We start from the raw sequence: 287,219 nt of genomic DNA, 5'->3' as shown, positions 1-287,219 counted from the left end.
TTGGCTACGGGAAGAGGCTGGGATTTGGGTAGAATTAGGCGGGAGACTTATTCTTGTAATCCATCTCTTTTGTAACGTTACTCATCATATAGTGAAACGGAGGGCTGCTCTCTCCCCCAGACTAGGTCAATTTGGACCGAACTGGGTCAACAAATTCTTTTGTGTTCTCTTCTTCTTTTCTCTCGCTGTTGTTTTCTACTTTTGGCTTGTGATTATAACTGTTCCATACACTTTGATTTTGGTTTCTTAATTATCCCTTGCTCTACACATCAAGTTGTTATTGATGTGGTTTTCTCATTGGAATCCGCAACATTTCTGAAAAATAACCATCACACCAAAATCAAATACAAACGAATCAAAACCATCACTATTAATACAAAGATTATCTTACAACAACGTATACTCAACTAGAAGTTGGGAATAACCCAAAATCACCAACATGGGAGTGGTATGAAACCCACCTACAGCCTGTAACAACGATCTAAGAACATTAAATTAAAAATCTATGGTGGAACAATCGATACACTACAAGAAACATTACCTTTTGCCAGGGATTTTGACATGGGTTTGAAACCCCTCGCAAATTTGCCAGGGAGAACTGCTGGCATACAACCCAGGGGTTTGCCCATCGGATATTGTAAAAAATCCGTCGTATATGTTTGGCTCCAGAATGAATTTTGAAAAGGTAAAGGAATCAATGTTGTGTCAGGAAATAAGCGACGAAAAATGCCAAGGAATGGCCGTCGGATGTACAAAAAGTCAAGGAATCTCTGCTGATTTGCAGATGACTTGACAAGGGCCTGCAAAAAGCTGTCGGTGCAGGCATGCCATGGACAAAACCCCTGGGATATTGCTGGATTCCGTGGCTTATTGCTGCCTATTCTGAACCTAGTTGTGTGCCTACCATGCCAAGGCTTGCCCCTCGTTTTTTCCCTGGGTTTTTTCGCAGTCTATATAAACCTGCACCGTGTTGTATTTCCCACTTTGGCACTTAGAAATTTTTTAACATTTCAATTATCATACACTTTACGCTTCAACATCACTAAACTTCTCTAACTTTTGTAAAACTCTCTTAGCTTATTATTTATTTGTGTTTTGATTTTTTTACTACTTACTAACATAAATATTTCTTGCATCAGTGTTCAAGTATTGCCTCATCCTGTTGATTGTTTGTCTTGCTAAGCTTGCTCTCTGCTGGATTTGTTCTTCTCTCATTTCAAGCTTCAACAACTTAATAAATTTGTTTTTTTTTTTGACAAAAGTTAATAAATTTGTTATTCTCTGTATTTGCAAGATCTGAAATTTTTACAAAATAAAATCTGTTTGTTAAAATTTTAAAACCTTTAAAATAAAACAGTTTTTTAAAATCTGTTTTAATTTGTGTAATAAAACCTGCTTGTTAAAAATCTGCTTTTTTAAATTTTCTAATTTTAAAAACTATTTTTAAAATAAAAAATACTTCATAAAAAATAATATACTAAAAGGTTTATTGTTGGAAAACTTTTTTTTTTTAAAATAGTGTATTAAAAATCTGTTTTTTTTTTAAAATTAGAAGTATGTTAAAATCTTTTTTTTAATAAATTAAAATATGTTATTTTTTTTGAGCAAATAAAATCTTTTATTATATTTTATCAATTTAAAAAATAAAAATATTTAATTAATTTAAATACGTTTTATGAATTAAAATTAATTATAATATATTTAATTAATTAATAAAAATTCGGTTTTATAAGTAAAACATTTTTTTAATAAAAAAGTTAATGTACCATTTGCCAGGGGTTAAACCCCACGCAAGTCCCTGGTTTTTCGCTGATCCGATTTGACCTTCCATCAGTCAGTTAGTGCGTCAGTCAGAGAAGACTGCACAACAGAAATGTTTGCGATGGGCGCTTTTGCGAGTGTTTCCGCCCCTGGCAAATTCCCTCATGTTCATTGTAGACATAGAGAAGAAGAAGAAGAAGAACATGAATGTAAATAAGAAAATAAAAAGAACTTCTTTTATTAATGGAAACAATTGTCACATATAATTCCCAAGAACAAAAGATGATGACTTTGATTAATAGAAATAGTTGTCACATAAAATTCCTAAGAACCAAGGTGATTATACAAGCCTGATGGCTCCTCTATTTATAACTAAGGGATCAAAACATATAATTGTACTAAATCTGCAGATAAATATGCACCAAATCAGCACATAAATATGGCAGAATTTCCCTCTTTTTAGCTTTCTTTTCAAATAATCTTTAATCATGCATCTTAATCCATTATTTTGCTCAATTATGCTCTAAAACCCTTTCTTTTGCTTCAAGACTCAATCTTTCACCATATTTGTTCCTGAAATTAAATAACAACAAATTGAAGTAAAATAGTTCTAAAAAGTAAATAAAAACACATAAAATCTAAATAAAATAGACTCAAATGACCACTTAAAAACACTAATTATTGACTCATCATCTAGGACCCAAAACAAGATCCAAACTAAGTTATTCACACATCCAACCAACACTGAGGTGTACCTGCAACACTCACACCATCAACAAATCAGAAATGTCTAGGGGGCCACGTTAAGAGTAGGAATAAAAAAAATTTAAAAAAGTATTTTTTTAATAATTAAAAAAATAAAAAATTTACACATGTGGCGCCACGTTAGCATTGACTTGGTCATAATTGGTCTAGGGGGCCAAAAGTGCAAAGGGGGCAAAACATAGGGGACTAAAATCGAATTATTTTAGTTAGGAGGCCAAAATCGCAACTTCTTGAAACATAGGAGGCCAAAACTGCTACTAAGCCTAAAATAAATTGGGTTAGGTTCGTGTACATGTAAGTAAACATGACAAGACATCCACATGGTGCAAGAGATGTTTGTTTTGCAAAGAAAAAAAACGTGGATATTATTTTGCGATCTAGCAACTATGTAGGGATAGGAGAGGCTAAGAAGAGAGAGAACAGCTTGATCACTAAAATAGATTACTACCTGCCAAAACAAAATTGAGGTCGGTAGCACTTTGTTTTTTTCTTCTTTTCTTTAGACATTTTGTTACGACCAAAGCATTAAAATAACATAATAATTATTATATGTACTAAGATTCCATTAGTAGGGTCCAATTTTCTGTTGTATTATGTTAGCTGTTTTCACACGTTTGTGCTCTCTATTTTAACCCCCAAAGAAGCTCCTTAAACTTCATAATCAAATCCGTTTGGCAAGTCATTTTGGAGGCATGGATAATAATGTTCTTGGTCTTCTAAAACTTCGTATTAAAAGAGGTATTAATCTTGCAATTCGTGATTCTAATTCCAGCGACCCCTATGTTGTTGTCAATATTGGTCATGAACAGGTTCGATCCTTGCTTTCTCTATTTTTCCCTAAGAGTTTGTGTTCTTCATCTTCAAGAATTTAGAAAGATAAATTTTATAGTCAACGTTTAGATTGACTTGCAGAATCATCGTGTGCCCCGTGATTTTGTCAAAAGAATTATATTCTAGAACTTTAACAAAATCACGATGTCATCATGTTTCAGTCAAAATCACGGGGTTTTTGAACATGCACATAATACTTATTTTCTTGAGAATGTTCTGCAAAATTATGTTATTGGTGATATTTTTAAGAGTAGGAATGTCCAAAACCTTATGGTCTGGTTCAGCTTTTCCTTTTATTTGTAAACTGTAACATATAGCCAAGAGTAAATTCAATACACATGTTTTAATATATGTTGTCATCACATATTCCTTTTGGTCTTTGGTATTCTGTTATAGTGTCTATAAAATTTGTTCATGTTCAAATCAGTCTTTAATATTCATTTTAGCCACTATTTTGAGGGATTAAAATCAAATACTATGAATTGATTTTACAGGAACGAAAACAAAAGAACAAGGACCAAAAACGAAAGGTTGTATATTTTCTGAGTCTAAAAACAAAAAATTATTTTTACGAGGATTAAAACCAAAACTCTTGATATTTGCAAAGAACATTTGCATATTCAACCCTTTTTTATACATATGAATTGTGTGTTTTATAATTGAAGTTTGGTGGCAAAACACATAATGGTTCGTATGTGTGTTTGGTTATGCAATAACAAAAATGGATTGTTTCAATACATTGATATAAAAGTAAACTGAACAATAAATTTGAGGATAAAAATCAACTATATAGATGTAAGAACTTGAACAAATTCTAGTTTTAAGTTAAAAACAATTACGGAAGCAAAATCAGTTCAACTTGAGCACATGCAAATATGTCATAATCAATTTTACAACTCTGAAATCAATTTTGTCTCGTGCAAAAGTGAAGATTATTGTTTTCTTTTCATTAATGCAGAAGTTGAAGACTCGTGTAGTGAAAAACAATTGCAACCCTGAGTGGAATGAAGAATTAACCCTTTCAATAAGGGATGTAAGAGTTCCAATACGTCTGGTAAGTAAAACTAGCTCCATCTAACTTAGCATGCATTACAGTGAATTTATTTCTGAATGAGAGATTCACTTTGAAGAGAAAAATAAAGAGTTATATAGTCACAATAACTAAATGCTTATTTGCTTTTTAAAAGAATTGAGAAATGAGAAATTATTATTAACGGTGATATTATAATGATCATTTTACAACCATTTTGTGGAGATTTCAGATTTGAATTCTTCTTGAAAATTACAAAGTTAAGTTCTTACAGACAACTCGATGAACTTATTTGTTAACGACGTTGCATTTTTGTTTCTTTCCGCAGACGGTTTTTGACAAAGACACTTTCTCCGTCGACGACAAAATGGGTGATGCAGAAATAGACTTGAAACCATATGCTCAATGTGTACAAATGAAGTTGGATACTCTTCCAAATGGTTGTGCAATCAAGAGGGTTCAAGCAAATAGGACTAACTGCCTTGCTGAAGAGAGCAGTTGTATTTGGAAAAATGGAAAAGTCCTCCAAGAAATGATTCTAAGATTGAGAAATGTTGAGAGTGGAGAATTGGTTGTGGAAATTGAGTGGGTGGATGTTCCAGGTTGCAAAGGTCTATTAGGGGCACAAATATAAGTTGTCTCTCTTTCAATAACAATCAACGAAGTCTTATTGTAATATCCGAGGTCCAATGCATGAATCAAACGACTATGTAATTATATCCTAAATTATTATATATAGTTGTAGACTTTATATATGTTAGTTTGAGCTTTGTGCAATAACAAAATGTGATGTAATATATAGTGGTTATTGTGTAATTTATATAATGACTACTCTGTAATTGATCGTATTCAATAAGATAGAAGTTAGTAACTCGTGCTAGCAGAAATATTTATTCTTTAGTATTCTAGGTTTAGTATTGTTGTTTTGTTTAGGTTAGCTTCAATGATTCATTTTAGATGAGATATTAAATCTTTAAAAACTATAATCTACTTTGACTCCTTATAATATACACCCTCCGGTCACTAATATAAGCAAAAATCCACTTTCTAGGTTCATTCAATAAATGTTGTATGTAGCCTATAATAAAGACTACATACATCATTGATTGAATGAACCTAGAAATTTGATTTTTGCTTATATTAGTGACCGGAGGGTGTACTCTAGAATGATTTTGGAGGTGTATGAATCTTGATAAATTCCTTATGAGGCCATAATGTTAAGTTTTATTGCTTCTATTATTGCAACAATATTATTGAGTCATCAAACCTTAGAATTCTAAGATCAATATGGTATATGCCATATTGATCCCTTAAACATAAGAATTGATCTCATCAGCATTGATACATAAGTCAATGGACACAAGTGGATGCCTCAACACCATAATAATACAAAACAAATATGAGACTAGTAAACCCAAGTGGATCAAAATAAACAGACACACATGTATAAATAATACATACACACAATATAATTCAAGTTCTTATTTTACACACTTCTCTTACACCTTCATTATTGAGTGATTTTCATGATTTTAATGCGAGTTTCCACAAAATAATCATTGTCCACTTTCTACTAGTTGGACCCACTTAAAAAACCTTGTGAAACACACACACACACTTTTTTTATAGGGAAAACTTACACACACATACACATGATAGATAGATAGATAGATAGATAGATAGATATAGTTCATTTTTATTTTGAGTAAATGATAAATATAGGTTAACCTTTAACTAAGTTCCCATCAAGGTCTCTAACAATATTAACGATAAACTGCTGGTATTTCTTTGGAGGTGGGGTGTCATCATTAAGCTTCTCGTATTCTATTCTCAACTTTAAATTTCCATTCTCAACGTTCACTATGGCCTTGTAATTTTTATACAACTCCAACACATTCCCTCCCACTGCAACATACGTTATAGTTTTGTTCAATTCATCCACTTCAATCCTTTCGTTGAAGGTCTCCTCCTTTCCTTCTGCATCAATACATTGAACATAAGTATATATTACCGAATAAATGAAGTTAATTTAGACGTCATTTTTTGTGTGTCTAAATGCTTCAATTCCTAAGAGAAATAATAGACTATAATAATTCGGAGTTCAGGTAGTATGGAAAATCAATTCAAAGACTGCAAATTATTTCATTTCAAAAATAAAATTGCAAATTAAAGGGACCTTTCTTTATACACGAAAATATATGGAAGTTATAAAATGCACAATCATATTAAACAATATAATTTTTAGAGTAAAAATTGAACTCTGAATTTACAACACTCACACATATACATACACTAACAATTTTTTTATGATATAAAATAATAATGACTCGACTTTAATTTATGTACTTTTGCAAGTGTAAAAATATTTTACACCATTATCCAATAATGTGTTGTTTTCTCGTTTAATAGTTTAAAAACACATGACTAGTTGTCCTACGTATTAAATGATATCGAAATTGGGATCTAATTCCATCCTTACAAAACCTGCTTGTAGAGGATGAGAAGTGCATCCTCTTTATAAACTCTTGGCAAGAGTTCTATCTATCCGACGTGGGACTTGAGATTTTTCCAATACACCCCCTCACGCCCAGCACTTTTGGGCTTGATGTGTGTATGCAAATGATGGGTGGCTCGATCGATAATCTCTGATACCATATTAAAATTGTGGTTAGGTCTAACACAACATCACAAAACCGGCTTGTAAGGTGATGATTGTCTTCTCTTTATAAACTCTATCAAGAGTCTATCTATCTGACGTGGTACTTGAGTTTTCCCAATAAAATTAAGTAATAATCTATACTATATATAAAGAAAATAACTCTTTTCAGCTCTTTTGGGCTGATTTTTTCTCTTTCTAAAAATGCCCTCAATTTTCAATACAAATAACACATGTAACAAATAAATAAGAATAAATTTAAATATTAAAAAAATGTAACAAACACGATATATATATATATATATATATATATATATATATATATATATATATATATATATTTGGTTTTTTTTCATTATCCCAGTTATACCCTTAAACAATTTTTTCTATAATGAAGATTGTTGTTGGTGTCATTAAGAAAAATAATTTAGATTTTTTTTTGTTATATCGTTGGTGTCATTGAAATAGATAATCATGATTAGATTGGTTTGTTATAGCTTGAAAGCAACAAACATTTATATTTTTAGTTTTAATCAAAATCAAAATTTCATAAAAAAACATTATTCATAATTTTTAAACGTTAGTACAATAAAAAGAGCAGAAAGACAGGCACGTGGATGCCCGTTTTTTCGCTAGTAATAATAATAATAATTCATTGTACTAAAAATATATATATTTTGACAAACCTATGCTATATTTCCAAATCTTGACAGAGCCAGGAGTTTTCCAATCGCCTTTGTGAAGCTCAACACCATGCACGTTTTCACTCTGTGCTTTATTTGGAATATGTTGACTTTGGCTCTTGAGGAAGTTGAAGAACTTCTGAGGACACGATTTGAGTTGCACACTTTCCTCAAGGACACAAATTTGAGCCATGACTTCAGTTCAGATAGATATTAAATTACCACTGAAAAGTACGAGCTTTCAAGTTGTGGAATACTTTCCTAATCTGCTTGCTACATATTTATAGTTGTAGAAAATGTTACTGTCATTGCCATTTTTGATTATTTGTTATATATTAATTGAAGATCAGATTCTATGATAATCATGATCTTAGAAAGGCAATGCAATGCTGCATTAATTTTGATTTAGTTGTCAAAAGAATATGTACTTGGGGATATACTAGTTCCACTTCCACCACTTGCGGAGGAATTTTCCTTTTATCGCAAAAAATGGTAATCATGATCTTAAATTCTCAAAGAAAAGAAAACAAATGGCAGACAAGCATGGGTGAAGCACACAGTGGAGGTATCCACTGCAGTTTTAAAATGAACGGAGCATCAGATTATGCAATGTGTGTAAATCTTCAATGTTAACTTTACAATACTTTCTTTTAATTGTCTTGAAACCATATAAATATAATAAATAATTTGAGTTTTGTGCCTGTCTATTGACGTTTTTTGTTGCACTAATGTGTGTAAATTATGATAAATTTTGATTTTGTTTAAAATTATTTTGATCATGATTTTGATTGAAATTATAGGTGTAGAAGTTTGTAACTTTCAGATTGTAATAAATTATATTTATTTTTTTCAATGATTTTTCTTTTTAAATAATCTTTTTCAATGACATTAACAATATAACAAATATAATTTTAATTATTATTTTTAAATGACAAATTTGTTAAGGGGGTAAAGTTGGATAAATAGTATCTAAATTTGTCTATATCTATCACGTTTGTCACCAAACTAGGAGATATACTACCGATTTATAAATCAAAATAAAGGTTTTTAATTAGACAAAAAAAGAAATTCAGTAATAATATAGTCAAGCGTCAGTCTATAAATCTTACCTCAATTGACAAAAATATCAAAATTGTTAGGTCGGATGTTATGATTGAGGTTCGAACCCCGACTCGTCCACTTATGTGTGAGATTATAATGACTTTGTCATTTCATCTGTCTAGGAAATTCTAAGGGGTGTACATATATGAAAAAGAATATAAAATGAGTCGAGATTGATCATTGTGCCTAAATGTAAATACCCTAAAAATTCTAAAAAAGGGACAAGGTTGAAAATATAGAAAAGTTCTTCCACCTCTTATGTGAAAACTAAAAAAACATTTATGTCTGATGTTTGGTAGCAAGGTTAGAGTTGATGTGCATGATGATATATAGAAGCAAAAGAACAAGAAGTATGCACAACAACAACGACACACAAACACCATGCACCAAAGGGGGAATAATCTAGGTTGTATTTACAAGGGTGATTTAGGTGTTTTATGTAGAATCCATATCTCAAGGACCCCGATCAAGTTTTATTAAATGCATGATTTCATGGTTCTTGGCTAGGAATTTTGAAATTTTGTTGAATACTTATTATTAAATCACTTGATAACGAAACGAGCAATGTTCAAGTTTAGGCGTGTGATAATATAAAATTTTGTTGGTTATTACCTTTAATTTTACCTATAATCTAAGTATTCTTTAAGTTGATTCATTCCATATTCCTCCTTAACTTAATGAGTCTTTTATTGTTTCATTCCAGCTTTTTATGTTTATTCAAGTTTTAGGAGTCTTTTATACTAGTTAGTGCTTGACAATTGACAAATTGCATCATTAGTTGAAAATTTGGGTGAATGATATAGCATTGCAGTTTGATGTTGTAGCCTTGGAATGCATTTGGATGCTACAAGGGAATATGCGGATGAGTGGGGCCACTAAAGGATTACTTACTTGTAGCTTAAGTTATGGGACTCCTCTATTGATCAAATAGTACATTTAGAAGATAAGGAATATTCTTATCGCTCAACCCTAATTCCATTACCTCAACAGCAACCACCAATTGTCTAAAACAACATTTCTACATCATATATAATCCTTCATTCCAACTTGAAGTCACTGGAAATAGATCTTAGAGTTTGGAAGCGTTAGGAGTAGTTACTAAGTGAGTAGATGCAAAAAACTCATTAATCACCATGGTCTAAATCATTTTTTAGTTATTGGATAATGAGGTTATAAATATGTTTGCATGTTAATTTTGCTATATATATATATATATATATATATATATATATATAAGCCTCCTTTGAACAAGTTGTTTAAATTCAAATCTTTAAAATGAAACTTGGCCACTTTTGTTTTATTGCAAAGCTCCTTGAGATCAGAAGAGGAAAGGAATGGATATTCTTGTTCATTATGAATTAAGGTTTTATGCTCCAAAAAGATAAAAATGTTGAATGTCTAAGAGTAACCTTCAATTTCATAGGAAATTTTTGACATTTTAATGTTGTATGATTAAGTTATTAAGTATGAACCTCGAAAGAGTATTAATCCTAATGTTAATCATGATATTAGTGTTGAAAAACCGCTTAGGCCGAATGGTCCTAGAATGTTGTATAATGCTTTAGCATCAAGTTTCTTGCAGACAAGTATTTTAACCAAGTTATGCCCTAACAAAATGCTAGGCAATTGAATTTTGTTGGAACAAAATGAGTGTAAACAATACTTTTAAGTTTTGATGATAATAAGGTATTAAAAGTTTAATTGGATATGCTAATATCTGTTCAAGTGTGCAGTACCATAAACTAAAATTTATGTCTTAAAACAAAGTATTGGTTCTGGAAAAACAATTTTGAGCAAAGGAATTTTCAAGAGAAGCCAAGTTGCAAGTCAGAATCTGAAGAAGTCAGAGTTTGAAGTTTATCCAGAAGCTGATAGTGTCAGAGTCTGAAGATCACCCAAAGCTGAACCTCAGACCCTGAAGTTAGTTTTTATGGTTATTTGAAGACACAAAGATGCAGAAGGATTTAAAAGACTGAAGCAACGATAGTTCTGAAGAATTAGAAGATTTTGGATGCTTTTCTTAGAAAAAGGATAGTGAAGGACAAATAGTACAATTGTACATCCACTACCTCCACTACCTGAGCATTTCCATGTGCATAGTACAAGCTACAGTTGTGTCTCTACTGGAATGAAACGGTTAATTCATTATCAAGGATTGGTTTTCAAATTATTCCTTCCTAGGACATCAACCAAATCAAGTAACAAATCAGTGATGATTGATCAAGCTTCTCTAACGACTCTTTGATGCGCTGGCACCTCTCCAACGTCTCTTTTCTACCTCTGTATAAAGGAATGAAGACTTGAAGATATTACCAGACTCTACAATATTTTACAAGTGCCAAAATTATGTCAAATACATTACATATCAAACACTTAGAATTTCTTATAAACTTTCATATCTTAGAAATTCTTAAGTATAGAGTCTGAACTGTTTTGCATTGTGAACACCACTGATTGTATATCAAGTGCTTGTGTGCTTGAGCATATGATGTCTCTTGCTTGTGTGCTTGAACAATTGTAATCTTGTGTGATTATAGTGAAAAATCTCATGTAAGTGACAAGGGGATTGAACTACTTCCAGATTGGGGAAAGAACCATGATGATTGCTTGTGTCTCTTTCTTCTCACTATCTCTTTATTATCCGCTGCACTTAACTCTGAACATTGCTTTAGACTCTGAACTCTATCAGAGGCTGAACCTTGGACTTAGTTAAAAAGAAGAAAAAACTTACACAATTCAACATCCTTGTGTTTTTCTCACCTTCAATTAAGGGAAAATTATATTGACTTCCCTTAAAATTTGTTAAAATGTAACAAACACCCCCTCTATTTATTAAAAAGGCACTAACATCCCCTCACACCAATTCTGTTATGACACCAAGTAATTTAAAATCATAAATTATTTCCTTTATGTTTACACGAACAATTATCTTTTTATACTACTTGTTAAGAACAAGTAGTATAAACATTGAAGTTAAGACCACCTCAATCCCAACACCTTCCTCATATCCAACACCTTGTCTGAGTTTTGTATAATTTTCTTTTTTTTTACAACATAGAAATTGAAATACATAAGTGATGTAAGATTTTTCCTACATGTCATATAACTATGTACACGTGAGTATATATATGATCGTTTCCACAGGGAGTTACGTTAATCATAAGCATTTACACAATCGTTCACATTAAGGGTTTGGATATAATTTGTTTGTTTGTAACACTATATCCATAGATGACACTAAAGTAAAAACGAGAGGGGATCGAACTATTTCTCTTGCGGTATAAGATAACGAGCAAGCATAACAGCAACAATCTCTCGATCGATTAACAGACTCTAGCTTTATAACCAATATTATTACAATCATTTCTACAATATCCTTCGTGTCCAAAGCGACATCGTTATTTCCAAGTTAGCGTTTAAACATTCGTGTCCAAATTCCTTAAACGATAACAAAGTCGATCGGATAACTTAATCGACCGTGTCCAGCCTGATTAAGTATCCGAAAGCATTAAAATCTTGATTAAAAGTAATTATCAAAGGTTTACAAGCTTGTCAAGAGTGATATAACATAAGATAGATTGTTATTCTAGTTCTAGATTCAAGAGTTTGTGTCCAAATCATCTTGAATCTCTTTGAAAGCATTAAAAGCAAGAATAACAACAATATTGAATCATTAAGCTAGAACCTTATATATTAAAAGATCAAAAGATTACATAATAGCTTGATTGTTACCTCAATACTACATAGAAGGTGATAGTTACATATAGACATGTAAACTAATGCAAGGAATGAAGGAAAGATGAAGATTCCATGCCAAGATCCTTGATGTCTCAATGAATCTAGGGTTGAATCTACTCCTTAATCACTTGCTTTGTGTTTCTCTCTTTGAAATAGCTCTAACCTCTCTCTAGAAATGTGTAAAATGTTTTCAATGGAATAGTGAATACCTAAGAGAGAGGTAAACATGCTATTTAAATGGCCTGTGTTTTTGCACCTGCGCTAATAGCGCAACTCACGCTAATAGCGTGGTAAGGCGGCCTATAATCTGGCCAATAGGAGTGCGCCACGTTGGCCTTCCCCTGCTGCTACGCTCCAGCTACGCTAATAGCGTAGCTCTCTGGAGTATTTACGCTAATAGCGTAGATTACACCAATAGCGTAGTTCTTCATGGTCTGCTACGCTCCAGGTGCGCCAATGGCGTAGCTCTCGGGAGCTTGTACGCTAATAGCTCAGAATACGCTATTAGCGTACTCTTCAAGAGTGCTCCAAAACCTACGCCCCAGGTACGCTAATGGCGTATCTCTCTGACCTTGGCCATTTCTTCATCACGCTAATAGCGTAGGACACGCTAATAGCGTAGGACATTGAACTTTGACGTTCCTTGCTCCTTGCTTGTATTTTCCTGCACAAAAAGGGTAGACTAAGGCTCAAAAGCATAAATGACATATTTACACAATAATTGGAGTTTTCCATAGAGAATCTTGCAAAACAAGTCACTAAAATGCCTAAACTCCTATATGAAATATATCACTTTTAAACACTTATCAAACTCTCCCCAACTTGGCTTTTTGTTTGTCCTCAAACAAATCAAAAGAAAAGGAAACTAACAAGGCTTTGGACAAGGTTTTCAACATGGTGTCAAACAATTCAAAACAAAAATAAACAAATGGTGATTCAAATATGATCGCGTGGACAAGCATGAAGTCCTCCGCTACTCTAGGTTCAAACTAAGAATGCGAAAAATGTCCTAAGCACAAACTATACATCATAAACTTCAAGACATAAACATATCTATCTATGAACCGCACCTAACACACTTCTTTGAAAGTAAATCCAATATAATGATAACAATGAATGAGGTAATGAACACACATCCAACAATCATGCTAACATCCTATTTAAGTTAGGTGTCCATCCAAATATCGTCTCAAAAAGCATAAAAGCATGGATCAAAAGGTCTTGCAAGGGTTATAACTTGGCCGGGCTACAAAAGAAATGTCATATGTGGGGCAATTGATCAGAAAGCCTATCAAAGAGGAACATTTTTTTGTATCACAACTTGAAATCCATATACTTCCCTACCAAGAATTAAAACCTTTGGTGATTAACAATCAAACTTATAACCTTGACAACTTATTCTATTTTTGATTTTTCTCTTTCTTTTTCTTTTCTTTTCTTTTCTTTTTCAAATGTACAATTTTTTCTTTGATTCAATGTTGTCAGGTTATTTTACAACTTCACCATAACTTAACATATAATGCCTCCTTTTCCTCCCCAACTTGAATACAACAAAACTCTAATTGAATGTTCCCCTATCCTAAGGCAAGGGACAAAGTACAAAAAGGTTAAGGGTTCAACAAAGTAAAATTATCAAAGTCCTATAAGATTCAACCATGAACTGGATTTTTTGAAAAATTTCAGGCAAATTCAACAAGCATTGTGCTTATGAATATTGACAGTTCATGTTTGAGGACTTGATTCATTTGGCTCAGATTGGGGTATCAGATACTCGCTCTTCTCACAGGTAGGCTTTATGTGGTCAAGTAGGTTACTCTCAATTGAAAAAGTGCCTTGATCCTTTCCATGCTTTCAAACAGTTCAAAATAATTATCAGATTTAACATAACTAAAACAAGTTAGACGATGATTATCGGTCTCCAGCATATATACAACAGATTGAAGCTACCTCACATTTAGGTTAAGTACTAAGTGGTTCAAAGATATTTATGTTTATGAAAAGACTTACATGATATATATTTTGTGCAAAGTACAAGTTTCAAATTCTTATTAAAAACCTAGAATAACAGGAAACCAATACCTTGGCCTTACGCTTTCTCACAAGTAATATCATTATCACTCACCTGCTTTTGCTCAAACATGGCTCTATGGAGCACTTTAAAATTTATTGTTCATGAGCAATATTCTTTTGAGAGACACAAGCAAGATGTAAACAAAAATTTCATCCAAAGCATAATTTAAAAACCAAAAAGCTAAGTTATTAAACCAAATATAAAGTAACAAAGTAACAAATCAAGCACTAAAAACCACAGTGCTTGAAGAGTACAAAATACAACCAAATAAACAGATGAAATAAACAGATGTTCCAACATGAAATAAAAACATAAAGCTTGAAAGCAAAAAGAAAAACATCACTAAAAACTCAAGAAATCACTGATCATCCTCTCCAGCATCATCCATGTCAAGATCCTGGTACACATCATCACCATCAACTCCATCATCATCAGGAGTAGCCTCATCATCCACAGCATCTGCCACCCCCACATAAGGACTTGGCCTGCCCTCAGGCCAATGAACATAGCTCTGGTACTGGTCAGGTGTCATCACCGGGTAATCAGCATTTCCCGGATACATGTGAGCATTGTAGAGGTCCTGGTGTATGCCCATGTTGCTCCTCCAAATTGCCTCATTCTGATCCATTAAGAAGCTATTCTGGTCCCTCACGTACTGGTTATGCATCTGCTGCTCCAGCATAAAGGTCTGCAAACCTGAAAAGTCAAAAGAACCAGCACCCTCAGATGGGCCAGCCTCATCATCAGAGAAATGGTATTGAGCTGCCCTATTCTCTGCTTTCACCCAGGTACGAATGTGAGTGTCAGTAACGGTCCCCTCAATGTCTTCATCATAAGGTCCAGAAATGGGCACTCCATAGGCCTTCAACAATCCCATGATAAGTCCCGGGTAAAACAAAGCAACCTTCTTAGCACCTGTGGCAACCTTCAAAGCCACAGCTTTCATCTCATTGGCTATGATGCGAGCAATATCAACAGGCACTTCTTTCATAATGCACCAGATGAGTGGCAGAACGGCTTTTGGGGCATCGGATGTATGGGCTCTAGGAAGGGCATTGTGGACAAGAAACTGGAATACTAAGCGGGCCTTAGCAGTCATCTCCTTTGTGAGAGCATGTCTAACATCTCCCTTATCATTCTTAACAAAGCACCTACCCTTGTTCATGATATCCCGCTCAATTTGGTCAAATTTCCAATTCCCCTGAGCATTTCTCTTAGCATAAGTACATAAAGTGGGCATAGTGGGATCAGGTGAAGGCTCAAGGTTTAATGCATTGTCAAGGAAATCATTAATGGAATCCCTATCAAATGGGATTTGTTTCCCTCGGACGTAAGAAGTCCAAGAGAAAACATCAGCAAGGGTGGTTGGGGAGGCATCAGGAGCAGCATTACAGTAGAACTCCTTGATTAGGTCGGTGTTAATCTCAGTTGCAGGCACAAGGAGTTTGGTCCATTTGCGACCAGTGAAAATGTGGAGCAAATCAGAGAATTCACCACCTGGTTGAAGGTCAAATGTTTTCTCATGCCAGGTTTTGTACTGTGCCATCTTCTTAAACCTGGCAGAGTGGGCAGAGGTGGGGAAACGGTTTGGGATTGCAGGTGCAGCAGAGGTAGAGGCACCTTTGCCTCTAGGACGTTTAGTCCCGGTAGTTTTTTCAACATTTTTCGGTGCCATCTGCAACAAAACCAGGAAACACCAACATATTGCATAGAAAATATTAGCACAAAGTAGAATTGGTTATTTAAAAACATCAAAAATTTTGAAAATCTGGGCAAGTATGAAGATCTACGCTATTAGCGCCGGCCACGCTAATAGCGAAATTTTTCTGGGAAACTTTCGCTATTAGCGTAGGTTACGCTAATAGCGAAATTTTTCTGGAAAAGTTGCGCTATTAGCGTATATTTCGCTATTAGCGTAGTTCTTCGTACCTGCAATTTTCAAATTTTCAAAATCTTTGTTCCTGCAATTTCACAAAACCAACCAGCAAATTTCAACCCTAGGTTTCATCCTATGTCTCAAGAACACATTAGAATCATGAAAAGGAATCAAAATCACAACATTGGCACACAAATCATTCAAAACCCTTATTTTTCAAATTTACAAAATGGGTCAAAATCAAAAGATGAATGTTTGTTGCATGTGGGTTATGATTATTGTTCCTTTTCCAACTATTATCAATGAAGAACAATCTCTATTCACAAATCAAAACTCTAACCCTAACCTAACCATCTCTAATCATGTCAAAAACATGGATTTTTTTCAAATTTAAGAACAAAGATAGGAAGAGAAATCAAACTTGTTAGTGCAGTGATTGGATGCAAGCAATAGAATGAATGATGCAAAGATGAATGCTTGGAACCAATTGACCCAAAAGAGAAGGGTTTTGATTTTTAGGGTTAGTGTGTGAGTGAGAGAAGTTTTTGTGTGTGAGAGTGAAAAAGGGAAGAATGAAACCGTAAAAGGAATAAGAGGAGTGGGTTGTGGGAAGTTAAGGGGAGTTACTCCCCTTGGGCCCACAAAAAATTTTCCCTCACGCCAAAACCACGCTATTAGCGTAGCTCTCTGGAGCTCTCACGCTAATAGCGAAAAATACGCTAATAGCGTGAGGCTTCAGGATCAGTTTTTTCAAAGTTTTTCATTTCTGCTTGTAAATGCTTATGTACTATATGCAATAAACATAAAAATACTTACAAAACTGGGTGTGCCTCCCAGCAAGAGCTTGTTTTACGTCCTGAGCTTGACGCATTTTGAAGAAATCATGGCTCGATTAGTGAAATCGTCGTCAAACACCGATCAATTTCACCACCGAAGTAGGGCTTAAGCCTTTGCCCATTAACAGTCCAGTTGGCTTTGGTGACTGGGTCCTCAAGTTCAACAGCTCCGTACGGTTTGACCTCTTTAACCATGAAAGGTCCGGACCACTTAGACTTCAATTTACCCGGAAACAATCTCAGTCTTGAATTGAAAAGTAATACCATTTGTCCCGGCATGAATTGTCTCAGAATGATCTTCTTGTCATGATACTTCTTGGTCCTTTCTTTGTAGAGCTTGGAAGATTCATAAGCTTGATTTCGCAATTCTTCAAGCTCATGCATTTGAACTTTTCTTCTTTCACCGGCCTTCTCTTGATCAAAGTTTAGGAACTTCAATGCCCAAAAGGCTTTATGTTCGAGCTCGACCGGTAAGTGACAAGATTTGCCATAAACCATTTGGAAAGGAGTTAGGCCTATAGGAGACTTGTATGCAGTCCTATATGCCCACAAAGCTTCATCAAGTTTAGCCGACCAATCCTTCCGAGATGTAGAGACCGTCTTCTCAAGTATGTGTTTGACCTCCCGGTTAGAAACTTCGGCTTGTCCATTCGTTTGCGGATGATACGGTGATGCTACTTTGTGCTTGACTCCATAATGATCTAGGGCTTTGGCAAGTTGTGCGTTGCAAAAGTGTGATCCTCCATCACTAATAAGCACTCTTGGTGTACCAAACCGGGTGAAAATATTCTTCTTTAGGAACTTCACCACCATCTTGCTATCGGCTTTAGGCGATGCTACGGCTTCCACCCACTTTGAAACATAATCAACAGCTACCAAGATGTACTCATTTGAATATGAAGAAGGGAAGGGGCCAACAAAATCTATACCCCAACAATCGAACACTTCCACTTCAAGGATGAGTTGTAGAGGCATCTCATTTCTCTTTGACATTGATCCGGTTCTTTGGCATTCATCACAATGCTTGCAATGTAAATTGGCATCTTTGAATAGAGTTGGCCAATAGAACCCGGATTGAAGTACCTTTGTGGCGGTTCTCTCCCCGTTGAAGTGACCTCCATAAGGGGAATTGTGACATTGCCATAGGATCTTCCTTGCCTCTTCATCATCCACACACCTACGCAAGAGATTGTCCGCTCCAATTTTGAACAAGTAAGGCTCATCCCACACATAGTGGTTAGCATCATGGAGGAACTTCTTGCGTTGTTGCCATTCAAAATCTTCCGGAATGAACCCGGTTGCTTTGTAATTTACCAAGTCGGCAAACCAAGGTCTCACATTGATAGCTAGCAACCGTTCATCTGGAAATTCTTCACGAACCTCCGGTTCATTCTTGGTTACCTCATTGTTTGTCAACCTTGAAAGGTGATCAGCTACAAGATTCTCCGTGCCTTTCTTATCCTTGATCTCTAAGTCAAACTCTTGAAGCAACAACATCCACCGGATGAGTCTCGGCTTTGAGTCGGACTTAGTGAGGAGATACTTGATAGCTGCATGGTCAGTAAAGACAACAATTTTGGAACCAACAAGGTAAGAACGAAATTTCTCCATTGCATAAACTATTGCAAGTAACTCTTTTTCAGTTGTGGCATAATTGATTTGTGCCTCATTTAAAACCTTACTTGCATAGTGAATAGCATGAAAAATTTTGTCCTTACGTTGACCCAAGACCGCACCAACAGCATAATCACTTGCATCACACATTAATTCAAAATTTAAATCTCAATTAGGAGCAATGATTATTGGTGCGGTGGTCAACTTTTCTTTTAAAGATTCAAATGCATCAAGACATTCATTATCAAAAACAAAAGACTTATCTTTGTTGAGCAAGTTGCTCATAGGCTTTGCAATCTTTGAGAAGTCTTTGATGAACCTCCGGTAGAACCCGGCATGACCAAGAAAACTCCGCACACCTTTGACATTTACCGGTGGAGGAAGCTTTCCTATGACATCGACCTTTGCTTGGTCTACGTCGATACCCTTTGAAGAAATCTTATGACCAAGGACAATACCCTCGGTAACCATGAAGTGACATTTCTCCCAATTGAGCACCAAACTAGTTTCAATACACCGCTTCAGCACGGTATCCAAGCTCTTCAAACACGTATCAAATGATGAACCAAAAACTGAGAAATCATCCATGAACACCTCCATGCATTTACCAATTAAGTTGGAGAAGATTGCTTGCACACACCGTTGGAAAGTTGCGGGTGCATTACACAAGCCGAATGGCATTCTTCGATAAGCAAAAATTCCAAAGGGACAAGTGAAGGCCGTCTTCTCATGATCATCTGGGTTCATGGCGATTTGATTGTAACCGGAGTAACCATCTAGGAAGTAATAAAAGGATTGACCGGAGAGTCTTTCAAGCATTTGGTCCATGAAGGGCAAGGGAAAGTGATCCTTCCTTGTTGCTTGATTGAGTCTTCTATAATTTAAACACATCCTCCATCCGGTGACGGTTCTAGTTGGGATCAACTCATCTTTATCATTAGTGATCACCGTCATTCCTCCTTTCTTGGGAACTACTTGAACCGGGCTTACCCAAGCACTATCCGAGATAGGATAGATCATGCCGGCTTCAAGCAACTTCACTACTTCCTTTCGCACCACCTCTTTCATGTTTGGATTCAAGCGGCGTTGCGGTTGTGCTACCGGTTTGAAGTTTTCTTCCATCATAATCTTGTGCATACAATAAGATGGACTTATCCCTTTCAAGTCGGATAACTTCCACCCTATTGCTTCCTTGTTGGCCTTGAGAACCTCTACCAACTTGGTTTCATCATTGATGGACAAGGAGCTACTAATGATCACCGGTTTTGTACCATCTTTCTCAAGAAAAACATACTTCAAATTAGATGGTAAAACATTTAATTCTACCTTGGTGTCATCAACTTTGGCTTCTTCCTTGGATTCTTCTTTCAAATATTCAAGTATGGCTTGATTAGGAAGAACCTCCTTCAAGGAATCTAGCTCCTTCAAACACTCTTCAATGGCACTTGCTTCGTCTTCATCAATAGCATTGAGTGCGTCCACCAAAGCACTCTCAAGGGGTGTTCTATTGTGCACTTGCTTCTGAGTAGTCAAGATGACTTCTTCGGTTGCATCCATTTTGAAACATGCACCCTTGTCTTTCGAGTACTTCAAAGCTTCTCGGATGTTGAAGGTAACCTCTTCATCATTTACCTTGACCTTCATGATATTATCATCAAGATCAATCATCATCCGAGCCGTTTGCATGAAATTCCTTCCCATTAAGATAGGCACATCCTCATCTTCTTCGACATCCATAACCACAAAATCAGCCGGAAAAATAAATTTGTCCACTTTTACAAGAACATCTTCGGCCATACCTAGTGGTTTTGCAAAGGATTTGTCGGCCAATTGCAACATCATCCTAGTCCGCTTTATACAAAGGTCACCAACTCTTTTGGCAACGGACAAAGGCATGAGATTGATGCTTGATCCAAGATCAAGTAGTGCTTTACCTACACGTGTTGTGCCAATAGCTACCGGTAGAGTGACTCTTCCCGGATCTTGCTCTTTCTTAGGCAACGTTCTTTGAATAATAGCACTACAATTGGCATCGATTTGGATCGTCTCTTCATCGTTGATTCTTCTTTTCTTGGAAAGGATATCTTTCATGAACTTCGCATAGACCGGCATTTGCTCCAAGGCTTCCGAGAATGGTATATCAATTTGCAACTTCTTGAATAGTTCAAGAAACCTTGCGTATTGCCGCTCTTTGTCTTTCTTCGATGGAGCATGTGGGTATGGTAAGCGTTGAGCCACCACTTGCTTCTCAACTACTTGTTTCTCCCCTTTATCTTTCCCCACATCTATCATCTTCCTCTCCATCTCCTCTTGTTCTACTAGATCTCTTTTTTGATTTTTTTCTTTTTCAACTAATACTTCTTTATTCTTTATATACACTTCCTCCTCTATCTCTACACTATCCTCCTCGAACTTCTCTTTGTCCTCCTCATTGACAACTTCATCATCCTTCTCTTCAACAACAATATCATCACCTACCCCTATACCTACTACTCTCCCACTCCTTGTAGCTATAGCTTTTGACTGCTATGCCTTGTGGTGCTCCTTAGGATTTGGTTGAGTGTTAGCGGTGAAAGCTCCCACATGCGGAGGACCTTGAGCCATTTGTTGTGCTAACTGACCAACTTGCGTTTCAAGGCCTTTGATGGACGCGTCGGTGTTTTTCTGGTTAGCCATGGACACTTGCATGAATTGTTTCAAGACCTCCTCGGTGCTTTGGGAATTATTCGGTTGTTGGGGGTTATTTGGTGGTGGATTTTGGTATTGATTATTGAATGGTTGTTGGTAAGGTTGTTGGTAGAAGTTTGATGGTGGATATTGATAGTTATTGTTGTACGGTGTTCTCCAAGGTCTTTGTTGGTTTTGGTTGGCCGGATACCTTCCTTGGAAGTTGGAAGTACCCGGATTTTGTTGTGAGGTTCCGGCTTGTTGTGGTTGGTTAGGCCTTTGTTGGTTTCCCACATAGTTGACCTCTTCCCCTTCAAAAGAACCGGGTTCGGGACAATAGCCGGTGGGATGATCCCCCGTACAAAGTCCACAAGTATTGACTTGAGCGGTTCCTCCTTCTTGCTTGAGAGATTCAAGAATTTGTTTTGGCATAGCTCTCATCTCTTTTTGCAAAGCTTCTACTTGTTGAGTGAGGAGCTTATTTTGAGCTAAGACCGCATCATTTGCTTCTAGTTCAAGGATACCGGCTTTCCTTTGATTAGGATTCCGATTGTGAGAAGATTTTCTTGTGTTGAGCGCCATTTGGTTAATGATTTTGACAGCATCAGCTGGATTTTTCATAGCAATAGAACCTCCAGCACTCGCATCTAGCATCGTCTTGGACATGTCTTGAAGCCCTTGACGAAAAAGATATAGTTGCATTTGGCTATCAAAACCATGCTTTGGACAATTCCTTAGCAATGATTTATAGCGCTCCCAAGCTTCACAAAGAGTCTCACTTTGGCCTTGAGCAAAAGTTGTAATTGAAGTTTTAGCCTCAAGATGCCTATCATCCGGAAAGAACCTTTCTTGAAATGCTTTCTCTAGCTCACCCCAATTTTCCATCAAAGAAGTTGGTTGATCAAGATACCACTCCTTAGCCTTCCCGATCAAAGAATGAGGAAACAATTGCACAAACACACCCTCTTCCTCATCTTCCTTCATACCAAGTGTACCGGCGGTAACATAGAAGTTGGTAAGATGTCTATATGGATCCTCATGATCCATACCGGTAAACTGGTTATGAGTTATCAAGTTTATCAACCCCGACTTCAGCTCAAAAGATTTGGCATTTCGATTGCCAAGATTAGCTAGCCTCCTCGGACTAACCCACATAGGTAGAGCATTCTCATCTTCATTAGCCATGACTACTTCTGGTTCACTCCTCGGAGATGAATGTGCAGAAGAATGTGATGAAGAATCACCTAGTGATATAGTATGCACCGAACCTGACGGAGAAGGAATAAAAAGTAAAGATTCCGGCTGAGCCAGCCTGGCTAATCTCCTAGCTTCCTTTGCTTGCTTTCTAAGTAACCTAGCAGTTTTCTCAATCCCAGGATCAAATTGTAGGTCTTCTTTATGAACGGTACCTCACATAAACAAAGTTCACCAAGACTATACCAAGTGGTTAGCATAAAAAATAATGAATGATATATGTGTATAAGTATATGCATGAAAGAATTTTGTGCAAAATTGACTTAACATGACAAAATTGTTTCAATACTTATGATAAAAATTTCCGTTACTCCCCGGCAACGGCGCCATTTTGATGTAAGATTTTTCCTACATGTCATATAACTATGTACACGTGAGTATATATAGGATCGTTTCAACAGGGAGTTACGTTAATCATAAGCATTTACACAATCGTTCACATTAAGGGTTTGGATATAATTTGTTTGTTTGTAACACTATATCCATAGATGACACTAAAGTAAAAACGAGAGGGGATCGAACTATTTCTCTTGCGGTATAAGATAACGAGCAAGCATAACAGCAGCAATCTCTCGATCGATTAACAGACTCTAGCTTTATAACCAATATTATTACAATCATTTCTACAATATCCTTCGTGTCCAAAGCGACATCGTTATTTCCAAGTTAGCGTTTAAACATTCGTGTCCAAATTCCTTAAACGATAACAAAGTCGATCGGATAACTTAATCGACCGTGTCCAGCCTGATTAAGTATCCGAAAGCATTAAAATCTTGATTAAAAGTAATTATCAAAGGTTTACAAGCTTGTCAAGAGTGATATAACATAAGATAGATTGTTATTCTAGTTCTAGATTCAAGAGTTTGTGTCCAAATCATCTTGAATCTCTTTGAAAGCATTAAAAGCAAGAATAACAACAATATTGAATCACTAAGCTAGAACCTTATATATTAAAAGATCAAAAGATTACATAATAGCTTGATTGTTACCTCAATACTACATAGAAGGTGATAGTTACATATAGACATGTAAACTAATGCAAGGAATGAAGGAAAGATGAAGATTCCATGCCAAGATCCTTGATGTCTCAATGAATCTAAGGTTGAATCTACTCCTTAATCACTTGCTTTGTGTTTCTCTCTTTGAAATAGCTCTAACCTCTCTCTAGAAATGTGTAAAATGTTTTCAATGGAATAGTGAATACCTAAGAGAGAGGTAAAAATGCTATTTAAATGGCCTGTGTTTTTGCACCTGCGCTAATAGCGCAACTCACGCTAATAGCGTGGTAAGGCGGCCTATAATCTGGCCAATAGGAGTGCGCCACGTTGGCCTTCCCCTGCTGCTACGCTCCAGCTACGCTAATAGCGTAGCTCTCTGGAGTATTTACGCTAATAGCGTAGATTACGCCAATAGCGTAGTTCTTCATGGTCTGCTACGCTCCAGGTGCGCCAATGGCGTAGCTCTCGGGAGCTTGTACGCTAATAGCTCAGAATACGCTATTAGCGTACTCTTCAAGAGTGCTCCAAAACCTACGCCCCAGGTACGCTAATGGCGTATCTCTCTGACCTTGGCCATTTCTTCATCACGCTAATAGCGTAGGACACGCTAATAGCGTAGGACATTGAACTTTGACGTTCCTTGCTCCTTGCTTGTATTTTCCTGCACAAAAAGGGTAGACTAAGGCTCAAAAGCATAAATGACATATTTACACAATAATTGGAGTTTTCCATAGAGAATCTTGCAAAACAAGTCACTAAAATGCCTAAACTCCTATATGAAATATATCACTTTTAAACACTTATCAATAAGAATAAATGTAATATACATATAGACATAATTTGTGTGTGTTATATTGTACACTCGGTATGGCTTCAATTGAAGAAGAGTTAGCAATGGATGATGAAGACATTCTTAAGCATGTGATTACAAGGACGAAGAAGATGAAAAACATAGAAGATAAAAAAGAAGCTGGATGTAACATCCCAGACTGCTTTCAGGATTGCCGACTAACCCCACAAACCAACACGAGTCTTTTCAGCATGCTTTGTCCTCACTCACATGCTTACCGGGAAACTTCTCGGTAGGTCACCCATCCTAGTACTACTCCAAGCCAAGCACGCTTAACTGTGGAGTTCTTATGGAATGGGCTACCGAAAAGAAGATGCATCTTGTTGATATGGGTAGTACCTAACAATTCTTATAAGCCTTCCTTCAACCATGTAGTCCCATACCTACACGGCCTTCGGATCCCTCTCATTCCGATGTGATTCGGTTCCTCTTATTAACGTGGGGTCATCCTTACGGATAGTGCCCGTTCCAACTGGCGGGAACCTTTCGTATCCAACTGGCGGGATATCGAAAGCCACATTGTGGGTGTTACACTGGATGTGAGGAAGGAGATGGAAGATTTTTATTTTTTTTTTATAATTTGAATCTTTCTTGATTACGGTTTTTTAATTTATTCTCTCTGTTAATTTTCTTTTTTGAATTTGGTCATTTAAACTTGGTGACGGGTAACATGAATATACACATCAACCAATATCACTACATCAACCACATATGCGTTTTTGTAACAGATGATGACGAGTCGACGACAAGAACTTACAAGATTTGTTTTGCAACAAAAAACAAAGATACAAGACCAAAGCCAAAAACACGCGAAAGTAAAAAACACGCGATGACATTAAAAAATATTGTTTCGTTTCGTTTATAATTGAAGTAAGTATTTTGACTTGTTGGAGCCGAAGAGAGAAGACATCAAATGATTGGTATTTAGTCGGTAGTCAGTCCCATAGAACAAATAATAGCTGGTTTGATTGGTGCGTGAAATAAGAGTGATCCAAAATAAGCCGAATATGCGTGGAGCTATATAGAAGATTCCCGACTTAAGTAAGCATCTTCCTCTCTCTTATTCCTTTTTTTTTTCCTTATCAAAATAAAAACGCGCTTTTCAGTAAAAAGCGCTTCTTCTTAATTATTTTTTTACCTTACCAACTGAAATCAACCACCACTACCTCATCTCACTTCTCCTATAAATAAACACATATTCTCATTTCGTTATTTTAGTATTTTACTACTTCTCAACATTAATTTATTTACTTTGCTTTAGGTTCAGGTTCTCTCTCTCTCTACACACTCCAATATATTATTATTAATTTATTTCCCCTGTTTCATTGCTGTTAGAGTTCAATTAAAGGGATATTTTGGGGTTAAAATTGTGAACTAAATATTTAATTAGTAGTTTTCTGGAACATAATTGTTTGATTAGTGCATGTTTCATCATTATTGTTGTTCTTAGAGTTTGATTTAATGAAAATTCTGGGTTGCAGCAATAATCTTTTTTTTCCCCATCATTTTGTGATTTATGCTAAAATTAAAATATTCTGCTTTCATATCTGTGCATTGAGTTTAAAATATGACATCATAGGTCTGCATTTCAGTTATCTGAAATGTTTGGATTCACAGTGAGTTTGACAGAATCACGTTGAACCACTGTGATTTTGCTAATGGTAAGGTTTGAAGCTTGGCGCCGTGATTTTGTCAAACACACCTTGATTCCAAACGTACAACGTTGGCTGCAAACATAATTTTGTTTATGGCAAATCATTTGACATGTACATAATCTGTTATTGTTTGGTTTTAGGGTAACATGCAATGAAAATCCATTACAGCTAAGCTAATACTGGAAGGTTTTATAGTTAGATTTTTAATGTAATATGTTGTACTTTTTTTGTTGATGATATAATTTGTTATATTAAAAGGTGTATCTAGCAGTTTTTTGTGTGGTTAGAACTACATACATGTTTTAGATTTTGTTACGAAATAATGACAATATTCTATTTTTATCACAGAATTATTGAGTAGCATACAGCACTCTTGAACCAACTGGTGCCAGCAAGAAATTGCTGGCCCAGAAGTTGAATTGCATCTGGTCTAGTCAGGCACATGAGTCAACAGAGGACACTGAATCATAGTAGAGCCCTTGAGGGTGTCCATGGGGTTCACGTGGTGCCTCATTCACCGTTTTCTTTGACAGAGAGTAATCAAAGTGGAGGTCTTCATCCATTAACGGGTGGAACTTCAACTACTGAAGCAAATCAGCTTCTGTTAATGCAGTGAGTGAAATATATAGCACACATTTTTTCATTGATTGTTATTTTTTGTGATAGTATAAGGAATTTCAAAATTTTCTAAACCCTGAATACTAACCGACTACATTACTTGTAGACGGGTATGGCAACAAAGACCTGCATGCTTGAGACCTATCCATTGTAGTGCTAGTTGTCATGGTAAGAAATTTTCTTTCCATTTGATGTTGTTCTTGTTTTCCTTAGAATAATCTAGTCTTATGCGTGGTAAATAATAGATATATTGCTATGTCCCCGTATCAGGTGATCAACATCTTGCTGAAACAATTGCTAATGTGCTTACTTCAATTCCTTTTATAGCTCTTGGAGTGAATGCCCCAAGGTAATATTTTCCTCCAATCATCCTAAATTCCTTTGGCTAGAAAGATATCTTAGTTGTCTGATGAATTTTTTTGCAATGTAGGAAGAATCTCAGTTGTAAGTTGTATGCCAATTCATTAATTGGAGTTGGAGTGGCGTCAAGTGTGTATCATTGTTCAAGAGGGAAGCTGAGGAAATATTTGAGATGGCTTGACTACACAATGATAGCTACAACAACTGTTGTAAGTAGCATATTCATAGATAGACATGAATAACTAAAGGCTATTCAATAATATGCAAAATCCCTTGGTAAAAAAAAAAGTGCGAAATCTAGACTATATATGTTATACTCTGGACTTGGAAATTGGAATATACTCCAAGTCTCTAAAATATGTCGCTGCAACCAATCTATCCGGCTCTGGATAGGAGAACCTAGGTAGTCAATCCCGGATAAAGGCTTGGAGCGACCGACCCCAAAAGTGGGATAGCAGGATCCCGGGAACAGAGGAGAGGAGAGATTGTATAAGAAACAGAGGAGAACAAAAAAATATATGATAAAACAATTACTAGTTAGAGATTCAATGTAAATTCAACTGGTAGCCAATACCAATGTAACAATAAAAAAATGCATATGATAGAAAAACACAGAACATGTAATGAATGGAAGAACATAGTAGAACAAAAAAAAATGGGTGTAGAATATACAATATATAGTCAACTTGTTGAAATAAAAACATGTATGAAAGAAATAGAACAGTGAAAAACAAAAAAAAAGGTTTAGGGTGAAAACGGCGAATACAGAGAGGGAATGGAAAGGGGAAGAGAGAAAGGGTTAGGGTTGTGCAAAAAACCCAAATTGCCCTTCAAACGGTTCAAATTTAAGGGCAAAATCGTGATTTTCCGAGAGCCGGACCCCACCGGGAACCCGATCTTCCACCTGGAGCGCTGCGAACCAGAAGTGGGACGGGATTCGCATTCCCGTGCGGTTTTTCACTGAGATGCACCGCTCCTCCGGGATCTCGCCGGTATTGGCTACCTAGAGAACTATGAGGGTTTAAGTTTTTTCTGTCTTGAATTGTTTAAGCATTATTACAATGAAATAATGAAGGTACATTACTTGTGTATTCAGAGTGTTCTCCACACGCGTTACACTTGGTGTTGTCAAATATCTGCCATGGCAGATATTTTGACAACCTCTGTGACCGGTTTTCTAAGGATGGCAGAGCCAGGCGTTATATGACCGATATGGCAGCTTGAAATGGCGGTTTTTTGGCTTTCCGCCATGGTCCTCCTTCTATAGATAGGATTCTTAGAAGAGTTTATATAGAGGAGACACTCCTCACCGTACAAGCCGGTTTTGTAAGGATGAGTTAGGCCTCGATATTCGTGACATGGTATCAGAGCCTATCGGGTTCATCGTTGGGCTTCCATCGTCCACGCTTCAGGCCCATTGGGCCGGGCTAAAGCGTGAGGGGGTGTGTTAGCGGCCAACACTCAGTGGGATTTAGTCCCACATCGGATAGATAGGATTCTTAGAAGAGTTTATATAGAGGAGGCACTCCTCACCGTACAAGCCGGTTTTGTAAGGATGAGTTTGGCCTCGATATTCGTGACACTTCGGTTTTGTAAGGATGAGTTAGGCCTCGATATTCGTGACACTTGCATGTTTATATTTTATATAGAGGAGGCACTCCTCACCGTACAAGCCGGTTTTGTAAGGATGAGTTAGGCCTCGATATTCGTGACACTTGCATATTGCAAAACATCAAGTGTTGGCTAATTGTTGGCTAATTGGTTCATCTACATATTTCATTTCTGTGGTTTGGACAATTACATGCAGAAGATGCCTTGTTAATTTTCACAAATTCAATGGTTCTGTCTTCGGCTTTGCATCTTTCAAAATTAAATTTTGAGTTCATATAACTGACTGCTTAGGAAGTTATTTATTTTTTATTTTTTTGGGTTAACTAAACATTCGGCTTTGCATCTTTCAAAATTAAATTTTGAGTTCATATAACTGACTGCTTAGGAAGTTATTTATTTTTTATTTTTTTGGGTTAACTAAACATACTAAATTTTAGCCTGCCTGCATTTTTCCCTATATTTCAAGTTTTATATTTTTCTTCATTGCCTAATTTGTTATTATTTTAGTTTGTGAGTAAATCGATTTCATATCCTATTTTCTATAAAACCGTACTGCAGTGTCTGTCAAGGGCTCTCAGAAATGAAAACCCGAAGTTGCTGATGGCGGCATCTGCAGCATTTCTTCCAGTTAATCCATTAATGGTTACACTTATTCACACTGGGATGATGGAGGTAAATTGCTTTCAAATATTTGCAAATGGAAATTTAGTGTTCATTGCTTTAATAGATAATCATGCTGCTCCAATAAAGCATTCAGACCAAGTTAACTAATTAACATTATATTTCGAGGTATACCAACCACACAACAAATAGGGAGAAGTTACAAACTGCAAAAGTTAATAACCGATAAATAAATATTGAAGTATATTAATAATATGTCTAGTCTATGTTGTAAACATGTGTAGGCATAAGAAGTGGCATATACCATAATGCTTTTTATTTTTGAGAGTATATTCTTTTGAATCTTCAAGATCTCATTTAAAGTGTTAGAGTCCAGGAGGATTTGTCCCCACCACCATTAATACTGACAATAATTTGATCATCTCACATCGTTTAAGTATAAGATGATGACGTGACAACAATAATGCTAATGATACTTATAAGGATAAGGTGTTTGTATGTTTTATGTTATACGATTGTTAAATTACTTTTGTAATTGACCACATACTGAGTAAAATATGTCTGAGATATTCAATATTACATTCCGGGTGGAATTAGACTTAGATCCCGTAAATAAAGTCTTAAATTTGAGTGTTGTGGACGGGAAAAACAAGGTTGGGAGGGGAGACACCATTAAAAGTGGCTTGTCAAATTCACCAACCAAGATTGGCCATCTCATCGGTGAAGCCGGTGAATACTTTTCCTCTATAATATGGTTACCAAAAAAAGTATTAGATGTAATTGTTAGAGAAACAAAAAAGCACAAATGATACATAAGCATACTTATATATCAAACATTTTTTAACTATGATTAACTTGTTCTACGAAATATTGCTTCTTCAGGTAGCATTTGCTAAAAGGGCATTGAAAGATCCAGACTTGAGAATGGCTCACACAGTGCACAAAATGTCATCATTAATGGGGGGCATGCTTTTTGTAGCCGATGATTTATTCCCTAAAACTCCATACCTTCATGCTGCATGGCATCTTGCTGCTGCTGTTGGCGTAGGCACCTGCAATAAGCTTCTCGAGTAGAGATGTGCATACACTACTAACATTGTGGAAAGCATCCATTATGTGCAGAGTATGAATAGCATCAACATAATTTGTCGAATTCACCTTGTAACCAGCAATAGTTAAGATTATAAAGTAGTTCATTATCATTGAGTTATGTTTATATTGTAGCTGGGTTTATTTCAGATTAGTTTCTCCAGTATTTTTTTTTACTTTCTTCTGTTGCAGTTGGATGTTCATTAGTTAATTTATTGGAGAAAGGGATTTGTATAGGAAAAACTGGCCGTTAATATTATTGCTTAATGAAATTCCAATTATTAAACATCTTCCATTATAATTTCTATCTTAATCTATATCGTTTCTATTAATATTAATACTTATCGTTGTTTCTTTTGAAGAGATTTGAATTTGGAATGTGTGTAATATATGTTATGATGCATTTTATTTTAGTGGTGTGTATATATATACTACGAATTTTCAATTAATTTTCTATTTTGTTTTGTTGTTGTATTTATACTTGACTAATTTTCAAGTAGACAAATATAGACAGAAACTTTATTGTATGTATACTTCACTTTTAAGGCTATTTTGTGGAGCATTTGACGTTCACGCAATTCTTGCTTATGGAAACAACAACCTCTCAATGTAAGGATTACATATTGCGATTCTGCACATGCACACGAAGACCTTGCACATGTGCTCTTTGAATGTCTTTTCTATATGTGATGCAGGAGGGTTTTATTAGTAATTTAGTAGTATTTATTATTTAGCCAAATCTTAGTAATTTTCAAGAACTTTCTATTATTATTTCGTTTTATTTTATTTCAACCCATGAGTTTGTTATTTCTTTCACTATATAAGTAGAACTTATGTAGCCTAAGAGGTACACTTTTTGATTCAATAAAATTATTCGAGAATTTCTCTCAATTCTGGTGGATTCCGGAAACCCTTATTTTGATAGGTTTGTCGCTTGCAACCCTATTTTCACAAGTTTGTCGCTTGCAAACTTGTTCTTTTGTTTAGCGCTTGCTAACCCTACGCTTCCGTACAGCGTCAGTTGGTATCAGAGCAGGTTTCTCCTGTTCTTTTCCTAACAGATCAGCCATGGGAGATCAACTGATGACGAGGGCAGAGTTTGCCGGCATCACCGCGACTCTTACCACGGACATCAAAGCTCTGTTAGATCAGATGTCGGCGTGGACATCTAAGGTTTACAACAACAACGCCAACAACAACAACAACAGAAACAATCCGAACAGAGGAGGAGAACCAATTCCGGTTATTAGGGTTCGTAATAACAACCATACTATTGTTACGTACCGAAAGTCAAAATATACCTGTGAATCTGATTTGGAATACTATGAGCGTAGATAATACAACAAATTGACGGATGATTACTACAAGTTTAAAATCTCCGATTCGATATATCGTTGTCCGTTTTGTTACAACAAAGATTACTCCTTGACTGACCTTTTGAGACACGCTTCTGGAATAGCAGATAACTCACGTAAGGTTAAAGGTATTGCTAAACACTCTGTTCTGATAACGTATATTCTAAGAATTCTTACGCAATTGAAAGAGGAGATCGACGTTGCTCGGACGACCGAAGCGTTTCCGACGTCTATGGAACCAGTTGAAGAACATTCAGTCACCGAACCTGTTGTTATTATTGAGGAGACTGATACTCAAACCGTGCTAAACAAAGAAATATCAGATAGTGGAGCTAACGGGAGGTGCCTAGATATTTCACTTCAAGCTCCACCTAGACCTTTAGGGTTTGGCAACACCGCTGGTGGAATGGTTCAGGACCACTCTCAAAGTTTCTCTAAAGGGGGATCATCACCAAAAGGCTTTTTGCAGGCTTTGAGTTTCAAAATAAAAGAGAATGTAGCAGATGGTGAAAGAACCAGCCTTCTTAAATCAGACCCTAAGACAATTGATTATGTTAAACAACAGAAAGAAAAATCAAAGGTCGAATGTTCCGAAAGTAATGATATCAGTGATGCAGTTGAACTTTCTATTGCAGCATCGGAGGCACTTGTCATACATGAGTTAGTAAAGATGGAGTCGGTATCAGAAACATTGATTGCAGAAGCTGTAATCAATGAACCAAAAACTAAAGATTCATCAGAAGATGTAATTAAAGTGTACTCAAGTGAAGGGGCACTTGCATAGCCTACTCTTTTGCGTCATGGCTCAGGTGTATTCTATAACGGTATCTCTCGTTTTGACGACACACCGTATTTAGCACTTCAGGTGGTCAATTTGACGAGCTGCAAAGGATCCTTGATTCATCTTTTTGGTATGTTAAACACATCATCTTTGAATTGTAATCCACTACTATCGAAACATTCACATCCACGTGTTTTCACTCCGACTCTGCCGCCACTACCCAAACCTCCGGATCGAAGCTATCAGAAGATTCTCGTGGATTTTCAAGTGACACAAAATTTCACCTTGCCTCCACCACTTCCTGCACCACCAGACACCGGAAATAGATTGGTGAAATTCATCACAACATCGGTTTCTTGCGCCCATTACATGTTTGTTGAAATACCCCTCAGTGCCGAGAAAGAAGCCATTGCGCATAATTGTGAAGTTCCATTTTGCAAAAGCAGTCCAGGTTCAGCAGGTTCTTGTAGTGGGGATCCTATAAACATTAGCTACCTTAATTTAAAGGAAATTAAGCTGAGTCTGAATGATTTTCATATGAAGGGTATTAATTCTTTTGATTTTGTCCATGTGCTTACCATGAAGCATAGTTCAGATTGCTACAAGGATCTCTATGACTTAACCATCGAAGTTGTTGAAACAGATCTACCGAATGGGATTGAAAGCAATGGAGTAGGTGATGACCGATATTTGAGTGAAGAACTCCATGTTCCGGAGGCTGCCACAGATGGAGAGGATAATAATACTAATGACGACCTCTTAAAATACAGTCAAGATGATGATTATGAAGTATTTGAGCTAAGAATTGTGCATGGAAAGAATATGACTGGATTTGAAGAAAACAAGGAAGTGCTGATTGTGCTGAACACGGTCATGGCTGAAAGGTACTATGTGACAGATTATCTCGGTTCAGCTACCTTCAGTAGGGATGCTCTCGATGGTTGTTTGAAGATTATTAAAAATGTCAAGGATTTCTTTCATCAAAGCCTAGATGAAATCAAGCTTCTTAAACTTGTCGATAAGCACGACCCGGGAGATAAACGCCACATACTGCGTCTTTATGACTATTTCTACCATCAGGAACATTTATTCATTGTGACCGAACTTCTGCGTGCAAACTTATATGAATTTCATAAATTCAACCAAGAATATGGTGGTGAAGCATATTTTACATTAAAGAGATTGCAGCTCATTACTCGACAGTGTTTAGAGGCATTGCAATATTTACATAACTTGGGAATTATTCAATGTGACCTGAAGCCTCATAATTCTGTCTTCTCTATTGAAGTATTTGTATGTTCTATTGATCTTTGGCATTCGAATAATTCTGGAATAGGATGTCTCTTATACTTGATTGATATTATTACTAGCCTAGTGAGTGGGAGACTTGTACGTGAAAGAGTTGGTGAAGCCATGTTGAATGCTGTTCAAAGTCAGATGGGTGCAGGTGAAATGAGATTTTATGAGTTTCAACATATCTTTGACATTGGATGTGACAGAGGCTTACTAGGAGCTTCAGTTGAAAAGATCCCAATAGTCTCAATCACAAGTGACAACAATTTTGATGCTTGTGGCGATATAATTTCCTGTTCAATTTGCCTTCAGGATTTCCAAATGGGAGAGACTGTTAGAAGCTTGCCCCATTATCATCATACGTTTAACCTACCTTGCATTGACAAGTGGCTCATCAAGCATGGCTTGTGCCCATTATGCAGAGACAGTGAGCAGCTAGTGCTTTCAAATAAGATTAATGTTTTTTGCAATGGCGTGAAAAGCATATATTTTCCAAGCCTACACTTAGTTGTGTGCAAGTGTGGTTTTTATGGGACAGAAAAGCAAGCACTTAATGGATGGCAACGGCACAAAGGTTCCAAATTAAGAGATTGGAAAACAAGTATTATTGTGAAAGACTCTAGGCTACCTCTAGAACAATGGATGCTGAAGGTTGCAGAATGTCATGGTACTATATTTCTTCAATGGGATCAAGTCAACAGCTATATTTTTCAAGTCAAATCATCCTCGCATTTCACTCAATGGGATCCAGGAGGGTGGTCTCTTGTTCATTGGAGGAGTAAACATGCATGGGAAGCTCTTTATCAAAATGAGAACTCGAGGTCGAGTTCTTCAGAGGTGGAAGAGACTGATGCAGGAGGGTTTTATTAGTAATTTAGTAGTATTTATTATTTAGCCAAATCTTAGTAATTTTCTAGAATTTTCTATTATTATTTCGTTTTATTTTATTTCAACCCATGTGTTTGTTATTTCTTTCACTATATAAGTAGAACATATGTAGCCTAAGAGGTACACTTTTTGATTCAATAAAATTATTCGAGAATTTCTCTCAATTCTGGTGGATTCCGGAAACCCTTATTTTGATAGGTTTGTCGCTTGCAACCCTATTTTCACAAGTTTTTCGCTTGCAAACTTGTTCTTTTCTATCTAGGTTTAGCGCTTGCTAACCCTACGCTTCCGTACTGCGTCAGTTGGTATCAGAGCAGGTTTCTCCTGTTCTTTTCCTAACAGATCAGCCATGGGAGATCAACTGATGACGAGGGCAGAGTTTGCCGGCATCACCGCGACTCTTACCACGGACATCAAAGCTCTATTAGATCAGATGTCGGCGTGGACAGCTAAGGTTTACAACAACAACGCCAACAACAACAACAACAGAAACAATCCGAACAGAGGAGGAGAACCAATTCCGGTTATTAGGGTTCGTAATAACAACCATACTATTGTTACGTACCGAAAGTCAAAATATACCTGTGAATCTGATTTGGAATACTATGAGCGTAGATAATACAACAAATTGACGGATGATTACTACAAGTTTAAAATCTCTGATTCGATATATCGTTGTCCGTTTTGTTACAACAAAGATTACTCCTTGACTGACCTTTTGAGACACGCTTCTGGAATAGCAGATAACTCACGTAAGGTTAAAGGTATTGCTAAACACTCTGTTCTGATAACGTATATTCTAAGAATTCTTACGCAATTGAAAGAGGAGATCGACGTTGCTCGGACGACCGAAGCGTTTCCGACGTCTATGGAACCAGTTGAAGAACATTCAGTCACCGAACCTGTTGTTATTATTGAGGAGACTGATACTCAAACCGTGCTAAACAAAGAAATATCAGATAGTGGAGCTAACGGGAGGTGCCTAGATATTTCACTTCAAGCTCCACCTAGACCTTTAGGGTTTGGCAACACCGCTGGTGGAATGGTTCTGGACCACTCTCAAAGTTTCTCTAAATGGGGATCATCACCAAAAGGCTTTTTGCAGGCTTTGAGTTTCAAAATAAAAGTGAATGTAGCAGATGGTGAAAGAACTTAAATCAGACCCTAAGACAATTGATTATGTTAAACAACAGAAAGAAAAATCAAAGGTCGAATGTTCCGAAAGTAATGATATCAGTGATGCAGTTGAACTTTCTATTGCAGCATCAGAGGCACTTGTCATACATGAGTTAGTAAAGATGGAGTCGGTATCAGAAACATTGATTGCAGAAGCTGTAATCAATGAACCAAAAACTAAAGATTCATCAGAAGATGTAATTAAAGTGTACTCAAGTGAATGGGCACTTGCATAGCCTACTCTTTTGCGTCATGGCTCAGGTGTATTCTATAACGGTATCTCTCGTTTTGACGACACACCGTATTTAGCACTTCAGGTGGTCAATTTGACGAGCTGCAAAGGATCCTTGATTCATCTTTTTGGTATGTTAAACACATCATCTTTGAATTGTAATCCACTACTATCGAAACATTCACATCCACGTGTTTTCACTCCGACTCTGCCGCCACTACCCAAACCTCCGGATCGAAGCTATCAGAAGATTCTCGTGGATTTTCAAGTGACACAAAATTTCACCTTGCCTCCACCACTTCCTGCACCACCAGACACCGGAAATAGATTGGTGAAATTCATCACAACATCGGTTTCTTGCGCCCATTACATGTTTGTTGAAATACCCCTCAGTGCCGAGAAAGAAGCCATTGCGCATAATTGTGAAGTTCCATTTTGCAAAAGCAGTCCAGGTTCAGCAGGTTCTTGTAGTGGGGATCCTATAAACATTAGCTACCTTAATTTAAAGGAAATTAAGCTGAGTCTGAATGATTTTCATATGAAGGGTATTAATTCTTTTGATTTTGTTCATGTGCTTACCATGAAGCATAGTTCAGATTGCTACAAGGATCTCTATGACTTAACCATCGAAGTTGTTGAAACAGATCTACCGAATGGGATTGAAAGCAATGGAGTAGGTGATGACCGATATTTGAGTGAAGAACTCCATGTTCCGGAGGCTGCCACAGATGGAGAGGATAATAATACTAATGACGACCTCTTAAAATACAGTCAAGATGATGATTATGAAGTATTTGAGCTAAGAATTGTGCATGGAAAGAATAGGACTGGATTTGAAGAAAACAAGGAAGTGCTGATTGTGCTGAACACGGTCATGGCTGAAAGGTACTATGTGACAGATTATCTCGGTTCAGCTACCTTCAGTAGGGATGCTCTCGATGGTTGTTTGAAGATTATTAAAAATGTCAAGGATTTCTTTCATCAAAGCCTAGATGAAATCAAGCTTCTTAAACTTGTCGATAAGCACGACCCGGGAGATAAACGCCACATACTGCGTCTTTATGACTATTTCTACCATCAGGAACATTTATTCATTGTGACCGAACTTCTGCGTGCAAACTTATATGAATTTCATAAATTCAACCAAGAATATGGTGGTGAAGCATATTTTACATTAAAGAGATTGCAGCTCATTACTCGACAGTGTTTAGAGGCATTGCAATATTTACATAACTTGGGAATTATTCAATGTGACCTGAAGCCTCATAATTCTGTCTTCTCTATTGAAGTATTTGTATGTTCTATTGATCTTTGGCATTCGAATAATTCTGGAATAGGATGTCTCTTATACTTGATTGATATTATTACTAGCCTAGTGAGTGGGAGACTTGAATGCTGTTCAAAGTCAGATGGGTGCAGGTGAAATGAGATTTTATGAGTTTCAACATATCTTTGACATTGGATGTGACAGAGGCTTACTAGGAGCTTCAGTTGAAAAGATCCCAATAGTCTCAATCACAAGTGACAACAATTTTGATGCTTGTGGCGATATAATTTCCTGTTCAATTTGCCTTCAGGATTTCCAAATGGGAGAGACTGTTAGAAGCTTGCCCCATTATCATCATACGTTTAACCTACCTTGCATTGACAAGTGGCTCATCAAGCATGGCTTGTGCCCATTATGCAGAGACAGTGAGCAGCTAGTGCTTTCAAATAAGATTAATGTTTTTTGCAATGGCGTGAAAAGCATATATTTTCCAAGCCTACACTTAGTTGTGTGCAAGTGTGGTTTTTGTGGGACAGAAAAGCAAGCACTTAATGGATGGCAACGACACAAAGGTTCCAAATTAAGAGATTGGAAAACAAGTATTATTGTGAAAGACTCTAGGCTACCTCTAGAACAATGGATGCTGAAGGTTGCAGAATGTCATGGTACTATATTTCTTCAATGGGATCAAGTCAACAGCTATATTTTTCAAGTCAAATCATCCTCGCATTTCACTCAATGGGATCCAGGAGGGTGGTCTCTTGTTCATTGGAGGAGTAAACATGCATGGGAAGCTCTTTATCAAAATGAGAACTCGAGGTCGAGTTCTTCAGAGGTGGAAGAGACTGATGCAGGAGGGTTTTATTAGTAATTTAGTAGTATTTATTATTTAGCCAAATCTTAGTAATTTTCTAGAATTTTCTATTATTATTTCGTTTTATTTTATTTCAACCCATGTGTTTGTTATTTCTTTCACTATATAAGTAGAACATATGTAGCCTAAGAGGTACACTTTTTGATTCAATAAAATTATTCGAGAATTTCTCTCAATTCTGGTGGATTCCGGAAACCCTTATTTTGATAGGTTTGTCGCTTGCAACCCTATTTTCACAAGTTTTTCGCTTGCAAACTTGTTCTTTTCTATCTAGGTTTAGCGCTTGCTAACCCTACGCTTCCGTACTGCGTCAGTTGGTATCAGAGCAGGTTTCTCCTGTTCTTTTCCTAACAGATCAGCCATGGGAGATCAACTGATGACGAGGGCAGAGTTTGCCGGCATCACCGCGACTCTTACCACGGACATCAAAGCTCTATTAGATCAGATGTCGGCGTGGACAGCTAAGGTTTACAACAACAACGCCAACAACAACAACAACAGAAACAATCCGAACAGAGGAGGAGAACCAATTCCGGTTATTAGGGTTCGTAATAACAACCATACTATTGTTACGTACCGAAAGTCAAAATATACCTGTGAATCTGATTTGGAATACTATGAGCGTAGATAATACAACAAATTGACGGATGATTACTACAAGTTTAAAATCTCTGATTCGATATATCGTTGTCCGTTTTGTTACAACAAAGATTACTCCTTGACTGACCTTTTGAGACACGCTTCTGGAATAGCAGATAACTCACGTAAGGTTAAAGGTATTGCTAAACACTCTGTTCTGATAACGTATATTCTAAGAATTCTTACGCAATTGAAAGAGGAGATCGACGTTGCTCGGACGACCGAAGCGTTTCCGACGTCTATGGAACCAGTTGAAGAACATTCAGTCACCGAACCTGTTGTTATTATTGAGGAGACTGATACTCAAACCGTGCTAAACAAAGAAATATCAGATAGTGGAGCTAACGGGAGGTGCCTAGATATTTCACTTCAAGCTCCACCTAGACCTTTAGGGTTTGGCAACACCGCTGGTGGAATGGTTCTGGACCACTCTCAAAGTTTCTCTAAATGGGGATCATCACCAAAAGGCTTTTTGCAGGCTTTGAGTTTCAAAATAAAAGTGAATGTAGCAGATGGTGAAAGAACTTAAATCAGACCCTAAGACAATTGATTATGTTAAACAACAGAAAGAAAAATCAAAGGTCGAATGTTCCGAAAGTAATGATATCAGTGATGCAGTTGAACTTTCTATTGCAGCATCAGAGGCACTTGTCATACATGAGTTAGTAAAGATGGAGTCGGTATCAGAAACATTGATTGCAGAAGCTGTAATCAATGAACCAAAAACTAAAGATTCATCAGAAGATGTAATTAAAGTGTACTCAAGTGAATGGGCACTTGCATAGCCTACTCTTTTGCGTCATGGCTCAGGTGTATTCTATAACGGTATCTCTCGTTTTGACGACACACCGTATTTAGCACTTCAGGTGGTCAATTTGACGAGCTGCAAAGGATCCTTGATTCATCTTTTTGGTATGTTAAACACATCATCTTTGAATTGTAATCCACTACTATCGAAACATTCACATCCACGTGTTTTCACTCCGACTCTGCCGCCACTACCCAAACCTCCGGATCGAAGCTATCAGAAGATTCTCGTGGATTTTCAAGTGACACAAAATTTCACCTTGCCTCCACCACTTCCTGCACCACCAGACACCGGAAATAGATTGGTGAAATTCATCACAACATCGGTTTCTTGCGCCCATTACATGTTTGTTGAAATACCCCTCAGTGCCGAGAAAGAAGCCATTGCGCATAATTGTGAAGTTCCATTTTGCAAAAGCAGTCCAGGTTCAGCAGGTTCTTGTAGTGGGGATCCTATAAACATTAGCTACCTTAATTTAAAGGAAATTAAGCTGAGTCTGAATGATTTTCATATGAAGGGTATTAATTCTTTTGATTTTGTTCATGTGCTTACCATGAAGCATAGTTCAGATTGCTACAAGGATCTCTATGACTTAACCATCGAAGTTGTTGAAACAGATCTACCGAATGGGATTGAAAGCAATGGAGTAGGTGATGACCGATATTTGAGTGAAGAACTCCATGTTCCGGAGGCTGCCACAGATGGAGAGGATAATAATACTAATGACGACCTCTTAAAATACAGTCAAGATGATGATTATGAAGTATTTGAGCTAAGAATTGTGCATGGAAAGAATAGGACTGGATTTGAAGAAAACAAGGAAGTGCTGATTGTGCTGAACACGGTCATGGCTGAAAGGTACTATGTGACAGATTATCTCGGTTCAGCTACCTTCAGTAGGGATGCTCTCGATGGTTGTTTGAAGATTATTAAAAATGTCAAGGATTTCTTTCATCAAAGCCTAGATGAAATCAAGCTTCTTAAACTTGTCGATAAGCACGACCCGGGAGATAAACGCCACATACTGCGTCTTTATGACTATTTCTACCATCAGGAACATTTATTCATTGTGACCGAACTTCTGCGTGCAAACTTATATGAATTTCATAAATTCAACCAAGAATATGGTGGTGAAGCATATTTTACATTAAAGAGATTGCAGCTCATTACTCGACAGTGTTTAGAGGCATTGCAATATTTACATAACTTGGGAATTATTCAATGTGACCTGAAGCCTCATAATTCTGTCTTCTCTATTGAAGTATTTGTATGTTCTATTGATCTTTGGCATTCGAATAATTCTGGAATAGGATGTCTCTTATACTTGATTGATATTATTACTAGCCTAGTGAGTGGGAGACTTGTACGTGAAAGAGTTGGTGAAGCCATGTTGAATGCTGTTCAAAGTCAGATGGGTGCAGGTGAAATGAGATTTTATGAGTTTCAACATATCTTTGACATTGGATGTGACAGAGGCTTACTAGGAGCTTCAGTTGAAAAGATCCCAATAGTCTCAATCACAAGTGACAACAATTTTGATGCTTGTGGCGATATAATTTCCTGTTCAATTTGCCTTCAGGATTTCCAAATGGGAGAGACTGTTAGAAGCTTGCCCCATTATCATCATACGTTTAACCTACCTTGCATTGACAAGTGGCTCATCAAGCATGGCTTGTGCCCATTATGCAGAGACAGTGAGCAGCTAGTGCTTTCAAATAAGATTAATGTTTTTTGCAATGGCGTGAAAAGCATATATTTTCCAAGCCTACACTTAGTTGTGTGCAAGTGTGGTTTTTGTGGGACAGAAAAGCAAGCACTTAATGGATGGCAACGGCACAAAGGTTCCAAATTAAGAGATTGGAAAACAAGTATTATTGTGAAAGACTCTAGGCTACCTCTAGAACAATGGATGCTGAAGGTTGCAGAATGTCATGGTACTATATTTCTTCAATGGGATCAAGTCAACAGCTATATTTTTCAAGTCAAATCATCCTCGCATTTCACTCAATGGGATCCAGGAGGGTGGTCTCTTGTTCATTGGAGGAGTAAACATGCATGGGAAGCTCTTTATCAAAATGAGAACTCGAGGTCGAGTTCTTCAGAGGTGGAAGAGACTGATGCATGAGGGTTTTATTAGTAATTTAGTAGTATTTATTATTTAGCCAAATCTTAGTAAATTTCTAGAATTTTCTATTATTATTTCGTTTTATTTTATTTCAACCCATGGGTTTGTTATTTCTTTCACTATATAAGTAGAACTTATGTAGCCTAAGAGGTACACTTTTTGATTCAATAAAATTATTCGAGAATTTCTCTCAATTCTAGTGGATTCCGGAAACCCTTATTTTGATAGGTTTGTCGCTTGCAACCCTATTTTCACAAGTTTGTCGCTTGCAAACTTGTTCTTTTCTATCTAGGTTTAGCGCTTGCTAACCCTACGCTTCCGTACTGCGTCAATATGGGATGCAATACATAAAGTATGGAAACTATTACAACAGTTGAAGCTATTTTCTTGTTGCTGCAGCAGCTCACGCCGGGGCATGACCAACAAATGGCTGTTATTTTTTTTGGAGTATGTGGAAATACCATAATCTCAAGGTGTGGCAAGATGTAACAGAGTTAAGTTTGCAAGTTGTCGAGCGGGCGCATCGTTTAATGGAGGACTGCTTGGCAGCGAATGCAACGACAACCACTTGTCGTCGGGGCCAATCTAATTCTCCTACTGGTCGGACTCAACAGCAAATAGCAGCTAATATAGACCAGCACTCCATTTCTGTAACAGCAGGGATGCGACATTGTGAGGCGGCTGTTTGTTATGCGTAGGTGAGATTGCAACGACCACAACGAGATAGACTTCAATACAACGTCGACGATTTGTTCTCCAACCAGGAAAATAAAACAGGTAATTGGATGTGTTTGCAAGGTGAGGAAGGAGTATTCATTCTCGCCAGAACTGATTTTCTCTGTTGTACCTTGTTGACAGGGACGAAGCACTGGGGTTGTATCATGCAATTCAGCGGGTCATCGATATGTATTTGACAACTTTTACTTCGAGCTTGACTCAAAACTTGCACTAAATGCCTTCAACAACAATCAAGAAGGTGCTACATAATTTAGATATGTTATATTAGTTTGTAATCGTAGCTTCCTTCTTGTTCACAAACTCTCGAGTTTAGTTGGAGATAGACAAATGAGGTCAGAAAAATCAAGGTAATTTTTTTGAATTGTTAAATTTTTTAGCATCCTAAAATGATGAAGTTGCAAAAGTTGTGTAAAAAATCCTCCAGAAAATTGCAAATATACTTTACATCAAATTCAAAAAGAGCTCTTGCAAATTCTTTCCAGTAGGGTGAGAAAACATATTCGTGAAGAAATCGGTGATTCTAAATTTTACATCATTGTTGATGAAGCTCATGTTGGGTCAAAAAAAGGAACAAATGGCTTTTGTGTTAAGATTTGTTGATAAAGTTGGTTTGATACAAGAGAGATTTTTTTGATGTGGTACATGTTAATGACACTGCTTCCTTAACTCTTAAGGAAGCAGTATGTGATATACTTTCTCGACATAACCTTGATGTCTCTAACATTAGTGGTCAAGGGTATGACGATGCTAGCAATGTGAGAGGAGAATGGAATGGTTTACAAGCACTTTTTATGAAAGATTGTCCTTACGCTTACTATGTCTACTGTTTTGCTCATCGGTTGCAACTTGCCTTAGTTAATGCATCAAGAGAAGTTACATCAATTTATCAATTCTATGAGAAGCTGACTTTTGTTGTCAATGTTGTTGGTTCTTCTACTAAGCGCCATGATGAGTTACAAGCCGCCCAATCAAAAGAAATTACAAATTTGTTAGAGACTGGGGAATTGTAACTGGTAAAGGTAAAAACCAAGTTGGTACCGTGAAAAGATCTGGAGATACTCGTTGGGGATCGCATTTCAACTATTTGTAGCTTGATAAGTATGTATGAGGCAACTTTGTACAGTTTTAAAAAACATTGCAAAAGATGCAAAAAAAAAAATTGCCCAACGTACTACGAATGCTGATAGTTCTTACAATTACTTGAAGTCTTTTGATTTTGTATTTATCTTGCATTTGATGAAAGAAATTATGGGGACAGCAGATTTGCTTTGTCAAAGCTTACAAAAACAATCTCAGGATGTTGTTAATGCTATGCTTTTGGTTCGTTCAACAAAAGCTCTTATTCAAGATTTGAGAGAAAATGGATGGGATAAGTTGTTTGTCAATGTTGTGTATTTTTGTGAAAAGCATGGTATTGGGATTTCTGACCTCAATGATTGTCATTCAACAATAAGATTTGGACATTCTCGCCTTGATGAGAATCAAGTAACAATAGAACATTATTTTACAGTTGATTTTTTTTTTACTACCATTAACAAACAATTACAATAGTTGAATGACAGAATTAGTGAGCAAGCAATGGATTTGTTGACTCTAAGTTGTGCTTGTCTCTTGATGATAGATATAAAGCTTTTGACATTGATACTACATGTACTCTTGTTGAAAAATGTTATCCCATAGATTTTAGTGATCAATAGAAGATTACTTTGCCATTTCATCTTCAACATTTCCTTCTTATTATGACTCTTAGTTTCTAAAGTCACAACTGAAATATCTTTTTCAGCAATGAATATTATCAAGTCTAAGTTGAGAAACAAGATGAGACCTGAGTTTCTATCAAATAACATGTCGATTTATATTGGAAAGAAAATTAGTGTATGTATTAGTTTCTAGACAATTATTGATGATTTCAAGTCACTCGAAAAGAGTAAAGTGTCACATTAATAATATTTAATGATCGACTCTGTATATTATGTAGTTTAAATTTTGAATGATCAATTTTTGGTTGATTATAACTATGTGTTCTATACAATATAATTTATATATTTTACTCCTTCCGGTCCTTATAAATATAGACCAAATACATCGGTTACATAATGAATCTATAAAGTAAATTGTTTCTTATAATAAGGATCGGAGGGAGTAGTTTATTTTGATGACAGCTACCTCAAACTTTTTGATCTGACTCCGCCACAGAGGTCATCCATGCCTTAATATGATTAGCCACATTTTAGTTACCTCCGTTCCTTATTTTGATGTACCAACATGTATCACTATGCCCCATCCTCGTGAGTTTAGTTCAGTTGGTAGGTATAGACATCCGGGGTTCACCGGCCACTAAAAAAATGTATCAGTATGCCCCACCACTTGCACTGAATACCAAGACATATTGGCGCCCCACTTCCCAGCACGTGCACTATCTCTGTCTTTCTTCTCCCCATTCCAGCACGCGCGTTATTTTTCTTCTCTCTCATACTTTTCAATATTCTTTCTTCACCATTTCCAATTCACTCACTACATTTTCTTCTACCCTCCATAGAAAAACCTCCTTCACCGCATGCACACCATAACTACCATGTAACCCCATCCACCCAAATGCACCCACACAAATACAACCGTCTCCCATCATCATCCAACACCCCCTCACCACCACCCTCCCCACTCCGCTCCCCTCGTCTCCGCCACACCCGCTCCAAAACCGCTCCTAAACCCTCTCCTCGAACCATCCCCCAACGACTCTCTTACTTCTTCCTCTCCGGTCTCCTCCGCCGTCAAGGCATCTTCCTCTTCGCTCCTCTCATCTACATCTCCTGTATTCTCCTCTACTTCGGTTCGTTCTCCTTCGACATCGTTCCGATCATTAGACACCGTTCTGCTCCCGGCTCTGTTTATCGTAGTCCTCAACTCTATGCTAAACTGAAATTCGAAATGGATGAAGATAACTCTTCAGTTGACGCGGTTCGTATTTCATTTCTCTTCAATCTTTATTTCATTTCGTTTTTCTTGATTTTTTTTGTTCATTATGTATGTAACTAGTGAAGAAAATGGTGGAAAATTGAAGTGTGAAATTTTGTAATGTATTGTTAGGAGAAGAGTTTTATTAAGGTAGATAGAATATTGATGGGTAGATTCTTGATTTCTGGTGAAATTTGAATATTGAGGATTTGTGAATGGGATCTCAATTTAGGCTAAGTGTATGTTTGGTTATGTGGTGATAATAATTGATTTTGAGTGAATGGGATCTCAATTGTGGATACATTCACGTAAAAGCTATGTAATACAGAGTCCACTTTTGATTTTACGTGGACACAATTGATTTTATTGTGGATATATTTATGCAAAAGTGACTTGAACTATAAATTTGTGTGTAAAAATCAATTTTAGAATCAAAAGCTACAAATCCTAGCTTCAAGTAGAATCAATTCTACTCGAAAGCAATGAAACATGTCGGAATCAATTCTACACCTCCACATGAGTGTTTGTAAATTGCGGATTGTGAAAAATAGCGACTTGTTCAAATTTTGCTCCACATCAGTGCTGTTGCGCTACTATAGCTGCTATTTGATAAGATTTTGTACTAGATAGTGTATCGTGGAGCAGTAGCTATTTGTTCAAATTCCACCATATGGCTGGCTTTACTAGCCTTTCTGTTTCACATGTCAACTAGTAGTTGTGTATGCTATGTTAATTTTTTTGAGGTCCTTATCTGGTTTTAGGTCGAGTTCTGACTTTGCTAATGGAACTGAAGCTTTTAAGCTATGTAATAAATTTCACTTGTCAACCTTTTTGACGGGAGTGAATCTATTAATGTGGTGTAAAGTAGAAGAAAAATGATTCCAGTTGCTCTCTTGTTTCATATATATATGTGTGTGTGTGTGTGTGTGTGTGTTACCATATCTAGTTGAAAAACATTTCTTGTAACTTTCCTTGTATTAAGCTTTAAGGTATTTGAACTTGGGGCTTGTTAGTTGTTATTTGAGAAAACTTGTTTGTGTGTTCATTGGCCTGTTATTTGGAGATGTAGCAGGAAGTAAAGTTGTAGGCCACATTGATGAATAGAAGTGTCTAGTGCCTTATTATTTTTATGATTATAAGGGAGGTCTTAAATCTTAAGGTTTGGAGTTTCTATAGAAAAGATATATAAGGAGTTTGAGACTTATTGGACACCAAACATATGAAGTGATTAGTAAGGAAGTTGGATGCTGTTAGAATACAAACCACTGGCAGAAGCATCAAGGTTCTTGACAGCTGTTTATTGCTGTATACTGTCAATCCTGTGAATTACGTATAGTTGCTGACTTCTGGCACCTTGTTGTTGTCAAATGTCAGTGCTGTTAGCAAGCTTCAGTTTATTACTGATAGATCGGGATTGGGGATTCTGTTAGAATCTGTCATGAGCAAGGAAGCCACAATCGAGATCTTAGGATGATAGTGATGATTGCACATCGCAACCTCGTAACACGGATCGTAAGATCGTATGGAATTTATAAAATCCATGTGTTTGTGCATATAAAATAGCATAAATAAGGAAAAGATGGGGAAAAGCATGGTAACTTCCATACTTCACTGGAAATAATACAGAAAAGCTTTCCATATTATAGATAATAAAATAAATCACTTCAGATCTTCGTGAGTTTGCACCTTTTTTCCTAGGGTCCCAATTCTCTTTCAAGTGAATATCTAGTCTTTCTCTCACCCTTTCCGACTATTAATACACTATATAGCCTACCTCTCTAAATATCTCAGTCCCAGCTAGTTGTGAGTTCTGACTAACTAACTCTAACTTTGTCAATCAATAGACCTAATACAAATATTAATATAATGTTCGCCTATGTATAATTCCAAAAAGTTCTGGACTTCTGAACCTAAAATTATGGGCTGTACTATTTTCAGCACATGTAAGGATCATCATTTGAATCTTTCATACCATGATTCTTGTTGTATATCATCAATTGCTATGTATGATTTTTTGCTATGGCCATGCATATTTTCCTACTTCAGTTTATTTGAATTATACTGCTTTTTAAATTTTTTATTCTTTTAATTTTTTCTGAAGTAATTCACTGATCTTCATACCATCTACTTCCAGTTTGTTTTTCTGGTAACTTGATCAAAAGCAATTAAATTCCTTTCAGATATCAACAATATGGAAGAGTCCATATAAAGGTGGTGAATGGAAACCATGCGTACACACATCTTCAGAAGGTATAATTTGATTATTGTTGATGCACAGTATGGTCAAAATTTCTTTTTTGCTCTTTTTTTCTTGTTAGGCTTATTTGAGCTGTTTGATATAATTGTAGCGTAAAAATAAAAAGTTGTTTGATATCACTGACTTAGTTTTATAGATCAATGCAAGAATATGAGAACTAATTTTGAGCCTGTGCCATAATAACACATAACAGATGAAATTGTCTTGCATAGCCTACAAACGCGTAGCATGGCACTGGCATTGGCATTAATTCTATTAAGCACAACCATCCAAATAAAAGAGCCAACCTTACAGGGGGCTTTGGTTTTCAAAGGGATATATGGTTTTCCCCAATCGCCCTGGTAGTATCACAGAGAGCAAATTCTTTAATATTGACTTGACTACTTGAGGGAAAATGAACAAAGTCGAGGACATCCAAAAGAACCTTAAATATAGAGTATTCTCTGTCATTTATGTTAGGAACCCAAGAATTCCTAAGGAAGAGCTCTTTTATTAAGAAAATAGGAAAGAATAGGAGAGAAATCTCTACTCCAAGGGTTTCCCCTTCACAATGTTCAATAATCATCAACTCTTCATTGTATTCTCCTATTTATACAAATAGCCCTATAAGGCTATAACAACCTGAACTAATTAACTAACTTCTACAACAACTGTTAACCACTTTAACTACACCAATTAACCATTATTCTATATCCTAACATTTATGTTATGAAAAAGGGGGAAATCCTGAGAAATAATTCAATTTTGAATACTATTATGAAAATTGTAGATGGGATAGTTTGCAATGAAGACAAACACTAGTGTATTGGAAGCCATACTCATATTGATGAAATGAAAGTACTGAATTACTGGTTAACTTATGACGTGGGTTTTTCTTATTGCAATACCTTGCATTTATCTTATTGCAGTATATTTCTTAGTTTTATATGTGGGAAATTGTGTTTGAACTTCTGACAGTTTCCATTATTCTATTAAATGTAAATTTTTTATGAATCCCACAGGCCTTCCTGAATCAAATGGATACATTTATGTAGAGGCCAATGGTGGCTTAAATCAGCAAAGGATATCGGTTAGAGTTTTCTATACATCTGTTCGTTTTGTTTGTTCCAAGTTTGCTTAATTTAGCACTATTTTCGACACACTTACTTAATGAATGTGGTGCTTTATAGATATGCAATGCCGTTGCTGTGGCTGGCTATCTTAATGCTACTCTCGTGATCCCTAATTTTCATTATCATAGCATATGGAAAGATCCTAGGTATGCTTGTTTTTCTATCTTTTAATTTGATTTTCAGAAAAAGAGAAGTGTAGTAATTTATGTTGGCATTGCATCCAGTATCTTCAGTTTCGCAGTCACTCCATGATCCACTATTGGATTGGGTGCTCTGCACTAATAAGTTTATGGTTCTTATAAAATTACTGTTATAATGATTGACGAGTTTATTGGTAGATATCCCAATGATGATCAAGGTGTTAAAGACTAAATTGTTTCATAATGTTTCAATATTCCAGCAAGTTCAGCGACATTTACGATGAAGAATATTTTGTCAATACCTTGAAAAATGATGTACGGATGGTTGAAAAGATACCTGAGCACCTGATGGAAAGATTTGGCAGCAACATGACAAATGTTTTCAATTTCAGGATCAAGGCAATGTCACCCATTCAGTATTACAGAGATATGGTACTCCCAAAGTTACTTGAAGAACAGTGAGTTATGATCTTTGTTGTATGAAACTATTGATTGATCTCTAATGGTTATACAGTTTAGAGTGATTGATATTAGTTTGTAGCCTTTCACTATATAACAGTGATTTAGCTTCAATGAAATAGCTTTAATTACATATTTGGTCCCTTAAAATAGATTTTGCTCCCGCAAGTGGACGGTGGGATTGGACCCCTCGGATTAGTCGTTTCTTGAGCCGATACCGAGTTTAAAAAAAATGGATTTTGCTAAATGTTAACCTTCATAGTGTTGTTGGTGCCTTTTACTGCTGCTGCACTAAGTGTGTATGTGAGTTGGTTTTTGGAGGACTAAGTCTATATTTTAATATATATTTGATATTTAAAAAAAATTAAAACAACAACACGATATTATACGTTCATGTATCATATTGTTTCAATTTTTTTAAAATATCAAATCAAATCAAATCAAATACATATTAAAATATAGGCTTAGCCCTCCAAAATCCAACTCGCAAACACACACCCTAAGAGTCTGGTGTTTATTTGCAAATTATTTGTCACATTGCATTCAAATTTTTTTAAGGTTCAAAATTATCGATGTTTTAAAATTCCAATGTCAAATTGATGCTTATTTTAACTATATCCTTATTTGGAGAGAATCTAGAAGATTGTAATGTAATTAACGATATATTAGAGAATAAAGTAGTGGAAAATTTTATTTTAAATACATACTACCAAGTAATGACTTTTTAAACTATGTGCCTCAATCTTAAGCATCAAGAGCTGTGGAATGGAGGGCTTAATGTTTAACTTATCAATTCAACAATTATTGTTGCATTTTTGTCCTGCAGGAGATATAATACAATTATTTTATTCTAGTATAACATTTCACGTAATTTGGTTGGCTTCATATATTTTATGGTACACAGCTTGTACACAAATACATTTTGACATACACAGGCACCTTTGCTAATAATGTAATATCAATTGATAGTCATTTTATCAGCTGGTTATTGTACTATATTCATGTCTTGCCAATGCATGTGAAACTCAGACTAGTAATTGGTTTTCAGATGAATTTTTATGCTATATTGTTTGGTGATCTCATATGGTTGTAATTTGGCTAGAGGAAAACTATGTGTTTATTGTTTACAAATTTCCCTATTCAATCATGCAGGGTTATAAGGATCTCACCTTTTGCAAATAGATTGTCATATGATGCTCCTCCTGCTGTCCAGCGTCTCAGATGCTTAGCAAATTACGAGGCTTTACGATTTTCAAGTCCCATATTGACCCTGGCTGAATCTTTGATTGCAAGAATGAGGAAGCAAAGCATAATGAATGGTGGTAAATATGTCTCCATTCATCTTCGTTTTGAAGAGGTTGGTTTGATCAGATATGAATGTGTTCTGAAGGTGAAGGCTGACATTAGATATTGATCTTTGCTGCATATCTTTCTACTTGCTTCCCATGCGCAGGATATGGTTGCTTTCTCTTGTTGTGTTTTTGATGGTGGGAAAGAGGAGAGAGATGACATGATTGCAGCAAGAGAAAGAGGTTGGAAAGGGAAATTTACAAAACGTGGACGAGTTATACGTCCAGGAGCAATCAGGATCGATGGGAAGTGTCCCCTTACTCCATTAGAGGTATTATCTTCTCAAATCTCCAGTTATCTTGGGTGTGGAAGGAGGAAATGGAATACCCAGACTATTAAAATTGTATATGATGCGAAAGATTGGTGGATATTATATACAACAACACAAAAGCACCAATCCTAAATTGTTTGTACCAATACTAGGCTCTTAATCTCAATAAAATAAGGAAATAAACCTTGATAGTAAAGAAATATGGAAACTAAATCCAAGAGATAATCTTGGCACTCTTAACATATTTTATGAAAGAATATTGATGTGGTGATATATTTTTCAGATATTCTAACAAAGAGGAAGACAATTTAAAGGAATAATTTTTATACGTTGTTAATATAGCTTGGAGCTTCAAAAATTTCCTGGAAAGTACTCTTTTGCTTTTGTTGAGAGTCCCACATTGGTGTGATATGATCTGGAAAAAATGTTTATGAATGGAAGGTATCTCTCACCTTACAAGTCGATTTTGTAGAGTTGTTAGGTCTATCATAGATCCGTTTAAAGTCAAACTTGGATGTGTCATGGCTTGAAAAAGTGTTTATAATTGGGGGATATCCCTCACCTTACAAGTTGGTTTTGTGGGTCAAACCCAAATTCTAAGAGCTTCAAGACTTTTTTGTCGGCTCCTCATTTTTTAAACGGCAAGTATTATAACTTTATACTAGTTTCTTTGTTTATATTATGGTAAATGCTTTTCTATATCTCTTTAGGTTGGCCTTATGCTTAGGGGAATGGGTTTTACAAAGAACACCTCCATCTATTTGGCATCTGGAAAAATATATAATGGCGAGAAAACAATGGCCCCTCTAAGGGAAATGTTTCCTAATTTACATACCAAGGAGACTTTAACATCTGAGGAGGAACTTGCCCCATTTAAGGTATGAAGTAGTATTCTATCCCACTCACGCTCTTGTAAGATTAAGTACTCTAATGTTGACTTGAGTTGCTTCTAGAATTATTCTTCCAGGATGGCTGCCATAGACTATACTGTTTGTCTTCATAGCGAGGTGTTTGTCACAACTCAGGGTGGTAACTTCCCTCATTTTCTACTGGGCCACCGGAGATACTTGTATGGTGGGCACTCTAAGACAATCAAACCTGATAAGCGGAAGTTGGCATTACTCTTCGATAGTACCAACATTGGGTATGTATTGTCTGTACTGTAGTGTATATTTCTTTCAGTTCAAGACAATTATGATGATTGAGACATGAATACAAATAAAAGGAAAAATACCCAGGCGATTAATTTTTTGGGGAGAAGATATGATTGGGATTATTATTATTGTTGTTGTTGTTGATTGTGCAAATTGAAATTCACTTGAAAACATGTTTTATAAAATTAATGCAATTTGTAGCATTCCTTTTTATAAAAAGATGATCCTTGTTGTTTTAGCACTATGCATTTAGGATTTTATCTTATTATTTGTACAAAGTATCTGACTCTAATTTGATTACTTTATAGATGGAAAAGTCTTGAGCGCCAATTGCTGAGCATGAGGTCACACAGTGATTCCAAGGGTGTTGAGCTCAAAAGGCCTAATGACTCCATATATAGCTTTCCATGTCCAGATTGCATGTGCCATGAAAATTGAACTAACGATTCGAGATCTTCATCAGATAGTTGATCTACTGACAGTTTTATGGGTGTTTCTGTTTTACTAACATGACTATTTCATTTTTTCCCTTTCGATCTGATAAAGGGCACATAACCCTAATTTCGGAGGTTAACAAGATTTTGTTCGAGGTTTCATTGTTCTGATTATTTCGTGACTGGATTTCAAGGAATTGGCGTCGTTTTTTTTCACATGATGCAAGTTGAGAACAGAGTAAAAATTGTGCAATTGCAGGATTCTCTCTCACAGAACGTTGGCTAAGCTTTGTTTAATATATTGAGTTAGCAGCTAATGTGTCAAACAAGCTATTAAAAGACGAACTAACATTCTATCATACCCTGCCTGTACATTACCTGATGGTTGTCATCCGAATCTCCTTGGGTCTAAGGCTGACAGATTGCTGTGTACATTAACAAATTCAACTTCTGCATTGAAGCTTTACATTTTCATTTTTGTTTTCCCTTGTATTGAGGGGCCCATTTTTTGTTGTATGTCTATATTTGAGTACATTTGTTATTCTTTTACGTTGGTACTCTATTGTTTTAATGAGGATACCAGTGAATGTAATTACTTCCATGAAAGACCAGCAATTGTAAAATATCTAAACAGATATTTTCTTAGTGTTTTCGAGTTGAGTTGTGACTGCAGATAATACATACACACTGTACGTTTACATATACATAGTTTTGCAAATCTTGTATACAAGGTTTACTTCCACACAATGTGTAGGAATTCCTGTGTGTGTGAGAGGAAGCAGGCTGATTATTGTTTAGCAATATTTGGTTTGAACAAGGGTCAATGTTCAAGAATTAGCCAAGACATAAAGATTTATATTAGTAATGCAAAACTTTTCTGGACTATGGTAAACTACATGATAAGCTCACCCACCTTAGCACTTGCCTATTGCTGCGTTGTTTCAGTCCTAATATCAATTTGAAGGAATAAAGAGAACGAAAGTAAGTAAAGATAAAGCAACACATATTTCACAATTTCAACTCAATCTAACTCGTGAATCACATCTAAATCTCGTGGTAGATGTCCTGTAGTTGCAATTGCACTATTTTTCCTAGGTTGTCTAGATTGAGAAGCAAAGGGATTTGGGGGTATTGGAGTTTTGTCGACATCTCCCTCCAACATTTGAACCACCATTTGCATTGTTGGTCGATCCATAGCATGCCACTGAATGCACCAAAGTCCCACAATGGCCATTTTCCTTGCAATTTTTTCACCCCCTTCATCATCAACATGAATTCTCATTTCGTCTTGATCATCTATAAGATTATAAATCCACTCCGGATAGTAAACATGACTACTGTTTTCCTCTAAATCCTCTGTGATCTTCTTCCCTCCTATTGTTTCAAGCAACATCATTCCATAACTATAAACATCCGATTTGAAAGACACGTTCCCAAAGTTCCTTGAAAAAACTTCTGGAGCAATGTAGCCCAAAGTTCCTCTAGCCGCGGTCATTGACACTATGCTCTGATCCCTTGAACATAATTTAGCTAGACCAAAATCACATATTTTTGGAATAAAGTTGTGGTCAAGTAACACATTTTGTGGCTTGATATCGAAATGGAGGATGCGTTGATCACAACCTTGATGAAGATACTCAATTCCTTTAGCTATTCCTAAAGCAATTTCGTGCAACTTTTTCCAGCCAAGGAAGTTTTTCTTGTTGTCCGGTGAATTTATGAACTTTTGCAGAGAACCATTTGGTAAATATTCATAAATAAGAGCTCTTTTAAATCCATCAGCACAGAAACCGACCAATCGGACGATATTAACGTGGTGGATTCTACCCATTGTACCAACTTCATTAAGGAAGTCTTGCCCATTTCCTTGAGAAACATTTAGTATCTTCACAGCAACACTAAATTCTTTTGAAATGCTTCCTTTATAAACAGTTCCATAGGCTCCTTGTCCTAACATATCCCCAAAATTATTTGTGATTCTCTTAATTTCTACATAAGAGTATCTGGTGGGCTTAAGAGCTCTATAGTCTTCTAAAAACTTTTCTATAATTGCTTGCTTTTCTTTCTTTAGTATGTAAGAGTCATAAATATGGTAGACTCCACCAATCAACAAGATAAAAAACAACGATCCTAATATTGATCCTGCATTTACGAAAGCTAATTTAAGAAAAATGATAATTTTCTTACAGGTTATAATTAAATGAAAGCAAATTTAAACTTAAAAGCTGACCTGTGTTTACTAGAGCCTTTGATGAACCTGCAAAATCATACTAGCAAGCCTTAGCTTATATCATTGATTGATTGTAAAAGATACTAACGATTAGATTAATCTAACGATTGAGATCTGGCCAAAGAGCTTGAAGAAGTTGTAGAACATCCAAGTGAAACTATTTTGTGCAGCTTCTATATTAAAAATCCGCAAGCTTGATTCAATTGAAAAGATCTACGAGTATAGTTTAATTAGCCTTTTCAAGTTTGAAGATTGCATGTATTATTGAATTGAACAAAGAATAGAGTTACCTTTCTTGTTTTTGGGGAAACAATCTACTTCCTTGTTGGTATTATTCTTCCATCCACATATTTTTCCTTTTGATTCACAGTGTTTACAATTAGGCTCAGACCACGTCAAACGAAGAGAATCTGAAGGTTCGAATGAAACATTAAACATTTTGGTGCAAAACGAGAGAGGAAGGTAATCAATGAATCTATTAGAAGGGATAGCATATATTTGAAAGGTGGAAGTTCTTAGACACGAAACCGAATAGGAATCTATCTGATCTCTATTCAAAACTGAACAATTAAAAAATTGATGATCAACAAAATTATCATAGTTACTTTTCAAGTAGTTGAAATGAGATTCTGAAAGATTGAGGTTGTGGATATGTTTGTAAAGACAACTTTGTGGGTCAGATAGTTCAATGGTTTGGTGTTTGTAGTCAATTTTCTTAACATTGAGTTTCACTTTGTGAGGAAGTTCAATCATAGTTTCATTATTTGATGAACAAAATAACTCAAAACCTGGATAGCCATACAAAGATGAATTTGGATTGTGGTTTTTGATATGAAAAGGGAATTTGATAACTTGATTTCCACATGTTAATAAATCTTGTGGATAGTTCAAATCTGTTGTTCCATGTGCAAACTCCACCAGCAACATATTAGAGTAAAACACGATTAACAATAGTCCCATAACATGATAATAAGTGTTCATGATATTGATTCTTGAGCAATAGTACTCTGTCTAAGATTGTGTTTATAGAAAATTTTCAAGCTCACTTTGACTATAACAGCTTCCATATAATTTCCTCTCATCATATGGAACTGTTTGTTGTGGGTCATGCTAACAATATTCAAACCACATAAACATAATTCGCAATTCACTTTGGTATACGTGGTATGAATACGAGTTTGAGGTACACGACATGTGGAGAATTCGGTATGCATGAAGGGATTGAGGTTCAATCTTCTTCGGTTAGTAGTGTCAGTACTACTTAATTAAATATAGTAAGCTATCAATAAATTTATTAGAAAAAATCCTTTTTATCGAATGTGAGTTTTTTCAACTCCACTCTAATACTTAAAGTATTTCAATATTTAATTAGTTAAATCAATTAATAGTGGGAAAAGTGGCGTGGATAGTTGGTTGTAACAAAACTAGTGCAAACTTGTTTTATCTGTGTTATTTCGCAAGGGACATTATTGGTGATATCCAAAATTTATTTGCACCACGAAAAGTTTTCCTTTATCTTTTATCTCCTACACAACTTCATCTTCGTCTTTCACCAATCTCCACTTATCTCGGTTCGTCAATTTCAAAGAATTATAAGGGGAATTTATGCAAATCAATTGGCAAAAGTACCATGAATCAATGCGCAAGTACTAATTTGCGGTTTGCTACATGTCAAGAGAATTATGTGACTATGATTCAAACATCAAAAAGTTATGTGCATCACTTTCCAACAACCTATTTTCATATTCATTTCCTTAACAAGTGTACCAACATCATCTCGTTAATGTTTTCCTTACTTGTTTTAGTCAGAATTTGAAAACTTGTATTTAATTAGTTAAATGTTAATCCAAGTTGTCGGCATGCTGCGAGTCCTCGCAATTTTGTCATTCGTAAGTTATGTGCATCACTTTCCAACAAGCTATTTTCATATTCATTTTCTTAACAAGTGTACCAACGTCATCTTGTTAATGTTTTCCTTACTTGTTTTAGTCAGAATTTCAAAACTTGTATTTAATTAGTTAAATGTTAATCCAAGTTGTCGGCATGCTGTGAGTCCTCGCAATTTTGTCATTCGTAAAAGTTGTTTGATTGGTTTAAAGAGTGGAAGTGTTATTTATAAACTATTCTTAATCTCAAAGTCATGGATCTTCATTGTTACATGTAAATAAAAATATATAAGACAATATATAGTGCGGACCCACTTCCCACCCTAATTTTTTTTATTACAATAGTAAAGCAAAGTGCAAAACTCGATTTGTAAAGCAAGTGTAAAAATTAACCAAAAACAAAATGTAAGTGTGAAACTTTTTTTAAAGGAAAAAAGCAAGTGTAAACCTGGCTCCCACTCCCACCAACTCATGCTTTTGAATTTTCCACCCAAACGTGTTTCTCAAATTTATTCACGTGCAAAACGAAAAGCTACATATATTCCAAACCGCGTAGCCATTTTTGTTGTTGCTAGCTTAGAAAAAAACACAAAACCTTCTTTAAGGAGACAAGGCTACTACTACTATAAAAAAATATCATTCTAAGCAATATTCCATAATTAACGAATAAAATGATAATCATCTTAATTTTATAGACATGATGTTAATTTTACAAATAAAAAATCAATTTGTTATGACATAAATATAGGAAAAACTCTTTATTAAGGAGCAACTTTTACTTTGGCAAATGAGTGTGTCACTCATTAACCCAATTTGTTGGGGGGTTTTGTAAAACCTCCCCAAAATAACCCCCACAATTGAAACAGTTTTTTTTTTCTTTTTTCTTTTTTCTTGTAGTGGACCAAGGCGTCACTCGATGGGATAACCTCGCTATTCACGATCTTCCACTCCGAAAGATGATGAAATAGGTCCTCAGGGCTCTTTCACAAGGAGAATTCAAGAAACTCATATTCAAACGTGATTGGAGAAACCTCCGCAGATGGATACATATGACGAAACTACAAATTCAGACGAGCATATTGAGAACATTAAGGAAATCCTCGACTACCGCAATGTCTGAAGAGCGGTCATATGTAGGTTGTTCGCCTCAACGCTACAAAAAAGAGAAATGCAGACAATTCACCGCCCATTTCACTCAATTATGAAGAGAACCCTTTTCCTATTCTCTTTGTCCACTTGTGATGAATATGGGATGTCAACAAGAACGACTACCAGTGTGACCTGGGTCACACTTGTTTATTTATAGAACCTAAATTATGCTTAGCTATTGATATTTCTTTTATAACTTATCATATAAATAGAATTGCAATTTAGTCTCTACGCATTAAAGAGTCACACCCTATTAAATTCTCATAAGTCCACTTTAGCTAAACTTAATTGAGCATAAGTTACAATCCACAATACATATTTATTCATATATTTATATATAAAGAGAATACATGGTTTTGACCTGATTTTTCATTTCCAATTATACCCTTAAACAAATTTGACTATAAGAATGTTATTTTGTTGGTGACGTTCGAAAAAAAATTATATTATATTTATTATATTGTTAGTATCATTGAAAAAGATAAGTATAATTTGTTAAAATATGAAAAATTAAAATCATTTTAATTAAAATCAAAATATTTTTTTTAATAAAAATGTCATAAAAACTAGGGGAATTTGCACTCACCTCCCTTAAGGTTTATCTAATTGACAATGAGACCCCCTCTAGTTTTAACATCAACACAAACCTCCCTTATTTCTTTCCACATGTGTCACACGCATCTCTTATAAGTTAACTCCGTTCATGCTCTGTTAAAGTAAATTAACAGTCCAAAGATTCAATCTATCTCAACCCCATCTTTTCTCCTTCAATGATCCACCATGCACCACCCATGGAAGCAAAGCCAAAAAGACATATTGTAATGAAAAAATTACATTTTCATGAGACCATAAAATAAATCCATGAATCTATTTTTTGTTCCTCAAATTCGAAAATGCTACCCACATCAATACGAAATAAAGAAAAACACAATTACTGTGAAATAAATCTGAAAATGCATAATGCAAGAAAAAAAAAATACATAATAATGCTTTTGAGTTTTGAATTAAATAAAGACAAGTTGGAGTAGCATCACCAATTCTGTTTCAGATTGAGAATTGCATTTGATAATAACTGAGACAAAAATTGAGTGATGGATGTGAGAAAAAGAGGTAGAGTTATAGTGAGGTGAGGGAACGATTGCAATCTCTCTCACTCTATCTATTTCGCTATTACACCGCTCTATTAAGAACGATGCAAACAACAAATATGCAAATTTTGGTTCTGAAAATTTGTGTAGATAAAGGCAATAGAAAATTGAGTTTTTCTTTCATTACTTTTTCTGAACAGTACTTTAACACCGTGAAAGGGGAAGGGAGGTTATTGTTAAATGTAAAACTAGAGGGGATGTGAATGACATTATAGCATACCTCAAGGGAGGTGAATGTAATTTACCCTAAAAACTTTTATTTGTAATTTATACACGTTATCACAGTAAAAATAAGTTCAAATAAGTTCGTAACTCCATAATTGAGGGTGTTTATCTCCTATCTAAATCTTCTAACATACAAAATTTCTCAATGATTCCCTCTTCCTATGACATAAGAGCTTACGTCAAAACCAAAGTGCACATATATTGGCTTGGTGATATCCCACTATATAGTATGTGGTGGTGCCTACTTCCTATAAAGTTACTAAAAAATTAAGGAATCTACTCCTATCTTTTTTTAATGATAATCTACTCCTATCAAATGCAAGCTTCCACGATATTGCGATCATTAAACTTGATGTAAAATGTGACATATATTTCTTATTTATATGATAAATGCTTTAATTCCCACGTATTTAAATTGCTAGTTTTTTCCACTTCGGAAAACCAAAAATGTCTTCCTTAACCATTGTTGTGGTGTTACTAATACTGATATTCTCGTACAATGTAGATGGTGATGATGAACAACATGAGTCATGTTCAAGAAGGTGCGGTGTTCATAACATCAGCCACCCTTTCCGATTGAAAGACAGTCCTAAAGAATGTGGCGACGAAAGGTACAACCTATCATGTGAGGACAATAACCAATTGATTTTGTACTATGAATTTGAAGAATACCATGGAAAATACTACGTACAATCAATTAATTACAACAACTTTACCATAAGACTTTTGGATTTCAATCTTGCTTCTTCTAATAATTCTATCCCTCCTTATTATTCTTTAGGACTCTATAATTTCAGTTCTAATTTCTTCACCTCACCCTACCTAGCCTTTCATCGATACAAAAACTACACTAATCATATGTTAACGAAATCTATGTTATATATGAGTTGTCCAAATCGGATGGAATACTCATACATTGGCAATTGTCTGAATAGAACTTCACACTCACGGGATGTGAATTCTTTCTATGTTGGTAGCTATGGTAAATCTCTGTCGGAATTCGGGCTGGGAGACGGGTGTCGTATACAGTTTATGTATCTCACTTCTTTGGATGTTGAAGATGATGGTGGTGATGACAACAACAACGACATTTCTTGCGCGGATATCCATCGTGAGATGTTTTATGGATTTGAACTTTCTTGGCTCAATAGTCTTTGTAAAGATGGTCAGTATGCAGAGCTCGATCAAAATAACCAGCCTCTCTGTAATTTTGTTGGTATGCAATTGGTTGCTTAATTTTTCTATTATTTATAATTACGTCCATCTTCCACACCCATTTGTTAGAGTGAGTGCTACTAATCAACACTCAATTTGTCACTATGCTTTGTGTATGTCCTTGCAGATTACTGGACTAATGTGGCTTGGATAGTTGAAAGTTTATCGATTTACATAGGTAAGCAAGCCATCACATTCTCTTAAATCAATGCAAGACACAAAGACTTGAAACAATGTTTAGAAAACAAATTTTTACTCCAATAAATTTCATTTTCTTATATCTCATTTCCATTTCTTTACAGGTTTATTGGTTGGTTTGTTTAGCAGTGTTAAATTTGTTCTTGGAGCGCCGTTTATCATTGTATTATTAATCTACAAATGGCGTCGGAAACATCTATCTATGTATGATGGCATCGAAGATTTTCTACGTAGTGACAATAGCATCATGCCTATTAGATACTCTTACAAAGACATAAAAAGGATAACTGAACAATTCAAGACAAAACTAGGCAATGGAGGTTATGGAACTGTTTTTAAAGGAAAACTTCGAAGTGGTCGTCTCGTAGCAGTCAAATTATTGGACAAAGCGAAGTCCAACGATCAAGATTTTGTCAATGAAGTTGCTACCATTGGTAGGATTCATCATGTTAATGTGGTACAACTCATTGGTTTCTGTGTGGAAGGTTCAAAACGTGTTCTGATATACGAATTTATGCCAAATGGATCACTCGAAAAATACATATTTTCTCAGAACGAAGAGAATCATTCCTTGAGTTGCGAACAACTGTATTCAATTTCTCTTGGAGTGGCTCGAGGCATTGAGTACTTGCATAATGGATGCAATATGAAAATTTTACACTTTGATATAAAGCCTCATAACATCCTTCTTGATGAAAATTTCAATCCAAAAGTTTCTGATTTTGGACTAGCCAGGCTTTCTCCTACAGATAAAAGCATTGTTACATTAACTGCAGCGAGAGGAACCATTGGATACATGGCCCCTGAACTATTCTACAGAAATGTTGGCACAATATCTTACAAAGCTGATGTTTATAGTTTTGGGATGTTGTTAATGGAGATGGCAAATAGAAGGAAGAACTTGAATGCGTTGGCTGAACAATCTAGCCAGATTTATTTCCCATTTTGGGTTTATGATCAGTTACAAGATGGAAGGGAAATGGCAACTCTGAATGATACGAATCATGAAACGAAATTGGCAAAGAAAATGATGATTGTGGCTTTGTGGTGTATACAGGCAAAACCTAGCGATCGTCCTTCAATGGATAACGTGTTGGAGATGCTTGAAGAAGAAGATGAAGATTTGCAATTGCCTAATAAGCCTGACTTTTATGCACATGATGTACCAGATGAGGATGCTAGAGACGATAGGACTAGTAGTTCATGGTATTCCTCTGGTACATCAGTAACTGATACCATGTAACCAATTTGATCTCATTTTGGTTAACATATGTGAGTCACACATCATTTGCATCTAACTTTTTTGTTCCAAGCAATGAATATGTATTTATAGATATATAAATATTGCTCGTACGTACCGAGACATATTCTTGAATAAAAGTGATTATTTTCTCAACTTGCTTTCTTGATATCTTGTTATGTTTTAAGGATGTGTTGAAAACTTATTTTTCTTTGGATTTGTGGAATTAGATGTGCTATAATTAGCTTTTCTTTCTTTTGGTTAGTTGTTTTATCTTGGTTTTCGGGTGTCAAACATTGATTACGTTTGAACCTTTTTAACCTTTGATATCTCATTTTTTCTTGGGAAGGGAAAAAATAAGCAAAACCCTTGAGAATCGAGGTCCGGGAGTTGTTTTCGCTACGGGAAGGTGTTAGGCACCCATAACGACTATAGTATCCTATAAGAACCGTCTTTACTTTCTACGCGCGCGCTTTATTTTTAAATGCTATTTGAAAGTGATATTTACACCTAAGAGTTTACTAAGTCAAGAATTGGAGGGAGGAGAAAGTGTTTGAATTTTTGTTTTATTTGAATTGAAGGAATTTTGATTCCTTCCCTACGTACCCTTTTAAGGGATCAAATCCACCGTAGTTCTCTTCCAAAAAATGTTTTTGTTTTTGTTGGTTGATTTTAAGTTTGTAAATTGGAATTTGAAGAATGAGAGAGAGAGAGAGGCCTCAAGGGCATAAGATTGTGAAATTGTGAGGTTGAATTAGTTATTTTGCAAAAGAAGGTCAAAGTATGATTAAAATTCATTAAGATTTTATTTAAGAAAAGAAAAGGAAAATCAATGGGAATTTGATCCCAAAATTTATTTAGAAAATGATTCGAGTGATGTTGTTCATATTTTTGGAAAAGAGAATTTTTCTAAGTATCGCGACTCCTAAGCATACATCTAAACATGCATTCCCTAAGCATACATCTAAAGTAACCATGTGATGTGTGTGCATGTGTCGGTGCTTGTGTCGATGTACATCATTAGAGTCCATTGTCCTTTACATCATTGGCCTAGATACATGCTATGGTCTTGCAAGAAATTAAAAGCGTAAAGAAAATTACAAAATCCCTAGGTTTTACATTCTAACTTTTACATGAATTTTAAAGTGTAAGAAAATAAAGACCAAGAATATAAGATGGGGAATGAGACGCTTATGGAATGCATGAAACATGAAATGAAAGGGTTAGTAGCATAAGACATATAGACTAGAAATTATAAGCAAAAGAAACACTAAAAAAAAGCTTGATAAAAAGTAATAAGACTTTTAATCTAAAAGTGGCAAAGTATACCTAAAATTTACCATAACATCAAGGCAAGTTTATGGCTTATAATTCCCCCATATCATGACAATTTTCAAAGGTGTTATTTCAGCCATAACATGAGAATCACAAAGAAGTATCAAACCAAGAGTTATGACATATTTATAGACATATTTTCACACTAGAATATTCACATAACTTGTAAAACAAGAAACTAACATTTAAACCCACAACACCATGGAAACAAGCACACATTCAGAGGCAAGAATATCAAGCAATCATATGTCAAGTATCCATGTCACATAGCAAAGTATCATGACCAAAATATAGCAAGATTTCTCCAAAGTTTTAACAATAACAAGAAATATCACACATATATTTTTTCAGGTTTTAAAATGTAACAACATCCCAAAAATATCAAGAAAAAAGGCAAGAACATATAGAAATATATTTTTAGAATTTTATTATGAATTTTGAATGTATCAGAGGTGTAATTAACAAGAAACGGTGTGGAAATAGTAAAAAAACACAAGAAACGAACACAGCAAGGAAACTAGGCCCAAGTCCAAAGTTGCAGATGGATCTTGGACTATCCAGATGCCTCAGAGGCGTTGGATTGATCCGAGTCCATCAAAACCCTAGATCTAAGGGCTTAGAAAGCATGGCGCATGGTAACCAGGTTCAGGCACACCTAGACAGACAAACTCAAGCATACGTACCATCACAGGATCAATCTGACGGTGGAAAAGGGATAAGGAAAGGGTTTGGAGGTGAACCAGACTGGTTCAGATGAACCGGTTCGGTTCACCCTCCTATAAAAGCATGGGGACCGGTCTAAAATTCATTTCCCTCACTCGTTTCTCTCTCTAGGGTTACCTTTAGAGAGAGAAGCTCTCCATCCTCCTTCCTTCTCCGTCGTCTTCTCCGGCGGGTTTCACCGCCGCCGGTGAAGATGTTGGCACTGGAATCCTCAAAACACTCTGATCTAAAGCTTATATCGCTCGTCTTTTAACCTTAAACACGAATTCACAAACAAAATCCCCAAGAACCTTACAAAACGGCGTAGATCTAGCTTCGATCTTCTCAGTTTTCACTCTTTCAAAACTTTTTCGAACAAAACTTGAACTGAAACTTTCTAGACAGCCTGGATCTACGTCGGTTTGCAGAGACAAACGCACATGCAGGAAAAATTGCGAAAAAGAGGAAGAGATTGAAGTATTACCTCTTCGTGAATTTGCAGATTTCGAACAGAGAAGCTTGGAATGGAGCTTCGTTCCTTGCTTCTTGGTGAATTCGTAGCTTCAAAGATCGAAAATAAATCGATCTTTTCACTCTTCTTCTTCTTCGCGACTTTCGTGAAATTCTGTGAATTTGTTGTTGTTTTCGTTGTCTTGCGATGAATTGAGATGGAGATAGTTGTGAATTGGTAGTTTTGGTGTTGAATTGGTGAAGATTCGATGTGAATTTGAGATTCTGAAACAGTTAGGGTTTGAAGGTTCTTCAAACCTTCATCATGTTCTTGGGATCTTTCTGGACTTTGATTCTTTGATCTGGGAGAGAGAAATGTGAATGTGTTTATGAGTTGGCACTGCGTGATTGATGATTGTTGGCACTTGTGCAGTGAATGCGCCTTTTATAGGCTGCCATGTGGCCTTTGACCCAATGAGATGCTGACATGTGGACTTGGCTGATGACTTGGACAAAAGGACTGAAATTGGACTTGGGGACTTCCCTGCAATTACCAAAAAATAATGGACTGGACCGTAAAATTAAAAAAAGGACTGAAACGTAATTTTAACAACTTGGGGGACTAAAATGAAAATACTAGAAAATAGGGACTTTAATGAAAAAAAAATAAAATAAAATTTTGACTAAAATTTGGTAATTTGGAATAAACGTAAAGTGAAACCAATAAAAAACACAAAACGGACTAAAATGAACCAACTACATAAATGAGGTACTTCAAAGTAACCTCTCTCTGCCAAAATTTTGTGTGAAATGACCAAAATGCCCCTAGGGACTAAAATGATTCAAAACGTCTCAGATGCAATTTTAAAATGATTTTTTAACAGGGAATTAAAGCAAGAGTTTATACAAACTAAATGAAAAGACTCAGAGACAAGTTTTAGGGATTAAACAGAGTTTTAACACATGAAATGACTAAAATGCCCCTAGGGGCTAAACTGACTCAAAATGACTTCAAATGTAATTTTTGGAATGAGTTTTGACATTGAATTAAAACAAGGACTTATACAAATCAAATGAAAAGACACAAACAATTTTCAAGGACTAAAATGAGTTTGGATGCAGGAAATGACTAAAATACCCTTTTTCATGAATTTTGCAAGTAATATTGAAATAAGATGCAGAGAAAGATGCAACTGATCAGAGACAAATTCAAATGACTGAAATGCAAGAAAAATATTTTTGGATGACTTAAAATGCAAGAAAACATAGACAAATACACAGTTGAAAAGATTTTTAAAGCTAAATCGAGAGATAAAGCAGGGCAAAATGTCAGTGTAAATAATAGTAAATTTGCAATTCTTCAAGAGTAATAGACACATATTAAAGATGAAAGAAAATTTTGAACAAGTATTTTTAGGTCCAAAATTAGGGTATAACATTAGTAAGGAAGTTAGCTTCTGAATATGATTAATGTTAATAGATTATGATTAGCTTCTTTAATTTTAATATATATACACTCACCAATAGACCAATACAGGGGGAGCCTTGATGCAACCGTAAAGTTGTTGTCATGTGACTGAAAAGTCTTCGTTTACAGATTCAATTCCTGGAAACAATATCTTGTGTAAAAAAAGGGTAAGGCTGCGTACAATACACCAAATGGTGAAACCTCTTCCCAGACTCTGCATATGCGAGAGCTTTAGTGCACCATACTGTCCTTTTTATACACTCACCAATATCCATAGTATTCATCCTTCAAAAATAATCCTTAATATTCATAAGCCTGTTTAATTAACAATGAATGTATGGCTTTTCATTTTTACATGGAATACCTACACAACCTTACTGTCAATGTATTCCTTAACCAATCAAAAATAAACAATGATCAATAGAAATGAAAGACATAAAATAAAACAAATGCAATTAGACCAATATTAAAATCGACTACTGGTTAGTTTCCAAGACCTGCAAATTCAAGTGCAGACTTGAAGATTAACATCCAATTTGGGTCCCCATCCCTAGACTTTAAACATATTTTCTATCACTCATTTCTTCTCTTGTTTTCTCCATGATGCAAGCAAACCTCTTTCATTGCTTCTTGGTATCTCTCCACAATGCAACACGAGCTACCTCAGAGGGAGCGATGCAGGGGACCTAACTTATATATGTGTTGTTTTTGGATTTCCAAACAAAAAAAGGTATTTAGAAAAAGCCATATTATTGGGTTTAGTCACGAACAAGGTCGCTCTCAGCCTAAACACTAGAAACTACAAGGAAAGACAACAGCTGCATAATCTAGAGAGAGATAAAACTTTTCCAAACAGTCTGCATCCTGATTAGGCTTCTGCAAAACAAGAGATCCCCGATAGACACCGCCTTTAGCTTGGAAATCAAGGACCCCAGCGACAAGGTATGCACAAGGGTCTGTAGTGGAACTCTCATTTGAAAAAAAATCTTATTGCCACCTGCGAATTATACTCAATTTGAATTTCTTTAAAGTCTCAACGCCAGTTTAGTGTCAAGAAAAATATCCCAGAGCATAGCATGTGTTATCAAACAACGACCCAACCCAATGCAAAAGAAAATAAATTGTACCATTGTGATCGCAAATAAAATTTCTTTAAGTTTTTTAATCTCCTTGAGTTTTTTAAGATTGAATCCTTATAGTGACTTTATGCTGCTTGAGACTTTTCCATGTATACAATCTCCTTTCTACTTATAAAGAGTAGCACTTCTTTATACTTAACAGGGGCAAGTTCCTCCTCAGATGCTAAATTCTCCTTGGTATGCAAGTTAGGAAACATTTCCCTTAGAGGGGCCATTATTTATTTCCCTTGGAGGTGTTTTTTTCTTTGTAAAATCTATTCCCCATGAAATTGAAGAATACATTAATTGAGCTTTGATATAAACAAAGAAAATAGTAAATAATACTATAATATTTGCATTATAAACAAAACTGCCAAAAACGAATTCAGAAACGTTTTCCTCCATGATATCATCATCTGTGTTAAAATATAAAAATTACTATATATATATATATATTTTTTTTTTTTTTGGTTACAAAGCTAATAAAAAGGAAAAGGAAAAAGCAAACAAAAAAAGAAAAGCCTAAGCTCTATGGAAGGCAACTCCCATGGCGTCGCTTTTGATCACAGGGAGGAGATCAGCTGGAGAAGAAACATGGATTGTAAAATCTTCATTCGAATTAGCACCGAGCTTTGCAAAAAAATCCGCACATTGATTTCCTTCTCTAAGACAATGTTGTATGGAGAAATTCCTTGTAGACAAAAGATCCTTGATATCTTGAATGAGAACAGCATAAGCATGATAGGTGGGAGCATGCTTGGTGAGGAGATGAATAGAGAGCATAGAGTCTGAATAGCAAATCATCTCTTCAATACCTGAGTCTATGGCCAGCAGAAAACCACGGTGTATTGCTGTGAGTTCGGCAAACAAAATGTCTGAACTAGAAGCAAGATGACCAGAGAAACCTTTAATGAAGAAACCAGCCGAGTTTCTGATGATACCACCAAAACCAGTCCGAATAGGAGTTCCTAAGCAGCTTCCATCAACGTTGAGGACCATACCATTAAAGTTGCTGCTGTTCCAGCGAACAAAGCGGTCAGGTTTGGCGACGGTTTCAGCACGCAAGGCGGAATGAATTGTCGCAACCGTATTTTGAATGTGGAACTTGATGCGGATGGGAGACCAGGTATCAGCACTAAGACATGTTTGGTTTCTATGCCTCCATGTCCACCAAAGCCCGGCCAGGAAGGTGGTTGAATGAGCACCAGTGGCATGGTTTTTAATCCAGATTGGTGCGGCATCTTCTGAAAAGAAATCCTGTTGCATGAAACCGAGTTGGAGCCAAATGTTTTTTGAGTGATTGCAGTCTCGAAGGCAGTGGAGCAACGTTTCTTCTTCATTCTCGCATCTGGAGCAAGTGGCAGATGTAGTAATATTTCGGTGGTGCAGCAGAGATAGGGTCGGGACAGCATTGTGGCAAGCGAGCCAGATAAGGAATTTGAACTTTTCAGGGACTTTTAATTTCCATATCCAAGTCCAAGAAGCCATATGGGGAGGATTGTTGTTGGGAACCGAGTTACTAAGTATCCAAGAGTAACCAGACTTAGCCGTATAAACTCCATTAATGTTATCTTTCCAAATGAAAGCATCTTGGACTCTATCATTAAAAGTGGGGTGATAATTGTTAATGAAATCAGCAATAGTTTCGGGGAGAGTGGTATAGAGAACCTGAGTGGGTTGAACATTTTGAGTGAAAATGTCTCGAACCGTAAGTTGAAGATCATGAACATCTATGATGGGGACAAGGGCGCCTATGAGCCCATGGGGGCTCCAATGGTTGAACCAAAAGGACGAAGATCCTGAACCCGCTCTCCAAACATAACCATGACGGAGGATATCTTTAGCCTTGATGATGGAGGACCAGGTGGGGGAGGAGTTGCTAGTAGCGGTGGCATGAAGGATGTTCGACCCTGATGTGTACTTATTGGAGAGAACGTTAACCCACAGTTTGTTTGTTGATTGCACCATATCCCACACCAGTTTGCCTAGTAAACTTGTGTTTGCATCTCTTGCAGTTCGAATGCCTAAGCCGCCAACACTCTTTGGACTACTAACTTTCTTCCAATTCACCAAATGGATTCCTTTATTATTCGTGCCTTTCCAAAGGAAATTCCTATTTGTCTGATCAATGCTATCACAAATACTTTGGGGGAGCCAATTAATTTGCATATAGTATGTAGGAATGGAAGAGAGAACAGAAGATACAAGAGTCAATCTACCTGTTCTGTTTAGAAGTCTGCTTTTCCAAGCTGCCAACCGAGATTGCATTTTATCGATGATGAAATTGAAATCACTTTTCTTAGGTCTGCCTTGAAGCATAGGGAAACCTAAGTACTTTCCAAGAGAATTTGTGCTTTGGATTCCAGAGATGGAGGTGAGACTATTGATTTTGCCCTGAGGGGTACCTGAAGAGTAGTAAGCTCTCGACTTAGTGATGTTGATTTTCAATCCAGATGCTCGGCTAAATCTTTCAAAGAGATCGTGGATGAAGTGAAACTGAGATCTCTTCGCTTTGGTGAAAAGGAGGACATCATCTGCAAAGAGGAGGTGAGATACCTGGGGCCCCCTATTTGTAATTTGAATCGGTTCCCATCTTCTTTGGTTGACAGCGGAATTGATGGCAACAGAGAGCTTTTCCATGCAAAGTATGAAAAGGTAAGGGGACAAAGGGTCACCTTGTCGGAGACCATGAGTAGGCTTGAAAGGAGGGAGCTTATTTCCATTCCATAAAATAGAGCAGCTTGATGAAGAAACACAGTGCATGATGAGCTTGATTGTGATGTCCGGGAATCCAAAATCATGGAGACAGATTTTTAGAAAATCCCAATTAACGTTGTCGAAAGCTTTTTCCAAGTCAAGCTTAAAGGCCACAAATCCCTTCTTCTTTTTGGATCGCTTCATGAAGTGAATTATTTCCTTCGTAATTATTTTGTAAGTGATGTTGCAAAGGCTAATAGGTCTGAAATCTTTATAAGTAGTGGGGGGGTCAATTTTTGGAATGAGTGCAATGAGAGTGTTAGAGATCTCTGGATCAAAGTGGCCATTTTGGAAAGCAGCTTGGACCATTTTGAAAATGTCATCACCTACTATATGCCAGTATTGTTTGAAGAAGATGCAATGGAAACCATCGGGGCCAGGGGCTTTGTAAGGCTTCATGGAGTTTAGGGCAGCGAAGACTTCGGGTTTGGTGATAGGGGAAGTTAGAGCAAGTTTCCCATCGGCATCAATAAGGGGGTGGGCGCCTTCATTGAACGTGCGGTCATGGTTTGGTTGATTACCACTGAAAAAGTTTTTAAAATAGTTTTGGGCCTCATCTTGAAGAGTCTCGCTATCGGAGGACCAAGTACCACATGGGAGCTTGAGACTATGTATGCGGTTTCTTTTTCTTCTAATGATAGTTTGAGTGTGGAAGAAAGCAGTGTTTTTGTCTCCAAATTTGATCCACTTTTCCCTTGATTTTTGGTACCAAAGCATCTCTTCTTGGAAAAGAATGTGGTTGTATTCTTGTTGAAGTTCTTTTTCAAGAAGGGAATGACGAACCGAATCAACTCTTTCAAGATAATTTTGGACACCTTTAAGGCGGCTTTCTATATGCTTCTTTCGTTGGAAAATGTTGCCAAAGACTTCACGGTTGAAAGTGATGGAATTTTCCTTGACTTTATTCAGAGACGCAGAGATGTTGGGGAAATGCCAAGAGTTTTTAACCAGGTCCACATACTCATGGTGATCGATCCATGCAGCTTCAAAACGGAAAGGCCTCGGACCTCTGGCTAACGGAAGTCCACCGAATCGGAGAAGGAGAGGATTATGATCAGAGTGAAGCCTACATAATACCTCTACAAAGGCTTCTGGAAAAGCCATGCGCCAGTCAACATTTGCAAGACTTCTATCCAGTTTTTTTGATATGATGCGGATACCATTGTTGTTTCTGTGCCAAGTAAAACGACCGCCAGTGGTTGTGAGGTCAAGAAGGTTGCAAGCGGTCATGAAGTTTGAGAACGTGGCAGCCCTGTTGTGGTGGAAGATGCCACCTCTTTGATCACTGGGAAGGAGAGTTTCATTGAAATCGCCAATGAGCATCCAAGGTCCATCAATGTTTTGGTTTATGTTCGTAAGGTGGGTCCAGAGGCTAGGTCGAAAGGTGTGGTTAGGGCTAGCATAGATACAAGAGCAAATGACATTTGCACTTCCACGGTTAACAGAGAAGGTTATTGAGTGGGGGGTAAAATCAATAACATTGGTTGTGATGTTCATGGCTGAGTGTTGAAGAAGCCAAATACCTCCGGAGTGGCCATTTGCTTCAATGATATGGATGGGGGTGTAACCGGTGTTGGTCCAAAAGGAGGAGACTCTACTAAAGGGAACATGAGTTTCGTAAATTGCCATGAGAGTTGGGTTATATTTTCTCATCAAATCTTTCAAATGTCTTTTTGCATTGCTATTTTGAGCCCCTCTGATATTCCAAGAGAGGATTGATACATCTAAGAGGGCTTCCATGACAAAAGACATTGATGATAAAGGAAGGATATAACAATTACGTGACCATGTCTTCGTCATGGACATTTTGTAAATCTTGGTCACTATCATCAAGGGCGAAAGTGTCATGATGGTCCTTTTCTTGAATGTCACGGCTTTGTGTTTCATTAGGGTTATTGGGATCAGGTTCGGTTTGAGTAGCTGGGCAAGTGTTCATGTCTCTTAATATATATATATTAAGAGAGTGTTTCTAACATTTTTCTTTCCGAAACGTAGTTTCATTTTTAAGGAGCAAAATAAATTTTATTTTTAAATATTAAAAAAAAATTCTTAAATTCAACAAAGAAATAAAGTGTGGAAGGTGGAAGGTACACCTTCATATTTGCATGAATGAATATATGTAAAATACTGTAACAACTTAGTAAAATGAAGTGCCGTAAAATGATGATTATAAACACCACTACCACATTGGATCAACAATGAAAACTCGAGTTATTTTTTTTGTATTGGCTCATTGGATCAAGCTAATTATGTATTATTTTTTTATATCAACCACTAACGTCTACATTGTGTATACACATGTTCGTGTGGAGGTATACAACCCGTTGGTGGCTATTGAGCAGCCACCATGTAAGCATCGAACAGTTTGTAGGTCTCCACGAATGTATGCATTAGTGGTTGTTCAATGGCCACCAACGGTTTGTAGGTCTCCACGAACATGTGTGAATACACAATGAGCCATTATAGAAAACTCGGGTTTTCTTTGTTGATCCAATGTGATTGTGGTGTTTATAATCATCATTTTACCACACTTCACTGCACTAAGTTGTTACGGTATTTTACATGTATTCATTCATGCAAATATGAAGGTTTACCTTCCACCTTCACACTTTCTTTCTTTGTTGAATTTAAGAGTTTTTTTTTAATATTTAAAAGTAAAATTTATTTTAGTCATGAAAAATGAACTATGTTTAGTGGGTGGAAAAATGCTAGAAACACTCCCTTAATATATTAAAATAAATTTAATATTTTAATTTAATATTTTAACACGGATCATGATATCATTTGTATGCATATTGTTCCATTCATTAATTAATCTTCCAAGAGACGCCAAACTAACTTGTGCATTCTCAGTATGCCTTTGTAACTTAGAAGTGAGAATAATTTTTTTTTAGGGTAAAAGTGAGAATAATTGTATTTTTTTAGGGTAAAAGTGAGAATAATTGTATCCTAACTAGAATGCTGACCCGTGCGCCGCACGGGTCTTATAACCCGGAATAAATTTGATACACAATAAAATGAAATATGTTGGAATGGAATTTAAAAAATCAAAATACATAAACAAAATTTATCGGAGTCACCAAAGCTACCGTATCGGAAGTATCGTATCACAAACTAAATATGTTACAACAAAGATATAAACGGTTTTAAAAGACAACATAGCATATATTAGGGAGTATTAAACATTTTGAAATACTTCTTCATACACGATCCGTCGACGCATTGGTCCTATTGACTATAATAGAGATCAATAAGTGACATTTGACTTCTACGATATACGTGTTTGATGTACTATATACTATTAGAGTAAATTACTATTCGAGAGTTTAATCCCTCTTAATCACATTTGACTTAGAGTAACGATATTTTGACATCCATTTGATGACAACTTTGTTGACAACCTTGTTTTTCTCACTTCTTATTGGTCAAAAACAATGGAGAGAGAAAAAGGAAGAGAGAGGATAACAATATCATGTGAGTATGAGAGAGAAAGTTGTCCAAAAGTTGTCAAAATATCATTTCTCTTTGACTTAATAGGATTAACATGAAGTATCACAACTCAAATATATTTTCTCTTCCCACCAACTATTATATATAACGGAGTAAAAGTGGATGTCATTATTAAAAGTTAAGAACCAAGATATTTAAATCAACATAATATAAGTCATATATATTTCTACTATGTAATATCTTTAAATTTGAATCATATAGGAGTATTACATGCCGATTAAGATCCTTTCCATTGACCCGTGCTCCGCAAAGTCTAAATAAGAATTATAGGTTTTTCAATAAATAAGTAGTGTGATACAATTGTATTAACATCAACATTTTTAATCATAAATTACAAAATACTTTTTTTATAGACCATATTTAAAGTTACAGTTGTATCTTCACCATTCATAAATTAGAAAACGCTTCTCTGTATAGTAAATAATCAAAATAGCATTCAACTTGCAAACCTAGAGATTACTCATATAAGCTTACTCCTTTGAATTTTGCATTGTACTTAACAATTGTCCATCCTTTTTTATTTTTTAAAGAGTTTCCCAGCCTTATAAGCAAGCAAACATCTTTTAATTTTTATAACACAACTTGTTACCACATCAATAGATTTTCAAACTGCTCTGCTCTAATCCCATTTTGAACTATGAAAATGCAGAGTCAAGACATATGTCGCTTTGAAAACATATGATCTGCAAAGTCAAATAAAAAAACATGTGTCTTTTACTATGCATCAAGCTTTCCCGTATCACTCCAAACTATGAAAAAATCCCTCAAACTCCCTCCAAATTATGCAGAAGAAATACAAAGAAAAACACCAGATTCAGTAAAGTGGAAACTCGTATAGGCAGCTCATTATAGACGATGAGTTTTGAGTGAATATATATATATATATATATATATATATATATATATATATATATATATATATATATATAATATATTCTTTTGCTACACATGTGTTACGTGTAACACACTTTGCATCCATTTTACTCTTAATTTCAATAAAACTTTCATCAGCTTTTTCAAAAAGAAAGTACATTCAATGCCATGTAAACTAATATGCATTGCAATGCCCTGTAAACTAACCATTCAACAGTAGACTTTATATCCCCTAAATAAAAAGTATTAAAAAGTAAATTTATAAGAATGGGGTAATGTCTCAGTAGAAAACAACAAAATTCAGAATTAATTTGTAATTTGCACAACAAAATAACAAAAGGATAGCTCTTTCGCCAAAAAAAATTATGCTTGGAAAAGTGCCTCATAGAATAATATGCCTATAAATCAACAAATGCCAATTAAAAAGTATTTATATGGATAAGTGTACTTTAAGTGAATGACAACATCAAATGAATCACAACACAAAAATGTCCTTAAAATTGCTTTTATGGAGATACAATAAAATTTAAAATTTAGAATGCATAAAACATATCGTTAAATCAACACAAACAAACATTAAAAAAAATCTTGTTAAAAAAATCCTTAATTAGAAGCATATGATATAATACAAAAAAAGAAGAAGCATAAGGTATGCTCTAAGGAGGATGAAAACCAAAGATACAAAGATTTTTAAGGCAATTTACACCAACTCTAAATAAGAATTTCATAGAGTACACCACTTTAAAGTCATATCAGTGAGCACTATCTCAAGTGCAAGTTTGATATATAGCTTTTATATAATCCCAATCCACTTCCATTCATAAATAAGATGTTTGTACACATTATAATATCTCTTTGGATGGAGCAAGTTGAAGTTAATTCCTTCAAAAGAGAGGTAAGTTATACCACATGTACATATTGCTTACACTTTATCTTCTGTCATAATATTGGGATGACTGATATTTATCAACGCAAATTAGGTGCATAATTGCAATCCTTCATTCATTCTAATCTAAAACCAGTAGAAAGATTTAGAGTTGAATTTTGTTTATTGAATTTTGTTTATCATTTTTCAAGGACACTATACCAAATATACATCGAAACAAAGTATGCTACATAAATTCACAAATAAATTGGTGCTGAATAGGACATTTGAGTAACTAAATCATCCACCAATTCATCTTAAGGAGACAAATAATCATTTCGAATAAGATGGTATTGAAAAGGAAAACCACCTTCATTCATGTAATGGAAGCATGTAATCAAATTTCTTTTTACAGAGAAACAAAAGCCAAAACTAACAGTAACCACCCTAAAAAACCGCAGCACCAAAGCCTCTTCAAAAGTGATGCTGGTCTATGCAAAAAAGAGCAGGCCACACCTATGTGCTTGAACAACACAAACCAGCTGCCTGCCTCGTAATCTCTAGAGGAACAAACCGAAAAACCAGTTAAAAAGAACACAGCAGCTGCTCCCCCAAAAAGCATACCAGCAGCCACGAATTCTGCAGCTCTAGAACCCCCAACAGTTGCGCACAAACAAACAACTCTGCAGCACCCAAAGTCAAGCAGTGGAATGCCAACATCATGTTAAGGCTCTGTCCAGACATTGCAAAATCGAAATAGGAAGGAGTTTTTTTGGAATATGATACGCATGGTCCTCCTTCCTAAATATATACAGTTCATAGGTGAAGGTATAATAAGGGTTGTGTTGGAAACAGAAACAATATGGAGAAGTGGGATGCTGATTCATTTTGCATGGGGTATGGGAAAGGCCAAATTAAATAGCACAAAAATGAGTAAATGCAACTCACGTTTTCTATTTGCAAGCAGAAAATCAGGGAAGCAGAAACGTCGTGGACAATTTGAAAAACAGGCATATTAGTGGAGGGAAAATTTGCAGGGTTAAGTGACTAATAACTAGGGGTGTTCAAATCCAAACCTATCCAAAATAAAACCGCAAACCGATCCAAAAAAAAACCGAAAACCGCAAAAAACCGAATGTTTTTGGATGTGTCTGGATGTTGTTTTGGAAAAACCGCTATGATCGGATCGAATTTCGGATTGCCTTTTCAAAACCGAACCAAACCAAACCGAACCGCAAAAGTAAATTTTTATACTTATTTATTATTTTATTAGTATTATATATTGCATTAATATATTTCTTATTGGTATTTAATCTTATATATTGCATTAATTTAATCTATATTATTACTACTTCATCTATTTCAAATATAATCAATCATTTTCATTGTGTAATGTTAACTTTTTTAATAAATTTGTGTCATATTTTGTATCAAACATATTATTTTACGGTGTATGAGTAATATTAATATTAATAAAAAAATTACATGTTGCACTTTGGATATCCAAAAACCGATCCAAATTAAACCACATATATTTGGATCGGATCGGTTCGGATTTTTTTAACATAATCATCCAAACCGAACCGAACCGCACATGATTTTTATTTTGGATCGGTTGATTTTTTACCTCAAAACCGATCCAAACCGAACCGCGAACACCCCTACTAATAACAATTAATGCTGGATAAATAGAGGAAAAAATTAGGTTTAGTGATAGCATCACCTAATAAGCATTTAGAGTAAGGGATTATAATTTGTTATAAAAATCATACATGAGATAAATATACACCACTAGAATTGATAAAAAGTAGCATGATTTTTTTAAAAAAATTATATTTTACCTAAAAAAGATCACATTTATAATACAACAATTGTAATTTTTTACACTTCATTAATTTCATGTTGTTTTTCTCGAAAATAAGTCACTAAAGAGTGTCGTTTGAGTGTGCAATTCATACATAAGATAAGTTTTTGCCATTAATCAATTAGTTAAATTTGATTTTTTTATTATCTAATTTAATTGATTTTATTATAAAATCTATGTATGAAACAAATATTTGTGACTAATTAATTAGTGTTTTCTTAAAAATTGTCTAAATATAAATGAGCATTATTGTAATATATATACTCTTTCAATTTTTTTTTTTTATTGTAATATACTGACTATAATATAATTTTTTGACAATTCAATTTTACTGAAGTTGTTTATGTAGAAACAAGTCACTTAGGAATTCGGTAAAACATACAATTCATACATGGAATAAATATTCTTTCACTAATCAATTAATTCAAATGTTTTTTTTTGTACTTACAAAAAATGAGCATAATTAAAATAGACTAATTTGAGGCTAGTAGAGATTTAATAAAATTAATTTCCGCTGAATTCAAGACTCACTAATTTTTACATTACTTTTAAATTGTGATATTTCTCTCGGTGCCGGGTCTCAAACCGAGTTCCTCGAGGTCGAAGAGAGTTTCTCTCAACCACGTGACTTCTCGGGAGACAGGCTTAAATTGTGATATTTCAATCATTTTTTATCAAATTCTTACACTATGCTTATATTTTAAACACAAACATTTGTCATTGATTAATATAAAAAATAAGGAGAAATATTTGTCGCTGATACATATTAAAAAACACCAGATAATATGTTATATACTTAGAAATAAAATATTCAAAACAAATATAATATTAACCTTATATAGTTTTTTTTTCTTTTCAAATTTCTCTTTTTGTTGGTAAAAAAAATTCTTGGGAAAAAAAAGCCTCTTACATAGTTTTCATTCATTCCAAAAAGTGTCAACTATTCGTCTTATTTTTTATTTTTAATTTTATTAGGTTGGACTTCCTTGCTTCACTTGGCCACCCACCATCCCCAAGATCATGTCCCTTACGCGTAGGGGTGGGAATGAGCCGGGTCGAGCCGAGCTTTGCTTAAATAGGCTAGGCCTAGTTGAAAAAACTAAGGCCTAAGCCTTGACCTTTTACCTGTCAAAGGCTTTATTTTAAGCCTGGCCTGGCCTTTTTAAAAGCCTGGCCTGGCCTATTAGCCTGTTTAAAAGCCTAGTTTGTGTTACAAATTTCAAACAGAGTCTGTTCATCAATTTTTTTTCCTTTCAATTTGTGCAACGTACTTAATATAGAGATAAACCATTAATTAGATATAGATTAAACCAATGAAACACAATTGTAAAATTTATAGATGGATAGAAACTCAAGAATAATCATGTCTGATAACAGCAAAGATTTTAATTTCAAACTTAATCTAATAACTATATTGACCTTAGGCATATTAGTAGTGATAAGTGCTAGGAAGTGATACTTTCATGTTATATTTTAAGCACTTTTGTTACTTGTTTTGCAAGTAATTTAGGGAAAAGCCGAGATAAAAGTGATAATTGCCTTATTACGCTTTAATTGCCTTACTTTACCCAATTGTGCAGGATTTGACCTCAAGACACTAAGCAAGTATGAAAAAGCCAAGAAAAGTGCAAAAGGGCCGCAGGTACCCCATTGCTCGCGAGGCGAGCACAGCAGCTCGCAGTGGCGAGCATCAAAACAAAGCCAAAAAGCCGTGAGCACCCTCTTGCTCGCGAGGCGAGCAGAGCTACTCGCCGTTGCGAGTAAGGACGGTTTGACCCTCCCAGGGTGACGTGGCAGAATCTTAATGGTGAAGGAAACAGAACTCGCCATGGCGAGTAAGGCTGCTCGCAAGGCGAGCTCAAGCATAGTGGGAATTCTATAAATAGCCCACTTGCTATTCTTTGTAAATATCTTAGGAAATATCTAGGGTTTTTAGTTTCTCTTAGGCCTTCGCTTGTAAGATATTTTATAGAGAGAAATAGGGTAGTTCTTCATAGAGTGAGAGTGATTTTGGAAGTTGGATCTTTCTCCTTTGTTGAGACATCACAAGGTGTAATGAATCTTTCCTTTTCAATCCATCCTTGCAAGGCTCCCATGATGATGTGTAGCTAAATACTCTTTGTTGGGATGAGAGGTACTTGATCATTGCTAAACATGTAATCTTTTGATCTTGCAATATATGGTTCTAGCAATTTATATTCAATATTGTTGTTATTCTTGTGTTAATGCTTTCAATGAGATTCAAGATGCTTTGGACACAAACTCTTGAATCTAGAGCTAGAGTAGCAATATATCTTAGGTTAACTTACTTGACATCTTTGTTAATCTTGTGATAATCACCATAATCAAGAGTTAAATGCTTTCGGATACTTAATCAGGCTGGACACGGTCGATTAGGTTATTTGATCGACTTTGTTATCGTTTAAGGGATTTGGACACGAATGTTTAAACGATACCTTAGAGTTAATTATATCACTTTGGACACGAAGGATAGTTTAGAATTGATTGTGATAATGTTGTTTATAAAGCTAGAATTCGTATGGATCATTAGGTTACTTGTGACGCTTGGTTAAGGAACTCTACTCCTAACAAGTTTCAATCCTTATTTATCTCAACTTTTACTTTTTGCAATTAGTTTAGCTAGTTACATTTCAATTCAAACAAACAAGTACTCTTAATACTTGGAATGATAATTGATGTTAAAATGTCCTTGATAACACATTATTCCCTGTGGAGACGATACACAAATACTTATCTTGTTTGATGCTAAAAACCACTATCATCAAAATGGCGCCGTTGCCGGGGAACGGTGTTTAGTTATCATAGATAGAACGATTGATTTATCATTTTAAGCATTCGTACATAATCCATAAATAGTTTTCATTTCTTGATAGTTGTTTGTACTAACCCCTTGTTGATAAACAAAGAAAAGTTTCTTGTTAGTTGTTTCCGTTTTAGGATCATCACCAAGCCACAATCATGGCTGATCATGGTTATAGCAACTTCTATACTCCACCCGAGTATGAATCCTATCAACAATATCCTCAACATTCTTTTGAAGATGAAAGATATTCGGTGATAGAAAATACTTTGAATATCTTCATGCAACAATCCATGATAAACATGCAAGATACCAACCAAAGATTGAAGACTTTATCACTTCAAATTGGGTTGATTCAAGCACAAATCATGGATAACCAAGCCAACAATCAATGCACTCTTAGAGAACAAGAAAATAATCCAAACATGTTTAAGAGAGTCGGAGAGATTGTTGAAGAAGTTGTTGTTCAAAATGAGGAAGTTACAACTGTTGATATTGAAGAAGTAATGGTGGTTGAGAAAAAGGAACGGTTACTAATCAAGGAAGATTTAATGGAAGCAAGAGGGAAGAAAGTGAACAAGGTAGAAATCGATCGGGTAATTGATGAAATTTGCACCTTGTTCAATAAACCAAAGCTAGGGAGGTCATGGACTCCAAATCATTTGTTCCTAAAGTTCATGGAATTTCTCCCAAAGCGAAGGAGTACAAAAGATGATGTGCTTTCCGTTTCATTTTGGCCGCCCTAACCAAAAAGGCGTTGAGCTAACGACATAAAACAAGCGCTTGTTGGGAGGCAACCCAACTTTGTAAGTCTATTTATTGTTTTAAGGCATATTAGGTATTAGAGACATGTGCATGCATCAAAACAACCAAAGCAGGAGCCAAAATGAAAGCACAAATTCAAAATTGTCATTACTCGCGAGGCGAGTAAAACTGCTCGCCACTGCGAGCAAGCTGGTAGTCAAGTTGGTCAAACGACCAAATCACTCGCCACTGCGAGTAATGTTGCTCGCGAGGCGAGTAAGCTCAGTTGGGCAGTTACACATTCCAAGACCACTAACTCACATTAACTCCCCCATTATTTTCCTTAACCACCCATTTTTACTTTTCCCTTATCATTTTCGTTTTTACACTCTCTCTCATCAATTTTTTTTTCACATTCTTCTCTCTAACATCATCACTAACCCTAAATCTTCAAAGTTTCAATCAAAGTCAAGACAAGTCCACTCAATCTTTTCTATTTATTTTGCACTTGCATCAGTTTAATCTTCCAACAGGTTTGAATTTTTTCTTCTTGCTTCAGATTTATTTTCAATTTTGAATGCATGTAAACCTTAGGATTAGAAGATTGAAATTTTGTTGAAACTTTTGTTCTGATTTTGCACCCATATGCCTAAGATGAAACAGAATCATGCACAATTTCGTATTGCGTTTCTTTCTAAGCCACATCTTTTGGTTAACCCTTTTTGTAAATTTTGAAAATAAAAATTAGGGTTTTGTGGCATAAATTTGAATTACAAAGCAAAGGCATGATTCAATTCATCTTTAGGTCATTATCAGGGTCGAAAATGCTTTATCTAGGGTTAGAATTCATGAGACTGAACCACTGTTGTAAAAAAATCGATTTTTGGCCAATTTCTGGGTCACTCGCCGTGGCGAGCTTCATCACTCGCGAGGCGAGTGTTCATCCTGAACCCAGATTTTTATCTGTTTCCTCGCCACTGCGAGTAGAGCTGCTCGCGAGGCGAGTAGCTTCAGAACCTGAAATTTTTTTGTTCTGGTTTGAAGTTTTAGTGATGCCAATTGTGCTGATTTGTTTCCATACAGATTTTTAACTGTTATATTGTATTGTGTATGGATTTCCTGGCTGTTTTGCAGGTATGGCTCCTAAGAATCCTCAAAAGAGAAAGAAGGGTGAAACCTCTGCACCCCAACCCTCTAGAAACCAAAGCTTTGACTCAACCAGATTTAAAACCCGTTACCATTAGGATAGGTACGTCGAGTTACTCGACCAAAACATGTGGGCTGAGAGAGTGTTTAACATAAGCCCTAACGGACCTTACGGGGAAATTGCTAAACTTTTAAAAGACCAAGGGTGGGATAGACTGTGCAACCCCATCACCAACTTAAATGCTGAACTTGTGCATGAGTTTTACGCTAATGCTCTTCCAGAAAACCCCCTCACTGATATCTTCCCATATGAGACTGTTGTCCGGGGTCGCACCATTAAATTTGATAGGGCAGCCATCAACAAATACCTTGGCAATCCCTTCCAACTACCCCGTGACCACGAGTATGATGAATTCCACACCAAGAGAAACTTGGGGCACTTTAAGGTTGATGAAACTCATGAAGAAATCAAACGATTTCTTTTGCTTGAGGGTTTCAACTATGGCAAGAGTGAAGCCGGGAGAGAGCATCGCTGCCAATACAAATTCATGACTAACCCAGCCAAAATCATCCAGAAATTTATCCTTTATAATGTCATGCCTAGTAGCCACATGTCTGATTGTGTTGTGGAAGTGTGCCCCCTCATTTACTATATCCTTAATGGCAAACCAGTGGACATAGCTCGAACCATTGCTTGGGAGTTGAGGAAAGTCACTTTACAAGGGAAGGGTGAGCCACCAGCCTGCCTATTCTTCCCCGGTCTCATCATGGGACTCATTAAGGATACCGGTATGAAGCTTCCTTCAGCCGTTCATGAGAAAATTCACAACCCCATCAATGATACTTTCATCACCCGTTTCATCATGGGTGAATCTAAGAAAGATAAAGGTAAGGGTAAGCAAGCTTCATCTTCTCAGGCACCTCCTCCACAGGAAGAACCCATGCTATTCCAACCCACTGATGCCTTTGATTTTGCTATCTACGTTCAGTGGCAGCATCAAAGCAATATGCACACTTGGAATATGCTGACAGCTCAAAACCGTGCAAACACCTACTTCCAACAATCTCAGTATGTCATGCAGCAGCAAGTAGGCTACCCACAAGAGGTGATGGATCAGTTCATGACACCACAGGCTTTTCAGACCTATGTTAATTGGCCTGAGGGCATGCCAGGCCCATATGGAGGGGTTGGAGACTTTGCAAGTCATGAGGATACAAACTTGGGAGAAGATGTAGGTGATGATGATGATGATCGAGATGATCCGGCAAATGTACCGAGTGCTACATCAACTCACGATGGCTCGGATGATGACATGTAATCTTGAGGAGGAGGAAAAGATTTGAAAGCTAGTTCTTCATAAAGTGATTTTATCAAGCTTTCAGTCATTTCTTGCTGTCTTCCTTATATTTCATTTGCTTTCTCTTATGATACTTTTTGAACAATGTTACTTCTTTTTGTGTTTTGACTTGGCACTATTGACTCAGTTTATTTTTGTATTGGTACAATCATATTGTGTTATGTTGTATTGTGTTTCGTTGGTACAATTAATTTAATTAGTATTGTGATGTTCGTATTTATATTAGTATTATTTATTTTCGTATTATGTTAGTTAAATTCATGTTTGGCACCTTTTGTATGATCAAGTACCCTTTGTGGTTTTAATAGCCAAAGTTTAAATTTTAAATTCTCAAATGATTGATTTTGATTCATAGTTGTGATTAAAGCGCAAAGCTAAGGTACAAGTTTCCAGTTTTTCTAGGTTTTTACTCGAATATGAAACGAGTACTTAGTACAAATTTCATTTCATTTAGTTCTTTACAATAATATATTTGTTTGTGAACCACTTAGTTCTAGCTAAAAGTGAGGAAACCTCAAATGTTTGTACATATGCAAGGAGACCGGAATTCATTGTTTAACTCGATTTTGTTATTTTAAATCCAATAATTGTTTTTAATTGTGTGAAGGCATGGAAGTGATCAAGGCACATTTTTGTTAATGAGTGAAACATACTTGACCACAAATAGCCTACCTTGTGAGTAGAGCGAGTACTTGCTAACCCACTTGAGCCAAATAAATTGGAGTCATCAATTATGAACTGTCAATTCATAAGCACAATGCTTGATGAAGTTGCCTTTAAATTTTTCAAAATTCAGTTCATTCTTGACGCACTTTAGGACTCTGATATGTTTTTAACTGTTGAACCCTAAAATTTCATTGTTTATTTGTCCCTTTTGCCTTAGAGTAGAGGAACATTCAAATAGGGTATTTTGATTCAAGTTGGGGAGAGAAGGTAGATGTAAATTTTATGTCAAGTACTATGGTGTAATTTTATCTTTGATCAAGACAACATGGTGTTGTAAATACAAAAAGAAAAAGAAAAGAAAAACAATGTGTACATGAAAAGAAAAAGAAAGAAAATTCCAAAAATAGAATAAGTTGTCAAGATCAAAGTGCTTCATGTGTAAACACCAAGGGTTTGTAATGATTGGTAGGGAAGATTGTGGAATTTAATCGTTGATACAAGGAATGTTCCTCTTTGCTAGGCTTTTTGATTTCAATTACCCCACATATGACATTTCTTTTGTAACCCGGCCAAGTTATAACCCTCAAAGACCTTTTGATCCATGTTTTTATGCCTTTTGAAATGATATTTGGATGGACACATAACTTGATTGGAATGTTAACCTGATTTCCGGATGTGTGTTCATAACCCTCGTTTATATGTTTTCAATTGTTTATCTACTTGCAAAGAAGTGTGTTAGGTGTGGTTCGTAAATAATTGTATTATTGTCTTGAAATATTTGACATGAACTTTTTACTTAGGACTCATCCCATGTTGGTAGTAGAATTTTCGATTAGTTGGAAACTTAGACTTGCCAGCGCATTCACTTTTAAAATCATTCATCTGAAGATGTTTTCAAAACCTTTTGTACTTGTGTCTTGTTCTATTAACTTGTTTGATTTTCAATCTTTTGTTTGAGGACAAACAAAGAGTTAAGTTGGGGAGAGTTTGATAAGTGCTAGGAAGTGATACTTTCATGTTATATTTTAAGCACTTTTGTTACTTGTTTTGCAAGTAATTTAGGGAAAAGCCGAGATAAAAGTGATAATTGCCTTATTACGCTTTAATTGCCTTACTTTACCCAATTGTGCAGGATTTGACCTCAAGACACTAAGCAAGTATGAAAAGCCAAGAAAAGTGCAAAAGGGCCGCAGGTACCCCATTGCTCGCGAGGCGAGCACAGCAGCTCGCAGTGGCGAGCATCAAAACAAAGCCAAAAAGCCGTGAGCACCCTCTTGCTCGCGAGGCGAGCAGAGCTACTCGCCGTTGCAAGTAAGGGCGGTTTGACCCTCCCAGGGTGACGTGGCAGAATCTTAATGGTGAAGGAAACAGAACTCGCCATGGCGAGTAAGGCTGCTCACGAGGCGAGCTCAAGCATAGTGGGAATTCTATAAATAGCCCACTTGCTATTCTTTGTAAATATCTTAGGAAATATCTAGGGTTTTTAGTTTCTCTTAGGCCTTCACTTATAAGATATTTTATAGAGAGAAATAGGGTAGTTCTTCATAGAGTGAGAGTGATTTTGGAAGTTGGATCTTTCTCCTTTGTTGAGACATCACAAGGTGTAATGAATCTTTCCTTTTCAATCCATCCTTGCAAGGCTCCCATGATGATGTGTAGTTAAATACTCTTTGTTGGGATGAGAGGTACTTGATCCTTGCTAAACATGTAATCTTTTGATCTTGCAATATATGGTTCTAGCAATTTATATTCAATATTGTTGTTATTCTTGTGTTAATGCTTTCAATGAGATTCAAGATGCTTTGGACACAAACTCTTGAATCTAGAGCTAGAGTAGCAATATATCTTAGGTTAACTTACTTGACATCTTTGTTAATCTTGTGATAATCACCATAATCAAGAGTTAAATGCTTTCGGATACTTAATCAGGCTGGACACGGTCGATTAGGTTATTTGATCGACTTTGTTATCGTTTAAGGGATTTGGACACGAATGTTTAAACGATACCTTAGAGTTAATTATATCACTTTGGACACGAAGGATAGTTTAGAATTGATTGTGATAATGTTGTTTATAAAGCTAGAATTCGTATGGATCATTAGGTTACGTGTGACGCTTGGTTAAGGAACTCTACTCCTAACAAGTTTCAATCCTTATTTATCTCAACTTTTACTTTTTACAATTAGTTTAGCTAGTTACATTTCAATTCAAACAAACAAGTACTCTTAATACTTGGAATGATAATTGATGTTAAACTGTCATTGATAACGCACTATTCCCTGTGGAGACGATACACAAATACTTATCTTGTTTGATGCTAAAAACCACTATCATCAAGTAGCAAGCTTTAATATTTCACACAAATATATATACATATATCAATAGCAATGTCATACAAAATAATAATTGTGGTATGAGAATTTGAAGAATCAGTAATTCTTTTTGATATATATATTATATGGAAAAATGTAATATACTCGTATACGGGCCGGCCTGGTAGGCTTGATAGGGTTTTTCATAAGCCTAAGCCTGGCCTTATTAAATTAAGAGGCTTTTTAAAAAGCTCAAGCTTGACCCATTTATTAAACGAGTTAGGCCGAGCCGAGCTTTTAGGAGGCCGAGCCATAGGCCCCTGACGAGCGGCCTGGCCTATTCCCACCCCTACTTACGCGGCCTAATTGTGGTCCCATATGTCCATCTGATGCATGTTTTTCTCCTCTTTAACAACAATCTCATCAAGAGCCTCCTGCTCAGGTTGTCTAGGAGGATCTTCGGAATGTTTGGGAAGCACATACAAATGTGAAATCCTGAAATATCATATCATTTATCCATATGTTATCTCGATACTGTGAAGGGCATTAGCTCCCAAGTCCTCAACAAACAACATGATTCATATGCTGCATCACCGGAACAAGGTGATTGAAGACCAGAACATTCGCCTTTGCCGAATGGAGGAACAACAAGAGAATGTAGAAAGACATGGTCGGTGTCGTGATCGTTCCCCAACACCTCAATCTCATCGAAGAAGGAGGAACATGACACCTAAGAGATCAAGGTCCATGCAACCCTTTCAAGTGGAAAAACCACGAAGGCCCTGTGATAAAGACATCATCCGATGGGAAAACCTCGCAATTCATGACCTTCCAGTCTGAAAGACGATGAAAGAGGTCTTTGGGGCCTTTTCACAAGGTGAATTCAAGAAACTCATATACCAACAGGGTTAGAGAAACCTTTGCAGGTGAATCCATATGACAAAACTACATATTTTGACGAGCAAGTCGAGAACATTAAGGCAATCATCGACTACCACAATGTTATAGGAGCCGTCAAATGTAAGATGTTTGCCACAACTCTACGAAAAAGAGCAATGTTGTACAAGAGCGTGAAAAGAGAGTCCATTGACTCATGGAAGGAACTATGTAGACACTTCACCGCCTATTTCACTCCATCATAAAGAGTACCATTTTGCTATTCTCTTTGTCCACTTGTGATGATGGGATGTCAACAAAAATTGTTACCTTTGCGACTTGGAACACACCTATTTAGTTATATAACTCAAATTAGGATTAACTATTGATATTTCTATTATAACTTATCATCATACTTACTCTAAAAGCTAATTAGGTCAAGCAATTGCTTAACCCTAATTGCTATGCTAATTTCCCTCCCAAAACACTAAACCTACGTGTGTCATGCAAGCCATCAACACATCATTAATTGCTATTTTCAAAGTTTAAAATTTGAATTCCCTCATTTCCCTCCTATATGCTGCTGACCATTGTTGCTAGGCGTGTCCCACAAGCTAATCACAATTCATTTAATGCATAGTCATTTCATCTGTTCCCAATAACACCCTTATTCAATTTCAATTCATATACACAAACTCGCTTCTATTCCCACTAACCTAATTTTACAGACTTTGTCTCCTGCCTTCAAAATTGTCTTCATTTTCCAAAGAAACAAATCAAGTCTCTACCTTCTCTTTCATTTCCTCACACATATTTTACTCTTCACCCTTTCATTTCCTTATTCAAATTCAATTGATCATCTCTATCTTTCTTCTCAATTCCATAGACAATATGTTGCCGATGTCTCCCACTCCCTCTCCCTCTCCCTTCACAACCTCTTCCTCCTTGGTTCTTCTGCTGCAGGTAACTTCTAATATTCTCTTTTTTGTGATTTAGGTTATCAAATTGCAAAAAGAATTATCTTATTTTTCTGTTTGTTTCTTTTGAATTTTCTTCAATTCTTTCCTTCATTTGTTCAATTTCATGTAAATTACCCTCGACTAAGTGTGTTTTTCGTCTGGGTGATGATATTTTGGTATTTTATGGTTTTTACAGCAACATGTAAGTTTTTGTATGCTTCTTATTAGGAATCTGCGTTTTTTTGTTGGTTTTTAGCAGCAGTTTGATTTATTCACACTTTTATGTCAATTCTTTGATAGGTTCTCTTATGTTTTAGCAAGCCATTCTGCTAGAGCAGTTTATACTTTGTGTTGATTGCATAAATTGATGACCAAGGTAACAAGGTTCTACCTGATTTCTAATTTTGTTCTGGTATATAGAGTAAAAAAAAAATCAATTTTATTCTGATTTAGTTTTAAAGTTGATGGGTTGGTTTCACTTTGGAAGAGGATCAATTTTAATTCTTTTACATCACTAAACAATGGTTTATATTGCTCTGCATATATCTCTTTTGCTTTCAAAACAACCGAGGGTAATTTGTTAGGTGTCAATCCATGGGATTAGGATGCCAGGAATGAGGGATCTTGAATGTGATTAGATAGATTTGTTTTGTTTTTTCATTTTTATTTTTCAATCCTATACTATGAATCATATATTAGCATATACGATAAGTCTGATATATACTTCTGTTTACAGATTTTTATTGCCTGTTTTTGCTGGCTGTTTTGTAATTGTCTCCTGCTGGTTTATCACTATAGGTGACTACAGTTTAGCACTTTAGTGTCGTTGGGTTTGGCTTATTTTCTTAAAGGCAGTTTCTTATGTTCTCTTAATCTCATTTCTTTTGTTTCTTATGCTATACGATGTCCATTTAACGCATGCGGCTGTTGTTGCGGGAGATTTTGGTTGTTTAGCCTTAGTTTCTGCAGGCATTTTGATTTGATTAATATTTCTGCAGGCTGGAATGTTGATTCAGCAGGAATGTCGGCGGCAATTTATCATATTTACTAATGGTTGCTCTAATGTTTGGGAATTTTGCAGTTGGTGTGTTATCAAGTAAACAAAGTTATGAGTAGTAGTAGTTTGATAGTCATAATGATAGGTGTGACTTTCGGTTTAACTTTAGTAAAATATTTTGTACCTCTGTGTTTGCTGGTAGTGTACACCATTGTAATACCCCTTCATTGGCTATGCCTAATTTGCCTTGCTCTTTATGTTTGTTTCTACACAGTTCTAAAGAAGTACATAGAGGGAAAAATCTTATATGTTTGCTTGAATGCATGGAAATTTTAAGAGTTATATGTAAGTGTAGAACTCATCAATGAATCTTTTGCGTAATTTTTCATTTAGTTGATTAGTGGAATTATTTTTTATGGAGCTCTCATGCAAGAATAGAGGCAGTAATGAGGGAGCTCTCATGGGAAGAAATCAAGTGTTGTTGAAATATTGCTTGAGATATGATGTGTTTGTTCAACATTGCAATTTTAATGGTCATGTTGCAAATTTATGAAGAAAAAAAACATATGTTGAGAATTATTTCATTATTATGCTAAAAGCATGCTCCTATCATGACTAAGGATCGATCAAACAAACAAAAAAAACTCATGATATCTAGATAACTTAAGGAAGCTACTTCATCAAGTAGTGTGATTCAATCTAATCGAGAAGACACATAATTAGTTTGTTGCAACATTAGAGATAACTTACTTTTTTTTTCAAAGTTTTTCTCAATGGTCATAAAGTCACAATTAAATCACATTTTGATTTTCGTCTTCACTTCTCCAATTGATTTGTTTTGGTAGCTTTTTGGTGGTTTAAAATTCAATCATCCACTACTTTCTAACAATGATGTAATTTAGGTAGCTTTTTTCCTCAATGTCTTATTTTCACTAAGAAATTATAGTTAAATTTCAGAAGTCGACGGTTCTGATATATGTGCTTCTGAGACAATTATTTTAAGTTTATTATTTTTTCAATTTTTAAATCATTTTTTTATATGTAGCCCAAAATGTAAGCACCATTTGCAACTCACATTATTGCAAGATTTCAATTTGAATTTGGGGCAATGTGTTTGGATATCATTTGAGTGATATTGTGATTGGTGACATTGGTTAACTATAATGTCACAAGTGGCTTTTTTCTCTCTCTTTCACAAGGTATTTTTGTTTTTTTTTTGTACACTTATGACATTGTGGTTGACCAATGTCACCAACCACAATGTCACCCAAGTGCTACCAAATATGTTCACTATTATAATCATAAGAGAAATGCTAGGGTCAAACCCTTTAACACACTCTTTTAAACACACCCACTCATTTGAAGCCACCTCATCGGATGAAAACGGTCAAGATATCAATATGACTTCAAATGTAGTATACCGAGAAGTATTTCATAATGTAAGTTAAGTTGTGTTAAAAATCAACGATTTTTGTACACAATTTTAATGTATTGCATTCCAATGGTAGCATCAAACTATATTACTAAAGTCACCATTATACGACTAATATTTATTGTAATTAAAATTTTATAAAATATTACTTACATTGATTCAGTTATAACCAACTGACTTATTAATATAGAAAGGGAATAACAATTGTAACTTAAGCGCACAGGTGTAAGCTGATAGGACCCGTGCGGAGCACGGGTCGATGGTCTAGTAAAAATAGAATTGCAATTTAGTCTCTACGCATTAAAAACTCACACCCTATTAGAGTTTAGGGTTGCCCACTTCAGCTAAACTTAATTGAACTTAAGTGACAATCAACAATACATAGTTATCCATATATAATGTCAACGTTGGATTAATGATCCAACAAAGAACCCGACACAATTTGAATTGATAAAGTAAGTAATTCCATAATTGAGGGTGTTTATCACCTATCTAAAGTTTTTAACAAAATAAAATTCCTCAATGATTCATTCTTCCTATGACATAAGAGCTTACGTCAAAACTAACGTGTGCCTAAATTTCTCATCGCGTCTTGCCATCTTCATAATTGAGCACTTCTTTTGTGGTGGAGCCTAACTTCTGTAAAGTTACTATCAAATGCTAGCTAGCTTCCACTATACTGCGATAATTAAGCGTCATGTAAAATGTGACATATACTTTTTCATTTATATGGATGGATGCTTAATTCCCACGTATTTAATGTGCTAGTTTTTGCCACTTGCTATAATCAAAAAACCAAAAATGCCATCCTTAACCCTCGGCGTGGTGTTACTAATACTGATATTCTCGTACAATGCAGATGTTGATGATGAAGATCAAGAGTCATGTTCTCGAAGGTGCGGTGTCCATAACATCAGCCACCCTTTCAGGCTAAAAGACAGTCCAGAAGAATGTGGTGACAAGAGGTACAACCTAATATGTGAAGACAACCAATTGATTTTGTACTATGAATTTGGAAAATACCATGGAAAATACTATGTACAATCAATTAATTACAACAACTTCACCATACGACTATTGGATTTCAATCTTGCTTCCTCTAATAATTCCATCCCTCGTTATTATTCTTTAGGGATCTATAATTTCAGTTCTTACTACGACTCACCCTACCTATCCTATTATCGATACAAAAACCGGATTGATCATAGATTGACGAAGTCTATATTATACGTGAGCTGTCCAAATCGTACAGATCAACATTCATATGTTGTAGATGAAGGTGGTAACTGTCTGAATAATAGTTCATATTCACAGTACGAGAATTCTTTCTATGTTGATGGCTATGGTAAAACTCTTTCCGAGTTGGGGTTGAGAGATGGGTGTCGTATAGAGTTTATGTTTCTCACATCTTGGTCTCTTGAAGATGAAACTAACAGTAAGATTTCTTGCATGGACATCAACCGTATGATGTCTTATGGATTTGAAGTCTCTTGGCTCAATAGTCTTTGTAAAGATGGTTGGCACGCAGAGATTGATCAAAATAACAACAGTCAATGTCGACCTCCAGGTAATTTGCTCCAAACTACTTCACTCAATATTTTTTTAATAAACAATAACGACTAAATAAAATTGGAATGCACAAGTAGTTAGGGTTCACCCAAGTGAACTAGGGAAGTATCTGTACAATCTTTTAGATTTAGACAGACTTTGAGGTGTTTGGATGAGGTAATTGAGAAATTTTAAAGAATTTAGAATTCTTGACAATTTGAATTATTCAATTAAATTACTTTCATTTTTTCAATACTTTTGTTTGGATGAAGTAAAAAAATTTCATTGTCATCATTTTTGGGCAACTTTTATAATTTTTAGGGGGTCAATTTGTAAATTTCAAAATTTTTGAGGGGTCAAATTATAATTTTTGAAAAATTTGAGGGGTCAATATTCAATTTTACGCCGGCAACACTTGGTGATTGCTATGCCGGCGGCGGTTGGTTCACAATTGGTGGAGTCATAAGTTTAGGGTGAGGTGCTTCGTCGGCCGGAGATGGAGGCTCGACGACGACGGTGCTCTAAGACAATGAAGTTGGTTTGATGAAATGACAAAGGGGACATACCATGGAGATGAAATGACAAAGGGGACATACCAAACACATGATATAATAAAATAATGTTATAATCTTTTTTATCTTGTGTGCACCAAACGCAAATATGTGTCTATCGTGTTTAAAAGACTTTTTTTACTTCTTATTTAATGTTTGTCTTTTTAAATAGATGTATTTAATATTTGACAACTTTTTAATATTAGTAGGAGTATAGTATATCAAACTTAACACAATTACATCTACCAAAAAAAAAAAACTTAACATAATTACACTTTTTTTTTTGAATAACATAATTACACATTTAATAGTTTTACTAATGAAATACTCCTATATTACATTTCATGCAAATCTAATACTATTTGACACGTTTAATTGGTGGTTTGTTTGTTAACCGTGTTTTGTGTCTGTTCGTGCAGATGGCTTTTATGGTGTGGAAGTTGTACCTTTCGAGATTAACCTAGGTAGGCCCTCACTCAAGTCCTCGAAAGTCAATGCAAGACATTAGACTTGCTAAACAAAGTATGTTCTTATTCAATGGCGTGTGTATATATATAGAGAGAGAGATGAATATGTGTAAATTAGTTCACTGTATCCAAACTAGAGAATTGGTAGTTTGTTTGCTAACCATGTTATGTTTTGTGTACGTTCTTGCAGGATCCGAAAAATTATGGCCTTTGATGGTCAAAATGATCTCGAGTTACATAGGTAAGCTCTCACCTTATCTTAAGTCATTATGTTGTTAATGAAGTAGTAAAAATGATTAATGACACAAATATGTATTTGAATTTGATGTCAAACTTTGTGTATGAAAAACATTATTCTTTTTCAATTTTCACTTCATTATGTTCTAAACTTTGAATAATGAAGTTTATTGTAACTTCCTTTCTTTATCTAATTTCCGTTTAGGTGAGTTGATTGCTTTTAAATTTGTTCTTGGAGCACCATGTATCATTGTATTATTAATCTACAAATGGCGACGGAAGCATCTATCTATGTATGACGGCGTCGAAGATTTTCTTAGTGATAATAGCATCATCCCTATAAGGTACTCTTACAAAGATATAAAAAAGATAACCAAACAATTCAAGACAAAACTAGGCAGTGGAGGTTATGGATCTGTTTTTAAAGGAAAACTTCGAAGTGGTCGTCTTGTAGCAGTCAAATTATTGGACAGAGCCAAGTCCATCGATCGAGATTTTGTCAATGAAGTTGCTACCATTGGAAGGATTCATCATGTTAATGTTGTGCAACTCATTGGTTATTGTGTGGAAGGTTCAAAACGTGTTCTGATATATGAATTTATGCCAAATGGATCACTTGAAAAATACATATTTTCTCACAGTGAAGAGAGTAATTCCTTGAGTTGTGAAAAATTGCATGCCATTTCTCTTGGAGTGGCTCGAGGCATTGAGTACTTGCACCATGGATGTGATATGAAAATTCTACACTTTGATATAAAGCCTCATAACATCCTTCTAGATGAAAATTTCAATCCAAAAGTTTCTGATTTTGGATTAGCTAGGCTTTGTCCTACAGATAAAAGCATTGTGTCATTAACTGCAGCAAGAGGAACCATTGGATACATGGCCCCTGAACTTTTCTACAGAAACGTTGGCACAATATCTCACAAAGCTGATGTTTATAGTTTTGGGATGTTGTTGATGGAGATGGCAAATAGAAGGAAGAACTTGGATGTATTGGCTGATCAATCTAGCCAGGTTTATTTCCCTTTTTGGGTTTATGATCAATTACAAGATGGAAGAGAAATAACAATTGATAATGCTTCAAATCATGAAACGAAATTGGCAAAAAAAATGATGATTGTGGCTTTGTGGTGTATACAGGCAAAACCTAGCGATCGTCCTTCAATGGATAAAGTGTTGGAGATGCTTGAAGAAGAAGATGAAGATTTGCAAATGCCTAATCAGCCTGACCTTGATGCACAAGATGTACAAGATGAAGATGCTAATAGAACTGGTAGTTCATTGTATTCCTCTGGTACATCAGTTACTGATGATCAGTAACTGATTCCAAGGAACCAATTTGATCTGGTTTTGGACTTTTGGTTAAGATGAGTCACATATCATTTGCATCTAACTTTTTTGTTCTAAATATATAAATATTACTAATACGTAGCAACACATATTCTTGGATAAAACCAACAAAGAGTTAGATATGGATTAAGGATTATTTTCTCTATTTTATTTTGTGATATCTTGTTATGTTTTAAGGATGTGTTGTAAACTTATTTTTCTTTAGACTTGTGGAATTAAATGTGCTACAATTAGCTTTTTTCTTTACAGATGTAGGGCCCCTAACTTATATATGTGTTGTTTTTGGATTTCCAAAAAAGAAAAAGTATTTACAAAAAGCCATATTATTGTGTTTAGTCGCGAACAAGGTCGCTCTTAGCCTAAACACTAGAACCTACAAGGAAATACAACAACCAAATAATCAGCAAAAACAACGTTCAAAATGAAAGTAGGCACAAAATCAAAAACTTTACTCTTGTCATCTAGAGAGAGATCAAACTTTGCCGATCCGTCAGCAACCTGATTAGTTTTCTGCAAAACGAGATCACCAACAGACACTGCCTTTAGCTTGGAAATCAATTATCCCAGCGACAAGTTGTGCACAAGTGTCTGTCGAGGAACACTCATCCGAAAGATATCTTATTGCCACCAGTGAATCATACTCAATTTGGATTTGTCTAAAGCCTCTTTACCAATTTAGTGTCAAGAAAAATATCCCAGAGCATAGCATGTGTTATCAAACAACGACCTAATCCAGATGCAAAAGCAAATAAAATTGTTCCATGATGATCGCAAAGGACACCTCCACAAGCAGCTTCACCACTTGTCTGAACAAGAACACCATGACAGATGATTAACTTGAACAAATCAACTCGAGGAGGAAGTGGCATCTTTCTCATATGATGCAATTGCAGGGGCAAGTTCCTCCTTAGTATGCAAGTTAGGAAACATTTCCCTTAAAGGGGCCATTATTTATTTCCCTTAGAGGTGTTCTTTGTAAAATCTATTCCCCATGAAATTGAGGAATACATTAGTTGAGCTTTGATATAAACAAAGTAGTAAATAATAATAATATTTGCATTGTAAACAAAACTGCCAAAAACGAATTCAGAAACGTTTTTCTCCATGATATCATGATCTGTGTTAAAGTATAAAATTAAAATATAAAATTTATTCTAATATATTAAGAGAGTGCTCCTAGTATTTCTCCTCCAGCTAAACATAGTTCCATTTTTCAGGAGCAATTTTTTTTTTTTTTTACTTTTTAATATTAAAAAAAAAATAATCTTAAATTCAAGAAAGAAACAAAGTGTGGAAGGTAAACCTTCATATTTGCATGAATGAATACATGTAAAATACTATAACAACTTAGCACAAATAATGTGTGGTAAAATGATGAATATAAAGACCACTAACACATTGGATCAACAAAGAAAAACCGAGTTTTCTGTAATGGCTCATTGGATCAAGCTAACTATTATGTGTGTTTTTTTTTATTTTTTTTTTCAACCACTAACGTCCCAATGTGTATTCTTCACACATGTTCGTGTAGGCCCATAACTAATAATGCATACAATATCGATGCTTACATGGTGGCTGCTTTATGACGTACAAACCGTGGTGGTGACAATGGATGTCTCAACATGACTGCTTATACATGGTCAGACCAATAGACATCTTGCAATACTATCATGGTGATACCAATACAGATTTAAAATTAATTGCAGAAGTTGGGAAATACTTCCGAACGAGTTGGTTGGCAGTTAATATGCTTCAATTTTTGTGCTACTTATCCAAGAACCAACACGAGATCAGGTTGGTTCCATGAAATCATTTATTGATGTATCAGAGGAAGACCATGAACTTCTAGTATTATTATCTCTAAAATCCTCAGCTGGTAGATCTTGTGGATAAAGGTAAGGCTTATTAGGCATTTGCAAATCCCCATCTTTTTCTTCAAGCATCTCAATCACTTTATCCATTGAAGGACGATCACTAGGTTTTGTTTGTATACACCATAAAGCCACAATCATCATTTTCTTTGCCAATTTCATTTCTTCATCTGTGTCATTCTCAATTGTTACTTCACTTCCATCATGTAACTGATCATAAATCCAAAAAGGGAAATAAATTTGGCAAGATTGCTCTGCCAATGCGTTCAAGTTCTTCCTTCTACTTGCCATCTCCATCAACAACATCCCAAAGCTATAGACATCAGCTTTGTGAGATATTGTGCCGACATTTCTGTAGAATAGTTCAGGGGCCATGTATCCAATGGTTCCTCTTGCTACTGTTAAGGACACAATGCTTTTGTCTGTAGGAGAAAGCCTAGCTAATCCAAAATCAGAAACTTTTGGATTGAAATTTTCATCAAGAAGGATGTTATGAGGCTTTATATCAAAGTGTAGAATTTTCATATTGCATCCACTATGCAAGTATGCAATACCTCGAGCTACACCAAGAGAAATGGCATACAATTTTTCACAACTCAAAGAGTTACTCTCTTCAATAAGAGAAAATATGTACTTTTCCAGTGATCCATTTGGCATGAATTCATATATAAGAGCACGTTTTGAACCCTCCACACAAAAACCAATCAGTTGTACCACATTGACATGGTGAATCCTACCAATGGTAGTAACTTCATTGACAAAATCTTGACCGTTGGTCTTGGCTGTGTCCAATAATTTGACTGCTACAAGACGATCACTTCGAAGTTTTCCTTTAAAAACAGTTCCATACCCTCCATTGCCTAGTTTTATCTTGAATTGTTATGTTTTTGATGTCTTTGTAAGAGTACCTTATAGGCATGATGCTATTATCACTGCGTAGAAAATCTTCGATGCCATCATACACAGATAAATGTTTTTGTCGCCATTTGTAGATTAATAATACAATGATAAGCGGTCCTCCAAGAACAAATTTAACTCCGGAAAGCAAACCAAGCAATATACCTGTAAACAAATTTTCGGAACTTTTTTATTCAAGTTAAAAGAACTGCACTGATCTTGTTTACTCAATTTTCAATATTAAATTGAGATATAGCTTCAATATTTTATTATTTTCGATTGTTTGCATGAGATCATAATGGATCTATTCTTGCTCAATCAAAACTATATTGAGTTTGAAGTTAGCATTGAGAATTCTAACCCCATTTGGTCAATGGCCTTATAATTAATACCGAGAGGAGTATCTCTCACTTAATTAAAGGGAATGCGAGAGCTTACTTATGTAGTACAAGATAGATACGGTTACCATAGCCTGTAAACTCCAAGTTTCTGCAATAACATAAACGTAATATGATTAACACAAAACTACCAGTTCGTCTAGTATGGATACTGTTTTTTGCACTGTTGAATTGTATGCAAACACCAATTATGACTTTGAAAATAAGTATAGAGTTGTTAAAAGAGATTTTTCCATCCTCCTAACTTCTCAAGGGCCCTAAAAAATTCTCAAATTGCCCTGGTTTAGATTATATAATATGAAGTCTAATTGTGCTATTTCGGATTATATAAAAACCATCTAACCTTCCAAAGACTTGTTGACCAAAATTACTTGATTTATAATGTTATTGATTAAATATTTAACTGTTAAATTATGATTGAATTGAGAAACAATAACAAGAAAAATTATGTAAGTAATCATGTTTGATGTCATACACACTTATTTAGACCTTTTACATCAATGTCAAATGGTCATGTAAGCTTTTTAAAACAAAGTTGGATGAAAAAATGAATCTATTTATTACAAAAAAGAAATTAAAGGACTAACATGTTTGTTTTTCCGGACACGAAGAACCAATTTAAAATTGAAAAAATTACTAATATGGTATAAACGTTAAACTTAAATACCCAGAATCTATATGTATATGTTATCAATCATCCCTCTCCTCTACTCCCTGCCTCATAGTCTAATCTACAAACACAGACAGAGAAGAAGAAAAAAACTCTTGAGGAAGTCGTTTGGAGAAAATTACCTGAAGGTGAACAACTACGAGGACGTTGGTGATTGTAATCGAGGAAGTCGGAATACCAACCATCTTTACAAAGGCTATTCAGCCATGAAAGTTCAAATCCATAAAGCATCATACGATGAATATCCGTACAAGAAATGTTGTCGTTGCCACCATGTTTAAAAGGCCAAGATGTAAGAAACATCAACTCTATACGACACCCATCTTCCAGACCCAATTCCAAAAGAGATTTGTCCCCAAACACAATATAGTTCCCTTGCTGCTGCTCATATGAATTACTGATGTTCATGCAAGCAGCATCAAAGTAAATACCTGAAGAATATTGGACATGATTGGGACATGTCACATATAACATAGTCTGGAACAAATCTATATAGTCCCCAAACACTCTATATGGCAAGGCTATTGGATCGATGTTCCCTGAACTGAAATTATAGAAGCCTAGTGGATGAGTTGGGAGGGAATAATTAGAGTAACCAAGATTATTGAAATCCAATAATTGTATTGTAAAGTTGTTGTAATTGATTGATTGTACATAGTATTTTCCAAATGAACCATAGTACAAAATCAATTGGTCGTTGTCCTCACATGATAAGATGTACCTATTGTCACCACAATGTTTGGGACTGCCTTTCAATCGGAAAGGGTGGCTGATGTTATGGACACCGCACCTTTTAGAGCATGACTCTTGTTGTTCATCTCCATGCACGTTGTTGCAAGGAAGCATAAGCAGCAGGACCACCACCAAGACAAGGTTCAATGTTGCAAAGAATGACATTTTTTGGTTTTTTGAGATGTTGCACAACTCATATTTTTACATCAAATTAGTTATTAAAGGGATTGTCGTGGAAGATAGCATTTAATAAGATGGAAGACTTTTTAAAGTCTTTAGTTGATTATTCTGGTAGATGTTTGTTTATAGGAGTAACATGATTGAATTTAAAAGTCCAAGATTCCAAAGTTTTGATGCAAGCTCCGAGACTTTTTCATCAAATTTAAAAGTGTTTGTTTATAGGTTAATCTAATAGATGCTACTGGGAGTGCTGTAAGTTATGGGTTGGGACTTACTGATAGGCACCACATAATTGAATATATTATCACATTCAAATATAGGTGTTTCCCGTAAAATTGGTTTGGACGTAAGCTCTTGTGTCATACAAATTTGCAATGTTTACTATCATGATTTTTTCGAAAACGTTTTATAAAATAGTGTAGAGAATAAAATAGATCACGAAGAATTGAGAAATATACAGAGAGAAAACAACGTTAAAGTTTAGGGTCTTGTTAACGGGTGTTCCAGAGATACTCTTTAAGGATCACAAATTTAGCAATTATTCCTTCAAAAAGTCAACTATTACAATTTCCATTGCATTAAATACATAACTTTTCATAAAAAAATTTACCATTTAAAGTGATTAAAGAGTTCCCCGGAGGCACTCATTAACATTTCCCTAAAGTTTCTCATCTTTAGTTTGGTTGCATAATATTATTACGTTACTATAGTACCCAACAATTTGAACATAAGTTGTGTGACTGAAGATCAAAACAATAAATTTAGTTGAACAATATATAAATCATAGGACTCATAAACTAAAGGTAGTTGCTATATATCACGAAAAAATATTGGGCAAATGGTTTGAATGGTCAACAAACTTTCATAATCTCACTTTTCTCTTTATAAAAGCATTTTCCAAAACTCAAGTCTAATATGATGTCCAACTCATTTGTTTGGTTGCTATTATTAACCAAATAAGTGTTATTAGATGGGTTCACTCATGACTCAACTCTGGCATCAGAGCCAATTGTTTGAAGCAAGACCAACCCAATGGTTTGAATGGTCGACAAACTTTCATAATCTCACTTTTCTCTTTATAAAAGCATTTTCCAAAACTCGAGTCTAATATGATGTCCAACTCATTTGTTTGATTGCTATTATTAACCAAATAAGTGTTATTAGATGGGTTCACTCATGACTCAACTTTGGTATCAGAGCCAATTGTTTGAAGCAGGACCAACCCAATGATAGGCCACTCAAGCCCTCACATTAGGCCCACCAAACAAAAAATTAGTTTTCACTAAATTTTCAAATAAATAGGCATCATATTTGAACAAAAAATACCTCGTATATTTAACACTACTTTAAACCTCGCTTACTTTTAAAAAATAGTGGGCCGACCCTGGTTCGAAGCAACATGTCATGTAGATAATGAGGTAAAAGTGGTACACATATTTCTGGATGAAATGACTACCGTTTGAGATGTCTTAAGGTTTTTAGTCCAAATGTGGTGTCAAACTCTCTTATGTGATTGTTCTTGACACAATTTAGATCATCTCTAAGACTACCCTCATGGGGCCAACATTAGTATCAAAGTTGATGGTTCAACAAGAGTCTGCCCGAATCCTTAAGTCGAAAGTCTTTCTAAAAATGGTGGTTAAGCGCGTGTACCTTAAACGTCACTTCTTAAAGTCAACTTAAGCCTTTTGTTAAGGGTTTGCTCGACTCCTTGAGTCTAAAGTCTTCATGAGAATACTAGTACCATGAACGTCACTTCTTAAAGTCGCGTAAGAATTTTGTCCAAAAAATAAATGTAAACATTTGAAATTTCGGACGATATTATTTTTTGTGTACTACTAATTCAAAGCAACATGTGCAAAGACATATGATATTCAAAGTCAACATATGATACTAATGAACCAAGATAATTTTTTTTTTTTTTTAAGAAGCATAAGAATCAAGATAATGAACACTTGTTATTAATTATGCTGTTGGATTGTTGTTATATTTTATATATTAAAAAACTTATCTAACTGATTCAAATTAGAAAAAGTACATAATGTGATGTTGTAAACAATAGTGTAAATAGTAATATAATATGTTCGGTTACTTTTATTTTTGTATGTGGCCAGTTAAGTAAGTCTGTTATAGGTTTATATTATTATATCTATGTAAATTCAGTAGCACTTGTACCATTTTCACAAGATTGATATCTATAACATTCAGTCAATTTACTTGTAAGGTGGAAATTATAGATAATCCATGCATTCACCATTTTGAGAGGGAGTGTTGTAAATAATAGCAATGTCTAGAAGACTAGAGTAATGTTTTTGATTTTGTTCCTATTTCATTTTGAACGTTGTTTTTGCTGAATCTTCAGCTGTTAGGGTCTAGTTGTTAGGGTCTTTAGACCTTTTTTTTTTCACCAAAAAAGAAAAGAGAACTTATATAAGTATGTAAAATACATTTAACAACAGTTTAACTTGCAATAGAGAAAACACATATATAAGTAGATATTTAAAGTATAAATAGTATCTAAGAAAAATATTAAAGAGTCCTGATAGGTAAACATCCCTATGTGGCAAACACCCTCCTACCTCCACATAAAAAAATGACATGTGGCAATGTGGGCCCCACACTCCACTGATTGTCTCTCTTTTTCTTTTTCCTCCCACTACAAAAAAACGCGCTTGTTTGTGGAGGTTTTTCCTTTTTCCTTTTTCCTTCCTCACACTCTCACCTTCGTCAACCTCAATCTCCCTCGCCGCCGCTTCGTTCCTTCCCAATAGGTGTAAGATCTGGCATGCTCCATCGTCTTTGATTCCTCACAAGCTTCGTTCCTTCTCTCAGAAGCTCACGCATGGATCCCAACCAGGTAAATTCAACGTTTTCTTCAACCATTCTTAGATCTGGTTTCAATTATTTCATTTTCTCTAGCAATTTCTTTGATTAGTATAATTAATTAAGATTTGTACGATTTTTCTTTTTGTGCAGTCTGTAGTTGAAAACTACTCCAATCCAAGGACTTGTTTCTTTCACGTTCTTTTCAAGGTTTAGTTTAATCAATTATGCTCATTCTTTTCATAATTTTTTGTTTTGTGATATAAGATACATGCATTATTTGCGATGTAAAATTTGTTGTGTTTTGTATTTGATAAGCTACGGCGTTGGCATTTTACATTCTATCGGCGCTCTTTGTTGATAACTTTGTTATCATTTTTGTGGTGACTGTTCTTCTTGCTGCTCTTGATTTTTGGGTGGTTAAGAATGTCAGTGGAAGAATTTTAGTTGGAAGTTGTAGATATGGGTTGTGAAATAATGTCTTTCTATTAAAATGTGTTTTAGGTGAATTAATGTCTCTTTTTATGGCCTCTGATTTTAGTTTTTATTGTAGTTTAGGTACAATATAGCCTATCGACTCATTTTGGTGTTCTGTAGAGCTGTTTGTTTGTGCGCAGGTTTGGGGGTTTTATTGCTGCAGAATCAGTGGCTTCTGGTGTGCTTTTAGGGAATCAGCTGCTATGTTCCTTTGGCTGTTTTTTGGTTTTGTTCCTTTGGCTGATTTTTGGTTTTATTGTTGATTGTTTTCAGCAGCATATTCAAGACGAAATTGATTGAGCCTAAGTTGAATTTGAAGGAAATCAAGATTGCCTTCATCTTTTAGAGAAGGTACATAACTTCTAAGTTCTAATTTATATTCTGACATATGGTTTAGACATCCTTTGGTACTCTACACATGCTATTTCAAGGGAAGACATCTTCTGGGTTCTAATATATATATTCCGACATATGCCTTAGACATCCTTTGGTACTCCACACTTGTATTTTAACTAATGAAGTGTTTTCTTTTTTAATTTCAGTCGAGCTTGATTCATCTTTGAACGCGAGAGGATCATGTGGTGGAGGCAACATCTGATGTTTTTAGAGTATATGTTAGAGTTTTATGGTTTATATCAAACACCAAACCACACTTGGTTAGATGTTCAAGTCGTTATTTGGGAAGTTGAACAAGAGTAATATTTGTTGTATGTTTAGTTCTGATGATATCCCTTTTAGAGGAAGACATATTTTATGCCATTATGAATTATGTGTTGTATTGTTACATTTGATATTTAATTTTATATGAATATTTTTAACTACATATGTTATAATGGTTATGTGAGGATCCTGTTAGGTTGATGTTTGAGGAAGACGTTTGGGGGAAAGATATAATGAATGTTATAGCTTGTGAAGGTTGTGACAGGGTTGAGAGGCCAGAGACATATATGTATATATTTTGCCTAAAACGATATTATTTACTCCTGGGAAAGATAACTAGCCAAATATATGGTCTGTATGACCACATTTTTACAAATACGTGACCACTATTATTTCATAAATTAGAATTTGTCCGTCCTTCGGCGTGATAAACTTGCCGATTGTAAAACATGTTATTTATGGTTGGAAATGCTTTTAGAGCAGTGATCAAATGAGATCATGCGTTCGATTCGCCTAAAACGATATTATTTACACCTGGTAAATATAAACTAGCCAAATATATGGTATGTGTGACCACATTTTTTAATATGCGTGACCACTATTTTTTCAGAAATTAGAACTTGTCCGTCTTTAGGCGTGATAAACTTGCAGATTGTAAAAGAAGTTATTTATCGTTTGAAAGGCTTTTAATGTAGTGATCAAATGAGATCATGCGTTCTATTCGCCTAAAACGAAATTATTTACATCTGGGAAATATAAACTAGCCAAATATATGATATGTATGACCACATTTTTACAAATACGTGACCACTATTTTTTTCATAAATTAGAACTTGTCCATCCTTAGGCGTGATAAACTTGCCGATTGTAAAACAGATTATTTATGGTTGGAAATGCTTTTAGTGCAGTGATCAAATGAGATTATGCGTTCGATTTGCCTAAAACGATATTATTTACACCTGGGAAAGAAAAACTAGCCAAATATATGGTCTGTATGACCACATTTTTACATATGCGTGACCACTATTTTTTCGTAAATTACAATGTCTCACTGACAATTGGCTTGAATTGTTTTTTTTTTTTTTGCACATGTAAGTTATAGATAACCAAATAAACGAACAATATAACCATAATTTGTCAAAGGCGTAACCATTTTTTCGTAAATTAGAATGTCTCACGACTAGTTTTAAACACATGAAAGAAAAAAAAAAACATGGTTACGCCTTTGTAAAATTGTGGTTACACACTTCAAATATTTGGTTATACATAATTTTCCTGTGAAAACAATATTATTTTAAGGCGAGTTATCACTGAAATATCAAAAGTGATAAAATGTAGTGAAAACAATATCATTTTAAGGCATTTTAAGGCGATATATGTATTCAAGTTTAAACTATTTACTCATTGTTTGATGATAATAAAGTGAGGTGAATGATCTTCATTGTTTGACAGACTTTAGGAAAACTATCCAAAAATGATCTGCGTTTAACCATTTTTTAACAAAGGTGTAACCACATTTTATTTTCATGACCAAATTGTCTTTATCACTATTTCACATGATATTAAGAGTTCAAGCAACATAGAATCTATATCTTTTGATATTTCAGTGATAAATTTCCCATTGATTTACAATAAATAAGGAATGTTTACAATACCTTAATATTACACATCCAAGTCAAAAGATTACAAAGAAATCTGTCAATTATCAAAGAATCACTCATTCTTTCTTGAGCCATTATATCATGTTATGGTCCTTCCCATACACTTTTCATCTTTTCTTCTAGTACAACCAATCCCTCCTCTTTGTTAAACTGGTAATACAAGACCTTGACTTTCATGATTCCAAGATCTTTCTTATCTTTCACCTTGGGTATATCAAGTCATGACAATTGACAACAACCTAAATTGAAGCTTCTTTTCAGTTTGTACTTCCAGATCAAGGGGTGATATTATAATTCCATTCCCAATCGTTTATATTGCTCAATGTCATCATTAAAAACCTGAAGTGTTAGTTATTGAGTCTTCTTGCAATCAACTAATTTTTTTGATCCCAAACAACAAACACATTACTAATCATTATCAAATGCAAAATAAAATATGCCACAAAACAACTCCAAAAATGAAAAATTACATATGGGTCCAATTTATACCATTCATTCGTATATAGGTCTTCATATCCACAAGATATCGGAACGGAGTTTTCATAATTCTACTCCATTGCGCATCAGACAATGTTCGGTTAATATCTACCAACTTATTGGTACGGGGCATTTGAGTCTTTATCTGTGGCTGCAAAATCAACATTATTCATTCATTAATGGCATAAAACACAAACAATTACATACACATTAAACATCTCATTAATTAAATTGTACTTACACCAACATCACAATCCCTTTTTCGTTTGTTTTCGCTCATGATGTTGACCTTAACTGTTGTATACAAAAACAATTTCTATCAACATCAATTAAAACACACACAAACACCTATTCTCAACACACGTCACAAGAACGTTTTGAAAAAATTTATCTTGTAACTAAAATACAAACACATTTTACAATCACACGTTTTCCACAAAAATTGAAGAACGTTATGGAAATAATACTGTGACGAGTTAATGTTTTCCTATCTTTGTTATCATAGACATACTTACAAAAATTTATATTCACTTAACCATATTTTAACAAAGACGTAACCACATTTTTTCCCTTCAAATTTCAAAAATTTTACCATTTTTTAACAAAAGTTCGACCACAATTCTTTGGACATATGTTGACACTAACTCTACCTGCAAACTACAAAAATTGGGGAAAACTTATGTCCATCAGATCATCCACTAACACTTGAACAAAATCTAACAACCTACCAAATTAATCAACATAATCCAAAATTTGATTAATAAAAATCAATGTTTGCCTTGTTATGCAGTACTAACACATATGTCCATCACTACTATTGCTTAACAACCAATAATCCTACCCAAAGTAATGCACCAAATTAACGTACATTAGTTACTTCAAGTGTTAGTGTAATAATCCTACCCAACCATGTTCAGGACAGAAAGAATATGTAATAAAAATGGAGATTATCCCCAAGGGATAAAAACTACAAAACATATATGTTCAAGCATGTAAAAATTACTAGATCCAGAGTCAAAAAAGTAGTTACTAGATCTGAGATTAGAGAATTAATATAGTAAAAAAACAGTAAAAAGAAAAAAGAAAAACCATGAATTGATATTGCAACCTGGGAGGAGATGGGAGGAGATGGCGGTCGGAGATTAGAGACTAGGAGGAGATGGCGGTCGAAGATCGGAGACTGGGAGGAGATGGCCACGACACAGAGAGATGGAGAGAGAGCAGAGATGGCGTTTCGGAGGAGATGGCGGTCGGAGATCGGACCCTAGGAGGAGATGGCGGTCATAGATCGGAGACTGGGAGGGGCGACGACATATAGAGGGATGGAGAGCGGAGAGCGCGGAGATAGGAGACAAAGTTTCAATTTTTTTGGTTTGTTAGATCTATTATTTTCTTTCTTTTATATCAATCTTTTTTTTTTTTATCAATCTTTTTTTTATTACTATTACATGCCATGTCATAGGTGGTAGAAATGGGTGTACCAAAAGAGTGGTACATGAATCTTTTTCCAATATTAAATGACTAGGGCCCCGGCATTGTAGAGAGAACCCAAGAAGAAATTAAAGAGGTTTGACTATATCGGTCTGATTGCATCTGTTTTATTTTGTCTTACATTGTTATCGATACTCATAGTTTATTTTGATTATATCGGTCTTGACGCACCAGAGGAATACCAAGAAACGCTAGTACTATCATCTCTAACATCATCTGCTGGTATATCTTGTGCATAAAGGTAAGGCTTATTAGGCATTTGCAAGTCCCCATCTTCTTCTTCAAGCATCTCTAACACTTTATCCATTGAAGGACGATCACTAGGTTTTGTTTGTATACACCACAAAGCCACGATCATCATTTTCTTTGCCAATTTCATTTCTTCAACTGTGTCATTCTCAATTGTTACTTCGCTACCATCATGTAATCGATCATAAATCCAGAAAGGGAAATAAATTTGACTAGATTGCTCAGCTAATGCATTCAAGTTCTTCCTTCTACTTGCCATCTCCATCAACAACATCCCAAAGCTATAGACATCAGCTTTGTAAGATATTGTGCCAACATTTCGGTAGAATAGTTCAGGGGCCATGTATCCAATGGTTCCTCTTGCAGCAGTTAATGACACAATACTTTTATCTGTAGGAGAAAGCCTAGCTAGTCCAAAATCAGAAACTTTTGGATTGAAATTTTCATCAAGAAGGATGTTATGAGGCTTTATATCAAAGTGTAGAATTTTCATATTGCATCCATTATGCAGGTACTCAATGCCGTGAGCCACTCCGAGTGAAATGGAATACAATTTTTGGCAACTCAAGGAATGATTCTCTTCAGTATGAGAAAATATGTATTTTTCCAGTGATCCATTTGGCATGAATTCATATATAAGAGCACGTTTCGACCCCTCCACACAAAATCCAATTAGTTGTACCACATTAACATGGTGAATTCTACCAATGGTTGTAACTTCATTGACAAAATCTTGACCGTTGGACTTGGCGTTGTCCAATAACTTGACTGCTACAAGACGACCACTTCGAAGTTGTCCTGTGAAAACAGATCCATAACCTCCGCTACCAAGTTTAGTCTTAAAATGTTCTGTTATCTTTTTTATGTCTTTGTAGGAGTATCTTATAGGCATGATACTATTGTCACTGCATAGAAAATCTTCAATGCCATCATACATCGATAAATGTTTTCGTCGCCATTTGTAGATTAATAGTACAATGATACACGGTGCTCCAATAACAAATTTAACAAGGCTGATCAAAAATGCCAACTCACCTATGAAGAGATGAAAAGAGATAAATAAAGTGAAATTATAATAAACTTCACCATTTAAAATTAAATGACAGTTGAAAAATATAATGATACATATCTTAATATTAGACTACTGTAAGTCTCATTTTGGGTAGATTTTGACAAGTGTCAAATTTCTAGGTCATCCACCTATACATCACAAAAACTAAAGGTTTACTTTTTTAGCCAAATCTAGCTTTCATGCAATAGGAGGGAAATACTTTCATTTGAAATTCAAATTCCACTAAAGACAATTGAAGATGCTGTCAGATCAAAAAATTTAGACAAACTTAAAATAAACTTCTCAAAACTCAACCTTTCACCTCACAACTTCAAACGAACATCCATCTCACTCTACATCCTTCTCATTCCTTCACTATTATTCTTCTTCTCCCATCCAATCCTTGGTGGAGATCCATGGATTTTTTTCACCAGAAGGTAACTCTCTCTCTCTCTCTCTCTCTCTCTCTCTCTCTCTCTCTCTCTCTCTCTCTCTCTCTCTCTCTCTCTCTCTCTCTCTCTCTCTTATTTCATGGTGTTTTCTGTTTATCATTCTTTGTGCAGAACAAATGGCAAACCTTGAAATCGAAGAAATGTCAAGTACAATGAGGAACAAAGCTAGCAGTAATCGCAGCCAAACCCAAAAAGAAGTGTTGTTGCTGATTTCGAAGCTCTCATGGTTCATTCTCTCTCTCAATTTTGTCGTGCATGATTGATGATTTTGTTTTGATCTTACTGTTGAAAACACAATAAATAAGTTTTGATTTTTAACTGAAACGTGAATTGGGTTGTTGTTGTTATAGATTGTTTTCATTTTTGATTGTTATGTTCTTGGTACTTACATTTATGTGATGAATCAAGTTCATAAATTAGTTATTTCAATTTTGTAAATACATTGCTGCTGATTTGTTCAACCCACAAGATGTTTGTATAATTGATTGAATTAAAGTGTAGGAGTGTTAATATTATATGTGGCTGTAAAATCCATGGCTTTCTCATCCCTCATCTTCCTGATTCTTTTTCCTCTTTTTTGCAGGTTGTGAAATTATTTGAGTGGGTTGTCTTTTGAAGGTTCTGTGTATATTTAGGTGAGGTTCCTTTGTCTTTTGGATCTTTTTTTTTCCAGTTTGTTTCACTGTAGAGAATCATAGTGTGCCTCTTTTTTTTTATGGTGTTTTTTTATTTTACAAGTAATGTTTTATGCTTGGATGATGTTTAGTTAGTTTTCTCTCACATGTGGAGTGATTCCCAAAAACTTTAAGTTGATGAAAAGCTAATATATTTAGTTAGTTAGTTTCCTATTGTTGTAGTGATCATTAAGCTTATTATTATTCTTTATTTGTTTGATTTTAATTATGCTATAATCCCATTGATGTTATGTATTTTTTCTGGTTGTTGACACCAATCCAACCTACATTATTTTTCGTTTTGTCTTTTGTAAATCTTAAAGCTATAGTCATGTTTTCATGGAAGCAATAGCTATAAACTATTAGGCTTTTTAATATTAGGCTTTTTAATCATTAGTATCATCTTTGAGACTAATCAGTGAATCTGCAAGATGCATTTTTCACGCCAATTTTGCCTTTCACAATAGTCACCTTTTTTTTACATCTTTACAGTTTTATGTATTTGAGTATATATATAATTTAGATATATATAATAAATATACTAGAATAGAATTTGCAGTTTTTAACTTTCTGCTTTGGTACATTATTTTGCAGGGAGAATTATAACTATTTTATTGTATTTTTGTCTACATGACTCACTTAGCTGCATTGCTTGCCAGCTACTAATCGCGTAGACATCACACTAGCAATTGAGATACACAGGTTCATTTTATTTGGTGTTTTTATGGTGGAATAAAAGTATAGTAATATTCGGGGGATTATTCCTATTAGAAATTATAATCACTATTTTATATGGGATCGATCCTATATGCATCTTATGGGATTGTCATGCAAAAGATGTTCTTCAACCAAAAGTTTGTACTGTTAGAAACTTTAAATTAAATATGTTGTTATACTAAATTTCAAATTTGAACCTACTCTCCAGTTGAGCACTTGGTTAATTAGTCAATCATTTTGATAATATTCTGATCCTTTTGGTGTTCAAAGTTGTTATTTTATAACCTTTAAAAATCATTTTAGATAATGCGTAATTATATGAATTTGAATGCTTGATGTTAATCAATGCAAGACTTTGTGTTGTTAGAAACATTATTATGGAACATTGTGTTTCCGGGTGGTTTAAAGGATTTTCACCCAATGAATTCCATACAAGACAATTTACAAATGGTAAAAGTCATTTTATTAATTTTATTGACTCTTAATGAGGGAATTGATCATATTTTCAAATTTCACATTTGAATCTACTTAAAGTAGTAAGCCTACACCTCTGGTCTCTGCTATATTTGTTGTTATTTTAGGTTGCATATTTTGTATAAATGTTTAAATAAAAGTATTCATGATGTCTCAACATTATGAATCATTTTTATATGTGGATATTAGTTGATGTAATTTCACTGAATCATTTCTCTTAGCGAAATGTACTATTTTCTCTCTTATTAGTTATGTTTCTTACACAGTCACATGGATATGTTACAGACAGATAGTTGTAATACTATCGTTCATCTCTTTCATCAAAAGGACCAAACATCAAGCATTGAAAGAAGTAAAGGACCAAACTTCAAGCAATGAAAGACGTTCATTTTGCCTTCAAGCAATCAATACATAAGACATTCACTATAGACATTTAGAATTCGGTCGTATAAGCATTTCATGTTTGTCATGTCTTAATTTGGAGTTCACATTCTTGAAGAACAAAAAGATAAAGAAGAATTATATGTTTAAATAGGAGGTTTCCAACTTTGATACTGTGAAATTATCATTGGAGCTAATGGAATTGTTCCCTCAAAGTATTTTGTAAATATTATTTCATTTACTTATTTTGTTTAAGATTTGACTTGATTGATATATAATGGGATTGGAATGTTATGCTATTAGATTACATAGTTGTGGATTTTATAAAGATATTATGCATGGTTAAACGGGGTGCAAGAAGAGATATTTTTAAGTTAAGGCTATCTTCTAAAAATATTGGAGGATTTGCAAATTCCAAATAAGTTGATAATACATGTGGTTAAATGGAGTCAAGAGCATATATCTTTAAGTGAACAATTATCAAATAAAAAATTAAGAGGACTTGAAAACACTAAATAATTTTTCAATCTACACTCAAAAAACAAGGGGAGCTGTAAGATATATCATATGGTATAACTATAATATGAATTAAATTTTTTTGTTGTCGTTTTCATTAATAAACAATTTGTCTTATTTAGTATTAATTGTATTTTGTATATAATAAACTATATGCATAAAATTATGTGTGTATCTATAATTAATTTTCTCCCCGTGTGTTGCATGGGTGTAAATACTAGTTTCAAACAATCTAATCCAGTTAATACCCACTTGGGTTGGCCTGGAGGTGTTGACTGAGATTTTGGAGTGTCTTCCTCCTCAATGTCTCATGTTCAATTCTCTCTGGTGCCAATTTAGATGGACTAGTTTACTTACTAATTAGCACCTTTTAATTTCACACTTTATTTAGCATGTCCTGCATTTACTTAATGGAATGCAAAGGCTTACCTATGTAAATCGTGATACCTCGGAAAGCCAACAAATACGTGTATTCTGCAATAATATACACAAAAACATGGTTAACAAACAAGTTAACAAACAAACTTAAAATTAGTCAATAATTATGGATTGTAAAATACTATAATAGAGAGCGGGATTAAATTACAGCGATGTATATCCCTCCCATATATGATATGAATTTATTTATTTTGGTACAAATATATGATATGAAATTCATATATGATATGAATTTTATTATGAGTAAAGTATAAAATAGATAAATAAACTAGTTAAATATAAGACGTTGAATTATATTTTGCAAGAGTGTGACTTCAAGTTCAACTTCCAGCATCATAAGGATCACCCAACTCATCCTAAACTTTTATTAAACCAAAAAAAAAAAAAAAAAACTGAGAAAGGTGGAGTTGTTTGGAGCAAGTTACCTAAAGGTCGACAACGAGGGGTGTTATTGTGATCAAGCCCTAGAACCCAATGATCTTTGCAAAGACTATTGAGCCAAGAAAGTTCAAATCCATCTCACGACGGATGTCCATGCAAGAAATGTTGTTGTCGTCGTCTTCAACATCCAAAGATGTCAGATACATAGATTCTATACGACACCCATCTCCCAACACCAATTCGGACAAAGATTTTTTGTAGGCAACAGCATAGAAAGAATTCTGGTACTGTGAATACAAACTAGTACTATTCGTACAGCTACGACCATCCGTCCCATTCGGACAGCTAACATATAACATAGATTTTGTCAATACATCTGAAAAGTTGTATTGATAAGCTAGGTAGGGTGAGGTGAAGAAAGAACTGAAATTATAGAGGCCTAAAGAATAATAAGGAGGAATGGAAATATTAGAAGCAAGATTGAAATCCAATAGACGTATAGTGAAGTTATTGTAATTAATTGATTGCACATGGTATTTTCCAAATGAACCATAGTACAAAATCAATTGGTTGTTGTCCTCACATGATAAGATGTACCTTTTGTCACCACAGTTTTCGGGACTGTCTTTCAATCGGAAAGGGTGGCTTATGTTATGGACACCACAAGTTCGAGAACATGACTCTTGTTGTTCATCACCATACACTTTGTTGAACAGAAGTATAAGCAGCATCACCAAGTACACCACCACAATATTCACAAAGAATGACATTTTTTTTTTTGTTTTCGGATAAGTAACAAAACCAAAACTCTTATTTTTACATCAAATTAGTTGAAGGCATTATCGTGGAAGATAGCAATTAATAAGCTCGTAGACTTTTTAAAGTCTTCCGTTGATTCTCAAAGATTGAATATATCATCAAGGGAAATGTTAAACATTGCCCTTCAGGTATTGGTTAAGAGAACAATAATAGAAATATTGTGTTGGGAAATGGTAGAAAATGATGGATTCAACTTTTTAAAAGTTTAAAAATTGTAGTTTCCAATATAAAACTACTATTTTTGGTTTCCTTAACCATTGCCCTTTTGGCAATGGTTAGCAAGACCTTATGATCAAAATCATTATAGGCCGTTTCAATCATTAGGCCATTAAAGTCATAGCCATATTGCCTCAAAAAATTTATTTTTTATTAGTAATGAGATAGTAATAATTTTTTAATGTTTGCTGTTTTCACGAAAGTATTAATTTTTTTTTTTTTAAGGAACGAAAGTATTAATTTTGTAATTCAACTTCTTATATAAAAGTAGAAAATAATACACCTAACAATTGACATATTTAATTATGTATAATTAATAAAACCTTCTTGTCAAAAAAAAAAATTAATAAAACCTTGTCTAATAATGTAAATATAATGACTCAACTTTTTTTTTTGTCAAGATATAATGTCTCAACTATGATTGAATGAGTTGGATTTTATTATCTATTGTGAAAGAAATGTTAAATTAAATTGATTATAATAATTTAGTAAATTATTTTGCATTTAAAATAGATGAAAAAAAATGCAATTTACATAAAATATTTAAGAAAAATATTAATATTAAAAAGGCCCAATGCCTATAGTTCGTTTATACCTAAATTTTGATTGAAACAGCTCCTTATTTGTCAACTTCGGTTTTGACGCAAGCTTCAAGACTTTTTTCATTAAATTTAATCTGATAGATGTTGCCGGAAGTACTAATTAATTAGAGTAGGACTTATTGATATTTGATAGGCACCACATAATTGAATATATTATCAAATTCAAATATATGTATCCTGTAAATCAAGTTTTGACGTAAGCTCTTGTGTCATACAAATTTCCAATGTTTACTGTGTAGAGAATAAAATAGAAGACGAAGGATTATGTCATAGAAATTTCTATGTATTTTATAAAAAATATATTAAAAATCATGATTTTTAACCCAAATTCCAAAATTTTACATGTTCCCGTAATTAATCAAAATCTTCGGACTGTTGCTTAGTTGTTAGTTGTTGGAGAAAAGCAACAAAATATTATTTGAACATAAAAGTTGCGTGAGTAAAGATCAAAACAACAAAAAGTGCTCACAACTCATATGGAAGACAATAGATTTTGGGTTATGATGAGGTGTGGACCTCACTCTTGAGGTTACTCTTGACCTAATATAGATTATCTTTGTTGATGGATCATTTTACGTTATTTTTAGTATGTATTTGAGTTAGTTTAGTAGACAATTTAGTCATTGTAGAGGAATTTTTGGGAAGGTTCCCATGGTTTTAGAGATATTTTGTATTGTATTCAAGTGAGTCATGTAATTTTGTTTCTTCCTTAAATCAGACTATTTCATAGGTGTTTTGAGTAGTTTATTAATAAATAATGTAATTTGGAAAGCAAGACATCTCATTAAAGTTTTGTAATACATGGAATGAAGAACATCAAAGTTCATTAAGGTTTTGAAGATATTACAAGTTGGGAAAATCTTGTCCCTAGTCTCAAAGAACAAGTCGGAGAAGGAAAACACTCAAAGAATGGCGAAAAAAGACAAAATATACACCTATACGATGAAGAATACGTTGGTGCTAACATTTGAGAAGTTTTGAAGAAGAGGAAAAAAGAGTTCCAAAATATGATGATGAATATGTTCTCGATGACATTCATGAAGTGTTTGAAAAAGACAAGAAGGATGAACCACTATATGACGAAGAATATGTTCCTTTTGACTCTAGTGAATTACTTATAATTAGAAGAAGCTTACACACAACAACAAATAAAGAATAATCATGTTGATTTTCTATTTGTTTGTCTCTCTCCTTGTTGATTATTCTGATTGATTGCTTCTCTTCCTTTTGATTCTTCTGATTGATTGTTTCTCCTCCTTTTGATTCTTTTGATTGATTGCTTCTCTCCATTTTGATTATTCTGTTTGATTGTTTCTTTCCCTTTTGATTCTTCTGTTTGGTTGCTCCTCTCTATTGGTTCTTATCTATGGTTGCTTCTCCCTACCGACTCTTTTGTTTGGATTGGTTTGACTTGATTCTTCTGTGTGGACGACTTCTCTCTTTGCTTGGTTGATGGTGATGGTTCTTGCCGCCCTCTCTATGATAATAAGTCTTTTTGGTTGCTACTCTCCGTTGATTCTATATCAGCTCATTTATTTTAATTTTTGGGTTAATCTGTGATAAACTTAACGCGCGGTAAGCTTTAGTTTGAGGGGTATTTTTTTATTTTTTTTGAAAGTTTGAGGGGTATTGTTAAAACTTTATATTATTTAATATGTTTTTCGTATTTTGTTAGAACTTCTTGTTGATGCATCATGAGTTTTACTGTAGATGTTAGATAATAAAGTATTGGACTTAAGCCATTGAACATTTATATAATTAAGTAAGTAGTTCATTAACTTCTATATATATTCCCGTGTAAACTTTTGTAATAAGTAAGTTATTGGATTTGTATCAAACGCTAGCAGTCTTTGTATTTCCATAGGTACTCTTATCACATATCACTTCACAACTATTTTCTCTCTACCTATTTCTTTGCCGAGATGTCAGTTAAGAACGAGTGAAAATTGTGCTATTGCAGATTTTTACCGGACTTCTTCAATATATTTAATACTGGATGAGCAGCTGATGTATCTAACATTCCATCATACCCTACATGTACATTTCCAGAAGATTGTTTTGTGTACATTGAGGCTTTGTACTTTTTTCCCCCTCATATTGAGGGGACCATGTTAATTGCATTGGTAGTCAACTGTTTTAGAGATGATACCACAGCAAATGCAATCACTTTACCATGAATGATTAAAAATGCAAAAGGATCTCGACAGATATTTTCTTAGGTTTTTCAAGTTGAATTGTGACCGCAGGAAATACATATAAACAATATGTTTACATATACATTGTTGTTCATATATTTTATATATAAGGTCCGGTTAAACACAATATGTATGGCTTTATGTGTGTGAGTGAAAGAAAGCAGGCTGATTCTGGTTCAAAAGCTATTTATAAATCAGACAAAACATGTTTGAGAAGTCAATCTAACTCTTGAATTACATCTAACTCTTGAGTTAGTTGTCTAGTAACCGTAGCTCCAGCATTTCTCCTAGGTTGTCTTGATTGAGAAGCAAAAGGATTGGGAGGTATTGGAGTTTTGTCTACATCTCCCTCCAACATTTGAACCACCATTTGCATTGATGGTCGATCCATAGCATGCCACTGAATGCACCAAAGTCCCACAATGGCCATTTTTCTTGCAACTTTTTCATCCCCTTCATCGTCAACATGAATTCTCATTTCCTCTTCGTCATCTATAAGTTTATAAATCCATTCCGGATAGTAAACATGACTACTGTTTTCCTCTAAATCCTCTGTGATTTTCTTCCCACCTATTGTTTCAAGCAACATCATTCCATAACTATAAACATCTGATTTGTAAGACACATTTCCAAAGTTCCTTGAAAAAACTTCTGGAGCAATGTAGCCCAAAGTTCCTCTAGCAGCGGTCATTGACACTACGCTTTGGTCCCTTGAACATAATTTAGCAAGACCAAAGTCAGATATTTTTGGAATAAAGTTATGGTCAAGTAACACATTTTGTGGTTTGATATCAAAATGAAGGATGCGTTGATCACAACCTTGATGAAGATACTCAATTCCTTTAGCTATACCTAAAGCAATTTCATGCAACTTTTTCCAACCAAGGAAGTTTTTCTTGTTTTCTGGTGAATTTATGAACTTTTGCAGTGAACCATTCGGTAAAAATTCATAAATAAGAGCTCTTTTAAATCCATCAGCACAGAAACCGACCAATCTAACAATATTAACATGATGGATTCTACCCATTGTACCAACTTCATTAAGGAAGTCTTTCCCATTTCCTTGAGAAACATTTAGTATCTTCACAGCAACAATGAATTCTTTTGAAATGCTTCCTTTATAAACAGTTCCATAGGCTCCTTCGCCTAACTTGTCTCCAAAATTATTTGTGATCCTCTTAATTTCAACATAAGAGTATCTTGTGGGTTTAAGAGCTTTATAGTCTTGTAAAAACTTTTCTATTATTGCTTGTTTTGCTTTCTTCAGAATGTAAGAGTCGTAAATATGATAGACTGCAGCGGTGAGCAAAATAAAAAACAATGATCCTAAAATTGACCCTGCATTTATGAAAAATAATTTAATAAAAAAGATTTTCTTACATGCTATAATTAAAATAAAGAAAATAAAAAATGTATAGCTGACCTGTGTTGACCAGCATCGTTGATGAACCTACAAAAATCAAACTTGCAAAACTCAGTTTATATTTGTTAATGTTCTGAAATAATTTTAAATGCAATCAAAGATTGATGAAATATTTACAAGAATTGAAAATTCTAAGTCATGACCAAGTTAACTATGGTTAGATAATCTATTGGTCAACAAATATTTTGTTTCTTTTAATCAGATGAACTATATTTAGACATTTCTTCATCCATCTTCCTAGTTATAGCTAAAAAAATTGAAAATGTAAAAAAGGGTGTTTTCAATAGTGTCCCAAAGATGAATCTTCATCAATTTTTGTAAAATAGTGAATTTTGTAAGAGAAAAAGAGGGTGGAAATTAAACATGTGATATTTTGCTAAAAAAATATAGGTCCATATTAGAAGCACTCTTAACAATAGTTTCTTAAATATGTTAACCACATAATAGAGGATGAACAATCAAATACAGTGTTATGTATTTGTGTCAAGACTCAAGAAATGGGATAACAATTCTGAATAGAAACAGCTAGCTAGGTAAAAATTACCTTTGTGGTTTTTGGCGAAGCAATCAACTTCCTTGTTGGTAGTATTCTTCCAGCCACATCTGTTTCCTTTTGATTCACAATGTTTGCAATTAGGCTCAGACCACATCAAACGAAGAATGTTTTGGTTTCGAACAGAACCAGATTTGCTGTTTAATGAAACATTAAACATTTTGGTGCAAAACGAAAGAGGGAGGTAGTCGATTGATTCATAAGAAGGGATAGCGTATATTTGAGAGGTTGATGTACTTAAACACGGAACCAAATATGAGTCCATCTTATCTCTAATCAAAAGTGAACAATTGAAAAAGTGATTGTCGACAAAATCATTATAGCCATGTTTCAAGTAGTTGAAACGAGATTCTGAAAGATTAAGGTTGTGGATATGTTTGTAAAGACAACTTTGTGGATCGGATAGTTCAATAGTTTGGTATTTGTAGTCAATGTTCTTAACATTGAGTTTCACCGAGTGAGGGAGTTCAATCATTGTTTCGTCATCCGATGAACAAAGTAACTCAAATCCTGCATAGCCACACATGGATGCTTGACGGTTTTTTATTTGGAAAGGGAATTTGATAACTTGATTTCCACACGTTAAATCTGGACAACTATTGACCATGGCTGTAGTTGTTCTAACAACAAAGTAAAGCATCAACAACAATAAACCATAATGAGTGTTCATGGTATTGATTCTTGAGCAATAGTACTATGTCTTGAGTCTTGACTCTGTTTATAGGAATTTTTCAAACTCACTTTCACTATAACAGCTTCCTAGAAATTTCCCTCATGAGATAGAATTGTTTGTTTTGGTCAAATGCAAAGACTTGTAATTAATTAGTTAACAGGTGATTCAAGTCAACCGCACAAGTCTTCTAGCCAGCTTCCCCAACAATATGAAGTCTTTGTACAAAGAATGTAAAGCCTTGTGAATTTCAAATATTTCCATATGTAGCCATGTCAATATTTTTTATTTTTTTTAATTCTAGGGTGAGTTGATGTGACTATAGCCACACCATGTCTTTAGGTAGGTCTGCAATCCATCCGACATAAGAGCTTAATTACGTCAAAACCAAAATAATATAGATGTCAAGTCAATATCACCATATTAGCGCAAGTGGGTTTAATGATATATACATGATTCAAAAAATATATATTCTATTACGCCAACCTTTTGTGAGAAGCACACCATTGGACGAGAAAGCACCACCATAAGAGATTGAGAAGAGGTAGACATGCTCTGGGTGGGAAAAGAGGGTTTTCTTGTTATTGAAATATAAGAAAGATATAAGAAAAAGGGAATTGATAATAAAAATGAAATCAAATGAAAATAAGCCTGTCAACGGAAAAAATCAAGTGGAAGAGGGAATTTTTTTAAAATTAAGTCTAATTTAGCAGGGGGTACTAAACCGCTGCACATCATAATAAGGAGCAACTTTTACTTTGGAAAATGAGTGTGTCACTCATTTACCCAATTTGTTTGGGTTTTGTAAAACCTCCCCAAAATAACCCCCACAATTAAACACGCTTTTTTGTAGTGGACCAACGCGTTACCCGATGGGATAACCTCGCCATTCATGATCTTCCACTCCGAAAGATGATGAAATAGGTTTCTAGAGCCCTTTCACAAGGAGAATTCAAGAAACTTGTATTCGAACGGGGTTGGAGAAACCTCCGGAGATGGATCCATATGACGAAACTACAAATCCAGACGAGCATATTGAGAACATTAAGGAAATCCTCGACTACCGCAATGTCTAAAGAGTGGTCAAATGTAGGTTGTTTGCCTGAATGCTACAAAATACAGAAATGCAGACAATTCACCGCTCATTTCACTCAGTCATGAAGAGAACCCTTGTGCTATTCTCTTTGTCCACTTGTGATGATGGGATGTCAACAAGAATGACTACCGGTGTGACCTGGGACACACTTGTTTTTTTATAGAACCTAAATTAGGCTTAAATATTGGTATTTTTTTTATAACATCTTAAAAATAGAATTGCAATTTAGTTTCTACGCATTAAAGACTCGCACCCTATTAAATTCTCATAAGTCTACTTTAGCTAAACTTAATTGAGCTTAAGTCAATCAACAATGAATAATTATTCATAGGGTTAAATATGTTTTTGGTCCCTATAAATATGTCAACTTTTCGTTTTAGTCCCTCTAAAATTTTCCTTCAACTTTTAGTCCCTATAAAATTTTCAATCTTTACTTTTGGTCCCTCTTTTAAAGTAAACTCATATGTAGAATTAATATTTTTTAATAAAATTTTCCAGAAAAATTCAAAATATTATAAGAATCACTCCAAAAAAAATTTAGAATTTTTTAACGAAACATGAATTTAATATGATTTTTTATATTTTTTAGGGTTAAAAATTCATATTTAATTTGTGTTTTCTTAAAAAATTCTATTTTTTTTAGGAAATTGTTTTAGAATATTTTGCACATTTTTGCACTATTTCATTAAAAATACAAAAATTAAATTAAAAATAGGGACCAAAAATAGTGATTGAAAATTTTATAGAGACTAAAAGTTGAAGGAAAATTTTAGAGGGACTAAAACGAAAAGTTGACATATTTATAGGGACCAAAAATATATTTAACCCTTATTCATATATTTATCTATACTATATATAAAGAGAATACACAGTTTTGACCTAACTTTTTCATTTTCAATTATACTCTTAAACAAATTTGACTATAAGAATGTTACTTTCTTGGCGTCGTTCGAAAAAATAAGAATTTATATTATATTTGTTATATTGTTTGTATCATTGAAAAAGATAAGTGTAATTTGTTAACATATGAAAGTTCAAAATCAAAACAATTTTAATAAAATGTCATAAAAACTATTATTTGTAATTTATATACATTATCACAATAAAAAAAATGAAAAGACGGACACATAGTATTTTTCTAAACACTATTAATGTCAATGTTGGATTAATGATCCAACAAAGAACCCTACATAATTTGAATTGATCAAAATTCGTAATTCCATAATTGAGGGTGTTTATCTCCCATCTAATCTAAATCTTCTTCCTATGACATAAGAAATTACGTCAAAACCAAAGTGCACATATACTGGTTTGGTGATATCCCACTATATAGTATGCGGTGGTGCCTACTTCCTATAAAGTTACTAAAAAATTAAGGAATCTACTCCTATTTGAATGATAGTCTACTCCTATCAAATGCAAGCTTCCACGATATTGCGATCATTAAACTTGATGTAAAATGTGACATATATTTCTTATTTATATGATAAATGCTTTAATTCCCACGTATTTAAATTGCTAGTTTTTTCCACTTTGGAAAACCAAAAATGTCTTCCTTAACCCTTGTCGTGCTGTTACTAATACTGATATTCTCGTACAACAAAGTGCATGGTGATGAACAACAAGAGTCATGTTCAAGAAGGTGCGGTGTTCATAACATTAGCCCTCCTTTTAGGCTAAAAGACAGTCCAGAAGAATGTGGTGACAAGAGGTACAACCTATTATGTGAAGACAACAACCAATTGATTTTGTACTATAAATATGAAGAACACCATGGAAAATACTGTGTACAATCAATTAATTACAACAACTTCACCATACGACTATTGGATTTCAATCTCGCTTCTAATAATTCCATCCCTCCTTATTATTCTTTAGGGCTCTATAATTTCAGTTCTAACTTCATCACCTCACCCTACCTAGCTTTTAATGGATACGAAAACTACACTCATCATATATTGACGAAATCTATGTTATATGTGAGCTGTAAAAATCGGTCGGAATATATTGATGAAGGTGGTAACTGTATGAATAGTAGCTCGTATTCACAGTACGAGAATTCTTTCTATGTTGGTGGTTACCAAAAATCTCTTTGGGATTTAGGACTTGGAGACGGGTGTCATATGGAATCTATGTATCTCACATCATGGCCTCTTGAAGATGGAAACAATATTTCTTCTACAGACATGCATCGAATGGTGTTTTATGGATTTGAACTTTCTTGGCTCAATAGTCTTTGTAATGAAGGTTTCTATGCGCAGAGTAATCAATATAACCAGCATTTATGTATAGATCCAGGTTTGCCCCCAAACACTCACTTTACTTTACGGTTTAAGTTTTTTTATATTTATATTATGGGTCATGCTGATGACATGTGCCCTACGGCACATGATAAAGATTCTACAAATTGTAAGTATTTATCGAGATAAAGCAATTTTTAAAATTTTAAAAAAAAAATTTGTACAATTTCTAACATTTTTTTTGACAAGACACATCTATGGTTACATTTCTATCTTTATTAGAATTTCTATCTTTAGTATCTTAAAATATATAAGAGAGATAAAAAATCCCATCACAAAAAAAAAAAAAATAGAGTGAGATAAAAGTACATGTAATACTACGATATAATAGTACAAGAAGTGGGAAATACTTCTATGGTTACACACCTAAATAAGACCATTTTGACAAACATACATAACAATGCATTTTATTTAATAATGCTAAAAATACGTATTATTAAATTGATTTTTATTGTACCTATTTTAAGTTGTGTGCGTGTTTCCAAATAAATTATATTTGGGGTAAAAAATAATAAAGATAGCCCAAAAAAAAAAAAAAACAAGTAACTCCTTAAAGTCAAGGATGCCCCAGTGCTCACTAGCTTCCTAAGCATACCTGAAATCATGTAAAAGAAAGCAAAAAAGACACGCCGTAACGAGGAGGACGGCCAACTCCAGCACCCAACCAACCAAAGAAAGGCCATCCCTGCACTACCCCCCATCACCCAACGATGTCGGCTCCAACACAAGACCAACACTAATAGTAGGTACATGGATTCTTACCAAGAAACTACTTCCAATACGAAAATTTCTCCCTGTCTACCAACTGATCAATAGAGGTTGTCTTTCCAGAGAAGATCCGCTCATTACGAGACTTTCAGACACACCATACAATAGGCTTCCAAACTAAAGTCAAACCAAACAAAAACTACTACCCAGTTGCCAACCCTTGACTGATTGTGCACAAACTCACCAAATCCCTAACCACCTAAAGATGAAATACCACATCGGAAGGACAAAAGTGAAGTAACAAACAAGTGGGTGGCTGACTCCTCCGTAAAACCAAAAAAAACACACATGATATGGAAGTCATGTATGAAAACAACTTCAATTTGAAGAGATTTAAGGGAGTGGAAATCTTATATCGGAGAAGCATCCAATAAAAGGTGATAACTTTGAAGGAGCCAAAGACCTTTCACACCTTCACTAGGATTTTGGTCTTTTCAGGAAGAAAATCCCCACGACCCGATAACCCACATGAAAGAAGCTAATATGCAGCTCTAAATGAGTAAACCTCACTAGAATCACACTTTCAAGACCAAAAATCGGGTGCTATGAAATTTTACAAAATCAAATAAAATATACAAAAACTTACTAAAAAGATTACAAAACAACTCCTAAAATACCTTAAAAACATGATATATGACGGACATCCATCAATCAACTACACTTGATTCAGACACAACCAACACTTAAGCCACACATCCCTCTAGGAAGCATGAACTGGTAGTGAGCAAAGCTACATCAAACTCATCCGATTTTCAAACAAATGTCTCCCTGCAAGATAAAACTCCAAATATTTCGGAAGCCACTTTACCCTCTTTGGTTGATCTGAATTTTTTTGCTTACTAAAGCCAACTAAAAACAGCATTACAAGACTCCTTCTCAACACCTTCTAAGAAGGGGATGAAGAGAACACAAACCCCAATTAAATCCCAAGTGATTTCACCTACATTGATACAATACAAATTTGTACGTGCTTAAATTAATGCTAGCAGACAAATGCAGCAGGTACACAACCTAGCTACCACTCCCAAATATAAAAATACATGCTCAATCAGTCGAACATGCATTTTATAAATGTTAAAATTACTTGTTACATTTATTTAGTTTTTGGACTAGATTGAAGAAATTGAGATATTTTAAGGATTAAATTGATGATTTATTCATTTTCTTTAATATCAAATACGCAACTAGATGAATGTTTCGCCAAAATTACTAAACTAGATACTAAAATGGATAAAGGGGTATCTTGTAGAGTAGTAAAAACAACATTTACCCTTTTATTTTTAAATTTAATGCTATTTTATTTTATTTTTCTGAAATGCAACTTTTATCTAGTGGGTAATGCAATTGAATTGTTCAATTTAAATATTATATTTTTTAATTTTAGACCCTTAATTTTTCTCTTATTTACCATTATACATTTCCCACTAGTCTTCCACATCCATATGTTAGAGGGAGTGTCAGCATGTGCAAGCTTCAATCTAATACTCTTTTTACAATATTCATTCTCATATTATGTGAAAATTCTATTACCATTTCGAAATTAGTGTTACATAAAGTAGTGAGATGTTCATAGATTTCACTCAACAAGTGAGTGAGTATTATATATCCAGTGTAAACAAATTGGTAGTTTTTGTTTGTTAACCATCTTTTTTCTATGTTCTTGCAGATGGCTACTGGGTTTTTCCCCTACCTTCCTCGGCTTTCATATGTAAGCCCTCACATTCCCTTAATTCAAGACATGCTAAAAAAATTTAGGAGAATAATTAGTACAAGAAATTAAAGTGAGTCTTTTTTACTAACATGAGATGATTTTGTGAGTCAATAATATTGATATGTCTATGATCGGTGATGACGGTCGGAGTAGGAGTAGTGCAACATAATGAACTTGTTCTCCACCGGATCGGGGTGATGTACTTGCAAAGAGACTCCAATGCTAAAGTCAATAAGAGCTTAAGGAGTTTTGTGGTTTTTTCAGGATGAGAGTGTGTACCTTTTTTTTTTATAGTAGATGGCTCTTTATATAGATGGTGTTAGTTAACTTGTGGGGTAAGACACGTGGTTGTGTCTTACTCAAAGTATTGTGTGGATTACCATTATCATATGATAATGTTGTACTCTAATCTTGTTTGAAAAAAGCATGTCCCTTAGTTGACCCTTTAAGATATGGGAATTACTTTTCCCACCCTATGGGTTTTCTCGCGCGCCCTATTTTTTCCAAAAATACCCTTGAGTTTCCGGATTTTATAATCCGGAATGGTGTTTTCTTTTGTTAAAGGGTGAAAAAATGAGTAACGGATTTTCCCGGATTTTGTAATCCGGAAACTTCAAAAAATAAGGCGCGTTACATGATGTTTCCGTATTACATAATCCGGAAACCCCCTAAACACCCTTTTTCAAGGTAAAACAGTTCGGATTATATAATCCGAACTGTATCAGCACAAGTTCTAAACATGTTTGTAACATGGATAGTCATTTTAGAGACAATATTAATCTTCCTAACTCTCATCCTTCTGTTTTTTAGGTCATTGTTACCTGTTCTTAGTCAAAAATCGGGTTTTCGGGCTACTTGATCGGATTGCTCCAAAACTTTCCCAGAAAATCAGAAAAAATTCAAGGACCATGACTCCCTTAGAAGGGACTTCTTACGGGACTCTGCCCCTCAAAATCCAAAATTCCATCGTTTAGACCCATTTTTCATTTTTTAAGATTTTTCATATCCTCAGAAAAATCCAAAAAAAAATTTGCATTAGTTTTATTTGATTTTTAGAATTTTTTGGTGCTATTTTTATATTTTTATGATTTTATTTGACAGGTTTTTAGCATTTTTACTTAGTTTTTTTGTTGTTTTTAAAAGCAAAACTCAAAACTGCTGAAATGTGAGAGAGTTTGATGACTGATTATACATAAGAACTGTCCCGATTATAAAATCCGAAATAGTAAACATGAATCCGGATTTGAAAATCCGGAATGCACAAGGGCATTTTTGAAAATTTTATAGGGTGCGGGAGAAGGCCAGAGGGTGGGAAAAGTAATTCCCTTAAGATATTGTTCATCATCATATGGTATGTTCTTCCACACATTTAAGCCCGAATCGTATATGGGGCAATAGAAATTTGGTGACATGAAACACTTGGATCAATGCCGGCCATGTCTATTGTGGTCCGATAATACTAATCAGTCTTCTCTCAAGGATGAAGCTAACTATCTCCTTATTGGCTCAAGGACTTTGGCTTCGACCTTTACTTCTTTAAGGTGGTCTTCACCTAAAGGAATGGCAACAAAGTCTCCATTCGGGATAAGACTATTCATGATTTCTTTAGGTTATGGGTCAATAAGTTTTATTCTTCTTCATCGTCATCTTCACCCAAGATTGTCTCCTCGAGCCTTGCATCAAACGCGGTGACATAGATATCCATCAATAATAGAGGAGTTTCCTTGATTTTTAAGCTTTCTGCCGCATGTAAATTGAAAGAGGTCAGTAAACATCATCTATATGTCTGCACATGTTCTCATAAAGTGAATACAATAGGGTTTAATACATGATATTTCATCTTTAAGTGGGTTATGTATGTGTGTGGAAGGGGAAGGGGGATAAGGCACATCTTCATGATTTAGAGGTTGTTATATTGGGAGTCGTGATTCTAGACGAGTTGCAATGATCACCGGAATATGGATTTGATACTTCCCCATGGCTAGATGTTGATCATGTATGTCGATCATCTTTAATTGTTGTTGAATTAACGATACATGTCTTCAAAATGGTTGCTAGATTTATCTCAGTGGATTTGTGACAAACTTCCTTCATTGAGGTGGTGACCATTTGGGGAACTATTTTCCCTTGTGTGTTGTGGAGGTGAAAGAGACTGCGCTGGTGTCTTTTCTGGTTGTGGAAGATACTTAGCCGCTTAATCACAAAACACACTAATGTTTAAGAGTTGTGATTCTACGTGAGTTTTAATGATCATCAGAATATGGATATGATGATATGTCTATATGGCTAGATGTTGATCATGTATGTTGATCATCTTTAATTGTTGTTGAATCAACATATACATATCTTTAAAGTGGTTGCTTGATTCATCTAAGTGGATTTGTGACAAAGTTCCTTCATTGAGGTGATGACCATTTGGGGAACTATTTGGCCTTAAGTGTTGTGGAGGTGGAAGAGACTGGAATGGTGTCTTTTATGGTTATGCAAAATACTTGGCCGCTCAATCGCAAAACTCACCAATGTTTGGCAGTCGTGATTCTAGGTGAGTTGCAATGATCATCGGAATATGGATGTGATAATATTTTCCTATGGGTAGATGTTGATCATGTATGTGGATCATCCTTAATTGTTGCTAAATTAACATATACATATCTTTAAAATGGTTGCCTGATTTATCTAAGTGGATTTCTGAAAAGTTCCTTCATTGTGGTGCTGATCATTTGGGGAACTATTTGGCCTTGAGTGTCGTAGAGGTGGAAGAGACTGTGCTGGTGTGTTTTCTAGTTGTGGAAGATACTTGGTCGCTCAATTGCCAAACTCACCACCGTTTGGGATTTTGTGGATATGATGGGTCTTGCACCTATTACGACCATCATGTAAGTGAAAAGATTTAAGAAGATAAGTCCAACAAAAGAACCTAATAATTTTTCTACAATTCTTGAAGATGTTAAACTAGGTGTTATGCAAGAAAATGAGTATGTTCTCCACTGGAGACTAGTGATGTACTTGCAAAGACACTCCAACAGAAAAGTCAGTAAGAGTTTTAGGAGCTTTGATGTTTTACAAGACGAGAATGTGTACCTTTTTTTTTTTTTTACTATGGAATACTCTTTATATAGACAGTTGGAGTTGCCATGTGAGAAAAGCATTGTTAGGCGGTTGTGTCTTACACGGCGTTTTGTTCGAATAACCGTGTGTTAGTGATCAAAGGGTCCAGATTAACTTTGGGTCCATTTTTCTATAATATGTGTCCACATTATTTCATTGGTTGTTCATACTTGGATCAAACGCCTTATTAGGTCCTCAAGTCTTGGCATTAGGATTCAACCCAGTCCAGAACAAATATCAATACTATGTAATTTTGTAAAATTAAGACCCATGTTTCGGTGTATGCCATGAGGTAAGTACCAGATTTTATTGGTTGTTACTAACCACGCTCCTTTTTTTTTAACCAAAACTCTACACTATATCACTTTTCGGGTTTTGTCTAATGTGAACAGGTAAATTAGTCTTTTACCATATAAAAGTTCATTTTCTACTCTTGCATCAACGAGTTACATCATATCACATTTGATTCAATGATAAGACTTGATAATCCAATTATTAATAAAAAAAACATGTGTGAGGTGCAAGAATTATCCCACTTGTGCACCCGAGAATTGACTCACTTTTCAACAATAGTGTTCTAGACTGCCCAAAAATGTTCTACCTCAGCTGAACTGACACGTGCATAAATCAAAATAAGTCTCAAAACACAGCGTTGAGACTTAATATTATATACACCCTTTTTGGAACTTAAAACTCCAACAAATAGGATCTTAGGTTGCATAGAATCCTTAACACCTCATACTCTCCATAAAGAACAATTACCAACTTTCTCCAATTACAAATCCCTATGTTTGCAACACCATACACAACTCTTTGTATGTTGCCCTCCTGATCTCCTAATATCAGCGGCATCGTTCGTGGGAAATTAGTTTTCCACATCTTTCTTGTCAGAATATCAAAACTACAAAACAAAACAAAAAATAATACCAATAATTTCTATTGTCGGGCCAAGCCCCCTAAAATTCTACATCAACCTCGTTAGCCGTTTCACCTTCTCCAACCGAGATTCCGCGACCAGAAAAACCACATTTACTACAAGTAGTATCAAAACCACCAGATGTTGTGAGGACAAATGATATACTGAACAACATTTTCCAAGCTCTTAACAATCAAAACTGCATCACTGAATACCAAAACCAATGTCTTCAATAGGTGGAGGGCCACTGATAAATAGTGAAACTGAACATGCCCACCCAGAGACAACGCTCAATCATATCTTAATCCTGCAGGAATGACTTTATTTATCCATATTCACAAAGAATGTAAAGAGATGAAATTCATGAGAGATCAAGGTCCTTGTGACCCTCTGAGGTGGTAAGACTTTGAATGTCCTCCCGACCATTTCATCAACCAGAAAGGCATTGTTACTCTATGTCAAACAGCTCTGAGAACGTAGGTAGAGGGCCCTAGGGACCATTCACCCAGAGGACCCAAATCAGCCACATCCCCACATGGTTGGATAAACCACATCCATTGAATTTGTATGATGGTAATGCGCACCAAGATGAGAACATCAATGATATCCTTGACTACAAGAATGTTCGATAAGAGATGACTATAGGTTGTTCGTCACCTCTCTAAGAAAAGGCGCAATGACTGGTAGAATATCCTACAAAGATAATTTGTTGACTCATGGAAGAAGCTATGTCGCGAGTTCATTGTTCACTTCACAACCTCTCAAATACAAAAAAAAAAAAAAAAAATTTGTAGTGACCTTAGAGGCCATTTTTAATGGAAGAATAAGCTACTTTGAGACTACATTGAAATTTTTAACAAGGAGATTGTCGATGTGTGAGAAGAAGATGGTAAAACGAAGTTGTAATTACTGGAGATAGCTTTTTTCTAGGGAACCGACTTCCATGAAACAACCAAAATTGTTGAACCTATGAACACCAAAGAATTCCTAACGACGGCGAAAACCTACATAAGGTATGAAGAAAAGTCAACCACGGATTGATGTTCATCCACTCTTGGATTCACCTCGTCAAACAATTTTAGTCACTAGCCTGCAAGCAAAATCTCCCTCTAAGCTCATGCACTAACTAGTTTATACAATGATCACCAACAATAACATAGTTAAAACCTTATTCCCATAGAAGATATGATTTACGCATCCTTGGTATAGAGAACTCACACAAAACAAGTTCCTCCACTGAGAATAAAAAAAAAATAGATAAAAGCCCTAGAACGGATGAAGGTTTACGCCTCAGAAAAGAGAACTTGCAACAATAAGTTTCACCGTACTAAATATAAAAAATCAAAACAACAGAGATAAACTCGCGCTAGGTTACTCTACTCAAAGAAATTCAACAATGTACTTCTCGAAAGATTGAAGATACTCCACATAGTAGGAAGCATCTAATTGCTTCACCATTGTTTGCATGTTAGGAAGAACTCCAACTCACGATGAGAACTTCATACCTTAGGGAAGAGAACCAATAAAGATTCATCTACTGTCAATTCGTTCAAAAAAACAACTCCCAACAAATTTTGGAAAATAGAACTCTAAACGTGATACTATCAATTGAAATAAACAATTCTAATGAATGTTTAATGCATGATTTAGTAAAAATTACCCGTTTATATCGACACGTCATCCCCTTGTTTACATCACACAAAGTGATCGCTCCAAACTACGGAATGATGACTTGGGGGGCAACACTGTGTTTGACTTGCCCAAGACTAATTTTTTTGCAATATATTTACTCACGCCTTGGGGTAGAGAACCCATACTGGCTCTTTCAACGTTGATATCTTTTGGAAAATCAGTGTCCAAAGAAAACAAAGCAGGTCCGACCTGGTCATCCTTTCATGCTCCTAAGCTCAATTGAAATAAGATCTCGATTCTCACCTTTAAGGAGTCTGGTCTACTTGAAATATATCACTACTACAATGACACAACTTTACAAAGTTATGTGTGTTCACAATTGTAGCAAGAACTACGCCAAATAAAGCATCAACTACACCCGTTACCTCACCTTGAAAATAAACACATCATCTTCTCGGCATGCATCAAATAACTCAAAAACAACTCTCATCGGAGAAGAATACAAATTCTGCTCAGTTTACTTTAAAGTCAAAGTATCCAAAGCATTTTTTTATTCACAACTGTCATTTGTAGATCTATTCCAATAAACTGTTCGGAGTAATAACAAAAATGCAATCTATAAATTTAATATCTGTCAAGCAGACGTAAAGAATTTGTATTGAGCGTCAGAGTGTTGGTGGTAACAAAAAGCCAAAATCTCCATTCTTTGCTCACTTAACCAATTGAGCGTCGGAGTACCTTATCATGTACCCCTTGCCGTTTCAACACTATATATAGCTCGTCAAATGTCGTTCTCCTGATCACGTCATTTCAAATAATTTTTACCCTTTTTATCCTTTTTCCCACAGCCCATGGTGCAGTATAAACTGGTAAATGTTTCTGACTACACAATTTTCACTAATGCGGTTCTACTGCGCATTAAATGTGTGAAGATGATTTACAAAAGTGCAGGGATTTGGTTAAAGGTGTGAGAGTATTGGTTCTATTGCACAATGGCCTACAGAAATAGAAGGGAATCGTATAAACTATATAATTTAATAAACATGAAGATTTAGTTTATGTCATACAATAATATAAATGAAAAGGAATAGTAGAATAATATAAATGAAAGGGAATAGAATAGAACAACAACAACAACAAAAAATATGATTTCATCAACAAAAAAAAAGGTGTTCAAATGAAGTGTTATATTACCAGATTGAAGTGGAGTATATTGATTAGAAATATATAGCATCATCTTTTTCAATTTTCACTTCCTTATGTTCTAGACAAATTAATAAATAATGAAGTTTATAATAATTCCATTTTCCTTTTTAAAAAAATCATTTTCTTTCTCTCATTTCCATTTCTCTATAGCTATGTTTGTTCATCATTGTTATATTTATTCTTTTTGACGCAGTTATACTTGTTCTTGGAGCATCATTTATTGGATTTTTAATTTACAAAACTCGACCGAAACATTTATCAATGTACGACGGCATTGAAAGTTTTCTATGCCGCGACAATAGCATCATGCCAGTAAGGTACTCTTACAAAGACATAAAAAAGATAACAAAACAATTCAAGACAAAACTAGGAAGTGGAGGTTATGGGTCAGTTTTCAAAGGACAACTTCGAAGTGGTCGTCTTGTAGCAGTAAAATTATTGGACAAAGCCAAGTCCGACGGTCAAGATTTTATCAATGAAATTGCTACCATTGGTAGGATTCACCATCTTAATGTGGTACAACTCATTGGTTTTTGTGTGGAGGGGTCAAAACGTGCTCTTATATATGAATTCATGCCAAATGGATCACTCGAAAAATACATATTTTCTCATATTGAAGAGAGTAATTCTTTGGGTTGCAAAAAATTGCATGCTATTTCTCTTGGAGTAGCTCGAGGCATTGAGTACTTGCATAATGGATGCAATATGAAAATTCTACACTTTGATATAAAGCCTCACAACATCCTTCTTGATGAGAATTTTAATCCAAAAGTTTCTGATTTCGGACTAGCTAGACTTTGTCCTACAGGTAATAGCATTGTGTCATTAACGGCTGCAAGAGGAACCATTGGATATATGGCCCCTGAACTATTCTATAGAAATGTTGGCACAATATCTTACAAAGCTGATGTCTATAGCTTTGGGATGTTGTTAATGGAGATGGCAAGTAGAAGGAAGAATTTGAATGCATTGGCCGATCAATCTAGCCAAATTTATTTCCCTTTCTGGATTTATGATCGATTACATGATGGAAGGGAAGTATCTATTGAAAATGACACAGATCAGGAAATGAAATTGGCAAAGAAAATGATGATCGTGGCTTTGTGGTGTATACAAACAAAACCCGAGGATCGTCCTTCAATGGATAAAGTTTTGGAGATGCTTGAAGAAGAAGAAGATGGGGTGTTGCAAATTCCTAATAAGCCTTACTTTTATCCACAAGATCCACCAGTAGCGGATGTTGGAGTTGATAATAGTAGCAACTCATGGACTTCTTATGGTACATCAGTTAGTGATCCCAAGGGACCAGCCTAATCTCTTTTTGGTTCTTGGTTGAATTACATCAGTTAGTGATCCCAAGGTACCAAGCATTAATACAATGTGTGTGTGTGTGTGTGTGTGTGTGTGTGTGTGTGTGTGTGTGTGTGAATGTTTGTAGATAGAATAAATGAGTATTTTCTTTGGTTGATTATCAAGGGATAGTAACAGATATTATGGTATCGGATCTATGGGTATCGTGGTTGTGACATATTATTATGTATCAAGAATGCTTATGAAATTTCGTGAAAACTCATGTGTTCAATAATATATGGTATAACGAGATATAGAAACTCATTTGTCTTGATCTACGAATTCTCCATCGATCTTGAAGCTAGATTGAAACTACACCCAATTACGCCAAAAATATGTATTAGACAACGCTTTTAATGTGATGTGTATTCCATCTATGTTAAAGCATAAGGCATCGCTTTTTACATTGGTTGATATAATTCAAAGTTAGTTTGGTTGTTAGCTAAATTACTAACCGTTTGTTAGGTAACTTGAGTTGCAAGTTACGATTTGGTTTTAACTGTTTGTTAATTCTCATGTTGTATAAATAGTCTATAATTCAAGGAATGTGCATCAATGCTTGCAATAGTTAAGGCACAAGTCAGTCACTATGCGTAAAGACTTACAGAAGAAAGATGGCAAAGCGTTGTTCTTGCATCAATGCATTAATGGTAACATCTTTGAGAAGATAATGTTGGAGATGACAAATTGAAGAAGGTGATATTACAAGAATTGAGGAGGCAGTATAAACTTCTTGCAATGACTGATAGAGAATCAATGAGTCAATACTTTGGTCGATTGATTAACTTGACAAACCAAATGAGAAGGAATGGTGAGACTGTAGCTAACTTGATTTAAATATAAGAAGTGTTCTTCACTCAATTAGTTGGTATAATTAAGTTCTATTTGAAGAACTATATTGTTCATCATAATTCACCATCTTTTATCAATCAAAATGACTCCTTTTGAGCTTTTACCTCATGATAATTCATATGCTCGCTTTCTCTCTCTTATGAGTATGATTTATAACCCTCTCATCCCATGATTCTTCACATGTTATCAGAGTGATACCCAAAGAATGAACACGACGCTTCTGATGAAAATTTCAGTTCCGATTCTGCCACGGATCATGATATCATGGAGAAAAGTGATTCTGAAGTTTTTGGCAGCTTTATTTATAATAAAAATATTGTTATTATTTTCTTTTTTTTTATATCAAAGTTCAATTAATGTATTCCTCAATTTCATTGGCGAATAGATTTTACAAAGAACACCTCCATCTATTTGGCATCTGGGAAAAATAAAATACTGAGAAAATAAACAACGGCGTTTCCGAACTTGCATACTAAGAAAAATATAGCATCTGAGGAGGAACTTTCCCCTTGTTAAGGGCGTTCTTTATAAAAGAAAGAAGATCTTATCTTATTATTTGTAGGAAGAATTTAACTCTAATTTAATACTTTATAGATGGAAAATTCTCAAGCACCATTTGCAGAGCTCAAAAGGCATAATGACTCCATATATACCTTCCCATGCCCAGATTGCATGTGCCATGCAAATTGATGATTATGGATCTACATTAGTAGCATGATCCACTCAGTATTTCTGTATCTGATTGATGAGTACATTTGTTATTCATTTGCATTGGTACTCAACTGTTTTAGTGATGACCAGCAACTGCAGGAAATCCATACAAACAACATATACATTGTTGCTCAAATATTTTATATATAATGTCCGGTTATACACAATATGCGTGGGAGTGAGAGAAAGCAGGCTGATTATGGTTCAAAAGCTATTTATAAATCAGACAAAATCTGATTCATGCACATATTTTACAATTGTAAGTCAATCTAACTCTTGAATTACATCTAACTCTTGAGTTAGTTGACTAGTAATTGTAGCTCCGCCATTTCTCCTAGCTTGTCTAGATTGAGACGCAAAAGGATTGGGAGGTATTGGAGTTTTGTCTACATCTCCCTCCAACATCTGAACCACCATTTGCATTGATGGTCGATCCATAGCATGCCACTGAATGCACCAGAGTCCCACAATTGCCATTTTTCTTGCAATTTTTTCATCCTCTTCATCATCAACATGAATTCTCATTTCCTCTTCATCATCTATAAGTTTATAAATCCATTCCGGATAGTAAACATGACTAGTGTTTTCCTCTAAATCCTCTGTGATTTTCTTCCCACCTATTGTTTCAAGCAACATCATTCCATAACTATAAACATCGGATTTGTAAGACACATTTCCGAAGTTCCTTGAGAAAACTTCTGGAGCAATGTAGCCTAAAGTTCCTCTAGCTGCGGTCATTGACACTACGCTTTGGTCCCTTGAACATAATTTAGCAAGACCGAAGTCAGATATTTTTGGAATAAAGTTATGGTCAAGTAACACGTTTTGTGGTTTGATATCAAAATGAAGGATGCGTTGATCACAACCTTGATGAAGATACTCAATTCCTTTAGCTATACCTAAAGCAATTTCATGCAACTTTTTCCAACCAAGGAAGTTTTTCTTGTTTTCTGGTGAATTTATGAACTTTTGCAGTGAACCATTCGGTAAAAATTCATAAATAAGAGCTCTTTTAAATCCATCAGCACAGAAACCGACCAATCTAACAATATTAACATGATGGATTCTACCCATTGTACCAACTTCATTAAGGAAGTCTTTCCCATTTCCTTGAGAAACATTTAGTATCTTCACAGCAACAATGAATTCTTTTGAAATGCTTCCTTTATAAACAGTTCCATAGGCTCCTTCGCCTAACTTGTCTCCAAAATTATTTGTGATCCTCTTAATTTCAACATAAGAGTATCTTGTGGGTTTAAGAGCTTTATAGTCTTGTAAAAACTTCTCTATAATTGCTTGTTTTGCTTTCTTCAGAATGTAAGAGTCGTAAATATGATAGACTGCAGCGGTGAGCAAGATAAAAAACAATGATCCTAAAATTGACCCTGCATTTATGAAAAATAATTTAATAAAAAAGATTTTCTTACATGCTATAATTAAAATAAAGAAAATAAAAAATGTATAGCTGACCTGTGTTGACCAGCATCGTTGATGAACCTACAAAAATCAAACTTGCAAAACTCAGTTTATATTTGTTAATGTTCTGAAATAATTTAAATGCAATCAAAGATTGATGAAATATTTACAAGAATTGAAAATTCTAAGTCATGACCAAGTTAACTATGGTTAGATAATCTATTGGTCAACAAATATTTTGTTTCTTTTAATCAGATGAACATATTTAGAATTTCTTCGTCCATCTTCCTAGTTAGCTAAAAAATCTGAAAATGTAAAAAATAATATTAGAATATGGGTGTTTTCAATAGAGTCCAAAAGAAGAATCCAAAGATGAATCTTCATCAATTTTAGTAAAATAGTGAATTTTGCAAGAGAAAAAGAGGGTGCAAATTAAACATGTAATATTCTGCTAAAAATTTATAGGTCCATATTAGAAGCACTCATAACAATAGTTTCTTGAATATGGTAACCATATAATAGAGGGTGAATAATAAAATACAGTGTTACGTATTTTTGTCAAGACTCAAGAAGCGGAATAACAATTACCTTTGTGGTTTTTGGCGAAGCAATCTACTTCCATGTTGGTAGTACTGGTAGTATTCTTCCAGCCACATCTTTTTCCTTTTGATTCACAATGTTTGCAATCAGGCTTAGACCACATCAAACGAATAAAGTTTTGGTTTGGAATAGAACGAGAATTGCTGTTTAATGTAACATTAAACATTTTGGTGCAAAACGAAAGAGGGAGGTAGTCGATTGGTTCATAAGAGGGGATAACGTATATTTGAGAGGTTGATGTATTTAAACACGGAACCAAATATGAGTCCATCTTATCTCTAATCGACAGTGAACAATTGAAAAAGTGATAGTCGTCAACATCACTATAGTCATGTTTCAAGTAGTTGAAATGAGTTTCTGAAAGATTGAGGTCTTGGATATGTTTGTAAAGGCAACTTTGTGGATCGGATAGTTCAATAGTTTGGTGTCTATAGTCAATGTTCTTAACATTGAGTTTCACCGAGCGAGGGAGTTCAATCATTGTTTCGTTATTCGATGAACAGAATAACTCAAAACCTGGATAGCCACACATGGGTGCTTGACGGTTTTTGATTCGGAAAGGAAATTTGATATTTTGATTTCCACATCTTAAATCTGGACAATCATTGGCCATGGCTGTAGTTGTTCTAACAACAAAGTAAACCATAAAAAACAATAAACCATAATAAGTGTTCATGGTATTGATTCTTGAGCAATAGTACTCTGTCTTGACTCTGTTTATAGGAAGTTTTCAAACTCACTTTCTCTATAACAGCTTCCTAGTAATTTCCCTCATGATGTAGAATTGTTTTTTTTAGTTAAATGCAGATACTTGTAATTCAACTCAACTACACAAGTCTTCTAGCCAGCTTCCCCAACAATATGAAGCCTTTGTACAAAGAATGTAAAGCCGTGTGAATTTCAAATATTTCCATATGCAGCCATGTGAATATATTTTTTTTTTAAATTCTAGGGTGAGTTGATGTGGCTATAGCTGCACCATGTCTTTAGGTAGGTCTGCAATCCATACGACATCAGAGCTTACGTCAAAACCAAAATAATCTGCTTTCTCAAGTCTCAAGTCAATATCATCAGACCAACCCAAGTAAGTTTAATGATATATATATACATGATTCAAAAAATATATATTCTAATATATATGTGGTCCTAGTAACTTCTCTAACTAATGATAATAATTAATCTATCTACTCATATCATCATCTATTGGAACCAAAAATGTTAAATTTTATAAAGATATACCCATTTTTCTGAGAATGGTAAAATATTAATTATTCATAGTGTTTTTATATTTTAAGCATATTTGTAATATTGTCCACTATTTTACCATTCTCAGAAGAAAAAAAATATATAAAAACACTATGAATAATTAATATATTCTTAAAAATATATCTAATTAATAAGAGTTCAAATTAACTTTGGTTTATCAGTCATTTATCTAATTAATAAGAGTTCAAATTAACTTTGGTTTATCAGTCATTCAATATATTAAACAGATATGTTTACCTCTGTTTTAATCTTTTTTTTGTGGTGGCCGGGGTTTGAACCTCGGACCTTGCATATTTTTTATGCATTGTCCATACCAACTGAGCTAAGCTCACGAGGACACCTCTGTTTTAATCTACCACTACAAATAAAATTATTACTTTTTTTAATTTAATCACAATACTATCTTGGATTTCAATTATAAAAAAATATCTAACTTCAAAAATTTACTTATATGCAATTAGTTATCTTGATTTGATAAAAAAATAATAAAAAAATTATGAAAAGTATCATCTATTGGAACTTGTTTCATGTGAATAAAAAGTATTAAAAATAAAACTTACATGAATTGAATTAAAATGTATATTAGGATAAATAACATTAAATAGAATCATATTAAGTTATATTTGTATAATTTAAGATAAAAAAAATGTAATTATTTATTTTTTATAATTAAGATCGGAGAGTCTCCAAAAAAATATTGGAGAGAGAATTTCTCTCGTAAATAAATTATCTCTAGTGAGATAAGACAGGGATTAGAAATTGGTTTGATGACAACTTGATGATGGAGAGCAATGAGAAAAACACACCTTTTTGCCATGATTATGGTTGTGAAGTGGTCTTTTGTGTAACATATTTAGAAGACTTTTTGAGTTATCATAGAACTTTTCTGGGAAAGAGATGCAGGGGATATATCGTTGTTCTTTGTTGGACAACATTTATTTTTAAGGCTAACGTCTTTATAAGTGGACATGGAAAGTTAATCACAGTGAAAGGTACCCTATCAAATGGGTATATCATCTGATGATGCAGGTGGATCATGATGAACATATGACTCTAAAAAACCTTATTAGAAACAAAGTAACTCCTCTTAATGTCTCTCTTTACATGGAGGCTCTTGAATAACAGAATTCTAACAAAGGATAACTTAGCTTGATGGAGTATTTTAAATATGGACTCATTTTTATGTTCTGGCACGTGTGAAAAAGAGGAAAATGTTAATCAGTTATTTTTTTAGTGTGAATTCTTTGTTAGCATATGACATAATATTCTAAAGTGGTTGGATAACTATTGTGTTATTCCCATTAATTTATGTGAGGGTACTCTTAATTTCAGTGGTTCTCAATTGTTCAATAAAAATCGTTTTAGTTTTCAATTGATTTTGTTGACTTGCATTTGGATTATTTGGAAAGACATAAATTCTTACATTTTTTGTCACAAGAACCCGTTTATGGTGTTGTTAGATAAATTTACAATTCTCGTTTAGTGGTGGCAAAATACTAAGAAATCAGGTTCGTATTTTGAGTTGAAATATTGGTGGAATAATCCTTCTACATGTCTTGGTTATTCTACCTCATGATTTGGTTCTTTTATATCTATGCATCTGAAACTTTGCATTTTCCTTTGTTGGGAACATCTTGCGCTTGAAGGGTTCTTAATATAATTGATTTGAGGTCTTCATACAAACAAAATCCATCCCAATCAAGCCACCGACTACAACAATATATAATATATTAAAGGCTTAATTAATTCTTTGGTCCCTTAACTTATTTTTGGATTTCAATTTGGTCCCCTAATTTTAAACTGTCTCAAATTGGTCCCTTAAATCTTACACCGTTTACTATTATGGTCCTCTCCGTTAGTTTTTTTGTAAAAACTGTTAACCTTTGCCACGTGTCAGTTTTGATTGGTGATCAAAGGTTGGATTTGAAAGGCATACATGGCATACCGTGGACTCACATCATATGATAACTCCCTCTTCATCTTCTTCTTCACACCAGAATTCATGTGGCAATAATCTCCACCTTCTTCCCTCTTCATCTTTCGATTTGGTTTCAACAACATCAAGGGAATCCAATTTCAACAACAACAACAATTTGGTTTCTACTTCCTTCAAAAAAACAATTTGGTTACCAAAACTCTCTTCCTTTGAATCATCACCAACAACAAATTCCTCTCAACAACAAGTTCGTAATTTTTTTTTTTGAAGAAATAAGATTCGTAATATTTGAATTCTGGGTTTGCTTGTTATTAGTTTTGAAATACTGAGTTTTGATTATATAAGATTCTGATCAAAGATTCTGGGATCGAAGAACAAGAATGAGAAGAAAATATTTGAGAAGAAGATGAAGATGGAGTTTTGTGGCCTGTGCGGTTTATGTCGTTTTTTTCTCAAGAACACGCCGCAATTCCAGGAATCAAACACAAAGTCAGAAGCTCATTTCCTTTCTCAAACACAAAACGCGTTTCAGGCTTTTAATTCCATTAAAATTGTTTCCTTTTTCTGAAAATGTCTGGCTATAAGAACGAAGAGAAAACAGAATCATAGGGACGAAAAAACAACCCAAGAAACCAATTCTTAGAGATCCAAACCTGCACAAACAGAGAAACACAACAATCTCACAAACTCAAGTTTTTTTCTCCAGTCATGACACCATCGTCTTTTTTTTCATAAAACCAGTACATCATCAACAACCATCACAAAATACCCAGCAATCACCATTCAAAAACCAAACATCACATAACAGAATAGCAACAACAACGATTTTCACCAGAAAATCTCAAACCCAAATTCAATATACACAGCAAAAATACGAAAATCTCTGAACAACGACAATGATTTTAATTGATGTACAGAAATTCGAGATTTCCGACTGGGATGGGTGTGAAATTGGATTTGGGAATGGGGAAGAAGAATTAGGGATTGAGCAATTGGGAATGGGGAAGAAGAAACACGGTTCTGAAGAAAGAAGAAGAGAGGGATGAAAGAAGAAATAAGTCAGGGGCAGTATGGTCTTTTCTTAAATATTTGATTTTTAATTTAAATAAGTTTTTTAAAATGTTAAAAATAGGAGTTATCATATGTTGGGAGTCCACAGTATGTCATGTGTGCTTTTCAAATCCAACCATTGATCACCAATCAAAACTGACATGTGGCAAAGGTTAACAGTTTTTTGACAAAAACTAACATAAGGGACCACTATAGTAAACGGAGGTATAATTAAGGGACCAATTTGATACAGTTTAAAGTTAGGGGACCAAATTTAAATCCAAAAATAAGTTAAGGGACCAAAGGCTTAATTAAGTCTATATTAAATATTAAGTAACTTAACACTAAAATTTTGATGTTGTTAGAAAAGGGGTGGGGATGGGGGTTCGAAATTAGTTTGATGATAAAAATATGGTTCAATTATATATATATATATATATATATATATATATATATATATATATATATATATATATATATATATATATATATATAAACAAAGAATCACATTGCTAGTTATCAATTATTACGTTGAAACAATTTTACTTTTGTGAACATAATGGCAACAAAAACAGTTTGAGATTCACCCGAAAGATAGAAAAGAGTTCAACTTTTCAACATACTCTCCAAAAAGAGTACATTTAAAGCAATACTTATTCAAAATTGTTAAAGAATATACAAATATTAATTAAATACCATAATACCTGTTTTAAAAAAAATACACGTACAAAAAAAAAAAATCAAACGTACCCATTTAAATATAGTTAAATGACATTCATCTTATTTTTTCTACTATCTCTTTCATATTCTCTTTCAACACCCACTCTAGTCATGACTTCAATTACATCTACATATATAACATATGTTAAAATATTGATTAAATTATCATTTAATATTATAAGAATATAATGTATACTTGAATAATTTTAAACAAAACATTTTATTAATTAGCATTAAAAAATAGATCTAAACGGCTATTTAATTATTAAACCTATTAATTCAACCTTTAAGATAATTATATAACGTTTAAAAATAAATTGCAACATTGAAATGTCATTAAAAAACAAAATATATGAATGAGAAAAATTAACAAAGAAACAATAATTGATATTGAAAAATAAATCTGTTTTCACAAAAAAAAAATAATTCATTTATTATTGTATTTTTGTAAATAAACAATAGTAAATAATCCAAATGATATGAAGAAAGTGATAGTCACTTACCAACCAAATAGTTGTTGTCGTGAGAATCATTGAAAACATCAGATGCAATGTAAATGAATACATGTTTGTAGGGACCAAATCAGTTTTAGATATTTTGACATTTTGTGTTGATTGTGAAATTCAGTTTGTATTCGTTGCGTGATGGTTTATTTGAACCACTATTGCAAGCAACATCAAATGAGGAAATTGTGAATACAATTCCCTCTTGAAGCTACTCATTAAACTTGTAGTTCAATGTTCTTCGTATAGACGCACCAATTCTTAGTTTTTATATTGTTCATCTTAGTTTATCTATCCTCTCTTTCATATTCTCTTTCAATACCGACTCCAGTCACGACTCCAATTACATCTGCATATATAAGACAAATTAAAATATTGATTAAATTACAATTTAATATCATAAGAATATAACATATACTTGAATCATATTAAACAAAATATTTTATTAGCATTAAAAAAATCTAAACGGTTATTTAATTATTAAACCTATTTATTATACAACATTAATTCAATAATATTTCTTCCAATTTACAGGAAGAAAATTATAGTCACTTAACCAAGTAGTTGTTGTCGAAAGATTCATTGAAAACATCAGGTGCAGGTGTAAAAGAATACACGTTTGTTGGGACCAAAACAGTTTTAGATAGTTTGACTTTTGTGTTAATTGTGAAATTCAGTTTGTTTTCACCGCGTGATGGTCGATACGAACCACTGTTGCAAGCAACATCAAATGAGGAAATCGTGAACACCATTCCCTCTTGAAGCTGCTCCTTGAACTTGTTGATCAATGTTCTTTGTATAGACACACCAATTTGATCACCCTAGATAAAAAAGATTAAAACACTATACTTTAAACAAAACAAAAAAAAATGATATGAAAAAGTACCTTTCAATCCACTATGGAAAATGGTAGTTTTTTATTTTTGTAGTCTTGAACAAACCAAGCAGGAACAACCCTCGCAACCAATGTCCACGATTGTTTTCTTGGCGAAACAGCAGAGATGAAGTCGTGTTTCGTAGACATTTTTCTTTGCAATAGGAAAAAATTAAAGAAATAACTTAAAATATAGATATCAGAGAACCAGAGAACAGAAAAGGAAGATCTATATTTTGTGATTGTTGTGTACTTGTACCCAAAAGCGCTACTATTTATATAGAAAAATAGTACCATAACGGTTAATATCTATTAATTATTAATTTGACCGTTTTAAAATTAATATTATCAACGTCTTTTATATTATAAAATGTGCATTAAACGATTATATTATATTTCATGTAACCTACAAAAAATTAACTTCATAACATTTGAAATTTAATAATATCTTATTAATATTAAGTAATATAATTTTGTAACGAATAAAAATTAATTATATAACCTTAAAAACTATTTACTACAATTTGAAATTTAATAATATCTTATTAATATTAAGTAATATAATTTTGTAACGAATAAAAATTAATTATATAACCTTAAAAACTATTTACTACAATTAAATTTTTAATTAGTAGGTTACTGTCATAGAGTAACAAACCAAAATTCAAAATATAATTTATTCAAGTTATTTCATATAATTTTCTAACCTACCAAATTTTTAATGAATCGTATAAATGTTAATCGAATACTAATTATATTAATAATTATTTGGTTGTAACCAACTATGTAGTTTATGTACAATTTAATGTTAAATAAAAAACAATTTTCAATAATAATTATAATTATTAAGCTTGTATTAAAAATTAGAAGAAATTTTTGGAACAAATGCCAAGTAGGATTATGATGATGTGGACATCTTTAGAGGAGAGGATTTGGAATAGGCTATTTCTAAAAACTCTAAATCGTTAGTATAAAGATTTTTATTTTTATTATACGGATCTCATGCATGAGTATTGATTTCTACTTGCTATCAGAAAACCAAAAATGTCATAGGCTAGATTTTTCTATTATTTTCTTTAGAAACCTTACAATATAACTTTCAAAATTAATTCCTTAAAAAAAAAAAAAAAAAGAAAAGAAAAAAAAAACTTTCAAATTTAATATAAGGAAAAACTTTTCTACGCCCAGGCAACACGCTAGTCTCGATCTAGTTTCCAATAATTCCCCACCTTTCTTACGAAATTAGAGCTTATGTCAAAACCAAAAGTATGCAGATATTATTTTGATGATATTCCAAATTTCCAATATATATATATATATATATATATATATATATATATATATATATATATATATATATATATATATATATATATATATATATATATGTGGTGCCAGTTATTTTTGTTTTTGATAAGCTATATGTGGTGCTAAGTACGTAACTCATACGAGACCAAATAATTAATCTATCAACATCTATGAAAATTCATCCGAAGACAAAGTCGTCGACCTTGCCAAATGCTAGCTTCCACGTTACTGCCGTGATGTAAAATGTGATGTATTTTTATTATACGGATCTTATGCATTTAAATTGTGAGTATGAATTTCTAATTTTTATGATAAAAAATTCAAAAATGCTTTCCTTAACGTCCTTTGTCATGGTGGTAGTAGTGTTACTAATGAGCAACAAAGTGTACGGGGATGAACAACAAGAGTCATGTTCAAGAAGGTGGTGCGGTGTTCATAACATTAGCCCTCCTTTTAGGCTAAAAGACAGTCCAGAAGGAGTTCAGATCCTCTCCATTTGGAGAGTAAATGGCAATCTCCCTTTCCTTGCATATCCAACTGACATGTGGTTTAAATGAAAATCAATGGCTCAGATTTAAATTGATTTTTTTCATATTAATAAATAATTAAAAAAGGAAATGAAGAGACGTGCGCAGGAAAGGAGTTAGAGTTTCCAGAAATCACTCTTCTTCATCAGTGCAGAGTTCCCAGAAAATCACTCTCCTTCAATTTGCAGTGTTTCCAAAAATTACTCTTCTTCATCAGTGCATAGTTGCTAACCTGGAGCACCATCTTTCTCTACAATTTGTCATTCTATCTCATTCCGGCGCTTTCCGCACGTCGCTTTGGCTCATGTATGCGTCACTTTCCGCATTGTTATTTTGTTATCAATTTGTCCCGCTTTTGATCTTATTATTCATGTTACTATGTTATTTAACATCTCATGTCTTTCATTTTTTACATGTCCCAGTTATATACTGGTTTTTATTGTTAGTTTGCTGTCAATTTGGCCCTCTTTTGATCTTATTATTCATGTTACTATGTTATTTAACATCTAATGTCTTTCATTTTTTACATGTCACTGTTACTATTGTTGTACGTCCCTGTTATATACTGATTTTTATTGTCATTTTGTTATCATTTTTTTTTTGAACAATTTTTATTGTTATTTTTGTTATCAATTTGTCCCTGTTTTGATCTTATTATTCATGTTACTATGTTAATTTGTCCCAAAAAACATGAACGAATCTTCAATTCCATTAGTCGAAGATGTAGAGAATTTAGTGAACAATATCCAAAAAGACATTGTGGAACATGGTACAGAGAGTGATGTTAATTATATACCACAGTTAGAAATGGAATTTGAATCTGAGATAGCAGCATATGATTTTTATAATGAGTACAGCAAGAAAACCGGGTTTGGTATTCGCCAGGAATATGGAAAAAAAAGCAAAAAAGATGGAATTGGGAGTACAAGTCAACATGGAACTGCAAATCATTTTGGCACTGCAAGCCTACAAGGAATTGGGAGTACAAGTCAACATGGAACTACAAATCATTTTCGCACTGCAAGTCTACATGGGACAGCAAATGAACATGGCAGTGCAAGTCTGCATCTGAATTTAAATGAATATGCAGGTGGAAGTCAACATGGAAATGCAAATCAACATGTCAATGCAAACCAAGTTAACACTTTAGGGATGTTCAACTTCTTTTGAATATTTCTGCAAGATATGAAGATGAAGATCTTAAGACACTTAGAATGTTTACTTTGAATTTCAATTTTGTGAGACTTTTGTCAGTCATTTTTTGGGGGACATGTAATGCATTTTTAGTACAAGCTTTAGACAAAATTTACTAGATTAAATGATGTACTGGTTTGAACCATTTGTTGATGTGAAACATCTGTTGTTTTAAAGCATTTCAGAGGTGTTATTTTAGTTTTACGTTGTTATTTCTGCTGTCAAATTTCTGCTGTGTATGTTTGTTATATAATTGCATTTTCTGCTGTCAAATTTCTGCTGTGTATGTATGTTATATAATTGCATTTTCTGCTGTCTATTTTCTGCTGTGTATTATGTATGTCATATAATTTTTTCCGCAGCTGGTCTGTTAATTTTTGGGACTGTTTTGGTGTCAATTTTGGTGCTGGTGGCTGCTGGTACAGCAGCTGGGATATGTCCCTGTAGGCTGCTCCCTCCTTGGTTTGTTAGTGTCGCGATGGGTTTGGTTTTAGGGGCTTGTTCAGCTTGGTTTGTTCATCCGGTTTTTTTCGGACATATCGCCTGTAAGCGGCGACCGCTTTGGGTGTATTCTTTTATTAATCACTAGCATTTGTGCGTCTTGAGCGGACAGAAGTTAGTACAATTCACACAACAGGGACTGAGAGCAGGACAAAGAATAGCCAACAGTACAATTCACACAACAGTATAATTGCAAAATTGCTCAACAAATAAATTTGAATTCCATTATGCTTGATTAAAATACAAAATACATTCACTGCAACACAACATCACAGTTCAATACTCTTATGCTTGGTTACAAATCAATAGTCATATGCTTATTACAATTCAATACACTTTCTTCAATCCTTTCTCCGAGTTTAGTAAATATAGTAGTCTTCTAATTTCTTCAATCCTTTCTTCAATACACTTGCCTTGCTTTCACTATAATTGTATTACATCAATACAACAACCTTGTTAAACACCTATTACAATGCGTGCTTAATCCATTGAGTCATATTGCATCAAGTTAGATAAAAAAGTGTTCTTCATAATCAGCTACCTCATTAAACAACTGTTACATCAATACAGCAAGTGGTTTCATGATACAACTAATGTGTCAACATGAATTCACCCAAATTTATCCCAATCCCCATTATCACAACAATAACCCACACAAGCAAAATAGAGAAAAATTGAGGGAGGGAGGGAATGAACGAGAGACAAAATAACAATGGAAAAATGAGACCCACACTAGTTGTAAACCCAGATCGACCTGTTCTTCTACTGCTGCGATTAACAATCACGAACACCGTGGTTGAGTTTTACAGCACCGACAAAGAGTGGACAAGACACTTGAGCGTCCTTCATCGACTGGTGGAGTTTTGCAGAAGAAAGGAGACATGATGAAGAAGAGGAGATTTGCGATTTCGGAGAACAGAAAAGTCGTATACGAAGATGGGAGAAGAAGGGATCTGAATAATTTCATTTTTTATTTTTAAAAGTAAATGATTTAAGTTGATTATTAGATCTGAGCCATTGATTTTCATTTATCCACATGTCAGTTGGATATGAAGGAAAGGGAGATTGCCATTTACTCTCCAAATGGAGAGGATCTGAACTCGTCCAGAAGAATGTGGTGACAAGAGGTACAACCTATCATGTGAGGACAATAACCAATTGATTTTGTACTATGAATTTGAAGAATACCATGGAAAATATTATGTACAATCAATTAATTACAACAACTTCACCATACGATTATTGGATTTCAATCTTGCTTCTTCTAATAATTCCATCCCTCCATATTATTCTTTAGGGCTTTATAATTTCAGTTCTAAACATTCCGTCACCTCACCCTACCTAGCCTATCAATACAAAAACAATACTCTTCATGTATTGACGAAATCTATGTTATATGTGAGCTGTCCAAATAGGGTGGAATATTCCTACATTAGTAACTGTATGAATAGTACTTCATATTCACAGGATGTGAATTCTTTCTATGTTGGTAAAACTCTGTCGCAATTGGGAATGGGAGATGGGTGTCATATAGAGTTTATGTATCTCACATCATGGCCTCTTGATTATGGAAACAACATTTCTTGTACAGACGTCCGTCGAATGGTATTTTATGGATTTGAACTTTCTTGGCTCAATAGTCTTTGTAAGGATGGTCAGTATGCAGTGTTCCATCAAAATAACCAGCCTTTCTGTGCACATCAAGGTTTGCTCCAAACACTCCATAAAATCATAAATTTCATATGGATTCTACCATTTGGAAATGGGTCTATATAGTTCACTATATCGATAATAGACGATTTGGAATTTTATTTGTTAACTATGTTTTGTGTATATGTTGCAGGATCTCTGAGCGTCAACTATTTGATTCGCTTAGGTAAGCCCCCACATTGTTTTAAGTCAATGCAAGATATGCTAAACAAGAGAAAGTCTTGTGTAGGCACAATCATTTAGGCAGACATATAAATCAAAAAAATTAAAAGGTTCTTTAAGTTTGGCAAAAATAACATATTAGTCATTTAAGTTTTTTAAGTTTTAAATAGGTCTTTATTACCTTTTTAAAGACTTATTTGAAACATAAAAACTTAAAAAGCTTTGAATAGATGTATTAAATTTACAACTTAAAAAACCTATTTGAAACATAAAAAAACTTCAAAGACCTATTTAAAATTTAAAGGACTAACCCGATATTTTTATCAGTAACAAAAAATGTATTTATAGGCAATTAAAACAGAGCCTTTTAACTAGTACTAGTATGAGCATACTTCGAAAATAACGAGTACTAGTATGAGCAAGGTCTTTTATCTATACTATATATAAGGAAAAGAACTTCTTTCAACTCTTTTGGGCTGACTTTTCTCTTTCCAAATATGCCCTCAAATAACACATGAAACAAATAGATAAGAATAAATTTAAATATTAAAAAAAATATAACAAACACGATATGAATATATATATATATATATATATATATATATATATATATATATATCTGTGTGTGTGTGTGCGCCTAACTATTCTAGGAACTTTATTATTTTGATACAAAGCAAAATCAACAAAGAAATGTCTTATTATTATATATTCACAATATATATTTATATCAATATCATGATACAAAGGCAAACTCAATCAATATAGATTGATTATTAGGACTTTACTCCAACAATCTCACACTAGCACTAAAAACCAATCAAATATTAACTCGATATATATTGGTCAAGTATTAGCATCAAGCACACTCTCGGCATAATGTTATTCTAGTAGATAAGGAACTCCTTCCTATGTTGGTAGGTTACACTTCTTTCAATTTCCACTTTCGATCTTCTATTGAAATGAAATTGAAGTGTCAAAGCATACGTTTAGTTCATTGGTGAGATCAAGTTTTCATTGCTCGCAAGATTAAACCAATTTCACCTCAGACGGGATCAATGGAATCCGCAATGTAAGAAACACATATTTTCTCTCAATTATGAGCTAAACAATCCAAATCATATATATTTGACATCTGTAATAGGAAAAAAAAACTATCTGAAGCTTGTACTTTTACAAATTTCATCGTTGATATCCAAGCATAACATTTATTCCTAATTGCGATCTGGATATACTGTACACGGATATGAAAGTCAACATCATTGTAACTTCTTTACAATGTTCCTTTCATCCGTTTTCAAGAAACAATCCTTAGTCTTTTAAGACATCCATGGATATTTTTGAAAGTATTCTAGTGTTGAACATTATAATCAATTTTGGTACATATTAGAAATAGTTTTCTAACCATGTCTCACATGTGTAAATAAATTATTTTGGTGACTAGTATGTCATCCACATATTCCAGCAAACTAATATCAATGCTCCCACTAATCTCAATGTGTGCACAAGATTTGTTTACTAATCAAAATTTTCATAAGACTTCATTAATAAAATAAATAATTTAACTTCATGAAGCTTGCTCCAATTCATACATGAATTTTGTAATATATACCTTTCTAGCATCCTTTGGATTAACGAAACCCTACATATATGTAAAATACATATACAAGGTCATTCTAATCAAAGAATGCAATGTCGTTATCCATCTCCTAGAATTCGTATTATACAATAATGACAAGTGGGATCGTTAGATTTAAGCATTACGATGATGTAATGGTTTCGTCATGATTTGCATCATGAGTTGCATGAAACCTTCTACAATCAATCACATCTTAAAGGTATTCATGAAACCTTCTAAGAAAACTCACATTCATCTTATATATGAGTCATACATACTCATTTGGATGATATAACCAATATCCATATATGGTTTGTGTACATGGATTCTTTATAAGATCCCATGGCATATAGTCATTCTCAAAGTTCATCTTCCATAAGCATCATATCACCTTGTCAAGTAAGGACAAAATCATGTTCCTCACCCTAGTGATATGACATATCAGACTCATCTAGATCTTGTGTTACTTAAATTGGTGATTTAACCACAACCCTTTGTTGAATTAATTCATGTTTTGTTATTAGGGAGACGTGTATTTTGTGGTACTTGACTTAGTTCAAGTTCTACATCACTCCCACTGGCTCTTGCAGAGACATACTCCTTGAAAAGGAATACTGTAACACCCCGTTTTCCCAACGTAAAAATTTCATAATTAAAAATCAGAGTAATTCAACTTTAAACGGAATGCTACACTTCTTAAAAATTCATAAACTGAATAAATAACAATTTATTCTTCAAAATCATTTAACATAAGTAATTCAAAACTTCGCAGCGGAATTAGTTCATTCAACATAAAAAGTCTTTGGCACGCAGGCCTCATCAGAAAATCTCATAAGTCTTAGTTCAATATTTATTCATAAAAGTTCATAAACAATACGTAAGGAATAGAAGTAAAGTCAAGTCACATCCCGTTACGTATCAGAGCACCTAGACACACATGTGAGGAGTCCACTCACGACGCCTCTATTCTTGATTACCTGCAAGTTACCCATACGAAGAGCAACATTTCCAAGCAGAGGGGTGAGATTTCTCAAACAATAATATTAAGCATATAAATCATATAAAGTACATTCAACAACTTAAACATCTTATAATTCATTAATCATATCTAACAACTTAAACTTCTTTAACTAGTGTCATTAATCTTCTTATATTGGTCGTAAAACTATCTTAATACTAATCATAAACATCTTCATATATTATCAATTACTAATCTTAACATCATCATATAACATCAAATAATAGTCTCCAACAATCATCACATAGCATCAATATTAATCACAAACGTCACCACATTTCATCAAACATTATTTATAAGCATCAACACCTAATATCAAATATAATCATAAGCATCATCGTGTAATTTCACATAAGTATTATTATCAAAACATAGCATTACCGAAAACAACTTCATAATCATTTTTTTTAAACCAAAGGAAACTTGCTAGAGAAGCAAGCCCCTAAAATATATATATATATATATATATATATATATATAAAAGGAAAATAGATACAAAAAGAGGGGGGACATAAACCAAAACCCTCATCACTTAAGAGCAAAATCTATAATAAGGGAGACCCAACCTGTTTCTAGTGAAATCATAACGAATCTTAGGAGGAAGGGAATCCCACCAAAAATGAGAATTGAGATCCAGGCCAATGCCAGCAAGCTTATCAGCACAGTGATTCCCCTTTCTATAGATGTGGGAAACAATGAAAGACATAGAGGAAACTAAGATTAAACAATTATCCCATCTGTTCCTTAGGTTCCAAGGAACAATGTTTTTAGACTTAAAAGCTAATGTAACTAGCATTGAATCTGTTTCCATCCATAAGTGATTCCAACCTTTTTGAGAAGCCATCTCAATTGCTATCATAGCTCCACTGAGCTCAGCAGTGAGGGAGTTACCTATGCCAAGATTGAAAGAGAATGCACCCAAGAAAGCTGCATTAGAGTCTCTAAAAACTCCACCACAAGATGAGAGACCAGGATTACCTTTTGAGGCGCCATCTATATTACATTTTACCCAGTTAAGGATAGGGGGCTGCCATAAAACCTCCTTGATCTTTGGAGCATTACCCAATCTTAACCTAACAGAGAAAGCCTTGAGCAGGACGAAATCATGAATGTTGGATCTAGCAGCAAGGTTGGCGCAGTTACCTGTCAAAGAAGTGGCAGAAATGATGAAATTGATAGCAGTTTTAATGTTAATCCTTCTATCTTCAAATCTTCTTTGATTCCTGCAGTACCAAATTGTATTGAAACAATTGATGATAACCGAAAGAACCACAGTCTTGCAGAGAGGTGACCAACCTCTATTACACAAATCAATAGCATCAGAAATGGAATTAAACATGCACCGCATTTTCAAGATGTTGCTTAGCCATTGCCAAATATTAGCCGCAAATGCACATTCAAAGAAGATATGATGAGTTGTTTCAAAATTTGAATGACATAAGCTGCACATTGAAGGTAATTGACAACCTCTAGCAGCTAAATTGTCATCTGTAGGTAACTTATTATGCAAGCTTCTCCAAACAATGGTGGATTTTGAAGGGGGGATGGAGTTGTGCCAGATAGATTTGGCCCAAGCAATATGCTGGCCAATAGGACATTGATGCAGATAAGCTTCCTTAAATGAATGGTCACCATTTTGAGAATGAATCCAGACTAGCTTGTCATCTTTTGCAAAAGTAGGAATGGTAACTTTATCAATAATACCTTGCAAATTGGGAAAAATTTGAATTAGAGATGCTGGAATGCTCCAACTGCCATTATGGATGAAAAGATTGACAGAAGCTTTCAGATTGTGATGAATAGAAGGGTGAATGTGTAAAGTTGAAATCAGGGGAGCACCGCACCAAGAGTCAGTCCAGAAGTTGATGTCTGCACCATCTCCAAGAAGCCAGGTAGAGTTTGAAGTCACCTCTAAGTAATGATGTTTGATACTGCTCCAAATTGAAGAAGATATGTGATAAGAAATAGGACATTTTTTGGTCAGAACTCTATTCCTAAGAAAAAGAGCCCATTGCAAATTTGATTGAACCAATTCCCAGCAAAGTTTAAGAGTTGCCCCTTCATTAATCTTAGATAAAGATCTTAAACCCAATCCACCTTCTTTCAACGGTGAACAAACTTTATGCCAAGCCACCGTAACTAATTTTCTTTTATTGATATCGCCACTCCAGATGAAGTTTCTAATCCATCTTTCCAACATTTTGATTAAATTCACAGGCCAAGAATAGATAGAAATGCAATGCAGGAGCATACTTTAGATAACACTTCTGACTAATTGAACTCTACCTCCAAGAGATAAAAGGGATGCTTTCCAAGCTGAAAGTTTGAGCTTAATCTTGTCTGCAATTGGTTGAAAGTGAATTGTTTTTGCCTTGCCTTTAAAAATTGGAACACCAAGATATGTGAAAGGGAGGGTACCAATATTGAACCCTATCTGGTGAGATAGATTGAGGAGTCTGTGAGGGGAAATTGAACCTGCAAAGATGAAGGATTTTTGGGGATTCACAAATTGTCCTGAAATCTGAGAATAAGTGAAGAACAGATCAGTGAGAACTTGAATATTAGATGCAGTGCCTTTGCAGAATATCATTATATCATCTGCATATAGGATATGGGATGGAGCTGGATTGTTTCTAGATCCTTGAATGAGACTTAAAGAACCTTCCCTGACCAACTTAGTGATGCTTTTGCTAATTACTTCTTCAGCAAGGCAGAATAAAAGAGGGGACAAAGGGTCACCCTGCCTGACTCCTCTTGTACAAGAGAAATATCCATGATGTTTACCATTGATAGAAATAGACATTTTTGCAGATGATAAAATGGAATGGATCCAGTTGCAGAATGTTTCATTGAAACCAAAAGCCTTAAGAACTTTGAGAAGGAATGACCAATCCAGAGTGTCAAAAACTTTGGATATATCCACTTTCAAAGCAATATTTCCTCCAAAAGTCTTTTTGTCCAACACATTGATGATTTCTGATGTTAAACAAATACAGTCCTTGATGCTCCTCCCCTTGATGAACCCTCTTTGTTGAACTGATGTTATAGCTGGCATAACTGAAGCAAGTCTATCTGCAATGATCTTAGATATGATTTTGAATTTGAAATTTGCAAGAGCAATTGGCCTATACTGATGAACTGAATTTGCATGGTTAGTTTTTGGAATAAGCACAAGTAAATTAGCATTAAAATTTGGTAATAGCCAACCAGAAGTAAAAAAAAAAACTGTAAAACAGCCCTAAACACATCATGTTTGACTATTGACCAGTAAGTTTGAAAAAAGAATGAACCAAAACCATCAGGTCCTGGAGCACTGTCTTTACTTAAAGAAAAAACTGCATTAGAAATTTCATCCATTGAAGGAAGAATAGTTAACATGTTGTTAACTCTGTCTGTGATCAAATTTGGAATGACATCATCAACTAAGCTATTTTGAGTAACATTTGTATCTACAGAGAACAAATTTTGGAAGTGATTTACAATATGTGCTGAAACAATATCAGGATCAGTTAGAAGATTATCACCATCCCTCATGGTTGTGATGAGGCTAGAGGAGTTTTTAATTTTTGCAATTCTGTGGAAATAAGCAGTATTTCTGTCTCCTTCACATTGCCATTTAATCTTGGATTTCTCTTGCCAAAAAATCTCTTCAATGTTCAAAGCATTTTCCACGTTGATCTGAGCACTTTTTTCTTGGTCCATCAAATAGTCTGAGTGACCTTGAGCATCAATTTTTTCTTGAATCTCATCTAAAGTTTTGTAAGCATTGGAGACTTGAGAATGAACATCACCAAAAACTTCTTTGTTCCAACTCTTGAGCTTCTCTTTCAACATTTTAAGCTTCTGGGAAAGGATGAACATGGGACAACCAACCACACTTGACTGCCAAACTTGCTTAATCGCATTTTCACAATCAGAATGCTCATTCCACATTTTCAAGAATTTAAAATATGAGGAGAAAGGAATGGTTTGGTTATTGAAATCTAGGATAAGAGGATAATGGTCAAATTTTAATTTGGTTAAAGTAGTAACACTAGTGGAAGTGCAGGCATTGATCCAATCTTGGTTAACAATGGCTCTATCTAGCCTTTTATGAGTATTAAATCTCCCTTTTCTACAATTGGTCCAAGTGAATTGAGCACCTCTAGTGTGCAGATGAATGTAGTTATTTGAGTCACTCCATTGCTGGAATTCTTGCATTGGGACCTTAGCAGGAGAAAAGTTACCTTTATATTCAAGAGTGCCCAATATAACATTGAAGTCTCCTATACAGCACCATGGAATAGGATGCTGAGAATGAATATGGGATATTGAGTTCTATAAACTCCTTCTTTCAATGTGACAATTAGAAGCATAAACAGCAGTTAAACCAAAAACTGTACCATTCATGTCAATAGAAACAGATATTTGTTGATCATCAACTGATATGAGGGTAGGAGAAAGGTGGGAGGAACAAAGACACCACAGGTTAGGAATCAAACTGCCTCTGTAATTGATAGAAAACACTTTGAAACCTAATCTGTGAAGCCATCTGGTAAAGAAATTGGATAAAGGAATCATAGGTTCAGCTACAAAACAAAAGTCAGGTTTGAATTTGGGGACTTGGCTATGCCCCTCAAATTCCAATAGATGCACTTCATCTAAATGGCTTTGAGGAGCCAGCCCTAGGTCTGATAGGGTAAGTGTGAGTTTTTTTCAGTTTCAGCTCGGCTTTCCTAGTTGATTTGGAGGAAACAGTTTGGAAGCCTTGATCATCTATAACAGGAATAACATCATCTGCCTTACTTGAAGACATAGTGTTTAAAGGAAGCTTACCAGACAAAACACGAGGGGAATGTTGAGTTGGATTCAAACCATTAGCATCATTATCATCATCATTGGTTTCCATGTCAGCAAGCTTAGCCCAAGAGTTCTTCGAAAATTGAATATCCTTTTGAATTACTTCATGCATCTGAGGTTCAATTGTTGCCTGGGAGTTACCTTCATTTTGATTGTTGCCTGCATCTTTCTCACAGTCATCTTCAATGGTGTTTAGCTGCGTGGCATCAACAAAATCTGCATCATTTGAACTTTGGTCTTCTTCCAAATAAACTTATCAAAAATCTTATCATAAATCATTCGTCTTCATTCATCATAGCACTTCATTAATAACTTATCAACTTGACATCTTAACAACTTGACAACTTGACATCTCAACATCTTAACAACTTCGACTCGACTATGCAACTTCTACTTCTCAAATCATCTTAAATCATCTTAGACATCTTCATTATGCATGTGGTACCACCAGGGCATTAAGCTCTCTTCTCTAAGGTCATAAAGGACCTGTCGGGCATTAAGCCCCCATCTCTAAGGTCATAAAGGACCTGTCGGGCATTGAGCCCCCATCTCTAAGGTCATAAAGGACCTGTCGGGCATTAAGCCCCCATCTCTGACTATGCAACGACACAACTCTAATGCAACGACATAACTTTCGTACAACTTAGACAACTTCATGAACATCTATGACATCCTAACATCTTGACAACATAACATCTTAACAACTTGATGACTTCATAACGACTCGACGACTTAACAACTCTTATCATCTTAACGTCTTAACATCTTAACATCTTAGCATCTTGACAACATATGGATCACATAAATAATTCATGTCATATCATAATATAACAATATCAAATGATAATAAACAACATCTTAAAACATCATATTCATCAATCATAAACAACTTCATATAACATCGTATTTAAACATCGACAATAATTCACTATGTATCTTTGTAAAAACATAATAAATTATCCACAACATATTTTCATGTCAAACCCAAGCTACTGGAAAGATATCACAAATATCAACAACTTTCATGTTTACAACAAGGATCAATTCAAAACAGAAACATATGAACAAAACGCAAAAACATGAAACAGAGAATGCTGTCACCGTACAATTTTGCTAAGACCTCCCTGTAGTATTTTCATCATAACTCAAAGATCAAACATCATTTTCACGTCAAACCAAACCCACTAGAAATCTAACAAAATTATCTAAAACATTCATGTTTACTCCTAAGACCAATTATGTACCGATCAATACCAGTTTTCATTTTAAATTTGGAAAAGTTGTGCTGAAAGTCCATAAAAATTCACTGTGACCTACGTGCAGTAATTTGACCATAACTCAAGTTCTATAAATCGTTTTGACGTGAGATCAACGACATTAGAAAGCTAACATCCATACCTACAACTTTTTTGTTTACACCTAAGACCAATTCTGCACCGATCAATACCAGTTTTAATATCAAAATTCAGGCAGAATGCAGATTTTCTTCAAGTTTCACCTAATCTCATGGTGCTAACCTCAAAACTGATTCTAATTATCATCCTAATGATTATCTAAGGTTTGTACACAATTTCTACATCAATTCAACAAGTTTTCATCATCTAATCATCAAATCTCTCTCAAAACCCTAATTCTCAAATTCTCACAAACTCTCCCCAACTTGTTAGATGTAATCTAATGATTTAACAACTTAATATTAATGCAAGATAGTCTCACCCTCACCTTAGATTAATTCATGAATCAGCAGCAGCGTTCTTCTTTCCTAAGGTCTTCTCCTCTTCTCTTGACTTTTCTTTTCTCTTCTCTTCTTTCTTGTTCTCCTCTTTTCCAAAAAGCGGTTTAGGGTAAACTCTTTCCAACCTAAGCTTCTCTATTTATAATACTAAAATATTCTTCCCAAATCTATTTAGGCCCAACAACTTATTCTTCTTTCTATTCTAACCCCCAAATCCACTCACACCAATAATCCTCATATTCTAATAAATAATATTTCTCTACTAAATATATAATAATACACCAAATAACAAATATATATTTATAACAATTAACAAATATATTATGCTAGTAAATATCAACATATAATATAACAAAATATCACTCAACAAAATATATTAACTAAATTATAAAAAGACATCTAATCTCAACAAATCATGTATCCCTCATATACATCATATAAATATATAAATATATTCTAAAACTAATTAAAATAATTAAATAAAAAGGAGGGCGTTACAAATACTCCAGTTCTAGCGACAAACAACTTTTGTCAAAGAAGATGTAGAAATAGTATCCTCTAGTTTCCTAAGGGCACCTTCACAAATATACATTCATTTAATTTGAAGTTTAGTTTATCTAATAAACCATATAACATCAAATTATCTTAAAGTCAAAACTAGGTATTTTTACCTCCATATCTAATATGGTGTCTTTATGATTACTCAATTGGAACTTGTTGTGGGTGAAGAATGACTGTAATTTAATTAATTTCAAAAGTCATTGAGTTATAATCAAACTATTTTAGATCGAGTTATGTCAAACATGAAGCGATATAAATAATCATTATACTCCTTAATCAAACATTTACCATCATGACTTATTTGTATGGCTTTTATACTTTCAAACTTATTCCTTTTACTTCATTGTTAAACTCTTTGAACAATTTCAAAGATTTCTTGAATCGTGTCAAATACACTTTGATCATCTGCTATTAATTAATAATGTTAGATGAAGTAAGAGAAACAAAATGTCTAGCAAATATGTTTAGTGCTCCATATACATCTCATATGTATATCAACTCAAATAAATTATGTGTCCTTTCACCTTTGTTGGTGACCGGTATACTAATCTATTTTGAAATGTGGGACTCGCGTCCTTCAAATGATATAAAATCAAATGAGTCCAATAGACCATCTTCATAGAGACTGGAAATGTGAGTTGCACTTATTTGTACTAAATAGTGATGTCAATGATATACAAAATGTTCAAATCTCATTTGATCCCTTTCACATATGTTATAGATCAGCTGATCAAGATCATGGAACTCAAGTCCATTACTTGATTAGCACACTTGTATAGAAAGCATTGTTTGGATAATAATACAACATTTGTTTATTATTCAACTACACGGTCATTCTCTTGTCAATTAATACAAGTTTTAGGATTGAATGCTTCTATTTTATATAAAATTTAATAACAATTATTTGGTTTCATTTTAAGTCCAAGCCTTAGCTCTTATTTCAATGAAACAATTTGTTCAATTCAAGACGTAAGTGGGCTTCACTTATAATTAATGTTTTGCTTCTTTAAAACTCTATTTCAATAAATATGAGATTAATCATCAAGTATCATATACTTATGATGTAGAGGTAGAAATTTAACTTTTTATAACTATAGGGCAAACAAGAAGTCTTTAAAAAACTTTAAAAAACTTGTTCTTTTGTTCGTATCATATGTCTTTTCTTCTAAAAAAACTTGTCAATAGTAATATTGGGCAATATTTTTGACATGAAATGTATAGCATCTCTCATATTTTTCAGTTTTCACTTCTTTACAGGTCTATTGGTTAGTTTTCTTAGCGGTGTTAAATTTGTTCTTGGAGCGCCAGTTATCATTGTATTATTATTCTACAAATGGCGACGGAAACATTTATCGATGTATGATGGCATCGAAGATTTTCTATGTAGTGACAATAGCATCATGCCGATAAGGTACTCTTACAAAGACATAAAAAAGATAACTGAACAATTCAAGACAAAATTAGGCAATGGAGGTTATGGAACTGTTTTTAAAGGACAACTACGAAGTGGTCGTCTTGTAGCAGTCAAATTATTGGACAAAGCCAAGTCCAACGGTCAAGATTTCATCAATGAAGTTGTCACCATTGGTAGGATTCACCATGTTAATGTGGTACACCTTATTGGTTTTTGCATGGAGGGTTCAAAACGTGCTCTTATATATGAGTTCATGCCAAATGGGTCACTGGAAAAATACATATTTTCTCATATTGAAGAGAGTAGTTTTTTGAGTTGTGAAAAATTGCATGCCATTTCTCTTGGAGTGGCTCGTGGCATTGAGTACTTGCACAATGGATGCAATATGAAAATTCTACACTTTGATATAAAGCCTCATAACATCCTTCTTGATGAAAATTTCAATCCAAAAGTTTCTGATTTTGGACTAGCCAGGCTTTGTCCCACAGATAAAAGCATTGTGTCATTAACTGCAGCAAGAGGAACCATTGGATACATGGCCCCTGAACTATTCTACAGAAATGTTGGAACGATATCTTACAAAGCTGATGTATATAGTTTTGGGATGTTGTTGATGGAGATGGCAAGTAGAAGGAAGAACTTGCATGCATTGGCAGATCAACCTAGCCAAATTTATTTCCCTTTTTGGATATATGATCGATTACATGATGGAAGGGAAGTAACTATTGAAAATGACACAGATCAGGAAATAAAATTGGCAAAAAAAATGATGATCGTGGCTTTGTGGTGTATACAGACAAAACCTGACGACCGTCCTTCAATGGATAAAGTGTTGGAGATGCTTGAAGAAGAAGAAGATGGGGACTTGCAAATTCCTAATAAGCCTTACTTTTGTCTACAAGATCCACCAGTAGAGGATGTTGGAGATGATGATAATAGTAGCAACTCATGGACTTCCTATGGTACATCAGTTAGTGATTCCAAGGGACCAACCTGATCTCTTTTTGGTTCTTGGCTGAATTGCATATCGTATTGTTCGTACCCAAGCATTAATATAAGTATGCAACTTATATATGTGTGTGTGTTCTCTCTGGTTGATTATTAAGGGATTGTAACAGATATTATGGTATCCATTACCAAATGCCCATTGTTGTGCATCTTATTATGTATCAAGAATGCTTATGAAATTTTGGTGAAAACCCATTTGTTAAACAATATATTGTGTAACTAGATATAGAAAATCAATAAATAGAATTTTGTCTTAATCTACCAATTCTCCATTGATCTTGAAGCTAGATTAGACCTTCACCTGATTATGCAAAAATAGATATTAGCCAGCGCTTCTAAAGGGATGTGTATTCTATCGTTGTTAAAGACATCGCTTTTTATATCAGTTGATATAATTCAAAGTTAGTTACGTTGTTAGTTAAATATAATTGCGTTAAAGATCAACATGACAAACCAAACTAGAAGGAATGATGAGACTATAATTGACTTGATGAAGATTGAAAAAGTGTTGAGAATTTTGATATCAAAGTTTCATCATATTGTAGTAGCCTTGGAGGAATCCAAGAATCTTGATGAAATGAGTTGAAGATCTGCAAGCAAGCCTTGAAGCTCATTAATTGAGATTATCAAAAGTGAAGATAAGGCAAATTCAAGGAAGAATCAAAGCACCAAGAATCATGGTTAAGTTTCAATCATGGGTTAAGAACATAGTTCAAAAGAAGAAAGTGCAGAAGGCAGGTCCAATAATTACAAAGGGAAGAAAAAGAAAGTTGAGAAGAAATACATTCAATGCTATAATGCGAGGTCATTTTGCAGCTGAATTCTAGTCTAAGAAGGTTGCAAGAGATAGAGCAGATGAAGAACAGTTTTCCTACAATGAAGATGAATCTGATGCTGATGGAGTTTTATTGATGGCTACTATCAAAGGTGAAGATGATGACCAATGGTATTTGGATACAGGTTTCTCAAATCACATGAGTGGCAAGGAAAATTGGTTTTATATTAATCGAAATGAGTCAGTTAAGAGAAAGATAAGATTTTCATGCAACATTATGGTTAACGCAAAAGGGATTAGAAAGGTTAAGATTCGAAGGAATGATGGTACAGAATCATTCATCTCGGATATGCTTTATGTCCCAACTATGAGAAGCAATCTCATAAGTCTTTGACAGTTGCTTGAAAAAGGTTATACCATGAAGATGGAAGCATGTGCAATGAAGGTGTATATAGCAAAGGGAAGATTGATTTTAAAGGCGCCATTGTCGGTGATAGCACTTTTATTTATTTTCAAGCACGGTCTAAGGTGAAAGCGCTGTCGCACACTTTTTTTTAGATTTAATTTTATTACTAAACATATGAGCATTGTTTCATTAACAGCACCAAGAGGAACCATTGGATACATGGCCCCTGAATTATTCTACAGAAATGTCGGCACAATATCTCACAAAGCTGATGTCTATAGCTTTGGGATGTTGTTGATGGAGATGGCAAGTAGAAGGAAGAACTTGCATGCATTGGCTGAGCAATCTTGCCAAATTTAATTCCCTTTTTGGATTTATGATCAGTTACATGATGGAAGTGAAGTAACAATTGAGAATGACACAAATCAAGAAATGAAATTCGCAAAGAAAATGATGATTGTGGCTTTATGGTGTATACAAACAAAACCCGAGGATTGTCCTTCAATGGATAAAGTGATTAAGATGCTTGAAGAAGATGGGGATTTGCAAATGCCTAATAAGCTTTACCTTTATCCACAAGATCTACCAGCTGAGGATTTTAGAGATGATAATACTAGAAGTTCGCGGTCTTCCTCTGATACATCAATAAATGATTTCATGGAAGCAATCTGATTTAGTTTTAATTTGGTTCTCGGATGTGTCACACAAAAATTGAAGCATGCTCACTGCCAACCAACTCGTTCGGAAGTAATTGCCAACCTATGCAATTAATTTTAAATCTGTATTGGCCTCACCATGATAGTCTTGCAATATGTATTGGTCCATATATAAAGTATTAAAGTAGTCATGTTGAGACCCTCCCTTGTCATCCCTAGTAGTGAATGCTCTACTATTTCAAATCTGTAAATTCAATGTGCCAAGTAAGTTGTGAGTTTTATGAGATACGGAAAACAACTTAAGACAACATTTTCTATAGGAATATAGAAGAAAAAAGAGAGAAGGCAGGAAAAAATTATTATTTGTAGTAATGATACACTTGTAGTTGTTGAAGTTGAAAACTAAATTTTTCATTTTCACCCTGTAATTTATAATTTTTAGCTTTTGATCTCTACATATGTTTCTTTTTATTTTGTCCCTACTACATAACAAACACCCATTGGATGCTGACATAGAAACACAGTCCCATGAGACATTAAAATTTCATGTGCCATACCATGCCAGTATGTCATGTGACTTCCTAGTTGCCACATTACATAACTTTGATCCAAAAAAAAAAATGACATCAGAGTAAAACCATGAGAATCTTGAGTCACAGGGACATAATCTAGAGAAGAAAAAAAACATAAAAATTATAAGACTAATAAAACCAAAATGTGTCCAGATTACAAGGATTAAAACCACAATCTATCCGCCAATAGTGAAAGAAGCCAGTCTCCCACAACATGACAAACAAGGTTTGAATAGCTGAGAGATAGCCATGTTTCGCGTATGACATGTATTGAATATGATTATCTCATAAAGAACCTATGAAAAAAATAAAAACACAATTTACCCTAAAAAAGTTAAGACATCAACCGTGGCTATCAGGATATGTCTTTTTAACTTACTTCTATCTTTCGTACTCTTGAACGTACTCTTGAACTAACACAGCACTTATTTAGTTCTGACCTTTGTTAAATTCCTTAAAAAGTGCCCGTCATTTAGCAGCAAACTAACAGCAGTAGACAGATTTACATATTTATCTCCTAACCTTATTATCAATGGTGGTCGGACAAAACCTGCCCTATAAGTATGGTGTTGCAGCCTATGACAACCAGAAAAAACTCCGCTAAACCATAACACACAAAATCCGCTATGTCATAACACCATGGCATTGTTCATGGCCGCTTTTTTTACAACACTGTTAAAAGTTAATTTCCCGTCTCTCAGCAAAAAAACTTCCCATAACTGTTTGGTCATGCAGAAGGGCTAGCCATACTCCAGTATCAGCTCCTTCCTCAACAGTATTGTTTCCTGCAAAACCTGTTAAAGCCGTCTTCACCCAACCCGGGCAATAGCAGTTAACAAAAATCTTCTGGCCTTCTGGTCGCTCAGAAAGCTTCCTCGCCATAAGCCTTGTATAAGCATTAACAGCAAGTTTGGATACCGAGTAATCAGTATATATTTGAGGCCACCCACCTGATGTCCAGCTTCCATCTTCTACTTGTTGTAAAAATGTAGATAGAGTCCTGTCAATCAGTTCCTCTGAAAGAAACTCGACATTACTCAGTTGCTCCCTCAAGGCTACATTGGTGATTCTCTGTCAATCAAGCAACCCATTAATATCATTTCTACATTTTGCAGAAGTTATATAGCACAAAACAAGGCGCAATCAAAGCCACTAATGAAAACATTTACCACAAAGTAGATGTTATAGTGAACTGTCTAAGAAATACATCTCTAGAGTATGCTAGAAGGAATTGCAGCATTTGAAAGGATTTTTCATTTTATCTATATTTATGTAAGTAAAAAAAAAAAAATTATTAACGTTGGAATTTCACCACAATATATGTAATTCAGACTATAGTTTATGTAACCATCTGCCTCACTGCATCAACTAACTTATGTCAGAAAGTAATTTTAAGTGATACAGTATTGGGATAAGGGCGGGGTCAGGAGTACATTTGCCCCTCTAGAAGAGGAAGTAGCTAAACTGATAAACACCAGCTACAGACCCCTATTTCATATGGGACAAAGTAATGGTAAAACACATTTAGGCGATATACCATTAGAGTGACCGCTACTTTAACTATCAGCCTACTAAAAAAAAATTGCAGAGTTTTATATTTCAGAAGAACATTTATGTGTGAAAAATTGTTCGGTTTAGACCCAAAAATATGACAGTGAGATGCATTTTTTTACTTTGAGGATGCTAGATGAAGTCTGAGCAAAAATATGAAGGAATGTTGAGATTACAACTTTTTCATAAATGATTTTAACTTACATTTCGTCTTCCATTTAGTCGACCTAGACGTGAGCTTACGTTTACAATTCGAGCACCAACAACAGATGGTTTCATCATTGGAATAAGAGCTTCAGTCAACTTTTTGATGCCATAATAATTTGTTTCGATAACCTTGCGAGCATTTTCAACAGAGTTATCCGACCCAAGATTGAAATTAACACCAGCATTGTTTACCTACCATTAAAGATAATAGTTAGAAGCATAAAACAAAGAAATGTGTTAAACCACAATCAACATACTTCATAGTAAAAATTCAATTATTTATCTCCTGTGTTTAATTCCATGTTCACAATGTTAAGATCAAACATACAATAACAACTAAGCATTTTCCCACTAAGTGGGGTCAGCTACATGGATCAAATTACGCCATAATATTCTATCATGCACCATGTTTCGGTCCAACTTGTTAATTTTCCAAATCTTTCCTAATAGTTTTTCTAGGTCTTCTTCTGCCTCTAGCGATCTGACTATCCTCCATCTGATCTACTCTCATTACTACAGAATCCATAGGTCTTCTCTCTACATGTCCAAATCACCTAAGTATGTTTTCCACCATCTTTTCTACTATAGGTGCTACCCCAACTCTCTAATATAGTCATTTCTAATCCTATCTCATCTAGTCTTACCACACATCCAACGCAACATCCTCATCTCTGCTATGCTTATTTTATTTTCATGTTGGTTTTTCACCGCCCGCTCTGTTCCATTTAAGATCAAATGTGAAAGAAATAAAAAAAAAAAAAATATATATATATATATATATATATATATATATATATATATATATATATATATATATATATCTAAGGCAACTTGATTTTGTGAATATTATAGATAATAGAAGTTAACAATCCACAAGTAATCAAAATGGATAAAACTCTTGGATAGATTACAACAGCACAGGCTACATGGAAGAAAGCAAATTTTAGAAACTGACCAGAATATCTAAACCACCATAATTTTCTTGCAACCACTCAACAAAGTGGTTGATGGATGAATCGTCGACAATGTCAAGTCGATGATAAACCACATCCAAACCACCTTCTTGTAAAACCCTAATTGATTCAGCACCAGCACTAGCATCTCTTGATGTTAGTATAACAGTCAATCCATGAGTAGCAAGTTGCCTACAAATCTCAAACCCAATTCCTCTATTTCCACCGGTAACGACAGCAATAGTTTCTTTGGACCACCACCTACATATACTCAAAATTGACGAAAAATTAGAAAAAGCACAGGACAAGAGTGGTTTGAAATTTCATAAACCATACAAGGAACTTACAGGCATTATAATCTTATGAACTTGCATAAGCACTTATGAAACTGTTTGTAAGAGCTTATATAAGCAATTTATGATATTATGCATTGATAAGTTGTTTTTAGCTTATTTCCATAAACACTTAAAAGTGAAATGCAAAATAGATTGATACCTTTGGTGATCGGAATAAGGAATAGACCTTAAAAGGTTAATCTCTTCAAGTCTCTTTTCTCTTCGTTCTTTTGCCTTCTCCTTCTTCTCCGCCTTACCCATTTATATGCAGTGAAGCAACCCAGAATCACTATTGCCGCTGTAAAGTGCAAAACTTTCTTCAAGAAATTTCCATGAATTTGATTTGTTTATTTTCTTTTAGATAAATATTTGATTTTATGAATAGTTATAATTAAAATAAAAAACTTATTTGTTTTCATTATTTTATCAAATTTTGTAACCAAAAAAAATTATTTTATCAAATTCAAGAAAATAATCAATTTTTAGAATTAAACTTTTTTATACTCAATTTATACAATAATTACAATTTTGGCCGAGACCCAACGTCAATATAAAAGCACTTTAGCGATGATTGTTTGTTTAGCATATTATCAAAACATTGAATTATTTCTTAGACATGTTGAAAGCCAAAGAAAACTTTTATTTGCTTGCTCCACCAATCCCAACTCTTGTTATCAAGAATGGGCAGGTTTCGTCTCAATGACATAGTGATAGATATAATGTTAATCTAACTTGACATAGCTCAGCTTCTAACCAATCATTCTTAACCTGTAATTTGAATTATATCTCAACATAGTTGACGAACCTAAATATAACAATAATTAATTATGAAATCAAAATTAAAACGCTAAATAAGTTAAGAAACCAAATATCTAATTTAGCCTTTATTTTATGGTTCTTACACATATAACTAGGTTGTTTTTTTGACAAAATATGACTAGGTTGTTAGATACAATTAAAGATTATTTAATATTCTGTGGATACAAATACTATCGCATAAATGGCAATGTCGATGGAGATGACTGTGATGCTTCTATTGAGGCTTTCAACAAGCCAGAAAGCAAGAAATTTGTCTTCTTATTGTCTACTCGAGTTGGAGGTCTCGTATCAGTCTTGCTACTATCGATGTTATTATTCTTTATGATAGTGGATGGTAAGTTTTTCAACGGACTGTATTAGCAGCTTTCAGATTTGCATTAGTACTTTGTAAGTTCACGATTGATTGATTGTTTGTTTAAAATTGATGTTGTGACAACAATCCAGAAGCTGACTTGCAAGTTCATGATCAAGTCATTGGATTGGTGAAAAGAAAGAAATTCAAGTTTTTAGATTATGCATTGAGGTTTGAAATATTGTACTTATTTTTTAAAAAAGATATTGTTGTACTTTGTTATGGTGTGTTGTTTCTATCTAATAATCACATATATAAACACTAGGCGCTGACCAATTGATATTTGATACAACAAATTCTAGAATAGTTCGATTTTATGAAAGTTTGTGCATTTATTGCATTGAAAATTGAAATCTTACTTTTTTTAAAGAATAATTTCTTCATTATAAATGTTTAAAGAGTGCTCGAAGACACTCGTTAACAAGACTATTGTTCCGTAAATAAATCAATTTTTTCAATAAATGTAGAAAGTTATAAAACATACTCCCTCCGTTCCACTTCTAAATTATATGTCTTTTTACTTTATCAATATAGCATTGAATTTATTTTCCCATACCTTTATATATTCAATTTTTTTAATTTCTCTTTCTCATACAAAATTAATTACATTTCTTAATTTATGTAAAATGTCAAAACCACTTCCAATTTGAGATAGAAGAGTGCTGAATTAGTTCAAATTTTAATGATTAATTCTTCTAATTTTTATCACATCTTTAACATTAAACATACATTGTTCCCTCAAAAAAAAAAAACATTAAACATACATTGTTATACATGTTAAGTTGTCATGTTAGTACAACTCAGTTGGGATTGAGGTTTGTACCCCGAATTTTTCACTTCTCCACACTTAAGATAGGTGAGTCCAACCACTAGACTACTTGGCAAGAAAAAATATACAAAAGATATCATATTTTCAAAAGAAAACAATGCCTTGCTTATTTTTTTTATGAACAAGTTATAAACTATAATATTTTTGCCTCTAATACAAAAAAAAAAAAAAAAAAGGATTCGCACTCTCTTAGTCACATTAGAATTGTTTCATCTGTGCATAACGATGGAGTTTGAACAAAAGTCTAAGTTGAAAGTTTACGACAACTAAAAAGCAAATTTATTATTGTATAATAGCACTAGCTAGTAGGGATACATGTACAAAACGATCAAAATAAAGAAATACACATCACTACTGATAAACAAACCTAAAAAGGTCACAACATACAACACAAATTAACTCTGCAAACTATTTTTTCTCAAAAATGACCAAGTGGTGGTAGTCTCAATAAACAACTAAATTTATTATTTTTGTTGAAATGTACGTAATGACTAATATAATAGTAGACAACTTACTAAATGATATTAAGAAACTAGTCAATAGCCCTTCAACTTGCCTGAACGATTACAAAAGAGAAGCATTTTAGAAACCTACCATACATTGGTGAATGTATACTTTTTTTTAGGGAGTTGGTGAATGTATACTTTATTACTCCCTCCGTCTCACAATAATAGTCGTTTAAGGTTTGTGCGCGGTAATTAAGGAAATGATTAATTGTGTTGATTTCAATGGTAAAATCAATATTATTTACTAATATACCCTTATTAATTGTAGTTAGTGGAGTAGTTAAGTTAGATGAAATTCAATAAATAAGGGTATGGTAGTGGAAAAAATTAATAAATGATGCATTGATATTCTAAAGTGACTATTATTTTGAGACAAGGAAAAAATGCTAAAGTGACAATTATTGTGAGACGGAGAGAGTACTTAAAGAAAATATAAAAACAGAATAATATGTCATTAATTTTTAATATTAGATAAATCACACACAACTGATATTCTCTAATACGCATTAATTAAACATGACTCTTGGGGGTAAAGATCCTCTCCATTTGTAATTTGTTCCATTTGTTGCAATTTGGAGAGAGATAGACACAAAAAAATTAATGATGGTGGGATCCAATGGTAGATTTCCATTTTGGTGGCTTTATCCATATATACATATTTAGTGGTGAACCTTGATCCAACTTATAGATGGTATTTTACCAACGTAAGGTACCACTTTCTTTTTTTTTTTTTTTTTTGAAAGGTAAGGTACCACTTTCTAAAACTGACTTAATTAAGAATAAATTATTGTAAAAATTATTTTCTTTCTATTCATTTTTTTTCTATTATTTTCTTTCTATTCATTTTTTGAAATGATTATAATCAACAAATTTAGCGATGAAGTATTCTAACCAATGACTCACTGTAATGGATCTATCTAATTCCTTCTAAAAAAACATAATTCCATCCTGAATCTCTAGAATATATAAATGATCTTTCCATCCTGAATTACGCCGATTGCAAATTTTTCTTATATATAACACGATTTTCAAATGAATCGACCCAATAATCATTATAATATTTAATGTTAAAAAATTAGAAAATATTATTAAAAAATTTAATTAATTTTTTCACCAATAATTGTAAAAAAATTGTAAAATATTACGTTAGTTATTTAATATTTGTAGTTTTATTTTGAAAATTAATTGTTTAGTTGTATTCAATTATTTTTAGTTGTATTTAGTTTAAAACATGTGAGGCCCAATCAAAAATTTCCTTTCATATTTATGTTGGAACCCGGTTTGACACAAATTAAGTTGCATAGTTCACTTTTTCAGATCTACTTGTAGCATGCATTAAAGGGAAACTAAAATCTAATTTCAGACACTAAAAATGTCATATTTCAAAAGAAAGTTTGGACACAGAAGTAAACTAATTGTCAAAGAGGGGTTAAAATATTTTCAGTTTTGGCAAGGTTACAATATTTCAGGAATTTTTCGGGATGAAAATATGTTTAATAATCAAATTAGTTTTGGCATGGTTACAATATTTTCATATTATTCCTTGAGGAATGAAGATATTTTCCAATTCTAATTAGTATTCTGAATGACATTTTGTATACGGTGAATGCATTCTTTAAGGCACGTCTGAATAGGCCAACTACAAAGGGAGCTCTCAAAGAGTTAATCCATTTTCAAACACGTACAATAATACTTGGAAGGTACACCCAAATTTGAAGCGAAGCAACAAATATGACCACAACCGTAGACAAGGGCCTGCACAAAATCCCGAGCAGAGGAAACCTTCTCAACTTGAAGAGATTTTGGGCCAATTTATGAAGTCTGCACGTAATAGTCTCCGAGAGCTGAAATTGAGTTAAGAAACAACTCAGAAAAACAACGAGGCTTCCATCAAGAATCTGGAGACATAAATTAGCCAATAGTCAAATCAAATAGCAGCAACCTCTCGTGAAGGATTCATGAGAAACACATGCGAAAACCCGAAAAATGATAAGTGTGACATGATAAGGGTGGAAGATGAAAATTCCAAGACAAAAGTTTATTGGAAAGAAGGAAAAAATCAAGGAGGAAAGTGATATGGGAAAATTCACAAAGATGATGATGAAGTTATCCATTAGTGATGACAAATTCAAATTTTCTAATTTGCTAGGACTATGGCCAGGATATGTTCGTTTTTATGAAAAAAAATTCCTTTGGAAGAAAGAGGATCCAAAGGAGAGCTTAAAAAAATGGTCGAAGAACCCAATGATAAGATGGAAGGTGACTCACCGATGAAGAAGCTAGATCCTGAATGTTTTTCTATACACTGTCTTATTTGTAAGATTTTATCCACAAATCTTTATGTGACTTGGGGTCGAGCATCAATTTGATTCCTTGTACCTAGCAAGGAAGTTAGAAGGGGTGACACTTAGGTCATCAACAACAACTATAACCTGATCATGTAAGCAGTCTAGTGGAAGGATAGATAACGAGTTGCTGAGAGTAGGCAAACAATGTTTTTTTTTTTTTTTTTGTGGATTTTGATGTTTTGAATATGGAAGAAGAAGATGAGTATCCTCTGATTTTGAGACGCCCTTTGTTAATTAGCTACTTCAAGAGCAAAGATCGATACTGAGTAGGAAAGCCTAAACAACGATTAGGTTCGCACATGCGATGAAGCCTAAACAATGTGTTTGCTCACATACGTGTGGAACACCAACCTTCGTTTTTCTCTCCTTTAAACCAATCCAAGCCATTATAAATTCTCTCACACTAATTCTCAATTATCACACACAAGTTCACATCATGGGATTATGATTCTAACCATACATGTTCATACATATGTTCCCATAATCAAACACATTTTCATAAAACGGAAAAGTAACTACAAGCATGCAAGAATTCAGGTATTACATTTCTCACCTTGTTAAGAAGTTTCGACCTAAAAATTGACCTGCAACAAACAACTTTAGGTAAGGCTCACTTTTCCATGTAGCATTTTTGTCGGATGTTCACCCCATATAATCTTCATAAACAAAACTGTCTTCCCATTGATCCTCAATCCATGCAAGCAAAGTTTCTTCCTTTATTTGGATACCATCTAACTTAATCACATGCGAGAAGGGTTATGAACGTACTTGCGACATTGCGATACATGAAAAACAATATAAAATTTGAGAAACGAAGACGATAACACTACTTAATAGGCTACATTATTGACACTTTTTACATAGATTCCATGTATCTTCAACTAATAGAGTCATGTATTTTCAAAATCAAATTTGACAAGCATACAATTCGCCTCTCAATTTTGATAAGTATGCTATGAAATGATGTGCAAAAGATACTCGTACTTATTACATAAAATAAATAAATAACATTAACACTATTTAAGGTAACAACTCTTAACTTTTTCTCCCTCTCAAAACAACAACTCTGAAATTCTACTCTACTAATTATTCACCAAACCAAATTGGTGAATAATATAATTTACGCTTGCTAATGATGGCATAACAAAGGTTCGATCTTTAGCTTTTGTGTATGAAGAAAATTTAATAAAAGAGTAAAGACACCGTTTTATGTCCCTTAAATTATTCAACAATGATTACTCACAATTAAACAACGATGAAACTTTATGTTAATGACACTTTTAGATAAAATAAAAAAATACTCTAAGAACATTATTTAAGAAATTATTCATTATAATAAATTTTATCTTAAAAAATATAAGACAAACACATGTAAAAGTAATAATTACAGAATTTTTATACAAAAGCTTTCACTTTTAATTGTTTAAACAATGTCATAAAAACATTTGTTAACATTTTTCGGATAACACATGAATGAAGTGTATCTTACGCGCTGGAGTTGAACTTTCATTGGTTGTCCTTATTATAATCTTACCTCAATTAACTAATCTGACTTTGTTTATTGTACTATTGTGCCTGTTTGGTACCCACTGTGACTTTCCACAAAAAAGTAAAGAAAAAATGAAAACCAAATGATTCTTCTTTTCCTTCTTGGATCTGACTCCATGATATAATAGTAAATAAATAATCATGATCATTCATATGGTACAGAAAGTCAACTCCTTAGGTGGTGGACCCCACTTCATATTAGTGGTTTTTTTGTGGCGTAAAGGTCGCATAACTCCACTCTCCCGTGTCTCTCTGACTCAACACAACTCAACTCAACTCATATAGTCACTATCATACTTACGTCATTCCTTTCTTTTTTAAATTATATCGTCTACAAGCAACTGCAAATATTAATTCATCGAGTCGAGTAGAACTATAATAGACGAGAAAAACAAAACTCTTGTTCAAAATATTTAACTTTGTTGCATGTCTAAGGTAATATTTAAACCTAACACATCTGATTAAACTGAAAGAGATCGTTTATCATCTCGGTTGCATCGCTGTTTTCTTATTATTATTATTCTCATACACCAAATCCTCAACGCACACATACACCACATTCACAATACAATACTATAGTACATCATAGCATCCACTTGTGTTGTGTTTGTGTTGTTGCCAGTACTCATCATTCACACCTCATCATCTCCAACACTCTTTATCTTTGTTTCTCTCTTAAACTTTTTCTTCTCTCTAAGGCTATAACCAACAATAACAAACAAGTAACAGCTAAGACATGGAGAATCTTCCACAAGGTTACCGTCCTAACGTTGGTGTCTGTCTCATCAATTCAGATGATCAGGTTTCTCTTCTTCTCCATCCTTTTTTTTTTTTTCTTTCTATCATTTTGATTTTTTTTTATTAATGAAAATTTAGGTAAGAATATGGTGTCTTAATCTAAGGTAGAAAAACCTTTTCTGAATCTATTTTGGTTTTGGTTCTGTTTTTATTTTATTTTTTAACTGTCAGATATTAATGTAGTGTGTCTGTACTTGTTGTTTGTAGATATTTTTTGGTAATTAATTGTTTATAGATTTTAGGCTCTACTAAAGTTGGAAAATTAAGCTATTTTTTGTTAATTTTTCCATAATTCATTTTTGGTTGGTTTTCTGTTTTTGGATGCTAATTTGTCTATGCTTAAGATTGATTGTTTCTTCTTTAGCTGTTAGTATAAGATTGCTTGTATATCTGAAATTACCAGCCTTAAAGTATAAATCAACTTCAATAAATATAAGTAAACTATTAAAATAAACTCTATCTATATTCTATAGTTATTATTTTATATTTTTGTTAACCCTCTGGTTCAGTGGAAGGACCTGATAATTCGTCGGTCGTGAATTAAGTATCGCATGACCAAGAATTGTTCCACATAAATCAAATCTAGATTGTCCCGAACGATTGTCCTTTGATGGAACACATTAATCACTTGAGCTCAATCACTTGGTTTACGGTTATTATTTTTAAAGCAAAGTGTTTTTCTTGGCTAGATTTGGAAAATTTAGGTTGTGATTTTGTGTATGTTGTAAATTTAACTTAAATGTTCTATGATTTGTTTGTTCAACACCTATATATGCTATAACAGTGTACTAGGAATTGGAGAGGAAGATTATTTGATAGTATTAAAATAATTTGTATGACTACGACGAGGAAGGGAAATCATGGATTTAATTTTGTTTTTTCAGATATTTGTGGCTTCCAGATTGAATGTTCCAGGAGCATGGCAAATGCCTCAGGTGACCTCACATTATGTACTAGTATACGTGACATGTATTCCAATTCAAATAACTTAAATAATCTTAATAAGACAGAGAGCATTGCCGAGCAATTTTTTGACTGTTCTTTTGGGGTTTTTAGGGAGGTATTGAAGATGGCGAAGAGCCCAAATCTGCTGCTATTAGAGAACTTCGAGAAGAAACTGGAATCGTGTCTGCTGAGATAATCGCTGAGGTTTGTGCGAAACCTTTTCTTTTCTGCATTTAGTTTCTTCTGCAAGAACATCAATTGTGATACTTACGTCTAGCCGATGCTCTATGGAGTATTGATCGACGATATTTACAGAACTTGATAATTTAGTTGAGTTCAATGTAATTTTTATCATTGTGTAACAGAATGAAAAGCAATATTTGAGAAGCAAGAAATAATTGATTTCTCTGCGATAACTCGGTGGATGTTAATCTTTTGATAAGTTTGACAGTGTTTGTGCATTACAGGTTGATAAATGGTTGACATATGACTTCCCTCCTGCTGTGAAGGCTAAAGTCAATCGTCTTTGGGGAGGAGAATGGCATGGACAGGCACAGAAATGGTGTGAATTTTATTTTACTTGCTTTACTTACATAACCACATTCTTAAATGTTTCTCTTTCACAAAAGCATATATTAACAATGGTAAAAAAATAATGTTCATTAACAATTGCATCAATGAAAGCGATATAGGAAGCCTGAGTGTGCATGGAGTAAATGGAGTTTGCCTTGTCTTGTGATATTTTTTCGAGTAAAATTTGGTTTGTGTTTTTGCACATCTTTTGTTATTAATAAGCTTGGTGGATGTACCGCTAACAAAGTCAGTATTTCTTATTGGTGATTTTCTGATATCAATTACGAACATTTAATAGGTTTCTCATGAAATTAAAAAAAGATGACGGTGAAATCAACTTAGCCACCGGTGAAGCAGACCCAGAATTTGCAGAGTGGAAATGGGCAAGCCCTGAAGAAGTTATTGAGCAGGTTAGTTACAAATTTATGACTGTAACAAGTATGTATTTTTCTCTGTTTGAAAAACTAATCACTGGGCTAATAATCGATTACAGGCGGTGGACTACAAGAGACCTACCTATGAAGAAGTTGTAACAACCTTCAAGCCTTACTTTCAAGGAAATGCAACATCTGCGAAATGTAAATCGACAAAGTGGTGAATTTTATGAGTGTGCATTGTAGTTTAATCCATTTTCTTATCTAATTTCACTTGGATTTTGATTTGCCGCAGCCACAAATTTCAAGCATTCGCGTACATCTGTGCCTTTGGGTCAAAATCAGACAATCCGGATTTCAAGCTCGATATTTTAGTGTTAAAAAAAAAAAAAAAATCAAAATCTGCTTGCTTTCTGCATTGTCTGATTTCGATCCAACACGTGTTGACAGTGCGAACGTATGGATTTGTGATTGTAGCAAATCCAAATCCATTTCACTTACTGAGGTTGGATATAACACTCAACTATTTGTAAATGGATGGTAGTTAGAACTTTCCATTAGGTACTTGCTTCTTGTAATAATAAGATGTGTGCAAATGCCAAATTTATTTTCTAAACCGGGCTGCGAGGATGATTGTGAATGTGTGTATAGATCTGTTGATGTCGCGGAATAGTGATAATGACTTGATACCTAAGTACAAGGAACAATTTTGTTTATAACTTAAGTACAAGGAACAATCTTTACAAGAAAGATTGTGTCCATCAACCATTCTAACATGTTCTTTGAAATGACGTCATGTTTGAGGAATTTCAACACTGTAATAAGCTGTTTTACCATGTTGAACTTATGAAACTTATTTTACTTTAGAATAAGATTCTTGATGACATTGCTGCAAAGTACTTAGATTTTAATTAAGGTGTATTTTCTTAAAAGGAAATTAAGGTGTATTGTGAAATATACAAATGAAAATACAAGGAAATACTGTGTTTTTTACTTCAAAAAGTTTTTCATATACAAAGGATATAAGAGGGAGAAACTTTGTCTTAAATGAATAGCGAAGAACTTGACAGACATTCTTTGAAGAAAAAAAGTTGTTTCAAAGAATCAAATCATACCTCAAGTGTAATTGTTGACTAATCGATTGAAATCAAAGTCCGTATAAATTGACTTGTTTGAGTAACACTCAACCTCACAACCACCTAATTAATTATTCTTTAAAAAAAAACACCTACTCCCTCCCGTCTCTGAATAATAGTCGTTTAAGGTTTATGCACGATTATTAAAGAAAGGGAAATGTTAACCAGTGCCCCTGGGGCAGGGCACTAGTTAAGGCCTTTAAAAGGAAACTTATCATGAAAATACGTGTAATCAGTGCATTAGAAATCGAAATGTTTGACCTTTTTATAAAATAATTTCTTATTTTGGAATCCTTAAAGAGTGCCCCGGGGGCACTCGTTAACAAGACCCTTAAAGAAATGATTAATTGTGTTGATTTTGATGATAAAATTAGTATTATTTACTAAAACACCCTTATTAATTGTAGTTAGTAGAGTAGTTAAGTTTGATGAAATTCAATAAATAAGGGTATAATAAAGGAAAAAAATAAATAAATGTTGCATTGATATTTTAAAGTGACAATTATTTTGAGAAAAAGAAAAAAGGGTAAAAATACAATTATTGTGAGACGGAGGGAGTAATTAATTATCTTAAATATGATATTCTTGTTGGGTTGGTTTGATGGTGTTGGCATAAGACTTTTTCTTGTTTGACTAAAAACAAATGATATTCATTTATTCAAATTGATAGAGTACATCGATGTAATGCAAATTCGCTAAAAACAAAAAGGATGAAGCTGCGAACAAACTCACATCATCCATGTTAATAACATAAAACGACAAAGTACAAAAGCCTATACATATGATTATATTCAAGTCTCCGGAATACACATGTCTCTAGATTTGCAATGTTGACGACGCCAAAGTCGTTGATTGGATCTACACTGGATTGAAATTGATCTGACAATCTGAACCGAACAAATACTTGAACGAAACAAAAAACACAAATAATGTCGCACAAAGACGACTAACAAAACAACGTCGAACTAAGATGACGAAATCACTAAAGAAAAACGAAATAGATGTGAAAATCACTTATTTCAATAAATGAGAAAGAGGAAAACGAGTTAGAGGTGTGATTTTGAGTAAAAAAATTGACCCTAAATGACCCCTCTTTGGTGGACGAAGGAGAAGAAACTAGGGTTTTGGTGACGGCCCACAAGAGAGATTGACTTAAGACTTTGAAGTGTGTTACTCCTTAACATCTCAATTCGATTCTTCCCGCTCCCAAATTGGGTGGTCTAAAAAAACCTCAAAATCCCCAAATTTTAGGTGCGATCGTTCACAAGTTCCCATCAAAAACCTCATAAAAAATCTTTATATTGCACCTCTCTCACTCTTCATCACCACCAAGATTATTTTGTCTAATTCACTACCTGCTAATAAAGAAAATTGCTTATTTAACATCAAAAGTTTCCTAATAACACTTGAAAATGACAAAATTACCCCCAACAGTAGTTAACTACCGCCGGACAACCGACAACAGTTAACTACCGCGGGCCAAAACAGTAGTTAACTACCGCTCATTTTGTAACACCCTGTTTTCCCAACATAAAAATTTCATAATAAATTATCAGAGTTTTTTTTACATAAACGGAATGCTACATCTCTTTATCATAAAATCTTAACAAAATAGATAATAATTTATCCTTCAAAAATTCATCAACATAATATTTTAAGACTTTGCAGCGGATTTAGTTTAACAATAAAAATAGTCTTGGCACGCAGGCCTCATCATAAAAGTCTCATAAATCTTAGTTCAATAATAATTCTTAAACTTCAAAAGCAATACGTAAGGGAACATAAAATAGTATCAAAATCCCCATCCCGTTACGTATCAGAGCACCTAAGGACACACTGTGAGGAGTCCACTCACGACCGCAACTAATCTTGGTTACCTGCAAGTTACCCATACGAAGAGCAACATTTTCAAGCAAAGGGGTGAGATGTCACAGTCAACAAATTAAACATATAATTCATCAAAATGCATTTAACAACATAAAACATCATTAGCATATCAAACATTTATCACTTAGCATCATATCAAATCATAGTCAAATATCATCCTTAATTCATAAGCAAATATCATCTTTAAAACAAAAGCAAATATCATCTTAAAATCATCAGACATCTTATTCAACTCAACACTTGACTCGACGATGCGACTCAACTTGACAAAGCGACTCTTAACATCTTAAACCTTCGTAAAAACTTCTTGATATGCAAATGCATGTGGTACCATTCAGGGCATCAAGCCCCCAACATATATGAGCGTAAATAGGTTCTTCAACAAAGTGAGCAAAAGCTGTCGGGCCTCAAGCCCCCAACGTAGTTTGAGCATTAAGCTGTCGGGCCTCAAACCCCCAACGTAGTTTGAGCATTAAGCTGTCGGGCCTCAAGCCCCCATCTTTAATGAATATGCAATGGACTCAATCTTCCTACAACTTAGACAACGTCATGAACATCTCTTATAATTCCATTAACATGGACCACTTCTTAGATATTTACATCTTGGACCGACTCATACGACTTTGTGACATTAAATGGTCAATAGCAGCAAACAACGACAAATGCAGCATATAACAGTGCTTGAATAACATATCATCATTAAAGGAATGAATCATATCAACTTAACATCATAAATCATCATAATATTATGTATCATACAATACTCACATAATGTATTCCAACATATCAGCAACAATAACCACATTTACATTAATCGATTACATTCATATCAAAGTCCAAAACATTCTTCAAAAGCAAATCAACTTTGATCAATGAGACATAAGCCAAATACTCATAAAACACCTCAACTAAATCCCTAATACTTAAATTGAAGTTGGGAAACCAACCATAAATTTTTGGACTAACTTGGGATTAGTTATGCTAAGTTTTCTTAAAGTGTTCTGAGGACCCACTTGGACTATTTTCATCATAACTCAAAATCTACACATAATTTTCTAGTCACTCCAAATCTATTAGAAAGATAACTCAATTATCTACAACTTTCATGATTACACCAAAAGCTAATTCAACACATAAACGGGTGAAAAAGACACAAGAACGCAAAAATCGAAGTTCTGACAGCACGCAACGAAAGCACAACAAGCAGTCACCCATGAGGGGCTGCCTTGCTGCGCTCAAGCGTGGAAAGCTGTGCCTAGGCGTGGGAAGGCAGTAGCTAGTGACCTGCGCAGCAGCTCTGTGCAGTCCCATTTTTTCGGTTTCACCGTTTCGTCCGTAAAAACCTAACCGTTACCCCGATTCCAATTCCGTTTTCGCCTACGCGTTCTATTCGACAAATCCTATCATATTTTACTAAAAAAAAATCATATTTTTAAATCTCCAAAACAGCTTATCCTAGAATCACTTATTTCTCAAAAACACTTAAAATCACTTTTTCTCAGAATCTCAATTTTCATCAAATCTCACGGTTCTATCATCCAAACAACATCTAATTATCACCCTATGGAATATCTAAGGTCTGTACACAAGTTCCACATCAATCTAACAAGTTTTTATGGTTCAATCATCAAAATCGGTCATAAACCCTAATCCTTAATTCTCACAAAACTCATCCTAATTCATGCTAAATCCATTTTTCAGAATCATACACTTAATAATGTTGAAAGTTAGCCTCACCCTTACCTTAGATTATTTTTCTGAATTCCAACGGCTGCGTTCTTCGTTCTTAGGGTTCTCGCAGACTTCTCCTCTTTTCTCCAAAAAGCGGTCTAACGTAAAAACTATTTCTAACCTAAGCTTCCTTATTTATAATACTAATCACTCTTCCTAAATCTATTTAGGCCCAATAATTTATTCTTATTTCTATTCTAACCTCCAATTCTACTTACACTAGTAATTCTCATATTCTAATAAATAATAGAATAATGTCACATAATAAAATACTAACACCTCATATATATAAATAAATCACATAAATAGATTCTAACTTAATAAAAATATATAAATAAAAGGAGGGCGTTACACATTTCATCAAAAGTTTACAAAGTTTGAGGCATACACAGTACACACCCATTACATGATTCACTGCTACCTTTCTGATATCTTCCATTTTCAAACTCAGCTAATCCACCAACCCGAGAATAGAGTTTATAAAGAACACAACACCTTAGGCGCGTGTAATTCAGATTCAGACTTGTGCTCAAGTTCATGAAATCCATTCTCGAGTTGGTGGATTAGCTGAGTTTGAAAATGGAAGACAAAACACCTTAGGCGCGTGTAATTTGGATTCAGACATGTGCTCAAGTTCAGGAAATCTTCCATGAGTACATAAGCTTGAGGCTTATACTTTCTTCCCTAATCTGGATCAATCTTAACAAGAACAACAATACCATAGACTTTGTAAACTTTTGATGAAATGAGCGGTAGTTAACTACCGTTTGGGGTAATTTCATCATTTCCATGTGTTATTAGGAAACTTTTTCTTCATTTCCATGTGTTATTATTAGGAAACTTTTGATGTCAAAAAAGCAATTTTCCCTAATAAATACCATATATCATTCTACACATTTCATCACTCATAATCTTCACTCCACAATCACCTACATAGTTTCTTCTCTCTCATTATTTTTCACAAATGAAGTTCCTTGTAGTAATATTTTTTGAAACCGAGCTTTCCTAAAAAAAAAAAAGTAATATTTTTTGAAAGTATTATTTTTTTCAAAGGTTGTGTTTGGTAACAACAAGAAGCTAGCTTATAACTTGTTGAATTAACTTATAAGCTTGTTGAATCAAAATTTGACGTGTTTGGTAACAAGCTTTTTTCGTAAGCTTATAGCTTTTTTTGAAAAGCTATTTCAAGTAGCTTTTGAGCTTGTAGCTTATAGCTTCTTATAATTTCTTCCAAATTTAACCTTGTTAATTTAATTTTATTATTTTTAAATAAAAATAAAAAAACCACCCACTTCCCACGTTTTATGGCCTACAACATCCATGCTCACAGCTTGCTAGGCTCTGTTTGGTAAAAATAAGCTATAAGCTAGCTGATAGCTGATAAGCAAGCTGATAGCTGAAAAGCCAGCTTATAGCTGATGACTGATAGCTGATAGCTTATAACTGAAAAAGCTAGCTTATTAAAATTAAAGTGTTTGGTAAAGTTAGTTGTTGAAGTAGCTAATGAATATAAAATTACATAAAAGAATATTTTTTTTTATAAATTATATAAAGTTTTATACTTAATGTATTTTTTCTAAATATTCAAATTTATTTGAAATTATTTTCATCTTCAAACTGATAAATGTGCTTTATGAATTTGATAAATGTGCTTTATGAATTCAATTGACATTTTCTTATTCGATAAATTTTATTTTTTGACGAATTTTATTTAACCAAACTTGTTTCACTATTTATTTATTATATTCAACATTAAATATATTATATGAATTACAAGCAAGCTCATAAAAAAAAAGTGAACAAAAGAATATTGAAAACTATAGTACCATGTAGTAGTGACTAGTAAGTCGGCATGGTTGCTGTAAGCCATAAAACGTGGGAAAGTGGGTGGGTTTTTTTTTATTTAAAAATAATAAAATTAAATTAAGAAGGTTAAAATTGGAAGAAATTATAAGAAGCTATAAGATATAATCTCAAAAGCTACTTGAAATAGCTTTTCAAAAAAAGCTATAAGCTCACGAAAAAAGCTTGTTACCAAACACATCAAATTTTGGTCCAACAAGCTTATAAGCTAATTCAACAAGCTATAAGCTAGCTTTTTGTTGTTACCAAACACAGCCCTAGTCACTACATGGTATATTTTTCTCTATTTTGCTGTTCACTTTTTTTTATGACCTTGCTTGTAATTCATATAATATTTAATGTTAAATAAAATATATACTCTCTCTGTCCCACAATAGATGACCTCTTTGACAATGTACAATATTGACTTAATATATTTTGACCGTATTTTTCTATTAGTATACAAAAATAAACAATATCATGTAAGATTTTGTTAGATTCGTCTCGATGAGTATTTTTAAAATATTAAATTTTCATAATTTTTTCTAATAGAAAATTGAAGATATGAAAGATAAAAAAATATGTATTGATATGTGTGTCAGAGTCACTATGTCAAGTAATATGCAACGGAAGGAGTAATAAATAAAAAATAAATAGTGAAACAAGTTTAGTTAAATAAATTCATCAAAAAAAAAAATCGAATAAAAAATGTCAATTGAATTTATAAAGCACATTTATCTATCGGTGCGAAGATGGAAATATTTTGAAATAAATTTAAACATTTAAAAAGAAATACATTAAGTAATAAAAATTGTATATATGATTTATAAAAAAAAACACAAACATGCCCTTTTACGTCATTTTATACTTATCAGCTACTTCAATAGCTAATTTTACCAAACACTTTTATTTTAATAAGCTAACTTTTCAGCTATAAGCTGTCAGCTATCAGCCATCAGCTATAAGTTAGCTTTTCAGCTATCAGCTAGCTTATAACTTCTTTTTACCAAACACACCCAAAGCAAGACAGAGAAAATAAGTGAAAAAATGAAAAAGAATAATATTTTTTGAAAAGTTGAAAGAAAATTGAAAGAAAAAAAATATAATAAATAATGAAAATAAGAGAGAGAAGATAACTGAAAAGTAAATAAATAATAAAAAAACAAATGAAGAAAATCCTTTTACATTTTCCCACTTTGTAGCTTCGAATAACAAGAACCACACTCTCTTCGTCTCTCACAGTCCGATCGTCATCACCACCTTCCACCGCCACGTCCGACACCCATCTCTCCGCCGCCTCCGCCTCCGCAGCAGCACTTCCAACGCCAACAACATCACAATGGTAATTTCTCAACCAACCTTATTATTATTAACTGACCTAGATTATATTATTTTCATGCAATGGTTAAATTATGCTGCTGAATTTGGAAAAAATGGTATCTTTATATCTTCATTTCATTGATGTTCTATATCCTGAAGTGATTCTTCAGTCTTTTCAGTGTATGAGTTGCAAGCAACTAAGAACTGTTACACTCTTTCAAGGAAAGACTGGTTATTCAAACCCTTTCTGCACTAAAATGAGGTATAATATTGCTTATTCTTCTCATTTCATCACTCTTAGCCTAATTATCACTAGCGCGAAAATGGTCACTAACATGCTCGTCTGTCTGCTTTGCTATCGCGCTTAATTGTTTTAATTTTTTTAGCACATACCGCACTCAAATAATTTTGGTAGATAAGATCGAAATAAGTTCCCTATGAACCTCAGGGGTTGACCTGGTGGTGTAGACTTGAACCTCGAACTGTGCTCCTCTCGAGGTCTCAGGTTCAAATCCTTCTGGTGCTAACAACTGCTGTGTTATACGGGGGTTTGCTCCGGCTTTAACCGGACCCCTGCTAGTGGATGGTGGGATTAGTCCCCCAGATTAGTCGGCTCTTAGACCAGATACCGAGTTTTAAAAAAAAAAAATTCCCTTTACAATGTGGGTTCTTCCTTTTATTTTGAAAAGATTTTGTTCCTATTGTTGTGAGATTATTCCTATTGTAATATTGTAAGTAATATTGTAAAAAGGATAAAATGGTGAACACAAAAGCTTTGATGAATGTTATAATTGGAAGAAAAAATACTACATCAAAACTAGGTATAAGTGTATGTGAGGATGGTGAAAATTAAGGACAAAGACATGGGCATGATTTTTGTTGCTTGTTTCATTTCAGGTGTTGTAATTTTCTCCCTTTTAAGTTTTCGAAAATGTGTTACCGGATGAAGCATAAATTTACAGACCAGAAGGTTGTTGAAATAGACCAGCACGGTGTAAAGAGCACTGTAAAGCTGCGTAAGAAGGTAGATCAATGCTTTTGTAGAATGGTATCTGTTAATTTGCGTGGAGCTTTTTGTTGTATATGATGAAGTGATTTCAGTTTTACCTTTTGTTTATGACTTTCTACTTTCCAGTGATTTATTTATAGAAAACTTTTCTGATATATTTCAAAGTTGTAAATAGGATACAAGTGCTACGCTAGGATAGGATTAAATGACAGTGGCGCTATAGTACTAAATGATGATGAAATAGAAGAATATCTTATACATAGGATTTTGAGGGGGACTGATGAAATTGAGGAATACTTACTTACAATGATAGAAAACTGATACGTCCAAACTTCGAACACTTGCTTAACTTATCCTTAGACGACACTTTCCTTTTGTTAATACTTAAATGGAAGATTTTTCATTGTTTGTGATTTACAATAGGACACTATGATGTCGTTGTTGTCAAGCCATATAGTTGACCCCATTCAGTGGGAAAAGGCATTTGTTTTGTTGTTCTATACTCAAATTCTTGTATGAATACATGAAGAAAAACAACACCTGCCTCTATATTGGTGTTGGATTTAAGTTGTTGGGTGGTTTGTTCTATTCTACCTGGTTTGTGAGTAAGTCTTCTAGCTTAGACCGGGATTGCGTTCTAATCTGCGTAGATACTCTTATCGTGCTTGACTTAAAGATTCAATACAATAATAAGGAGCTGTGATTCAGTGGTTAAAATTGAGTATATATAGCAAGCTTGGGTCCATTGCAGCTTATAGCAGACTGATTTGGTTGTGCTTCTCAATTGAGATTGTGATGTATGGAGGAATTTATGGTGGGTGTGGCTGTATAACTCTTACAGGCAGACAGATACATGTATCAAATGTGTTATTGCCTAACCCGTCACTGGAAATTCACATGCCTATTCTCTTCACCCTCCGCATTCTTTCATCAATCTTGTATATAATATTGATAGATGCCATTTGGTCATTACTTTTTATAGTAGATCACTTTGAATGTTTCAGCTGATAAGAAATGTTTTGATATTATTAATTAAATGCTTATGACTGCCTGTATTAAATGTAACATTGATTGAAATTCATTTTACTTGCAGGTATTTGCTCTTATGGATCATAACATCCCTGATCTAATTGGAAATGGAAGCCGTGAAACGAAATCTAAAATGAATCGGAAAGATGCAGTAGATGATTACGACATCTCCTTGATGTGTAGGATATTTCCATCAATTACTTTGGGTAGTGCTCCTCAAGTGGGTTTGTATGATGGGACCACAACATATTCTGAAACAAATATCATTTCGGCAACCAAAGATTTTGAACAACATTTATACGATTCTTCAGAGGTAAGAGAGGTGCAAAATACCGTCTCTGAAACATCACCTTCTTTGTATGTCAATCCTTCTAGTTTAACATCTTCACCATTACGAAAAGATGATTCTTTTCCTTGTCCTGTAACACCTCAATCAATGTCTTCAATATATGAGGAAAAATTGGATCAAGTTACTGGGGAAGATTCTCAAAAGAAAGTGGGGCTGCAGTCACAGTCAAACCTTACACTTAATGAGTTATTTCTCGACACATCTGTCAATTGCTTACCTGGATTAACTAAGAAGCAGCGTGAGCAACTAGATAACTGTGGGTTTCACACGGTGGGTACCAAAAACTGCCGCCTTTTGGAATACGTGTAGTAGTTCTTTGGATTTTCAGATTTTAAAGATGGATTGGATTCCACATTAATCCGATTCTTTACATGTAGTTACGGAAATTGCTGCACCATTTTCCACGATCATATGCTAATCTACAGAATGCACACGGGGACATTTATGATGGGCAGTATTTGATGTTTGTTGGAGAAGTCTTATCTTCAAGGTGACTATCCTGTGTATCATTTGTTAACCAGATTTATGCAAGTTTTTATCCTTCTCTATTGGCATATGCACTCTCCTACACTTTTTTTTTTCCCACTTGAATGAGGTTGCGGGTAATATGCTTCTAGCTACTGGATTTGGCATTTCCCAACCTTTGCAATGCCATGAAACTGTTGTCACTGCTGCATTATATGGAAAGTATCACAAATAATGGTATTTTTACAAAGCCTAGTGAGGCAAACTTACATCCTTATGGGTGATGAGTGTTCCCACTTTGAAAGATAAGGATGTCCCTGCTCGACATATATTTGTCATTATCCAAGTTTTCTTTACTGTCATAACTAGTTGGTTGCAAACCATTAAGTTATTTCTCTCTCCAGGCCTGTTCTACATAAGTGGCTTATGCTTCTTCACACCTCTCAAACCCATTGTTTTCATTGCTTTTGTTAGGAATATAGATGCAATAAAACCATTTATATGTCTTTTACCTAACAGCATAAGCTTTTTGGATTGTCAGTTCATAACATGGTATTGGAGTCACCTTGAACAAGTGTTTAAGCACAAGGTAAAAATGAGCTAGTAAATTGTCTATGCTTCAAGCCTCATGGGCTTTGTGTGAGAGTGTGTTAGATATATAATAAAGCCATTCACGTGACTTTCCCTAATAGCTTAAACTTTTGGGATAGTTGCTTCATGACATCATAGGGCTTTGCATGTGGATGTCAATATGTCTAATATTACCTTTTGCTAATATCTTTAAATACAGGGTGATTTATTATATCTTGATAAACTTTGTATTTCCGTTGCAGGGGAGTCAGAGCTAATTGTTCAATTTCATTACTTGAGGTGATTGTTGGTTGTCAGATTGCAGACCGGGAATCGGATATTGAGCATGTAACCGACAAAGTTGGGAAAACAAAGACAGTTTATTTGCATTTGAAGAGATTTTTCCGTGGCACACGTTTTACTTTTAAAGGTTTCCTAAATAGTATTGCGAACAAGTATCAAGTGAGAGACATAGCATGTGTGAGTGGTAAGGTGAGTTTTTTTTTATACTTGTCTTCCCTAACCCATTTTTCTGCTGTACTGCAAGTTTTCAATGTAGATGAATTTATTTTTCCTCAAGTTCTTAGATGCTCACCTAAATGAGTATTGAAGGCAAATGATAGGCCTTTGACATAAATGAACTATGTGAAGTAAGCAACTGCATTGCATTCTTAATGTGAGGTCGAGTTTGAGCCATGTATAGTTGCATACCCCAAATAAAATACTTGCTTGGGGAGCCTTGATATTTTTATTATTTGGGTACCCTTTTGCAAATCACTAATGTAGAGAATGAATGAGCTAGACTTTTGAAAAATGGTTCAATTAGTTCAGTATTCTTAGGTATATTGGCTGTTGAATTGTACACGGCACTGCAGAGCAATCTGTCTGAAAACCCATGTTTAAGGGCGGTGTTTTGCTTCCTTTGTTAAAGAGGAGAAGGTTGGGGGATCCCAAATTCTCTAAATGCAAAATATCTAAAGCAAATTTCACACCACTAGTATATGTTCAAACTTCAAACATGCTTTAGTAATTGTGAGTGAGTGATATCTCTTGACTGCAAATAATGTTTAAATGATAGATTGTTTACTTATTGTGTTTAATGGAAGACTTTCGGGAGGGGATGTTGTTCTAGGTCAAGGCATGCTACAATTCTCGCTACCAACCCTTGCAAGGGCTTATGGTGGAATTAAATTTAAAATGACCTACAAATAAAATACTGCCAAGAAGAAGTCTTTGTTTCTAATAGTAAAGAATAGTGTTATTAGTATAAGGACCTTCCCCTAATTCAACCCCACAAAGTCAGTTTTAATCTGAGGATTGCCCTTGCTTGATAAGCTCTATTTAGGCTATGTCGCAATGTGGGACTTGGGTATTTTTCCAATATAGAAAATCATTATATATCTTTTTTCTTTCATATATATAAGTTTAGGTCCGTAACTAAAATTCTGTAGTTGAGACCCTTAAATGATTTTCAGCAACGGGTTGATGTTCTACAATATTTTATTTAATCACACCGTTTAAATTTTTTATAATAAGAGTCATTAGGATGTAGTCTTGAGCACATGGGCTCGGCCCACATAGTATTATAAATACAAGAGTCACTACACATTGTAAAGTTAACTCTAGGAAACATCCTAAAGTTAAGGGATTTCGTCCCAAAATTAACGGGTAAGGTACTAGTTAATCATATTCTGTAGGAAGTTATCTCAAAATACCAAAGTTAATAACTGGCATCCTTAAACGTTAAGATAAGCACAATTATCCCTAATAAGAAATTATGTTAATCTATTAGTCATTCTCTCCTTGTAAAATATTTTGAAGTTATTCTAAGTTCGTCGGATGCTTGGAATTCTTATTTTATATTTGTATGATTGAGTTTGCTTTGCTTCTGTCATACTTTCATGATTGCACTACGATAAACTTTTTTTCCCCCTCATCTTATATGTGAATATTTTGTTTTAATCCAAGAATTTCGTAAGAATATACATAATTTTTGCTTTTTGAAGTAGGTTAAGACTATGCCTACTAAAGATCACTACGAGATAAGAGAATTTAATATTGACGTTTCGTCGGATGCTTGGAATTCTTATTTTATATTTGTATGATTGAGTTTGCTTTGCTTCTGTCATACTTTCATGATTGCACTACGATAAACTTTTTTTCCCCCTCATCTTATATGTGAATATTTTGTTTTAATCCAAGAATTTCGTAAGAATATACATAATTTTTGCTTTTTGAAGTAGGTTAAGACTATGCCTACTAAAGATCACTACGAGATAAGAGAATTTAATATTGACGTGCTTGAAGATGGAAATGATTTATCCCTTTGCGCTAAAGAGAGGCCATATTGTATCTACCCTTCAAAAGGGGGTTTGAACCCAACATTCCTTCGGGACATCATTGCAAGGTTTGTTCTTCCAAATTCTTGCGTGTCACAATCTTATTTGTAAAATTATTCTTTTGCGGAAAAATTTATAGGTTAGGGTTAGAAACCTTTTGCAATATGGAAAGAATTCCCAAAACTGGGCAGAAATGAATAAACAAGAGAATGATTCCAACTACAATAAAGATTGATCAATAAAATTAAGAAAAGAAGAATTTTTTGAATAACTTTTTGTTATTATCGATTGAATGAGATGATAGGATTGAAAGATAAGCTACAGAAGGTTTATAATGAAGATGACAACCTTGCACTCAAGGCTACCCCAAGATAGCACTCTCCCCTCACTAGGGAGCATTTTCTAGTTTACAACTTTCATAAAATGAATTCCTAATCGTCTTAAAGGGGAGGCCTAACAAACTTAACAACTAATAGCCCCTAATTAACTTCTTAACTCCAATCTTGAAAACTACCCATTATTCAGTCCTAACAGTTAGGAACGATCTATTATCAAATACTTGATTGGTTAATTATTCTCAAACTTCACACACATGAAAATATCTTATGATATCTTGATGTTATGCACATTTTCTAAATATAATGTAAATCATGTATGTGCTATTATGGTCAACAAATATATTTTGTACATTCCTTTCAAAGTTGGTATATAGCTTCCAATTTAGGAGACTCGGTATACACGGATCCTTGGCAGCGGCATATTGAGATAGACTGACATTTTATCAAGAAAAATTTAACTAATGAGTAATGTCCTTATTTTATCAAGCCAGTTTTGTCAGGATGAGTTGGGCCCCAAAATTCAACAGCTTATAATTTTTTTTTTACCCGTATTTTCTTTTTAATTTGTACAATTATATTTCAGTAATTTTGGTATTAGGAGACTAAGAGATTGGTTCTCCTAGTTTTTGGTTTGCAATTATGTATATTATGCTAGTACTGTGGTCATCTATTAATAATTTTCAATAAACTCCTCTCAAATCTTATGACTAACAATGTATTAAATATATTTCTTTTATTTCTTCAAGAGCTTTACATGCCTTGCCAGTCATTGTTGATCCAATTCCTAAAGACATTAGAGAGGAATTTGGACTCTTAAGTCTTCATGATGTAAGTATCTCTTTTAGATCTATTTATTCTATTGATGAAGCCTACCTACCATATTATTAGGCATATTATACAGGAACATAATCACTTATATTTATTTGTATTTATTGAATTAAAGCTATATAGAATGAATTCAATTGTGTAGTTAAATCACATGGTTTCTGCATCCTGTCTCTGTTTTCACTCTTTCTACATATGCAATGGTCTCTATGCCTAAGATAAAATTACTGACTCATTTCATATTCTCTGAATCTTCACTGCCATCTGCTTCTGCATACTTTAACTGAAATTTTAAATTCTTCAATGCTAAAAACACAGGCATATTTTGGAATTCACAAACCAAAGGATATTAGTGAAGCTGATCTGGCCCGCAAGAGACTTATATTTGATGAATTTTTTTACCTGCAGGTGAGATTATCGTTTTGTCACATTTAGTGTGCTCTATCATCTGTGTACATTTCTAAACCTTTTCTTTTTATTTTGCTACCATTATCCAGCCTATGTTTGGGTACATGGTGTCATATGTGAATCCATCTCTTTTAGGTATCTATTTGAAAGTTACTAATGACCATTGTTCTTGATATGGATTAATGCTTATGAATAAGCAGCTTTTTAAGCTCCGTGGAGTAGCTCTTTAAATAAGCATTTAATCAAGCTATTTATCCAAACGCATCCTTTGTATGCTTCAGTTCTTTTTGCTTGGTCAATGTTTGGCTTATCATCTTGATGTTAAATTTGGAATTGTTTTTGTTGAAAAAGTTTTTGTAAGTGGGAGACATTCCTCTCGTTACAATCTGGTTTTCTTTCAGTCCAACCCAACTGTAAGAGTTTCTATTGAAAAATTTAACCTAAACTTACATGCAGTTGAGCATAAATTTTTCTTTAATGTTCTGGAGTTCCCAATGCATTTGAATTGCACTTCTGGTGAATTGTATGCTGGGCATCTGCAGTAATTGTTTGACCTTTTCGCCCATTATATATTGCGCTCTATCATGTTTCCTTGTAATAATTTATCGTTCTTATATACTTAAATCTTTTTTTATTTTTTTTTATTTGATCTCATTCTGTTCTACTATCTTTTGTCAGTTAGGACAATTATTCCAAATGCTCGAAGGTCTTGGTACACAAGTAGAAAAGGATGGGTTGCTAGATAAGTATAGAAGACCAGAAAATAACACTGTGTGTACAAAGGAATGGTCCTGTCTCACCAAGAAGGTTTTGGAGCTCCTTCCCTATACTCTTACTTCCGGTCAACTGCAAGCTGTTTCAGAAATTATTTGGGATTTAAAAAGGCCGGTTCCAATGAATCGGCTACTTCAGGTTTTGATTTTTCTTATGTTGTTGTTTTACTATCGCCATATTTATACATTATTCCATCCACTTCTTGCTTCATGTACGTACAAACAATAGAAAAAGTAATGCTAGAAATTGGGTGATATGAAACAAACCCCTCAAGCATGTAAATACGGATTCAATTAAATAATTTCCAATTACTTTCATGTGTGAATTCTAACAACAGCTCCCAGGTCTAAACATCAAATCTTTCAAGATAATTCTGGATTAGAATAACCAACCTTTTTTGTTCTTTGGGGATAAAGATTAATATGATTAAGATAAAAGTAGACAGTTCCTTTGAGATTGGATGATAAAAGATCCTCCTCCCAAAAGGAAGCCTCAATAAAACATTCTCAGACATGAATAATGTTGCTGAAGTAAAAATCATTTTAATAGTAGATCTTTTTCATTGATCTCTTGTAGTTAATAGATGAACATGAATATTGTCATCTGATGCTATCTTGTGACACTTTCAGGGTGATGTTGGATGTGGGAAAACTATTGTTGCTTTTCTTGCATGCATGGAAGTTATTGGCTCTGGCTATCAGGTACTTCACCCTTTTTATTTTGCATGTTGTTAGCCTGTCAATTTATTCCCTTCATTTGTCACTAAAGTGATGGATATTTATAGGAATCAAACAGAGATAGAAACATAAACTGACTTGAAGGAGAGAACACATCATAACCAGTGTTACTAATTTAATACAGAACTATAGAACAGATAATTGACAATGGAGTGGAACCTAGTTACTTACAAAATTGTAATATAACAGAAAATTGAAGAACCAAGCTGAGAACAGACATGATCCCTTATCAGTCCAACCCACCCGATACTACTCAATTCTCAGATGCCTTTCCCATTTGGTTATACTTCTCAAACATATCCATCGTGCACGCATGAAACCTCAATCCCCCCTCCTCTCCTATACTGCCATGTGTTGGATTAAGTTACTCCCTCCTGCCTCCCTGTCTCCTCTTCTAGCTTTTCTTTGTGTAACAAACTTTGATTCTATTCAGTTAGAGTTTTTCATTACAGTTACAGGAAGAGGAAGAGACTATATATAGACAAAGGTAAAGACCTCTAGCTGACTGACACGTGTCAGTCAACATTCCCTAGTGACTGGCAGTTGCTAGTGTTACATCACCATATATCCATACATAACTAATCCTTCAATATCCTTTAATACTCCCCCGCAAGCTAGACTGTGGGGCTGCAACACACAGTTAGCTTGGTTCTCAAGCCTTCAAATCTGGTAGGAGGTAGAGCCATAGTCATAATGTCAGCAACCTTAACCTGTCCAGGAACGTTGGAGACAAAAAGCTTCTTTTGGATAACCTTTTCGCACACACAAAATAAGTCTAGCTCCATATGTTTTGATCTGGCATGAAGGACAGAATTGTGAGCAAGAGCAACAGTGCTCATGTTATCACAAGAACCTTAGGAGTGGTGAAAGAGACTCCTAACTCAGAGAGGAGAGACTGTACCCACAGTAACTCAGATTTGGCCAGCGCTAAGCTGCGGTATTCAGCCTCTGTACTTGATCTGGCAATAACAGGTTGTTTCTTTGCCCACCATGAAATTAAGTCCGGATCTAAGAATACACATGCACCAGAAGTGGACCTACGGTCATCAGGATCTGACCCCCAGTCTGCATCACAGTAGGCCAATATAGAGAGAGGAGAGGTAGGGATGGGTCTGACAAGAAGGCCCCAACTGACAGTACCCTTAAGATGCCTCAAAATACGTTTGACAACGGTCCATTGAGATTCTAATGGATTAGACATAAACTGGCACACTTTATTGACTGAAAAACAAATGTCTGGCCGAGTAATTACTGCGTATTGGAGGGCTCTAACAATAGACCTACAGAGAGTAGGATCTGAGAAAGGGGTGGATCCATCTTCAGACAGCTTTAAACCAGAAATCATGGGAGAAGGAAGTGACTTTGCCTCCTGCATGTTGGTTTTGGCTAGAAGATCTCTCACATACTTGCTTTGTGTAATAAGAAGAGAGCCATTTGACTGAAGTTTGACTTCAATACCGAGGAAATAGTCCAAGGTGCCAAGATCTTTTAAGGAAAAAGCTGAGTTAAGTTGAGACACCACCAACTGTTGAAGTAAAGGTGTATTGTTACCAGTGACAATTATGTCGTCAACATAAACGATCATATAGATGAGACAATTGTCCTTAGAGTAGATGAACAAAGATGGATCGCATTTGCTGGCATAAAATCCAAATTGAAGGAGAGTAGTTTGAAGCTTGTCAAACCACGCTCTAGGCACCTGTTTGAGGCCATAGAGAGCCTTGTTGAGCTTGCATACTAGAGATTTGTTTGTGTGCTCGTATCCTGGAGGCTGGGTCATGTAGACCTTTTCTTCAAGAGTGCCATTGAGAAAGGCATTGTTTACATCGAGTTGATGTAAGTGCCAACCTTTTGACAAGGCCAAAGACAAAATGGTGCGAACTGTAACAGGCTTTATAACATGACTGATGGTTTCAGTATAGTCATCACCATATCTTTGATGGAAGCCTTTCGCCACAAGACGTGCCTTATATTTATTGACTGTTCCATCAGGATTTTCTTTGATGCAAAATACCCATTTGCATCCAACGGGGACCCTGTTGGAGGGAAGAGTGACATAAGTCCAGGTGTTGTTTTCCAGCAGGGCGTCATATTCTGAATGCATTGCAGCAAGCCAGGTAGAATCAGCTAAGGCTTGTTTAGTGGTTTTGGGTTCAGCACGTGTAAGCAAGAGAGTTGGATGAAGTATGGGACATGTAATACCAGTCTTGGCACGTGTATTCATAGGATGAATACTAGGTAGAGGAGGTCTCTTGTATGCTGGAATAGGTTTTGTGGGGATTGGTTCAGGGATAGGTTTTGAACTGGAGGATGATGGTGGGATTGCTGTCAGTGATTCAGGAATGGGAACAGAACTAGAGGATGACGATGAGTTTGGTGTGTTGTTAATGTGAGTTGGTGTACTAAGAACAGGAGGTGAATTGTGAGAAGGTGGTGAGTGAGTTATAGAAGTGTGATTAGGAGATGTAGGTGGTGAAGCAATGGGAATAGCAGCAGGTACAAATGGAGATAGTGGTACCTGAGTTGATTGTGAAGCTGATTTCCAATGAGAGTAAGGAAACCGATATTCATTGAAAAGCACATCCTTGGAGATATAGAGACGACCTTCAGATGATGAGCACTTATAGTTATAGCCTTTGTGACAAGTGGAGTAACCAAGAAAAATACACTCAAGAGACCTATATTGGAACTTGTGATTGTTGTATGGACGCAGTAAAGGGAAACAAGCACATCCAAATGTTCTGAGAAAATTGTAGTCAGGTTTTACGCCAAAAAGTTTAGCGTATGGTACTGCTAACTGAATTGCAGACGTAGGTAACCTGTTGATAAGATACACAGCTGTGGTAAAAGCATAATCCCAGTATGGCAAAGGTAATGAAGCTTGAGCTAATAATGTGAGTACCATATCCACTATTTGGCGATGTTTCCGTTCCACCATGCCATTTTGGTGATGGGTGTGGGGACAGACCAGCCTATGAAGAATACACGTTGAGATAAAAACTGAGTGAATGGCCTTAACTCACCTCCCCAATCAGATTGCACAGCTTTATTTTTGTGAGAAAACAGATTTTCAACAAGTGCTTTAAATTGCTGAAAGATAGACAGAGCCTCAGATTTCTTTTTAAGCAAGTAAATCCATGAGAACCTAGTAAATGCATCAACAAAGGTGATGTAATAGGTATAACCAGTAATATATGTAAAGGGGGCAGGACCCCACAGATCAGTGTAAACTAGTTCTAATGGAGTACAATAAGTAGTTTGAGACGGAGTAGAAGGTAGTCTATGAGCTTTACCAAGACAGCAAGAGGAGAAAAAATAAAGACGAGTTTTATTATTGAATGGGATATTACAAAGATTGAGTACAATACGTTGAACATCACTACTTGGATGTCCTAGTCTACTGTGCCAAGTGGCAAAGGAAATTTTTTTGAGCAGAAATAGTATTTACAATAGGAGAATTGGAAACAGAAACATTATTTGCTTTTGGAAGAATTGAAGGAGCAGTAGTTGCACTAGAAGAACTGGAACTTGGACAAGTAGAACCATTGAGTGGAGGACAGAAATTTGAAAACTTGTATAAGCCATCTTTGTCAAGCACCCCTTTGAGAAGAGTCTCATTGGAAGCCTGAGATTTCACATAGCAAGAATCAGCATGGAACTCAAAGAAAATATTATCATCTTGAGTAAATTACACTCCCCTCCCCTCAAAGATGCTTGAATTACACTCCCCTACCCTCTTATGGTAAAATATACACTCCCCTCCCCTCTTATTCAAAACATATTAGAAAATATTTCAATCCCCTCCCTTAAGAGAAGCATGAATTACATTCCCCTCCCCTCTTGTGTTAAAATCTACACTTTACTCCCTCAATAATTTTTTTTTATTTCTAATAATCTAACAAAAAAAATAAAAATCTAACACACTTCGAAAACAAATAGTATTGCGGATCTATTTTAATACAACCAAAATTTGAATACATATTTTTTCTATTTTTTTTTTCAAAATTTCATTAACATATAGTTTTAAACCCTAACTCAAAATAAAATTAAAATATGTGAAAAATTACTAAAGGCAATAACATATCGTTATTTAAAAGTTAATTTTATACTCTAAATATTATAAAATTAGCAACAAATCATTTAAATTTAATTATCATTGACATTTAAACTATAAAAAAATGAATTTATTTTTCTAAAATGGTGGTTCAAAATTAGTATATATCATAAAAAAATTATTTATGTTAAAATTGATTAAAGTGTAGTGCATATTTAATTATTAAGGGAGGGGGTTGTAATTCAAGCATCTTATAGGGGAGGGGAGTATAAATTTTATTTTTCAAGGGAGGGAAGTGTATATTTTAACATAAGAGGGGAGGGGAGTGAAATTCAAGCATCTTTGAGGGGAGGAGAGTGTAATTTACTCTATCATCTTTAGCAAACTGACTTACACTAATGAGATTTTTCGTGGTGTGTGGAACATGTAACAAGTTAGACAGAACAAATCGAAATTTAGGGTTTAATGGTGAAAAAAATTGAGAGGAACCAGAGGAAATTACTGGCAGACCTTGCCCGTTACCAATACAGATCTGATCTGGACCCTCAAATGGGGTAGTCTGATGAATATTCTGGGCACTATAAGTTACATGATACGAGGCTCCAGAGTCTGGGTACCAATTAACAGAGCTAGCAGAATCAGAGTTAGCCATGAGAGCCTGAGGTTTTGGTTGGAGTGCACCAGTAAAGGAGGGCATGAAATTCTGAGGTGGATAGAGATTGTAGTGTGGCATGGACAAGGTAGGAGGAGGTGGCATACCACGAGGTGGGGGTCCAAAGTAGCTCCATGGATCATAAGCCCAGGGAACAGGTCAAGACTTAGCTTGCCATGGCATGAGAGATGGAGTAAAGTTGCTACCTGTTCCAGTACTGGATTCATGAGGCCAGGGAGAGGATGAAGGGGGGGTACTGAACATGTGCTTCCATAGGCACAGTAGGCACGTAGTTCTTCTTGAAACAATGAAAGCAAATTTATGCATCATGCCCAAACCTTTGACAAACTCGACATTGTACAGAACTCCGGCCACCACAGCCTCTGCCACCACGACCACCGCGAGTGGAGCAGCCACCAAGCTCACCAGAACCATCAAAATGTTTAGAAAAGGATTGATTTTCAGATTCAGAATTAACAGAGGATCTTGTTGTTCCCATGTATCAAAGTCATCGGAAACGCGATTCACCGCCGCATCTTCAAGAGTTTTGAATTTCACTGGAGTCGAGGGATTCACGAGATAGTGATGAATCTTATGCGCCTTGATTACACGTTCAACCTGCTGGCATCAAAGGAGATAGTTCTTTGAATCGAGTTTCTCTGAGATTGCAGAAAAGGAGTGCGAATGCGAAAACGATAGCGCAGCTACCGTCAACGGTGGAGGTCGCGGTGTTGTGGAGGGAACCGGCAAGGTTTGGGTGGAAGCCACCGGATCAATGTCGTCTTCTGATACCATAATAGAAAATGTAAGACGAAGATTCTAGAGAGCTTCTAGCTTCTCTGTGTAACAAACTTTGATTCTATTCAGTTAGAGTTTTTCATTACAGTTACAGGTAGAGGAAGCGACTCTATCTAGACAAAGATAAAGACCTCTGGCTGACTGACATGTGTCAGTCAGCATTCCCTAGTGACTGACAGTTGCCAGTGTTACGTCACTATATATCTATACATAACTAATCCTTCAATATCCTTTAATATCTTCCAATGATCTCTCTATAGACTCGTCCATTGCGCCTATCAGATGTATAGGATATCATAACCAGGCTTTGCAATTTGATTTTTATGCATCTTAGAAAGTTTTGACATTTAATGCATATTGATAATTGATACTCATGTCTAACTATTAGGCGGCTTTCATGGTTCCAACTGAGTTGGTTGCAATCCAGCATTATAAACACTTGCTTGCGTTGCTTGAAAACTTGGACGAGGTCAAGTTCAAGCCAACTGTTGCTTTACTCACTGGTTCAACCCCACTAAAACAAGCGCGGATTATTCGCAAGGTATGATTACTTATTTTTCTGAGTGTTAGAACTACCAGTTAATCTTTTCTTGCACCTTATGAAATTCTTATAATTTTATTCAAGATATGATGTTGCAGGGTATCCAGACCGGAGAAATTTCAATCGTCATTGGAACCCACAGTTTGTTTGCAGACAGCGTTGAATTCTCGGCCTTACGTATTGCTGTGGTGGATGAGCAGCATCGCTTTGGTGTGATTCAAAGAGGAAGATTTAACAGTAAGGTGGTTCATTTCTCTTTGTCTAGGATTTTAATATAGTTACATTATGGACACACTGATATCCAAATACCACAACATCCAAGTGTTGTGCCACTAAATTTGGTCAGCTATGCCATTTAGTTTTTGGTTGAAGACAGTTTCATTGTGTTTTTTAAGAAGCTTAGTATTGTTGTATAGGAATTCGGTAGGAACCTGATTATTCAACTCTCTATTGACGTTCTTCAATTGGGAAATGTATTTATGTTGTAGTATATGGGATGATGTCGTTATTACCCACAACGGTCATCAGGGAATATGTCATTTGAAGAAACATCTGATCAACCATTTTCTTCAGATCCAAGACTAGGGGAGACTTAAATAACTCCTTGGTCTCGAGGTAGTTCTCAGTCGGAGAATGTTAGATGGTTTTGTAGAGAAAAAATGCTTTGGCTATACTGGAAGCAACCGGAATGATCAATTGTAAACCTGTCAACACTCGGTGCCTTATTCATACCTTGGTAGATATAGTTAGGTGAAGAGTTAAACTATCTTGTAGTGAATGCTGGTCAATTTATTTTTCTGAAGATTGTTTCTTGAGATTTGAGAAAACAACATCTTGTTTGTAAATTCAAATGATCAATCGCCAGGTTTGCTCACCAAAGCAGTTTGAGGACTGATTATTTCTTATATCTGCAACAAGTAGATAGTTTGGTCTCTGTGCTGTGGTCCAGCATAAGTGTGAGTGTTGGAAATTATTTAGAATTAATATTTGCTAATGTTCCATTTAGCTTAGATTCGTTGTATAGAAGTATAGTAGAGTCAATGCAATTTAGGAACATTAGTGAACAATACATTAATTCTAATGATAGTTGAAGTCTTGAAGGGAAATGAATATGCAACAAGCTGGATAGTTTTGATTTCTGTGGTCCAGCATAAGGGGGAGTGTTGGAGATAGATTTAGAATTAATGTTCACTAATATTTCATTTCCCTTCATAAAGGATACATCCTTTCAAATACAACTATCAAATGTACAAAATGACACCCTCTATCCTTATTTTGGCTATTTTTATTTCTTCTAACTAATCCTAACTTCTTTAATTACAATTTATGATGCTTATAGAGGAAAACATTCATGTTATGCTTATACATTATATCTTCGTTGCTACAGAATATTGAGTCCTGCAAAAGGATGTTTCTTATTTGCAAGTGATGCCTTCATTGCGTTTTTTATTTTATTTTATCTGATCTTGTTTTATAATATTATGACTGTCTTCTCCTTATTTTCTCAGTTATTTTATAAATCTTCAATTTCGAGTCTGGAGGATGCTATTACAGACAAGTCCTCAAAGACTGATGATTATATGGCTCCACATGTTCTTGCCATGTCTGCTACTCCCATCCCAAGGACCCTTGCGCTTGCTTTATATGGTGATATGTCACTGACACAGGTACTTATTTTTCCCGTTCATCATTCTAATGCAAAACTTCCTCCTCCCTCTATCTATGTGTCCCTTTTGCTTGAATAAGTTTAAATTGTTCAATATGTATGTTGATAGTCCTACGTCGACTAGAGATACTACTTAGGTAGTGCTTAAAAGGCTTGGACAGTGCTCACTTTATGTGGGGTTGAGTTAGGCCCTAAATCCAAATTCTAAGTCTATCCTAGATCTTTACTATTCAGCTTGAGTGCCTCAACGCTCTGGATGTTTAGTCTTGGGCGCAAGGGAGTGTTTTTAGATCCCTGTTATTCCACCCACATACATTAGTCCATACTACTGATGTTCCTGAACAAGAGGCTTGTGTTGAGAGTCCTCACCTTATAAGCCAGTTTTATGGGATGAAGTTAGGTCATCTGTCCAAATTTTAAGATGGTTTGATTTGGTGGTTTTTATATTAACGTTAGTCTTAGAAATTACATGGGGGCGCGTGTCATGGCAAGAGTTACTAGATGTAATGACTCATGGCCTGTCATGGATGTTGGATCTGAAACTTTACGGTTTTCTAGATCAGTAGATTCCAATCTAGATGGTGATGGTTTCACAAAAAATTGTTACTTCATCCGTTCCTTTTTAAGTGTCTCTTTTGGAGAAAATTTTTGTTCCGATTTAACTGTCACTTTCAAAATTCAATGCAACATTAAATGTTGTTTTACCAATATTACCCTTAGTTATTTATTGTGGAGAGAGAAATATATGAAATGAGATATGAAATAAATAAGGCAATTATAATAAAAGTATAAATTATTGTATCAAAAGTAGTAATATTTATTGATTGTCTTGATTTGTGTAAAATGTCAAAAAAGTGATAATTAAAACGGAACAGAGGTAGTATAAATTTGTTTTAGCAACTGCGGCCGGTGGCTGGTCGTAGCGACGACAATGGCCAGTAGTGGAAAGTAGAACGCCTTTGAGATTAGATAGCTACAAGAAAATTCTAGAGAAAACTGTTTGAAATAAAGGAGGGTTCAACAAAAGATTCCAAATATTAGTATACAACTATAAGAATGGTCATAATTTTTTGGAAACGGCAGCGGAATAGTGGCAGGACATGTCCAGGAGGATCGAACCAGACTCTACATCTTAGAGTTTTGATTGGACCTAACTCAACCCTTACAAAACCGGTTTATAAGGTGAGGATTGCCCACCACTTATAAACACATTTTTCAGGCCATATTTCATCCAATGTGGGGCTCTTATCAATTAACAACAAATAATACTAAAAGATATCTTAAGTATGAAATTAAAACCTTATAATAAATAATTAAACCAAATAGTTACCAAATAAAAAAGTAATTAATTAAAACCTTAAATAAATAATAAAAACCAGCTGGCTCACTCTACATCAGTTACTTTGTTGGATTGTTTCATCTGTTTTTGTCTTTCTGACATATAATTTATGATTTTGTCATCAATACAAAATATAACAGACTTTAACAAATTTTGTAAAGAATTTTTGTGGTTATCGTTTTACAAGGTTTATTGTTACTAATTTTCACAATTTAGTACTTATAAATTATTTGCTGCTGCAAATGCTTACTCTTTTCTCATCACAGATAACCGACTTACCACCAGGAAGGATTCCTGTTCAAACATATACCATCGAGGGAAGTGACAAAGGATTTGAGGATGCCTACAAGGTGACAATTTTATATCTATACTATTTTTATCTGCACTGTCATTGGTGCTTAATTTTCCAGTTTTTTGGTAATTGAGCGTACTTTGATAATTTTCTCTCTCTCTCTCTCTCTCTTTTTTTTTTTTTTTTTTTTTTTTTTTACCATTTTTACTCAATCACTAATATAATATGTGTGTGATGCATAGTGATATGCATCCGTTATTTAACAATCATACTCTGTCAATCATTTGGCTCTCAATCAACCGCAGATGTGCTCTAAGTTGATAGGATTAGAACAAGGATTTGGTTGTTCTTTTTTTCCCATGTATTGATGTAAAATTGTGGGTTTTTGCCAGATGATGATGGATGAGTTGGAAGATGGGGGAAAAGTTTATCTTGTCTACCCAATTATCGAACTTTCAGAGCAGTTACCTCAGCTTCGTGCTGCTTCTGCAGATCTCAAAGTTATCTCAGACCGGTTTCCAGGATACAATTGTGGTTTATTACATGGGAAAATGAGAAGTGAAGAAAAAGAAGAAACGTTAGGGAAGTTCAGGACTGGAGAATTGAATATACTACTTGCCACTCAAGTAATTGAAATTGGTGTTGATGTTCCAGATGCATCGATGATGGTTGTGATGAATTCTGAGAGGTTTGGAATGGCCCAATTACACCAACTCAGGGGCCGAGTTGGACGCGGAACAAGGCAGTCAAAATGTATATTAATATCATCAACTGCCAGTGGCCTTCATCGTTTGAAAGTACTGGAGCAATCATCAGATGGGTTTCATCTTGCTAATATGGACCTATTATTACGTGGACCTGGTGACTTGCTTGGCAAGAAACAATCTGGACATCTTCCCGAGTTTCCTATTACCAGATTGGAAGTCGACGGCAATATTTTACAAGACGCACATGTTGCTGCACTGGTAAATATTGTTACTTTCAATGCCATAGTTATCCAGTTAATAATCAGCTTAAATACCCCAGTTTTTTTTTATTGCTTTTATATGTATACTAACGATACAATTAGGCAAAAAAATCCCAAAAAAATAAAAAAAATCCTTAAAATCTTATGCGCAGCAGAATTCAACCTCTGACCACTATTTTTATTGGGATTGTGATCTTGCATTGAAGTTCATCACCTAGTTAACCCCTAAATATATTGTTTGCATTTGAACTTTGAGATCCTGTTTAAGTTCTTACTTTTTGGTTTCATTTGTTGTTTCCAACTTTATTAGTTGATATATTGTTAGGAAATTTTAAACCTCACCAATGCTTTGGAATTTGGACAAGAACAGTACATACTGTGTACGGAAATTCACTGTTATTTGTAGTTTGTGCCAACATTTTATGCTGCTGTTAATTTATATTGTTCAGGAAGTAGTATATTACTGTTGATGATGCTTGTATGTGCTGTTGCTTCTACATGAAATGTGGGCTTAATTCAAGTCTCAATGCTCACCAAGATATTTTACCATCTCATTGAACTAGTTTATGCTATACTTCAATAGATCTAGTTATAATACTATTTCTTTTAGATTATAACTATAATTTAATTTCCAAAACTGATTGTGTGCAGAAAATCTTAAGTGCTTCCCATGATCTGGAGCAATTTCCTGCACTTAAACTGGAGCTTGGCATGAGACAGCCGCTTTGCCTGCTAGGTGATTGATCAAGTCTTGATGTGGTATTCAATCAAGAGTTAACACCTTGTTCATTGTGATAATAATTTTGTAATGTAAATAGTTTGACAGGCTCTTCTTTGGTTATGTAGACATGATTTAGCCTCTAGGCTGATGTTTATATGTTGAAAGTCCAGTGTTATCTTTAATTTGTATCCTATTTTGACTGTGATTCTTCTTCTTCCTTGTAATCATTGGTAGCAGTGGCAGTCTGAGCATGTTCTCGAGATTCGATCAAACAAGGCCATATTTTTTGGATGGTACCTTTTTTTTTACCTGTTAATAGAAAATTTGACTTATAGCATATATGATGAAGTTTATGAATTGATTAATATTGAAATTTTTCATTATTTGACAATGACTTGAAATTATGTTGCAAACACTGAAAGTTTTCTAAAACAAGATAAGGATGATGATGAATATTTATTGATCTTGAGTTATTTAAAGACAAATAACTATTTTTTTCTTTTCAGATGCATGCATATATATCTTATTGAATAATGTTAATTACCGCTACAACTCTTACATTTATTAGAAGTCTTTCTAAAGTTCTTAAAATCATTTTTCTGATCAACTATGTAATATTAGATTCAATTGTTTAGATTTATATTGAAAGTAGTAATTTTTATAGAACTTTCATTATGAGGATTATTAATAGTTTTGTAATAAAAATTGCAAGAAAAATATTAAGTTATCGCTTTTAGTTCAAAGATGACACCAAAATTATTTGTTTAGGCTGTGTCTTTGTAATACAGTTCTATAATTTGAATTATAGAAATTGAACAACTTTTATGACAAGTGTTTAACAAATTTCAGAAAAGTGGTTAATTATGTTTGATAGATAGTAATGGATATATTAGGTGTTAAAAACCCATATAATAATGTAATTTTATTAATCATAAATTTAAAGGTGGTTAACTATAAATTTCAGATGATGGAACATTTTTAACAGCCGTTGCATAAAGATCTATGAATTGGCACACTGTAATTGCTTTAATTTGTTGCGTATAAAAAAAATGAAAATATAGACCAAAGCTGTTATGCAAATAGATATCTAATTGTTTACTAGATTCTTAAATGTAAAAAGGATTAACCTTCGCCTATGGAAAGTGTGTTTTGTGTCTTATTCCTCTAATTTGTAAGAGAAATTCACTCTGATAATCCGAAGGATATAAATAAAACTTGACCAAATATTGTTCCAATCAGCGGTTAAACTCGTGTACTCCTTTTCGATTCGACCTTAACAAATTAGGCCAACTTCTTCTGAGAAAATTCAACAGTATATTTAGCTTAAGTTTTTTTATTTTTTTTTATTTTTTTTATATTGGGCCATCTATTAAAATAGTCACGTTTGCTTGGTTTAAAAGATTTTGAGTAGATTGAACATGGAGCATAAAAACACACTCTTGAAAAGTAATGAGATTTCCTCTAACTTTTGAAGCATATTCTAGGTACTTCAGTAGTAGTAAAAGATTCGTAGGTTTGGTATTTTGATAGAAGTACTTCAATTCAAGTATGAAACCAAAAAATACACTGAATAAAATTATCAAAAGTTCTGTGTGTATCTCCACATTGAACAACTTCTGTTTCTAACCTAAGAAATCAGGTAATGTATCATCAATATTTCATTCAAACTGTCAACGTTCATATGTATAAGCTATAAAGTACAACGATGAGAGAGGATGGGAAAATCTCATCGCTGGGATCAACGGAGAAAAGCGAAAAATGAGATTACTCGAAATAGCAGCTACCGGGTCTCAGCATTGCATGGCATCAAGCTGCTTCAGTATATAAAAGTATGCTGCAAACTTCAATATCTCTATCAAAAGAATTTGTTACAGCAAAGTGCAGATAATATTGTCGGAGGAATCAAAGTTAGCTCAAATTCAAATATGATATCAGAGTCAATCTTAACTTTACTATGGAGCCGATATTTCTCTTATTCCACTCATACTTGTTCCCACTCCAAATGTCCGGTCCTTAATATGAGGAGGTGTATAAAGATCCAACACTGACTCAATAAATGTCACTATTAGATTCATCCTCGTGCTTCTCATGATCGTCGAACAAATCCTCAGGAGGGTCATAGATGATCATATCCGGGAAAACCTCCAAAAAGTCATCTTTTATTTTCTCTCTTAATTCGGGATATGGAATGAGTCCTTTTAATATTACACGAAAAGGTAACGACAGAGGAGGCTCAGGAGATTGTCTCATTTCTTCATATATGTCCATGGCCTCTGAGGGCATACCACTATCAAGATATGCTCTAACAATGTCTCCAAATGTATGCTGATCAAATAAAACTCCCTCTCCTTTCAAATCATCCCACACCCTCTTTGTTTCATCCACCCTTTTGTTTCTTGCAAGCATCATAAGCATGTCCCTATAAAAGAACATGTCCGGCCGGTACCATATTTCTTTACGCACGATATCGTACAACTGAGAAAGGAAAAATTTGTCAATAAACAACCAATGCATTTCAAAGTTTTAGGTCAATTAAATCAAAGTAAACACTAAAAAATTTATAAAATTAAGCTTTTGCATTCCTATCTTTCTTTTGGTTCAATTTATATTAGATATTAGATATTCACTACATTATATGGTTAAACAGCTAATTTTAACCATAAAGTTCAGTAGCATAAGGACATGATCAAAGCAATTTAGAAAAATTGCTCAATGTTTTTTCTTATAGCCCAAAAGTATATGTGAAAAAAATTAGCTAGACAGTTTATATTAATAATTTCAGCAAACTTGAAAGTTTGTTCCCAGTAGGTAGAATTGCCTATCCATGGCAATACTTAAGAGTTTAGATCATCGACAACGCTAAGGGCCTTTTTCACGTCAAACTCGAGAGTCTTGGTATAGTGAGGAGTTAATGAACCCAAATCCTAAACCTGAATCTTGATCTCATGCAAGTTTATGTACTTCAAAATATTATTTGAAAACATATATCATTAGCCAAAACCATGTATAATTTATAAATATAGGGTAAGACTATAGAATTGACTAATTGAAAGTTTATCGATCTTGTCAAAGTTCATGCAAAAGAGATTTGACATGTGATTTAACTCATTTATGTGTGGTAGAGAATAGTAATATCAAAAGAGGTAACTCTTTAAAATCATATTTTCTTACTGCTTCTTATGTTCCAACCTCTGTTGATCCCCTAAAAACTCCTACAGTGGTACTTCTTGAATCAAATCATATGTGGGATCTTATTTGTATGCTGGTACTATCCGCCTAAAATGGATATTTGCCCAGGGGAGTACAATAGTGATTTTGTAGGAACCGGAAAAACATTACTCTTAAGGTTTTCTTCTGAATGCTAATGTTTTATTGATAATTGGATTGAAAACAGTACTGTTACAATTGACGAACGGGGTGTTCGAGAGCCTACCCTCTCAGTAATTCTCCAAACTTCGCTTCCCCTACTCTATTCCACCAGATACAAACATATAACAAAATAAAAAGAGTTACAAACATATACATTTATAGACCTAGACAATTACAAACACAATCAGGTTGGTCCAACATAAATGTATTTGCGACTCAAAGTGGCGAGGGCAGCAACTTCAACCATTTGCTCTAAGGCTCCCTTTTAAATAAACGGAAGTTGTTTGAAAATTAAATTCTTATTGTGATGCGACAATGTATTGCCATCTCAGTGAGTGCAATCTAATATTTCACACTGAAAAGTATCTCAGAGAATTTGTGAGAAAACTAAAGGGAATTTGTGTATTACCTTCTTGTTTAGTGTAGTTAGTCTTTCATGTTATCATACAAAACTACACAAAAGCATGTAGTTACACTCTAAAGTATCTTAAAGGAACACTAGGTTGTGGGGATGCAATCAAGATCGTATAACTTGCAAAGTGGAGGGATTCTCTAATGCAGAATGAGCAGGATCTTTAGTTGGGATGAAGCTCATAATTGTGTCTTTGGTTTTGTTAATTAATCTTTTATATTGGAAAAGTACAAAGGGTAATGTTGGCTCTAATATTGAATTTGACGATAGAACAATGGCTCAAGTTATGTGTAAACTTTATCTGAAAAACTATATGCAAAACTATTTATTCAAGAGCTTGGTTGACACACACATAGCTAACAAATCCTGTGATCCACACAAAAAGCTATGTACATAGATGTGGAAAGACGTATTGTTCAAAACTTCATAAAGAGTCAATTATGTCAAAACATATATTAAGAGTAGACCAACTAGGTTGTATTTTCACTAAACCCTAGGTAGGGATTATTGATGTATGTAAAAATCTGCATAAACCTAGGTAGGGATTACTGATATATGCATCATATTGAGGGACAATGTTACGTACTTATTGTGCAAGGGAAATGTGTGCTATGAAACTTCTGTCTGACACTGTTCTATTATGGTCTATCAATCATTTCCTCTATTTTCCTCATCCGTAACTCCCTCACTACATTCTACTTATTCTCTTCATTTATTAGATAGTTAATTTTCTCTTCAAATCAACATTTAAATGCATCCTATGAAAGAAATCGTACACATGAATCATTCATACACACCTCAGATCTAACGTTCAAGAGCCAAGGCTAATACCAGTGACACCATTAAAGATCACATATACATAACATAACATAACCATGTGACAGAGCTCAATCCCATTTCAATGAAAATGTAAGAAACATAACGACTATAGCATCCTATTGAGATTAAGACAGGGTAAAGCCGTGGCTCTTGACTGCAAGTAACATCACATAGTCACACAACTAATTAGCCCAAAAAGATTTTACTTTTTCTTTCTTCTATTCAAGCTTAAAAGAGTATTTTAAGTTTAAACCTATGCTGAAAATTCGTAAATTTTCTAAGGTAAACTCATTGGTGTCATTAAATCCATCACTCAACCTTTTCATATACTACACCAAACCACCTAACATTCATACATAAACAATAACATCTAAAAAATCAAAACAGTACCAAGTCAATCACCAATTTAGTTTCTGAAATTATCGATATTTCAAAATAAGTTCCGAAAATAAAATCTTCAATCAAATTAGTCCTTTTGAATCGTTGAACTTAGTTCCTCAAATTGCATGTCAGAGACATTAATGTGATTTAGAATTTACAAAATCAAATTTTGCTTTTCGTTAATTTCATGAACTAAGGGCGTGTTTGGATTGAATTATTTGAGTTATCTATTGTCATAAGCACTAGTGAAACTGTTTTGAAAATTCAAGAAAACAGCTTATGACATGTTCACAAACTGTTTTCAGCTTATTTTCATAAGCTCTTCAGAATAGTACATGCAAAACAACATATAGATTATACGGTGTTATAGAAATAGCTTATTCATAAGCGCTTATATGATATCATGATAAGAACTTATGCTATAAGTTGCAAGAATATTGACCTAGATGAAACAAACTCTAGATTAATAACAAGAATATTGAGAAAAATATAATATAAACCTCAAAAGAAACATAAAAAACGAACCTTCATAGAGAGAAAGACATTGTCCTGTCTATGGAACTCAAAGAGAACAGAAACAAGGTCGGACTTGAGCAAGCGAGAGACATTGGACCGGACAAACCGGTCTAAACGAACCGGGTCAGTTTGGAGTCTCTTGAGTTCTTTGGTAATGATAAGACCTTCTTTGCCCAACTCTTTCTTTCGCCTCCATATTGATAGGCTTGGTTTTGAAGCCGAACCGGTAATGAACCGGGAACAACAAGAAGAAGAAGAAGATGATGATGATGATGAAACTCTTCGCAGTGCAAGTCGCAGCATTAAGGTGTCTATTTCTTTAGTTTAGAGCAAGTGATTGTGTTGAAACACTGCGTGTTCTGCGTTTTTACAATGTAACACAATGCACCGTCGGTGTATATTGTTTTACACAGACGTTCAATTAAAATTGAGAATTCGGTAGTTATTATTATTTTAAAAAGAGTTTAATGGTGGTGGGTGTTCAAAACAATTTTGCACACACAATCAATTAAAATATTTAATCTATGTTTACATATATTTCGCGTTTTATTTAGCGATTTTGTTATCTCAATGTGACGTTTTGTTTATTGTCTTTGTACGGTGTCGTTTGTTTTTTTCCGTCTTGTTATGATGTTTAATTAATTCAAATTGTCTTATCCGCTTCTATTCAATGCATATTCAATGAATGACTTTAGTGTCGTCACTGTTATAATTCTGGAGGTATGAGTATTATGGACACTTGAATATAGTCATATTCGAATTGATTGTCCTTTTTGTTTTGCAAATTTGTATTGCATCGATGTAATCAATTGATTTAATTGAACGAATATATTTTAGTTCTAGTAAAAAAAGAATCTATGTTTACATGTAATTTGTTACTATGTATATTATAAGCGGATGTTCATTAGTTATTGGGTCATACTATTGACTCGTAATATCATTGTATTTCTCTATAAATATATCTCAAATGTAACATAAATGTATACTTATGAGAATAATAGAATTTCTTATCCTCTCCTTGCCTTCTCACTATTCTTGTTCACGAAGCTCTTACTAATTCAAAAAGTATGCAATTCTTCTTGATCCATTTTAACATGTAGATAAGTTTTAATTTTGTATCGATGATTAAATGATATACTGTTAAAATTCCATTAATTGAAATCAGAGCCTTTAAGATACATTCTTATAAATGTGTTTCATCGTTATTGTATGAATCATATTCTATTATGGTGCTTCTTTATTTCATATGAATTCTTGAAAAACTCGATTATTCATATTAAATTTTGATTTTTGTTAGGTAAGTGTGTTATGTAAGTGTCATAAGATATTTCCAAAATGATAGTGGTGTATGTCACCCTTCAACCTAAAACCACTATGATCCATAGATGTGGAGTCGGATGCCTTGTTGTTTAAATGTTATATGTAAAAAGATGATTATAAAGTCGGTTGATGGATTCTTCACAAATCATGATGAGGACATGAGCGACCTAGATGAAATTTGTCTCTCGTACATAACAAGAGTAATGTCTATGGACCCAATATTAAATTGTACAAGGGTGACACGATGTATGTCTTCTATTAAAAAGTAATTACACATACAATCATTATCATGGAAATATTTTGTCACTATAACATGACATTCTCATCAATTAAGTAACAATGATGTGTTTTTAGATACCGCTCACAATTTATAATATTAAATTTGTAATTTAATATTATTGTCAAAGTTACTAGAACCTTGAGAATCACACATAAGGACATACATATAAATGAGGGATTAAAACTAATATGTTATACGTATTTATTAGTCAGTGATGCGCTCTTATGACGCACTAAGCGAATAAAAGAAAAATGGGAAATTGTAAGGTACGATGTGTTTAAGTGGAAAGCGGTACACTTCCGAGTAAAATTCGTTTAAGTGAAAATGGTAATCCATAAGCTACAATGCACACTAATGTTTCTTTATATAGAACTCTTCTATTAAAGCAAACATACTTCTCACTTTTCAAAAACTCTACCCGCCAGTAACTCTAAAACTGCACTATCTCTAAGCTTCCATTCGACCCATCTTGCAATGTGAGTGGAAGGAGTTTGTTCTTGCAACTGAGAAGAGGCATTGGCATTTGTGTCATGCTCGTGATCCAATTAAGAGAATTTTGTATGTAATCCACTTGGCTTGGTCTAATTGTATTGGCTTATGATATTTGAGTGTACTTCTCTCAAAGCTTGATTCTCCTCGATGCTAATTTCACTATGCTAGTTTGCCTTCTTAATAACAAGGGAAATTTTTTTATGTTTCGTTGCGATTATTTTGTGTGTTTATTTGTGGCTTCCCTCCATCCTTATAACCGAACCAAAGGGAAAACAAACACAATTACAACTCAATACAACATAAAGCCTAAGTATAACAAAGAAATATGAAAAGTAGAAAACATAGCTTGCATAGAACCCATACTGTAAAATTCAGATACAACATCCATCTGGATTGCAAAATCCAGATACCAATATGAAAAAAACACTAAAAACGAAAATGAGGAACTTATATTTTGAATATTACATCAAAACTTGTGAAATGTGATGTTTTGTAGGTGATTCTGATATAGTGATATGTACGTATAATGTGTCTGGATTAATCCAAACAAATCCCATCTTAATTGTGTGATTTGGTATTTGGAGAATTTTTGAGAACGTAGATGAGTCAAAACTTTCAAAAGTGAATGTGCAAATAATTGTGCTCATCCCATGTTTTTCAAATAGACTCAATAAAGTGTACAATCTTTTCTATCTCGACATGGTTAAGGAATTAACTTCGAGGCTACAGAAGAACTCGTCATTATATAATTTACAAGCGATATGCATTATCCCTTATTCGATTTAGATTGCATCTTCTACCACATAAAATAGTACATACTTTTCAATCAATTTATTCATATATACACTTAAACCCTTTGATCGATGTGATGAATGTACTAGAACTATAAATTTTTGATAAACATTTCGTAGCACTTCCCATCTTTCCGACTATTATATGTGGAAAACAAAATAAACTATTAACCAACCGAAAACAAGTATATACTAAAATGTAATATTTAATTAGGCAGTTGTATCATTGTTAGATTGCATTTTATCTAGTGTATATTCGATAGGTAAAAGAAGTTTTAAAGCTGCAAAATCTCTAAGTCCACATTGGAAGTTGCTAAGTTCGACAAAAGTTATACATCGACAAGCAGTTAGATTGTGGAAAAGTTGGTTCAAGTGTCCAGACACGTGGAGAGCATGTCGTTGAAGACATTCAGTTTTTAGCAGTTTAAGGTTTTGCAGTTATTTTCTCTATGTATATATAGTAGTTTTTTATAAGGAAAACATGTCACAAATCACTTGTAGAATTCTAGCACTCAAAGTACTAGTGTCTAGATAAAAGAGTCACAGAATGTATGTAATTTGATTTGTCGAACCACATTTACTTTAATACAATGCAATTTACTTTTCTTTAAGTTTCCGCGTTTAAACTTTTAAGTCTTTTACTTGCATTTTCTTTATTGGTCTCTGTGGAAAGGCAGTTATCTTCATACAAAAATAGATTTCTTTATCTTGTTCATAAAGCAACCTATGAATATGATGAACATTCACATATTTTCTGGAAAAAAGATTGCACAACATGTCCTAGGATTTCTGGTCTGATCATGCTTGTAATAATCAAAACTAGTCCTTTTGTTTACCAAAAACACCGATAAACAATCATGCATTGCGATAATTAGGCAGAATTGAGTTGAAAAACAAATAAAAAATTTCAAGTTATGAACGCCGGTACTTAAGTGTTGTTGTTAACCGCAGTTAACCGTCGTTGAAATGTTGGAACAAAATAAGTTCTAAACAATGCCTCTTAAGTTTTGATGATAATAACGTGTTAAAAGATCAATTGGTGCTAATATTTGTTCAAGTGTGCAAGACCATAGATACAAATTTACTATGTCTTAATCATGTATTGGTTCTGAAAGAACAAATGTAGATCAAAGAATTTTCAAGAGAAACTAAGTATCAGGCCAGAATCTGAAGACTAGTCTGACTCTGAAGTCAAGCCAGAAGCTGGATCACCTAGTAGCTGAATGCTTAGACTCTAGAAGCCAAACTCTGGAAAGCTGAAGACTAAAGGTGCAGAAGTATCTACAAGGTCAAGCAATGGTAATTTTGAAGTTTCAGAGAGTCAATGGATGTCATTATCATTGAAGGATAATAGTACGACCACTACCTCCAACATTTCCATGTGCCTGTGTATGAAGCTGCAGCTGTGTCTCCTTTAGAAAAGAACGGTTAATTCCTTATCAAGGACATATTTCAAAATCATTCCTTCATATGAGATTGACCAAATCAGGCAACAAATCAATGATGCTTGATCAAGCTTCTCCAACGACTCTAATGATGTGTTGGCTCTCTTCAACATCTCTTTTCAACAAGACTTGATGAAACAACAAGACTCTGCAATATTTTCATAGTGCCATTACTCTGTCAAAATCGATACACATCAAACACTTATAATTTTTTATTAACTTTCATATCTTGGAAATTCTTAAGTCTTAGAGTCTGAACTTTGTTGTATTTTGTGAACACCTCTGATTATATATCAAGTGTTCAATCCAAACAATTTTCTTTATAATCTTTGTTTGTTAGAAGTCTATTGTTTGTGTGCTTGAGCATTGGAAGTATCTTGCTTGTGTGTTTAAGCAATTGGAATCTTGTGTGATTATAGTGAAAAATCTCTTTTAAGTGACAAGGGGACTAAACTACTTCCGGATTGTGGAAGGAACCAGGATAAATTGTTGTGTATTTCTCTTCTTTATCTATTTTATATCCGCTGCACTTAACTCTGAACATTGTATCAGATTATGAACTCTATTAGAAGCTGAACTTTTAAGGTGTTTGAGACAATTTGTGAAGTCTAAACAACAATTTTTTTTTTTGGGTGTGTGTGGGGGGTGGGGGGAGCCTAGGTATGCTCCATTTAATATTAGCTCCATTTAGTCCATTTAATCTTTAGATGTAAGACATGTGGCAAAAAAATAACCAAAGGCTGAGATTTAAAATTTTAAAAATATGTATTTGTTCAATAAAAATACTGGATCTCTGTCTTCTTTCTCCTCTCCTCTTTCTCCCCTCCTCTCTTCCCATCGCCGCCCACCGTCACCCCCTCCTACGTCTGCCGCCGCCTTCTCAGTCAATCATGATATTATTAGTAAATAAACAATGAAGCTACAAGAGTGTTTAATTTCTTCAAAACCTGAATTTTTTTATCATCTTGCGATTTCTTTTGCTAGCAGAATGACAAAACAGTAGCAAAGTCATGATTTTTAATAAAGGGTCAATGCATTCTAACCTTAATTCGGTGTACTTCAATACTCAAATCCTAAACTTCATACCATAAAGACACACCCACATAATATCTATTTGGGGTTTTTGGAAATCAAAGACTAAGCTATAAAACCCTTTCTCACCAATACATGGATCTGGAAAAATAAAGGTTTGTGGGAATGTAAAAAAGCAAAGCTTTTATTTCTTATTCTCAATATCACAATGGAATGTCTTTGATTGGTTTTAATTTTAAGGTGGATGGAGAAGGGGTGGTGGGTGATGTTGGATTGGATTGTTGGTTGTGGGTGGAATTTCCCCCAAAACGATTCTGACAGAGAAGAGAGGAAGGGTCAAAGATTTCTGAGAAAATTGTGAGAAGAGTGAGTCACGATTATTTTTAATGTTAGTTCTAATCTTAGCCCTTAATTATTTTTTTGCCACATGTCTTGCATCTAAAGATTAAATTGACTAAATGGAGCATACCCAGACTCGGGTGGGGGAGCTTGTTTATTTTGACCAAGACATAGCCAGCCTATGTATGATGATCACTATATAGCCATTACTTGCTTACTTCAAAAATAGAAAGAAAAAGAACCACGATTGAACCACTCAACTTTATAGGCCTTTGGACCATTAATTTGGTGCATGTGAAGAAGACCTTTACCCAGTGCTTTTATTCTGCACATGCCTTTGATACCTTTCTTTGACTCTATAATTGCCCTAACCAAAATGACTCAACATGTGGGTCTAGATATATATATATATATGTTACTCATCGATAGTTACTCTTAATCTATACAACTTTAGTTAGACCCCTTTCTTTGAATTAATCATTTTATTGGTTCATAAGTTTCTCCAAATTACAACAACAATTACTATTATTTCTGTCTCTTATTATAAGACATTCTAACAAATTTAATTTCACGGAGATTAAAAAAATAGTTGTAAATATGTTTTACTATCACATAATTACTCCTAAAATTAATAGTATGACATGAGAGAACAAAGATATGAAGTTCAAGTTGTGAAGTAAATATGAGTATTTTTTGTAAAGAAATAATTTTTTTTGTTGAGATAAACATGCTTATAGCATTTCATTAGCAATCAATTATGTGATATATGATGGTATATCGCTAAAAATGTGGGAGTTAGCTAAGATGTGACTATCCTTGCTAAATCACGAGCGACCTCATTTGTTTGCCTCCTTATAAACTATCGACATGATAGTTTGTTAAATATAGATTACAAAACTGAATATTGAACATAATCGCTACGTCCCTTGAATCCACATGATTGCATGATATAGCCTCAAGGCTTCCCCTACATCCATGTAGCACAATGGAGTAAACGACATAGTTTTGGAGAGCACACAACATCCTTATTTATATCAAATATACATGTTTATACGCAGTCTACTACGTGAGATTGAAAAAGAAGCATCAATGCTGCACTAAAACCTATCATTGTTTGACTTTGTCCATCGGTGCACTGCAGGTGGGTTTTGCGAATTTTGTCCTTTTTTTAAGCAGTAAAAATTATTAGCATAATCTGCACAAGATGCACACAGTTTGCAAATGAGAAAAACGAAATACAACGAAACAAATGCGACGTATTTAGGCGGAACACCCCGTACTATTTCAAATGCTCCAAATGATAGTTGAAATGATTTCAACTTAATTTGCGTTGGTATGCTGCTGAATTGCAAAAATAATGTCATGTGCATTGTCAAATTGCTGCATTAATGGTTCAATAATACTCTAAACTCCACCAGTTCATCATGTATTTACGGACGTTTGAGCAACAAAGTAAAGTATGATAGTTGTCTTCATAAGGATCATTACACATAACACACTTTAGAGGACAAGCAATACCTCTATTATTTAACCTTGCTCAAGTAGGAAAACAACCCCTACAAATTCCCCACACCAAGTTTTTTATTTTGCGAGACACCCTTTAGTTTCCATATCCTACTCCAAAAACCGAGTCTTCTAGATGAGAATTATCCATTGTCCTCTCCAAGCATAAGTGATATGCAATTCAAATTGAATGATTGTCATTCTTCTATGGTTTCCAAACTAATCTATTGTCGGTAACTTGCGGGAGTAAATGTGTTCTCAAAACATTTTTGCAAAATATGAAGGTTTGTAAATAGTCTTATAAAAAAGAGAAAGAAAACCAAGTGATTGGGTTCAACTTGTTAATGAGCACTAACAAAAGACAAATAGTTAATAAGCTCTATCCATTATTGGCTCATTTTTAAGGTCTGATCTGACTTTTTTTAAAGGTCCGATGAAACCTAAAAGTCTATTTAAAAACCTATTTTACATTAAGGCCTAACCACTAAGGGTGATTGCGGTGCGGTTTGGTTAGGTTTTGAGGTTAAAAGTCATCTGAACCGCAAGATAAAAAAACATGTGATTTGGTTTGGCTCGGTTGACTTTTAAAATAAAATCCGAACCAAACCAAATCAAATCAATACGGTTTGGGTTGGATCAGTTGGTGGGGTAGTTTTCTATCATATAATACAATTTTTTGTTTCCAACATTAAAATTTAAAACAAAGTTAAAAGGTTAAAAACACAACATATTTCCAGCAATGTTTCCGACAATGTTTTTAATTTTATCCAACATGACAATTATTGTCATTTTCACAAAACACCATAGACAAATTAAAAATGTGGACAAAAAGTAATTCTATTATGTAAGAAATGTAAAAGACTAAGATTTCTTCATTTTTTAAAAGTTCAAATAGCACATAAATACATTTTTGAAATAAAAAGCAAAGAAGAAACTTAACAAAAGAAAATATATGTCATTTTATAAAAGTTTCCATTAAGTTGCTATGAGTATTTGTCTATATGACATATAATTAATTAAAGTTTTTTTTTTTTTTTATGTTGCGGTTTGGTTTGGTTTCATTGAGTTGGTAAAATAAAAACCGCAAATCGAACCAAATCATGCAGATGAGTAAAAAAGTGATATAAATACATCCAAACCAAATGTGATTTTTTGCGGTTTCAGTTTGGATTTGTTCAATTTGCGGTGTTTCTATTGGATTGGTTGAATTTTGAACACCCCTACTAACCACACATATAAGTCTACTACTAAATAAGTCAAATCTTATGAAGACCTTTAACACACGAATAAGTTTACTACTAAATAACGAAATCTTATGAAAGTCTAATCACACTAATACACATGTTACTAAATAACCAAATTATACGAAGGCTTGAGTTTATAATAAAAATATGAGTTTTTCTATCATGTGCAAATTTGCACATGTTAAGAAGTTTAAAATAGAAATTTTGTATTGAAACTTGTACATTTAATATTAAATATAAATTTTTTGAATAAATAATTGTAATTTTCCAAGAAAAAGTTACTACTATTAGTTGTTTTAACATGTGCAATGTTGCACATGTTAGACAAACTCTAAAAGTATAACAATATTAATAATGGAAGAGATAATATATACATCATCCGGTCACTATTATAAGCAAAAATCAATATTGTATATTCATTCATTTAATGATGTATATGGTCTTTATTATAGACCACATACATCATTTAATGAATGAATCTAAAATATTGATTTTTGCTTATAATAGTGACTGGATGGTGTATATAAAAAGCATAATATGCTAGTCTTTGGTGGTGACCGGGGTTTGAACCCCGGACCTTTGCATATATTATGCATTGTCCCTACCAAATAAGTTAAGCTCACAAAGACTTATAATATACCACATACATCATTTAATGAATGAATCTAAAATATTGATTTTTGCTTATAATAGTGACCGGAGGATGTATATAAAAAGCATACTATGCTAGTCTTTGGTGGTGACCGGGGTTTGAACCCCGGACCTTTGCATATATTATGCATTGTCCCTACCAAATGAGCTAAGCTCACAAAGACTTAATATGCTAGTCTGATAGGCTTACCGACTTCTTGCAAGTCTTAGCCTAGCCTATTTAATTAAATAGGCTTTATAAAAAGTTTGAGTCTATCCTTCGTATTAAACAAGTTGAGTCGGTCCTCGTGAGCTTAGCTCAACTGGTAAGGACAATGCATTATATATGCAAGGTCCGAGGTTCAAATCCCAGCCACCACAAAAAAAAAACTGAGTCAAACTAGACTTTAAATAAGCTAGGTTGTAGACCCCTGTCGGGCGGCACGACATGTTGTCATCCCTATTTAAAAGGATTAGTAAATAAAGTTTTTTTTTGTTGAGGGTATTAATAAATAAAGTTGTTTAATTACATTTGTAGAAAGAATATATGTCATTATAAAAATACAAGGGGTTATTATAAATAACATTCGTGCATGTTCCTGTTTCTAATTTGCTTTACGTAAAGTTCAATAATTTTTTTTGAACAAACTAAAATGGTGTATATATAAATAATCACAAAAGATCCCCCGCACAAGAAGTGCAAAGGAAAAATCAAAGAAGAGTTTTTACAAAGTCATAGTGACCCAACAATGGAAGGTAACCAAAAGTAAAAAGATAACTAACAAATACCCATACAACATAGTGGGTGTTTCCACCATTCATGATAGCTATAGGAGAAAACAACCTGTTTAGATTTTAACCACAGAAAAGAATGTAGCTTAACCTTCTCTAAAAGCACCTCAACACTTAGAGCCACATTATTGAAGACACGGTTGTTTCTTTCTTTCCAAATCACCCAAACTGATGCAAACCAGATTAGGCGTAAATAAAGATAAGAGAAACTAGGCAAACCAGCCTGATGAGTAAACTGCACAAAATGATGACGTAAATCTCCATGAAAAACCGAGGAAATACCTAACCAATGCAACACATGTGACCAAAGGGAGCCGTAAGTGGCACACCCTAAAAACAAATGAGTAACCGTTTCCAATTCCCCACAACCTGTTGTACAATCCGTATCCGTTGCTTGTATAACTCCCCGCCTTAACAGATTATTTTTAGTAGGCAATCTGTCACGAAGGAGGCGCCACACAAACAGAGACACCTTTGAAGGAATACAATTATGCCAAACCTCATCAACATGCGATCTGGCAACCTTCAATAATTTTATTTCACATAAAGTTATTTAATCAACGTTGAACTCTCATTGACAGAGACTAGGAATCCATCTTTGATCGAAAAAAACGAGTTCGCATCGGGAAATGGTCTTCGTTGGCTGGAAACCACCTCCGAATGGTTGGGTTAAGTTAAATTCTGATGGGTCCTGCAAGGATAATGGCATAGCTGGTTGTGGTGGTATTATTCGGGGAAGTGATGGAGAGTGGTTGGGAGGTTTCGCGAAGAGAATTGGGAAGTGTAGCGCCTACATGGCAGAGCTATGGGGAGTGTATGAAGGGTTGAGGTATGTCAGAAGGCTGGGATTTCAAGCTATAGAGGTGGAGATTGATTCCTCTTTGGTGGTGAATATCCTCAACAGCAAAAAGAATGGAAGTATCATGGGTAGCTCTTTAGTTGCAAATATTCGTCGTCTTCTTCAGATGGATTGTGAGGTGGTGGTGCGTCACTCTTATCGAGAAACAAATCGGTGTGCAGATGCTTTAGCTGATTTTGGATGTTCCTTGCATACAAATATTTGTTTTTATGAGTCTTGTCCGACTCAATTTAGTCATTTGGTTATAGCTGATGCTTTGGGGGTTTCTGTCCCTCGTTTAATCTCGGTGTAGTTTTTTCTCCTTCCGGGCTTTTTAGCCCTCCTTGTAATCAAAAAAAAAAAAGAAGAAAAAAACGAGACTAGAAATCATAATGATGACCATTTATACTATTTAATTTTATTTCCATAAAAATAGAAAGCAAGACTTTTTCTTATTAAGCTTATAAAGAGACATGCTTCCTCAAATTAAGTATCTGCCTCAAACTACTAAAAAATATCTCCTAATCCGTTGTTTTAGATAGAGACAAAAAATATCTCATAATCTGTTGTTTTTTTATATATAAATCAGGTCAATTGTATTTTGGGTAAATTGCACTTTCATTTTTTTTTTGACAAGAAGAACAGAAAGCAAAAGAGAAAATGACGCCGTTGCCGGGGATCGAACCCAGGTCACCCTTTCATTGATTAAAGATTTTTAAATTACATCATCCTTCATTCGTATGTTAAAAAATATATGCTCTCTAATTCTCTTATGCAAAATTTGTTAGAAAATGTTACACTATTCTTTTATGAGAGAAACTTAAATATCTCTTATTTAAGTTTCTCTCATAAAAGAATAGTGCAATTATTTTAAATGGTGGCTCAAAGTTAGTAGATAGCTTAAAAACCTAAAGTAAAATTGATGTGTTATTCATCTAAGAGATGTTTGAATTACACTTCTATTCTTTAAGAATCGAATAAGTAGTGCACTTTAAAATGGATTAAACCTAGAGTAAAATATTTATTTATATAAAATGGATTATAATGTAGTACATGTTCGATTATTAAATAAGAGAACTGTAATTCAAATATTTATCAGAAAAGAGGAGGATGTATAATTTAACATAGGATAGTTTAAGCTTTTCTACAGTACAACCTGCTTTCTTTTTTTAGGTTTGAATACACTTTTAACATCCCATTTTAATTAGACAGATCCAAAAAAGGAGTGGTTTGGACTGGAAAATATGCTCAAACTTGAAAGAGAAAGAAGAAGCAAGAGGCTCTCCAATCTCTATTCACTGAAAATCCCAATTCACAAACTGGCCCCATACATTGCAACCTTTTGCATGAATCTCAACCCATGTAGGTTAAGATAACCATAGCATGCAGTCACTTCCTAACTCAATTCACACGGGTACCCTGGGCCCGACCTCACTCTTCCCTGGTCCCCTCCTATCGCTCTTCACCAAACTAAGCTATAAATTACACTTAATTATACACTATTTTTAAGACAATTGAAGTTAAACTTCTATGCACAAATAAATAAAGGGTCCTCCTAACCGGTGCCCCTGGGGCACTGGTTAAGCATACCATAAAAGAGAATTATTACCATAAAAGAAAACTGTTTTTGACTTTATTATAAATTAATTACATAATTTCAATGCATTAACTACTATATAATTTCCTTTTTTATATCCTTAACCAGTGCCCGGGGGCACCGGTTAGCATTTCCCATAAATAAATCTTATACTATTTGTATATGGTTCATTTGCTAAAAATGAATTTAACATAAATCGAACACATGATCAAAAGCTTAGAGATGAGGCGCTTAACTGCTTTGTTAAATTGTTAACACATGATTTATAATGCAAACGATATTATAGATAACATAACATTTAGCTAAAAATGATAATAAATACCTATTAAAAATGAAATTATTGAGACTTTGGGGAGGTCATGGCTCTCCTATGTCCCTTGGCTCCGCCTCTATGTACAAGTTTATTTCATATTATTATATCAATAAGTCACATCATATAACATTTGATCTAATGGTAAGACAATTTAATCTAACTGTGAAAGCAAATTTATATATATACATGCTAAATTTATCTCACATGTTCAATATAGAATTGACATTAATTTACTTATTTTTAATCTCAAAAAGTAACTGTGAAATTTATCTAGATACTTTTTTGTGTATAAGTTTGTCTACACCAACACAATTTTTCAAAAAACATACAAAATGAAATTGACTGAAATTCATAGAATTTAAATAATATATGAATTTATAAAACGAACTAATTAAAACAATAGCTTTAATTACAACTTTGGTTCATCTGGTTTGTGCTATATTAAATTTGATCCCTCTCATTTGTTTAAAATCCTCAAGTTCTATTAAATGAAAAATTACAATTTAAATTGATTAAATTGCTTTACACACCACTTCACTTAAAATTAACCATTTTCTTTATGTCCTAAAGGGTATTTGAACCCTACCTCTGAGGTAACACAATCATCTCTTATCTGAGTTGACACCTCATAGATTTATTAACCAATTAAAATATCACATTTAACCATAAAAAAAATATATCAAATTATCTTCTCTTGAAAATCAAATATCAAATTCTACAAAAATCTTCAAATTTATGATATCTTTTTAGGTTAAATAAGTTTTTTGTTCTTGAAAATATAGCAAATTTGATTTTAGTCCTTAAAAATAAAACGGGATGTTTTCATCCTCACAAAATCTATTCTTTTATTTTTTGTCTCTAATGGATATAATTTTGATATGTCCATGAACATAATATGGACAGACAAGGGTTGAATATAACATGAACACATTTTGAATATAAAAAAGTCATAATCTTGACATTAATATGAATATTAATTGGTTATTGGGGACTAGAACAAAAAAAGAATTGTGAGGATGAATACATTTATTTTTATTTTTTAGGTACTAAAATCAATATCTTATATATTTTCAAGAACGGAAAAATTATTTAACTTTTTTTTTTAAACTTAATTTTATTTTATATCTCGAAACCATCAATGAATTTATAACATTTTAATAAATAAAAAGAGTCTTTAAAGGATTGATGTGAAATATAATTGATAAGAACACATCTCATTAATTTATAAAATAAATTAACTGGATTAAAATCATTAAAAGAACCTAGAGAAACCAAATAGCTCAAACTATAGGGACCAACAATGTAAATACACCAAACAAATATTATTCAATAGCTAATATTAATTACAATAGTTACAAACATGAAGTGACACATTTGATACATAGTTTAGTTCTTTATACCACCATAGGTTTGATTTCTAACATGTGTCTATCAAATACTATAGTAAAAGATTTAATTCCTTAAATAAACCTCAATTACTTTATGAAATTTTGTCAAAATATAATTATTTTGTGAATTTAGTCTAGTAGATACTCGCATAAATATGTTATATTTTGTGTGTGTAAATAAGGGTAGGATCGCAATAAGCCATAAAACTTTCAAGATTTTCAGCCATGTTGTATCTAATGACTGAATTCGAATCCAAACCCTCTAATTAAGTGTAAAGAGATCTAAACCCTTTCAACCAAACACTTTCCGGTAGAGATATATTAATTTAACAAAATAATAATAATAATAATAAAATACCCAATATATCCCTTCTTCATTGTGCTTATATATATACCCTCAACATATACTATGCAAGTCACACCTTGTACTCTACAATTACAAATTCACTCTCACACTCACACTTACTAGCCCCCTACTTTCTCTGACACACCACCTCTTTCTAGTTTCTATACCCTCATCTTAGTCTCACAAACCAGTACTATTACAAGTACTCCTACAGAGTAGTCACCAAAATTTTGCACAGAATGAGTGAAACACATCTCCTTCCTATACTCCTAGTTAACTAACTAACCAACCGTTTTCTTTCCCATTTTCCTTCATTTTCTATTATAAATTTTCAACTATTTTTCCTTTCTTCACATGCCATTCAACAAACTTCGCTAAAAAATCCAAAATGATAACACTAAAAGATCTTTACACTGTCTTAACAGCAGTGGTTCCATTATATGTTGCTATGATCTTAGCCTACGGTTCGGTCCGTTGGTGGAAGATTTTCTCGCCGGATCAATGTTCCGGTATAAACCGTTTCGTCGCGGTTTTCGCCGTACCTCTCCTTTCATTCCACTTCATCTCAACCAACAATCCATATCAAATGAACTTCAGATTCATAGCTGCAGACACACTTCAAAAAATCATCATGCTAGTAGCACTTTCATTATGGACATTGTTCACTAAAAATGGCAATTTAGAATGGATGATAACAATCTTTTCATTATCAACACTTCCTAACACTTTGGTTATGGGAATTCCTTTGTTAATTGCTATGTATGGTGATTATTCAGGTAGCTTAATGGTTCAAGTTGTGGTTCTTCAGTGTATCATTTGGTACACTCTTTTGCTTTTTCTTTTTGAGTACCGTGGTGCTAAGCTTTTAATCATGGAGCAGTTTCCAGAAACCGCGGCTTCCATTGTTTCCTTTAAGGTCGATTCGGATGTTATGTCGTTAGATGGAAGAGATTTTCTTGAAACTGATGCATCAGTTGGTGATGATGGGAAGTTACATGTTACTGTTAGGAAGTCTAACGCGTCGCGGAGGTCATTTATGATGAATACTCCGCGACCGTCAAATTTGACTGGAGCTGAGATTTATAGTCTCAGCTCCACCCCAAGAGGGTCTAATTTCAACCATCAGGAGTTTTACTCCATGATGGGTTATCAACCAAGACATTCCAATTTTGGGGCTAATGATTTGTATTCTGTCCAGTCTTCTTCTAGAGGACCAACTCCTAGACCTTCAAATTTCGAAGAAAATGGTGCAAGTTCTCCTAGATTCGGGTTTTATCCGGCAGCGCAAACTGTGCCTAATTCGTATCCGGTGCCAAACCCGGAATTCTCCTCTACTACTAAACCTGTGAAGAATCAGAATCAAAATATGATGCCGCAACAACCGCAGGTTCAATTGCAGACAAAAGGTTCTCAGGATAAAGAGTTGCATATGTTTGTGTGGAGCTCAAGTGCTTCACCGGTTTCGGAAAGTGCTGGCCTCAATGTCTTCCGAAATTCGGAACAATCCGAAGAGGGTGCTAAGGAGATCAGGATGGTGGTGGCTGATGAACATAATCAAAATGGTGAAACCAATAACAAAGGTATAGGAAATTAGGCTATTTATTCTCTTATCTCAAAATTATAATTTTAAATTGCACCTACAATCGAGTTAATTATAGTTATAACGGTGTAAGAGCAACCTCTTTAACTACATCTCCGTTGTTAAATTAATCTAACAACGGAGAGATATAGTACTCTTAGGTATAGACTAATTTAATTCTAATATAGTTGGTGCAATATAATATTCAAGCCTCTTGATCCATTGGTTCTAAGATTAAACCTAGTATATTCCGAAGGACATGAACTTCAACAATGATTAGTCATTGATTAAAAGCTAGTGCAATTTATTTAATTCTTTGTTAGAGATATTAATAATGATTATTTAAGGTTTTATTTTTATGATTAAATGTTATTTATGTAATGATAAGTTTCTAATTTGGTTAAATTGAAGGTGGTCAAGAAAAGGAAATTGGTGGGGAAGAGGACTTCAAGTTCAATGGGGTGAAGGTAGGAGAACAAGGAGAAGGACCCAATGGACCTAACAAGTTGGGCTCGAATTCAACGCCGGAGCTCCACCCTAAAGCCACCGGAGTCGCGGATTCAAGTGTCGGAAAACTCATGCCTCCGGCGAGCGTCATGACACGTCTCATACTCATTATGGTTTGGAGGAAACTTATCCGTAATCCAAACACTTATTCAAGTCTCATTGGTCTTATTTGGTCCCTTGTTGCCTTTAGGTAGGTATTATAAAGTCAACAATTAATAAAAAAAAAATCAGTTATAACTTATAAATAAAAAATTAAAAGAAGTTTGGATTGTAATAATTGCTAAATGATCAGCAATAGCTGTTTTCTTTTCTTCATATTTTTTATTATTATCATAAATTAGTTATGTAACTATTATTGTTGGTTTTCTTACATGCAGGTGGGATGTTCATATGCCTAAAATAATAGAGAAATCAATTTCCATACTGTCTGATGCTGGTCTTGGAATGGCTATGTTTAGCTTAGGTAAGTGGTAGCAAAATCCATTTATCCAATTTCTCCTCAATAATTCTTCTATCACATAAAAAAGTTAATATAAGTACTTTATGTCACTTCTTTTTTTTCTAAACTTTACATATTGATAATTATAAAAAAGGTGGTAGTAAAGTAAAATGAATGGTGCAATCCAACATGATTGAATTTGAGAGTATGGGTAGGTATGAATATGAGAAAAGTATGGATTTGGGGGCAAAGCATGTAAACAACTCATAGCCATCCATTATATTGGTGATGTTTGTTTGTATAAATATAAAGTACTCTTGTATGAATGATATTGTTCACTTGTTGAGCATAATGTCCCCGACATATGGGACCCAATTTTAAACTACGTTACCTTCTTCTTCAGACACAATGGACAAGGGTGGTGGTGACTGCTACCCTAATTAACCATAGTGGTTGAAATAATGGAATCACAAAATCCTATATACTAATTTTCTTTTATTTTCAAAGAATTTTGTTTTTTGATTTTTTATATATCACACCCTGTCTCACTATGTGTGTCTTTTAAGATATATGCATTTCATATATAAAAAATATTATTTATGTTTTTTTTTAAATATCGGAGAAGTGGAGAAATCTTTGTTAATTAAAGTGGTTAATGGTTCTTTTACAACCATCTTAATTGCAAATTTAAACTTTATATCTTAAGACTACAAAATCAATCTCTTAACATTGAGCTAACTCCTCAAGTGTTATAAAACTTATTTATATTGATTTAAATAGGAAATTACTCGTTCTGTCCCATAATAAGTGTCGCATTTTTTAAAAAAATGTCACTACATCACTTTTTCAAGTCAATAACTTCCACTTTACCCTTTTGTTGATATATTTCTAAAGTAGCCAATAATTTAAGACAAATGAATATTTTAAATATGAAATTTAGAAGAAAGATAGATGACATAACCTCATTTTGTTTAGAGGAGTGATATTTGTACAACCAATTGTTGTACAACTTGTGTGACAACCCCTTTTTCTCTCTTCTTATTGGATAAAAAGAATAGAGAGAGAATGAAGAAGAGAGAGAATAAAAACACATGTGAGTATGAGAGAGAGGGTTGTCACAACAGTTGTCAAAAATTGGTTGTACAAATATCATTTCTCTTTTGTTTATTCTTCTTTTTCTAAGGTTTAGTTATACAGCTTGGAATTGATATTTGTTTATTATATTTAGGTCTGTTTATGGCTCTTCAACCCAAGATCATTGCATGTGGGAATTCTGTTGCTTCATTTGCCATGGCTATAAGATTCCTTACTGGTCCAGCAGTTATGGCAGCAGCTTCTATCGCCGTTGGCCTCCGTGGGACCCTCCTACATGTAGCTATTGTTCAGGTTAATATATACTTATACTATTGTCATCATATATATATATATATATATATATATGGGTTATGTTACAAGACACCCTTTGGTGGTGTCTTTTATCAAGCAACACCTTAAGGTGTGATTTTCACTTTTTAGTTATAACTTTGCTAAAAGACACCTTCATAAAAGTAAGTTGGTGTCTTTTTGCAAAAGCTCATAGAGTAACTTGATATAAGACACCTTCACAAAAGGTGTCTTCTATCATAACCATATATATATATATATATATATATATATATATATATATATATATATATATAGGGTTTTGTTACAAGCCACCCTTTGGTGGTGTCTTTTAACAAGTCACACCTTAAGGTGTGATTTTCACTTTTTAGTTATAACTTTGCTAAAAGACACCTTCATAAAAGTAAGTTGGTGTCTTTTCGCAAATGCTCATAGAGTAACTTGATAAAAGACACCTTCATAAAAGGTGTCTTCTATCATAACCCATATATATATATATATATATATATATATATATATATAATATTTGTCTTGACAAAAAATGTGAAAAATAAAGTCTAGAAGTTTAATATATATCCCCAATAGACACTGAATAAAGAAGAGTGGTACAAATTATTTTAGTTTTAAAGAGTCTAGCAACTGAAATTTACACACATCTAGTACGACAAAAGAGGTATTGCGGATTCGAACGTGCATCTTAACATATTAAATATCTCTACAACCTTTTTAACTATATGATCTACACTTACGTAACAATGCTAGCAATTCTTTAACTATATTAAATGTGTTTCATTAAATAATGTGAATCCTAAGTAAATTTAATGGAATACATGTGAAGTACTTTGATAGAGAAAAAAAAAAGTGTGTCAATAAGCATTTCTATTTGGCCAATATATGCTAATCCATTCTCTCTTGCTTCTTTGGAATTTTAGTTATTTTTTTACTTATCATATTATGAATGATTCCTATCACAAAACATGATAATATTGAAGGAAAATTATGAGATTGTTAACTTATAATGAATGTTGTGGTTGACAATAGGCTGCACTTCCACAAGGGATTGTTCCATTTGTGTTTGCAAAAGAGTACAATGTCCATCCAGCCATTCTTAGTACAGCGTAAGCAAACAAATCATCCTTATTTATTTTTCAATCACATTTTTATGTTAATTAAGCTTTATTAATCATATCTAATACAAATGAAATTGACTCTTTTTTTTATAAATTGAATTGCAGGGTTATATTTGGTATGTTAATAGCCCTTCCAATTACTCTACTCTACTACATTCTCCTTGGTTTGTAAAAACACCTATTCATACTTTGGAAGATAGTAAACATGCATGGAAAGCACAAATGAAGTATTCTATTCTTCACAAGGAGAAAGCTTTTTATTTTTTTTATTTGAGAAGGATCACTACTAACTAGTTATTTCACCAACAGAAATTGTCATTCCAAGTTTCCAACAAAGAAAAATGGGAATTTGAGAAAAAGTTGATAGGTTGAAATGAATTCCCATAATGCTAATGTCTCCGTATTAGAAATTCCAAGATGATGTAATTTTCAAGGACCTCAAGAGAGAGCATGTAACATTGTAAGGGAGACATAAAAGAGGAAAACATGGGAATGGTAGATTAAGCTAAGTCAAATTATATCTAGAAATGGTTCCCTTTCTATCAACCATTTGTATAATTTTATATGAAAATCGGTTGAGGAAGTAATTATGTAGAGGAAAAGAAATTGGAAATGACAATGAAGCCTTTTTACCTATTATTACCATGATTATTGTGATTATTGTTACAATTACATTATTAGTAATAATTGTGTTTTGTTTTTTATTGTTCATGGATCCACCAATTATTTTCGTTTGTCGTCTATCTTTTAAAGTTGTTTATTTAGGTTTTTTCTTTTGACAAATTTAAAAAGTTATTCATTGAATTTGAATGGTGACAGTGTGCAATTTGGTCCACCATCTTCTTGCAATGTTGTTAGATACTATAATATCTAAATTCAAATGATATTTTAGATTGATATGGTTAAGGTGGTAAGGTGAGATTTATACTTTATACTTTTGAACTTTTCTTTGGTAACATGCCTTTTGAAGTTGACTTGACAAAATTTTTTTTTTTTTTAACAAGCAAAAATGGATTATATTAACAAGCAATAGTAGTCTCCACAACATAAGGTGTGCCGAAAAGACCACTAGAAAAGAAGCAGTTCACAAGTCATACAAAAAGAATATATCCAATGCTTAAACACGACAGAGGACTAGACCACCACATGTGTTCACCAAAAACAAAAATAGCATTTTTGGCTTTCAACCACCACAAAGAGTGGTATTTTACTTTGTCTAAAAGCTGCACTAAAGAGCATTCTTTCTGTTTAAATAATCTAGCATTTCTTTCATTCCATAAAACCCACACAGTAAGAAGCCAAATAAATTGCAAAAAAGGACCTTTTCGACTTCAAACCACCTGTATAATTAGTAAACTGAATAAAATGGGCAGAAATGTCATCATGGTCTACACCATCAAAACCAATCCAGGACCGCACTAAAGGCCACAACGACCCGAAGCACGAGCACAACAAAAACAAATGACGAGCATCCTCCACCTGGCCGCATCCAGAAACACACCGACACGCCTCTGCATCAATAACTCCCCGTGCCTTCAAGTTTGATTTGGTGGGAAAGCGATCACGAAGCAGCCTCCAAGCAAAAATTGACACCTTTAAAGGAACCTGTTTATGCCAATTTTTTTTTTGAAGAACCGTTTATGCCAAATTAAATCGGCATTCTGCAAAACCTGAGGAGTCTCCTGAGTTGTAAGCATATCATACACCCCACGAACAGAGTAGCCTTCAGAAGGATCTGGTAACCAGTGCCAAACATCATACGAAAGAGGCTGCAAAGAAACATCAGAAAGTAATAACCTACACTCTGCTAAAAGATCCTCCTCTCACACCCACAACCTCCTATGCCATTGCCAACCACCACCCCCTTCCCCCCAACCATGTAGGAACATGTCTTTAACCGTTATTGATTTATTAACAGCTAAATCAAATAACCTGCTAAAGCGTTCTTTAAAAGCTACATCACCATACCACCGATCTAGCCAAAAACGCGTGGCTTCCTCATCACCCACCCGCCGCACCACATAGTCACTAAACCACCCATTGCCGCCACCCCCTAGACCATCCCTAATCTTCACAACCTCCGACCACCACATAGAACCACTCCGGCCCCCATCCTCCAACCTCCCATCCTCCTCACCATATCTAGCCACCAACACTCGGTACCACAACCCATCTCTATCAACTAACATCCTCCAGCACCACTTACCCATCAACGCTTCATTTAACTCCCTCAACTGTCTGACTCCCAACCCTCCATACTCCTTTCGTAAACACACAGACCTCCAACCTACCCTTGAAATTTTCCTATGATCCTCACTCCCCCCCAAAAAAAAATTAATCAAAAGAGATTCAATGGAAGAGATTATACCTGATGGAGCCTTGAAGAAGGAAAGAACATAGACAGGTAAAACAGTCAAGACAGACTTTAGGAGAATCAGACGGCCACCGAAAGAAAGGAACCGACTTTGCCAACCAGACAATCTAGATTTTATACGGTTAACCACAGGTTCCCAGAACGCCAACCTCCGCGGATTTCCACCAATAGGCAACCCCGAATAAACAAAAGGAATTTTACCCATTTTACAATGAAGAATGGTCGCAGCCTCATTCAACCAAGATTCAGCAATATTTACCCCAACCAAACTACTTTTGTGAAAGTTAACTTTTAGACCAGACACTGCCTCAAAAAGAACCAACACAGACCTCAACGCATGGATATTAGCCCAACTTTTTTTACCTAAAAGTAAGGTATCATCAGCGAACTGTAGATGGGATAAAGTCGTTGAATCACCCCTTTCAACCTTGTAACCACGAAACAACTCTGAAACAACCATAGCCTTCATCATTACATTCAGGCCCTCAACTGCCAATAAGATCAGAAAAGGTGAAAGTGGGTCACCTTGTCGTAAACCCCAGCCAAGCATGAATTCATCGGTAGGGCTACCATTAACAAGAACTGAAGCAGTAGTTGTGGTGACACATTCCTTGATCCATTTCTGCCATAAACTAGGGAAACACATTTTGCCCATCGCCGAATCAAGATACCCACAATCCATTGAGTCGTAGGCCTTTTCAAAATCAACTTTAAACATCATCAATTCTTTCTTGGATTTATGCGCCTCGTCAACTACCTCATTTGCAATCAAAATACCATCAAGGATTTTAACTCTCAATTGGCAAGTCAAGGTTTTCTAGTACTTTACCCACCAACAATTATTTGTTTTTTATTACTACAATTTATCCCAAAACCTTTCATACATACTTACGCATGCACGGGTTCCGTTCACAATTTTATGCTTGAATAATGCTAGATCAAGTGAATTGCTTATCCCGATGTTATCCCAAATTTATTCCTATTGGCTAGCCACCCGTGATTTTTGCACAATTCCTTTTGCAAATCGCCTCCTGTATTTTCACAATTCACTCTCAATATGTCACGTGCCTTCGTTATTTCTCGGGATAGATTTTATCGTGTTATATAGCAACTAGTTCATACTTAATTCATCCCAACACTTATGTTTATCAAGATTTTCGTATACAAGAAATAATTAATTGAGTTAAGATCGTCCGAAATACTAGGAGCCGATAGAAAAAATATTGAATTGTCTTGTTGTAATTTAAATTATATCTTTTTTATGAGAGAAAACTTGTAACATTTCATTAGTTATTAGTTCAATGATGCATAACTGGACATCAACAAAAATATGTAATTTAAATTATATGTAGATCCAATTTTAACTATAAAAATTCTACTAATACTAAAATTATAAAGTCAAGGAACAAGTAATTTGACCACATAGAACCATAACCACCTCTTTCTATTTAAACCATCCATTTATTTATCTATTCATTCCGCGACTAGTTTTGAGACATTTTTTAGCCTGAAATCACTAATTTGCATCGCCTTTTCTCCCCTTTCTTGTTTTTATCATGATTTTTTCATTAGAATGTGGCATTGTATTGTTTGTTACTTACACCAGAAAATGTGGTTGGTTAATGTCTTGGTGGAAAAACGTCAAGTATGAGACTTTTTTCTTTGAAGATTTCAATTTGGTTAGAGCACCAGAAAGGAGGAAGGGTGATGGGTTGCTTTCGGTGAAGGGAACAACATTAGAAGATTCTCGTTTGTTTAATCTCTTTATTCGCATGTTGGAGGTTAGTTGACCTTCCGCTTTTTGGTTGTAAATTCACCTAACTTCTGTCCGCCGCAAAATTTGGGTTCCAAATTGGAATTTTGAAATTTGCGCCTGATCCAATCTACCGCAAATGCTCCAGTTCTTTTACCGTTGGGATTTGCGTCGAAAATCAAACCGCTGCAAATGCTCTAGTTTTTTACATTTCGGATTTGCGTCAAACCTCAGTTCGCCACAAACGTCCAACAAGTATTTTTTTTACCGTTGGAATTTGATTTGGATCTCAGGCCCCCGCAAATCCTCAACGGTTAGATTTTTTTATTTATATATATTTTCACTTTTTTCTCTTTCACTCATTCTTACACTATTTCTTCTCTCTACCTCTTTCTCTCTACAACTTCTTTACATTATCTCTACAACTTATATATTTCAACATTTTTATAGTTCAAACATCTACTTTTTATCAATATCTTGGTAAATTTATTTCAATGTTTAATTATTTATTTAATATTTAATTTATTATAAAATTGTTTTATTATTATAATTATAATTTGTATTAATTATTAATGACATTTTAATTTATAATTTTATTTTGGTATCATTTTGTAATATTTTATTTGATGACATTAGCTTTTAATTATTGATAATTTTATGTTGAAAGTATTATATTTAAAAAATAATAATTGTTTTTTATTAATATTAAATTAAATTTCAATCATATATCTAATATATGTGTGTGTATATGCTTTTGCCGAGGAAAATTTCCATGCAAATGCCCATATATATATATATATATTTCCTAAAACAATTTTTGTAGCATTTGCGGCAGATTTTTCCCCACGTAAACTCGGGAAATACTTCCATGACATAGTTTTGGTGTCATTGGTGCCATTTGGGAAATCCTAGTCATTGATGTGTGTGGATGTGTGTGGGGATGTGTGTGTGATGTGTGTGTGTGGTGGAGATGCAAGCTATGGCACCAATGGCACCAAAGCTATGGCACCAAAGTGCTACTCCGTAAACTCAAGGGCTTTTACGGCGGCCTGGTGTTCCATGCAAATGCCACTTTTTGTCAGCATGGCAGACTGGCTTTTGTAGCAGCCATGCATCCCACGCAAAAACTATATGGGGTTTTGCGACGGCCATAATTTTGTTGCAATTGTTTGCAAGGGCGTTTTTTGTGTGAGCTTAAATTCCACTGCAAAAGGGTCTTTGCGTGGGCTTAAATTCCATACATTCTTGTAGTGCATTTTCATTTTATAATTTTAATTTTTTATTTTATTTTATGTTACATGTAACATATTATTTATTTTTATTTTTTTGAAATACATGTAACATATTATTTTATTTATTAATATAAATGAAAACTATATTTTGTCAAAAAAAATAAAATAATGAAAACTATATGCAAGCTACATACATTACTTTTACACAAAGCAAATGATCCTTGCTAATCATACGCACATTCTGTTTATATGATTAACTCTTTCTTTTTGAAAAGATTAGATGATAAACTCTTTTTTCTTTGACTTTGATTGATAGATATAGATCTATAAATGATTTGCACGCTTAAGCAAACGTTACGGATTAATTCTAGATCAACTTGTTTCCAACATTTTCTTTCCATTTGTTTCCTTTTTTTCCTTTCATCTTTAAGCCCACTAGTCTTTAGTAAACTCATTAAATTGCATAACTTATCCAAATTTCACCTTTAAGTTAACTTACAACTGGTTTAATTTTCTTGATTGACCTCAATTCGATCGGCAAAAATCAACTAATTGCTTCAATCAATAGGTCAAATTTGACTACAAACTAGTACTAGTTTTTAAGTTTTAAAAATTACACCCCTCCGGTCACTATTATAAGCAAAAATCTACATTTTAGATTCATTCATTTAATGATGTACATAGTCTTTATTATAGACCACATACATCATTAAATGAATGAACCTAAAACGTAGATTTTTGCTTATATTAGTGACCGGAGGGTGTATCTATCTCTCCTAGAAAGTACCATTACCATGTACTATTTGCATGAAACACACGCACAAGAAGCAAACTTTGAAGTTATCTATTTACCATCTCCAAAAAATTTAGAAGCTAGAATCCTCCATTCCCTTTGTACTTTGGAATTGACAACATTGATTTCTTTAGACATGAACAAGTGTGTTCCATTGAGGAGTTTTGGGTACTTGTAGTTTGTCAAAATACATAGAAAACATCGTATGTATGGGTTAAAACACATAGCCACTAAATTACGCAAAGACCAACATGCTTAACCTTGAAAGCGATACGCAATCGTGCGTTGCGACACACCCCAAGACGTACGTTGTGGCTTGCAATGTGTTGATGCTTACACCATCACATGCCTTTTGTTTTTTAAGGAAACAAACAATAACTATATGGCCACTCTAGTTTCACCCACACGTGTGCTAGCTTTTGCTTTTCATCAACCCATATTTTGTTTACTTTGTTGCACACGAAATGACAATAGTCACTAAAAACATACGCGCATCTATATATAAATGGAAAAGTTGGAGTTCAGACCCTGGTCACAATGATCGGCTTAACAATTTCGGTGATAACATATGGACACATTATATACTCTTTAAACACGTGTTTGGGATACTACAAAAATCATTGTGGCAACTCACATTTTACAAACTCTCCGATTTATAGCTTTAATATTGTGATGATGTGATTTTGGCCCCACTGTATAATTTTTATTTTTTGACGTTTTTGGTACCGTTGATGAATTTTTAATTTTATTTTTAAACAGAAGTTTTACAAAAAGTTTATAAGAGTAAATATCTTCAATTATATTAAACATTTTAGACTATTATCAAGCATTCCCTCAAAAAAAAAAAAAGACTATTTATCAAGCAAAATGCTAAAAAGTTCCCATAGTTAGGATATTAGTTGAGAAAACTAATATAGAAATATTGTCTTGAAGAATAGTGAATTCACTTTTTGAAATTCTAAAAATTGTTTTTCCAACATACAGAATTCATTTTTTGCTATTTTAAATAGACATTTGCTAGCATTAGGACTTTGATTGTCTGAACGGATGGATTAATGAGATTGAGAACCTTCAAAATAAGATATCATTTTAAAAAAAATTAATTTATAAAACCAAATTAACAACACAATATAATATTTAAAAATGAATTAGTGAGGGATTCACTCCATTATTTAAAAGAGAAAGAGAAAACTTAATGAAACTGAAAGCCACGGTTTCCCTTAAATTTTGGCCTTGGTTGGACCAACCACACATGGATCTCAAATCAACCTATAGAAATTTCCTTATGTCTCAGTTTTGTAGTATTCATTGTGAAAGTGACCTTGGTTTTGAAGTACTGTATGATTCATATATTCTAAGTTTTGACCATTGTTGATTAGCAATTGATTAAGAATAATTATTTTAATTAGGTAAGCATTTTATTATTTTGTTGAAGAACGACCCCAGATTCCAGATGACTTGAATTATTATATTGATTATATATATATATATATATATATATATATATATATATATATATTGATCCTTTAAGATCAGGAAGATGGTCTGTGGGTTGAGATCCGGTGTGTAGAGAGATGAGATCGTCGTTCGTTCAATGTAGTATGTTGTCAGTCTTTCTCCATTGAAGGGGTGGTGGTGTACCTGCACGTGTTTTGACGCTCAAGTCAGTGAGGGTTCAAGAGAGTGGGGCAAATGAAAGGGTAAAGAGTGAGATATCTAACCCAATGTTGTACATAGTATTTATAGGGAATAAGTAAGGTTTTTAGATGTTAAGCCTTTATCTAGACAAGTGTCTTTGAGGGACACTTGTAATGATCTGAGGGGAGCTCCAACAATGGATACAGAATGAACGCTCTAAATCGATGGCATGAACCTCTATCAAATGGAAACTATATAGCATGTCCATGATATGAACTTGTTTGGCTTCAAATCCTAATCGAACTCGGGTATAACCTGAATTGGGCGTTGACCTAGTCTAAAACATATATTAAAGACATCAGTATAGTTGGAAGGTATCCTAAATATATAAGTTAGCATCACTGTAGACACACAATAATATTATTTAAAATGAAGAAGAATACAAAAGATTTTGAGGTATAATCCAAACCCAAGAAATAATTATATTCCCTCTATCTTTAATTATAAGCACTCTTTAAAAAAAGTCTCGTCCCTATATATAAGCTCTTACATAAAATATTATTAGATGTATTTATTATTTTTTTTTTCAAATATAACCCTAATTAATACTATTGACTTTTTTTGGAATATGAGAAGTCAAACTAAATACACATAAACAAAGGATATTTTTTTTATATATATATTCACATAGAAAATAGACACATTTCCTACACTATCAATTTTTTTTAATATTTGTGAAATTGATCAAGAGAGCTTATAATAAGGGACGAACGGAGTATAAACTGGAAAGGAAACTCCTATTATATGAAAGAACTCTTTGAGCTATAAAATTGGGAATAGTTTTCTCACCAGATAATGGTCATGTTTGGTGATAACTATTTTTCAAGAGTTATAATTTTTTCTCATAATTGATATGATGATGTGTTATCTTACGTTATTTTCAGCATATTTTTCAGTCATTTTAGTTAAGTTTTGATCCAAATTAGAGGAGTTTTAGAACAATTGATTATGGTTTACGGGACATTTTGTAATGTTTTCATTTCGAGTCATGTAATTATAGTTTTTCCAAAACCAAGCAGTTCTTAGGTGTTTTTGATATAATTCATTGCAAAATCATGCAAAACGCAAAGCACCTTACGGGGATATGGGAAGGCAGTGGATGAAGATTCAAGAGGCCTTTGAAAAAATTACAAAGTGGAGAAATTCTATTTTTAAGTCGCAAGACAAATTTCAAGGGAGAAAACACTCAAAAAGATGAAGAAACATGCAAAAATGTGTAGGAAACAGGCAAATCGTCAAAAATGCGCCAAAGGAGTGCAAAAATGCAATGTTGAAGGTGCATGTGAGGCGCGCCTACCCCCAGCCCCAAATCTACTTGGAAAGCAGTCTATATATACAACTTATCTCATTCAGAACGAAGCGGTTCAAGAGAAAGGCGAGCGTTATGAGCTTCAAGGGAGGAGTCTCTCCCCTCAACCTTAGTCTCTAGGGTATGTTTTATTTCTTTTGTAATTTGTCTTTAGTTGTCATGAGTAACTAAACCCTAATTGGATAGGATTCTAAGATGAACATCTATTTGTTTGTTGGATCTTTTTACTTCAAGTCTTTTATTCATTTATGTTATAATTTCTATTTAATTTTTTTATGCAAAGGAGCTGGTCAGTATACAACATCAATAACTTCAAAGTTTTAATCTTTCATTGGACCTAGGTAGTGTGACATACCTAGGGTTGGTGTCTGAACCTATAAATAAAGCAAACACTCTTTTCCGAACGTTGCATATTGAATTTTATTCTTCTCCCCATGGTAAGGTAGACGGGATATGGTTGTCCGTTTGTAGAACTACTAAGGTAAGAGATAGTATGTTATCAACGTCTAAGATTCATAGACAAAGTTGAAGTCTTTAGATGACAATTTAGGAATCTCAATTCTTTTATGTTTCAGTTACCTCGGAGAGAGTAAGGAATCACTCTAATATTTTGTACGTTGGCATACTAAATCATGTAGGATTGACGACCTCGCACCCTTTAGTGTTACGTATAACCTTGGAGTGATTAGCAGATGAAACTTTATAGTTGGAGGGACATACTGTCCCACGAACTCATAACTTAAATAGAACCCTTGTCTTATAACTGGATGTTGACTTGTATTTAATCCAACAAAGAAGTAGAGGGGATTCGAATAATCCTAACTGCGGCTAATATTATGTAATCAAACCAAGTTACTAACTCACTACTGCTTTACGCAATCAAATAAAACTTGCAAACTCCCCCCTTAATTTATTCTCCTTACTTGATTTAAATGTTTTTATTTTCTGTTTTAAATAAGTCGCGTTGAAACAACAATCCATGTGGAGATGATCTACTTACTACTTACTACTTGTAAATGATTTGGTACACTTAGCGAAATTGTCCATCAAGATTCTTCAAATAATTTATAGCTTAAAGCTTATCATTTTTTTTCTTTCAACTTTACTATTCTTATCTTAATTAAATAAAATAAAAAAACCTCCATTATAGTTAATAGTTAATTTTATCAAATTCCATAGACTCAATCAACCAGCTTATTCGGTAAATTTTTTTTTTTAGGGGATTATTCGCTATTTTTTACCAAACATAACAAATCCTACTATTAATACTTGGCCTAAAAGAGGTCAATTTGTCCGCACATACATTACACTCTTTAAAAATTCATCACGTACAGTATCAATCACATGATTAGATAAAATTTTATCATTTTCATATCATGTCCATGTTCATTCAACTTTCTTATTGAATATGTCTCCAACCTTACAATAAATTTTATCATCTTCATATCATAACTAATAAATCATTTTTTAAGGGACGTTCCAATATGGATCTTCAAAAATGACTTCAACCTTACAATTTTAGTTAGGTCATTTTTTAAGGTAGATATTATTAGATGCATGTGAATTTTTTTTCCTTCTTTTAGGATGTGAATTGTAGATATATATATATATATATATATATATATATATATATATATATATATATATATATATGCCGGGGTTTCAAGAAGCTATATACCGATCAACAACAATTATTGTAGTCATGATTATCGTTTATATGGTTCTATATATATATATGTCACAACATAGCGAGCATATATATCATTGGTAAATACATACAATCACATAAAGTCCAGGACCAAATCTAGGTTGGCAATAATTAATAGCTTTGAGACACAAATAAGGGATAGTAGTAAACAATAAAGTGTTAATAATCACGATGTCGATAGTGTACAAGTGGCTAAAGAAAACCATGCATGGGTCCATGTTCATGTGGAAGCCCATACTTGATTCATGTGAATGCTGCTGTGGCATTGTTAGTGTAATAGTGTTGTAGTGATGGAGTAGTTTATATTATTGCATATGGAAACGAGAGAGAAAGAGAAAGAAAGGAAAGAAAGAAGGTTAGAGAAGATTAGATTCCAAGTAAGGTAGGGACTAAGGAGAATGAAGTTGAGCAAAATTATGCTGTAGATTTTGAAGTTACTCATTTAGACATTTTCCTCCCTTATGAGCAGAAAACAAATTTAAAGGACCCCAATTTGACATCATCATCACTTAATCATAGCCATTAAGGTCCTACCACCCTGTCATTGACTTGGTGTCTATCTTCATAACATCCCAATAAAGTTTTTTCTTCGATTTTTAATCCTCACAAAAAAAATTATCAACAATTTTAGTCTTTATAAAAATCAAAATAAATTAAGGCCTTATCTGAATATATATATATATATATATATATATATATATATATATATATATATATATATATATATATATATATATTAACAAATTATTCATATACATTTAAGGCCTATGATATAAGTCCACATAAAATTATTTAAAAATTTGAAAGAATATCATATTGTGAAAAGTAACTAAAAGTTGAATATAATATTTATATAAACTAAAAACAGAAATTTAAAATTTTATAAGGATTAAAAATATATTTAACTTATTCTAGTGTTGTAGTCTGACACAACATATATCACACAAATATAGACTTGTACTATTTATTGTAATTTGTAAATATTGTACTGCAGATTGATATGTGATTGATGCATTGAAAATGCAACATATAACCAAGGATCATGTTTTTTTTTTTTTCTATTGAAGCTTCAATTCATCATGTGTATGCAAACCCTTGGAGTTTTGCAACTATGTTTCTTTTCTTTTGTTTTTGTTCTTTTTTCCTAATTAATAATAGACATTCCAAGCACCTTTAGTTACATGTGAATAGAAAACTCCAATGACATACATTACTCCCTCTCAATTGAAGTAGACTTTTTTTTTAACAATAAATTGAAATAGACTTATGATCACATTGTCGATTTTTGAATCCTTTTTGATATATTTAATAGAAAATATTCTAATTGTCGATTGTCCATTCTAATTGTTTGCTTTCATGTGAGCAGTTGGTTAAATATAACAATCATATATAACTCTTTTCATGTATGCATTAAAAATGAACATATTGTCAAATTAATGGTTAAAAGCATACTATCAAATTAAATGATTTTGAGGTATACTAATACTAATATAATACATTGCACCTATGCGATTACTTTTATTCTTGGTCAAAAAATTGCATGGTATGTATGGTGCTATCCACGTGTGCGTGGCATTATATTGAAGCATAAATTTGAGACCATCCTTCTAAACTAAATTCATCTATATGTGGTTTTTGTTTAGGAAAACTGTATATATGGTTATATTGGTTCCAATCAAATTTATTACATTAAGAATTTGTGTCACTTCTATAAAAAAATTTAAAGAATTTGCATCACTATGACCAGTAAGATTTTGAGTTTGGATTTCCTGAACTCAATGTTTTATGCATTCACGAAATCACTACATCACTGATCATTGGATCGAGATCTGAAAATCTTCAACTTCAGATTTCAATGCAAATTTTTCTTTTTTTTAAGAAAAATGTTAACTTAAACCATTTGTTAAAATATTTAAAGAGAAAGTTTCATCTTGAAAATGATGTATTCAACACTTTAAAATTAACTTTTTCTTCATATAACTTATCAATTATTTTTATTTTTTATTCCCTAACAAATGCCCTTGGCATGACCATTTTTTAAATACTACTATAAAAAATCAAGTTTTAAACATGAACTATTCAATCTTGATTTAACTGGTGATTGTGTAAGGGTATGGGTCCCTAACTGCAAGGAGTTCAATTCTAAGATATCCATGTACAAAATTCATGAGTTGTTAAAATTTATTCAGGTGAAAAGAAACTGTGTATATTTTTCAACATCAAATTTTGTGGATAAGATATAGTAGTAATCTGGAGGGTATTAAATTTTGATCACAAGTGGGAATATGGACCAAAAAGTATTGAAGGCCGTGGTTAAGATGAGAGTAAATACATGCAAACAAAATCCAATTAAAGCAAAGAGAAAAGGAGAGGGAGAGAGAGGTCATGATCTTTGTAGGGTGAACCACGAACATTAGCCAAGAGGGATGGACCCTTGGAGGCTGGGACCATTAAAGGTGGGTTGAGTTTGACAAGGACGATGAAAAAGAATATTAAAGAAAATAAAGTTCCTTTTATACAAAGCTATTTAACCATGGTTTTCTCTCCATTTTTCTTGTTTTTATAAAAATAAATATGAGTTTTTTTAAATGATCTTGTATAAAAAAAAAGTTACTCCATCGTTCCACAATAGCTGTACTTTTAATATTTGAATGAAGTTATTCTTAATATATGTGAAATAATAATTAAAAAAAAATATTATTTTGGGATATAGGGTGTAGTAGTTTGTTTTATGCAACAAAAAAAATTAACTTCATTCAAGTATTAAAATAAGAACCATTATTGTACCAAAAAAATAAAATAAATAAGAACCATTACGAACAAACTTATTAAGCAGGGAAGGGGATTAAATTAACAGTATATACTAACAGCCCTTTAGGGATAAACCCTAGCAGAATGGCACAAGATACTCAATGTTAGCTATTGGATTGGGAGGAAAAGAAATTTGTTAGCATGTATAGAATCATGAACTTTTTCTTCTTGATACTCCTTTATAGTGTTTCAACCCAAACCAATGAACTAAAATTGGGAACATATACAATTTTAAAGGATCTTATTCCTAATGATGGTATAAGGATACTCTTTAAGGATTTTTAATTAAGAAAATATTTATTGAAAAAGTTAAATAGTGCAAATTTCAATACATTAAATTCAACAATTTTTATAAAAAAATTACTACTATTTAAGATTGTTAAAGAGTCCTCTTAAAACACTCGTTGATATTTCTCAATTTTAAATTAAGGTTGAAGTCATATCTCAATCATTAATATTGTAGAAAAAAGTCATATCACATTCAATAAACACATTCAATAAAAGTTGTTGGACTTCATTTCTAAAGATATGTTCTCTTCCTCCCACAAATAAAAGATTGTAATTATTAGAGGATTGTGAAAAATATATAAGATATTCCAAAAAAGTGTTTATAAAAAAATCTCCAAAAAATAAAGCTTTGTGACTGTATGGGTCACACCAATGAAACTTTGCCCGATCACAAGCTTTGTTATACGTTGGACTTCTTTTTAGGTATTTATGTCTTTGATGTCTCACCATATATCTGAAAACGATCATAAATCACATCAAGAAAATCATGTGTGGCAAATATCAATTGCAACTAAGAAACCAAACAGTCCAAGCAATTAAATTAGCATTCTATGAGTGTAGTAAAATTGCAATTTAATAAAGGAACGTGGATAAATGAAGAGGAACAAACACGAAGAATTTATTTACTTCGTTTGATCCAAATTGATCTATGTTTGAGGAGAAAGCAACTCTTTAATCCACTATCGAGATGTAAGAGTTACAAGAAATTAATTTCAACAATGAACCCTAATTTCTACTCTTTTTTTTACAATCTCTTCTCATAAACAAGAGATTCAAAGATTTCCACTCTCCCAAGATGTTGCTTGTAAAGTGTTTCTCAACCTAATATTCTACCACAAAAACACTCAATTCTTAGCCTTTGACTTTCTAAGAATTTCCTCTTTTGATAAACCCTAGAATCTCAACATTTTATTGGCAGCTAATTATAAGAGTCAGAACCCATGTCAATTGCCTCTCAGTTTTCCTGTTATAATTTTGCTATTTATAAGGCTACTTGGTCAACATGATATTGTTATTGTTATAAACGCCTCACGATTTGCTTCATATGTCGGGCAATTTCGGTAGAATATGGTTCCAATACAATTTTGAGTCACACATAACACTAATAATTTGCTTTTTTTTAGACACATAACATGATTTCTCTCCTCTTAACCTAATTTTTTCTACATATATAAAGTCGAAGTTTAAACCTTTAATCAACTTATTTAAGGTGATTGAATCTTTCTTTGGTACAAGAAAAGTGACCGGATCTTTATTAGGAATCAACACTAGCCAGAGAGTTCGGTTGGTTTCATAACTTGTGAATATATTTGTTTGAGAGTTTGAAGGAGCATCGAGACCAACAATAAACCAACATCTAGGACAATCATGAGAATGTCACTACACCAGTTAAAATCTTAAGGCATTATATGTGTCACTTCTAACTTTAGATGAAAAGATCCAACATCAAGATCGACTCTCACTCCCCTACCAAGCCAAACCAACAGAGTTCTAATACCACTTGTTGTGGATCCGGAAGGAGATCAACACACAATAAATCAATAATCCATAACCACGGAGATCAACACACAATAAATCAATAATCCATAACTACCGAGAGATCATACACACACCATCTCTACTCAAAACATTTAGACATTAAATATATGGATCACGTGTCTTACAAACTCAACATTTAACTCATTTATTTATACTTGATATGAGATTAATCACTCATTCTTGAATCCAAGGTACAAAGGCGGGTCCATGTGGTAAAGAACTGAGTTTATCATGAAAATTACGTGTGCACCCAAATACTCGTTAACATGTCTCACAAAAATGCTAGCAAGTAACTGTCAACGTGCACGTTCTCTTTCGGTCCCCAATTTCTGAATTAAATTCGACAATTCATCATCCTTTGTTTGTACGTGCGCATGTTTTCTGTATTGATATGTTTTATATAATAAATTTATTTAGAATATATACGACCACAACATGTTAGCCAATGGTGGTTAGTAGTAATGTGATTGTAGACTATATGTACATGTTTGGATTTCTGTTTTCTATGTAGACCCTCACTTGTGTTTGCATCTAGTTCAATCTTTGCAATAAACACTTTTCTTTATAGAAATTAGTCACTTTAGTCCCTGAATAGGAAATGAATAGTCACTTTAGTCCCTGAATGCAGAGAAATTGCAAAACAGTCCCTGAATGTAGACTTTGTTGGTCAATTTCAGGGACTAAAGTGACTAACGAAGTCTACATTTAGGGACTAAATTGACTAATGGAGTCTGCATTCAGGACTAAATTGACTAACATAATCTACATTCAGGACTATTTTGCAATTTTTCTGCATTCAGGGACTAAAGTGACGACTCATTTCCTATTCAGGGACTAAAGTGACTAATTCCCCCTTTTCTTTATCTACATTTCATTAATTTCTTCTTTTACTTATGTTTTTTTTACTCAAATCAAGTTAACTCAATTCTTACAAAGAAAATTAAAAATACAATTAGAAGAATAATGAAAATCACTATGAGTAGCATAAGAGATAGACACTCTTACCAAAACATGAGCACGCTACAATTCTTATTGCGTAGCAATTAGCAAAAACAACATAAAAGTTGTTGGAGTTAGCACATCATCGATAACTTGTTTACAATCAATCTCAAAGATGATTCGTCATACAAGAAGTTATAATTCATTGAAGAAATTGTGACAAACTCAAAGCTTCACATTCAACTGCTTGAAAATTTATGTGCATCCAATTCGTTATCCGCCATAACAAAATAATCATGAGGATCTCTCACACACATGCCTATGCGAGAACATTGTTGTTGTTGGAATATTGCACCTAAAGAAACAAATAGGGTTGTATTGTGACCTACTTTGAGTCATTTGAATTTTGTGTACATGGTGCCATGAAATGGAGTAGGTATCTAGCACAAAAAATAAAACGTCGTCCACAAAAATTGTGGGTAAAGACTCGAGCAATTACAAATAACATATATCTATTTTGATCTATCTATCCAAAAAAAATGTAAAGCAATTACAATACATGCCAACGTGTTTGGTGACCCGTTCGTGATTTTTTTGTCACACTAAATGGAATGTCTCAATACACAATGATCACCAGTTTTTTGCCGCACTAAACATTCACTTATTATCAGATTCGACAATTTTTATAAAGTTAAAAAGTGGTTCTTACAAAAATGTGGGAGAGAGAGAGAGAGAGAGAGAGAGAGAGAGAGAGAGAGAGAGAGAGAGAGAGAGAGAGAGAGAGAGAGAGAGAGTTTGATTGGCAAAAATGAAGGGGTGGTTATATTGAAATAAGGAAGTGGGAGTAACATTTGCCACTTTCAAATTGTGGCTCTACCCACCATTTGTTGGGCTATGGGACAAGTATGACTTAAACTAAATGACAATTACTTTCTTCACCCCCATATTGCTTTGAGACCCCCTAGCTTATTCAAAGATATCTTTTGATGGGGTCTTTTTTCTTTTTACTGTTTTGGTCTATCCGAAAATATCTTCTAATGAGGTATTTTGCCTATTTTAAACAACACATAGCGTTCAAGGAGAAACTATCAAACAAAATTACATGGCCTTTGGATCTTGTACCTCTCTTTTTTTTTTTCTTTCAATTTTTAATGAGACATGAATTTGTCATTTCTTAGACACTGAAATTAACACACATTAAGCATTTAGAAATTGTAGGTTCTTACTCATATTCCAATATATCAAATAGTTCTACAACCTTTAAATATATGAGATGTACTTATGATATTGATATTTGTGATTTTGTATATGAAAGATGAGAACATTTGATTCACACATTAATTTATCATCAACTTGATAACATAATTTTCTACAATTTGATCGATTGATAACCTGATGCCATTTATTTATTTCAATTCTAACACTAAAACAAAAATAAGATAGTAAAAGCTCACACATGCACAGAAAGCTCCGAAACAGTAAATTTGAGGTGGACTTTGTTACCTCACAAAAAAACACTACAACATATTTTAGCCACCGCAAATTACTAGACTTTCGTTTCTGTTAGACTTTATCCACCGCAAAATACTTAAAGCCTTTGCAACTAGTAGAAAAAGGGAAAGAAGCTAAAGGGCCACCCTACTCAAGACCTCTCTTGTTGTAAATTTATTGGGTTTGACAACCATTCAGCAGCATTGAGAGATTATTTGTAAAAACTCATGCTCACATCCAAGCACGCCACATATTGTTAAAACCCAAATCACTTCAACAGATTATTTCTCTTTTATCATTAAAAGAGAAGCAATAACTTTCAAGGTTTTGCTTAACTTTTGTCTCCGCCTCCTCCTCCACATTTATAGGAAGTTAACCTAAATTTTTTATGTTTTATTTGATTACTCGTTTACAACAGTTATAACATAAAATATTTTGTTATTGTTAGCATTTTTATCAAAATGCCCTTGTTCTCTTTGATTTAACATCTCATTTACAACATTTATAACATACAATGTTTTGTTAATGTTAGGATTTATAACATGTTTGTTAGTAAAACAACTCTCTTTCCTTTTGATTTAATACCTCATTTATAACATACAATATTATATTAATGTTAGAATTTATAACATTTTTGTTAGTAAAACATCTTTCTTCTATTTTATTTAAAGGGTCCTGCTAACCAGTGCTCCCGGGGCACTGCTTAAGCATACCATAAAAGGGAATTATTACCATAAAAGAAAACTGTTTTTGACTTTATTATAAATTAATTACATAATTTCAATGCATTAATTACTATATAATTTCTTTTTTCATATCCTTAACCAGTGCACCGGGGCACCGGTTAGCATTTCCCTTATTTAAAGCATCAGTTGAAAAATTTATAAAATAAAATTTGTAGTTAATGTTAGCATTCATAACATTTTTGTCATAATGGTATTTTTTTCTTTTATTTATAACATTTTTGTGTTGCTTTTGACGAAACAATTTTGTGTGGTTGTTAGCTAAGCTTGTCAATGTTGAATCGAATCTACTAATTTCTATATAAATTCACATCATAGAATATTCATTTTTTTTAATATTTATGTACTAGTTTTAAATCACATAATAAACTTTTTCACCAATAGATCAATTAAAGAACCATGTTTACCAATAATCTCTTCAATACTAGATTTGTTAGTTGAACTATTAGTTTAAATTCAATTTATTTATCGTTGAGGAGTTTATTATTTTCCTAAGTTGAATCATTCATACTAATTGTTATCTATGTAGATTATGACTAAACCTGAATTAGATCGACAATCTTACAGCAGTGAACGCGTTGTTTCTTCAATATATACAAAAACTAATTTTTGAACTCAAGGAATTAAAAATAAAACGGCTAGAGTCTTTAACCTTCTCGTTAGAACCCGTTCTTCCTTTTGCTTTCTTACTATCCACTTATGCCTCCTCTTTTGTTTTGTTTTTTTTCATTTTCTGTTTCCTGAAATGCATGTAAGTTATAATTATATATACTTAAATTATATTTCAGTAAGAAGATCGAAAGATGAGTTAAACACTTATATCTAGTTTCTTCTCAATATTTTCTAGATCATTCAACCATAACGCTTTTGTAGAAGTTCCTTCCAAAATCCTTCGTTTCTTATTTTTTTCAACAAGCTCAATTACTAAATTTTGCAGACCAATCTCTATCAAAACTTCTACATTCTAAGATCTCGTCAAATAACTATAGTTATCCAACTTAGAACTTTCAACCTGAACAACTTCCTGCCTTTCATTGACCATTAGGGTGAACTTAATAGATTTCAGCTTACGCAGAAAATCATCAATTTATGTTGCCATAACAAAATATTTCTTTAAATGGTGAAACACATATGCGACTTTGTTAACCAATACATTTATTTCGGCATCAAATTTTTCAGTATATATGTGTGAAAGCATAACTTGCATATCAATCTATCCATTAAACAAAACATACACACAATTATATTGATTGCCACATTAAATTTACCTTTCTCTTAGTATAATATCTTAATCGAAATTGATAGAATTCTTTAAGAACTGCAGAATAAGCGCATAAAAAAGTCAGTATTTAAAGAAAAATATTGCATGACAATAATTGTAAAATATAGAGAATGAAATATTTTCCTCTAGAGTGTGATATTTTTGTACAGCACCCTATGTATTTAACAAATGCATATTTTTTGTGCTAACAACACTTGTCATATTAATATCCTCGTATACTCGCAACAAATCTTTTTCTTTTTCTGTAGTTTCCATAAACCATGATTTCTGGTAAATCTTCTTCCAAATGCAATATACTACTAGATTTTAACGAACACCTAATGAAATCCTTTATGTCCATAAGTTTTGAGCCCTTAGGTAGGGTTTGGTTTTCTATGTCCCACCAAATACGTTTATGGGGGACATTCCTTGAATTACCCAATGAAATAATTGATAGTAGTAGAATCATGTGAGCTATTTGATTAGCTTTAGACTCACTTTTTAATTTACGACTGAACTTTTAATTTCTTAAAGAAAAGGAAAAAGGTTCAAATACCATTTTTAAAAGATTAGGGTTCGGGGGTTAGTTATATAAAAGGAATGTATTAGCTCCCTTTATGTTCGTAGTACTCTACGAGAACCTCTTAATTTTATTTAACTTTTTGTGCTTAAATTTGCTTGCTTTTAAAGGAATGAAAATAGAATTGAATGATGAATTTAACATCTCATTTACAACAATTATAATATACAATGTTTTGTTAATGTTAGGATTTATAACATTTTTGTTAGTAAAACATATCTCTTCTCTTTGATTTAATACCTCATTTATAACATACAATATTTTGTTAATATTAAAATTTATAACATTTTTGTTAGTAAAAACTCTCTCTTCTCTTTTATTTAAAGTCTCAGGTGAAACATTTATGACATAAAATGTCTAGTTAATGTTAGCATTAGTAACATTTTTGTCATAATGGTCTTCATTTCTTTTATTTATAACATTTTTGTGTCAATTTTGACGAAACAATTTTGTGTGGTTGTTCGTTAATGTTTTTTCAATGTTGAATCGAATCTACTGATGACTATATAAATTATCGTCATAGAATCTTCATTTTTTTCCAATTTATGTACTAATTTTAAATCAGATAGTAAACCTTTTCCACCAATAGATCAATTAAAGAATAAAGTTTAATCATAATCTCTTCAATATTAGATTTGTTAGGTGAACTATTGGTTTAAATTCAATTTATTTATGGCTGAGCAGTTTATTATTTTTCTAAGCTGGATGTAATCCATAATAATTGTTGCTTGCAGCAGTGAACGAGTTGCTTCTTCACTTAAGCTGTAGAAATATTATTTTTATATATTAAGTAACACATCATTGTTGTATTTTGGATAGATACTAATTTATTAAATGTCATAATTATTTATGAAATGCCAAACCTCAATCACCACATCAAAGTAAGAGTCAATCGTTATGTCAGATTAGGAGAATAGCTTTTCAACGATAGTTTTTTTTTTTTTTTTTTGTAAATTCAATTTGATGAATATGATTCTCTTCTTTGGTTCAGTTTTCTATAATTCCCTGTTTTTTCAAGGATTTTATATTTTTCTGTTATTTGTCAACTACTCTAATCTTTTTTGACTTTTCGGTTTTACATTTTACAGGAATAACCGAGTTTTGAAGGCTTGAAGCTTAGCTATGTAGTTTACCATTGATATAAAGTAAAAGAGTTTAAAATGTGTGTTAATGGTATTCTTTTGTTTTCTTTTTCTTTAATCTTTTTCTTTTCTTTAATGGTACTGATAATCTGTAAAACTAACTTATTTTTTAGAATAAAAGTTTCTTTTCTCATGATTTTGTGAAAGCATCGTTAGATTCAAAGCTATAAGCATAACAAGTTTTTCTTTCATTTGATCTTCATCTTCCATTTCATATCCACCTTCATCTTATAGAGTTGAAAAATTTGATATTGTTACCAAGGTTTGAAACAAACTTTCTCTAAAATAAAATGTGAGGACAAGATGTTGTTACCAAGGTCTGAGAGAATCAATATAAAACCAAATGTTTTATTTTCTCATCTTTCAATATAAATAAAATGGGTGATGTCGAGAAATCATTTTTCATTTAATATATATATTGTTAAAAAATGTTTTGTATGTTGAATCGAATTTACTGATGTCTATATAAATCTTCATCATAGAATCTTCATTTTTTTACTATTTATGTACTAATTTTAAATCTCATAATAAACTTCTCCACCAATAATTCAATTTAAGAACAAAGTTTTACTTAATCTCTTCAATACTAGATTTGTTAGTTGATCTATTAATTTAACTCTAATTTATTCATGTTGGAAAAGTTTATTATTTTCCTACACTAAATGTCATCGATTCCAAAGTTTATTATTTTCCTACACTAAATGTCATCGATAATAATTGTTATCTTATGTGGATTATGACTAAACATGATTTGGATGAATCACCTTGTAGCAATGATTGAGTTGTTGCTTCACTTAAGCGGTAAAAATACTATTTTTATACAGTAAGTAACAAATTATTGTTGTTTTTTATATATTTATTAATTTATTCAATATCGTAATTTTTTATGTAATGTCAAGTCTTAGTCACCACATCAAAGTCAGAGTCAGTCGTTACATCAAAGTAAAAGAATAACTCCTCAGCGGTAATATGTTAAATACAATTCTTTTCATTTTTATATATATTTCGTTTTTTAAGAAATTTTTTGTTTTATTTGCTTGTCTTTTTGATACAATAATATTATATTTTGAATATTTTTACTTTGTTTCATTTTTTGTCTATTTATAACATTTTTGTGTGGTTTTTGACGAAATATTTTTGTGTGGTTGTTATCAAATGTTATGCTAATGTTGAATCGAATCTATGATGCCTATATAAATCACCATTATATAATTTTCATTTTTTATACTATTTATATACTATTTTTAAATCTCATAATAAACTTATCCACCAATAGATCAATTAAAGAACAATGTTTTGCCTTAATCTCTTCAACACTAGAATTTGTTAGTTGATCTATTGATTTAATTCTAATTTAATCATGGTGGAATAGTTTATATGTCATCTATAATAATTGTTATCTTACGTAGATTATGACTAAACCTGATTTGGATGATCCACCTTGAAGCAATGATCGAGTTGCTACTAAACTTAAGCGGTAAAAAATACTATTTTTATATAGTAAATAACAAATTATTGTTGTTTTTTAGATAAGTACAAATTTATTGATTGTCGTAATTATTTATTTAATGTCAAGCCTTATTCACCACTGCAAAGTGGGAGTCAATCGTTATATCAAAGTAAGAGAATCACTTTTCAACGTTAATATGTAAAATACAATTCTCTTCGTTTTTATATACATGTTACTTTTGGATTCTTCATATTTTAACTCTCCTTTAACCGTGTCATCAGAATATGATGACGTGTCATTGTAACATGGATGACATTGGGGTGCAACTTGGACTCAATTAACGATGTGTCATGCCACATGTGAAAACGTTATTTAAAACAAAACTTAATATTTATTTTATTTACTCTCCTACTTCCTTACATCTTTCACACGAAGTCCTCTCACAACTCACGTTCGTATTTCGCATAGTAACTAATTAACAATGTAATATATAAGAAATAAGAAATCCTCAATATATACAACAATTAATTTCTGAACTCAAGAAATAAAAAAGATACCGCTAGAGTTTTCAACCTTCTCCTTAGAACTTGTTCCTCTTTTTGTTTTCTTATGCATCCTCCTTTGTTTTTTTTTCTCTTTTTCTGTTTCATGAAATGTATGTAAATTATAATTATACATACTTAAAATTATATTTCAATAAGAAGATTGAAAGATGAGTTAATCACTTACATCTAGTTTCTTCTCAAGATTTCCTAGATCATTCAACCATAACGCTTTTGTAGAAGTTCCTTCCAAAATCCATCGTTTCTAATTTTTTTCAACAAGCTCAATTACTAAATTTTGCAGACCAATCTCGCTCAAAACTTCTACAATCAAAGATCTCGTCAAATAACTATAGTTCTCCAACTTAACATTTTCAATCCGAACAACTTCACGCCCTTCATTGGGCATTAAGGTGAACTTAATAAACTTCAGCTTACTCAGAAAATTATCACTTCCATATGTTGCCATAACAAAGTTTTGCTTTAAATGGTGAAACACATACGCGATTTTGTTAACCAATACATTTATTTCGGCATCAAGTTTTTTCAGTAGATATGCCTGAAAACATAACTTGCATATCAATTTATACATTAATCAAAACATACACAAAATTAGATTCATTGTCACATTAAATTTACCTCTCTCTTAATATAATATCTTAATCGAAGTTGATAGAATTCTTTAAGAACTGCAGAATAAGTGCATAAAAAAGTCAGTATTTAAAGAAAATTGTTGCATGACAATAATTGTAAAACATAGAGAAGGGTATACTTGCTATGGGGTGTGATATTTTTGCACAACACCTTCTGTATGTAACAAATGCATATTTATTTGTGCCAACACTTGTCAATCCATATCCTCGTATACTTGCAACAAGTCTTTTACTTTTTTTGCAGACCTCATATTGACTTCAATGTTAATATTTTCACGATGTGAAATCACATTCATTTTCCCATCATTTATAAGAGATTAATAAATATCAAACCATTGCACAGTAGCATCCATAACTTTTAAAAAAAGTTTAATTCTTCAACTTGTAAAGTATATGACTTGTCCACTCCTCAATCTAAAACGAGAAATTCTAATATGGACACAAACATAAATGAATAGTGTTTGGACACACATACATCAAAGTTATTTTTTAATAATAAAAATAATAAAATAATAAAAAATAATAAAAATAAAATTGATAATATAATGATTTAGTATTTTGAGGAAATGCATTTTTATATGTGTGTGACAAAAAACTATTCATTTATATTTGTGACTATGGAAGAATGATTAACATATGTTAATGTGGAGATCTTGCTAATTTTTAGATATGGAATTTCAAGAATGATTTCTAATTTTATTAGAAGCTTTAAAATATGATAATGAAGATGAATTGTTTTGGGTTTTTACGAATCTAATGTTTGAGAAATAAAATGAAGATGAATGAATGATTTTAGGATTTTTTTAATAAAAGATTAAAATAAATGAATCTAAATTTTTGGGTTCATCTTTGCTCCATTTATATTTGCTCAATTTACTCCTTTTCAATACACAGATGTGTGACATGTGGTAAAAATAAATCCAATGGTCGACATTAAAATGTCTCACCACATGCTCTCTTCGTTATAACACATTGATTCTTTTCTCCTTGCCCTTCTCCATTCTCCCAAATTCATCATGAAACCCCTACCCACGAGTTCGGATCTGCTCCAGTTCCTAAATAGTCCAGTTATCCAGTCTGTTTTGCGGATGTGTGACACATGGGAGTAAAAGATTTGAACGGCCTAGATCTGAACTCTGCAAGCCTAATCCATTTACTTTTGAAAAGCCAAAAAATGCAATCGCTGCCGGTTTGGCCTCGTATAACAAACAGCTTACAGTCGCACTGAACTCATCTCACCGGAAAACCGCCGCCGGAGTTTCCCGTCGGTGCCAGAAACATTGAACAAGCGCTTCAGGTTATTTTACATTTCATTTTCATTTTCATTTTTTTTTTCCGAATTTTTCTTCCCCTATCATGCACCGCGCTTGAGCATACACTTCCAGCGCAATTTCCTGCTGCAATAATCGCCGCTGAAAAAAGGCTATTACGCGGCGCAAATGAATTGAAAACTGATTATATGAATTTTTTTGTAGATTTTGTAGAAATGAATTCTGCTCAAGTTACAGCATTTCAACTTGGAATTTGTGTGAAAAATTCTAAATCATGTGTTCTGCAAATGAGTATTGTAAACTCTTTCCCTCAGATTCGGAATATTAGCATAAGAGATAAACCGTTATTTGGGTTGAAATCTTTGAAGCCTCTTCGTGCTGGTGGAAAAGGAATGTCAGGAAATAGTGATGAGGTATTGCCACTTCTTTTTAGTTATAATTTTGCTTGTTATTATTGAGGGAAAATATTAGTTGATGCCTCTGTAGCACCGGCCCTTCTAATTGATGGCGTGTCTTATGTCAGACACGCACTGACACATGTTATTACATTGAATCATGTTATTTCTCAATCGGTGTTGACTTGTATGTGATAGTGTCTGTGTCGTGTCTGATGTGTGTTGTGTTCGTGCTTCATAGGTTGATGCTCTTGATGTTAATCATGAGTGTGCAAAAAGAAACATTTGATGTTTTATCTAAAGATGCATTTAGGACTGGTTTAGATTGGGTTATTTTAGTTTATCTACTGGTATAAGCACTTGTGAGATTGTTTGGGAGAAGGACAACTTATGACATGTTTATAAGTTGTTTTCAGCTTATTTTCATAAGTTCACCATTGTAGCTGATGAAAACAACTTATAGCTTATACAAAAACAATTTAACTTTATTTTCTATTTTGTTACAGAAATAGATCATACAGATATGCTTATCATGATAAGCGCTTATGTTATATGATGCAATTTAAGTTGTTTATACAAACAAGGTCTTATTAGGAAATTCTTTTTTTTCTTTTTAAATGGAAAATGTTAGTAATTAGTTGTTAGATTAATATTTACTCCTTCGTCCTGGTTTGAGCCCAGGACCTTCAACTGCTTATCCCTTAGCTCAAACCAGTTGAGCTACCCAACCCCCAGGTCTTATTAGGAAATTCTGTAGTACAAATATTGAAAGGGATAAATTTTTATAATAGACAACCTAGGGTATGCAACAATGTTTTGAGAACCGACCAGAAGTTGAACTGGAGAGACCTCTGAGTAATGGTTCAATTGCTTTAAAGTTTAAACTGTTCGAACTAAGATGAAAATACAACAAAACCGCCAAAATAACTGAACAGTAGTACCAATTGAACTGTCTGATTTTGTTTGGTTTTTAAAATGTTGGTATGCAACATGAAAGATTAACAATGATTTCTACATTTTGCTAACATTATAAATGTAATAATAATCAGAATTCCCCATGGCAATCTATTACAAATGCAATGGACAAATTTAAGGGACAATCAATAGAAGAAGTATTACGGAAGCAAATTCAAAAAGGTGAGTATTTAGACAATGGTGGAAGTGGAGTAAAGCCACCAGGAGGAGGAGGAGAAGGTGGGGGTGGTGGTGGCAGTCCCAATGGCCCTGGTGGATCTGATGATGAAGAAAGCTATGACACTCGCCAAACAATTTTCGCATCTGGTGCCTTACTCTTTCTGGTACACTCTCTTTCTCTTCGGTATATGTGTAGTATATGTGGACAAGTAAATTACTCATCTGGCATTCTTTATTTTGTGTGCAAAACTCTGAATTTTGAAAACTCAAAGGAGAAAGTTAAATGGAAGTAGCCATGCTAAAAAGGGCTATAGTTAATGTTTCTGATTAATGGAACAAAACTTTCGAATTAAACTGCATTAATAGAATTTAAATCACTGATAGTTGTAGCTAACTATTGAAGTCCTTCCGGTATATGAGAAGACTTTTGAGCATGGAATATGTTCTTATGCAAACTTATGATACGAGTTACCCTTGACATGATTAACAGAGTTGATAGAATATAGGCCATTCCTCATTTCTGAAGAGAAATTATTTTTATTCATAAAAATTTTGATGTCAAATTTGGTGTCTTTTGATTTTTGTGTGTATTATTCAAATATGCGTCTATTATAGAAAGATAAAAAGTAAGAGAGACATAGAAATGAATGCTTACAGTGCAGTATATAGTGTATGAATTTTGATGTTCAAATAACCACTATTTCTTAATGCTCAAACTCTACATTATTTTTCCAGTATATCTATCTCATCATGAGCAAGGAGCTTCTAAGCACAATTTTTGACTTTTTAAGGTTTATAGTTGGCTTAGGTCAGACTAGTCGAATTAAGCGTATCATGGTAAAATTGGGAAAATTGTACCGGAGTACGAAACAGAGGAAAATCACTGATGAGCACTTTTTGGAGAAGGCCATTTTGAATACCCCAACATGGTGGTATGATCCTGAGGATTTTCGTACAGCAGTTAAGAATTACTATGCATCAGATGCGGACGAATAACTCTTACAGACTCTATAGCATCGTCTTGTTCTCCCTCTCATTTGTTTTCTTACCTTGAGTTTAATGATGCTCTTTGTATTGTATCATAATGTTTTCAGTGTACTGCCTTTCCTTGCATTTGTTGTGCCCTCAGATTGTCATATAGCAAGGACAGTTGTAACTTCTAAGGTTATTATGTATAAATTGAAGTATCATTCTAGCCTCAAGTGGTTTGTCTAGTGGAGCATAACAGACTTGTATTCGACATATTGTGAATTTTAGTCCCTACTGGTTTCTTTGAGCGAGGTAAATGCAATCTCTTTCGTAAGTATTCAACGAGTTGCAAGGTTTTTCCTTTGGATTCGAGTACACATTATAATTTGTGTCAAATTATTAGTATTGTAGTATCACTTTGTTGCTATAATTTTTATGTGAAAGCCAACATATGTTTAGTACTTATTCTGCTGTTGTGAACTATATAGATCGCAATAATTTGCGCTGGTAGATCACGAAAGGGCACTCGTACGTCCAATTTCTGGAGGACAGATTAACATGTTTTTATAAAATTTCATTTAACAATAGAAGTGAATATATAGTTGTTCATTTAAGAACAAGTTCACTTTATAAAAGTTTTATTTCTATTAGTTGTAAGTTGCAGAAGTTATGTAATGTAAAGATTTTGATTCTTGGTCAAGAGCTACCACAATTTTTTTGTTTCTGGTCTATACATCAAAGTTAATTTCCACAAAATTTTGTTCAAATTATTTACTTTAACCCCTCATTAGTAGTAATACTCCACACTGATTATGACATTCAGGCACCTAAGAGCCGTGCACAACTTGTGTTTTTCTTGGTTGAAAAGAGTGATAAGGTTGTTGGAATTGGAAGATTGAAAACGAGAGTTTTAGAACAATGAAGTAAAAACAAAACTAATAGTTTCTGGAACATACGTGCTGGGTCCCTTACTTTATAGTAGTATGGTGACTGTATTGTATTCATAGCATTCAGCTCTTCATCACGAGTGAACATTTCTTTTACCTTCTAAGACGAGTTGAGAAGGTGACTCTATCATTATATTCTATTTCTTATCCTTTGAATTTAACTGTTCGATTTTTCATTTATTTGGCTAATGATCAACAACAAATTGTACACTGCTAATAGAGTATATAGTAATGATTTCGATCGCGACTCAATTGTACACTGCTAACAGAGTATATAGTCATGAGTTCGATCGCGACTCATTTGTTTGAAGGTCACAGTTTGAGAGAGTGATTCCTAAATGCTGTAGTTTAGATATCCCAATTGAATCGGCTAAACACATGTTTCGATTGGCAGTAAATTTGACAATATTACCGTGTGGGTTATTGCTGTTATAGCAAAATCTACACTTAAATATTTAACGAAATGACAATGTCATCGTAATTTTACCAAATTCAGCTTCCATCTAAACATTTACTATAACTCTATAATTGCGAAAAATTATACACACCCGTTATCCTTTAATCTTTATCTTAGCATAAAATAATCATATACCCTAAGATACAACAAAGGAGGAATGGTCCTATCTGGATACAGCTCCTTCAGTCAAAATAAAATCTGGATACGTCTTCAATCTTCATTGTGATTTATGACCATACTATGCTGATCCAATAAAAGAAAAGTACAACTAACTTAAGCTGGATGGGTGATCGACATGCATTCATGATAATCCATCCATTCACAGGCACAACAAATTTTAATACCTTTCAAGACTAATTTAATAAAAAATTTAGTTTATATTACATAATCTGAGTCAAGATATTTTTTACACATCATCTGATAATATATTGTCAAATTATTTAATAAGTTTTTTTTGACAAAAAATTATTTAATAAGTTAAAAAATCTATAATATGCTTCTTTTTAACAAAACAAATAAAATACATGAAGCGCTACTTCTTTATTAAAAAGTGATTGTTATTTTTTTTTTATACTGAACATGAGTGATTACTTATTAGTCAACTCTTTGATAATGTTAACACTAAGTTTTTTTTTAAAGCAGTATAACTTAATGATATGACGTGAAAATCAAATAACTTGCTGGGTGTACAGTTCTTCTGCTTCTATATTCAATGGAAATAATTAAATGCAATAAGAAATCTCGATCCAACAGATTTGATTGAATAGGATGCACATGAACAATCAATCCAACAGTTGATATTTAGTTCAACCAGAATTCATCTGCACATAATCTTAATCAAAATTTACAGACAAACTCAAGAAAAGATTGGAAATGTCATAAAAAAATACTTTCATAAATTTATTACTTTCTCTATGGTACATAAGATTTATTGGATTAAAGATACAATACGTAGAAATGAAAATAAACATTGTTTGATCAACAAATTGGGATCACATATTTAACCAAAGCATATGGAACATGTTAAACACTAAATTTTGAGCACTAAGTTTTCTTGCCCCTTACCTTATATATATGTATTCTCTTCTACTCATTTGTTGATTACTTCAATCTCAAACTAATCACCAAAGGACTAGAAGGCTCAATAAACAAACCAAAAGTGGCAAGAATCCAGCAAAACTCGCGCGGCCGCCGGGGGTTGCTCCTGATCCACTGAAATTCACATCAACTGGATACAGGTTCCCCGGCGGTCCAGTCATGTATACATATGGTGATGATGATGATGATGGTGATGATGGTGGTGGAGGACAATTCGCCGAGGGCGGTTTCTTAGGTGAAGGTGGTGGTGGTGAATAGTATACTATTGGTGGTGGTGGCGATGGAGATGGTGGAGGTGGGGATGGATACACAATTGGTGGTGGTGGGGAATTGTATATAATTGGAGGTGGTGAATATATTGGTGTGTCACCACATGGTGTACACTTCTCAACTAGCTTTCTTGATTCCATAGCATTAATTGGAAGAGTAACACACACAAGTAGTAAGATCCAATTGAGGATTCTTAGTGGAATTTTAATTTGAGGATCCATAACGGTTCTGATAGGAATTGATGATGATTTCAATTGTTTGGTTATGCTTTGATGTGAGAAGAAAATGAGGAAAGTAAAGGATTTCTTAAGTTGTTCGGTACATATGAAAATGTAAAGTATGTATAGGTAAAAGGGACTTTTGGGTTTAGGTATATTTAATTATGGTTTTGAGAAAATTGGAATGAGTGACACTTGTCTAATTGTCATTTATTGTAGAGGTCTATCTTTTTTGGAAATGTGAACTCCATTAGCATGTGGCTGGTGTAAAATGTGGGGTCCACCATGCGCATAATACACATTCCTTCACACCTCAATATCAATAATTTGATTTTGGCTTCATTTGGTGGTTGAATTTTGGCACAATTAGGTTATAATCTTGGCTCAAATAAGAAATAACCCCCACATTCTTTCTTTTCTCTGACACATAATTACCCCCATATTCTATTTGCATGACTTCTATGGTCATATGTTAAAAAACAAAATCGAAAATACTTCTATATGGTTAATATCCAAAAAGATACTTCTATTCCCAATATATTATTATTTTAAAAAGAAATGTTTAGGTTTAGAAAGTTCATTAGAAGCAAGCTATGTCTTATCTTGAAAGATGCATTTATATATTATCCATCTACAAAATCTTTATATACTGACATTAGAAGTTGAACTTACATCCTTGTAAGATACGAATCAAATTCTCCGTTGATACAATATATTTATCTGACTGTGGAGAGATTTTAGGTTGAATTCTAAGTTAGAACATGCATCACCATATTTTTGACAAATAAACCAACATATGTTGGCTACATAGGCTACATATTAAGAAAAAGACTTGTGTAGACCAGGAAAACTATGTTAAAGAACGTGTTATTTACATTTCTCACGTCAAATACACCATACTGTTAGAAAATCATGACTTCCAATCTAAAAAGATGATAAAACAACTCATTTTATTTAAAGTGAAAAATGAATTTTGAACTCTTTTTTTGCATATTCTGTTTCGTGCAGATTCCATGACCTCACATGGTCCATCCCTCTCTGGTGGTGGGTATATGGGCATTCTACGCATGGTTTTCAGAGCAAAACATATACTCCCTTCGTTTCAAAATGAGTGTCGTTTTAGGTGTTTACACACATATTAAGAAATACAATGATTAAAAGAAAGAGAATGATTATTTTACCAAATTATCCTTATTAACTATTGGTTAGTTTTAAAAGTAATGCTTTGGAAGTAGTGTGCAGAGTTTTAATTGGAGGGTACAATTGAAAAGAAAAAGTTATTATTGCATTGGAAACTGAAAGTGACATTCATTTTGAAACAAATTTTTTTGGCTAAAGCGACACTCATTTTGAAACGGAGGGAGTAGTAAGCAAAATCGTTGATCATATCTTTAAAAATAAATAAAAAATATCGTTGACCATAGTTTCTAAAATTTAAGAACTTTCATAATCATTCTTTCTGAAAATACGTTTCATAACTTTTAATAATAATCTATGCTACGCTATCAGAAAATATTTCTTTTATTGATACAAAAATGATTTTTTATCAGAAAAAGAAATATAAAATCAATTACAGCTTAATTGTGCTTCCCGTCAAAATTAAAATAAAATGCTACCGGGCCTTGGATCGGATGTTTAATTTTTTTTTTGGGAAATGTTAACCAGTGCCCCGGGGGCACTGGTTAAGGAAGCATATATAGTAATACTGCATTGGAACTTGTGAAATCAACTCTTTAAAGGTTTAAAAAAAATATTATTTTTAAACTAAAACTTTCTTTTTTTGGTTTCCTTAACCGGTGCCCCAGGGGCACCGGATAACACAACCCTTAAAAAATAGATAAAATGAAGAGATAATGACCGGTATGAGAGTCACAAACGTTGTTCTCACATGTTTGGTTGTAGTCCACAGAATTGACTCATAAGCTGGATGCTAATTATTATTATATTTGATCCTAATTGTAGGGCTCATCCCTTGCCAAGGCTTATCTTCTACCCTTACAAAAGGGGACATGAGAGGAGGCGTGGTCCTTACGACATTACCCGCAATTGAAGCTTTTGAGTCATCAAAGTCATACATCACTTTGCTTATTATTGAATTAACCTCCTTATTATCCCAACTAATTCTCCTTATTATAAAACTATAATTTAGTTTTGTCTCAATTGTCAGGGCCTAAGAAGGTAGTGTTATTTGAGTGATGTAATTTAAACACAAAAACAAATTGACTTGGTATCCAACATCATATAAATATACCAATTTATATTTGATGTCGTAAAAGTACATGCAGTTTCACACTTTAATTAATGTTATTTGAAATCGAACAGTTGAGATTACACATCAATTATAACACAATTATTTAATCTCAGTCGTTGATTTGAATTGGACAATTGCAAACAGTAATTCCGTCCATGGAGTTACAACACTAAATCAAATTTCATAAAGATACATTACTTGTAATCGTTGATCTGATTAGGAAAAAAATATTAAAAAATCGGCGGACTAGTTTGGTTTCTTTGAAAAAAAAGGAAAAGAAAAATATTTATTAGACAAATGTTAAACATCTTTTTTAATTAAATGTTTGTTGTTATATTAGTATTTTTTTTCACTTAAAATTTGAACCTTTTCATGTTCTCATCTCAAACAAGTTAGATAGATAGATAAGATAGCTAGATCTCATATTTAAGAAAATTAAACCTTCGTTCATGAAAATTAGTTTGTAATTTTAACGAAAATGTCATGTCAATATATATTTTTTTACACCAATCGGTTTTTATAGTTATTTCTTTCTTAGCATCTGGAAGGGAGCATCCACCGTCCCATTTTTGTGAGCATCTTTTTCCATTACCTTTTGATCTTGTGGTACAACTTTTTAATTAAAAAATTACTTTTGGAAGGTTCATTTGATTTGCATAGGAACATCCTCCCTGTACAATCATAAAAGTTAACACTAACAATGATTAATTATATCATCCATATTATTACCTGCTCATAAGAAAATTATATCCATAGTATAAAATTATACAATGATACCCTTCTTATACTTGGCTCTGTCGGTTTGTTTATCATGCATCTTTGATAAACAAATCAAATCACTAATTACTCAAATGATTAGTACTTATACCGTAATTTGATTCTTAAGTGTGAAGGTTTTTAATAAGACAAAAGAAAACTAAAGGGAAATCTTCTGGGCATAGTAATACTCTGTATGTTATGATAAGGAAAAAAAAAATGTTTGTTTGATCTAAGAGTGTGTTTGGATGAGGTAGTTTGGAAATTTTAAAGAATTTAAAATTCTAGACAATTTACCTCAAAGTATTTGAATTCACTCATAACATTATATTTCCTCGATATTACATTACATTCCCCCATCCAAACAATGGAATTCACCTCAAAGTATTTAAATTCCCTCATAACATTACATTCCCTCAAAACATTCCCCCATCCAAACACACTCTAAAGGAATTCCGGGCACAAGAAATGTTTGATCAAGTCTAAAAGAAATGAAATGATGAATCCTCTGGTCAACGAAAAATATCGTATGTGTAAAAGGTATCATCTAGATAAGTAATTAATACTGAGAAAGCAAAGCCATCGTCCGAATATGACGATCCTCTGCATGGTCAGCGTAAAAGAAAGTCAAAGTTTAACCATCTGACCTAAATTATCCTCCGGATAATTGATACAAGAAGAAATCAAAGCTATCGTCTGGATAATTGATACAAGAAGAAAGCAAAGATATCCTTTCGATGATTGATATAATAAGAAATTTAAGCAATCATCTAGTTACAATGATCCTCTAAAAGGATCAAACTGAAGATCAAGTGGTAAGATTTGATTTAATAACATATGGATGATCTTTCAAGTGCAATGAAGTGATTCTCTAAAAAGTTTTTTATCTTAAAGAGACCATGCTTAAACAAAATAAGACAATGGATAGTATTACAAAGTCGTACAATCTATCCAACAGCTCTTTATTTTGTCTCAATATTTAACGGTATGAAAGGGGATATATTCAAAACCTTGAAATAGTCTTGTCTTGTCTACTAGTCTTCATGAAATAGAAATATTTGAAGAAAAAAAGACCAATGTAGGTGTTCAAAACACCAAACTTAGAAAGAAAAATGCTGTTATTATAAAAAAGAAAAATATAGAGAAAGCCAAGAACATGATTTAGGAACACACTGTAATAGACTGGCATACGAGAACAACTAGATCACAATGTAAATCAACCAAGTAGTTGTGGTACTTTTGTTTTGATATAAGATTTTAATGTATACCATATCTTAGAAAGTAATTATCCTAACCATGATTTTGTATCAGTCAAATTCAAACTCAAGCCTTCATATGTTTATCATCATGTAGTGACAAAACCTTTACTTGAAAAATGGAGTTTGGAAAGACGTTAAACACCCAGAGAAGTCTTATGGTTTGAGGCAAGGAAGTCCTTTGGTTTAACGAAGAAAAAAAAATCTAGGATATGGAGTATCTTAGTGGATTAAGTCCTTCTAAGATTAGGAAAAAAAAATCACTCTTAGTTAAATATTTCAATAAAAAAAAACCTTTTGATAATGAATTTCTTACAAATAGTGGTTAACTTAGAAAAAAAATTTAAATCTCAAAATGTAGCATATACCTCACCCCAACAAAACATATATCAACAACCTTTATCTTTATTCATGTTTTCCTTAATGAATATGGAAAACTAATATGAAATATTTTGTCAACATTAGAGACAAAAATAGAAGTTTACTTACGCAACCAAACCCATCCGTCACAACAAACCAAATGATTTTCCTAATGCACCGTAGTCTGTAGTCAATAACAAATTATTTAGAAAAAAACGAATTCAAATCTTCACTCAAATAACTTTTGGCCATAAAATAATGCATCCACAATCACACATAAAGGTTTTGATCTATGAAGCACGGATACAGACACTGAAATCAGACACGATACAGATGTTGAAACACAGACAATGCTAATAATTTAAAAAAATCACTTAATTCAATGTAATTATATGTGTCGGTATCATGTCGATATCGGACACGACACGTGTCCGACACCGGAACACACCTAATCCAAGGAGGGTTTGTGTTTCATAAGTTTTGATAAACAATAACACTGTATCCAAACACATGTTTATCTTCATCTTTGTTCATCTTGTTCCAATTCCAATTCAAGATGATAATCAATATCTTTTGTGACCTCTGCAACAAGGTCCAAGTATAAATCAGGACATGCACCTATAATATCCTCCTTTAGTTTCTCATACTCAAAAGTCCATCTCACAAGTGAACCATATTCGTTAATATCTAATTCGCAATCGAACACTTCTAATGTTCCTTTGAAACTGTTGTAACTCTCACTCACATCCCCATCAATGAGGCTAAATGTGATTACCTTATTCTCATCATCTATAGTCTCAATTTTAACTTTAGCACTTTCTTCATTTTCATCTGCAGGGATTCAAAGTATTTAGAAAAAAGTTGATTGATCATGACAAATAGATAAAAAGAAATTATAGACAAACAAAAACATATTTAATTTCGAAACTATATGATAAAAAACTACAAAGTGAGTGATTAATCTATTTTGCGATGATAAATTATTTATTTTTCACATGTATCTACTTTCTACTTGCGATGAAAAATACTATATTTAGTGGCATTATTCCCTTAAATACATTTTATTAATATATATTTTATTTTTTCTAACCACTATTTTATTCTAATTGAGAAAGTTCTTATAACCGACAATAAATCGGATAATACAATTACTTTTTTTTATGACATAAAAAATTTATAAAATGAGTCAACTTATAAATTAAAAAAGTACCAAAAAGAATTTTTATTTTATTTTCATCTGACAAGTCAATCCGTCCTGCCTCGTTTTTAAGCAGGTTAGGCGGGGTGGACCATGTATTAGTGATCGGTTCAAAATTTCAACGCTCCTCCAAATAAGTCTTGCTATGCGGACCGACATGACGAATATAACCCGTTTTGCCATCATTATAACCCTTGAGTTGGAAGAAAAATAAAAAAAGAGTTTTTAATCACCTCCCAAACTCTAATTCTTTATATGTGGAAACATGTTATCACCTCTCCAACCAAATATTTGTAATAATTAGCTAAAATTGTAAATTAGCACAAATTTATGTATTCTTGCTTATAATCAAAGCATATTACAAGCAAGGACATTAACAAAAGAGTGTTGGGTGAGTTCACTAGTAATAGTTTTTATATTTAAGGAGGGTGCGTTCATTGATAAATACTACTATTACCTTTAAGCAATAAATAAAATAAAAATATGAAACATAATAACCTTAATTACCTATTGTATATTCCCAGTGAATGACAGAACCAACATTTTCCCAGTCACCTTCATGCAATCTAGCTCCCTGTACTTGATCTGGGGAGATATCAGGAATTTGTTTAAGTTGCTTCCTGAAAATATTATAGACCTTAGCAGGAAGTGCTCTGATCTCTATTTCAGTGAACACTTTTCCATTTAAAGCCATGTTTCTGCTTTCTAATGTTTCTACTAATTAGGGATATCAAAGAATATATAGAATAATTGATTGAAATATATAAGATTTACCTATTAATGTGACACCACAAAACAGCTGTATATATAAGTTGACATTTCCCATTTTTTGTTTTTTTTTTGAAGTTGACATTCTTTTCTGCGTTAACTCTCCGGTTTCTTAAAGAATGAGGCCATAGTAGCTTGGAGTTCGGCCGTGAGGTAAAGATAACCTAACAAAAAATTATGTCACCTAAGAATCGAATTCGAATTCTCCTGAACGATTTATCTTTAATAAAACTCATTTACCATTTAAGTTTAATTGCTGGGTTAAAGTTGACATTTTAAGATTGCTAGAGTAAATAGAGTATAAAATAATATAATTGTGAAAGAGACGTAATATACGAGAGTCAAAGTTCAAACTCTAAATTCTTATTTATTAAGATGAATTTTTAAACACCAGGATATTTGATAAAAAAAAATTGAAAATAATGTGGACCATAATATTGATTCGACCATCAATGTTTGTTGTGATTCACGAACCAACTACCAACCATGTTTCGAATACACGTCCCACGTCCCTAGATGCTATCCTAAATGAATTAAAGAAAAATGATTCTGGACAAATTTTTTATAAAACTTTTGCAATAACTTGGTTATACTACAATTTAAATAGTAGGTTTTAATAGGGGGTGTACGTGGATAAGTTTGGGTTGAGTTGTGTTTAGTCAAATCCAAGATCCGAACTATATAGGGTACTCTGGTTTGAATTAGTTATAATAACTACGAGTTACGTTATTGGGTTGGGTTGGGCATACCCACTAATTTCTGGTTTGGGTTGGGTTGGGTTACCTAAATTATCTTTCTGTTTTTTTTGTTAATATTAAATGATTAAATAATGAGTCTCGTATTTTTTCATAATAACAATTAGTATTCAATTATTTTTATTATTTTGAATATGAAATTTTTTTGAATAACTTTTTGGCAATATATTTGAAAGTGTGGATATTTTGAAAATTAAATGATATACTCTTTAATTTTGAAATTATTTTATAAAATTCAACAAAAACAATGCAATTTGGACATAATGCTATTCTCGCCACTGATTTAGGCATACACCCCCTAGAACTAAGCAGAATTGGGCCAAAGCCCAATATTTCTCATCAAATACGATTCTTTCTTCTCACCCTCATTTTCATTCTTATGAAACCCTAAATCACATAAGTGCTCTCTCCCTTAGCCAACAGCCGCCGCCGATTTTCCCCCCGCCGCTGGCGAGATCTGCCTTGATTCGACAAACAAACCATGTTTTTCATATCTACTCAACCTTCTCTATCTTTCTATCCAAACATATTCGATAAAAGAGAAGATTGAAAATTGGATCCTATCGTTTTATGAAGTTTTCAACAAATCCGACCTTGTTGATACATATCATTCATCATCTACTTCTCTTCTATAAAATCATACCAAAACTGGGCTAAGAAGGTAATCCAAACTACTAATTTTCACACTTTTGTTTTCCTTTTCTACAAATTTGTTTACGAACTGCTTCATTATATAGGCAAATGCATTATATATTTGGAAATTTGATTGGTTGCACTGAATGTTTTCTCCAGATTCTTCTCTTGATTTCGTCTAGTCTATTCAATGGTCTCCTGTCTGTTGTCTACGTGCATTATTGATAGCAAATTCCCAGGGAAGAGTAACTATTTGGACTCAGCCATCTCAAGTAGGTGATTGTTGAGTACTATCAAAATTGTTAAGTCTAATTGTTATGTATTCTATTATAAGTTTCCCTATGGCCATAGATTTAACTGCCTTATATTTAAAACTTAGCTCAAAGGCTTAAACTCCATAGCTTCAAAACTGTGTTTTTTTTTTTTAATATTTTCTTATACTATGTGATAGCTTCATGCAATATTTAGCTATGTATTAGCCTTGAAGAAGGTTAATGTAATTGACCTAGTGCTTGTATCTTCCTCTTTTGTCCATCTTTATCCTTCTTTAGCTTGTGCGTTACTCATATACAACTATATCCTTTATGTTAGAATATAAAAAAGTATACCAAAATATCTTATATTCTAACAATTTTTTGGTTTGTTGCCAATTTCTTGACCGTTCAGGCGCCAACTAATCTTGTAATCGACAACGATTGTTGGCTACGTGAGCATGAGTGGCGGTAATATATCGCAGTTGTTACAAAGTGGCTATTAGGGGCTTCTCTGATATGCACTTAACTTTTCTTATGTGCAATATTTAAATTTCCTTTACATTGTCTTCAATGATTTCTTAAAAACACTATTTTGTGTCTGCATTTTTGAACTCTAATAGTTAATAAAAATGTGAGCGCGCGCGCTCACACACACACACACACACCCATATATATATATATATTGTAAAGTTCAATATGATTTTATTTTTTTCTAATCCGAGTTACTTTTTTGAATAACAGTATAGGTGACTTTCATCAAAATGACTTTCATCAAAATCAAGTGCTCCTACCAATTCGAAGTCAACAATTGTGGAAAAGTTTATTTCACAACAACCTCAAACTTCAGGTTTATCTTTTTCGACATGAAGTTTGAGGTTGTTGTGAAATAAACTTTTCCACAATTGTTGACTTCGAATTGGTAGGAGCGCTTGATTTTGATGAAAGCCACCTATACTGTTATTCAAAAAAGTAACTCAGATTAGAAAAAAGATCATATTGTACTTTACAATATCTATATATATTTGCTCACATGTTTATTAACTATTAGAGTTAAAAAAATGCACATACAAAATAGTATTTTGAAGAATTCATTGAAGACAATGTAAAGGAAATTTAAACAGTGCACATAAGAAAAGTTAACAGCATACCAGAGAAGCCCCTGATAGCCACTTTGTAACAACTGCGGTATCTTACCGCCACTCATGCTCACACATCCAACAACTGGTGTCCATTACAAGATTAGTTGGCCCCTGAACAGTAAAGAAGTTAGCAACAAACCAAAAATTTGTTAGAATAGAAGATATTTTGAGATACTTTCTTATATTCTATCATAAATTATATAGTTGTATATGAGTGATGGACAAAAGAGGCAGATACAAGCACTAGGTCAATTACACTAACCTAGGCTAATACATAGCTAAATTTTTCATTAAGGAATTTGAAAAATCCATCTCAGTTTGCATGATGCTATCACATAGTATAAGAAAATATATAATAAAAAAAACTCATTTTTGAAGCTATGGAGTTTGAGCCTTTGAGCTATGTTTTAAATCTATGGCAGTTAAATCTACGACCACGGAGAAACTTATAATAGAATACATAAGAATTAGACTTAAAATTTTTGATAGTACTCAACAATCACTTACTTGAGATGGTTCATTCTGACAAAACATACGTATGTGGTTTGTCGATATTGAACGGCGACTGATGTGCGTTTAATTCCGACAAAAGATATACATGAGGTGTGTTGAAAATGAATAGCAACTGATAAACAGGCACACAATAAATTGATTTATGCATTTGCGTGTTGGTGTCGAACACTGACCGGCGTGTGTCCAATATTGAGAAATGCATAATTCGACACGTGTACGTGTTGTCTGATGCGTACGCGTGCTGTTGTAAAAAAATATTTTATGTATGTATTGTCCCTCTTACAAAAAATAGTTTTTTTTTAATTATGTTTGAATTTTTTGTTTAATATTGTATGTAGTAAGAATCATTAGAAACTCTCACACACAAATAGAGGAGTTGGGTCCAAACCCAGATCACATTGTTCGATTTATCAATCTATGCATTTTGTGGACAAAAAATGTGTTCTTTTCAACTTACTTTATGTAATGACATGTTTGTTGAACATAAATTTATTCTTAATTTTTTTTTTGTGTTGTTGTTTTTGCCGCAAATGTTTTGTTTGTAAATCTATGATAAATAAATATGTGTGAAAGCACGAGTCTCACATTAGGTTAGATTATTTGGTTGACTAAATAAGCAAGGTTGCATTGTTTTAGTACATGTATTGTATTAATCTATCTTAAAAATTTAAAGAAAAAAACAAGAGGGATAGAAGCATTAAATCTTTTGGAAGACCTCTTTTCAAACAATAATAATAAATGTACACTTGGATTATTCACCTTTATTATTAGCGATCAATATTTCATAATCTTAGAAGAATATTGACGCATAATTGATTTGAATATCATCTTTTATTGTGATTTTGCTTTTGATTTCTGTTCCATGCACATTGTATTTGTTTTTTCGGATTTACGCATTGCGTTTTTTTTTTGTATTGTTGCGGTGGCAATGGTAAAGGAAAGAGCTCTTTGTTTTAGGGTTTGAGATGAGAAGAATCACAGATGACTGGTTGAGCACAGGAGAAGGGTTTGATGAGGGATGTTGAGTTTGACCCAATTTTTGTTACTTCACGGGAGGGTGTATGAAAACGGTGGTGTTAATGGCAATAGGTCCAAATTTTCATTTAAGAAAATTATTACTTTCATAGTTTTACCTTGCAATCCTGTGTCATGGTGACTGGTGGTGTCGTGCAGTGTGTATGCATTATCATTCAGCCTATCGGTAAACTGATCAATTTTTTTCCTCACATTAGTGTAGGGATGGAAAAAAAGGGTTGTGCCGACGTATATCTGCGGATAAAATTCTTCATGGGCACATGCAGGTAGCTAGACGTGTTCCACAGGTATATTAAATGAGTATTTAACTACCTGTTACTTTATGAATACATATATAGATTTAATGATACTCATGCCTACGGGTACATGTACCCGATAATATATTAAATAAATTACTAAAATATCCTTATATATATATATATATATATATATATGCCGTCTCAATAATTTGTATGAATTATGTAAGAATCATGCATTTTGTATGTATTATGGTATGTTGAATTTGTATGGATTATGTAAGAATCATAAATTCTGTATCGATTAAATAATTAAATAACACACGAAATAATTAAATAATTAATAAAGCAATTAAATAAATAAAATTCTAAAATCGGTATCCTTGGATACCTCGGTACCCGTGGATTAACGGTATAATGGATACCTACACGGGTATAAGCTGGGGAAGATTTTCTTTCTACCCGTACACATGGATACCCATTGACATCCCTACAGTAGTGAAACTTCACCTTCAAATAGCCGTTTTCATTCAATCCACTACAAGTAATCACATAATACGTTAGAAAATTTAAAATTAATTTCATAACTCGAAATAGAACATTAATAATATAAGGAATGTCATAAAATGTAATTGTTATCCTAACTAAATTGGTGCAAGAACTTATCCAAGAAATTTATAACTTTCATAGTCTTAATTTTTGTTCATGTGTTGTGGTGACATCGTGTAGTCCGTGGCCGACGGTAATTCCACTCATGCAAAAGCCTTAAAAACAATAATTTCCTTGCTATTTGGTGTATATCGATCAACACATCCTCTATTTTTTTATGCAATGTTGTGACTGTGGATCACAAATTTATGTAAAAAGTTGTGATGTTGTTGTTACCATTGCCACAATAGTTATGGTTGTAAATTATGATGCAAAGGCACAGACACGAAATCGGGCATGACATGAACACCGACACGTTGAAACCTTATTAATAATTTGAGAAAATAATATTGTTCAGTGTAATCATAGGTGTCAGTATCGTGTTGGTGTCAAAAACTGACTGACGTGTGTCCAATATTGAGAAACGCATAATTTACCATGTGTATGTGCTATACATGTTGTCCGACTCATGTACGTGTTGTACGCGTGTATGTGTTGACCAACGCGTGTCTGTGTTGACCAATGTGTGTACGTGTTGTACGTGCTGACCAACGCGTGTACGTGCTCCTGTTGTAATAAATAAAAAAGCTACCCGCACGTCTACTCGTTGGTCGCACACCAGTATTATTTATACATTAACGTTTAATAAGAGACCACCATTTTTTTCATGTCATCCTATCGTTTCGAAATAACAATACAAAAGTAGTGTGGTGTTTTACCCTAACAAGAGTGTGTGTATATATACATATCCTTTAATTCCTTCTTAAATTTATAAATAAAAATAAGTATTCATCTCCTTTCTCTCTAGAACTCAACTCCTAAACATCCCCCTACATTATGTAATAATATCAATCAGAAAGGTTTTATGAATACATAGCTCTCGAAGACAAAATGCATTTTAACACATATTTTCTAACATATGATTTAATCTCATTTAAATGTTAGCCGGTAGTGTAGTGTATTAACGAGTGTACATAAGAGCTACAGTAATCAATCTTTTATTTAAATCAAACATTTTACAAGCACACAGTAGCCATTTATACACATCAAATGACAATATATCAAATCAGCAAGCCTCTTTATTCCATCACAAGCTAGAATGAGTGACTTTGTTGAAAGAAACAAGCATGTGTGTGACTGAAAAACATAAAACAACACAAGAGTAAACTCCTATTCTGTCTCCAATTACCACAATAGTAATATTTTTCAAACTTATATTATCCATATATTAAAAATAATCATGAATATATAAAATTTCTCAACATATGTTTTGTCAGTCATATTATGTAAGATTAACCCCAACAATATGACCAACAAAAACATAAGCCAAGAACCTTTATCTTTATTCATGTTTTTCTTAACTGGATATGGGAAACTAAACTAATATCAAATATTTCCTCAACATTGGAGACAGAAATTGAGATCCCACTCCCTCTAATCATAGGTTTATCCGCATTCATGCAATTGGAATATCGGTGGCTGTTTGATCTAGATCGAACAATCAAGATTCAAATTTGGTATTTTAATCATAAAATAAACCATATGAACTGCATTTTTTGGACTGTCTGATCTTCATCGAAAAACTATCGATCTTCACAATGTATGAATGTGGGACCCTTGGCAGCAAGGAATCTGAATCTCAAAATTAGAAGTTTACCTATACTCTATTAAACACATTCATCACAAAATGTTTATTTAATATGCAATAAAACACTCATACCAAACACACTCCATCCTTGTTCATCTTTGTTGCTATTCCTTGACAAGATGAGAATCAATATCTTTTGTGACCTTTACAGCAAGGTCCAAGTATGAATCAGGAGATACACCTGTAATTTCCTCCTTTAGCTTCTCATATTCGTATGCCCATTTAACAATCCCACCACCATGTTCTTTATGAATCACTTGTAATATTGCCTTTAAACTCTTGTAACTCTCACCCACTTCTCCATCAAAAATGCTATATATGATTATCTTATTGTCATCATCTATAGTCTCAATTTTTGCTTTAGCACTTTGTTTTCTTCCTTCTGTAGGGTTTCTCAAGTATTTAAAATCAGAGTTCCATGATTAGGGAAAATAAATAAATAGAAATTAGAGACCAACGTAAACAAAACATATTTAATGATGTTATTTTTGAAATACCTTGTTTTTTTAATAAGCAAATGAAAAAAAAAGGTGAAAAATTCATATTAAATTCATGTTTTGTTAAAAAATTCTTTTTTTTTTTTTGGAAAATATTGTCATAATTTTTTACCAATTTATGGAAAATTTCATTAAAAAATATGAAGTTTAAACATGAGTTGACTAAAAATATGAAGTTTAAACATAATTTTCTACCATATATGGACTAATTTCATGAATGAATTTTTTTGGAGGGGCCAAAAGCTTAAATAATATTTTAGGGGGACTAAAATCAAACATTGATATATTTAGAGGGACCATTTACTTATTTAACCCTATACTTTTAATCTTTTATTTTTATTGAGCAAAAGAATTGTTTAGTGCAACATTGTTGTGTTTATAAATGACAATTTGGATAATATACAAGCTAATATTTTGAATGAATTATTTTTGCTGATAATCAAATCATGTAAAGTTTATTAACATCAACAAAAGAGTGTTGGAAGGGTTCATTAATACTTTTTGTGCGTTCATTGATGTATTTTACCTTTCATGAGCAATAAAATAGTAAAACTATGAAACATAAGGACCTTAATTACCTACTGTAAATTCCCAGTGCTTGATAGAACCAATATTTTCCCAGTCACCTTCATGCACTCTACCTCCATGGACTTCTGTGGTGATATTAGGAAGATGTTCTAGTTGCTTTCTGAAAATATTATAGAACTTAGCACCAGGTGCTTGAATTTCTACTTCAGCTTCCACTTTCCCACTTAAAGCCATGTCTCTTCTCTTTAATAATGTTTAGAGATATATAAAAGAATATAGGTTATTCATAAGTGGGAAATGCATTCCCTTAAATAGAAGATTAATTGTGATGATTATTTGATTATAAAATTAAAAGTACAAGATCTCCATCCACAAGCAAGTTATATGAAAGTGATAGATTGAAATCAAACAAATAATTGATTGAAATTTATAAAATATAATCTATTATTGGACATCACAATAAAAACAGCTGTATATATAAGTTGACATTTTTAGATTTCTAATAGAATATATGAAAATGATGATGGACCAAAGATTTGCTTACATAATATTGATTGGACAGTGTTTATCGTGGTTCACGATATAGAGACATAGAGTTACTATCTATTTTTTTTTTTTATAACAAAAATAATCATCGATATTCATTAATTTAAATTGATAGAGTATATCGATACAATACAAATTCAAAGTCGTTAAAAACGTATAAATGATGAATCTGTTAATAAACTCACAACATCCATATTAATAACATAAAACGGCATAGTACATATGTCTAGAAATATGACTATATTCAAGTTTTCGAAATCGGATATACAACATCGATGGCACCAAAATCATTAATCGAATCTGCACATAGTACTACCAAGTCCCATTCTACTCTTGTTATAGTTAGTCAAAAGCTTATCATGATGCATAATCTAAACAAGATGTCTCACTCTTTCTGGCACTTTTAACTTCCAGACTTGCTTTCATATCAAGTCCTCCTCATTTTGCTGATAATTGCAGAGATTCCTATACATACTAGAAATAGAGAACCGGTTTGCTACCCCTACTGCACAAAACTTCTATTGATAATAGTTATTGGTTCTAATATTATTGGTAATCATTACAGTTGATGAATATTAATCTTTCCTTCTAATCAGTTAGTCTTACCCTCACATCAATTAGAAAAGGAGAAAGAAAAAAAAAAAACCAACAAGCTGGTTACTCATACACATACTAAAAAAAGGAGATTGAATTATGGTTAGTTCAACAACTCCTTATCAATTAATCATATAAAATTTGATTAATTTTGTTTTTGGTCAAGTAAAATTTGGTTAATTAGTCATGGTGAGATGAACTATTTAACTTGTTATGCTTAGTTACGCCTAATAGTGATTCAAACACTATTCCTAAAAAAGATTACTTAAACACTAAAATCAATCAATTTAAGAATAGTATAAATGAAAACATAAGTAATTTATTAAAAAAATTAACTCAATATAAAAATATAATTAAAATGACATTATATACTATGGTTGTGCGTCAAAGAGACAATAATAAAATCTTTAAATTATTGCACAAAAAAAAATCATAAATAAAATTAGGAAAGAAACTAAACGTGGAGGTGATCTTTTAATTTGCAATTGACTTTCAAGGGTCAGTCTCAGCTCTTAAGCTTCTTAAAACCTTTTTTTGACCCATTTTATTGGTGTGAAGTATTCACCAACTTTATCAATGAATTATTGATCACGTTTAGGGAGGTATCTTCTTCCAACGTCATTTTTTATCCACATTGTTTGAACAGAGACATTGCTTAAAGTATCTGGGTCTAATTCCCAGGGCCGTCCCTGAGGAGGTGCAAACAGCTCTACTGAGCTGGGCCTCCAAATTTTGGGGGCCCAAATGTCTTTTTTTAAAAAAAATATATATATACTGCATAAAAAAGTAATATATAGAAGCAGCGCGGCATTGATTTCACAATTCTTGTCTTGTCCCCGCGTTAGCTATGCCTGGGTCAGGTGTTCAACTCCCATGTTTCCCTTTTTTCTTTTAAATTTCCTTTTCTTCTTTTTTCTTTCAGTGATTAATTTTTCTTTTCCTTTTCTTCTTTTTTCTTCTTTGATTGATTTTCCTTTTCCTTTTCTTCGTTTTTCCTGTTTGATTGACTTTTCATTTCAACAAAAAAAAAAAATTGACTTTTCATTTCCTTTTCTCTCTTTTAATTTTTTTTTTTAGTATGAGATAACTTTGATTTGGACATGATTTATTATGAATTTGAGTCTCGTCTATTCTCAATACTCTTTCCAATTCAGTCAAATTCTACTTAACTTATTGAATTATATATTTACAAATAAAAACACAATATATTTTTTTTAGAGCACTACTTGTAATTTTTAGTCCATACTTATCTTATAAAATAGTAAAGCTCTAATTTTTATTTTATAATTTTTTTAAAGAACAAACATTATAATTATTCTCTCAAATAAAACATTATAAATATTTTATTTTTACTTGTGTGCAAATTAAACTAGGGAAATTAACAACCTACAAGATTGATAAAGATATTAGCTTGAAGTTGTATTTTTATTTTTATGGATCTTATTTTCAATTAAAATAAATGATTGCTCTTTTTTTTGATAAAATAAATGATTGCTCTTTTAAAAAAAAATTATATTTTTATTTTATTAAGGGCCTATTTTTTATTGAGAGCTGAGCCTCCACTATAGGGACGGCCCTGCTAATTCCACTAGGATCAACGTAGTGTTGGTTCTCAAATACTGGTTTTGGTTCAAAGACTAAGTTGGAGCTGTGACATCAACACCTCTTTGTCGCAAGAGTTAATAGTAACAACTTTTTAGTTGTATAAGAGCCATTAGGGTTTGTCAGACAAAATGAAAACATCATGAGTATTGGGATTGAAGTGGAAGCGATTGTTGTTTTTTCTCATCGTGAACAACTTGAGGCAGTTGAGTATAGATAATGGAAATGTTTGGATGAGTTGCATTGCAGACATCATTCACCTGTAAGTCTAGATCATTGATGATGATTTTCCCGAACTAGCACACCAAGTGAAGCTTTCATTAAGGATGGTTTTGGCTTTGCTAAAGGAGCTCAAAGTTGAAGAACTTGTAGTGTTTGTGAGCACCAAAGACATATTTGTTAAATAGAACATTAGCCTACAATTTGTTAGATACCTTAAGCATATCCCAAACTAGAATTCGTTATGGAGATATTGATATCTTGAGCTATATATATACGAATTCAAATGCTTCCCCAAACCTTAGGTGTAGCTATTTTTTGCCAACCCACCACATAATACATTATATTACTTCACACTTTCCAATTATTTAAACCACTCAACTACCTCAACAACATTTTCTAAATATCCATACCACTCCTCCAAAACTCTAAAATGGGTCCCACTTATCTTACAATATACTTTAAATTATATTTTACATAGAAAAAAAAACTCAAAAGTAGTACAAAGTCTGACAAGTACAGGAAAAGAACCATGGCAATGCATTGCAACTATTGATAGTTTAGCTACTCGATCATATCCAATGTCAATTATCCAAGAAACTATGACACAAAAGCATTGGTTAATGTGTTACCACCCATTTTGACAGGCGATGTGTATGCTCTTAGAACCTCTTCCAGATGAAATTTAAAGTGGTTTGATCAATTATGTCACAAATATGCTTAAGGTTTTGAGTAAAGATGTAATGTCTAACCTCGCTTGTGTGGTTGATTTTAACTCAATGTGATGCCTACTCCCCAAAAAGTCTCATAGGTTTTTAACCCAATTAATATAGGGTCAAGAGTATTACCATTTAAGTCGGTTATGTTAACACTCATCTTAAAAGGTGGAACAATATTTTAAATTTTCATTCTTAATTGTGTAAATGCCACCGCATCCAAGGTTTTATAAGCGAGTTATTTAAAAGACCAGCTTACAATGTTTTGTAATTGCAAAAATGTCATCATATCACCATTTTAACACGATTATCATTTGTACGCTCAAGTACTTTGTCGTTTTATACTATTAACATGGATGTTGTGAGTTTATTCACAGATTCATCCTTTTTGTTTTTAGCGAATTTGTATAGCATCGATGTACTCTATCAATTTGAATGAATGAATGTCGTTTGTTTAGTAAAAAAAAAAATCATTGCAAATGGTTAAAATGGGGTCTTTAGTCCCCTTTTTACGCAAGTGATAATGAATATATCTAGAAATATATAAAGTCATAAAGATCAAACTCTAACATTTAAAGACAATAAGATAATATTAATATATCAAACACTTCTTGAAAGAAACAAGCATTTGTGACTCATAACCAGAAAACATAAATAAAAATTAGAATGTTGGGGATCCAAATTCCAAAAATAGAAGTATACTCAGCACAATACTAAACACAGCCATTACAACAAAGTTTGTTTTTTGGTTGAAAGCAAAATTTATTTTAGGCTTAATACATCTCCAGGTCCCTTAACTTATTTTTTCTTCTCACTTCAGTCCCTTAACTATTAAACGTTTCAATTTGGTCCTTTATCTTCGTTTTCTTCATCGATTTGGTCCAATTTTATTAATTTTAAATCCCTAAAAAAGAAGACCGTTGGATCAAGCAAGTTCATCATAACTTACCGTGTACCACCAACACCTAAGTATCTGAAATTTAATTTTTAAAAATAATATAAATCCATTTATATTAATTTAGAAATAAAAAAATCTAAAAAATTGTAAAATTAATTTTCAGACATGTGAGAAAATACCATTTTACCCCTGGCTTCTTTCTTCCATATTCCCTCTTTTCTTCCCTCATCCTCTTCTTATTCTTCATCATAATCTTCATGAGAAAAATCCAGACATTTAAAAACAAAAAACACAATTTTATTTTTTAATTAATTAACTAAACCAATTGACAATCATATTAATCAATTAATCTCACTTAGACTAAACCAATTGACCAAAACAGGAAAAACCATCTACAATTTCACCAAATTCAGCAAGGAATCCCATCTACTAATCTCATCCATCGTCACCCTCCTGGAAGGGAATCGTTCTCTGTTTCAACTTTCATATATCAAGATCCAATTTTCTTTTTTCCTTTTTCAAACCCTAGATTTCATAATCCACAAAAGAAGACAATGAAAGAAGAATTTGTTGATGATGAGGGGATCAAACTTGACCTTAACACACGAGTCATATTCTGATGTTTTTCCTCTTGGTTGATTCGGTATCACCTCCGTCGTGCCGGAGGAGTACGCCGTTGAAAGCAGGTTGATTCGTGAGAACCTTGAAACAAAGTTGGACGGTGAGAAGACGGCGATTCTGTTAACGCCGGCGATATCCTGTCGACTTGATTCTGGTGCGGCGGCGTTTCTTTCGGATGTGAGGAGGATAACTCCTGCGTTGGTGGTTTTCGTTGACAGTGACGGATGGACGGAGGCTGCGGCGGCGTTTCGTCGTGGTAACAGTGTCTTCTCAACCCATTAATCCCTAAATCCAATTTTCCTTTTTTATTTCATTGTTTTTGAAATTATAGGAATTTGTTTTAAAAAAATTTGAAGACCGATGACCGGGTTTTGTTAGAAGTTGAAATTGAAGATTTGTTTCCTTTTCCATAGAATTGCAATAAATATTGATTATTTTCTGGGTTTTTTTGGTGTTGTTTAAATTTTTGTACTGGGTTTAATGGCTATAAATGAATGAAGATGGTGTTTGAGAAGAAGAAGAGTAGAAAATGCCGTGAAAGAATTTTTTTCAAAATTTTTTTTATTTTTGAAAATTAATTTTCCAATTTTTTAGATTTTTTAGAATTTTTTTATTTTTTAAAATTAATTTTCCAATTTTTTCAAATTTTTTAGATTTTTTTATTTCTAAATTAATATAAATAGATTTATATTATTTTTAAAAATTAAATTTCAGATACTTAGGTGTTGGTGGTACACGGTAAGTTATGATGAACTTGCTTGATCCAACGGTCTTCTTTTTTAGGGATTTAAAATTAATAAAATTGGACCAAATCGATGAAGAAAACGAAGATAAAGGACCAAATTGAAACGTTTAATAGTTAAGGGACTGAAGTGAGAAGAAAAAATAAGTTAAGGGACCTGGGGATGTATTAAGCCTTTATTTTATAAGCAATAACACTCTAGCCAAACACCCTTCATCTTCTTCTTTGTTCATCTTGCAAGTGTTATTCCTTGATAAGATGAGCATCAATATCTTTTGTGACCTTTGCAGCAAATTCCCAAGAATGAATCAGGAGATGGACCTGTAATATCCTCCTTTAGTTTCTCATACTCAAAACTCCATTTCACATTCCCACCACCATGTTCCTTATCAATCACTTGTAATGTTACCTTTAAACTCTTGTAACTCTCACCCACTTCCCCATTAAAGACGCTATATGTAATTACCTTATTGTCATCATCTATAGTCTCAACTTTTTCTTTAGCACTTTGTTTTTTTCCTTCTGCATGGATTCGCACGTATTTAAAATCAAAGTTGATTGAACAGAATTATATATAAATAGAAGTTAGAGACACATAAAAAGTTGATTATCTATAAAAAAGTTAGCACATAGAAAGATGTTTAATTTTCTATCTAAGTGTTAGAAACATCAAAATTAACGACTAATTTGCATAATTCAAACTATAAGTGATGATTCTCAAATGAGCGATGATCCAAAATATAAGTAAAAATCATTCAAAAAAAGTATATCAAAACACCTATCTTTACACTTAAAATTTTCACACTGTAGACACAAAATCAAGCACCTTGGATTAAAGTTGATTAAAATAATTAGAAAAGTTTTTAGTAGGGAGTGGCCCAGTTAATTAATCCTCCTGATAGAGTCTATCATAGTGCATCAAATGCTGAGCTTTTATAGTGTGTTTGGTTTATAGAAGAAGTTGTGAAGAGAGAAATAGATAAGAGAGAGTTTGAGAAGAGAGAAAAAGGTAAGAAATAGAGTAGATTTGATGGATTGTTTGGTAGAAAAGAAAGAGATGAGAAATAGAGAAGAGAGAAATGTTGATTATATTGAAAAGTACAAAAATACCCTTGGATTAAAAATCTCACATAAAAATGATTACAGTAATTCAATTAGTACTTTATATAATTTTGAGTATTTTAAATAATTATATTACTTCATCCTTAAAAAACAATTATATTCCTTTAACTCATTATTAGATTAATTAATTATTAAATGAAGTAATTCAATTATTTCAATTATTAATTAATTGGACTAATTTAATAGTTTAATTTTTTAAGATCAACTCAAATATACAAGTAAAAAAAGAAGGGAAAGAAACTCATAAGCTACCATCATCATCATCAACCGACCCAGCCAATGCATTTGTCTCCTCGGTGCATCTCAATCCACCTGACATTTCCTTCATTTATCTACCAATAGACAATTGTTTTTAAATTATAAATTTCACTCAAAATAAAGCATAACAATTTTTGAAGATCTTTTTCTTTTCCTCAAACAATGAGCATCACTGAATATTTCTTCTCAATCTCAGATCTGTGTTGTTTTGGTATAGCAATGTTTTGGAATAGAACACTACAATGGTTGAATTGAAGATAAGGGCAAAGTTGGAATTGTAAAAAAATCATGCTTTCTCTCCCACTTTCTTCGCATAACTGGGGAGACCCAAATTTGAGTGGGTCCCACGCGAAATTAATCTCTCTCTCCAATTTCTCAGCTGTACCAAACTGCAGAAAGTGCATGTTTCTCTCCTAACTCTCTCGTCCCCTTCTCTCTCGTCTCTATTTCACCTCTACCAAACAGACCCTTAATGTTTTAAATTAGGTAGGCTATAGTGGTAGCATCTATTGCCAGTGCAAGAAAGGTAGAGAGATTAGAAGAAAAAAATCGGACAAATGGATTAAAAAAAAGTCATATTTTGTTTAAAATTTTGTTCCTTAGAACATCTAAATAAAATTGTCGTTCAAGAACATAAAAAAAATTTGTTCAAAGAATCAGAATATTGTAGAAGAAAAGGGAGAAAATAAGTATAAAAAGAAAAGGTAAGGGTTTAAATCAAGAAATTAAAAATCAACAAAATAAAATGTTGGTTGATTTTCCGACGCGGATGGGTTGACCAGAGACCGGAAAATGGTGGCCGGAAAATGAAAAATGACAGTCTCAAAAAATGAATTTTGTAGATCTGAGAAATAAAAATAACAATGTTATAGAGGACAAAAAGAAGATCAAAATGGTGGCTTTATTTTAGCATGGGACGGTCTGAGTTGATTGAAAAAGAAGAGAGAAGATAGAGATAATAGTGGTTTCATGGTGTTTTTCAGTGGAGAGAAAAATATAACAAAAGAAAGGAACGCATGCAGAGAGACAACAGACAAGTTTGGGAGATGGTTGGGAGTTTGACTAAGAGAATAGTCAATTGTGGTGTTGACACGTGAGAGAGAGGGGAGTTGCAAAAACCACATGTGTCTATGAAGCAACAAATAATATCCCTTTTATTTTCTTTTTTTATTTGTTATTTTTTTTTTTTTGAAATTTTTGTTATGTTTTTTATTTTGAGATATACTCCTTCTGTCCTATTTTAAGTGAGCATTTTGCTCATTTCAGACATATTAAAAAAAATTATATGTGAAAGAAAAAAAAAATGATTTTGAGTGTCTTTGTAAGTATTGGTACATTATTTTTTTATCATAAATGGAAAGTATAATACTCTTGAATTGAAAATAGTGAAAGTAGTATTAATTATAGTTATAATTGGAAAAAAATAATTGATATTATATTAAAAAGTGAAATGAGTCAATTTTTTTGAGATAATTTTTTTTTGTGCAAATGGTTCACTTATTATGGAACGAAGGGAGTATTTGTTTTTACGGTTTTGAGATATAATTTTTAATAGATTTTGAAATGTAATATTATACTTAATAAATCATTTTTTTATTATAATATTGATACGAAGTTTTCACCGTCGATTAACAATGATTTTTTTTTGAACAAGCCTGTCGATTAACAATGATTAATCTTCGTCGAAGAAACTACAGAGCATATGAACTAGGTTCTCATCTTTCATTCGGTTCTTTTTCATACGAATAAGACAAAAATTAAACTCTTAATCACATGCTTAAGGGTTCAAGTTCCTTACCACTTGAACCAATCCATTATTGGTTACTTACTAAATTATTAATGGGATTAAATTAATAGTAAAGAGATCTCCATACACCTAAATAAATGGTAGAAATATTGAAATATGCAGAGTGCTTTGATCATCTTAAAAGGTATTGTACACTAGACCAAAAGAAACAAAATAGTAAATGGTTAACTATACGAATTAAATTGAGTCAATTATTAAAATATAGACTTTCTATACTTTTTTGAAATATTCATATTCATACTAGAGTCTACAATGTAATGTTTGTGCAATATGAACATCCACAACTTATATGCCAATCACTGTTCAGAGGCGTGTTTGCTGCTCTTCCAAGAGATTAAAACGTGAAAAGAGAAAAAAATATGTATTTTAGCAGAAGAGCTCATACCGCTGATTTTCATGCGTAAGTGTTGAGGTTTTTGTCAACTGTAACAAAAAATCTGAAGTGATTACTGTTTACAACATAATAAGTTTGTAAAAAAAAAAAAAAGAAATATTCATATTTTTATAGACTTATTGAAAAATGTACTATAAAGTGATAGACTAATTTTATGATTTAAATAAATTAAAAATCCAAGAAAACCACATGGAACATTGGAGGATATTGCATAAACTCTGGACATGCAATGCATGAAATATGAACAAGAAATGTTATTTTATCAATTTTTTTTTACATGTCAAGGATTGGTTATTGTTCTATGCAAAGTCGTAGTTGATTGGCCTAGGCACTAATAGTAATTTATTTTCTTTTGTGTGATAAATAGGTAAAAATTATTAAAAAATAATGATCAATATATAAAATCAAAGTTCTCGTGAGTCTAGCTCAATTGATAGAGATATTGTATAGTATATGTAGGGGTTGAGATTCGAACCATAGATATTCTATTTATTTACCTTATAAATATAAATTTCTAATCACCAAGTTACTTGATAAAATAATATATATAAATCATAATGACGTGTATAAATTTTTTAGGGGAATGATTCAGTTAATAATCAAGTGTTGGGTTTTTTTATTAAATAGAAAGTTATTTAATTTCTCGAAAAAAAGAAAGTTATTTAATTTAACTTTTTTTATTCTTTTATAAATTATGTGTCATAACTCACCCGTGATTATTTTTAATGATATTTGTATCCCTATATTAGACATATTTCAATGTAAGTCTCATTTAATTATGAGTCACACACCAGGTATAATTCGTTCGACTTACACCAAATATGGACCGTTAAATTCAAGAGATCATGCGGTTCAAAATATTCAACTAGAAAATTAAAAAAATTGTGAAGTGAGAAATTATTCGCAATTTACTTTTTTCCCTTGACATCCCTTTTCCATCGAGTAAACCCAGAGTGTGTCATCAAGGAAGATAAAATCAAATAAATTTGAACAATAGTCAAGGCATTAAGTTCCACTAAGCAATCACAAACTAATTGTAGTCCAAACGTTGTTGAATTCGTGGAACCTAATTTACGATTGAGGCGTTCCAGTTTTTTTTTCTTCACAAAAACAATCAGTTCCCTTTATTATATTGTTCATTTGTTTCGAGCTCATGTGAACAATGAAAAAAAAAATACCCTATATTGATTAATACGTCAAGAGAGAATAACATTGTACTTAAATTTCATCTTGAATCTTATGTTGGAATATTTTCACTCTCCACATGCGTTTGAAACAAATGAGCAATAAAGGGGACTAATTGGTCACATTGTGGGTTAGCATAAATCAAAGAATCCATGTGAAATAAGCAATTGAACTTAAATCTAGAATTGAATTTAGTCAAATTGGTTATTGCGTTTTATATTTTATCAACATTGTGATTTTTTTTTTTGCCAAATTGATTTTAGTCCCTGCACAAGTGGTGTTCGATTGCTTTAACTTTTTATAGATGTGAGGATCATTTTGTTCTCTATGAAAAACAAGAAAGACAAAAATAAACAGAAACGTGACTCACATGCCTTTCTTACATAACATTTATGAACTGTTGGATCATTTGGTTTAATTGCTGGGCTTTAGTGCAAGTATATTTCCTTACACATGGTGTGGATCCTGACTCTTAAATGATACCTATTTGTATTATTGTATTTTTATTAAAGGCTCTAAGACGCCAAAAAATATGTTGAATTAAGATGTGGCTTGATACTTAACCTCCCAACTATTATTTGACGTGACCTTTTTCAGTGTGTTAACCATTTGGTTTCTATGAGAATGGATCTGGTAATTAGGCATGACATCAAAACCCATACCCACGTGTACCCGCCTAAACCCATCCCAATTGAACGAGTTTTTTCTGCTTTGATTGGGTTTGGATACGAGTTCTGGTTTTCCCTGATTTCAAAACATGGGTACGGACGGGTTACAAGGATATAGGTACCCAAAGAGAAACCCCTCCCCGAATGTTAAAAATTACTTTACTTTCTTTATATAAATAAAAACTCAAATCATAAATAATTTTACTCATTCAGTAAGAATGTCAGTATATGTGTGCACTCATTCGAGTTCTCTCTCTTCTTATTACATATCTCCCATCCTCACTCTCTCCCTTCTACAATACAACATTACCCTAGGGCTGGAGAAAAATAATTTTGTCTTAAAAAATGATTCTATTTGGGTACGGGGATGGTGAAGGGAAACCCGAACTCGCGGAGACGGGGATGAGATTCAATTTCTCATCCCCTGTTGTATATGGGTAGGGCAACGGGTAAGTATATGCCAATCTGCAAAACCAATCTCCCATCCTCAGTCTCTTTCTTCTACAATACAACATTACTCTAGGGGCCGGAGAAAATTTCTTTTGTATTAAAAAAAATGATTCTCTTTGGGTACGTGGATGGGGTGGGGGAACCCGAACTCGTCGGAGATGGGGATGAGATTCAATTTCTCATCCATGTTGAGTATTGGTAGAGCAACGAATAAGTATATGCCAATCTGGGACAGGGATGAGGAAGATAAAACCCGTTTCCACCTCGCCCCATTTCCATGCCTACCTGTAATATGGAGTTCGATCGTGAAGTAAATATAGTCTAACCAAGAATTGTTCCATCCCATAATCAAACTCGGGTTCTCCCGAACAATTTGTAATTTGGTTGAGCTCATTAATTATTTAAACCCAATTAATTTAGTTGTTGTAACTCATCTTTGAACCTAAATGGCATTGTTTTTTACACTAAAAAATATATATTTTTGTTTTTATTTTTAGTTTGTGTTAAAACATGTATTGTTTTTAGTTGAATGTTTATTCTATGTTGAATGTAGGTTTTGGATGTCATTTTTTTTTTAGTATAATGTATGTAATTTGTATTTCTATTCCAAAATTTCCGTTATTTTTATTTTCTTTTTGTGTTTAACATGTGATTTATCTTTCGTTTTATATATGAAATATTTTCTCTTTTTACATTTGTTTGTGCAAGTCACTATTTTTTTTATGCAAATCAATATTTATCACGGTATGTAGGTGAATGGTTGAAGAAAGCCGAACGATATCCGATTCAAGGAAAATGAACGACATTTTTTAACCGTGCGACGCACGGGTTAGATCACTAGTTACTCACATAGGACATCTAGTTTTTAAGTAGTTAAATTACCTTTCAAATATATTGAAATTCAAATTCAATACAGTGTTTTGAGCAATAATGCCCTAAATGAATTTTGAGCAATCTTAATGTTTATTTTGGTCAAAAAATTTAAACATATGTTTTGAAAGGTAATTTCAATGCTTTCTGATGTTTCCATCAACAATATGTTTAGGACATATTTATGCTTTCTGATGTTTCTAGTAATGTAGATATATAAATGAATATAGATTACTCACAAGGTGGAAATACATTCCCTTAAATAGAACATTAATTGTGATTTATAGAAGATTAATTGTGATTTTTATCAACAAAAAATAATTAATTGTGATGATTTGACTAAAATTAATAGTTCAAGTGCTCCTCCACCCACAAGAAAGTTTCATATTATAACACCGTTTGATGAAATCAAACAAATACTTGATTGAAATTTATGAAACATACTATCTATTAATCGGAACATCACAATTAAAACAGCTGTATATATTAAGCTGACATTTTTTTCCCACGGATATAAGTTGACATTTTTAGATTGCTTATTGAATATGAAAATGATGCTAGACCAAACATTCGCAGCACGCTTACATAGTTTTGATTGAACAATTTTTTTTTTTTATCGTGGTTCACCATAAAAAATGAGACAGAGAGTTGCTCTTAGCATCTAACCTTTTCCTCATACACTCCCATATGAAAATAATGCTCTCTAGTTTTGTTGTTGTTGTTAACCATTCGATTTCTAGAAAATATGTCATAGTAATCTAGAGGTCAACCGTGAGGTAAGTACAATTCAGTCAAAAATCTCATACCACAAACTTACTTGAAAATTGTTGTATACACATCTTGTACATCTTGTTATGCTGAGAAACACATGTAAAAGACGAAATTGCCCCTCGGCAGTTCACTGCCGAGGAATTTAAAAACCAGCTGTAGTTAACTACCGAGGAAAACCTCGGTAGTTAACTGCCGAGGAAAACATAACTTCATTTTCTTCAATACTTCTTCTTCTAAAAGTGCTGCATATGCAGCAATTTGGGTACTTCTTCTCACAATATTCATTCTTCCGTTGCAGAGCATACACATCCACCAACAAATACTCAATTACATCAATATTTATGTTTGCATTCAAAATGCCCTATTCTCACTCGATTCATCCTTTATGAGATGCTTTTCATTTTATTTTTCTCCATATTTCTTTCTAAATTCATATCAAGAACTTCCCACTCACACCCAATTTCTTCAATATATGTCCATCTTCGTTTCTCTAATTAATCTTCATCCATTTTTATCTCAACAATCTCACTGTTGTTTTTCTATGTGA

General features: G+C 33.6%; 24 protein-coding genes, 5 long non-coding RNA genes and 6 pseudogenes across 41 annotated transcripts; 21 read left to right on the top strand and 14 right to left on the bottom strand.

Moving 5' to 3' along the window:
* Positions 1-3,183: 3,183 nt before the first annotated feature.
* Positions 3,184-5,258, top strand: LOC146953268 (protein C2-DOMAIN ABA-RELATED 9-like). The gene is made up of 3 exons (XM_085708499.1): positions 3,184-3,335; positions 4,316-4,411; positions 4,716-5,258. The coding sequence occupies exons 1-3, from the start codon at positions 3,219-3,221 to the stop codon at positions 5,019-5,021; spliced, it is 519 nt and encodes a 172-aa protein (XP_085564625.1). The 5' UTR covers positions 3,184-3,218; the 3' UTR covers positions 5,022-5,258.
* Positions 5,259-5,810: 552 nt separating this feature from the next.
* On the bottom strand, positions 5,811-8,022 carry LOC146953267 (Polyketide cyclase/dehydrase and lipid transport superfamily protein). The gene is made up of 2 exons (XM_085708498.1): positions 7,730-8,022; positions 5,811-6,364 (listed from the first exon to the last, which is right to left on the bottom strand). Exons 1-2 carry the CDS (start codon positions 7,917-7,919, stop codon positions 6,111-6,113), a joined length of 444 nt encoding a protein of 147 aa, XP_085564624.1. The 5' UTR covers positions 7,920-8,022; the 3' UTR covers positions 5,811-6,110.
* A 17,660-nt stretch (positions 8,023-25,682) lies between these two features.
* LOC146953266 (uncharacterized) lies at positions 25,683-30,986 on the top strand. The gene is made up of 7 exons (XM_085708497.1): positions 25,683-25,772; positions 26,735-26,998; positions 27,111-27,172; positions 27,275-27,353; positions 27,435-27,573; positions 29,534-29,647; positions 30,479-30,986. Exons 2-7 carry the CDS (start codon positions 26,829-26,831, stop codon positions 30,668-30,670), a joined length of 756 nt encoding a protein of 251 aa, XP_085564623.1. The 5' UTR covers positions 25,683-25,772; positions 26,735-26,828; the 3' UTR covers positions 30,671-30,986.
* Positions 30,987-32,268: 1,282 nt separating this feature from the next.
* Positions 32,269-35,166, top strand: LOC146953265 (uncharacterized). The gene has a single exon (XM_085708495.1). It carries the CDS (start codon positions 32,954-32,956, stop codon positions 34,982-34,984), a length of 2,031 nt encoding a protein of 676 aa, XP_085564621.1. The 5' UTR covers positions 32,269-32,953; the 3' UTR covers positions 34,985-35,166.
* Positions 35,167-39,506: 4,340 nt separating this feature from the next.
* LOC146953264 (uncharacterized) lies at positions 39,507-42,317 on the top strand. Its single transcript, XM_085708496.1, has one exon. It carries the CDS (start codon positions 40,105-40,107, stop codon positions 42,121-42,123), a length of 2,019 nt encoding a protein of 672 aa, XP_085564622.1. The 5' UTR covers positions 39,507-40,104; the 3' UTR covers positions 42,124-42,317.
* A 960-nt stretch (positions 42,318-43,277) lies between these two features.
* LOC146953263 (uncharacterized) lies at positions 43,278-44,541 on the top strand (annotated as a pseudogene).
* Positions 44,542-45,359: 818 nt separating this feature from the next.
* LOC146953262 (protein ESMERALDA 1-like) lies at positions 45,360-53,697 on the top strand. The gene is made up of 10 exons (XM_085708494.1): positions 45,360-45,819; positions 47,997-48,066; positions 49,075-49,142; positions 49,243-49,331; positions 49,586-49,783; positions 50,937-51,141; positions 51,238-51,405; positions 52,116-52,283; positions 52,359-52,549; positions 52,868-53,697. Exons 1-10 carry the CDS (start codon positions 45,457-45,459, stop codon positions 52,995-52,997), a joined length of 1,650 nt encoding a protein of 549 aa, XP_085564620.1. The 5' UTR covers positions 45,360-45,456; the 3' UTR covers positions 52,998-53,697.
* Positions 53,698-53,827: 130 nt separating this feature from the next.
* LOC146953261 (rust resistance kinase Lr10-like) lies at positions 53,828-56,217 on the bottom strand. Its single transcript, XM_085708493.1, has 3 exons — positions 55,514-56,217; positions 55,224-55,250; positions 53,828-55,135 (listed from the first exon to the last, which is right to left on the bottom strand). Exons 1-3 carry the CDS (start codon positions 56,202-56,204, stop codon positions 54,015-54,017), a joined length of 1,839 nt encoding a protein of 612 aa, XP_085564619.1. The 5' UTR covers positions 56,205-56,217; the 3' UTR covers positions 53,828-54,014.
* Positions 56,218-59,867: 3,650 nt separating this feature from the next.
* On the top strand, positions 59,868-62,440 carry LOC146953260 (rust resistance kinase Lr10-like). Of its 4 annotated transcripts, none has more exons than XM_085708491.1 (5): positions 59,868-59,985; positions 60,137-60,242; positions 60,609-60,847; positions 60,974-61,024; positions 61,149-62,440. In XM_085708491.1, exons 3-5 carry the CDS (start codon positions 60,664-60,666, stop codon positions 62,285-62,287), a joined length of 1,374 nt encoding a protein of 457 aa, XP_085564617.1. In that variant the 5' UTR covers positions 59,868-59,985; positions 60,137-60,242; positions 60,609-60,663; the 3' UTR covers positions 62,288-62,440. The 4 variants fall into 4 exon arrangements, with proteins under 4 accessions (XP_085564617.1, XP_085564618.1, XP_085564616.1 ...); XM_085708492.1 differs by having other exon boundaries at positions 59,918-59,992; XM_085708490.1 differs by lacking the exon at positions 59,868-59,985 and having other exon boundaries at positions 59,993-60,242.
* A 25,244-nt stretch (positions 62,441-87,684) lies between these two features.
* On the top strand, positions 87,685-89,454 carry LOC146953259 (uncharacterized). Its single transcript, XR_015009085.1, has 3 exons — positions 87,685-88,112; positions 88,409-88,484; positions 89,107-89,454. It is a non-coding gene; the product is annotated as an uncharacterized LOC146953259 (long non-coding RNA).
* Positions 89,455-91,305: 1,851 nt separating this feature from the next.
* On the top strand, positions 91,306-94,939 carry LOC146953258 (rust resistance kinase Lr10-like). Of its 2 annotated transcripts, XM_085708487.1 has the most exons (4): positions 91,306-92,104; positions 93,056-93,158; positions 93,294-93,344; positions 93,546-94,939. In XM_085708487.1, the coding sequence occupies exons 2-4, from the start codon at positions 93,131-93,133 to the stop codon at positions 94,661-94,663; spliced, it is 1,197 nt and encodes a 398-aa protein (XP_085564613.1). In that variant the 5' UTR covers positions 91,306-92,104; positions 93,056-93,130; the 3' UTR covers positions 94,664-94,939. The 2 variants fall into 2 exon arrangements, with proteins under 2 accessions (XP_085564613.1, XP_085564614.1); XM_085708488.1 differs by lacking the exons at positions 93,056-93,158; positions 93,294-93,344 and having other exon boundaries at positions 91,324-92,104; positions 93,507-94,939.
* A 1,043-nt stretch (positions 94,940-95,982) lies between these two features.
* Positions 95,983-99,568, bottom strand: LOC146953257 (LEAF RUST 10 DISEASE-RESISTANCE LOCUS RECEPTOR-LIKE PROTEIN KINASE-like 2.2; annotated as a pseudogene). Its single transcript, XR_015009038.1, has 3 exons — positions 98,652-99,568; positions 97,900-97,950; positions 95,983-97,626 (listed from the first exon to the last, which is right to left on the bottom strand). The product of XR_015009038.1 is annotated as an LEAF RUST 10 DISEASE-RESISTANCE LOCUS RECEPTOR-LIKE PROTEIN KINASE-like 2.2 (transcript).
* Positions 99,569-101,981: 2,413 nt separating this feature from the next.
* On the top strand, positions 101,982-103,562 carry LOC146953256 (uncharacterized). The gene is made up of 4 exons (XR_015009074.1): positions 101,982-102,298; positions 102,418-102,474; positions 103,015-103,092; positions 103,284-103,562. It is a non-coding gene; the product is annotated as an uncharacterized LOC146953256 (long non-coding RNA).
* A 1,415-nt stretch (positions 103,563-104,977) lies between these two features.
* LOC146953255 (uncharacterized) lies at positions 104,978-107,051 on the bottom strand. The gene is made up of 3 exons (XR_015009028.1): positions 106,648-107,051; positions 105,781-105,833; positions 104,978-105,690 (listed from the first exon to the last, which is right to left on the bottom strand). It is a non-coding gene; the product is annotated as an uncharacterized LOC146953255 (long non-coding RNA).
* A 6-nt stretch (positions 107,052-107,057) lies between these two features.
* On the bottom strand, positions 107,058-115,777 carry LOC146953252 (rust resistance kinase Lr10 pseudogene; annotated as a pseudogene). The gene is made up of 3 exons (XR_015009000.1): positions 112,408-115,777; positions 111,974-112,018; positions 107,058-108,314 (listed from the first exon to the last, which is right to left on the bottom strand). The product of XR_015009000.1 is annotated as a rust resistance kinase Lr10 pseudogene (transcript).
* Positions 108,390-111,335, top strand: LOC146953254 (uncharacterized). Of its 2 annotated transcripts, XR_015009017.1 has the most exons (5): positions 108,391-108,767; positions 108,894-109,008; positions 109,366-109,417; positions 110,051-110,158; positions 110,933-111,335. It is a non-coding gene; the product is annotated as an uncharacterized LOC146953254 (long non-coding RNA). The 2 variants fall into 2 exon arrangements; XR_015009011.1 differs by having other exon boundaries at positions 108,390-108,767; positions 110,051-111,335.
* On the bottom strand, positions 112,447-113,133 carry LOC146953253 (uncharacterized). Its single transcript, XM_085741324.1, has one exon. It carries the CDS (start codon positions 113,131-113,133, stop codon positions 112,447-112,449), a length of 687 nt encoding a protein of 228 aa, XP_085597450.1.
* Positions 115,778-116,210: 433 nt separating the features above from the next.
* On the bottom strand, positions 116,211-118,864 carry LOC146953251 (rust resistance kinase Lr10-like). The gene is made up of 3 exons (XM_085708486.1): positions 118,163-118,864; positions 117,619-117,645; positions 116,211-117,533 (listed from the first exon to the last, which is right to left on the bottom strand). The coding sequence occupies exons 1-3, from the start codon at positions 118,839-118,841 to the stop codon at positions 116,413-116,415; spliced, it is 1,827 nt and encodes a 608-aa protein (XP_085564612.1). The 5' UTR covers positions 118,842-118,864; the 3' UTR covers positions 116,211-116,412.
* A 2,579-nt stretch (positions 118,865-121,443) lies between these two features.
* Positions 121,444-133,894, top strand: LOC146953250 (rust resistance kinase Lr10-like). 2 transcript variants are annotated; one of them, XM_085708484.1, is made up of 4 exons: positions 121,444-122,235; positions 124,672-124,713; positions 131,772-132,938; positions 133,459-133,894. In XM_085708484.1, the coding sequence occupies exons 1-3, from the start codon at positions 121,485-121,487 to the stop codon at positions 132,890-132,892; spliced, it is 1,914 nt and encodes a 637-aa protein (XP_085564610.1). In that variant the 5' UTR covers positions 121,444-121,484; the 3' UTR covers positions 132,893-132,938; positions 133,459-133,894. The 2 variants fall into 2 exon arrangements, with proteins under 2 accessions (XP_085564610.1, XP_085564609.1); XM_085708483.1 differs by lacking the exon at positions 133,459-133,894 and having other exon boundaries at positions 131,772-133,206.
* Positions 133,895-134,615: 721 nt separating this feature from the next.
* On the bottom strand, positions 134,616-137,196 carry LOC146953249 (rust resistance kinase Lr10-like). The gene is made up of 3 exons (XM_085708485.1): positions 136,496-137,196; positions 135,962-135,988; positions 134,616-135,876 (listed from the first exon to the last, which is right to left on the bottom strand). Exons 1-3 carry the CDS (start codon positions 137,181-137,183, stop codon positions 134,756-134,758), a joined length of 1,836 nt encoding a protein of 611 aa, XP_085564611.1. The 5' UTR covers positions 137,184-137,196; the 3' UTR covers positions 134,616-134,755.
* A 7,445-nt stretch (positions 137,197-144,641) lies between these two features.
* Positions 144,642-146,097, top strand: LOC146953248 (uncharacterized). Its single transcript, XR_015008992.1, has 2 exons — positions 144,642-144,997; positions 145,407-146,097. It is a non-coding gene; the product is annotated as an uncharacterized LOC146953248 (long non-coding RNA).
* Positions 146,098-146,363: 266 nt separating this feature from the next.
* On the top strand, positions 146,364-148,339 carry LOC146953247 (uncharacterized). The gene is made up of 3 exons (XM_085741314.1): positions 146,364-146,367; positions 147,495-148,091; positions 148,230-148,339. Exons 1-3 carry the CDS (start codon positions 146,364-146,366, stop codon positions 148,337-148,339), a joined length of 711 nt encoding a protein of 236 aa, XP_085597440.1.
* Positions 148,340-159,287: 10,948 nt separating this feature from the next.
* LOC146953246 (rust resistance kinase Lr10 pseudogene) lies at positions 159,288-160,705 on the top strand (annotated as a pseudogene). Its single transcript, XR_015008960.1, has one exon. The product of XR_015008960.1 is annotated as a rust resistance kinase Lr10 pseudogene (transcript).
* A 420-nt stretch (positions 160,706-161,125) lies between these two features.
* On the top strand, positions 161,126-161,617 carry LOC146953245 (uncharacterized). Its single transcript, XM_085741286.1, has 2 exons — positions 161,126-161,182; positions 161,276-161,617. Exons 1-2 carry the CDS (start codon positions 161,126-161,128, stop codon positions 161,615-161,617), a joined length of 399 nt encoding a protein of 132 aa, XP_085597412.1.
* A 139-nt stretch (positions 161,618-161,756) lies between these two features.
* LOC146953244 (rust resistance kinase Lr10-like) lies at positions 161,757-162,301 on the top strand (annotated as a pseudogene).
* Positions 161,960-166,858, bottom strand: LOC146953243 (short-chain dehydrogenase/reductase 2-like). Of its 2 annotated transcripts, XR_015008949.1 has the most exons (5): positions 166,064-166,858; positions 165,571-165,829; positions 164,613-164,807; positions 163,380-163,928; positions 161,960-162,529 (listed from the first exon to the last, which is right to left on the bottom strand). XR_015008949.1 is itself a non-coding variant. In XM_085708482.1 (4 exons), exons 1-4 carry the CDS (start codon positions 166,162-166,164, stop codon positions 163,533-163,535), a joined length of 951 nt encoding a protein of 316 aa, XP_085564608.1. In that variant the 5' UTR covers positions 166,165-166,858; the 3' UTR covers positions 162,955-163,532. The 2 variants fall into 2 exon arrangements, 1 of the variants encoding a protein (XP_085564608.1); XM_085708482.1 differs by lacking the exon at positions 161,960-162,529 and having other exon boundaries at positions 162,955-163,928.
* Positions 166,859-172,903: 6,045 nt separating this feature from the next.
* Positions 172,904-175,611, top strand: NUDX25 (nudix hydrolase homolog 25). Its single transcript, XM_085708481.1, has 6 exons — positions 172,904-173,107; positions 173,988-174,038; positions 174,160-174,252; positions 174,516-174,610; positions 174,920-175,031; positions 175,115-175,611. The coding sequence occupies exons 1-6, from the start codon at positions 173,042-173,044 to the stop codon at positions 175,217-175,219; spliced, it is 522 nt and encodes a 173-aa protein (XP_085564607.1). The 5' UTR covers positions 172,904-173,041; the 3' UTR covers positions 175,220-175,611.
* A 7,163-nt stretch (positions 175,612-182,774) lies between these two features.
* Positions 182,775-203,197, top strand: LOC146953241 (DEAD/DEAH box RNA helicase family protein). Of its 3 annotated transcripts, none has more exons than XM_085708475.1 (17): positions 182,775-182,933; positions 183,082-183,173; positions 183,809-183,935; positions 185,014-185,568; positions 185,676-185,788; positions 186,597-186,825; positions 188,577-188,740; positions 189,757-189,838; positions 190,154-190,243; positions 190,922-191,155; positions 191,647-191,718; positions 197,647-197,799; positions 197,898-198,041; positions 199,308-199,466; positions 201,071-201,154; positions 201,489-202,061; positions 202,715-203,197. In XM_085708475.1, the coding sequence occupies exons 1-17, from the start codon at positions 182,931-182,933 to the stop codon at positions 202,805-202,807; spliced, it is 2,967 nt and encodes a 988-aa protein (XP_085564601.1). In that variant the 5' UTR covers positions 182,775-182,930; the 3' UTR covers positions 202,808-203,197. The 3 variants fall into 3 exon arrangements, with proteins under 3 accessions (XP_085564601.1, XP_085564602.1, XP_085564600.1); XM_085708476.1 differs by having other exon boundaries at positions 183,071-183,173; XM_085708474.1 differs by lacking the exon at positions 182,775-182,933 and having other exon boundaries at positions 183,025-183,173.
* A 1,104-nt stretch (positions 203,198-204,301) lies between these two features.
* Positions 204,302-208,687, bottom strand: LOC146953240 (Pentatricopeptide repeat (PPR) superfamily protein). Its single transcript, XM_085708459.1, has 2 exons — positions 208,291-208,687; positions 204,302-205,259 (listed from the first exon to the last, which is right to left on the bottom strand). Exons 1-2 carry the CDS (start codon positions 208,582-208,584, stop codon positions 204,834-204,836), a joined length of 720 nt encoding a protein of 239 aa, XP_085564585.1. The 5' UTR covers positions 208,585-208,687; the 3' UTR covers positions 204,302-204,833.
* Positions 208,688-222,703: 14,016 nt separating this feature from the next.
* Positions 222,704-228,314, top strand: PIN4 (Auxin efflux carrier family protein). The gene is made up of 6 exons (XM_085708458.1): positions 222,704-224,211; positions 224,622-224,907; positions 225,095-225,180; positions 226,385-226,542; positions 227,581-227,657; positions 227,775-228,314. Exons 1-6 carry the CDS (start codon positions 223,020-223,022, stop codon positions 227,839-227,841), a joined length of 1,866 nt encoding a protein of 621 aa, XP_085564584.1. The 5' UTR covers positions 222,704-223,019; the 3' UTR covers positions 227,842-228,314.
* Positions 228,315-253,115: 24,801 nt separating this feature from the next.
* Positions 253,116-256,107, top strand: LOC146953238 (uncharacterized). The gene is made up of 4 exons (XM_085708477.1): positions 253,116-253,272; positions 253,451-253,659; positions 254,691-254,939; positions 255,511-256,107. The coding sequence occupies exons 2-4, from the start codon at positions 253,462-253,464 to the stop codon at positions 255,769-255,771; spliced, it is 708 nt and encodes a 235-aa protein (XP_085564603.1). The 5' UTR covers positions 253,116-253,272; positions 253,451-253,461; the 3' UTR covers positions 255,772-256,107.
* Positions 256,108-257,889: 1,782 nt separating this feature from the next.
* Positions 257,890-258,865, bottom strand: LOC146953237 (uncharacterized). The gene has a single exon (XM_085708479.1). The coding sequence runs from the start codon at positions 258,735-258,737 to the stop codon at positions 258,270-258,272; it is 468 nt and encodes a 155-aa protein (XP_085564605.1). The 5' UTR covers positions 258,738-258,865; the 3' UTR covers positions 257,890-258,269.
* Positions 258,866-263,585: 4,720 nt separating this feature from the next.
* On the bottom strand, positions 263,586-267,252 carry LOC146953236 (kirola-like). Its single transcript, XM_085708478.1, has 2 exons — positions 265,063-267,252; positions 263,586-264,188 (listed from the first exon to the last, which is right to left on the bottom strand). The coding sequence occupies exons 1-2, from the start codon at positions 265,247-265,249 to the stop codon at positions 263,878-263,880; spliced, it is 498 nt and encodes a 165-aa protein (XP_085564604.1). The 5' UTR covers positions 265,250-267,252; the 3' UTR covers positions 263,586-263,877.
* A 4,266-nt stretch (positions 267,253-271,518) lies between these two features.
* LOC146953235 (MLP-like protein 43) lies at positions 271,519-273,491 on the bottom strand. The gene is made up of 2 exons (XM_085708480.1): positions 273,260-273,491; positions 271,519-272,566 (listed from the first exon to the last, which is right to left on the bottom strand). Exons 1-2 carry the CDS (start codon positions 273,441-273,443, stop codon positions 272,289-272,291), a joined length of 462 nt encoding a protein of 153 aa, XP_085564606.1. The 5' UTR covers positions 273,444-273,491; the 3' UTR covers positions 271,519-272,288.
* A 5,899-nt stretch (positions 273,492-279,390) lies between these two features.
* Positions 279,391-280,597, bottom strand: LOC146953234 (MLP-like protein 34; annotated as a pseudogene).
* Between the last annotated feature and the right edge of the window lie 6,622 nt (positions 280,598-287,219).

Source organism: Medicago sativa, chromosome 1, assembly GCF_051527215.1.
Source record: "Medicago sativa cultivar Bolivia chromosome 1, Bolivia_mono, whole genome shotgun sequence".
In the NCBI taxonomy this organism is placed as follows: Eukaryota; Viridiplantae; Streptophyta; class Magnoliopsida; order Fabales; family Fabaceae; genus Medicago; species Medicago sativa.
The sequence above is the reverse complement of the archived record's forward strand: the minus strand, read 5'-3'. Positions and strand labels throughout refer to the sequence as shown.

What these genes read in the sequence shown, in the direction of transcription:
- LOC146953268 (XM_085708499.1), top strand. Translation starts at nt 3,219, where the DNA reads ATGGATAATAATGTTCTTGGTCTTCTAAAACTTCGTATTAAAAGAGGT. An exon ending in TCAATATTGGTCATGAACAG is followed by an intron (nt 3,336 to 4,315) that starts GTTCGATCCTTG and finishes TCATTAATGCAG; the next exon opens with AAGTTGAAGACTCGTGTAGT. An exon ending in TAAGAGTTCCAATACGTCTG is followed by an intron (nt 4,412 to 4,715) that starts GTAAGTAAAACT and finishes TTCTTTCCGCAG; the next exon opens with ACGGTTTTTGACAAAGACAC.
- LOC146953267 (XM_085708498.1), bottom strand. Translation starts at nt 7,919, where the DNA reads ATGGCTCAAATTTGTGTCCTTGAGGAAAGTGTGCAACTCAAATCGTGT. An exon ending in GATTTGGAAATATAGCATAG is followed by an intron (nt 6,365 to 7,729) that starts GTTTGTCAAAAT and finishes GTATTGATGCAG; the next exon opens with AAGGAAAGGAGGAGACCTTC.
- LOC146953266 (XM_085708497.1), top strand. Translation starts at nt 26,829, where the DNA reads ATGAGTCAACAGAGGACACTGAATCATAGTAGAGCCCTTGAGGGTGTC. An exon ending in CTTGGAGTGAATGCCCCAAG is followed by an intron (nt 27,354 to 27,434) that starts GTAATATTTTCC and finishes TTTGCAATGTAG; the next exon opens with GAAGAATCTCAGTTGTAAGT. An exon ending in TTCACACTGGGATGATGGAG is followed by an intron (nt 29,648 to 30,478) that starts GTAAATTGCTTT and finishes TTGCTTCTTCAG; the next exon opens with GTAGCATTTGCTAAAAGGGC.
- LOC146953265 (XM_085708495.1), top strand. Translation starts at nt 32,954, where the DNA reads ATGTTAAACACATCATCTTTGAATTGTAATCCACTACTATCGAAACAT.
- LOC146953264 (XM_085708496.1), top strand. Translation starts at nt 40,105, where the DNA reads ATGTTAAACACATCATCTTTGAATTGTAATCCACTACTATCGAAACAT.
- LOC146953262 (XM_085708494.1), top strand. Translation starts at nt 45,457, where the DNA reads ATGCACCCACACAAATACAACCGTCTCCCATCATCATCCAACACCCCC. An exon ending in TAAATCAGCAAAGGATATCG is followed by an intron (nt 49,143 to 49,242) that starts GTTAGAGTTTTC and finishes GGTGCTTTATAG; the next exon opens with ATATGCAATGCCGTTGCTGT. An exon ending in AGGAACTTGCCCCATTTAAG is followed by an intron (nt 52,284 to 52,358) that starts GTATGAAGTAGT and finishes AGTTGCTTCTAG; the next exon opens with AATTATTCTTCCAGGATGGC.
- LOC146953261 (XM_085708493.1), bottom strand. Translation starts at nt 56,204, where the DNA reads ATGAACACTTATTATCATGTTATGGGACTATTGTTAATCGTGTTTTAC. An exon ending in TTTCCCCAAAAACAAGAAAG is followed by an intron (nt 55,251 to 55,513) that starts GTAACTCTATTC and finishes ATGATTTTGCAG; the next exon opens with GTTCATCAAAGGCTCTAGTA. An exon ending in AAAGGCTCTAGTAAACACAG is followed by an intron (nt 55,136 to 55,223) that starts GTCAGCTTTTAA and finishes TCGTAAATGCAG; the next exon opens with GATCAATATTAGGATCGTTG.
- LOC146953260 (XM_085708489.1), top strand. Translation starts at nt 60,079, where the DNA reads ATGTCTTCCTTAACCATTGTTGTGGTGTTACTAATACTGATATTCTCG. An exon ending in GCCTCTCTGTAATTTTGTTG is followed by an intron (nt 60,848 to 60,973) that starts GTATGCAATTGG and finishes ATGTCCTTGCAG; the next exon opens with ATTACTGGACTAATGTGGCT. An exon ending in AAGTTTATCGATTTACATAG is followed by an intron (nt 61,025 to 61,148) that starts GTAAGCAAGCCA and finishes ATTTCTTTACAG; the next exon opens with GTTTATTGGTTGGTTTGTTT.
- LOC146953258 (XM_085708488.1), top strand. Translation starts at nt 91,339, where the DNA reads ATGCCATCCTTAACCCTCGGCGTGGTGTTACTAATACTGATATTCTCG. An exon ending in CAGTCAATGTCGACCTCCAG is followed by an intron (nt 92,105 to 93,506) that starts GTAATTTGCTCC and finishes TGAATAATGAAG; the next exon opens with TTTATTGTAACTTCCTTTCT.
- LOC146953253 (XM_085741324.1), bottom strand. Translation starts at nt 113,133, where the DNA reads ATGTCATTCTTTGTGAATATTGTGGTGGTGTACTTGGTGATGCTGCTT.
- LOC146953251 (XM_085708486.1), bottom strand. Translation starts at nt 118,841, where the DNA reads ATGAACACTCATTATGGTTTATTGTTGTTGATGCTTTACTTTGTTGTT. An exon ending in CTTCGCCAAAAACCACAAAG is followed by an intron (nt 117,646 to 118,162) that starts GTAATTTTTACC and finishes TGATTTTTGTAG; the next exon opens with GTTCATCAACGATGCTGGTC. An exon ending in AACGATGCTGGTCAACACAG is followed by an intron (nt 117,534 to 117,618) that starts GTCAGCTATACA and finishes TCATAAATGCAG; the next exon opens with GGTCAATTTTAGGATCATTG.
- LOC146953250 (XM_085708484.1), top strand. Translation starts at nt 121,485, where the DNA reads ATGTCTTCCTTAACCCTTGTCGTGCTGTTACTAATACTGATATTCTCG. An exon ending in GCATTTATGTATAGATCCAG is followed by an intron (nt 122,236 to 124,671) that starts GTTTGCCCCCAA and finishes ATGTTCTTGCAG; the next exon opens with ATGGCTACTGGGTTTTTCCC. An exon ending in ACCTTCCTCGGCTTTCATAT is followed by an intron (nt 124,714 to 131,771) that starts GTAAGCCCTCAC and finishes TTTTTGACGCAG; the next exon opens with TTATACTTGTTCTTGGAGCA.
- LOC146953249 (XM_085708485.1), bottom strand. Translation starts at nt 137,183, where the DNA reads ATGAACACTTATTATGGTTTATTGTTTTTTATGGTTTACTTTGTTGTT. An exon ending in CTTCGCCAAAAACCACAAAG is followed by an intron (nt 135,989 to 136,495) that starts GTAATTGTTATT and finishes TGATTTTTGTAG; the next exon opens with GTTCATCAACGATGCTGGTC. An exon ending in AACGATGCTGGTCAACACAG is followed by an intron (nt 135,877 to 135,961) that starts GTCAGCTATACA and finishes TCATAAATGCAG; the next exon opens with GGTCAATTTTAGGATCATTG.
- LOC146953247 (XM_085741314.1), top strand. An exon ending in GCCTTTCTGTGCACATCAAG is followed by an intron (nt 148,092 to 148,229) that starts GTTTGCTCCAAA and finishes TATATGTTGCAG; the next exon opens with GATCTCTGAGCGTCAACTAT.
- LOC146953245 (XM_085741286.1), top strand. Translation starts at nt 161,126, where the DNA reads ATGGTTAAGTTTCAATCATGGGTTAAGAACATAGTTCAAAAGAAGAAA. An exon ending in AAAAGAAGAAAGTGCAGAAG is followed by an intron (nt 161,183 to 161,275) that starts GCAGGTCCAATA and finishes GCTGAATTCTAG; the next exon opens with TCTAAGAAGGTTGCAAGAGA.
- LOC146953243 (XM_085708482.1), bottom strand. Translation starts at nt 166,164, where the DNA reads ATGGGTAAGGCGGAGAAGAAGGAGAAGGCAAAAGAACGAAGAGAAAAG. An exon ending in CCTTATTCCGATCACCAAAG is followed by an intron (nt 165,830 to 166,063) that starts GTATCAATCTAT and finishes GAGTATATGTAG; the next exon opens with GTGGTGGTCCAAAGAAACTA. An exon ending in ATGGTGGTTTAGATATTCTG is followed by an intron (nt 164,808 to 165,570) that starts GTCAGTTTCTAA and finishes CTTTAATGGTAG; the next exon opens with GTAAACAATGCTGGTGTTAA.
- NUDX25 (XM_085708481.1), top strand. Translation starts at nt 173,042, where the DNA reads ATGGAGAATCTTCCACAAGGTTACCGTCCTAACGTTGGTGTCTGTCTC. An exon ending in CTGCTGAGATAATCGCTGAG is followed by an intron (nt 174,253 to 174,515) that starts GTTTGTGCGAAA and finishes TGTGCATTACAG; the next exon opens with GTTGATAAATGGTTGACATA. An exon ending in CATGGACAGGCACAGAAATG is followed by an intron (nt 174,611 to 174,919) that starts GTGTGAATTTTA and finishes AACATTTAATAG; the next exon opens with GTTTCTCATGAAATTAAAAA.
- LOC146953241 (XM_085708474.1), top strand. Translation starts at nt 183,025, where the DNA reads ATGGTATCTTTATATCTTCATTTCATTGATGTTCTATATCCTGAAGTG. An exon ending in CAATGAATCGGCTACTTCAG is followed by an intron (nt 191,156 to 191,646) that starts GTTTTGATTTTT and finishes TGACACTTTCAG; the next exon opens with GGTGATGTTGGATGTGGGAA. An exon ending in GTGATATGTCACTGACACAG is followed by an intron (nt 199,467 to 201,070) that starts GTACTTATTTTT and finishes TTCTCATCACAG; the next exon opens with ATAACCGACTTACCACCAGG.
- LOC146953240 (XM_085708459.1), bottom strand. Translation starts at nt 208,584, where the DNA reads ATGCTGCGACTTGCACTGCGAAGAGTTTCATCATCATCATCATCTTCT. An exon ending in ATGTCTTTCTCTCTATGAAG is followed by an intron (nt 205,260 to 208,290) that starts GTTCGTTTTTTA and finishes TTCCTTTCTCAG; the next exon opens with TTGTACGATATCGTGCGTAA.
- PIN4 (XM_085708458.1), top strand. Translation starts at nt 223,020, where the DNA reads ATGATAACACTAAAAGATCTTTACACTGTCTTAACAGCAGTGGTTCCA. An exon ending in AATGGCTATGTTTAGCTTAG is followed by an intron (nt 225,181 to 226,384) that starts GTAAGTGGTAGC and finishes TATTATATTTAG; the next exon opens with GTCTGTTTATGGCTCTTCAA. An exon ending in CCAGCCATTCTTAGTACAGC is followed by an intron (nt 227,658 to 227,774) that starts GTAAGCAAACAA and finishes ATTGAATTGCAG; the next exon opens with GGTTATATTTGGTATGTTAA.
- LOC146953238 (XM_085708477.1), top strand. Translation starts at nt 253,462, where the DNA reads ATGAATTCTGCTCAAGTTACAGCATTTCAACTTGGAATTTGTGTGAAA. An exon ending in TGTCAGGAAATAGTGATGAG is followed by an intron (nt 253,660 to 254,690) that starts GTATTGCCACTT and finishes AATAATAATCAG; the next exon opens with AATTCCCCATGGCAATCTAT. An exon ending in CTGGTGCCTTACTCTTTCTG is followed by an intron (nt 254,940 to 255,510) that starts GTACACTCTCTT and finishes TTATTTTTCCAG; the next exon opens with TATATCTATCTCATCATGAG.
- LOC146953237 (XM_085708479.1), bottom strand. Translation starts at nt 258,737, where the DNA reads ATGGATCCTCAAATTAAAATTCCACTAAGAATCCTCAATTGGATCTTA.
- LOC146953236 (XM_085708478.1), bottom strand. Translation starts at nt 265,249, where the DNA reads ATGGCTTTAAATGGAAAAGTGTTCACTGAAATAGAGATCAGAGCACTT. An exon ending in TCACTGGGAATATACAATAG is followed by an intron (nt 264,189 to 265,062) that starts GTAATTAAGGTT and finishes GAATCCCTGCAG; the next exon opens with ATGAAAATGAAGAAAGTGCT.
- LOC146953235 (XM_085708480.1), bottom strand. Translation starts at nt 273,443, where the DNA reads ATGGCTTTAAGTGGGAAAGTGGAAGCTGAAGTAGAAATTCAAGCACCT. An exon ending in GCACTGGGAATTTACAGTAG is followed by an intron (nt 272,567 to 273,259) that starts GTAATTAAGGTC and finishes GAAACCCTACAG; the next exon opens with AAGGAAGAAAACAAAGTGCT.